Consider the following 288,358-nt stretch of genomic DNA (forward strand, 5'->3'; position numbering starts at 1 on the left):
CAGAGGGTGGAACAGTGAGAGGGAAGGGAACGCTGGAGGCGAGCTGATGTCAGGATGTTACCAACGGAAGGGAAGCCAGCCAGAAAACGATGAGGTACAAAGGGAGAGAGAATCGCGGCACATCGAGGGGAGGGCAGGGCAGAGCAGAATCGATGGACATGGATGGGATGGGAGGAGAGGATAGGAAAGAAGAGAATCGCGGGACACGGATGAGAGGGCAGGGAAGAGGAGAATCGTTGGACATGGAGCTGAGGGGATGGGATGGGAGGGGGAGAGACAAAAAAAATCGCTTACAAGAGATCCCTTCTAGGGCCTGTTTCATTGTTGAGGAAACAGGCTGGGTTCCACTAGTATGTAATAAGACAAACTGCAAAAAAGGTGAACAGCACAACCATGTTTGCTTATTGGCATTTTAATTTTTCAAAGTTTTAATACATCAAAAGAACAAAATGCTTTTTTTAAATCTATTTAATATAAATACAGAGTAAATGCACATAATTTACAGCCACCTATATGAATGCAAGGACAGTCAACCTCACAGATGTGAAGAACTTCTGCAATTATTTACTTGTATACAACTATAATAGCTATGGCATAGTTAGCTATGTTTCACATATGCAGGGCAGGCAGACCTAAAATAGAACTAAACCCCCCCACACATTTTAAGATTGTAGGGAGATGAAATAAAAATAATAATACATTTATTTACCTAGGCACAGTTCAGTATTTAGCTTGTTTTCATTATTACAAATTCAGGGCACACACAAAATTGTGGGGGGTGGGGGGGGGGGGGGGGGGAACTCAACCAAAGAACTCCAGATCATTAGAATATTGTCACGCTGCCTTTGGCAGGGATTGGATGGTCTTTTTGATAAAACACCATTTACTTAGGAATACTAGAAAATGTTCAAGTTTACTATAATAGCTTTCAGGTATATTTTGGAGGTTCTCATCTGTATGCATCATTTTTTTTTTTTACAACCAAAGGAAATATGTAACATGAATCATAAAAACATATAGACAGGGGCAGACATTCACAATAAAAGGCTTAGTTATATGCAGACCAGGTTTATCCAAATTTGCAGATTTCAGAAGTTTACAGAAAGATATCTAGATTTTTCATCATCCACATTCTGCTTAGCCCCTCCAAGCACTTCATGTCATAGTAAGGATAATATACAATAGGAGTTTATATGCTCCACAGTGCTATCCAACTTGCAAGATAAAGGGCTTTGGGGAGTCTTTTGCTGAAGATTAGCTTGAGTTATCTGCAGCAGGGCTCATAGGAATAAAATGAGTCCTGCTGCAGATAACTAGAGCTAATCTTTAGTAAAAGACCCTCTCTGTTTACTAAGCCGGGCTGTAGGCACGCACACTTTCTAGAGCTAACAATAGAGACACCTATAGGAATATAATGGGTGTCTCGTTAGCGTGTACTAATTTTTAGTGCACTTTAAAACTTTAGTGCGCCTACAGCAGGGCTTAGTAAACAGAGCCCAAAATGTACTAGATCTCTTTCTTCCCTAAAATAGGATAATTAATGCAACTACTGAAATTTTATAATATGAGAATACTGAATTCCTTCATTGATTGCATGCCTTGCTTTTTAAAAAGCAGAGATCAGACTGGGTGGTACTAGGGCTTTCAGAAGCAAGATAGCTACAAAAAAGAAACATCAATTTCTTAGATACTCCTCTGCATCATCAGGTTTTACAAAAGTACTCTGGCACCATCTCCTGGCTTATCAAGACAATGAAATGGTCAGCGTCTGATCTGCTTCTGGAAAGCTGGAGGTTTTTTTTTTAGTAAAGCTTAGCTCGAGTTATCTGCAGCAGGGCCCATAGGAATAAAATGGGCTCTGCTGCAGATAACTCGAGCTAAACTTTACTAAAAGACCCCCTGAGTCAGGAAGATCTGCACTTTTCCAGTAAATAGTCACTGGTCATACTTAATTATTCCTTCTAATAGTCACTGGTCATTCTTAATTATTCCTTCTAACCTGTTGCATGGAACTGTGAAGTGTTAAATCCCAGTGAACTACACCATTGATTATCTTGAAAATCTAAATATTTTAAAAAATATGAAAGTCTCATCAAATAAATTCTAAAAATGTTAAGATTTCTCAGAGGATTAAAACACGTACTTTAATATATGGCGTGCAAATTAGTGCTATATACATTCTGCTACATATTTCTGCCAAAACCGTATCAACCACTGTGACTATACCAGCTACTTCCACCTCTTGAACAAACCAGCCATCATGTAGGTGCAGCTGTGGTATAAGGATAGGAATACAAAGTAGAGATTATCAATCTCAGTCCATTTTATAACAAAGAGAGGAACCTGAAATTAAAGTCTGCACTTAACTTTGAAGAAATGACTATAGACAGCCATACTGTTTTTGAGGAATAAAGATTATTTCACAGAGTTAAACATTAATAACGACAATATGCCTGCAGTTTGATGAACTCGCCCAAAACAGCCTTAAAAATAATCCCAAATCTTTTCTAATGAATATGGCATCAGTATCCTTCTGCATAGGTCACTTGATGTCAATAAATACCGTGTCTGGGATAAGGACCAACTCCCCCAGAAAAGATGACATTAACTGGCAATACCAGTCCTATCCACTAAAGGTTACTGCTTAACTATTGAAAAAAAAAAGCAAAAAACAAAGGCGACTTAGAATATAGAGGAGTAATTTTATAACCTGATTATCTAAGGTAAGCCCCTCTCTCAAATACTGTGGTTTACATTATACGTTTTGGATACTACACAACATAACTGAGTTTGCATAATGAATTTATGGGCTATAAAATTTTATAAAACACATCAACATTACTGTTGATTTGATGGCAATGCATAATATTTCTTTCCTTTTTTTTTTTTTTAAACTAGTTGCAGACGACGTCAGAATTGATAGGCAATGCAGACGGTGATACTGAAACCCAGATGCAGAGAGGCAAAAAGAAAAACATTTACAAAATGTCCAGTTTGAAGTTTGTGCCAGAGAACTGTCTGTAAAACTTTGTCATAAGTAATAAGTACAAAAAGCCAAGTTGGCACTGAAAACACTGATAACAGCCCCTTTTTGTCAAGGCATGAAACCCCATTCCAGGCTGAAATAAATTCACTTAAAAAGTGAAGACAAGATGAAATACACCACTATCTTGAACATTTAAACCCCTCAGGAGTGCTTAAAATTGGTGCTGAAAGGGCACTTGTACAGACCACCGCCATCATCATCCAGAGACAGAAGTGATCATTTTTATGGAATACTTTTAAAAATCAAGAATTCAAGTATATCTTACATTCTTTTTGGGGGGGAGGGAGGGGTAGTTATCAATATGGGTTACCACTGACTGGTCATTTTACCACAAATTGTGCTATTTTAACACAGGATCTCATTGTATAAAACGGGACCCTATGCTAAAATAGTACGACTGGTGGTAAAATAACTTGCCATAATAGTAGCCCACATTGATAACACCACCTCCCCCCCTCTCTTAGGGGCCCTTTCACTTAGGCTCGCTGGCATTTTTAGCGCATGTTAAAAATAGGCATGCGCTAAATGCTAAAGAAACCCACTGGAATACATTGATGTCTTTAGCGTGCATTTATTTTTAGCACGCGCTAAAAACGCCAGCGTGCCTTAATAAAAGGGACCCTTAGTGCCTTAACAGCAACCCCTACCTTTCTCTTAGAGAAATGCTATGGAGATGCCAAAAGCATACATCAATGGTAATTTTCAGTACACTTTCAGATTTCTAGAGAAATAATTCCAAACCACAGAGATCCACCTGATCTTTACGCCTACCTTTCCCTGAAGTGATTTGCAAACTGAGCTTAAGCAAAAGAATACTATACAAATAATAATGGTGTTAACTGAATGACTCTCTCTCCCTACACATGGTGATTATCTAAAAAACAAAAAAAACAAAAACAAAACTAAGGGGGAAGTCTAAAAAAAGAAAGCTGCTAGCCATAATTGGCTACAAAGTGCATAAGGAGACATTAAGGTAAAGCCATTGCACACAATGCACAATCTAATATTATACTCAAGAATCATATGGGGAAATTGCAATTAAATGCAGTTGCATCCCAGTATGAATCAGCATTTGCAGGTGGAAATAAAATGCCACAAATAATTAATCTTTTATATGAGCCAGTAATGCAAATATTCCAGAAAAATAAACATTACAGGTAGGATGTTTCCAAGAGAATTTATGGTAGATCTAGCATTAATATGAGAGAAAACAACAGGTTCTCTCACTGCACTGAAGGCATAACTTGGTACATAGATTCCAGTGAAGCAAACTTTACTGAGATCGCTGCTACTAAGCATATTAATACATATTCTCACAGTTAAAAACTAACAAAATCAGGTGGCTGTTTTTTTTTTATGTGGGGAGGGGACAACCAGGTTAGTAAGAATGGCTCATTTCTCAATGTGTGGCTATAGTTTTGATGTTCTTCTGTCATTTTGTGCATGGTTTGTTATTCATTTGAAAAATGATACAGCAAATGGGTAAAAGGAATGCTTCAAAAACACACTTCTAAATTACCATTTTCTCTGCTATTTCAATTATCTCAGTTTTCAGACGCATGTTGATTTCAAAATTTATTGCACAGCAACACCATTTCCACAGGCCTGATTCAAGGCAAAAAGAAGCACAGGAGTACCTAGTCTTCTGTTAAAATCAAGGTGCGACCTATTTCTAAGAACCTCTGTACTCATTTTATAGTCTAAAAAGTAAGGAGAAAACCAATATGCCAACATAACAGTGCAAGTAAACCTCAGGATTGGAAAGGATAAAGCACCAAGATGAAGCAAAGTGGTGAAAAACAATTTCTTTATTGATAGCTGCATATTCAGTCTTGATCAAAATTGAGTATGAAGCCACAGTCCCAGACACACTCACAGGCCATATTTCAGTTTTTCAGCCATCAGAAGTTGACTTACAAACACATAAATAAAAACATAAAAATCACTGTAATAAAGAAAAAATTTTGAAGGTGAGTGTGGATAAACGTGAATGTACGTGAAAAAAAAAAAAGAGACAATTGGAAAATCTCTAAAAGGTGAAATGTGATTGTGTCATGGTTGAGCCACGTTTATCCACACTCACCTTCAAAGTTTTTTCATTATTACTATGATTGTTATTATATGTTTTTGTTTGTTTATAAGTCAACTCCTGATGAAGGCTGAAGTGCTGAAACACGGCCTGTGTTGAGTGAGTGTGTCTGGGACTGTGGCTATGAACTTAATTTTGATCAAGACTGAATATACAACTATCAATAAAATTATTTTTTCACCACTTCGGATCATCTCGGTGCTTTCTCTCTTCCACTCCTGAGGTTTGCTTTCTCATTGTATAGTCAACAGGTTAATCTGCATGTACATAAGTTCTCAGAATTGGCCATGCTGTGCTAGTAATCATTTATGAAAACTTGGCCAAGCTTTTCCCCTTTCCACATTCACTTCAAAATGAACCACTGCAGAAAGGCAGGTAGACTTATCTACCAGTCCCTAAACATACATAGTATATATATTTTTGTTTCCCCTTTCACTTGTGTTTTTCTTTCTGTACATTATAAGCACCTCCACAAAAATTATAGATAATATTCCACTGTATAGTACAGAAGGCAACTGCAACCCATCTAGCCAAAAGACTAATGAGTTATATTTCATCTGAAATGTTCACAAGGGGAAAACAATTTAACTAAGCAGTTATTTTTTTATATATTAAAATATTAAGCTGCACATATCAAAAGGATACATGTAGAGAGTCTTTCAAGTTTCAAAACTAGCTTCTAGTGTTACAGGTCACATGTTCATCAGCAGCATCAACAAGTCTGTGGTAGATTTTTACATGGCAACTATTTGCATCAGTGTAAACAAATCTGTCAGCAGAGACAGTAGTCTACTGTTTGCTGCAAGCAAAAGCACAGTTTCTATAATTTTGAAATAGCCTTAATATTTTATTGCCTCTCAAAATCATACTCACAACTCCACACTGAAGGAGATCTGTTCACCTCAAGTTTCTTTTGTGGAGATATTATAGGCACTTTTATATACTTGAGGTCAAAAATACTATGAAGCCTCAGATGGCAACTAGTAGGAGACACCACATATACCCAGATTTCTACTCAATAAACCAAAAAATTGCAGGGGAGAAAATCTTACAGTTCTGATAGAAATGCAATATACTTAGCAATGAGGGTTTATAACTGTGTTTCCTCAAACAAGACATTTTATTTTAAAGTACTGCATCATTTAAGAGAAAATAGTAATTCTGAAGTAAAAAGATATTTGAAAGCATTCCTCCTGAGGCATCTCTTCTGTTATCTCTCACTTGAGGCCAAAGAGACCAGAGTTTATGACAGAACAATGTCTCATGTTTCTTTTAGGTCTAATTCATCTTAGGCTACAGATTTTCAGTACTCTTTTGCTTCTCCCATCTTAGCATCTTTAACCACCACAATGTGTTTGTTGGTGTTGCTTGGTCCATTGCAGTCTTTTGGTCTTCCATTTTCTTGGGGTGTAGTAATAAGTTGTTATCCATTGAGTAAGTAGACCACCAGTTCATAGGTGGACATCATTATAGCTGTGTTTGGAATCTGTCTGACTAGATGTGTTGTTAGACCACGGTACAAGGACAAAGACCCTTCTTCCTTGACAACCAATGACAGAGTCTGGAAGAATGACCTGTATTTTGTTCCTTCTTCTCGTAGTCTAGTTCGTACAACCTCTAGATAAAAGAAATAAGACCACAGTAATTATTTGATTTTCACTTTATAAAAATATTACATCCAAATTGTACAATCTGAAATAAAAATATTGATTTACTAACTAAAATACTATATCCCATACTATCTGATGGGGTCATAGATTTCATATACTGCCTTTCTGTGGTTCAACCAAAGCAGTTTACATATATGCAGGTACTTTCTCTGTCCCTAGTGGGCTCACAATCTATGCACAAGAAATCAAGATTCTGCTTCAGTCTAGCTCAATGTGAAGTCCAAACACACACAAAAAAAGATAATGGGCACACTGTTCTTGCATTCCTCAAGTATATATTATTTACAAAAGTATAACTGTATTTATTACTAGGCTTACTTGTATTCTCAAACTGTTATTTTAATGGACTCACACTGGTGTGCTGCATCACCCAAGAAATGGTGTAGGAAAGCATGTTTCAACCATACAAAATTTAGAGAACTGCAGTGTAAAAAAGCCATAACAGAATTGCTTAAATGGTGAGGGCTTTCTTTTTTTGCACTAGAAGAGAACAGGTTTGAAAACAGCCCAAGTGTGCAAGTGGATTTGGTGGAATCCAAGAAAATATACCTCTGGAGGACAATTATAGATTAAATGTATTTTTTCTCCAGAGTAAATAACTTTCTTTTCAATCATATAGAGAGGGATTAACAAGGTGAATTAATGCCTATAGGAGACTGAAGGCTTCCAAAAAGGCACCCAGATATTAACAGCCCCTCAGAGTATAGGATGTTAAATGTCTATTCAGTAAAACTGAATGTGTGCACCATGAAATAACTATTCTTGAGAACCAGTGGTCAAGTCAAAAACACCTCCAAAAACTGAAGGTAGTGTGAATCATGGTTTCATGGGTAGATGAAAATAAGAAAACTCACTCAAATATTTAAACTCCCAGCAAGTTCTTTAACTGCTCTGTCCTCCATCTTCATTCCATTATAATAGCATAAATTAGTTTATATAGAATTTCTTACAGTGATGGCACATTAGAGATCTTCTATACAAATTTGGTACCATAAGAAGTACTGAAGTAGGAAGATTGGCTCTAAAGACAAATTCTGAAAGATTGACTCAGAAGACAAATTAATTTGATTGTAAGCAGAGACTATTGGGCTCATTTTCGAAAGAGAAGGACATCCATCTTTCGACATAAATAAGAAGATGGACGTCCTCCCGGGGTTGTCCAAATCGGTATAATCGAAACCTGATTTAGGACGTCTCCAACTGCACTCCTTCGCAAGGACGGCCAAAGTTCAAGGGGGCGTGTCGGAGGCGTAGCAAAGGTGGGACTTGGGCATGCCCAACACTTTGACGTCCTTGACCCATAATCGAAAAAAACCCCAAGGACGTCCCTGACGAACACTTGGACGTTTTCACCCGGACCTGTTTTTTCTTACGACTAAGGCACAAAAAGGTGCCTGAAATGACCAGATGACCACCGGAGAGAATCGGGGATGACCTCCTGTTACTCCCCAGTGGTCACTAACCCCCTCCTACCCTCAAAAAACATCTTTCAAAATACGTTGTGCCAGCCTCAGATATCATACTCGGGTCCATGACAGCGCATGAAGATCCCTGGAGCAGTTTTAGTGGGTACTGCAGTGTACTTCAGACAGGCGGACCCAGGCCCATACCCCCCCCCCCCCCCGTTACATTTGTGGAGAGAACAGTGAGCTCTCCAAAACCCACCACAAACCCACTGTACCCATATATAGGTGTCCCCCTTCACCCATAAGGGCTATGGTAGTGGTGTACAGTCGTGGGTAGTGGGTTTTGGGGGGCTCAGCACATAAGGTAAGGGAGCTATGTTCCTGGGAGCAATTTATGAAGTCCACTGCAGTGCCCCCTAGGGTGCTCGGTTGGTGTCCTGGCATGTCAGGGGGACCAGTGCACTACAAATGCTGGCTCCTTCCACCACCAAATGGCTTGCATTTGGCCGTTTTTGACATGGACGTCTTTGGTTTCGAAAATCACCAAAAGTCAGAAGCGTCCATGTCTAGGGACGACCAAATCTAGGAATGTCCAAATTTAAGGATTTGGATGCCTCTGACGGCATTTTCGAAATGAAAGATGGGCGTCCATCTTGTTTCGAAAATACGGGTTTCCCCGCCCCTGGATTTCGCTGTTTTGCAAGGACATCCAAACTGCAACTTGGACGTCCCTTTCGAAAATGCCCCTCCACGTATGCTAACCTGGCACTCCAGTTGCATATATTGTTCAGCAGTGTGATTTGAAGATGTTTGAATTGCATTGTTGAAAAGGAGCAAAACAAAAAAAAAAAAGATCTAAGCAGACGTATGGGATGTAGTACTTGCTAAGGCAATAGAAACCAGGACACCTCTGTGGCGTTATTGCACAAAATCTAAACGGAGGGACCCCTGGTACCATTAGGGCCTAGACCTCCCAAAACTACAAAAGAAAAGGAAGACAATTGAGAATTTAAGGATAGGATTTGTCTATCAATCCTGGTTATCCTTTCCAAACATCACTAAGCAAAATATCTGCTTGGGGGGGGGGGGGGGGGGGCATCATCAACATCAGAAAAACTATGAGCAGCACTGGTACTGTGGGTTTCTGGCACATACTAGAATATCTATCAATCCTTAAAGAAGGTATTCCCTGTGGACTAGACAAACCTTGTGGAGAAAGCCCATTCACAATGATAGGAAATTTATGTGGGGTTGGTATGGAATGTTCCTCTGAACTCAGAGAAGCATCTGAGACAGACTAGTCACCTTCAGAATGCTGGATGCACCTATCTTAATTTTCTCCTTTTTAACATATTAACACATCAAAAAGAATAAAAACTTTCAGGAAGTCACTCAGGCATAATCTCCAGCTCCTCTGGTGCTCTGAAGAAGCCTGGTATGCCCCTTTGGGCATACACCTGTGGATGCGTGCCACAACACTGACTTGCTTGCTGTGCTCTTCCTGACCAGATGTCCCAGCTCATTATGTTCATTAAAAAAAGTCCATCTTTGAACAGGAATGTCTGGATTTCCCTTTCAAAAATGGCTTTCAGATGGACATATTTGCATAGAAAACATCTATAAAGAACAGCCATATTCTAAAGTGACACGTCCAACTTTTAAACACCAAAAAAACAGGTACTAGAACATCTCACTGGCATCATTTTGAGAGATATGGCCACACAGATGTCCCTGCAGATTAGAGGGGCAGCCTAGTGGTCAATACAATGGATTTTAAACAACGCCACCCAGGTACAATTCCCACCATAGCTCCTTTATTTTGTACTGTGAGCCCTCCAGGAAATATTTATATCCTGCCGTTGTCCAAAGCGGGTAACAACAGTTACATACAAGGTCTTAGACATGTAACAATCGCCAAGCAATACAATAACCTTCCACCCTGCAAGTGTCTCGTATATTTATGTACAGTAGGTAAGTTAGTGGGTTTTGGAGGCTCACAATTTCCATTACAAATGTACTATGTGGAATGGGATTTGGATCTGGTTCCCCTTGTTCACAGTCCATATGCTGACCACTAGGTTACTCCTGGGAGTTGCTTGTTGCTCTGTATGCCCTTAATACCTAATGCTGTCATAGCGCTGGTATCTCCTTTCAGTTTCAGTTCTTAGAGGAGTGGGAGGGGGGACAACATTCACTGGGAGATTAAGGAGGGGTTAAGCCTTAATCCATCCAGGGGTTAAAGTCAGCTGGTCATTCAAAGCATTTAAAAAAAAAAAAAAACTTGGATGTGAATGAAACAAGTCTAGATAAAAACGTACTTCTTTTTATGTCTTCCTGTTCCATTATTGCTGAAAGACGTCCTAATTTTGGGTCTGCATTAGTCCCACCCAAAACATACCCCCTTGTTATTTGAACGAACTCAGCTGAAAATGTTCAAATTCTGCCTTTACGAAAACCATGATTTAGACGTTTTTGGCAGATGTAGTATTTTTGCGCCATTTTGTGACATCTATCTGCTTCGAAAATGAGCACCACAGTGCCCCAGCGGTCCAAGCAGGTATCCTGATATTCTGTTTCTCCCGACCCATGCACTACTTCTGTCATGACTATTTGACATCAGCCTTTGTGATAAGGTACTTTACCAGTTTGCATCTTACCTTAACACATGAATTTTCTATGTATCATTAGGTCCAATGCAATTCTCTATTTACACAAGCTGTTGTGCCTTAGGGCTCAGTTTTGACACCAGCCTCACTCGAACTTTATATATGTCTGCTTGCAATTTTGATACAGACCCTCAGTATAAACAGTTACTTTTATACTGATAAGGGAAAGGGAAATGGGACTTGATATACCGCCTTTCTGAGGTTTTTGCAACTAAATTCAAAGCGGTTTGCATACTTAAGTATATAAGTAATGCCACACTGGGAAAAGACCAAGGGTCCATCGAGCCCAGCATCCTGTCCACGACAGCGGCCAATCCAGGCCAAGGGCACCTGGCAAGCTTCCCAAACGTACAAACATTCTATATATGTTATTCCTGGAATTGTGGATTTTTCCCAAGTCCATTTAGTAGCGGTTTATGGACTTGTCCTTTAGGAAACCGTTTAACCCCTTTTTAAACACTGCCAAGCTAACCGCCTTCACCACATTCTCCGGTAACAAATTCCAGAGTTTAATTACGCATTGGGTGAAGAAAAAGTTTCTCCGATATGTTTTAAATTTACTACACTGTAGTTTCATCGCATGCCCCCTAGTCCTAGTATTTTTGGAAAGCGTGAACAGACGCTTCACATCCACCTGTTCCACTCCACTCATTATTTTATATACCTCTATCATGTCTCCCCCTCAGCTGTCTCTTCTCCAAGCCGAAAAGCCCTAGCCTCCTTAGTCTTTCTTCATAGGGAAGTCGTCCCATCCCCGCTATCATTTTAGTCGCCCTTCGCTGCACCTTTTCCAATTCCACTATATCTTTCTTGAGATGCGGCGACCAGAATTGAACAGAATACTCAAGGTGCGGTAGCACCATGGAGCGATATAACGGCATTATAACATCTTCACACCTGTTTTCCACACCTTTCCTAATAATACCCAACATTCTATTTGCTTTCCGAGCTGCAACAGCACACTGAGTAGAAGGTTTCAGCGTATTACCGACGATGACACCCAGATCCCTTTCTTGGTCCGTAACTCCTAACGTGGAACCTTGCATGACGTAGCTATAATTTGGGTTCTTTTTTCCCACATGCATCACCTTGCACTTGCTCACATTAAACGTTTAATCATCTGCCATTTAGCCGCCCAGTCTCCCAGTCTCGTAAGGTCCTTCTGTAATTTTTCACAATCCTGTCGCGAGTTAACGACTTTGAATAACTTTGTGTCATCAGCAAATTTAATTACCTTGCTAGTTACTCCCATCTCTAAATCATTTATAAATATATTAAAAAGCAGCGGTCCTAGCACAGACCCCTGAGGAACCCCACTAACTACCCTTCTCCATTATGAATACTGCCCATTTAACCCCACTCTCTGTTTCCTATCCTTCAACCAGTTCTTAATCCACAATAGGGCTTTTCCTCCTATCCCATGACTCTCCAATTTCCTCTGTAGCCTTTCATGAGGTACCTTGTTAAACGCCTTTTGAAAATCCAGATACACAATATCAATTGGCTCCCCTTTGTCCACATGCTTGTTTACTCCTTCAAAGAATTGAAGTAAATTGGTCAGGCAAGATTTCCCCACACTAAAGCCATGCTGACTTGGTCTCAGTAATCCATGTCCTCGGATGTGCTCTGTAATTTTGTTTTTAATAATAGCCTCTACCATTTTCCCCGGCACCAATGTCAGACTCACCGGTCTATAATTTCCCGGATCTCCCCTGGAACCTTTTTTAAAAATGGGCGTTACATTGGCCACCCTCCAATCTTCCGGTACCACGCTCGATTTTAAGGATAAATTGCATATCAGTAGCTCCGCAAGCTCATTTTTCAGTTCTATCAGTACTCTAGGATGAATACCATCCGGTCCAGGAAATTTGCTACTCTTCAGTTTGCTGAACTGCCCCATTACGTCCTCCAGGTTTACCGTGAAGTCAGTAAGTTTCTCCGACTCATCCGCTTGAAATACCATTTCCGACACCGGTATCCCACCCAAATCTTCCTCGGTGAAGACCGAAGCAAAGAATTCATTCAATTTCTCTGTTATGTCTTTGTGTTCCTTGATCGCCCCTTTTACCCCTCGGTCATCCAGCGGCCCAAATGATTCTTTTGCCAGCTTCCTGCTTTTAATACACCGAAAAAAAATGTACTATTTTTTTTGCCTCTAATGCTATCTTTTTTCGTAATCCCTCTTGGCCTTCTTTATCTGCGCCTTGCATTTGCTCTGACACTCCTTATGCTGCTTCTTGTTATTTTCAGACGGTTCCTTCTTCCATTTTCTGAAGGCATTTCTTTTAGCCCTAATAGCTTCTTTCACCTCACTTTTCAACCAGGCCGGCTGTCTTTTGGAGTTCCGTCTTTCTTTTCTAATTAGTGGAATATGTTTGGCCTGGGCCTCCAGGATGGTATTTTTGAACAGCATCCATGCCTGTTGTACAGTTTTTACCCTCTCAGTTGTCCCCCTAAGTTTTTTTTTCCACCGTTCTTCTCATTTTACATATATTCAGGTAACTTAAAGCTGCTGTATTATACTAGCTACTCAAGCCCAGACCTTATCCACCCAATATTTATTTGGATGTGATTCTTCTCCGGAGAGAAACCAACAAGCTTAGGCTTATTTCATTGACGTCTCTGACATTGTGGATTACAGGCTGCCAATGTAAACCAGACATTTCCCCAATTTTTAAGGGGTCATCAATCTTCTTGGTCAACTCATTGAAGAATTTAATGTGCCACTCAGCCCCACTTACTTAAAAAAAAACAAAAAAAAACCCTATGCCTCTCCTGTGGTACAATTGTGTTTCTTTGCCTTCAGCAACTCTGGACTATCTGCTCCCTACTAGACAAGGACCTTATCTCACTCCTTTATCCTTTGTCACTTGGATTTCTGTGCTACAGAGCTAAATTGTGCATATTGAAACAACTAGAGAACATAAAAATAACGTGGCAGTAAAGGAGCCAAAAAATATGACCACAGCACACCTCTACCATTATCTGAACACTGGCTCCCAGAGACCTATCAGAACCACTATAAAATTATGTTCCTTGCCTAAAAAGCTTTCTATCTCAACCTTCTCCCATACTTAGCTAATCATCTAGTGCCAGTTCCCTCTATTCACCCAATCCACAATACGAAAACCAAATGTTACCTCTCTTCCTGTATTACAAGCTTGACTTTCATCAATCCAATTTGCATTCTTTTTTGTAGCTCCTACTCTGTCAAACTCACTGCCTGTTTGCTTACGGAAAGGAAATTCCTACCTCAAGTTCCAAAAAAGGTTTCAAAAACTTTTAACTTTACTAGAGCATATGTGGGAATATAAACATGGAAGATTCATAGTAAAACCCTACTCTAAATGTTCTCTTACCTCTCTCTGCTAAGATATTGTCCAACTGACCAACTCTCTTGGCTCTAATCCTCGACTTTTCTTCACCACATTGAACTCTCTCCTCAAGGTGCCCCCTCCCCCAACTCCCCCTTCATTATCTCCTCAGACCCTTGCTGAATTCTTTCACAACAAGGTTCAAAAGATAAACCTTGCTTTCTCTACCTCACCACCTCTCCCTCCACTCGTCCGTTCCCCTCTCTCTCCTTCCCCTCATTCCCTTTCCTCCTTTCCTGAAGTTACTATTGAGGAAACTACCATTCTCCTTTCTTCCTCAAAATGTACCACCTGTTCCTCTGATCCCATTCCCACCCACCTTCTTAATGCCATCTCTCCTGCTCTTATTCCTTTTATCTGTCACATTCTCAACCTCTCACTTTCCACTGCGACTGTCCCTGCTGCCTTTAAACATGCTGTGGTCACACCTCTCCTTAAGAAGCCTTCACTCGACCCTACTTGTCCCTCTAATTACCGACCCATCTCCCTCCTTCCTTTTCTCTCCAAATTACTTGAGCGTGCTGTTCACCACCGCTGCCTTGATTTTCTCTCCTCACATGCTATTCTTGACCCACTACAATCTGGTTTCCACTCAACCGAAACTGCGCTTACTAAAGTCTCCAATGACCTATTACTGGCTAAATCCAGAGGTCAATATTCCATCCTCATTCTTCTTGATCTTTCCACTGCTTTTGACACTGTCGATCACAGCATACTTCTCGATACCCTGTCCTCACTTGGATTCCAGGGCTCTGTCCTTTCCTGGTTCTCTTCCTACCTCTCCCTCCGCACCTTTAGTGTTCACTCTGGTGGATCCTCTTCTACTTCTATCCCTCTGCCTGTCGGCGTACCTCAGGGTTCTGTTCTTGGTCCCCTCCTCTTTTCCATCTACACTTCTTCCCTTGGTTCATTAATCTCACCCCATGGCTTTTCCTACCATCTCTATGCTGATGACTCCCAAATCTACCTTTCTACCCCTGATATCTCACCTTGCATCCAAACCAAAGTTTCAGCGTGCTTGTCTGACATTGCTGTCTGGATGTCTCAACGCCACCTGAAATTAAATATGACCAAAACCGAGCTTCTCATTTCCCCCCCCAAAACCCACCTCCCCGCTCCCCCCCCCCCCTCTTTTTCTATTTCTGTTGATGGCTCTCTCATTCTCCCTGTCTCCTCAGCTCGAAACCTTGGGGTCATCTTTGACTCTTCTCTCTCCTTCTCTGCTCATATCCAGCAGATTGCCAAGACCTGTCGTTTCTTTCTTTACAACATCCGTAAAATCCGCCCCTTTCTTTCCGAGCACTCTACCAAAACCCTCATCCACACCCTTGTCACCTCTCGTTTAGACTACTGCAACCTGCTTCTTGCTGGTCTCCCACTTAGTCACCTCTCCCCTCTCCAGTCGGTTCAAAACTCTGCTGCCCGTCTCGTCTTCCGCGAGGGTCGCTCTACTCATACTACCCCTCTCCTCAAGACCCTTCACTGGCTCCCTATCCGTTTTCGCATCCTGTTCAAACTTCTTCTACTAACCTATAAATGTACTCACTCTGCTGCTCCCCAGTATCTCTCCACACTCGTCCTTCCTTACACCCCTTCCCGTGCACTCCGCTCCATGGATAAATTCTTCTTATCTGTTCCCTTCTCCACTACTGCCAACTCCAGACTTCGCGCCTTCCGTCTCGCTACACCCTACGCCTGGAATAAACTTCCTGAGCCCCTACGTCTTGCCCCATCCTTGGCCACCTTTAAATCTAGACTGAAAGCCCACCTCTTTAACATTGCTTTTGACTCGTAACCACTCGCCTCCACCTACCCTCCTCTCTTCCTTCCCGTTCACATTAATTGATTTGATTACTTTATTTCTTTTTTGTCTATTAGATTGTAAGCTCTTTGAGCAGGGACTGTCTTTCTTCTATGTTTGTGCAGCGCTGCGTACGCCTTGTAGCGCTATAGAAATGCTAAATAGTAGTAGTAGTAGTAGTACTGTCTGATTTTATAAAAATGTTCCCTCTCTGAATGAAGATAACCTGTCCAAATATGGACATCTACTCATCCTTTCACACTACATATTGTGTGGTTCGCTACCATAAACCTGTATTGTAACAGTGTATTTTCTTGACTTTTTAAACTACTTTGTTGCATATGCTTGCGAAAGGTGGTATAATAAATCTAAACTATATAACCACTCTTTTCTGCAAATTTCAAAATGTAAAATATATATAAAAAGGCCCTAGCCACATTACTTATATATGTACTTTCATCAATTAAATACTAGTTTTAGCAATAAAGAAAAGGAGGGAAATAAAACTAACCATGCGGATATGCTATGCAGGTAGCACAGGTTTTAGAGGTGGCAGCAGCCAACATCATTCCAACAAAATCCGATGCCTCTTTCACAGACTCCTCTTCCTCATCCATGTTAGCAGAAGTCTTATATTCCAGTAGTTTTCGTTTAATAGTTTCGTAAATAACAAAATGGATAACAGTCTCTGAGATGCCAGCATATGATGCAGACATGCCCCTGTAAAATCCTTTAACTCCATCTGCCTGATACACTTTACGGATACATTCAAGTGCACTCATTCGCTTTTCTCCACGATTTCTGAGAAAGAAATAAAAGGGAAGGGGGGAGAATTTGTTTCATAGCTACTAAATTTAAATGCCCTAAAATAACTGCATTCCTTGGAAATCACTGACAAATCCATACTGAAACAAGAACACAAATTTCCAAGGGGTTAGGACCTCTGCCAAGTAATCATGGCCTCTCTACACTGTTCAAAGTCAGCCTTGACAAAACAATCTAAGCAAATGCATGACAGACATTCCTGATACAAAAATAGAAAAGAATTGAGAGCTGAAGTCATCATATAACAATGTTCCACATAAAAGAACATAATACAACTGCTGTAAAGATGAAAGACTGGAAGCTATGTCAAATGGAGGCCATTATTAGTATATGCATTGGGGGATAATTTTATAGCAAGTCATCTAGGTTGAGAGAGCAAAAAGGTGACTGTCTTTATAAAACTGTGGCTTCATTTTAGTTGCAATTTCTGTAATTTTTCTGGGGCAGACATTGGGGCCAGTGTAAATGTACATGTATAAATCACAACTGCCCAAACTACACCTCAGCTACGCCCCTAAACACACCTACACTCATATTGTATAACAGTATACAGTCATTACACATACTTTTATGGATATTTTTACTAGAGGTATTTTTAAGCACAGATACAGTCATACATGCAAAAAAATGACTTTATAAAATTAACCTCAGGGTGTCTGCTGTCTATGTTATTGCCTGCAGCAATCTGCAAATGCACATTCTTTCAAAGTCAACTCTCTCATTTCAATTGGAAATTTATGGCAAAATATCAAGTAATGTATTAATTACAGGTTAAAATAAAATGGTATTACATGGAAAAATTAATTCTTACCTGATAATTTTCTTTCCATTAGTCCCAAACAGATCAATCCAGAGACTTGTGGGTTGTGTCCCTCTACCGGCAGGTGGAGATAGAGAGAACCTCCGAGGTTTGCCATATGTGGACCTGTGCAGCCAACTGAATCTCAGTTTGAACGATACCAAAGCACTGGAATGGAAACAAAAAAAAAAACTCTCCTGACATTGTCAGACCAATTGCCCGACATACTTCCACCACTTCTATATTTATTTATTTTAATCAAACGAAGGAACATTCAGAACGGAACCCGAAAAAAAACCTAACCAACCGCAACAAACCGCAGACAGTAAACCCAGGGGGGCCTCTGGATTGATCTGTTGGGACTAATGGAAAGAAAATTATCAGGTAAGAATTAATTTTTCCTTCCATGGCATCCCACAGATCAATCCAGAGACTTGTGGGATGTACCCAAGCAGTCCTCAAGTAGGACGGGACACCCCCAACCCGGCAGAAATCACCAACGAGCCAAACACCGCATCTTGACGAGCTGCTACATCCACACGATAATGATGAGTGAATGTATGGACCGAAGCCCATGTAGCTGCCCTACAGATATCTTCCAGAGAAACCAAACAGGACTCTGCATAGGAAGAAGCTTGAACTTGCATAGAATGAGCACAAACTTGCAAAGGGGCTTGCTTGTCCAATGCATAGGAAGAAGCTTGATCTCGCATAGAATGAGCACAAACTTGCAAAGGGGCTTGCTTGTCCAATGCCACGTTGAATGGAATTTCAATTACTTAGACCTCGTACATCCCCAGACTGTTCTACACAGTCTGAGTACTGATGGACTCATCAATCAGAAGGACACTGGGATCAAGTGAATATAAGAAAGTAATTCAAAGTTTATTAGTCTCTTACCAAAAGTAGGATTAACACAAGATCATCACAGTGCATATCCCTGGTATTCATATCTCATCCTCGAAGAGCAGTGCTCCATGACACACAACCGGTTTACTGCATTCTCTTCTGCTCGTCTCCTCTTCTTTCTTCTCTCTCTCTAATGCCCTGTCAGCCTTTATATACAATTCTTCTATCATTGATCTCTATTAACATTTCATTCTCCCACCGGCAATCTTTGCGTCTTATGTTTAGTACCTTCTAGATATCAACATCTTTGATAACAATGATTTCACATGTTTCCAAGTTTCCCTTCAACCCCCCCTGGATATTCTTATTTACTTTCGTTTGACCCACTGTTATCTGCCTTTACCAAAATATCTTTGCTCACAACTTCTTGTTATTGTCTGTCCACCTGTTGTTTTGAGAACAGATTCCGTTGCTTACTTCAGCTTCTGCTGCAGTGACATTATCTGTGTCAGAGATGGTCTTTGATTTTTAGAGGCCTAGTTCTCAGCCCTAAGCCTGCCTTGACCTGTATTTCACTGAAGGCAACCGATAGCATTTTTCTACAACGTATGTTGAAGAGAAGGCCTCCCGCAACCAACGGGCTATGTTGTCCTTGGACGCCATATGACCCTTCTTACTGCCTCCAAAAAGGACGAAGAGATGGTCAGAAAGACGAAATTCATTCGTCACCTCCAAATACCTGAAGAGCCTGTCTCACGTCGAGGCAGTGAAGAGTCCGGAATTGCTCAGGGTAATCTTCCCGGTGGAAGGCTGACAAATGCAGGGACTACCCCAAGTGGAAACGAGAAACCACCTTGGGCAAAAACGAAGTAAGTGTCCTAATCCATACCTCCGCCTCTGTAAAACGCAGGAAGGGGTATCTGCAAGAAAGGGCCTGCAACTCTGAAATTCTCCGAGTGGAAGTAATGGCTACTAGGAAAACTGTCTTCAAGGTGAGATCCTTAATTGTAATCCACGATAAGGGTTTGAAAGGAGGACGGTGAAGCGCTTTGAGAACTAGATTAAGGTTCCAGGATGGCAGAACTAGCACGTGAGGAGGGCGCAAACGATTTACGCCCCTCAGGAAACGAACCACATGTGGGTGGGAGGCGATGGACGCACCCTGACGCCAGCCTCTAAAACATGCCAGAGCTGCCACCTGCATCTTAAGAGAACTCAACGAGAGTGATTTTTGTACAGCCTCCTGAAGAAACGTGAGGATAACTGATACTGAAGCCGAAGCCGCTAAGAATCCCGAACTCGTACACCACGAATCAAAGGTACGCCACAACCTAGCATAAGCTATCGAGGTGGATCTTTTCCGAGCCTACGGCATCGTAACGATAACCGCGTCTGGATAATCTTTTCTTCTTAACTTCGCCCTTTCAAGGGCCAGGCCGTAAGACCAAAGGGGGAGGGATCCTCCATCATGACTGACCCCTGCAGCAGGAGACCGTCCTGTGCCGGTAGCAGAAAAGGACGATCGAACAGAAGCCTGATCACATCTGTGTACCAGGGTAGTCTGGTCCAATCAGGTGCCACTAGGATCATTCGACCTGGATGACTGACAAAGCGAGTCAGTAACCTGCCCACCATTGGCCATGGGGGAAAGGCATAGAGCAGGCCCCTGGGCCAAGGTTAAAGAAGGGCATCGATGCCTTCTGAGTCCAGCTCTGCTCCCCTGCTGAAGAAACGGGGAACCTTCGCATTGAGTGCGGTGGCCATTAAGTCCACCTCTGGCATCCCCCAACGGGCAGTTATCTGATCGAAGGCCAGAGGGGAGAGCATCTACTCCCCCGGCTCCAATTGGTGGCAACTGAGAAAGTCCGCATGCACATTCTGTGACCCTGCTATATAAGCCACTGTCAAGAACGAGAGATGAGTCTGTGACCAACGGCAGATCAAAGCCGCCTCGCACGCTAGGGGTGCACTTCTGGTGCCCCCTGACGGTTTACGTAGGTGATCGCTGTCGCATTGTCCGAAAGAACTTGAACTGGGCAACCGCGGAGAAGAGACAAAGACTTCCAAAGGGCCAGGCGAATCGCCCGTAACTCCAAGCGGTTGATGGACCATGACGCCTCCGTCAAAGTCCAAACCCCTTGGGCCGTCTGTTGCAGAGAATGAGCCCCCCAGCCAGAGAGTGACAAATCCATGGTACTATCTTCCAGTCTAGGGTCGCCAGAGGAATGCCCGACACCAGATTCTTTTGTGTGAAGACGGGCAGAACATGGCACCCGAACCTCGTAATCCTCCGAGAGCGGAGACCAACGGCTCAGAAGGTGCCACTGGGGGGGGGGGGGGGGGGGGCACATGTGAGCTCTGGCCCACTTTACCATGTCCAAGGTGGAGGTCATGGAACCTAGAACTTGTACACAGTCCCAAACCCGAAGGTTCGGAGTTTGAAACAGAGCTCGTAACTGAGCCTGTAACCCCTGTGCTCAAGATGAAGGAAGAGAAACTATCCCTGTTCGGGTATCAAAGCACACCCTCAAGTATTCCATTGTTTGGGAAGGCGTTAGGCTACACTTTGGGAAGTTGATCACCCAACCAAGCGACTGAAGCAACCCGACCACTTTGTCGGTTGCCCGCCGACTCTCCTTGAAAGAAGACGCCCGCACAAGCCAGTTGTCTAGATAGGGATGGACCTGAATCCCTTCCTTCCTGAGATAGGCCGCCACTACTACCAGGACCTTGGAAAAGGTCCGAGGCGCTGTGGCTAGGCTGAAGGGCATAGCTTTGAACTGAAAATGACGACCTATCACTGCAAAGCGAAGAAAGCGCCTGTGGGGAAGCCAGATTGGAATGTATAAATAGGCCTCTGAGATCGAGAGAGATCAAAAACTCCTGTTGATACACTTGAGATCTAAGACGGGTCGCCAAGAACCGCCCTTTTTTGGCACCACAAAATAAATGGCGTATCGACCCCACCCTCTTTCTGCCGGGGGTACAGGCTGGACGGTACCCAGCCATTGTAAGTTGAGGAGAGTGTCGAACGGCCCGCACCTTGGCGGGACATTTGCAAAGAGATTCCAGAAAAGAGTCTACTATCGGACGAGCCAATTCTAACTTGTAACAGTCTCTGATAACCTCCAAGACCCATTCATCGGATGTTACCCTGGTCCACTCCACCAGGAATAGGCACAGTCTGCCCCCAATAACCGGCTGGGCCCCATCATCGGGCGGACCTGGCTGTGGGCTGGTTTCTGTTACCGGAAAGGAAGGCCTGCCTGTTACCTCGAAAGGGCTGAGGCCTCTGAGAAGACCTTGCTCTCTGAAAAGAGGCCCCGCGATCTGAACGGTAATGCCGTGTATCCTTAAATTTAGGTCTAGGTCCCGCCGGTCATACAAACTTGGACCTGTCCTCCGGGAGGCGCTGGCCCTTAGTCACCGAGGTCCTTCACAATCTGTTCTAAGTCTGTCCCAAACAAAAGCATTCGCCTAAAAGGAAGACTTGCTAAACGTGACTTAGAGGCCACGTCAACCGCAACCATAGCCAGCGACGAGTGGTGACCGCTAGGGAAACCTCCTTCGCCAAAGCCCTCAAAACATCATAAAGAAGATCCGCAAGGAAGGCTAAACATGACTCCAAGGCCGGCAAAACAGCCACAAGATCTTCCGGAGAGGAGGCTTTCTGTACCCACGATAAGCCATAGGAGCCACAAACTGAGGCCTGCAGGGAAATGGCCGCTACTTCAAACGACAGTTTCAAGCAAGTCTCCAACTTATGATCCTGAGGGTCCTTGAGCGCCGTGCCCCCCTCCACAGGGAGAGTGGTTTTCTTAGTGACCGCTGTGATTAAGGAATCCACCATAGGGACCTTTAGCAAGTCTAAGTCAGGAGCAGGTAGCGCGTAAAGACGCAACATAGCTCTAAGCAACCTTAAGCCCACTGTCCGGCGTAACCCACTGCACCGAAATAAGGATATTCATGGCCTCATGCACATGGACCTGTTCCTCCTGACGATTCAGGGGGGAAATGGCCAAAACCTCAAAAGCCCTTACAATCAGGGAGGGCAGCTCTTCCCTGCGAAAAAAGGCAGGCAGCCATCGGATCATCCCCCCTCCTCAGAGGGCAGGGTGACCTCATCTGCCAAATCCAAAGATTCTGAGGGAGAGCCCAGAGACAAAACCGGGCCAACTGTGTCATCCGGGGATGTTTTGGCAGGAAAGACTGAAAGGCTGCAGCAACTGAAGTTTGCTGAGGAAGAGATGGGGCTGCCTGAAGAAAAGATCCTGACTTCTTCAAAAGAAAGGCATTGTGCATTAATAAAACAAAATCTGGGGAAAAAGGAACTGCAAGGGACTCCCCTGCTCCCTGTACACTGCTTCCCTCCATCGGAGCCTGTGCCACAGAAGCGAGTTGCACCTCTTGTCTATCAACTGCCACGTGCGGAGCGGGTCACGCCCGCCAACGTGCGCTGCACTAACTGTCCCGAGGAAACCGCCAAAACTATCCCCTGCGCTTCCGACTCACCGGACGCCTGAGGGGAACCCCTGTCGCGCTGAACAGCCGCTGCGGGCTGAGGTGGCAGGACTCTCACTCCCCCGATGCTGCTCTCTGGCCCCCACACCGGGAACAGCGCTTAGCCGCCTCAGAAGGCACTGACATGCTCCACAAACGCCTGCCCCAAAACTGACTCAGCAGAACGTCTAGTTCCTCCATATGATTAAACAAAAACAAAGTCTTTTAGCTTTTTTTTTTTTTTTTGTTAATCAGGAGAGGAAGGAAACACCCGATCAGGCCAACAGCCCCGGGCGACAGAGGAAAGGTAGGGGGAGACCGGGAGGGACCTGGCACCACCAGGTGTACACCACAAGCTGCAAACAGCCACTCAACCACTGTCTGTGCTAAACTAGGCCCAAAGGACACCAGTAGCCAGATCAAACCAGAGCTGCATAGAGATGTCCCTCCACCTGCTAGATAGAGAGAATACCGAGGTTCACATATAGGAAACCTCGGAGGTTCTCTCTATCTCCACCTGCTGGTAGAGGGACACAACCCACAAGTCTCTGGATTGATCTGTGGAACGCCATGGAATGCTATTTTGTAACATTACAGAAAAAGATATAAAGCTAGCATATGATTTTGCACCACAAAATAATACAATTCCAGCCCTCCCACTCCAGTATTGCACACTGATGAAGTAAATGTTAACCATACTGTTACTGTTCAAACAAAGAGCAATTTAACTGGGCACTGCCATGCATGCTTTTCTTCAAGGAAACTAGCCCAACAATTTAGCATCAAACACAGCACACCAACTTCTACAAGGAATGCGTATTACTATGTATTGGACATAATGACGTCATGATGTCATCTTGAACAAACTTTAAACAATGTTAACTCGGCAAGCAATCATGCACTTAGGTCTATATTACATCCTGAGCAAATGAAGTCTATAGGTATACATCTCTAACAGATCGTCACCAGTCAAGTTATTTTTTTTTTTGTTACATTTGTACCCCGCGTTTTTCCCCACTCATGGCAGGCTCAATGCGGCTTACATGGGACAATGGAGGGTTAAGTGACTTGCCCAGAGTCACAAGGAGCTGCCTGTGCCTGAAGTGGGAATCGAACTCAGTTCCCCAGGACCAAAGTCCACCACCCTAACCACTAGGCCACTCCTTTATTTTACCCATGAGGGTAAAGGAATCCCATTTATAAATCCAGCATTTTTCTCTTTAGGGTAGTGCTGTATTTTAATCGCCCCTTAACAAAAGCATGCACAGTGATACCCAGTTTAAATTGCTTTCAGTTTGGACATCAATGGTATATTTGACACTTACTTCATCAATGATATGGTTTATTACAATGGAAATCTATTCTGATGGTGTGATCTTTTTCAAGAAGAGCGGCGAGAGTTACTGGGGGGTGTTTAAGTTTTCAACATTACCTTGCACAGATAATTTTATTGTAGTTAATCTGATGCTGGCATCAGGCATGGTAGGAATGCATAGCACAGAGCACTGTTGCGATTAATCCCCTGTTTACAAAGACGTTGGTATCCAGCATGGTAGGAATCCATAGCACAGAGAACTGAGAACTTTTGCAGATTAATCCCCTGTTTACAAAGCCATGCTGGCATCAGGATGGTAGGAATCCATAGAACTGAGCACTGTTGCAGATTAATCCCCCTTTTACTAAGCCATGTTGGCATCAGGCATGGCAGGAATCCATAGCACTGAGCACCGTTAAAGATTAACCCTCTGTTTACTAAGCTGCGCACTAATGCAGACACAGCCCATTCACTTCAGCAACTGCTTTCTGGGAAATCTTTTAAGGCAGGGCTTGACAAATCCCAGGCGCCAGGTCACCATGACAACTAGAAATTTGTCCCTGGCGCCTGGGATTTGTTTTTGACAGTGCCGACATGGGAACTCTCATGCTGGTCTCTGCTCCCACCTCTTTTGTGGCTGCCTCCATCCTGTGCGTCTTCAGAGGTTTGCCACTGCTCACAAAAAGACAAACCAGTAAGCGCGGGGCCTTTCAGTTTCCGGCGTGCTTCCACTACACTGTTGATCCTTCTCTCTCTGAAAGCATATGTCAGAGACCTGTCAGAGAGGGTAAGACCGAAAGGGTCTTGGAAGTGTGCCGCAGTCTGAATGTCACAGTGCTTATCGTTTCATTTTTCTAGGTAGTAGCAGACTTGGGGAGATGCGAAGGAAGGAATGGAGGAAGCCCCAGAAGCGGTGAGGGGTGGCAGCAGATGCTAGACATGGGCTGGGTCTGGGGAGAGGAGAGTTGATATGGGAAAAGATGTGGATAGTGTGCAGCTGCTGGATATGGGAAAAGATGTGGAGAGTGTGCAGCTACTGGATATGAGAAAAGATATGGGGAGTGGGTGCAGATCTAGGACATGGAGATGAGATGAGGAGAGGGTGCAGATGCTCAATATGGGGAGAGAGTAAAAATGCTGGATATAAAGAGTGATCAAGAGAATGCAGACAGTACACCCGTAGGAGGTGTGAACTGGAAGATAGAGAGGAGATTCTGGACATGGGGAGACAGAGGGAAGAAAATGGACATGAGGGGGGGGGGGGTGAAATGAAGAAGGGGGATATAGGGAGATGTTGAAAACAGGGCAAAGGAGACAGGGATACACAGGGAAATATAATGAAGATGTTGGACACTAGAGAGAATATGGAGGACAGGGGGAAATAGGAAGACAGAGAAGAGATGCTGGACATGGAGGGGAAACGGACAGGAGATGCTAGATAGAGGGGAGAAATAGGGAAAAAGAATGCAGACATCGGACAAGGGACGTGGGAATTGAGAGACAGCTGAGATGCTGGACAGGGAGGCATGGAAGATTAAAAACAGTGGTACCCTAGATGGGGCAGAGGACTGCACCGAAGCAAAAGTTGTATCAGGGAGCTACAGTCCCTTGAACTGGAATTGGTTGAAGAGAACAAACTGAACTGGGTGATGAGCAGGTCACGAGGGCCGTTCCAGTGACATTCAGGAATACATTAAGGGCCTGATTTACTAAGCTTACTTTTTCCCCTTAGACAAGGAAGATAAAAAGCACTAAGGGGCCCTTTTACTAAGCTGCGGTAAAAGGTGGCCTGTGCTATTACTAACATATGGGTTTCCCACGTGCTGAGGCCAACTTCTAATGTGGCAGTAAAATGGCCAGTTTTTGTAAATTGGCAATAATTGCTGCACACTAATTTTTCCATTAGTGAGTGGCCATTAGCGCGTGAGCCCTTAACTACACCTATTTTCTAGGTGCTAAGGGCTAACACACTAATCACATGCTAACCCATTAGCATTGAACACACCCACTCTCCGCCCTCCAAAAATGTCCCCAGCACTACAAAATAAGTGTATCTATGAAAAATAATGGTTCCCCCCCCCCCCACCATTCAGAAGGGAATATTAGAAATCAAATGTTAGTACGTAAAATAAGATGGAAATGGATAAATGCTTGTCTGCCCTATCTGTTGAAATGCTGAACTGACCACTTAAGGCCTCATTAGTAAGTAATATTCTTACCAGATGCTGGAAATTATCACTAGACATGGACATGTCTGAAAGAGAACAGGGAACTGAAAGCAATGTATGCCTTTAGCTTGCATGTCTGAGCACACAGGTGCAGTATGAAATAATGTATGTTAGTTGCAAAAGACGACTTCTTTTTTATTATAGCCAGATTCTTTCTACTGGAATGGTTCACGGTTGTTGAACATTGTCCCCCTCTAACTTGTAGATTTAAGAAGAATGTAATATAATGTAAGCAGAATATAACTTAGCCAATGATTTTTCATAGTTTGTGTCCTGTGATTTATGATGTAAACCTATTGACCTGTAACTTATGACTTAATACTTTTCACCAATAAAACAGAGCAGAGGACCGGAAGGATATGAGACAGGCTTGGGTGAGCTCACTGCAATTAAATATGGCCTGAGACTTTCAGAAGCTTCTGTATATCCTGACTACAACCTCTAGTCTCCTGTGACTTTTTCCCTTGGCTTCTCTCAGGAAGGAAGAAAGGATTGGGGGTTGTTGCTTGATCAGGAGAGTTCCACAAGCAATCAGGAAGCGTGCATATATGCCAAAACTACCACGGAATGCCTCAACACGCCCCGTGATAGGCTTTTTTAACCTGCGGTAGGCACACATTGAGTGCTTACCATAAATTAGTAAAAAGGCCCTTAAACGGATTATTGCATCTTAGATCAGATTTGCACCTTCAGCAAGGGTTATCTCAATCTAAAACCTGAAGATAAACAAAAGCACATATGTATTTAGCTGAATAAATCTTTGTGGGCATGTTCAAAGGAATCAGAGAGAATAAACTGTTTATAGTGGTCCCTCCTCCTAAGCTCGAAATATAATTTTCAATGCCTTGACAATTTTTTTTCTACCTTGAAACATCTCTTTCTACAACACTTACTGCTTAGGTCTTTGCCCCTATAATCCCTCCAAAGCCAAAAAGATATGGTGAAGCGAGCCCTCAGACTGGACACCTACGTCATAATGAAACCAAAGACCTTAATGAACATTACTTGACTCTTCCTCCCCTCTCCCTCTCTAAGACCCCCCCAAATCCAACCTACCATACATGTACTTCATCCCACCACAATATCACTTTGTATTATTCACACCATGTATTTGTTCATACCAGAATCGGCTATCGCCGTTAACAGTAATATGTAAGCCACATTGAGCCTGCAAATAGGTGGGAAAATGTGGGATACAAATGTAACAAATAATAATAATAATAAACATATATTAATATGTACACAAAGACCGACACTGCTGACCTGATCCAGGAATAGTATGTTCAGTGACAGCCATTATCCAACTAGGATGATTCAAGAAAATATTGACGAAGGGTTACTGCATCCTATTTCGGGATATCCGAGACGGACGTGGAAGTCTCTCAAATGATTGGCTGCCACTGTCAACAACTGCTCTTAGCAAATCTTCATCTGCCATGCTATCATGCCTTGAAGAACATGACTGATAGACATTATATAGTGCAGGGGTGACCAACATAAGCCCTTGTCCAGTTGGGTTTTCAGGATTTCCCTAATGAATTCACATGAGATCTGCACACAATGGAGGCAGCACATGCAAATAGATATCATGCATATTCGTTGGGGAAATCCTGAAAACCCAACTGGGTTGCGGTCTTCAAGGACCAAGGTTAAACACCCCTAGTGTACAGCATCAAGCACAAGCCCAGCCAGTCAACACCCATCTCCTGCAACCAGGCCCATTGTTCCTGTCACCAAATCTCAACCCATCACCACAGAAAGAGAAGACAGGACTATCACGTACAAGTTCTGTGATTACATTTACATCTAGGTTTAGTCAGTTGATGATTATGTGACAGTGAAGTATGTGCTAAACTAAAAGCATGGTGCTTGCTTCCATTAGTCTTAAGGATTAGTGTTAGGAATTATAAAAAATTATAGGAACCTTTAATGTTGCTTGCTATTTATTTGTATTGATCAGCTAAATAAGTCATTATATTTTATAGACTCCTGATTGTCAGTATTTATCAGTAAATAAGTAGATAAAAGGGGATTGTTGAGCCTTGGGCCATATCTATGGTGTGACTCTAGAAATGTAATTATCTATACACCGATCTGTTACCACCCCTACAGGTTCCTTCCTGGTTACAAGATCTGTGACAAATAAAACAGAATTACAAATTCTTCTATACTTTAATTTACACTGAGTACTATCAAAATGGAAGTCTCACTTTATAAGTTTTGAGTTATTAGGACTATACAGCTCTTTAGGGAAGTAGCTGCTCGCTTCAGATACTGTATATGCAGGGTTTCCTCTGTTGACAGCCTATGCACAAAGCCATTAAATAACAGCTATTCTTGGTGAACTATAACTGCTAATCACTTATAATAGAGATATTTGATACATTACCTTGCATCAAGTTGTAATCTGGTCTTTATTAGCCAAATGGGATTGGTGGCTGTTATTGCAGTAAAACCTAAATAAATATCTCAAAATTAGTTTTAACATAAGAGAGAGAGAAAAAAAAGTATAAGCACACAAAAAAAAGTCTAATATGCAATACTGGGATAATAGTAAAGGAGAGGAAGATTTTGATTAAACTGTTTAGAAATACAGAAAGGGTAGTAGCTATGCAGGCTTCAATAGACATTTTATGACTTTTACAAGTCCACAGAGCCAATGAACTCTCTTCTAGTTTATCATTTCGCAAGTATCTTAAAGAAGAAAATAGAATTAAATCCAAACTCCGTTGGAACTTCTTCCCTTTATCCCCTTAATCTACTTACAAGTAGCCCAATTTTAACTCATTTCACAATAGGTTTCTAGGGTGTAATAAGACTAATTAAAATCAAGCACATTTAAATACAACAGGAACAATCTTAAAAAGCAATGAAGTTCTGTACAGGGTTTTATTATCCAAGATAACATCTAAGTATATAAATATCTGCTGCCAAGGTGTGGCAGAGAGACATTAATATCCAAAACCCCTCTTAAAATGGTTAACTTATTAACATGAATTCTGGATATCAATAAAAAAAGATTTAGAGAATAAAGATTGTTGCTTGGCCCCATGAATACTTGTACAAGCATACAAACATTTCTAATGTTAGACTATGATACCACATTACAAGACAGTATCTGTTTCAGTTGAGGCTAAATGCTTTTTGGTCTTCCTGAAAACAAAAGAGCACCTCATACCTGCACAACCATCTGAGACAGAAGGGCAAGGTAAAGGGTACCCTGAAGTACCACAAAGGGGACTGATGTAATATACAAAACATTCCCACTTCACAGGTGGTAAAACCTGAAAAACAGGGCTAGGAGGTAGCTGTACTGGAAATTTGCTTCTAAAATGCAAATATCCAGAATGTTTGCACTTGCATACCTCCCAAGACAATGTATATGAAACATCTGTACTACTGTACAGTCGTGACAGTTTACTTAGGCGTCAGAGTCCTCAATATTCACAAAGTGCAGCAAACCAGGTGTCAGCATGCATATTCATGAAATACATTCAGGTATACAACAATAAAATCATTACAGCACAGCTTGCATACTAGTTACTTTGTTCAATGTGTGCTGAAGTTTAAAATGTTGAGAACAAAATAGAAATGGCAAGGGATCTTAACTGTTTTAACGTTCACCTAATGTTTAAGAATAGTGATTGAACTGATTAAATCCTTAATATTTCTCTGCCATATTGTATAATTAATCAAATTAAAGTGAACTGTGTCCTGAAGTTCTAATCAACACATACATCTGGTACTTGAAAAAAGTTTGAGTGAAAGTGATAAAATTTTGAACCCTAACAAACATGACAGATTCAAAACCTAGTTAAAGCGAGTCTGCATACATCTATAAGTCTGGAGTTTCATGAGTGACAATTAAGACTTCCTTCTGAATAAAGCCAACTCCCCAAAGTAGAATATATTCTCTATATACCAATATTTTTGTGGTAATAAACATCTGACTGGCACATCAAGCTCAATATGCCATTAATCCTTAAGTCATTACTGATAAATCACATTTAGGTCTGCCATAGATTAATTTATGAATGGTAACAGATTTGATCAATCTTTAATCAGACAAAGTGATACATAGCCTGTGGGAATCAAGAAAAATGGGCCATTTTAAGCTATCAATTTTGGAAAATAATTTAAGTAAATTTAATTTGTGTATTTACATAAGGGAGTAGTTTGTGCCTTGTGAATAGCAACTCCCCTCCTAAGAAATCAAATCAAGCCCTGTGCATGAGAGGTTTGTCATTTCTAGCATCTCATCATTTTGATGCAATTCATCTTTCATCAGCAATTACCCAACATATAGGCAATTATAATTATGTGGCCTCTCTATGCCACTTAATGAACAAGAGCTTAAAAGCTTTTTCATTTTCACCATATGTCTAGTTTCCAACCCTTACAATATTTTATTATCTTATTTTGTATTTAAAAATATTCTAAATTTGATATGTGATATATCTTGCTTCAAGTATTTTACATACAGCAGCAAGTTTTTGGCTATTAAACTAATAATTTGGTGTACACATTAAAAATACAAGAAAACTTTTTTCTTTTTTGCAGAGTTTGTTCACTCACCACCATTAATACAAATTACAAAATTTAAAGTGCTAAATCTCTCATGAGATGTTCAAGCTGGGTAAAAAAACAAGAGGTAAAGGGACTTTTAGACATGATTCCCATTTTCTGTACGGGAAATAGGCACTTCAGTTTCTGTTGCCAAAAACAAGCAAGCTATTTTGATACAATCAAAATTATATTTGAAATTTGGCCAATGCCCTCTCATCGTGGGCTCAACTACTTATGGGGCAAGTTTCCTGTAGGAAGCTATATGGAACTTGTTTCAGAATACCTGTATCAAATATCAAGAAGGATTAGGGGAATACACAGGGTAAGGAGGAGTTGGGAGGCATCTTGAAGCATTATTGGAGAGCACTCTTAAGTAGGCAGATGCTTTAAAATGCTGCTTCGGCAGTACCTATGTCATTTATTAATGGCATTACAGAAGGATATACTGCACAGCATTTGTAATCAGACAAAACACTTTTAAAATGTTGGTCCAAAACACAAAATGTATTATTTGTACTTAAAAATCAGAGTTAAAGTTGCATTTAAGGAATATTTTTTTTTTTTTTTTTACAAAGGAAAGCATTTAGAGGGCAACCCATACTTCTGCCATACTCTTACAATCATAGTAGATGACAGAAAAAGAACACTAACCTATCCAATCTGCCTAGTTATTCCTACCCACACTGCTAAGGATATAAGTGTGAATGCTTATAGGATATTGCGCTTCATCCAAATTAATTCCTGTCTTCTTCCTCTTTAGTTTTTTTTTTTTTGTTACATTTCTACCCCGCGCTTTCCCACTCATGGCAGGCTCAATGTGGCTTACATGGGGCAATGGAGGGTTAAGTGACTTGCCCAGAGTCACAAGGAGCAGCCTGTGCTTGAAGTGGGAATTAAACTCAGTTCCCCAGGACCAAAGTCCACCACCCTAACCACTAAGCCACTCCATTCATCCTGGTCAAATAAGCATGCAAATCACCATAATCCACCACAGACCCCCTCTACCCCCCCCACCCCCCCCCCCCCCCCCCCCCAATGTCTTACCATCAAGCATGGTAATAAATATGACAGCTATCAAACCCGGTGGAGCTGTTGCCCTAACCTTTGATCTCCCAGGCTCCAAAAGACCTTGCTTGACAGTAGTTGATTAATATCTTGGTTTTATTAGTTTTTATCATGATGCTGTCCCTTACTTTACAATATTTCCATCTATTTGATTAAAACAAATCTGCTTGCAAACCCAAAATTTAAACCCCTGTATCAATACTCTATTGTAGGAAAGCAACTTCTTACTGCAAATATCTGTATTGAAAGAAATTACCTATGCAATTTGAGTAATTGGTAATTGTTGCTCCTATGCATTTCATATTGAAATAAATTTTTTAAAAAACAGCTAAGATCCCAAGTATTCCTATTCTGGATTGGCCAAAACATGTGTATCAGATGGCTTGCTTATGCTTAAAATGACAACACAGAAGACAATTTTAATAAAGAACAAATATATGCAATACAAGCTGTAGCATCTTAAAGATGCAGCTCTACATTTTGTTGGACAAAAAAATATCTAGCTGCTAATTAAAGGGCTCTTCTATTAGTCAATGGTGTTTAATCCTAACAGCCACCAGTGAAAGGTATTCTCTACCTTTCCCTGAGCTGCATTAAAATACACAATGAATTAAAAATTGATACCTATTTCAAGACACTTTTATATTGCATTAAATATAGAAGAGGAATCGCTTTACTTGATTTACAAGATATTATTTCTTTTTATTTTATTGCTATTTTTATTTTTTTTACAAACCCGAAGTGCAGTTCTTACACTAGAGGCTGCAAAGAGATGCTCAGTTCAGTACTCACGAGGTTTAAGTTAGTCCATATTTCTGCAGGAAGTGACCTGCGGATGGGGAGCATGAGATGATACGATCTCACTCTTTTCACGGGAGAAATGTACAGTAAATGCCTAAAATAGACACAGGCTTTTCTGTATCATAACAACAAGCAGTGACCTCAGACAGATGAGTACAAACAAATCCAAGAAGGAGGATTTTCTGAATTTGTTACTGCAGTCTAACTTTTCCAGGTTAAGAATTGTCTGTTCTTATTTTTAAAAAATATTTACGTAGAAAACAAAAATGTTAACAGGTCACAGAATAAAGTAATTGCAAATTTTGAGTACTGAATTTTCTGCTATTTGCAGCAATGAAAAAGCTGTAAAGCTAAAATACTTACCTAAATTAAAAAAAAAAATTAAACACACTCGTAACCTCCCTCAAAGGCTAACCTTGTCAACCAGAAATAAATAAGCAACTCATCTTATAACCTAAGAATCATTTCCCAACTTTCATTCAAGATGTTATGACAGAACAAAGAATCTCAGGGGCAAGTGTACAATGTATGGGGGATGGTACAATTAGAGATTGTTATTAAAATATATACTTTCTACTACGAAACAACATTCCTGGCTAAAATTTCTACAATTTAACAGAACAGAAATAAAAGGTTGAGTCAGACTCTGCACCCCACTTCCCTACAAGACTGGGTCAACTTTCTATCATCTTAGAATTGTATTTACAACATACAGTATGTACTGAATGAATCTAGTTCCAGTTTTGTCAAAATTAAGGAACACAATATTTTGACAATTTAATATACCAAGCTATGTTCACAAATTGCAAATTCTGAAAGAACAGGAAATATATTGAGTGGTTTACACATACTAAAGTTCACAAAACTGCAAACTTTGTTGAGTACAGATTATTTTATATATTATGGGGGTCTTTTACTAAGGTGCGCTGGCATTTTTAGCTGGCAATAAATGAGCCACCCATAGGAATACAACGGGAATCTCGGAATTTAGCGACAGCTGATTTTTAGTGCAAGGTAAAAACGCTAGTGAACCTTAGTGAAGGCTCCCTTATGTGTATTCACACAACACTCTGTAAAAACCTCATAGCCCTTTAGAAATTATAATTAACATTAGTAGTAGTAATACTGCCTGCTAAAACGTCATAAAACCCAACATGGCCATGTTTCACCCATATGATGTGCCAATGTTCAAAGTACACTATAACCACAGTAACATAGCAGATGCCAGCAGACATGTACGGTCCCATCCAGTCTGCCCAAACAAAGACATAAAACAAACAAAAAACATGAATACAAGATGTAAATTTGCAAACTATTAAAGTATAAAATAATGTAGAGATGATAAATAACAATGACTGAACTGCTTAACTGTTGTCAATTTTCATTGATACTTTCCTACATCCAATAATCCCGACCATTCCTTCATATATTAGACATTTGCACACGATTCAGATTTTGGAAAATACTCATTTTACCCACCATGTGATTTTACCTGTCACCCTGGATATCAATTTATTCTATACTAACAGCCCCCCAAGATGCGGTAATTGATTGATACAAGAAGTCTTCAATAATAGGGCTCCACCAGTTTGAGTTCTAACTGAATTTACTGTAGCTAAAACTGCAATGATTAACAATTTCTTTAAGTTTATGGTACCCTTTTTCCAACAATAAAAGGAACCAACAAGGGTGCCAATGTGGCACCTGATCTGGCCAACTTTTGGGTTGCTGATTTTGAAAAGAAATGTCTCATAATCATCTATTTATAGCTCATGTCCTGCTGTGGAAATAAAAATATTGTTGACATATCATCCGAATGAAGAAAATAAGAAGCAACATAAGCACTGGCAAGTTAGATGCAAAATACTGATACTACTACTACTACTTAGCATTTCTATAGCGCTGCCAGGGTTACGCAGCGCTGTACAAGTTTAAACATGGGGAAGGACAGTTCCTGCTCAAGAGAGCTTACAATCTAAAGGTAGCAAACTATGTAGTCAGTGTAGGTATCATGAATGGGGAAGGTGGTTAGGTACCAAAAGCAAGGGAGAAGAGATGGGCTTTGAGTAAGGACTTGAAAATGGGCAGGGAGGGCGCATGGGGTATGGGCTCGGGAAGTCTGTTCCAGGCATAAGGTGATGCGAGGCAGAAGGGGCGGAGTCTGGAGTTAGCAGTGGTGGAGAAGGGCACAGATAGGAGTGATTTGTCCTGAGAGTGGAGGTTACGGGTGGGAACATACGGGGAGAGGAGGGTAGAGAGGTAATGGGGGCTGCAGATTGAGTGCACTTGAAGGTCAATAGGAGAAGCTTGAACTGTATACGGTAGCGGATCGGGAGCCAGTGAAGCGACTTGAGGAGAGAGGTGATATGAGAGTAAAAATACTGATAAAGAAGGCTATAAGAAAATATGAAGAAAAACTTGCCACATAGTAACAACTTTTTCAGGTTCATCAGAGGCAGAAAGCCTGTGAGGGACTCTATGGGACCATTAGATCATGAAGGAGCAAAAGAGGCACTCAGGGAGGACAAGGCCATAGCGGAGAGATTGAATGAATTCTTTGCTTCGGTCTTTCTATTACACTTTTGAGCTACTGGCCTTAGGTTCCATCTATACAGCCATTTGGTTTTCAACTTTTTTGCATTGTCAAAGGAGACATTTTTTTTTTTGCTAGGTCCTTAGAGAACATACACTGATTAGCTCTTAAGGAGTTTTGCCCTCCATCAGAGCTGAGAGAGTCTGTTTTTTGTGGATAACAGCAAATATCTCCATTTAATTGTCTGGATACCCCAATAGATTTTTTTTTTTAAACTTTAACTTATTTCAAATATAACTTACAAGCATGAAACTTAAAAAAAGAAAGGAAAAGATGAGATATAATATTTATCAAAGAAAAAGGATACAACTAAGTACAATTAACTACCACATTTATTCCAGAAGCCCACAATAAGAGAGGGGCACAGAGTTAACACAAACCATAAGAAATATTAATAATAACAAACACTCTTATCCAGTGAAATATCACTATACTATGCTCAAAAAAAAGACCGCTTCAAAATATGAGATGGGCTCAAATCCTTGGGCTAACTATGAACAGCGGATATTCTATTAGTAACAAACATTGTCAATTGCTGGGGGTCAAAGAATATACAATTCTGATCTCCAATTTTAATCAGATATTTACAGGGAAAGCAAAGGAAAAAACACCACCTAACTTTTGAACTTTAGGATGAAACAAAAACTGTTGCCACCTCTTCTGTGTTAATTTGGAAACATCAGGAAAAATACATATACAGGAATTCATATACACACAGTCCTTAACTTTGAAAAACATTCACATCAGCCAGTCTCTATCCGATTCCACTGCTAACATTACTAGCAGTGTTGCAGTTGTATGAGAACCAGCAGAATCAGATCTTTCCAAAAACTAAGTCCAAACTACCCATAGTTAGGAGATTGCAAATGCTCCTCATCAACTTTTTCCTTTGCTGTGGGAAGATAAAACGCTCTAGCAATAGGTGGAATATTCTCTGCTGGAATATTTTAAGACATAATCAGAAAGTTCTTAAAATAGATCTTGTGGGGAGAAATTAGGTATTCTTGGAAAGTTCAATACTCTGACATTTTTCTTACATATAACATTCTCAAGGTGCTCCAATTTCCTATGCATGTCCATAAAGTCGGTCACAAAAAGATCCCCACATTGCTGCACTACTTTCAAAGAGTCCTCAACAATGCACACTCGTTTCAAGAAGCTTAATTCCTGAGCCTGCCCAGCTGTATTTTGTAATGTTTCTACTAGATTATCATTTATAGTCTACTGTGTGGAGAGAGACTGCTCCAACAAAGAGCGGTCTCCTTCCCATAAGGACTCAAAATTGAATGTAGTAGGTTTTTTTTTGTTGTTGTTACATTTGTACCCCACACTTTCCCACTCATGGCAGGCTCAATGCGGTGGGCAATGGAGGGTTAAGTGACTTGCCCAGAGTCACAAGGAGCTGCCTGTGCCGGGAATCGAACTCAGTTCCTCAGTTCCCCAGGACCAAAGTCCACCACCCTAACCACTAGGCCACTCCTCCAAAGCAGTCTTCAATTCACTCAGGCTAGGAGAAACAGCCAGACTTCTTCAAAGAAACTTCAACTCCATCTTGTTCCTTAACCAGGGATTCCACCCCGATTGGGGGGCATGGCCGAGTTCCTCCATTCTCTTCCTTAAATGCCGAGAAGACTGAAGACTACACTGCTTCTTGCCTTGATAGAGATGACCCAGCGGCTATCATACTTGGCAGCGGCGGTGGTATTCGGGCATCTGGGCTCAGAGAAAATTCCGGCTCAGACTGGATCAGCGAGCCTCCTTCCGTCCACGAAACCAGTAGCAAGCTGCTTGGAGTAATTGGCGTTCCCGGGCACATAAAGGTATCCATCTGGCCCCCATACTGGTGTCGAAGACTGCGCAGGAATCTGCTTAACCTTACAATTACGCTCCATATACCCCCAAAAAACCCCAGTTCTCAAGGAAACTGGAAGGTAAGTAGGAGGTCAACACCAGCGTGTCTGGTCACAGCACCATCTTCACTCCGCCCCCAAAACTTCCCTGCTGATACCCTGATAGTTTTGAACTTTTCTAATGTTATTTACCCCTGAAGCAGCTCAGTGTGGCAAAATGTGGTCCACATCGGGTTATTTGATCAATAAAGAGATTGTAACCTATACCATTCCATAACCCACGGTTTGTGCCATCTACCATTGAAACAGGATATTTAGGGAATACAAATAAAGAGGTTTCAGCTAAAGTTAAAGCCAGGAGTATTTAAGGTGAGAGCAAATAATGAAAACCATCCCCGACAACTTCAAAGCAGCTTGTAGATGCAAGGAAAAAACACAATTTGAAGTGTCTATATACAAATGCTAAAAGCCTAAAAAATAAGATGGGAGAGTTAGAGTATATAAAACTAAATTGAAAGGTAGATATAATAGGCATCTCACAGAAGGAGGACAATCAATGAGACACTGTGTTTACAGGGTACAAATTGTATCGCAATGATAGAGTGGATCAAATTGGAGGGGGAGTTGCACTATATATATACTAGGACTAGGGGGCATGTGATGGAACTACAGTGTAGTAAATTTAAAACAAATCGGAGAAAATGTTTCTTCACCCAACGCATAATTAAACTCTGGAACTCGTTGCTGGAGAACGTGGTGAAGGCGGTTAGCTTAGCAGAGTTTAAAAAGGGGTTAGACAGTTTCCTAAAGGACAAGTCCATAAACCACTACTAAATGGACTTGGGAAAAATCCACAATTCCAGGAATTTCATGTATAGAATATTTGTACATTTGGGAAGCTTGCCAGGTGCCCTTGGCCTGGATTGGCCACTTTCGTGGACAGGATGCTGGGCTCGATGGACCCTTGGTCTTTTCCCAGTGTGGCATTACTTATGTACTTATATATATATGTTAAAGAGGGAATTGAATCAAACAAAACAACATTCTACATGAAACAGCAGAGGGAATCCTTGTGGACAGAAATTCCACATGGAGTATACTGATAGGTCTGTACGACCATCAGCCAGAACAGAATAGACAGATGAAGAAATGTTTACAGAAAATAGGAAGGCTGGCAAACAGTAAAATAATGGGTGATTTCAATTACCCCAATACTGACTGGATAAATGTTATATCAGGGAGCATTAGGGAGATAAATTCCTAGAGGTAATAAATGACTGCTTCTTGGAGCAAATGGTCCAGGAACCAACAAGGGGGTGGGGTGGGGACTATTTTACATCTAGTCCTTAGCGGAATGCATGGCATAGTACGAGAGATAACGGTGTTGGGTCCACTGGGAAATAGAGCTCATAACATGATCACATTTGAGCTAATATCTGCAGTGAAGTTGCAAAGGAAATTTACTGTAGCAGCATTTAATTTTCAAAAGGGAGACTATGATAAAACGAGAAAACTGGCTAAAAGAAGCTAAAAGGAGTGGCTGCAAAAGATTAGGACTTTAAATCAAGCACGGGTGTTGTTTAAAAACACCTTTTTGGAAGCTCAAACCAGATGTGTTCCATGTATTAACACAGGAGAAAAGAGGAGCAAACACCAGTCAGCATGGTTAAAAGGTGATGTGAAAAAGGCAATTAGAGCCAAAAGAGTATCCTTCAAAGAATGGAAAAAGGATCCAAATGAAGAAAATAAGAACTAGCATAAGCACTGGCAAGTTAGATGCAAATCACTGATAAAGAAGGCTAAAAGAGAATACAAAGAGAAACTTGCTACAGAGGAAATAACTGACAGGAACAACATTTTCAGGTACAGCAGAAGCAGAAAGCTTGTGAAGAAATCCATGGGAACCTTAGATCATAAAGGAGCAAAAGGGGTACTCAGTGAGGACAAGGCCACAGCAGACAGACTTAATGAATTCTTTGCTTCGGTCTTTACGGAGGAAGATGTAAGAGATCTATTTATACCAGAAATAGTTTTCAAGAGTGACGATGTGGAGGAAATAGAAGAAATCTTGGTGAACCTGGAAGAACAAAATTACAAACCACAGACAAACATGGCTTAATGGGACAGAGTCGACATGGATTTAGCCAAGGGAACTCCTGCCTCCCCAACTGCTTCATTCTTTTGAAGGTGTGAATAAACATGTGGATAAAGGTAAGCTGCTTGATGTAGTGTATCTAGATTTTCAGAAAGCTTCTCCATGAGAGACTCCTGAGAAAATTAGAGTCATAGCATATGAGGGAATTTTCTGTTGTAGATTAGGAATTGGTTATTGGACAGAAAACAGAGGGTAAGATTAAATGGACATTTTTCTCAGTGGAGGAAGGTAAATAATGGAGTGCCACAGGAATCTGTATTGGAACTGGTGCTATATAACATATTTATAAATGATCTGGAAATCAAAACAAGTGAGGTAATTAAATTTGGCCCTGCAGTAAGTGAACCACTAGCCATGCAGTCATTTCCTGAGGAAGCCCTTACTGCAGTTGATTTATGAGGCGGTGAGGGCTCCCGCTCTCACCCAGCAGTAAATGGGCAGCACATGGGGCTGATCGATTATCGCCAGGTAATTTTTATTTTCTAGCACCAGTGTTGGCATGCAGCAGAGGCTGGGACTACCGCTGAGCTCCTGCGGTAGCCCGGTGATAAGCCTGATTTGTCATGTGCCAAGGACCCTTACGGGATGTCACCCCCATATGAATAGAATATTGCAGGGTCTGTACTTTGGAACAGCTTGCCTGGCTATTTGAGAGTATGTGGGATTGTGGAGCAGTTTAGAAAAAAAATTGAAAACATTTTTTTTTTTTTTTTGTTAAGATGTGGAGTTGAGTTGCCTGTTAGATTTTTGTCCTGAAGATGAATAGTCTATTTTGTTGCCTGTTTTTATGTATGTATGTTCTTAATTATTCTCCACTTGTTGTAAGGGGATTATAAATTCTTAAATAAATATCACATTCAATTTTGATAAAGCTTTTCCCAAAGTACTCATCAAAATGTTAAAACATATTGGTGATAATGGGGAGCCTTATGGTATTCCACAGCTTAAAGACCAGGATTCATAATATTTTATTAAAATAAATTCCTCCAATATAGCAGACATATTTTAATTTCATTTAATATTTGTTACACATTGATTTGTATACATTCTTCAGTTCAACCACTGTTATTATCTGTACATTAATATTTTGTAATTTTACCTAGTAATGTATTTGTTTCTGGTTTTATGTCTTGGTTTGTAGTGTACTTTGACAACTTACACATTCTACAGGTCAAACAAACATGGCCAGGCTGCATATTATGATGAAGTTTTAGCAGGCATTGAATAAACTAAATGTATTTCTTCCAATAGATTTCCTTCTTTGGCACTGTTCTTTTTCATCCTGTCTGCCACAACACCTGCTTCACATCTTTTTAGTAGTACAGTGCCTCAGAAAAAGCTGTACAGTTGTACGTTTTCCACATAATGCTGTCTAAAAATGCCATTCAAAATACAGTGAAGTAGTTCCCCCCCATCTATACAACATACTCTACACTTTCATTATTTAAAAAAAATATATACAAAACTGTTCAAAATGTAATTAAGAGTAAGAAACCATACATAAAGCCTTGATTGCATAAGTCTATATACCCTGTCTTATGGCCAGGGCTCAATTTCTGGGGGAATGGCCTGGAATACAGCTCCAACACTTCTTTTCAGACTCCACAGCCACAGTAGTAGTGACGTTCTGCTCCAGTCATTCCTTTCCAGGCAGCCTGCAGGAAAGCTCAGAGGAGGTGGTGTGGAACAGACAAGGCAGAGAGGTTCTACTCCTTAATTCAAACCCTCTGCCAATTGGTGCGAGTGTGTTTATGCATATTTTGTGTTTGAAGGGGTACAGTTCATATCAGCATCTAAGACAGTCTCTTAAATAGTTCACACCCAGTCATGGCCTGTCTCCTCCTTCCTCCAGTGTTCCACTTTTTTTTTATTTTTATTATTATCTACAATTAAGCACCGCTTACGATCCATGATTGGTTAGGGCCTATTTGTGCCCAATCATAGTCATTAAACTTGTTCAACTATTCCTGGATGAAGGATCAAGCTGTTTCCATTGTCTGAAGTGAATCTGAAGCAAAAGTATAAAGATGCCAAACAAAGAACTGTTGAAAGCATTCTGGGATTCAAAGAAAAAAGATTGAGGGAAGGCTATAAGAAAATTTCAATGTGTTTGAATATCTCTTGGGCACTGTCAAGTCCACCACTGTAAAGTGCAAACAGTGTGGTACCACCAAGACACTGTCTTGAATAGCTCATCAAAATCAGTAGCTGAGTGTTAAAGAAACTACAGAGGAAGGCCAATGTGAAACATGACATTAAAGATCTGCTCAGGTCTCTGGCTGAGAGTAGGGGAAAATATAACAATATCATGATTATTCCACAAACATGGACTGTATGGGAGGGTAGCACGAAAGAAATCACTGCTGCAGAAAAAGCCATACGATATGCCACATAGTGTATACAAGAAAGAAACATTTAGGGGTCATTGATCTCAGACTACAAATCCTTCTCCTGCACATGTTTATAAAGGCAGTTAATAAAGCCCCCAAAATAAATGAATATGTTCAATGCAAAACTTTTTCAATGCTAAGTGATACTGAGGGTGCAAACACAGTATATCACCTAATCTACATTATGTTGCAGAGATGATTTGCAACAGTTGTGACAAGGAAGCTTATGAAGGTCAAGAAAAAGATGGATGGTAAATACAGACAGATCCTGGAGGAAATCCTGTTGCAATGTGCTGTAGATCTGGGGTTGGGGAGCACAAAGCAAAAAACTATAATGGACTAACTCAGCAAGATAAAGCGAACATCCTTATGTGGCCCAAAGTCCAAATTCTAAATCAAATATAAAATCCACCACAAGACTTAAAGACTGCAATACACAAATTAGCTAACCTAATAGAGCTTGTGCTATTCTGCCAAGAATGGGCAGAAACTGCATCATCCTGATATGCAAAGTTGAAGACACAACCCTTAAATGACTCATGGCTGTTACTGCTGCAAAAGACATTGCCACATTACTGAGTCACGAGGTGTGAAGATTTATACAATCAAGACTTTCTGGTTTCATATTAACTACCTTTTGAATTTTTCTATAATTGTTCATTCACATTGAAAGTATAAATTATGAGTGCAGATTGGTGAACACTAACTTCAATGCATTTTGAACTGCATTTTTTTTTAGATAGAAGAATGTAAAATGCACAAAGATGTAAAGACGTGGTACTACAATTTGAATTATTTCAGGTTCTAAGGGTGTGAAGCATTATGCACTTCTCAATTTAACTGTCAAGCCTCAAGAAACTACATTCCTACATTGAACAGAGCCTTGATGTTTGCCATAGCATTACTTGTTATTTTTTTATAAATGTAAAATTTAAATATTCCAAACAGTAAACCAGCATGAATTTTAAACCTGTAGTTTTACAAAGAGTTCCTTCATGAACTTGAATGGAATTTTGAAGTGAAACTCATACGTTTTAGAAGTTGTTTTCTATTGCGTTTTAGTCAAGACCAGTGGTTTTCTACCCTGCCATGAAGGCACACCTAACTAGTGTGCATTTATGGATATTCATAGTGAAAATGCATGAGGTATTTTTATACACTGTCTTCAAGGTAATCAAATATTTTTCATATTCACATTAAAGATATCCTAAAAAAAATATCCTGGCTGGATGAGTCTCCAAGAGAGATGACCACCGGTCTAAAGGTTTTTTTTTTTTAATGTTCTCTATTTTTCCAAGTCATTTATAACAAAACAAAAAAAAAAGCCTGCTTAAATCATTCTATGCACCCATCTGTATCTGTAACTTTATTCTGAAATTCTTATCCTATAATGTTAATGTGTACATGTTGCTATAACATTTTGTAAGCCACATTGCACCTGCAAATAGGTGGGAAAATGTGGGATACAAGGGCAGCAAATAAATAAATAAATAAATAAATTAATTACACATTTCAGTTTCTTCAACAGAAAATGCACTCAAACAAAAACAACATCCTTGAAGCTAGTTGCCTAATGGGGCAGGATTCACTCAATCTTGACTTTTTTGTCTCTGGACCTTGAAAACGTATCCAGCCAAACACAAAGACTGGCATATATCAAGAATTTTAAGAGCTACAAAGCTTTTGGATGTCATGGAAAATATGAATTTTTAACAAAGAGGAAGTTAAAACAGACCATTCTTTCAGAATAAAATCAAAGCTTTACACCCGGTAAAATTTAAAATTAGCATAATGTGCATCTTGAAAAATGATCCATTTTACACTGCTTTTTTTTTTTTAATTTCTAATAGGTACGTTTTTTGTTTTGTATACATAAATTTTAGAAATAATCAAGATTTAAAAAACAAAACAAAAAACGTAAAAAGGAGAGAGACCCCCCCCCACACACATGACCAAAAGATAGGTGTTTAGAAACCCCATTGGCGATGAGCTATGTTGTAAGATTATGACTGTGAACTAAATATAAAAAGCACAGAAACCAAACAGCAGCTATGAAGTTAAAAGTAAAATTCATAGGTCTTGCACATGTAGTGATTCATCAATAACGGACACATTAAACCAGTAGTACTAGCTAGCAACCTCAAAGTATCAGCTTGCCTCAATTTTTTTCTTTATCTTTTTTCACTATAATGTTAAAAACACACATTTAGAACACAAGGTTTTCCCTCTAAGTACCATTACTGTCCTTCAAAATATTATGGTGGTCACTCTAAAAATATCTTTCACAAATATCACTGCATGAATAAGACTGATAAAATCAGTGCCCACAATGTACCAAATTCTAAACAGTAGTAGCTAATAGTAGGAGTTTTGAAATGAGGAGCTTCAAAAATAAAATGACATTGGATTTGCTCTGAACTTCAACTACAACTACAACTAGTTGGTCACAAGGAGAAGTGGGCAAACCCTCAATTTTGCTGATTTGAGTTTTTTTACATCTAGTGCAGTGGATTTCAACCCAATCCTCAGGGACCATTTGGCTAGTCCGGTTTTCAGGATATCTACAATGAATATGCATGAGATTTTTGCATGTAATAGAGGAAGTACATGATAATTAGGGTTGGTCATGTAATGCGATTAATTGCATCAATATATATATATATATATATATATATATATATTGAACTTATACTAATAATTTTAACTCAATTAACTGTATCATGCTGCTCTCTCCTATAAAAAGGAAGAAAAATGGCAGAAAGCTGAATGTGAAAGATGTTCTAGGGAAAGAAGTGAAGAAGGGAGAAAGAGAGAAAAAAGAAATAGTGAAGAGAGAGGAGGCCCTGAAAATAGAGTTCAGAGCACTGACAGAGGAACAGAACCAGCGAAAGGGAATAAGATGATTAGAAAAATAAAATTACTGGAAAATAAAGGTAAGCAAAATGATTTTATTTTCAGTTTGGTAACTGAAGTACAATATGTCAATTTTGAGAGTTGACATCTGCAGTCTATATTTTGCACTATACATGTGAAAATGTGAGGGGGGGGACACTTTATGCGATAAACTGCGCAATTAAATGGGGTTTTTAATTGCAATTAATTATGCAATTAAAACCTTTAAGCGATGAACAGCCTTAATGATAAAGCGAATGCTACATACCTGTAGAAGGTATTCTCCGAGGACAGCAGGCTGATTGTTCTCACTGATGGGTGACGTCCACGGCAGCCCCTCCAATCGGAATCTTCACTAGCAAAGTCCTTTGCTAGCCCTCGCGCGCACCGCGCATGCGCGGCCGTCTTCCCGCCCGAAACCGGCTCGAGCCGGCCAGTCCAGTATGTAGCAAGACAATACTCTTAAGGGAAGACACAACTCCAAAGGGGAGGCGGGCGGGTTTGTGAGAACAATCAGCCTGCTGTCCTCGGAGAATACCTTCTACAGGTATGTAGCATTCGCTTTCTCCGAGGACAAGCAGGCTGCTTGTTCTCACTGATGGGGTATCCCTAGCCCCCAGGCTCACTCAAAACAACAACCATGGTCAATTGGGCCTCGCAACGGCGAGGACATAACAGAGATTGACCTAAAAAAATTTTACCAACTAACTGAGAGTGTAGCCTGGAACAGAACAAACAGGGCCCTCGGGGGGTGGAGTTGGATCCTAAAGCCCAAACAGGTTCTGAAGAACTGACTGCCCGAACCGACTGTCGCGTCGGGTATCCTGCTGCAGGCAGTAATGGGATGTGAATGTGTGGACAGAAGCCCACGTCGCAGCTTTGCAAATTTCTTCAATGGAGGCTGACTTCAAGTGGGCTACCGACGCAGCCATGGCTCTAACATTATGAGCCGTGACATGACCCTCAAGAGCCAGCCCCGCCTGGGCGTAAGTGAAGGAAATGCAATCTGCTAGCCAATTGGATATGGTGCGTTTCCCTACAGCCACTCCCCTCCTATTGGGATCAAAAGAAACAAACAATTGGGCGGACTGTCTGTGGGGCTGTGTCCGCTCCAAGTAGAAGGCCAATGCTCTCTTGCAGTCCAATGTGTGCAGCTGACGTTCAGCAGGGCAGGAATGAGGACGGGGAAAGAATGTTGGCAAGACAATTGACTGGTTCAGATGGAACTCCGACACGACCTTTGGCAAGAACTTAGGGTGAGTGCGGAGGACTACTCTGTTATGATGAAATTTGGTGTAAGGGGCCTGGGCTACCAGGGCCTGAAGCTCACTGACTCTACGAGCTGAAGTAACTGCCACCAAGAAAATGACCTTCCAGGTCAAGTACTTCGGATGGCAGGAATTCAGTGGCTCAAACGGAGGTTTCATCAGCTGGGTGAGAACGACATTGAGATCCCATGACACTGTAGGAGGCTTGACAGGGGGCTTTGACAAAAGCAAACCTCTCATGAAGCGAACAACTAAAGGCTGTCCTGAGATCGGCTTACCTTCCACATGGTAATGGTATGCACTGATTGCACTAAGATGAACCCTTACAGAGTTGGTCTTGAGACCAGACTCAGACAAGTGCAGAAGGTATTCAAGCAGGGTCTGTGTAGGACAAGAGCGAGGATCTAGGGCCTTGCTGTCACACCAGACGGCAAACCTCCGCCAATGAAAGAAGTAACTTCTCTTAGTGGAGTCTTTCCTGGAAGCAAGCAAGATGCGGGAGACACCCTCTGGCAGACCCAAAGAGGCAAAATCTACGCCCTCAACATCCAGGCCGTGAGAGCCAGAGACTGGAGGTTGGGATGCAGAAGAGCCCCTTCGTCCTGCGTGATGAGGGTCGGAAAACACTCCAATCTCCACGGTTCGTCGGAGGATAACTCCAGAAGAAGAGGGAACCAGATCTGACGCGGCCAAAAAGGAGCAATCAGGATCATGGTGCCTCGGTCTTGCTTGAGTTTCAACAAAGTCTTCCCAACCAGAGGAATGGGAGGATAAGCATACAGCAGACCCTCCCCCCAGTCCAGGAGGAAGGCATCCGATGCCAGTCTGCCGTGGGCCTGAAGCCTGGAACAGAACTGAGGGACTTTGTGGTTCACCTCGAGATGCGAAGAGATCCACCAAGGGGGTGCCCCACGCTTGGAAGATCTGGCGCACCACTTTGGAATTGAGCGACCACTCGTGAGGTTGCATAATCCTGCTCAGTCTGTCGGCCAGACTGTTGTTTACGCCTGCCAGATATGTGGCTTGGAGCACCATGCCGTTCCGGCGAGCCCAGGTCCACATGCTGACGGCTTCCTGACACAGGGGGCGAGATCCGGTGCCCCCCTGCTTGTTTACATAATACATGGCAACCTGGTTGTCTGTCTGAATTTGGATAATTTGGTGGGACAGCCGATCTCTGAAAGCCTTCAGAGCGTTCCAGATCGCTCGTAACTCCAGAAGATTGATCTGTAGATCGCGTTCTTGGAGGGACCAGCTTCCTTGGGTGTGAAGCCCATCGACATGAGCTCCCCATCCCAGGAGAGACGCATCCGTGGTCAGCACTTTTTGTGGCTGAGGAATTTGGAAGGGACGTCCCAGAGTCAAATTGGTCCAAATCGTCCACCAAAACAGGGATTCTAGAAAACTCGTGGACAGGTGGATCACGTCCTCTAGTCCCCCAGCGGCCTGATACCACTGGGAGGCTAGGGTCCATTGAGCAGATCTCATGTGAAGGCGGGCCATGGGAGTCACATGAACTGTGGAGGCCATGTGGCCCAGCAATCTCAACATCTGCCGAGCTGTGATCTGCTGGGACGCCCGCACCCGGGAGACGAGGGACAACAAGTTGTTGGCTCTCGTCTCTGGGAGATAGGCGCGAGCCGTCCGAGAATCCAGCAGGGCTCCTATGAATTCGAGGTTCTGCACTGGAAGAAGATGGGACTTTGGGTAATTTATCACAAACCCCAGTAGCTCCAGAAGGCGAATAGTCATCTGCATGGACTGCAGGGCTCCTGCCTCGGATGTGTTCTTCACCAGCCAATCGTCGAGATATGGGAACACGTGCACTCCCAGCCTGCGAAGTGCCGCTGCTACCACAGCTAGGCACTTTGTGAACACCCTGGGCGCAGAGGCGAGCCCAAAGGGTAGCACACAGTACTGGAAGTGGCGGGTGCCCAACTGAAATCGCAGATACTGTCTGTGAGCTGGCAGTATCGGGATGTGTGTATAGGCATCCTTCAAGTCCAGAGAGCATAGCCAATCGTTTTGCTGAATCATGGGGAGAAGGGTGCCCAGGGAAAGCATCCTGAACTTTTCTTTTACGAGATATTTGTTCAGGGCCCTTAGGTCTAGGATGGGACGCATCCCCCCTGTTTTCTTTTCCACAAGGAAGTACCTGGAATAGAATCCCAGCCCTTCTTGCCCGGATGGCACGGGCTCGACCGCATTGGCGCTGAGAAGGGCGGAGAGTTCCTCTGCAAGTACCCTCTTGTGCTGGAAGCTGTAAGACTGAGCTCCCGGTGGACAATTTGGAGGGTTTGATGCCAAATTGAGGGTGTATCCTTGCCGGACTATTTGCAGAACCCACTGATCGGAGGTTATGAGAGGCCACCTTTGGTGAAAAGCTTTCAACCTCCCTCCGACTGGCAGGTCGCCCGGCATGGACACTTGGATGTCGGCTATGCTCTGCTGGAGCCAGTCAAAAGCTCGCCCCTTGCTTTTGCTGGGGAGCCGCGGGGCCTTGCTGAGTCGCACGCTGCTGACGAGAGCGAGCGCGCTGGGGCTTAGCCTGGGCCGCAGGCTGTCGGGAAGGAGGATTGTACCTACGCCTGCCAGAAGAGTAGGGAACAGTCTTCCTTCCCCCGAAAAAATCGTCTACCTGTAGAGGTAGAAGCTGAAGGCTGCCGGCGGGCGAATTTGTCGAATGCGGTGTCCCGCTGGTGGAGAGACTCTACCACCTGTTCGACTTTTTCGCCAAAAATGTTGTCCGCACGGCAAGGCGAGTCCGCAATCCGCTGCTGGATTCTATTCTCCAGGTCGGCGGCGCGCAGCCATGAGAGCCTGCGCATCACCACACCTTGAGCAGCGGCCCTGGACGCAACATCAAAAGTGTCATAAACTCCTCTGGCCAGGAATTTTCTGCACGCCTTCAGCTGCCTGACCACCTCCTGAAAAGGCTTGGCTTGCTCAGGGGGAAGAGCATCAACCAAGCCCGCCAACTGCCGCACATTGTTCCGCATGTGCATGCTCGTGTAGAGCTGGTAAGACTGGATCTTGGACACGAGCATAGAGGAATGGTAGGCCTTCCTCCCAAAGGAGTCTAAGGTTCTAGCGTCCTTGCCCGGGGGCGCCGAAGCATGTTCCCTAGAACTCTTAGCCTTCTTTAGGGCCAAATCCACAACTCCAGAGTCGTGAGGCAACTGAGTGCGCATCAGCTCTGGGTCCCCATGGATCCGGTACTGGGACTCGATCTTCTTGGGAATGTGGGGATTACTTAATGGCTTGGTCCAGTTCGCAAGCAATGTCTTTTTCAGGACATGGTGCAAGGGAACAGTGGACGCTTCCTTAGGTGGAGAAGGATAGTCCAGGAGCTCAAACATTTCAGCCCTGGGCTCGTCCTCCACAACCACCGGGAAGGGGATGGCCGTAGACATCTCCCGGACAAAGGAAGCAAAAGACAGACTCTCGGGAGGAGAAAGCTGTCTTTCAGGAGAGGGAGTGGGATCAGAAGGAAGACCCTCAGACTCCTCGTCAGAGAAATATCGAGGATCTTCCTCTTCCTCCCACGAGGCCTCACCCTCGGTGTCAGATACAAGTTCACGAACCTGTGTCTGCAACCTCGCCCTGCTCGACTCAGTGGAGCCACGTCCACGATGGGGGCGTCGAGAGGTAGACTCCCTCGCCCGCATCGGCGAAGCTCCCTCCGCCGACGTAGTCGGGGAGCCTTCCTGGGAGGTGGCCGCGGTCGGTACCGCACGCGGTACCGACGTCGGGGACCTCAACCTGGGCGATGGGCCAGCCGGCGCCACGCTCGACGGTACCGGAGGCGCAAGCACCGCCGGTACCGGAGGGGTAGGGCGCAACAGCTCTCCCAGAATCTCTGGGAGAACGGCCCGGAGGCTCTCGTTTAGAGCGGCTGTAGAGAAAGGCTGTGAGGTCGATGCAGGCGTCGACGTCAGTACCTGTTCCGGGCGTGGAGGCTGTACCGGGCTGTCCAGAGCGGAGCGCATCGACACCTCCTGAACAGAGGGTGAGCGGTCCTCTCGGTGCCGATGCCTGCTGGGTGCCGAATCCCTCGGCGACCCAGAGCTCTCGGTGCCGACATGGGGAGGAGACCGGTGTCGATACTTCTTCGATTTCTTCCGAAGCATGTCACCGGAGCTCCCCGGCACCGACGAGGAGGACGTCGAATCCATCCGTCGCTTCCTCGGGGCCGAGACTGAAGAAGGTCGATCTCGGGGGGGCTGTACCGCAGGAGCCCTCAGGGTAGGAGGAGACCCACCCGAGGGCTCACCGCCACCAGCAGGGGAATGGACAGCCCTCACCTGCACTCCACCCGATGCACCACCGTCCGACGACATCAGCAGACGAGGTCCTGGTACCACCGACGTCGATGCAGCTATCCGATGTCTCGGCGCCGATGCAGAGGCCCGATGCCTCGATGCACTCGATGCAGGGGCGGCCGAGGAAGATGGTCTGGACGCTGACGACGTCGATGCACTCGAAGATCCCGGTGCCGATGCCGACGAAGAGCCCGAGAACAACACGTTCCACTGGGCTAGTCTCGCTACCTGAGTCCGCCTTTGAAGAAGGGAACACAGACTACAGTTCTGAGGGCGGTGCTCGGCCCCCAGACACTGAAGACACGACGAGTGTCGATCAGTGAGCGAGATAACCCGGGCGCACTGGGTGCACTTCTTGAAGCCGCTGGAAGGCTTCGATGTCATGGGCGGAAAAATCACGCCGGCGAAATCAAAAGCCGAAATGGCGAAATGGAAGCACCAAAAATTTAGAGGGAGAAAAAATCTCGACCGAGGCCGAAAAGAGGCCTACCCCGACGACGAAAGAAAACTTACCGGGGCAAAAAGCTGGAAGTACGGGGAGGATTGACACGAAACCCGGTCGAAGGGTTTCCGGAGCACTTCCCGACTAACAAAGCTTTCCCGAAGGAAAAAAAACACGCTCAAACAGAATTTGGACGCGCGAGGTCGACTTTCCGGGGCTCGACACGGCGAAAACACGACCGTACCGAGTGCGGACAAAAGAAGACTGGCCGGCTCGAGCCGGTTTCGGGCGGGAAGACGGCCGCGCATGCGCGGTGCGCGCGGGCGCGCGAGGGCTAGCAAAGGACTTTGCTAGTGAAGATTCCGATTGGAGGGGCTGCCGTGGACGTCACCCATCAGTGAGAACAAGCAGCCTGCTTGTCCTCGGAGAAACACATTATGCAAATTCATTGTGGGTATACTGAAAACCCAACTGGCCAGGTAATCCCCGAGGAGCTGGGATGAAAACCACTGATTGTGTGCATCAAGACATCAATATTTACCTTTGTACTAAGCTAAAAAAAAAACTAATGAATTTCACATATTTTTGATGTAATTGAATGGGCTCTCTCTATTGGTCACAAGGATAACTAGGCCTAACACCTCAGGTGTGAAAAATGGGTTAGCCCACTTGTCTGTAGACCATTCAACTGAAACATCTTCCACTGCTAACAATGATGTACAGCAGCAATACTTACCTGTAACAATGCTCTAAATTTGATTTTATAATGGCAAATCTTCATTGCATTAAGGAGCTGAGCAACCTATTGTGGTTGCTGTGTTGATCACTTGCATATGTAGAAAAAGTGTCAAAAAAGTTTCAAGTGATGATAGCAAAAGCAAGTACCGTATTTTTCGGACTATAAGACGCACTTTTTTCCCCAAAAATTTGGGAGGAAAATGGGGGGTGCGCCTTATAGTCCGAAGGTAGAGATTTCCCTCCCTCCCTCCCTCTGAGTTCGGGATCGCCCGCCCTCCCTCCGAGTTCGGAATCGCCCTCCCCCCGGCACTGTCACCACTTCTCCCTACTCACGTCACACGATCTTCCCTGGTGGTCTAGTGACGTCGGGGCAGGAAAGAGCCCCCTCTTTCCTGCCCAGCGCGCTGCTCTCCGTCCTCCTGTATGCAGCCTGACGGTCTCGGCGAGATTCAAAATGGCCGCCGAGACTTCAATTCTCGGCGGCCATTTTGAATCTCGCCAAGACCGTCAGGCAGCATACAGGAGGACAGAGAGCAGCATGCTGGGCAGGAAAGAGGGGGCTCTTTCCTGCCCCGACGTCACTAGACCACCAGGGAAGATCGCGTGACGTGAGTAGGGAGAAGTGGTGACAGGGCCGGGGGGAGGGCGATCCCGAACTCGGAGGGAGGGATGCGGAGAAGACGCACCAGAGCACCTAGGTTTTAGAGGAGGGAAAAAGGAAAAAAAAATTTTCCCTATTTCCCTCCTCTAAAACCTAGGTGCGTCTTATGGTCCGGTGCGTCTTATAGTCCGAAAAATACGGTATCATCTACAACATTTGACCCTTATTTGTACATATATTAAAAGAATAAAAAAATTGTATTATATTTTTTTTCAAATGAAATCAATTTCCAACTAATGGTTTGGAAGAATGTGGCCAAAACAGGAGACTGAAAGCCCAACTATGAACCAAAGTTACTAAAGTAAACTACAATTAATGCACATTAGTAAATAGGTCCCATGAAATAGAATGACCTGCAGTAAAATAACTAGCCATGTTGAAAATATATGTTAACAGTAGCATACCTTAGTAACTCTAGCCCTATTGTTATGTGCTAAATCAGTGCTGTGGATCATGAGACAGAGGAGATAACAAGATAGCAATCCGCTCAGTCATTTATTTTCATTACTTCTCAGTCTTTGGGGAGGCTCAAATATGGGGAAATCAGATTTCCTCCTTGGCCAACTGCATGTCCTCACAGGAATTAATGTCTTGCCAAAACGATCCCTTTGTGGACATGAAACCATCTAAACTATGGCTAAAATAAAGAGTTTAAATCCACTGCTATAGACAGCAGGATAATCATTTACATGTAGGTGATGACATCAGATGGCACTGAGAATGTAGGATTTTACTAGCAAGACCTAGAAAACCTTTTTGCACATGTGTGGTTAATACCTGTAGTCTCAATACCCCTTTCAATAATATCAGAACTTAAAAGAAAGAAATCAAGGGATTTTCAAGTGAAGGACTGTCTTAAGTTCCAGATCCATTCTCTCCTTAATTAACTGATGCAACTAGGCTCTTGGCAGAAGAAGTTGAGAAATATTTTGGTTTATTGAGATTCCTTACACTGAGCCACCAAATTTATTACTGTACTTCTAGGTCTCCAACGAACTTCAATTGGAATCAGACTAAGTCTGGAGTGGGTTATGACAGCCCCCAAGTCCTAAATTTAAACCTTTGTACTGTTGAATGCAAAATGTTCTTAGACAATCATCTGGATATAAAAATAAGCAATGCCACACATTTATAAAATATGCTGCAGCTACTGTTACTCATTTGGAAAGACCAAAGTGGCTGAAGAACTATCTAATGACAGTGCTCGACACATCTTAGTAATCACCTGACCCAGGTATATTCGTATATGTGGATTTCCAGTCTAGACAAAGGTAGTAACATAGTAACATAGTAAATGACGGCAGAAAAAGACCTGCATGGTCCATCCAGTCTGCCCTACAAGATAAACTCATATGTGCTACTTTTTGTGTATACCTTACCTTGATTTGTACCTGTCCTTTTCAGGGCACAGACCGTGTAAGTCTGCCCAGCACTATCCCCGCCTCCCAACCACCAGCCCCGCCTCCCACCACAGGCTCTGGCACAGACCGTATAAGTCTGCCCAGCACTATCCCCGCCTCCGGCTCTGCCACCCAATCTCGGCTAAGCGCCTAAGGATCCATTCCTTCTGAACAGGATTCCTTTATCCTCTTTTGTCTAACCATGGCAAGATTATGGCTAATGTAAAAATGTGTTCACAGCTCTCATTTTTTAGATGCAATGAACACATTCCTCCCCCTTCCCTCCCATTTTGCTTGAGCATTAGAAAATATTTGGAATAAAAAAAATTTAGGAAAGCTAAGAACTGCAGAGTGAGTTCCTGTGCCTGGCAGAAAAAGCTGTGCACAAGAATCTTTAGGGACCCAGTAGCCTGATGCTGATGCCATCTAAGTGACAAGGGCTTCTGATATAAGCACATTAGAGTTGTGGTATGTGGCCATAGGCAGGTGCCCTAAGGGGCATATCTGGAAACACTGCATGGGTAAAAGGAAGAATAAGGGGGAGTCAGTATCAACACCTTCTGCTTTGGTGTGGCCCCTTGGAAATCATTTTTCCCATTTTGAAGAGCTCTGCAGGGTGCATGTCTGACTCTTCCTGCACCTCAGATGCATCATTCAGATCTACAGGCAAACCCATGCCACCTCCTCCTAGTAGCATTCCTTGTGAATGGGGAGTAGTTCCCCTTCCACTGGATTTGCAGAAAGGGGTAGGGCACCCACTAACTGTTTTTTTCCCCCTTCATCAACTTGTGCCTCCATAGTTCTTTCCAGTATATCCTTAATGCCAGTGGCTCAGGGGAAGGCATTTCTCAATGACATATGGCTGATAATTTCTGTTCTAGAAACAATGTTTAGGTCTTCAGTTTCTTAATTTGTGAACATTTTAAAAAGGCTGCCGAGAAAACTGGAGAACTTAATGGGAGGTGTCAGGATTTCTTGAAACAGATTACGACTCTGGACTCCTAATTAACTGCTATTCATTGTGCCTCTATTTTTGGGAAAAGGATAGTTTGACTGTCCACTTTAAACTAGAAACGTTGGTGAATCAACTTTTCGCTAATAATCTTTGTTTCCTCAATATTCCACAAATTCATCTCACCATCAGAAATATTGCTCAGAAAATATTTGAGAAGTGCTAGGTATTTTCAAAGCAGCTAGTATTTCCTTAGGGGCCTTTTTACTAAAGTTTAGTGCATGCTAACGAATATTAGCACATGTTAAATGCTACGTGTCCTATTTTATAACTGTGGGCCACGTGGCACTTTGTGCATACTTTCCATTAGCACATGCAAAGTTTTAGTAAAAGGACCCCTCAGTGGGGACTATTTAAAAAAAATAGAGGCGTTTAATCAGTCATTGAGCGAAATAACAAATCTGCCAAGAAAAAAGTGAATCTGAAGGGTTAAAAAGAGGGTCCTTATGATTCTCATTAAGGAGGCTGAGATTTTTTTTTTTCGGGGGTGGGGGGGGGTGGGGGGGGAACTAAGCCAAAGTAAGGGGAGGCTTGAAATCTGTCATTAGGAAAAGTCTGCTACTGTGGTAAACATGTCAGTCTGAATTCGAAAGGGGGAAAAAAGACTGACTGAAGGGGTCTTGTGGCATGAGACTGTGTGGTACCAACCAAGCATAACAGAAAGGTCTTCTAGCCTTTTGACTGATTCAACTTGTTTGTCCATGAAAAAACATTGGATTTCCAAATTTTATTTGAGAAGGGTTATTTCTACAATATAGATGTAAAAATTGATTCTCACCTTTACTAAAGTAAACATAGTTTTCCTACAGATCTGAACTAAGTCCTGAATGGAAGGCACTGCTGCAAAAAACATGTGTTAATGAAATGCACTTAACATTTATGATTACAAACTCTTACTTGTACCACATTGTTGAAAGCAGACACAATTGAAAAAAAAAAACACTTTGGATTTCTTTACCAGTGAGTTCTTAATGACTGTTTATCATAAGATATATTGCTATGCAAGGCCTGTAATGTTTTTTACCTGGGAAACACTACAAGTACCTACAATGAAACTGTTTCAGCGACTATCTGCTAGGACTTGGCTATCTCATTAAAACTGACCACTCCAAGGTGAAAGTTATTCAAACCTTTACACAGTGCAAACAAAAACGAAATAATTGGGTTAGAAGCCATTATCAAATACATTTAAATCTGAGTTCCAATTTGATTCATTTCAACCAATTTAAGCAAAAACAAAAACATTAGTACAGAGCACTATTCATATAGACATATTTCAATTAATTTTTAGGCTTTTTAAATCAATTCATAAATTTAAAACAATAAAGAATTTTAAAAATCACTAAACATTCTAGATATGCAGATTTTGAATACTGAATTGTTAAAAGATTAGTGCATACAAAAAAGTCAATTGGAATTAATATACATTGGCATGGTTAGCATTTTTCATTATCTATATTAATTCTTTAAAAAACCTTCATTAGTTATTGGACTATATGTGCAAACCTAGAGATAGCAGATCTATTAGTAATGAGAAGCTGGTTTAAGTAGTTTCTAAAATAAATAAAAAAAAAGTCTCTACAACCTACTAGTTATTTGGATAAGGAAACTGATATCTACCTGCAGTGTGAAGCTGTGTGATGTATTCAATTTCATCAACCTTGTGATTTGACGCTATAACTGCAAAGCTAAATGTTAATGCTCATCAGTACTGCAAACTGTCCTCTTCTATCAAACAAAAAAATATATATATACCCAAGGAAATAGGGACATATTGCTAACACATTGCATCCAATGAAAATAATGCAAAGTTACTTATCTGTAACAAGTGTTCTCCATAGACAGCATGATTAAGATCAAGCAGACATTCAACAGCAAAAGGGTGGGAGAAACTCTTCCACAGCTCAAAACCAGTGTAAAATACTGAGCATGCGCAGCCTTTCGCTTAGTATCCTTAGTTTAAAGCTCAAAATCAGCGTTAGGGGTGGCAGGTGGATGATATGTCTGATTTACCCTTCTGTCTATAGAGAACATCTGTTATAGGTAAGCAACTTTGCTTTCTTTTTCAACAAGCAGGATTCAATCAGGCAGAAAAGTGGATGATTCCCAAGCTCAGGAGGGCTCCAGTTTCTTAGGTACATATCTCAGTGATTAAGGGAAACCTGTTCACAAGAACCTTAGAGTTGAATAGAAAGATTGATTGTTAAGTGCTGCTTGACTGAATATACCATCTGTGAATGAAGACTGGTCTGGGTAGTAGTGTGAAGTGAAGGTATCCAGCACAGATCAAAGAGATGGACTGTGGGTGCTCTTGTGAATTAGATTTCAAGAGATCTTCAGAGGCAGGAGTGGTTCCCATTTAATAAGGTACGACTGATAAGAGAACTGAAGACAGGATACTAGTGGAGGAGTGACCTAGTGGTTAGAGCACCCTGATAAGAGAACTGAAGACAGGATACTAGTGGAGGAATGGCTTAGTGGTTAAAACACTGGTCTTGCAATCCAGAGGTGGCCGGTTCAACTCCCGCTGCTCCTCCTTGTGATCTTGGGCAAGTCACTTAACCCTCCATTGCCTCAGGTACAAACTTAGATTGTGAGCCCTCCTGGGACACAGAAATATCCAGTGTACCTGAATGTAACTCACCTTGAGCTACAACTGAAAAAGGTGTGAGCAAAATCTAAATAAATAAATAAATTAGCTAGTTCATGCGTTGTCACTGGAATACCAAGTCTGTTGCAGATCACGGATATAGAAAGCTGCAAAGATTTTCTAACAGTTTCTGTCCTTTTAAGATACTCATTTAAAGTCCAAAGAATATACTGGGTCTTCTTGGGCTTCAGCTTATGAGGCCTGGAATGGAAGATAGGTACTATTATTTCCTCATTAATACAAAAAGGTAACAATATCTTTGGCAGGAACTTTGGCTGAGTTTGTAGGACTATCTTATGATGAAATTGTGAATAAGGCACACAATTTAAGAGTTCAACGGTAATAAGTGAGGCTGCCCAAAAGGTTTTCTCTAAAAACCTGACAGAAATCGAAGGCCATATCCAGCCCGATAATGCTGAGCACCCAGATATCCAAAGCTATTTCCTTGTAGAAAGAATTGTAGCCAATTCCTAAGGTAAGGCAGGATGTGGATTGAATAGAGAACTGACAGTGTCTGGATAGTTGTCAAAATGATGCTTGGGCTGAACAGGGCCATCCTGTTTAGTTCACTAAGAAAAAAATACTTTCCATGTTTGGAATCCTCATCACTGAAGAGCTATCAGATCAAATGACTGTTCCCTGAGAGAAGCAAGCATGACATTCAAGTCTCTCATAAAATTTGGTTATAATAGGACACTGGGAAACCAGAGCTCAATCTGTCAAGACATGGCAAGCTGAGAAAACACTGATATGCACTATAATAAAGGATGTCTGAAATCCTGCTGGTAGAGATGGTTTGAGTAACGGAGTGTAGTATTTGATAGACATTAAAAGGTGTGGAGGATGTTAGTAGAGCACCAGATGGAAAACCTGTTCCATCTGAAAGCATATGAAATCCCATGGAAGGTTTCTTCTTACTGCCAGTCTTGAAGGAGACAACTAGGCACCAAAGGAAACTAGTTCTATTGAGGTCAGTATGTACTGGGCCTCCTTCTGAATTTGAGCCAAGGTTTGGCTATCACAAGGGGCTTAATCCAGCCTATGACTAGAGCATTCTGTGCAAGACAAGTTGAGACTGGCATCGAAAACAGTAATGGTTATCTCTGCATTCTTACTGCTGGCTAACAAAATTATTTGTTACCGTATTCAGGAAAAGGTGACTAAAAGTAGCCGATCTAAAATGTTGAGAATGGCCAGTTTTTCATGTCATATGTCCATAAGCAGTCTACAAAAGTTACAAGTTTGAATTTCTGTAATTCTTTTATTTTTTAACATAAAAGGATGGGATTTGTACTGTTGTATTACAAATTGTTTGCAATAACAGAATTCATTAAAGCCTCATTTTTTGTTTCTGGTGACTTTAGTCACCTTTGCCCAGAGATGGTTATGTTTCAGGACTGCCTCAGCTGCAAAATATGCATTATAGAGTTTGGGGATCTAGCAGCAACTTATGAAATTGAAGTACTTTGCTAAGTCTATCTACAAGATGGTTTTGGTATCCTGGGATGCAAACGGCTTGGTTGCCTCTTGACATAATCAAAATATCTCTGCACCTCCTTGTTTGTTGTCAAAAATAGTGCACTTAGATTTTTTGTTTGGGTCAATATTAAATCAAGCACTGGGATAGAGAAGGGAACACTTGAAGAGAAGAAAATACTGATATTAATGCTAGATGATTGCTGTGGAGATATCTTTTGGCTTTTGACCAGTTGCCCTTCATGAGGCTAAGACAAGCTCACCAGCCTATGATGGAAAAATTTGTTTCAAGTATACAATGATTCTGCTCCAGTGTAAAAAGGGAATCGCCTTGAGCAGACTGGCTTCTACAACACACCACTGCAACATAACCAAGTGTGGTAGACAGGTATAACTTGGAACATAAAGGCTGGGTCTTCATTCCACCAGAACTTTAGGGTCCACTGAGGCATTCACATTTTGAGCTGTACAAGATGACTGTACGTACTGTAGAGGTCAAATGACCCAGCATTTTTAAGTAGATTCTGAAACACTGAATCATTTGAACAGCTCAGGCAAACCTTTGGTGCCTGTCCTGTAGAAAAAGACTTTGATCAATGTCCAGAAGTGCTCCTATAAAGGAAAACATCTTGTAAGTACAAGGGTTGAATCTTTTAAGATGGAACTCCGACACCACCTTTGGCAGGAACTTAGGATGCGTGCAGAGGACTACTCTGTTGTGATGAAATTTGATATAAGGTGCATGCACTACCAAGGCCTGAAGCACACTGACCCTACGAGCTGAAGTAACAGCCACCAAGAAAATGACCTTCCAGGTCAAGTACTTCAGATGGCAGGAATTCAGTGGCTGAAAAGGAGCTTTCATCAGCTGGGAGAGAACGACGTTGAGGTCCCATGACACTGGTGGAGATTTGACAGGGGGCATCAACAAAAGCAAACCTCTCATGAAGCAAATAACTAAAGGCTGTCCAGAGATAGACTTACCCTCTACATGGCGATGATAAGCACTAATCGCACTAAGCAGGGTCTGTGTAGGACAAGAAAGAGGATCTAGGGCCTTGCTGTCACACCAGACGGCAAACCTCCTCCATTTGAAAAAGTAACACTTCTTTATGGAATCTTTTCTGGAAGCAAGCAAGACTCGGGAGACACCCTCTGAAAGACCCAAGGAGGCAAATTTTAAGCTCTCAACATCCAGGCTGTGAGAGCCAGAGACTGGAGGTTGGGATGTAGAAGCAACCCTCGTTGATGAGGGCTGGAAAACAGTCCAATCTCTATGGTTCTTCAGAGGACAACTACAGAAAAAGAGGGAACCAGATCTGACGTGGCCAGAAGGGTGCAATCAGGATCATGGTCCCGCAGTCTTGCTTGAGTTTCAGCAAAGTCTTCTCTACTAGAGGTATGGGAGGATACGCATACAGAAGGCCTGACCCCCAATGTCGTGGGCCTGAAGCCTGGAACAGAACTGAGGGACCTTGTGATTGATCTGAGTGGCAAAAAGATCCACTGAGGGGGTGCCCCACGCTCTGAAGATGTTGCGGACTACGCCCATATTCAGAGACCACTCGTGAGGTTGCATAATCCTGCTCAACCTGTCAAAACTGAGCCTGCCTCAACGCTGAGGAATGACGTCCTCGATAGCGGTGCCAAGAAGTCGACACCCGCCTGGACTCCAGTGATGCTTCCTCCACCGACGTCAAAGGAGAGTTGACCTGAGTGGCAGGCAGCACCGAGGTCGGGGACCTGACCACAGGCGAAGGGCCAGATGCCGCTGCAGCAGACGATACGGAAGGCACAATAACCCCGACACCGAAGCAGACTGGCACAGCAATCCTTCCAGAAGCTCTGGAAGTAAGGCCCTGATGCGCTTGTCAAGAGCCGCCAGACAAGGCTGCGGGGTTGATACAGGAGCTGGTGGCAGAATCTGTTGAAGCTCAGGAATAGGTACCGGGCTGCCAGAAGACCGATGCATCGGCACCTCCTGAATAGAGGGGGAGCGATCCTCTCGGCGCCGATGCTTCTCGGGTGCCGATTCCCTCGATGACCCGGAGCTCCCGGCACCATGTGTCGAAGAAGAATGATGACAGTGCTTCTTCGCCTTCGCTCAACCCCTGTCATTGAGACTCCTCGGTACCGATGAAGAAGAGGTGGAATCCTCACGTCTCCTCGGGGCCGGGTCCGACGAAGGTCGGTCCCGGGGGGCCTGCATAACAGGAGGCCTCGAGACAGGTGCAGACCCACTCAACGCCTCACTGCTCCCAGCACGAGTTGGTCGTTCTGCAGCCATTACCTTCGCTCCCGATGTCGATGCGCCCCTCGATGTTGATGCCACCGACCTCGGTACCGATGTTGACGTCGAAGGACCAGACTGAGCCCCAAAAAGCTTCTCTCGTTGGGCTTCTCGAGACACTTGGGCCCGTTTCTTCATGCAAAGACACAGACTGCAAGCGGCTGGGCTATGGTCAGGTCCAAGGCACTGGATACATACACCAAGCGTGGGTATCGATACCTGAGATGGGCCGGTTGCACCGAGTACAACGTTTGAAGCAGCTGGGTGTCTTCGATGACAGGGAAGGAAAAACGGCTTCGGCGAAATTAAACAACACGATTGTGCCAAAAAAAGGGCACAAAAGGGGAAAACCCCAGCCGCGTCGAAAAGAAAGAAAACTTAGAAAGTGCCAAAAACTAAGAAAAAATACCGGGGTTTTTTATTTTTTTTTAAAGAAGAACGAATAATGATAGAAATAAAACAAGAAATATAAAAAGAATTGTCAAGACTCTCTTTCCTGGGCCAGCGAAGCAAACAGGAACAACCTCTTCACCTCACCGCGGACAAGAAAATACTGAGCGGGAACACTCACTCGATGGGCGTGAAGTCGTCCACGCATGCGCGGTGCGTGCGATTCGCGCGCCAGAAGGCTCTGGCAAAACTTTTAAAATTTTGCTGTAGAAAAATTTGCAGTTTCCTGGGCCGCCGTCCCACAAGTGAGAACAAGCAGCCTGCTTATCCTCGGAGAATACGGAGTAGACTGCTGCATGTGGGAATGGGCATATGTGCTCAGAATTTTACATTCGTTCTGAGCTCTGGAACAAGCTGTTCCACCCTGGCACTGTCGTCACCTACACTTAAGAACCTAATTCAATCCTGCTTGTTGACGTAGAATGTATACATGTTTAATACATCTATTCCAACATCTTCATTAGCTTTAAGGGGAGCAAAACATCTAGACGACATTATGTTAACCTGTAGTTGCTGGCAAACAAATTAAAGTTACAATGTTTGTAAATAATCCAAAGTTCATTGAAGAAGAAAACAGACATGGTTTGAAACACAAGAGAAAAAAAAACATTTTTCTTTGAAATATGCCTGTATCATTGCCAGTAAGTGAAGTCACTCACACAATTCTGTTGAGACAACCATGCAAAATCCAGCAGGTCACAAAGGCACAAGACCTAATTGACATCCAATTTACACCCAATAATTATGAATGGAAACCAGTTAATTAACATTAAAAGACAAATGAAGAAATGTGTAGATACAGAACTCACTGTCAAACCAGGAGTCAGCATTTGCACTCAGTATTGTGGTGGAAAAGTTGACTAGTATAAATAACTTATCAAAACGTTGCCCATATGAAAGTAAGGGCTTCTTTTACAAAGCTGTGCTAGTGATTCCTGCGCAGCAAATGAGAGGAAGACCATTCAATTCCTATGGGCCTCCTCTCATTTCCCGCACAGGAATTGCTAGCGCAACTTTGTAAAAGAAGTCCTAAGTGAAGCAAGAAGGGCTCCTACCATAAAAGGATGAAAAGACAGAGGGCACCATATTAACCCTGCTAACGTCAAGTATAGAAAAATAAAAATAAAGCTGGATTTGTAGACGGAACTACTATTTTCATTTTTGTCTCCAATTCAATGATACAACTCACCAGAGAAAAAAAAAGAGGGTTCTTCATAACAAAGAAAAAAAACGAACAGGTAAACAAAAGAACTTTCAACAGTCCAATCCTTGAAACAGCTGACTGAATGACATGGATAACTGAAATTTACTCTGATCCAGCATTCTGCTCTTGAAAATAATATGTTTATTTGGGATGGTGAGTCTTAAGTCATAACTTTACCATCTCATACATTGATACAGAATACACCTCTCACCTCTGTGGCAGTTCATTAGGTACTCAGTTTTCTAATGGAATTTCATTATTACCCAATTATTTGTTTTTGCTTCAGGATACAAGTGTACTAGAAAATTTACACTAAAAGACTTGAAATTAACCATTCTGGGAAGGTATTATTTGCAATGTACTGTATATAGACCCAAAATTCCAACAACTGACAGTAATAACCCAGCTTCTTCATAACGCATAGATTGATAAGTCTATTTGTATAGCTGACCATTTAATTATATAGTCTATAAAGAAAAATGGATCAACAATTTGATCTTGTTTAATACGTGCCTAAGATTTTTGCACCCATGTCATTTTCTGGTAGTATCAAATAATTTAGATCAATATATTTGCATGAGAATTTTTCTTCGTCTTTGCAAATCCTTTAAGCACAACTCAAACAAGTGCAAATCATTCAACATACTAAAAAATAATGCATAAACTAAAAAGCGTTGACAATTACTATTAAGATCAATTTTAAGATAATGCTGGTCATAATCTTAAAAGGAGCTCAGTAGATAGAAACATAGTATGCACATTTTTAAGGGTATAATTTTACATAAAATTAACACTGTTGTGGAACAAGTTACAGTAGGAGTTAGAAGCAATATCTATATGGACTCTTCTCTTTATGAAAATGAGACTAAAAAAAAAAAATCAAACCTCTATGGATTACAGTAAAGTATTCCATAACTTCACTGTGATAATGGCTAATGGAAGCAGTTGCAAACAGCAATACTATCAGAAGATTCCAAGAGGAGTTTATTGTCTCAAGACACTGGGATAATGGTAGGGATACTTTTCCATGATGCAAAATGTTTAAAGTGTTACTTTTCAGACTGAAATATACTTAGGACGGGTGTTTAGTAAGATGGCTATTTGTCTTGGGGAGATACATACACAGAGACCTCATGCATTCACTGGCTCATTCATCCACAGCTGAACAAATATCCAAGTTTTAGGATGTTGTGGATATCTAAGGAAAGACTGTAATCCAGTGGTCAAGTGCCTACAGCTTAAATACATGCAGGTCAAAGTTCTCTCCTGACCAGATACAAAGTTTCAGGCCACAAATTTATATTGCTTGATAATTTACACTTTAATTAAGTGGTTCTTTTATGGCCCATTCTCAACTAGAATGCTACTTAATCGAAAAATTTCATACATATATTTCTACATTCCATGCATTATTATTTTTGTGTTTGCTCAGTAGTACTGAAATTTAAAATTAGTAGCAATACAAAAATTACACACCATAAATCAATAAATGCACTAAAGTCACAGCAACCAGAAACAAGCACACACTCGCTTATTTTGTTTACACTTTTACAGTCATACCACACTTAAAATTCTGAAAGTACAAGGATATCAACCCTTACCTGCCACACCAGCAGACACCATGTGTACTGGAGTAGAATCTGCTGTCAACACGTGGTTTAACCGTTCTTTGCAACCTGAGTAAGCAGCAAAGTATATCGCTCTGAAAGAATGACATAAGCTCTTTACTGTGGATTTAGCTTTACACAAGAGAATATTATGAATAAAGTTATCTTCCATTATAAAGGGATAAAAAATTGCTGCACTTCACAGTTTTAATTAATACAGAACAAGGTATCTTAAGAATACTACAGGGAAACGTATCATTAAAGTGCGAGTGTGAGGCAGAGGCAGAAAACATAAGGCTTGCACCATACATGTTATGAGAATGACAAATTACTTACAAAATATTTGAGCAATTCTCAAAATGGCACTGAACACCTAACTCAGGGGTCCTTTTACTAAACTGCAGCAAAAAGGAAAAATATAGGTCTTACCTGATATTTTTCTTTCCTTTAGTCCACTACACTGCTCTGCACAACAAGGTGTTATCCCTTCCCACCAGCAGATGGAGGTAGAGAAAAAAACTGAGCACCTCACTAGTATTAGCTAGTGGTGCTACCTGGAATGATCCAGTATGCATCTACCAAAGTAGCAGAAGGTGCCTTTTTGTAATACACCCATGCCCCATCAACCACTGCAGCTGCAACAAACAGCAGCCGAGTAACGATCATAACATCACACACACAGTGGCACTCAAAATCCTGCATACTCCAGGATATAGCAATATCACGGTAAGCCCGTATTGCTGTTGCTGTATATTGTGGTGTGTGATGTCATTCTTTTTTTTTTTTTACACATACTGTAAGGGAAAGTGCAGAACATACCCAGAGCCCAGACGTAAAGGGCACATTGAAGTAGATGACTAAAGGAAAGAAAATTATCAGATGAGACAATTTTTCCTTTCTTAGCGTCCAGCTATACTGTCCTGCACATGTACTGAAGCAGGTCAACTAGACAGGGGAAAGCAAGCCCCCCCCCCTCCCAAAATGACAGTTCTGCCAAAGTCTGAATGGACCTGGCCAACACTTCCATTCTATAGTGTTTGACAAATGAATGGCACAATGCCCACGTGGCTGCTCTACAAATTTCTTTAGGAACCACTACCCAGACCTCAGTCTAGGACAGTGATGGGCAACCTTTTGAACTTGGTGTGTCAAAATTCGCCAAAAAACCGAGCATAACTCGGGTGGTGTGTCACTTCGAGAAAAAAAAACATAATTTCGCGATATTTATAGTTTAAATAACAAAAATGTATAATTGTAATATATAACTGTATTTAATAAACCAAAAACTAATTATTTAACTTACCTGCTTAGTGACTTCTTTGTTCATCTGTCAGTCGGTTTCTTTTGTTGGTCTTGATATTATTTAACTTGTGTGGGGTACCGTGAACTAAAATAAGTGAGGGGGAGGGGGAATTCTTTAACTAATCTGCCTATTAGTGACTTTTTTGTTGCTGAATTTCATTGGCTAAATCTTCAATTGATATTTCTACTGAGTGGTAACTCAGATATTCTCTTAATAATTGCATCTTTATTCTGCATATCGTGAAATAGAACTGGTGCACATCTTAGGAGAGTTTCTTTAATAAATCCTCCCTCACTGAGTGCTTTTCCATGCTGAGCTATGGAGTGAGCAATGCTCAAACTTGCAGATGTTAAATTTGTAGAACCTTTTACAAATGTAAGGATGGAATTAGATTGGCTCTTATAAAAGTGTAGCTGCCTGGAAATGTATTCCTTCCTTTCATCCTCACTTTTTTCAAGAGCTGGGAATGATTAGTTTCAAAATGTCTATTTATATTCCACGTTCTGCTTACTACCGTTTCAGTACATAGAACGCAAATGATCTGCCATTTTTTTCTATAATGCCATACATCTCGGTCCATGTCTCTTGAAAGGGTCGGCTACTGCTACTACCACTTCCTTTACTTAACCTTGGTTTTTTATTTTTTGGGTTCTCCATCAGGGGGGCAGTGACAGAAGATAGAATTATAGATGGCCTGTTAGCCCTGCAGGCAATTAGGGGTTAACTAGCCTAACTGACCACCTTATGTAAATTAAGATGGCTGCCGCTATTTCTAATGGCGGGAAACGGCACCCATAGCACATGCCCTCGCCTCTCCCAGCCTCCCCCTCACCTATCTCAGTAATGATGGTCAATTAAAAATCCACGACACCCCAGAACAGTAGATTGGATGATGGTTGCTGTGGTTATGTGGTTGCTGGTAATGGCGATCACAGAGATGCGTCCCCCACGGCATTCTGCTGCTCTCTGCTCCGCCAGCCGGAAGTGAGGTCAAAGATCCCCTAACGGCCGTGCAGGAGGCGGGGCAGAGGGAGCAGCAGGGAGGGAACGAGCGGAGGACTCGGAGGGAGCCAATAGAAGCGCACATGGCACCCCCCCCCCCCCCCCAGCGGGTAAACATGCACCCGGGGGGGGGGGGGGTGATTTCACCGGGGGGGGGGGGGGTGGGGGGGGGTGGGGGGGGGGGGGGGAAGGTCGCGCGATCCACCGCGGGTGTCAGCAAGGAACGCCGCTGCTTCTCTGTATGAGGCCACATGCGGCTGCGTGTCACCGAAAATGGGTACGCGTGTCAGTACTGACACGCGTGTCATAGGTTCGCCATCAGGGGCCTAGGATATGGCCTGAGCCCATGTAGAGTGGAACCTCAGGCCTTGAGGCACCAGATGATTCTTACAAATGTAGGCGATCTCGATAGCTGACTTGATCTACTTTGCAACGGAGGCCTTAGAGGTTGCGTTGGCCCCTCCTAGGTCCATGAAAAAGAACAAAGAGTTTATCAGAGAGATAAAAACCTTTCATCTTTCAGGTACCAGAGCAGCACCCGCTGGACACCCAGCTCATGGAGACTCCTGTCCACAGGACCATGCCTTCCACCACAAAAGAAGGCAAACAAACTTCTGGATTCACATGGAACAAAGACACCACCTTAGGAAGAAAGGAAGGGACTATGCAAAGGGAAAAGAGTGCTCTGAAAGTGAGAAATACGGGTCCTAACATGACAGAGCCTGCAGCCCGGAGACTCTTTGAGCCAAGGTAATGACTCAAGAGTGAGGTTTTTGAAGAAGGTCAAGTGAGGAGGCTCAAACAGAGTCTCAGCAAGCACTCAGAGAACCAGACTGAGGTCCCATGAGGGAAAAGAGGGACATATTGAAGGGGGGGAGGCACAAATGAGCCACCCCTTCCAGGAAACGTCCACCTCCCCATGGAAGACCGGGGTGGTACCCTTCACATTACCCAAAAACTGAAAAGAGCAGCTACCTGGACCCTCAGGGGGTCTAACTTTAGTCCAGGCCTAGCTATAAGAATTTCAGAATATTGGAGACCTGAGCTCTCCAAGAGGACACACACAAGGTCTCAAACACTTTCCAAACCTCTACATAGGCCAGGGACGTGAAAGACTTCCGAGAGTGCAGCAGTGTAGAAACCTTTGCGGAATAAAAACCACACTTCTCTAAGTGCTTTCCCTCAAGGGCCAGACTATAAGCCCAAAGGGATCCAGATCTTCCATCTCTACCGGACCTTGCTGGAGAAGATCCCAACCTCTGGGCAGTGGGAGGTGGTTGGCCTTCTACAGAGGGAAGAGGTCTGCATACCACGGTGTGTGAGGGCAACCCAAAGCAACTTACAAGACCAGATGAGGATGACACGCAATCCTGCTCAAAAGATAGCCCACCAGCAGCCACGGAGGAAGACATACAGAGGTATCTCTAGCGGCCATGTCTGATTTGTTGCCCCCAACTTCCATTCTCCCAAATCCAGAACAGAGTGACTGAAAAAGTCTGCTTGACGTCATCCGTGGACTGCTAAGAGGTCCTGCAGGCATCTCTCTGTCCACTGACAGAGGCACACTGCTTCCAAGGCTCCCGCTTGACTCCTAGGGCATCCCTGTTTGTTGATATAAGAACATAATAGCCATACAGGGTTAGACTAATGGTCTATCTAGCCCCGTATCCTGCTTCCAACAGTGGCCAATCCAGGTCACAAGTACCTGGCAGAAACCCAATTAGTAGCAACAATCCATGCTGCCAATCCCAGGACAAGCACTGGATTCCCCCATGTCCATTTCAATAAGACTATGGACTTTCCCTCCAGAAACTTGTCCAAACCTTTTTTAAACCCAGCTACATTAATTGCTCTTACCACATCCTCCGGAAGTGAGTTCCAGAGCCACCACAGTGGCATCATCGGGCATCACACTGACCATCTTTCCTCGAAGGAGAGGCAGGAATTCTAGCAGCCCGGGTCTCCAGGTGATCAATGAACCAGGTCACCACCTGCTGGGTCCAGGTGCCCTGCACCACACAACACAGGCAACAAACTCCCCAGCTGAGGAGATTAACATCTGTACTGCCAGGCAACCCCCCCCCCCCCCCACACACACACCTGAGGAGATGAACCAGGATGTCCCACCAGACTAGACTGATTCTCGCCTCAAGCAAAAGAGGGCAAGGCAAGAGAGCCCACTGCAAGTGCCGCATGTGAGCTCTAGCTCAAGGCATCATCTCCAATGTTGAAGCCATGGAACCCAGGAGCTGTAAGAGGTTTCATACCGTGGGAACTGGGAGATTGCACAATCTATGCTGCTGCACCTGAAGCTTTTCTGCCTGGTTTTCTGTGATGAACAACATCCCCAGGGTAATGTAGAAGCAAGTTTCCAGGTATTCCAAGACCTGGACGAGGACCAGGTTACTTCAATAAATTCACAACCTAGCAAAGGGTCTCCAAAGGCTGGTTTAGGCAGCTGAATCCATCTAATTCAGCCAGTCGTCCAGGTAAGGATGTAACCTGATCCCCTGGTGATGCAGACAAGCCGCAACCACCCCACAACCTTGGAAAAGGTGGGGAAGGGCCACAGCCTTGCCAAAGGGCAAGTTCCAAAACTGGAAGGTGGCCAAGAACACAGGAGCAAAGATTATACTCGAGATGGGCTGTGCTGGCAAAATGAAGATAGGCCTCCGTGAGGTCAAGGGACATCAGCAGACAGGCATTTACCCCCTTCGAGGCCAGGATGGGGTGGAAGGAGCTGCCCTTCCTCTGTACCAAAAGAGAAATGGAATATATCCCAGGCTGTGCTCTTCACAAGGCACCGGCTCCCAAGCCCTGCCACAGTGCTGAGCCACATGGGAAACCATGAACACGCTGGGTGTGGAACGGGTGAGCTCCAAAGAGTATCTCTTCTGGACTACTTCCAGGACTCATTGGTCCAATGTGATGTGGGTTCACTCGTAGCTTTTTTCCCCCAATGCCTGGGAGCAGCAGAGTAGTCGGGGGGGGGGGGGGGGGGGGATACACCCACACAATGTGACTGGACACAGAGGGGTGGGGAAGAACGGGGACCCGCACCCCTCAGGAAGGAACATGCAGGACTGAGTCACAAGCCTTGCCTCACCCAGTGGACGCTATGAAGTGCGACTGGGGACAGTGGAGCCAAGCTCAGTGCTCGACTGAGTCCACTCCAGAGACTGGAAAACTGGCCAGCAGAGTAGAGAGCTAAGCAATCGACAACACCAAACAGCATGTCCTACCATCTACTGAGGTAGAGAAAATACTGGATCTTTCTAGGGAGCACCACCAGCTAATACCGGTGAGATCACAGGTAAAATGAGTATTTTTTCTCCACCTGCTGGTGGGAGGAACAACCACTTGGGCAGAACAGTGTAGCTAGAGGTTAAGGAAGAGGCCTTAGCACATCCTTACACAGGTGTTTCCTGTGTGCTAAGGCCATTTTTATAGCAGCCATAAAGTGGGCATTTTTTTTTTTTTTTTATCATTGGCTTTCTCCTATGTTGCCATTAGCACATGGCCATTTAAAAAACAAACAAAAAAAATAATCATATGAACACTTACCGCCACCCATTCTGTAGGTGGTAAAGGCTCATGCGGTATTCCTGCACTAGCCAGTTAGTGTGCAGTAATATAGAAGTACTAACTGGTTAGTCTGGAATGCTGAATCTATGGTCCATGACACTCCCTCAAAAACACACACAAAAAACAGAAAAGGCCAGGCAGAAAGGGTGAGAGACAGGGGGACATCCTTGCTACCATCAAGAATCCGTCTAATATATGTAGTGAAACCAAACAAAAGTAAGTTTGGTAGAATGACAAGAATGGAACCCAGTTTAATGGGGATGCAGCGGGTTAATCTTCTTAAGGAAATCAGATAAATTGTGAAGCTATATATTTCTCAACTATTTTTGATCAGAATGGAAGGTTAGAAATGGGGCAGTAATTACCCGAGGATGAAAGATCAGCCTTAGGATCTTTAATGTGGTGATGAATCACCAACAGCTTCCAGATATCAGGAAAATTCCCGGTGCTTAAATAACTACTACCATGGAGTAGATGAATGGTAGGAGATGGTCAATGAAACGTTGTAGAAGAGAAGGAGAGGGTCGAAATGAGGAGGATTTCAAAGCAATAATAATCTTAGACCCATGATACGAAGAAAGAAGGAAATCTCTTAGCCTTTCCTTTGTTTGCTTCTGTCTTTTCTTCCTCATGTACCGTGACACCTTTTGTCTCTGCTTTCTCCTATCCCTCCCAACCCTTGTAGTATAACCCCCTCTAGTATAACTTCCTATGCATACCTCTGCTCAACATGAACCCTTTCAGCAGGGAAAAAAAAAGAGGAGCTAAATCTTAAAGCTGGGTGGGGGAGGGGAAGAGTGCCAATCAGGAAAAGGGGGGATGAAAAAAACTGAAGCACCAGCATCGCTGCACATCACAGGAAGGCAGTTTCCTATCATGTCATAGCAAAAATTTTATAAAAAGCTTGTGACATTGTGGGAAACCAAGGTTTGTGATATTAATCTACTACATAGAAACATTCAACAGAAATTCTGGTTTTACCTGGAAGGGGCCACACCAACCAAATTAGGCCCTAACCCTCTGAATAAAGAACGGGGACCTTCCTTCTGCAAGATCATCCTATAAGAAAAAATAAATTAAGAGTCAGGTATAACATGACAAAAGTGTTTTGAGATAAGTACTGCAAACAAATGAGTATCGACTTTATAAACGTCATTTATTTATTTGGATTTTACTCATACCTTTTTCAGTAGTAGCTCAAGGTGAGTTACATTCAGGTACACTGGATATTTCTCTGTCCCAGGAGGGCTCACAATCTAAATTTGTACCTGAGGCAATGGAGGGTTAAGTGACTTGTCCAAGACCACAAGGAGCAGCAGTAGGACTTGAACAGGTCACCACTGGATTTCAAGACCGGTACTCTAGCCACTAAACCACTCCTCCACATTGCTAGTTAATTCCAGGGAAATAACAATAAGGCATTTCTTTAACTGTGTGCCTCCAGTTAGGCATGCTGATGCCAAGCGCTGAGTGCAATTCTATAAACAGCATCTGTGAACCAAGATGCCATTATCGATTTGTAAGTTGGCATCCACATGCTTACATTTAGGTACACCCACTCATGCCAGATCTATGGCTGACATAAATTTGCAAGCCTAAACGCAGAATGTCAAGATGTAACATAGTTACACTAGAAGTCCTGCCAATGCCCCCTTGCATTTACATGCTAAGGCATTTGTGCGTGGCACTTTATATGATCTACACAATTGCACCAAAATGTTTTAATTAGAAGAAGTCAATCAGCATCCACAATAGCTATACTTTCTCCACACTCTTATGCAACAAACATTAATGAAGATAAATATTGTTGGATCCTTAAAGCAATGGGCCAACTCAGCATCTTCATTGATCCATTTAAACAATTTAACATTATAGTACAAAACGGTACTTATCTTTATTTTCTTCTTATTTTTTTCCTTTATATATAATTCAAAACAGACCTTAGCACCGACATGAATCCATGTTTCACCATGTGGCTGTCTCAAAGTCAGTCTCTGACCAGAGAGAACCTACTGGGTCAGAGACTGACCATGAGACAGCCACATGGCAAAATACAGATTCATATTGGTGGTAATCCTCATTAATGTTTGTCTATTGAATAACAATAGTGTGGAGAAACTATAGCTATTATGTACTTTATATGGTACCATTGAGTACTCTACTAGCACTTATGTGCGTAAGTGCACATTCGTGAGCCTAAATGCTCATCTATATATATAAAAGGCAAGACCAACGTTCTATGAAGCCTCCAGCCGGAAGTGTGAAGCACCAGAGATATCCGGTTTCCCCATGAGTGAAGGAAAACAGCACAGCACGAAATCTCACACAGTGAAGGACTCAGAGGGGGGAGGGGAGAGAGATGCCCTCACTCTCTCTGTAACAAAAACACAGAACAGCAGGAAACTTAACACTGAAAGACTGGACTGGGAGGGGGGAGGGGGAGGGAGAGAGGGCAGGGACACACACTCCCACATGCACACTCTGAAGAAAACCTTGCTAGCCCCCCCCCCGTTTCATTTGCATCAGAAACGGGGCTTTTTTACTAGTATTCTATAAATGTAAGAGCTCACATACCCCTAGATTCTACATATTGTGCCTACAGATCTGTGCCAAAATCCAGGTGGATTCTATAACAACGCACATAAAATATTGGCTTAAGCCAATCAATGTTAACAGCACTTAACAAGCAATAATGAGCACTAATTGGCATATCTAGAATTTACATGCACAACTCACTAAGAATAATCTGTAACACACTGCGCCTAACTTCTAACAAGCTCAGACAGAAAGGGGCTTGATTATGGACGGGAAAATGGGCATTGTTAGATTTACATGTGTAGTTATAGAATATGACTCTGTCTAAATCTACATGCTAGGATTTATGCCATGTTTTCGTTGGTGTAAATGGAGGCGCATAGTTTTAGGCGCTGAGATAGCAATTAAGCATATTCTACATATCACGCCTAAATCTAAGCACTGCTTACAGAATATGCATAGGCAGAAATGTTTTTTCTGCGTGGATTTTAGAGATCTGCGCCAAACTCCAGGTGGATTCTATAACGACGCACGTAAAATATTGGCTTAACAAGCCAGTGTTGTTAACAGCACTTAACAAGCAATAATTTATTTATTTATGACTAGTATAAAAGGCCCGTTTCGGTAGGCAATGAAATGGGCTCTAGCAAGGTAATCCCCCCCCCCCCCGCAGCGTCCTTTCTGTCTCCTCTGCCCCTCCCTGCAGCCACCCATCTGGTCTCAGGACCCCCTCCCCACCAACCCTCCTCTGCCCCTACAGCCACGCATGTGCAGCGGTCCTCCTCTCTCCCCTGCAGCCATCCATATCCAGCGACTCTCCTCTCCCCCTGCCCCCCCTGCAGCCACCCATGTCCTATGACCCTCCTCTCCTTTCCCCTTGCCCCCCCTGTAGCCACCCATGTCCAGCGACCCACCTCTCTCCCCTGCCCCCCCTGCAGCCACCCATGTCCAGCGACCCTCCTCCCCCCTGCAGCGTCCCTTCTGTCTCCCCTGCAGCCACCCATCTGGTCTCAGGACCCCCTCCCCACCTCCTCTTCCCTGCCCCCAATGCAACCATCCATGTCCAGCGACCCTCCTCTCCCCCTGCAGCCACCCATGTCCAGCGACCCAGCCCTCCCCCTCTCCAGCCACCCATGTCCAGTGACCCTCCCCTCCCCCCTCGGCTCATCACCCAAACCCCTACCCCCCCAGCGCATCACCCAAGCCTCTACCCCGCCCTCGGGCACATCAACCCCTCGCCACCCGCAGCCGCCAATACTAACGCTGTCCGGCCGCTGCTGCATCTCCTGTTGAGCAGCAGCGGCCGGTACAAAAAGAAAAAAGCCAAAAAAATATTTTAAACCTGAAACATGGCTTCGTAGACAGCCATTTGGCATTGGCTGTCATCTCTGCAGCCGCTCCTCCTCTCCCCTCTGATGTCGCTGCGCTCCTCCGGGGTCTTCCTGCAGGGGCAGTGATGTGGAGGGGAGAGGAGGAGCGGCTGCAGTGACGACAGCCAATGCCAGATGGCTGTCTATGGAGCCGCGTTTCAGGTTAAAAATCTTTTTTTGGCTTTTTTCTTTTTGTACCAGCCTCTGCTGCTCCACAGGAGAAGCAGCAGCGGCTGGACAGCGTTAGTATTGGCAGCTGCGGGTGGCGAGGGAGTGTTTCCCTACTCCTCCCCCTGCCTGGCTCGCAGTTTTGCAGGGCAGGGGCTTGGGTGTTGCGCCGAGGGGGGGGGCACTGACAGCTGTTTCCCAGGCAGGGGGAGGAGTAGGGAAACATGCTCCGCGTGTTTCCCTACTCCTCCCCTTGCCTTGGAATCAGCTGTCAGTGACATCACTGACATCAGTGCATTCTAAACTGCCTAGCAGACCACCTCAGAGGGAGCCACGGTACCAGGCACATTAGAACGTTGGAGGTGAGAATTATTATATAGGATATTTATATCCCATAGTATTCCCACCCAAGGGCAGGCTCAATGTGGCGTACAATAGTTAATAAGCAAACAATAGTACAAAATACAGGTCACAAGAGGGAGAAATAACTGAGGAGGAAAGGGAGAGAGGGGAGGTGATAAATTATCACAGAGAGCCGTGGGTTAAAAGGGCGGGGCACCAGAAGGGCTAACAGCATATGCTCTGCCAAAAAGGAAGGTCTTGAGTTGCTTCTTAAAGGTCGGGTGATCAGGAATGAATTTGACCTCTCGAGGCAGCCCGTTCCACATTTGAGTGCCGAGATAAGGGAAAGAGGAACCATAGACGGTCTTATATTTGAGGCCAAAAGGAACAGAGTAGTGGAGATTGAGGTACGAGCAGGCCGACCGTCGGGAATTCCTGGGCGGCAGGTTGATGAGAGAGTCCATATAGGAAGGGGCTTCTCCATAGATGATTTTGTGCACCAATGTGCAGATCTTGAACGCGATGCGGTCCTTCACAGGAAGCCAATGCAGCCGCTCACGTAGTGGTCTCGAACTTTCAAATCTCGATATATTTTTATATTTTATTTTTTTTGTTACATTTGTACCCCACGCTTTCCCACTCATGGCAGGCTCTATGCGGCAGGCAATGGAGGGTTAAGTGACTTGCCCAGAGTCACAAGGAGCTGCCTGTGCTGGGAATTGAACTCAGTTCCTCAGGACCAAAGTCCACCACCCTAACCACTAGGCCACTCCTCCACTATATGCCGAAGTTGAGTCGAGCTGCTGTATTCTGAGCAGTTTGCAATTTTTTTAGGAGCAGGTTTGTACATCCCCCGTAGATACTGTTGCAGTAATCAAGACGGCTAATTACCAGGGACTGGACTAGATTGCGGAATACGTCTCGAGGGAAGTAAGGCTTGATACGCTTAAGCCTCCAAAGAGAGTAGAACATTTGCTTGACTGTAGAGTTCACATGCTGCTCCAATGTCAGAGATCTGTCAACCAGAACTCCCAAGATTTTTAGGGATGCCGAGATAGGCAGGACTAGCTCAGGAGTAATTGGCATATTTAGAATTTACGTGCACAACTCACTAAACATATTCTGTAATGAACTGCGCCTAACTAACATGTGCAGACAGAAAGGGGTGTGGTTATGGTCAGGCATTGTGAGATTTACATGCGCAGTTATAGAATATGGCCCACTGCGTCTAAATCTACGCGATAGGATTTACTCCATGTTTTTGCTGGTGTAAATAGAGGCACACAGTTTTAGGAGCGCAGATGTCAACTAAGCGTATTCTATATACCGCACCTAAATCTAGGCACTGCTTACAGAATATGATTAGGCAGAATTTTTTTTTTGTTACATTTGTACCCCACGCTTTCCCACTCATGGCAGGCTCAATGCGGCTTACAAGGGGCAATGGAGGGTTAAGTGACTTGCCCAGAGTCACAAGGAGCAGCCTGTGTGGATTTTTTATGTGCCATATATAGAATCCCCCCATGGCATTTAAATGTAGCCCCTTGTTACAGGATGGGGGGGGGGGGGGGGAGGGTTAGTGTATCTGAATGTAACTCACCTTGAGCTACTACTAAAAAGGCAAGAACTAAATCCAATTACTACACACATCAAAAAACTGTGCTGATTATTCTAGAGTCTCCTATTTAATGTACAGCCACTATTTACAGAAAAATAAAATATCACTACAAATAGTACAAAATAAGATCACAGTAGAAGTCTCAATTTACATTGCATTTTATGCTCTGTATGTCACATAGCTGGTTTCTAATGTACTCTGTAACCTACTCAGAATTGCTATGAATGAGCAGGCTACAAAGCATTTTAAATAAATAAAACATTTGTTTTTGATCAGTATTCAGCACGAGGAGAGCTAAAAGACTTTCTGGTGCATATCCTCCAGCATTTACATACAAAAAAGCAGCTACATGGTAGACACAATACAGATACTCATTTCCCATCTTGGGCAACTACTCTGTTAGCCTACAAATGGAACAGACCACAATATATAACTATGATATAACTATGGTGTGCACTTTTGGGAGGCGGTACATAGTGGTTGCATTGTGAGTGTGTATGACTTACAGCCCACCAAAGAAATGCCTCAGGGTGTGGCTGTCATGACTTCAAAAAGCCCAAGACACAAGTTAATTGTTTTGTATATTTCTAACCCTAGTGGTTTGTAATTGCAAATACATTTAAATTTGAAAAACATCAGATATTTCTAGATTAGAATAAATATCTCTCATGGGCTTAAGGGCTTCCTTTATAGGCAAGAATATAACATCTTGGATTAATTGATTAAACCCTCTTGGAATAAAATATTAGAAGCTGCAGCAAAGTTGGCTTCCTTTCCCTTCTCTGTCTCAAGGAAGGCCCAATTCTATTCATTGCCCTGAGAAGCCACTTAAAAAGTTTCCTCACTCAATCATATACTTTGTAGCAATTTATTGCAGACAGTGGTTTCCAAAGCTGGGCCTGGAGGCAACCCAGCCAGTTTCTGTAGTGATGCAGCTAACTTTGAAAATCCTGATTTGTACCAAGACTCCATATTTTCTTTGTATCTGTACATATTATGAAAATGAGTTACTTATATATATATATATATATATATATATATATATATATATATATATATATATATATATATATATACACACACACACACACACACATACATAGTGGTTAGAGTCACTTCACCCTCCATTGCCTCAGGTACAAACTTAGATTGTGAGCCCTCCTGGGACAAAGAAACATCCAGGGGGGGGGGGGGGGGGGGTCTTTTACTAAACCTTAGCTCCAGTTATCTGCAGCAGAGCCTATTTTATTCCTATGGGCCGTGCTGCACATAACTCGAGCTAAGCTTTAGTAAAGACCCGCTAAAGCATTTAACAGCAGAAAACTAGTATTTCATAAATCATGAATAGCCTTTTTTCAGGCTTACTTTGCTAACAGATTATCAACTGCTAGATTTAGACATTGGATTAGTACTACGGTTCATGTCTATAAGTTTAAATATATCGATCCTAACAAGCCAGTATCCAGTGGGGGTCATTCTTGTTGAGAAGGTACACAGGTTTATGTCAACAGTGCAGATAAAGAACACTAGCCAACTCTATTATCCTTATCATCATCATGTAAACTAATCCAAAGGCACAACTGTTGTAAGCTTTGTTTGAATTACAATTTTGTATTGGTTGGAAATGTCAACTGGCACGCTACAAACTCAGAGATGCTAGAAAACTGCTATTAATCCTGAAGTGCTTCCACAGTAATTTTTATTACACTGAATAGAACAAAAGACTTCAAAGCAGATGAAAGCGTACAGTGCGGTGGAGCATTTCTTCTTATACAAATGTTTGGTAGAACCTAAAATGGGTATTTGCCTACCGTTTCATGCCTTTAGCTGCGTTTCGATTGCCTCTCAAAATAACTAGCTTCCTGGTAAGAAATTTATTTGCAGGCCCCTTTTACTAAACCACACTAGTGATTCCCGGTGCAGCAATAACAACAAAGCCCATTCACTTTGAATGGGCTTCATCGGCACTGCCGCCCAACAATGGCTAGCATGGATTGCTAAAAGAGGCCCTAAATTTCCTATTTTTCAGCTTTCACAACTTCATTCACTCAGGTTACTCATGAACTTTGTACAGAATGAGCAATATCATAAGAGCCAACTTCTCAAAATGACTGGGGGTGCTCTACTCACACATTACCGAGGCCAAAAACCCAAAACACCAAAACTTGATGGATCGTGGACACAACTGGCCAGGCCATATTTAAAATGCAGAGCATAGCAAGTGATGCACACATGGGAAGAAATTACATCCAAAGAAGAGTTTGGAAATTAAGTAATTTCTCTACTCTCCCCAGCCCCAGTTCATTCTCGCCAGTCTACCCCAAGCTAACTTAACCAAGCAAGCTGATATACTTAGCATAAATGTTGTTGAAATTAGCCTCATTTTATTGTATTGTTTATATATATATATATATATATATATATATATATATATATATATATATATTAGCCGTTAAGCCCATAAAAACAGACGAATATTGCAGCCCTCCTCTCTCCCTTGGCCTCACCCCGTCCACCGATCCTCCCCCCCCCCATATCCAGCGACCCTCCCCTTTCCCTTGGCCCCCCCCCCCCCCAGCAACCCTCCTCTGTGCCCTGCTCTCACCCCAAGTCCAGCAACCATGGCCTCTCCTTCCTGCCCTCCCCCCATGTCCAGCTACCCTCATCGCCGCCGCTCCTTCCCCCCTCCGTGCCGGGCCCCCTGCACTGACCTGTCAGCGTCTCTCACCTCCGTGTGAAAGCGCTACAGGCAGCAGCAGATCGCTCTGCTGCTGCCTGCAGCGCTTCCATACGGAGGTGAGAGGCGCTGTCAGGTCAGTGCAGGGGGCCCGATACGGAGGAGGGGCGGTAGCAGCGGCGGGGATGGGGGGAGGGTGGAGGTTGTTTCGCGCGATGTTCCTTTCCAAGTGGCGTCGTCCGACAATTCGACTCCGTTTCCCTCTCTGTTCCGCCCTCTGACGTCATGACGTCTTGACGTGAGTGCGGGACAGAGAGGGAAGGCTGTACTGCGCATTTGCAAGTGAGTACGGTCACTTGCCGTTTATGTTTGATATATACTCCACTTAGAACTGAGAATTAAAAATGTTAAAATACAAAAATATCTCAATCCACTTCCCCTCACAGCTCATCTATATCATACTCTCACTTTCCTTCCAGTCCAGCCTGCCCCATCTATCCCACCTATGTTCTTCCCACTTCCAGACAGTTCTCTCTTTCCATCATTACTGAGCCTATCTATACCACATGCATTCCTCTCCCAGACCACCCCCATTTCTTTCTCAATCCCTTTTCTCCTATCTACTTCTTACCCTATGTGACAAACAGTGGGTTTTTAAGCCTGTAAAACCGTATTATTTCTTGAAGTCTATTTCTCTAGTTTAGCCAACAAGTTGTGCATGTTTATGTTTAAAGCTATTACAGAGAACTGACTGTTCCTTCTTTAGTTAACTCGGATAAGAAGTAACCTCTAGTGATATCACCAGCTATTTTTACAACTTGTTGTTCTGGGCTCCAAGTGGCCCAGGAGTTCAAAATTAAACTAGGATTCAGCTAGGATGTACTAGCTTTTTCTCCAGTCTAAGCTTGAAAGCAGCGAGAGAAAGACCTCTTTACCGTGAGCAACTACGTTTTCTGTACTTCCCAAGTACTATTTACATAGTAAACAAATGTTTAGATAGTTTCATAATTGATCCATATTCAGTTGCCTGTTATACACTGTTTTTATGATTCACTTTTCAATATTTTTTCATGACAATAAACAATTTTAGTTTATTGCCTCTGCTTGTCTGGACTGACTAAGAATTCGGGTGGGTTTGTGTGCTGGGTCTGCGAGTGCTTTCTGGGAACTGTGGGACCACTGGGAGTGTGGCCCCCAGTAACCTAAAAATTACTGGAGTAATTTGAGAGTGAGAGACTTGCCCAGAGGCAGTTGGGACCCAGTTGGTGAGAGGAGGGTGCTAGTGTAGAGCACAAGTAGCAGGTGCAATCAGACCTGAACTGTGCTAGGCATAAACTCTCTAAACAGCCACTAGGTAGCCCCAAGCGAGTGGCAATGTGTTTCGTGACACCCTATTTCCCACTTGCTTTTTCCTCTTTATGCATGGTTTGATTTACGTGTTTGGAAGTATGAAGTTTAATACCTCCTTGTTCTGCCCCCCCCCCCCCCCCCACCCATCCTAAACTCTGCTCTCTACTTTCCCATGGCCTGACCTGCTATGCTTTAACCCTTCTCTTCTTCCAGTTGCGCTCCCACCTCTCCATGGCCATGGGTCACCTATCCCTCACATTTTTAGTTTCCCTTCCCCACAGGCATGGATCACAATCCTGTTTCTCTTTCTCAGAGCCTCAAAAAACATGTTCCCTGGGAATATTCTTATCTCCTGCAGCATTTTTACCAGAATTCAGTTTTCAGGAGAATGGCAGTCCTATGCCCAAAGAGTCCATGCGAGCCACTCCACCCCCTGCATGCCTAAGCTTTGGAGGCTCAACAGGTAGCACAGTCCCAGAGCCACAACTGTACACAGTGCTTCCTGACCTCAGCCTGAAAACCTCAGGGGTCACATTCTGTGCATGAGAGCTAGATACGAGTTTATGACATAATGTACAGAGCTTCTGGATGATATCACTCACCTGATAGTTCTAATGGCAACAGAGCGAGTAAGTAGCCTGAGAAGCTGTGTTAGGGCTAGCTCTAGGCTAACTAGCATGTTGTGCACAAAAGTGGTCAAAACTGCCACCACAAAAGGGGGTACCAAACTGCCCCTCCTTTTGTGGCGGTTGTGATGATGGTTCTAGTACAACATCCATCATTCTTTCTCCCTCCATCCGCATTCTGTCCAACACCTATGTCCCTAACCATTTCTTTCTCCATGTGTACATGATGGGGAAGGACATCAGAGTGGGGGGGGGGGGGGGGGGAACAGACCAACATGGCAGCATCCTGCCATGTATGGCACCCCATTTAGCTGCATAGGTCACACTCTAAACTGAGACAGGAGTTAAGCAGGGCTGCTTCAGAAGTGAGAAGCAAAGACTTGGCAGCTAAATCAGGTGACAAATCAAACTAATAAATGCATATAATTTGACAGTGTACCACTTGTCCCTTCCAAACTTCACCATCTCTTGTCACCTGCTGTGATATTTAAGCTGAAGATGCATAACAATGCGCACAACTTATTTGGCTTAACAAGCTATTCAGCGCTGATAACAGCTCTTAACAAGCACTAATTGGCAATAAAGCGAATGCTACATACCTGTAGAAGGTATTCTCCGAGGACAGCAGGCTGATTGTTCTCACTGATGGGTGACGTCCACGGCAGCCCCTCCAATCGGAAACTTCTCTAGCAAAGTCCTTTGCTAGTCCTCGCGCGCATGCGCGGCCGTCTTCCCGCCCGAAACCGGCTCGAGCCGGCCAGTCCAGTATGTAGCAAGACAATACACTTCAAGGGAAGACACAACTCCAACGGGGAGGCGGGCGGGTTTGTGAGAACAATCAGCCTGCTGTCCTCGGAGAATACCTTCTACAGGTATGTAGCATTCGCTTTCTCCGAGGACAAGCAGGCTGCTTGTTCTCACTGATGGGGTATCCCTAGCCCCCAGGCTCACTCAAAACAACAACCATGGTCAATTGGGCCTCGCAACGGCGAGGACATAACTGAGATTGACCTAAAAAATTTACCAACTAACTGAGAGTGCAGGCCTGGAACAGAACAAACAGGGCCCTCGGGGGGTGGAGTTGGATCCTAAAGCCCAAACAGGTTCTGAAGAACTGACTGCCCGAACCGACTGTCGCGTCGGGTATCCTGCTGCAGGCAGTAATGAGATGTGAATGTGTGGACAGATGACCACGTCGCAGCTTTGCAAATTTCTTCAATGGAGGCTGACTTCAAGTGGGCTACCGACGCAGCCATGGCTCTAACATTATGAGCCGTGACATGACCCTCAAGAGCCAGCCCCGCCTGGGAGTAAGTGAAGGAAATGCAATCTGCTAGCCAATTGGATATGGTGCGTTTCCCTACAGCCACTCCCCTCCTATTGGGATCAAAAGAAACAAACAATTGGGCGGACTGTCTGTGGGGCTGTGTCCGCTCCAGGTAGAAGGCCAATGCTCTCTTGCAGTCCAATGTGTGCAGCTGACGTTCAGCAGGGCAGGAATGAGGACGGGGAAAGAATGTTGGCAAGACAATTGACTGGTTCAGATGGAACTCCGACACGACCTTTGGAAAGAACTTAGGGTGAGTGCGGAGGACTACTCTGTTATGATGAAATTTGGTGTAAGGGGCCTGGGCTACCAGGGCCTGAAGCTCACTGACTCTACGAGCTGAAGTAACTGCCACCAAGAAAATGACCTTCCAGGTCAAGTACTTCAGATGGCAGGAATTCAGTGGCTCAAAAGGAGGTTTCATCAACTGGGTGAGAACGACATTGAGATCCCATGACACTGTAGGAGGCTTGACAGGGGGCTTTGACAAAAGCAAACCTCTCATGAAGCGAACAACTAAAGGCTGTCCCGAGATCGGCTTACCTTCCACATGGTAATGGTATGCACTGATTGCGCTAAGGTGAACTCTTACAGAGTTGGTCTTGAGACCAGACTCAGACAAGTGCAGAAGGTATTCAAGCAGGGTCTGTGTAGGACAAGAGCGAGGATCTAGGGCCTTGCTGTCACACCAGACGGCAAACCTCCGCCAATGAAAGAAGTAACTTCTCTTAGTGGAGTCTTTCCTGGAAGCAAGCAAGATGCGGGAGACACCCTCTGGCAGACCCAAAGAGGCAAAATCTACGCCCTCAACATCCAGGCCGTGAGAGCCAGAGACTGGAGGTTGGGATGCAGAAGAGCCCCTTCGTCCTGCGTGATGAGGGTCGGAAAACACTCCAATCTCCACGGTTCGTCGGAGGATAACTCCAGAAGAAGAGGGAACCAGATCTGACGCGGCCAAAAAGGAGCAATCAGAATCATGGTGCCTCGGTCTTGTTTGAGTTTCAACAAAGTCTTCCCCACCAGAGGAATGGGAGGATAAGCATACAGCAGGCCCTCCCCCCAATCCAGGAGGAAGGCATCCGATGCCAGTCTGCCGGGGGCCTGAAGCCTGGAACAGAACTGAGGGACTTTGTGGTTCACTCGAGATGCGAAGAGATCCACCAAGGGGGTGCCCCACGCTTGGAAGATCTGGCGCACCACTCTGGAGTTGAGCGACCACTCGTGAGGTTGCATAATCCGGCTCAGTCTGTCGGCCAGACTGTTGTTTACGCCTGCCAGATATGTGGCTTGGAGCACCATGCCGAGACGGCGAGCCCAGAGCCACATGCTGACGGCTTCCTGACACAGGGGGCGAGATCCGGTGCCCCCCTGCTTGTTGACATAGTACACGGCAACCTGGTTGTCTGTCTGAATTTGGATAATTTGATGGGACAGCCGATCTCTGAAAGCCTTCAGAGCGTTCCAGATCGCTCGCAACTCCAGGAGATTGATCTGTAGACCGCGTTCCTGGAGGGACCAGCTTCCTTGGGTGTGAAGCCCATCGACATGAGCTCCCCATCCCAGGAGAGACGCATCCGTTGTCAGCACTTTTTGTGGCTGAGGAATTTGGAAAGGACGTCCCAGAGTCAAATTGGACCAGATTGTCCACCAATACAGAGATTCGAGAAAACTCGTGGACAGGTGGATCACGTCTTCTAGACCCCCAGCAGCCTGATACCACTGGGAGGCTAGGGTCTATTGAGCAGATCTCATGTGAAGACGGGCCATGGGAGTCACATGAACTGTGGAGGCCATGTGGCCCAGCAATCTCAACATCTGCCGAGCTGTGATCTGCTGGGACGCTCGTACCCGCGAGACGAGGGACAACAAGTTGTTGGCCCTCGTCTCTGGGAGATAGGCGCGAGCCGTCCGAGAATCCAGCAGAGCTCCTATGAATTCGAGTTTCTGCACTGGGAGAAGATGGGACTTTGGATAATTTATCACAAACCCCAGTAGCTCCAGGAGGCGAATAGTCATCTGCATGGACTGCAGGGCTCCTGCCTCGGATGTGTTCTTCACCAGCCAATCGTCGAGATATGGGAACACGTGCACCCCCAGCCTGCGAAGTGCCGCTGCTACCACAGCTAGGCACTTTGTGAACACCCTGGGCGCAGAGGCGAGCCCAAAGGGTAGCACACAGTACTGGAAGTGGCGTGTGCCCAACTGAAATCGCAGATACTGTCTGTGAGCTGGCAGTATCGGGATGTGAGTGTAGGCATCCTTCAAGTCCAGAGAGCATAGCCAATCGTTTTGCTGAATCATGGGGAGAAGGGTGCCCAGGGAAAGCATCCTGAACTTTTCTTTTACGAGATATTTGTTCAGGGCCCTTAGGTCTAGGATGGGACGCATCCCCCCTGTTTTCTTTTCCACAAGGAAGTACCTGGAATAGAATCCCAGCCCTTCTTGCCCGGATGGCACGGGCTCGACCGCATTGGCGCTGAGAAGGGCGGAGAGTTCCTCTGCAAGTACCTGCCTGTGCTGGAAGCTGTAAGACTGAGCTCCCGGTGGACAATTTGGAGGTTTTGAGGCCAAATTGAGGGTGTATCCTTGCCGGACTATTTGAAAAACCCACTGGTCGGAGGTTATGAGAGGCCACCTTTGGTGAAAAGCTTTCAACCTCCCCCCGACTGGCAGGTCGCCCGGCACTGACACTTGGATGTCGGCTATGCTCTGCTGGAGCCAGTCAAAAGCTCGCCCCTTGCTTTTGCTGGGGAGCCGCGGGGCCTTGCTGAGGCGCACGCTGCTGACGAGAGCGAGCGCGCTGGGGCTTAGCCTGGGCCGCAGGCTGTCGAGAAGGAGGATTGTACCTACGCTTACCAGAAGCATAGGGAACAGTCTTCCTTCCCCAAAAAAATCTTCTACCTGTAGAGGTAGATGCTGAAGGCTGCCGGCGGGAGAACTTGTCGAATGCGGTGTCCCGCTGGTGGAGATGCTCTACCACCTGTTCGACTTTCTCTCCAAAAATATTATCCGCACGGCAAGGCGAGTCCGCAATCCGCTGCTGGAGTCTATTCTCCAGGTCGGCGGCACGCAGCCATGAGAGCCTGCGCATCACCACACCTTGAGCAGCGGCCCTGGACGCAACATCAAAGGTGTCATACACCCCTCTGGCCAGGAATTTTCTGCACGCCTTCAGCTGCCTGACCACCTCCTGAAAAGGCTTGGCCTGCTCAGGGGGAAGAGCATCAACCAAGCCCGCCAACTGCCGCACATTGTTCCGCATATGTATGCTCGTGTAGAGCTGGTACGACTGAATTTTGGCCACGAGCATAGAAGAATGGTAGGCCTTCCTCCCAAAGGAGTCTAAGGTTCTAGGGTCTTTGCCCGGGGGCGCCGAAGCATGCTCCCTAGAACTCTTAGCCTTCTTTAGGGCCAAATCCACAACTCCAGAGTCATGAGGCAACTGGGTGCGCATCAGCTCTGGGTCCCCATGGATCCGGTACTGGGACTCGATCTTCTTGGGAATGTGGGGATTACTTAGTGGCTTGGTCCAGTTCGCAAGCAATGTCTTTTTTAGGACATGGTGCAAGGGAACAGTGGACGCTTCCTTAGGTGGAGAAGGATAGTCCAGGAGCTCAAACATTTCAGCCCTGGGCTCGTCCTCCACAACCACCGGGAAGGGGATGGCCGTAGACATCTCCCGGACAAAGGAAGCGAAAGACAGACTCTCAGGAGGAGAAAGCTGCCTTTCAGGAGAGGGAGTAGGATCAGAAGGAAGACCCTCAGACTCCTCGTCCGAGAAATATCTGGGGTCTTCCTCTTCCTCCCACGAGGCCTCACCCTCGGTGTCAGACACAAGTTCACGAACCTGTGTCTGCAACCTCGCCCGGCTCGACTCCGTGGAGCCATGTTCACGATGGGGGCGTCGAGAGGTAGACTCCCTCGCCCGCATCGGCGAAGCTCCCTCCGCCGACGTAGTCGGGGAGCCCTCCTGGGAAGTGGCCGCAGTCGGCACCGCACGCGGTACCGACGTCGGGGACCTCACCCCGGGCGATGGGCCAGCCGGCGCCACGCTCGACGGTACCGGAGGCGCAAGCACCGCCGGTATCGGAGGGGAAGGGCGCAACAGCTCTCCCAGAATCTCTGGGAGAACGGCCCGGAGGCTCTCGTTCAGAGCGGCTGCAGAGAAAGGCAAAGAGGTCGATGCAGGCGTCGACATCAGAACCTGTTCCGGGCGAGGAGGCTGTTCCGGGCTGTCCAGAGTGGAGCGCATCGACACCTCCTGAACAGAGGGTGAGCGGTCCTCTCGGTGCCGATGCCTGCTGGGTGCCGACTCCCTCGGCGACCCAGAGCTCTCGGTGCCGACGCGGGGAAGCGACCGGTGTCGATGCTTCTTTGACTTCTTCCGAAGCATGTCACCGGAGCTCCCCGGCACCGACGAGGAGGACGTAGAATCCAGCCGTCTCTTCCTCGGGGCCGAGGCCGAAGGAGGTCGGTCTCGGGGGGGCAGTACCGCAGGAGCCCTCAGGGTAGGAGGAGACCCACCCGAAGGCTCACCGCCACCAGCAGGGGAATGGACAGCCCTCACCTGCACTCCTGACGATGCACCACCGTCCGACAACATCAGCAGACGAGGTCCCGGTACCACCGACGTCGATGCAGTCGCCCGATACCTTGGCGCCGATGCAGAGGCCCGATGCCTTGATGCACTCGATATAGTGGCGGCCGAGGAAGATGGTCTGGACGCTGACGACGTCGATGCACTCGAAGATCCCGGTGCCGATGCCGACGAAGAGCCCGAGAACAACACGTTCCACTGGGCTAATCTCGCTACCTGAGTCCGCCTTTGAAGCAGGGAACACAGACTACAGTTCTGAGGGCGGTGCTCGGCCCCCAGACACTGAAGACACGAGTGTCTATCAGTGAGCGAGATTACCCGGGCGCACTGGGTGCACTTCTTGAAGCCGCTGGAAGGCTTCGATGTCATGGGTGGAAAAATCACGCCGGCGAAATCAAAATCCGAAATGACGGAAAAAGAGCACCAAAAAATTTAGAAGGGAGAAAATCTCGACCGAGGCCGAAAAGAGGCCTACCCCGACGACGAAAGAAAACTTATCGGGGGCAAAAAGCTGGAAGTACGGGAAGGGGTGGTCTGAAACCCCGGGGGGGGGGGTTTCCGAAGCACTTCCCGACACTGTAAAGACTTTTTCCGAAGAAAAAAACACGTCAAAAATAAATTTGGACGCGCGAGGTCGACTTTCCGGGGCTCGACACGGCGAAACAAGACCGTACCGAGTGCGGACAAAAGAAGACTGGACTGGCCGGCTCGAGCCGGTTTCGGGCGGGAAGACGGCCGCGCATGCGCGGTGCGCGCGGGCGCGCGAGGACTAGCAAAGGACTTTGCTAGAGAAGTTTCCGATTGGAGGGGCTGCCGTGGACGTCACCCATCAGTGAGAACAAGCAGCCTGCTTGTCCTCGGAGAATTAGAATTTACATGCACAACTCACTAAGCGCATTCTGTAATGTCATGCACCTAACTTCTAACTTGTGGAGGCAAAAAGAGGCATGGTTATGTGCATTTCACGGGCGTTCTGAAATTTACACACATAGTTATAGAATACAGCCCAGTGCACCTAAAAATCTACATCCTGGGATTTAAGTCATGTTTTCATTGGTGTAAATGGAGGCGCTGAGATATCAACTAAGCATATTCTATATACCGCACCTAAATCTAGGCACCGCTTATAGAATATACTTAGTCGGCAACGATTTCTGCGCTGAAGTTTAGGCGCCATATATAGAATCTCCCCCATATACATTCTAGGGAATTATGTATCAAAAAAAAAATCAAAATAACGCAAGGCAAAATATTACAACATATAAAACAGTATTTGCAGTACTCTGGAAATATATGCAGGTACTTTAGCACTTGGCTCCCAGTCAGCCCTGGCTCCGAAGTCCAGGATCTTTCTGTTGGCCATGATGCTCAGCAGCACAGAAATCCTGAAGTTACTGGCAACCGTAAAATAACTTACCTATCAATGTAGCTAATAAATGGCCACCAGGCCTCAGCTCTGCTAGTCTTTAGTTTACAGTTGAGTTTCCAAGTATTAGTTACAGCAAATACAGATAATATGCAAATGATGATTAGAGGAGCAGGCTGAGAAACAGGGAGGCCAGAATTCAAATCCCACTGTTGTTCCTTGAGATCTTGGGCAAGCCACTTAAACCCTCCACTGCCTAAGGGGCCATTTTACTAAGCCGCATGTCTACGCGTGCCCAACGCGCACCAAAATGGAGTTACCACGTGGCTCTTGTGGTAATTTCATTTTTGGCGCGCGGCCGAAAAATAATTTTTATTTTCTGCTGCGTGTATCGGATGTTTGCCAAGTGGCATTTGGTGTGCATAGATCATTACTGCCCAGTTACCGCGTGAGACTTTACTGCTAGGTCCCTCCAACTACCGACCCATTTCCCTCCTACCCTTCCTCTCCAAGATACTTGAACGCGCCGTTCACAGCCGTTGCCTTGATTTTCTCTCCTCTCACGCCATCCTCGATCCACTTCAATCTGGCTTTCGCCCCCTACACTCGACGGAAACGACCTGTTCCTTGCCAAATCCAAAGGTCACTACTCCATCCTTATCCTCCTCGACCGATCCACCGCTTTTGACACTATCAATCATAACTTACTTCTTGCCACTCTGTCCTCACTTGAGTTCCAGGGCTCTGTCCTCTCCTGGTTCTCCTCTTATATCTCCCACTGTACCTTCAGAGTACATTCTCAGGGTTCTTCCTCCACCCCCATTCCGCTCTCTGTGGGAATTCCCCAGGGATCTGTCCTTGGACCCCTTCTTTTCTCAATCTACACCTCCTCCCTGGGTTTCCTAATCTCCTCCCATGGGTTCCAATATCATCTTTATGCTGATGACACCTAGCTCTATCTCTCCACACCAGACATCACCGCAGAAACCCAGGCTAAAGTATCGGCCTGCTTAGCCGACATTGCGACCTGGATGTCCAACCACCACTTGAAACTGAACATGGCCAAGACCGAGCTTATTGTCTTCCCTCCCAAACCCACTTCTCCTCTCCCTCCACTCTCTATCTCTGTTGATAACACCCCCATTGTCCCCGTCTCATCTGCCCGCAACCTCGGGGTCATCTTCAACTCCTCCCTCTCCTTCTCCGCGCATAACCAGCAGATAGCCAAGACCTGTTGCTTCTTCCTCTACATCATCAGCAAAATTCGCCCCTTATTTGAGCACACCACCCAAACTCTCATCCATTCTCTCATTACCTCTCGCCTTGACTATTGCAACCTACACCTCACTGGCCTCCCACTTTGCCATCTATCCCCCCTTCAGTCCGTTCAAAACTCTGCTGCACCCCTGTCCTCAAGTCACTTCACTGGCTTCCGATCAGCTACCGCATACAGTTTAAGCTTCTCCTTTTAACCTACAAATGTACTTGATCTATAGCCCCTCCCTACCTCTCTACCCTCATCTCTCCTTATATTCCTACCCGTAACCTCCGTTCTCAAGACAAATCCCTCCTGTCGGTACCCTTCTCCACCACGGTTGCCAGATGGGCGGTTTTCCGCAACCCGCAGCGGGAAACTTTTGCCCACGGCGGGTTGCAGTTTTTTGGGCTCGTTTTGTGTTTTTTGTGCGGATTTTGGGGCGGTTTTTCGGTCGGCGGGGGTGGGGGCTAATGGCGACAGAGGCGGGGTTTGTGACGTTTTGGGCGGGATGATGACGGTGGAGGCGGGGGTGATGACGGAAGGGGCGGGGTTGATGACGGCAGGGGTGGGGTGTGTGCGGGAATTTTTTTTTTTATTTGGCAACCCTGTTCTCCACCACCGCCAACTCCAGGCTCCGCCCTTTCTGCCTCGCCTCACCCCATGCCTGGAATAAACTCCCTGAGCCAGGCCACCTCCCTGTCCATCTTCAAAGCCTTCGGCACCTAACCATCATACCTCTATTCAGGAAATCTGGACTGCCCCTACTTGACATTTTGCCCATTAGAGTGTAAGCTCCTTGGAGCAGGGACTGTCCTTTTTTGTTAATCTGTACAGTGCTGCGTAACCCCAGTAGTGCTCTAGAAATGTTAAGTAGTAGTAGTAGTAGTAGGTCAATGGCTGGCGGTAAGGTCTCAGACCCAAAATAGGTGCACGGCAATTTTGATTTTGCCGCACATCCATTTTCAGCAAAAATGTTTTTAAAAAGGCCTTTTTTACAGGTGCACTGAAAAATGATTCTGCACACACCCAAAGCCCGTGCCTACACTACTGCAGGCCATTTTTCAGCGCACCTTAGTAAAAGGACCCCTCAGGTACAAAACAAACTGTAAGCCCTCCAGGGACAGGAAAATACTTGCTGTTGCTGAATGTTAACTTACCTTGAGCTACCACTGAGAAAGTATGATCTAAACCCAAATCTAAATCCAAAATTCAGTACCAGGCATGTTACTCAAGACCTACAGAGCAAATTCAACCATACCATAATAGCAGTAACTTCCACAAGGGCCTGCCTAGAAAAAGGAAGCATCCTAAGCACTACAGTGTGCACTAGAACATCAGTACACCTATTGGAAAACTAAACAAGCCAGGTTAGTACATATAAAAAATATTCTATAAAAGGTAAAGGTCTAAGTAACCACAAAACTAAAAATAGAAATATGTAAATAAAAAATTAAACTGAACACCCAAGAAGCCAGTCTCTGCAAATAGTGTGACACCAGAGAAAGAGAAACAGTGATGCATGTCCCCCTGTATTGTGCAAAATAAAAACGTAGATGTAAATTCAAAAACTGACATATTTCAATCACTATTAAAAATCAAATACAAATAAAAAAAGAAAATTGAAAAAGGAACACCATTTTATTGGACTAAATACATTTTCCATTAGCTTTCAGAGACCTAAACCTCCTTCCTCAGGTCAGGACAGTATACTGCTGTTATGTATCCTGTCCTGACATGAGGAATGAGGTTTCAGTCTTCAAAGGTTAGTCAAAAATGAATTAAAATTAGTCCAATAAAAAGAAATCATCTCCTTTCCAATTTATATTTAACAATATTTATTAATACAGCTACCACACTACTTTATCCTAAACTAAAAATAAAATTATTTTTCTACCTTTGTTGTCTGACCATTTACTTTTTCTAATTGTGTTGGTCCCAGTCTCTGGTTTCTGCTTTCATCCATCTTCTCTTAACTCTTGCCAGGGTTTCCAGTCCATCTGCCTTTTTTTCAATTCTCCTTTTCCTTTCAGCTTTCTTCAATTTATTTTTCTGCCTGTTTGTTCATATTTAATTCTTTCTTATTATCCAGTCTTCAGTTTACCTTTTATTTTTTTTACTGACTACCTATAGCTTTCCAAATCTTTCCCTCACCCCAGCTCCCCTATTTAACTTCTTATTTCCTAGTCTCTATCTTTCTTTCTTCTTCCCTTCCATTCATCTATCCCATCCAATGTGTACCCTCAAAATTTGTCAACTAAACCACAAGAAAAATAGCAACCCACAGAATTAATATAAAATTAAATATTCTACCACATTATCATCTGTGAGACTTTTTAAGAATATCTACTAGTGATAAATGAATAGCTGTGAAGAAGCCTTTGATGAAAGAAATGTGGACTGCAGCAAATTCCTACTGGACAAATAGCCATGCCACAAAAAAAAAAAATTCCCTCACAAACTGGTTTTCATTCACATGCAACAGACTGAATGGACATAGAAAATGAAAAGCAATTATAGGGATCGGACGGATATGGCCCTGTTGCACCAGGTGCACTTTTCAAAGTCGCTGGGGGCTTTCTTCTGAGGTGTTGTGGTTGCTAGTTCTATTTTGCAGAGAATTAGCCACCACAAAACCAAATAAATCAATTTTTAATACAATTACCATGACTGGGAGCCCAAAGTACTCACTTAGGCATACACTGAGCTAAAAATAAAGGAAACTTGAAAACAACCCAAAAGCCTAAGTAAGATGCTGTTCTGTGGTACTTCTACCCAATGAGGAACACGACATGGGAAAACTTACAAGTCACAACTTTGATCAACAAAAAGCAATGTTGAGGTGAGCTCTAGTGATATACATCTGACCACCTCTGTGGAGAGAGAGAGAAGACAGGTGATTCTGACTGACAGCAGAAGGCAGGAAATGGCACAGTGAAAAGGGACTCAAAAGCTTCTACTACAAACTAAACTGAAGAAACTTTCTCTTAGGGTTACTTGATGTTAGTCATGCTGTGGGAACCTGCTACCCTGCTTGGCCTCAGAGAAACTAAATAATCCATCCTACCCCTGCTCCTCTAATGTCTTTTAATCCATTATTCACATATGCTGTAGTTTCATGCTTACCTATATTTGAAATGATTTAATTAATTCAACATCAATTCATCCATTTCTGAAATGAACCATTTGGCCATAGTCTGTCTTTCTAAATAATTGTCAAGGTGGCTTACAACATATTGCCATGGAGGCTCTCTCTTCTCCCACACTCCCCGCCCAGTTGGCTGCGGTGGAGGCGTCGGGCTACTACTTTCACCCTCCTGTAGTTTCCAACCCCTCCTCCTACCGCAGTCTCACTGCTTCTCATCCTTTGAAGCACACTCCATCCGGCTATTCTACCCATTGCCACTCAGAGTGGCAGTCATTTACCGCCCCCCTAATAAATCCCTCTCTTCCTTCCTCACCGACTTTGATGCCTGGCTTTCCGTTTTTCTTGAACCCTCATCTCCGTCACTCATTCTCAGAGACTTTAACATACACGTTGATGACCAATCCGACCCTCACGCGTCTCAGTTCCTCACTCTAACATCCTCCTTCAACCTCCAGCTATGCTCCACCGCCTCGACTCACCGAGACGGCCATTGTCTTGACCTCGTCCTCTCCTCCTCCGGCTCCCCCTCCAATTTCCACACTTCAGCTCTTCCTATCTCGGATCATCACCTGATCACCTTCACACTTCTTCACCCCCCACCTCAGCCCCGTCCAACTCTAACCACTACCTCCAGGAATCTCCAGGCTATTGACCCTCCCACCCTATCCTCTTGTATCTCCAATCTGCTCCCCTCCATCTTGTCCTCAGAGTCTGTCGACAAAGCTGTCTCCGCATACAATGCCACTCTCTCCTCTGCTCTGGACACCCTCGCTCCATCCACCTCCCGTCCCACAAAGCGTACTAATCCCCAGCCTTGGCTGACCCCTTGCATCCGCTACCTTCGTTCCTGCACCCGATCTGCCGAACGCCTTGGGAGGAAATCTCGCACCCATTCAGATTTCCTTCACTACAAATTCATGCTATCCTCCCTCCACTCCTCCCTATTCCTTGCCAAACAGGACTATTACACCCAACTGACCAATTCTCTCAGCTCCAACCCCCGTCGTCTCTTCGCCACCCTTAACTCCCTCCTCAAAGTGCCCTCCGCTCCTACCCCCCCCCCCCCTCACTCTCCCCTCAATCACTGGCCGATTACTTCCGCGACAAGGTGCAAAAGATCAACCTTGAGTTCACTACCAAACCATCTCCTCCTTTTCACCCTTCAACCCTCGACCAACCAACCCAGGCCTCTTTCTCCTCCTTTCCGGACATCACCGAGGAGGAAACCGCTCGCCTTCTTTGCTGCTTGAAAAGTACCACCTGTTCCTCTGATCCCATCCCCACCAACTTACTTAACACCATCTCTCATACTGTCACCCCCTCCATCTGTCATATCCTCAACCTCTCTCTCTCCACTGCAACTGTCCCTGACACCTTCAAGCACGCCGTAGTCACACCTCTCCTCAAAAAACCATCACTTGACCCTACCTGTCCCTCCAACTACCGCCCCATTTCCCTCCTACCCTTCCTCTCCAAAATACTTGAGTGTGCTGTTCACAGCCGCTGCCTTGATTTTCTCTCCTCTCATGCCATCCTCGATCCACTTCAATCCGGTTTTCGCCCTCTACACTCGACAGAAACAGCACTCTCTAAAGTCTGTAATGACCTGTTCCTTGCCAAATCCAGAGGCCACTACTCCATCCTCATCGATCTATCCGCCGCTTTTGACACTGTCAATCATGATCTACTCCTTGCCACACTGTCCTCATTCAGGTTCCAGGGCTCTGTCCTCTCCTGGTTCTCCTCCTATCTCTCCCACCGCACCTTCAGAGTTAACTCCCATGGACCTTCCTCCACCCCCATCCCGCTATCTGTTGGTGTTCCCCAGGGATCTGTCCTTGAACCCCTTCTCTTCTCAATCTACACCTCTTCCCTGGGCTCCCTCATCTCATCTCATGGCTTCCAGTATCATCTCTATGCGGACGACACCCAGCTGTATCTCTCCACACCAGACATCACCGCGGAGACCCAGGCAAAGGTATCGGCCTGCTTAACCGACATTGCTACATGGATGCCCAACCGCCACCTGAAACTGAACATGTCCAAGACTGAGCTCATCGTTTTTCCACCAAAACCCACTTCTCCTCTTCCTCCACTTTCCATCTCAGTGGATAACACCCTCATCCTCCCCGTCTCATCTGCCCGCAACCTCGGAGTCATCTTCGACTCCTCCCTTTCCTTCTCGGCACACATCCAGCAGATAGCCAAGACCTGTCGCTTCTTCCTCTTCAACATCAGCAAAATTCGCCCTTTCCTCTCCGAACACACCACCCGAACTCTCGTCCACGCTCTCATTACCTCCCGACTTGACTACTGCAACTTACTCCTCACCGGACTCCCACTTAGCCATCTATCCCTCCTTCAATCTGTTCAGAACTCTGCTGCACGTCTTAGATATAATAGGCATCTCTGAGACCTGGTGGAAGGAGGATAACCAGTGGGACACTGTCATACCGGGGTACAAATTATATCGTAGTGATAGGGTGAATCGGATTGGTGGAGGGGTAGCATTGTATATTAACGAGAGCCTTGAATCAAATAGATTGAAAATTCTGCAGGAAACAAAACACTCCTTGGAATCACTGTGGATTGAAATTCCATGTGCAAAGGGGAAAAGGATAGTGATAGGAGTGTACTACCGTCCGCCTGGCCAGGACGAACAGACGGATGCGGAAATGTTAAAGGAAATCAGGGACGCAAACAAACTAGGCAACACAATAATAATGGGGGATTTCAATTACCCGCATATAGACTGGGTTAATGTAACATCTGTACACGCAAGGGACATAAGATTTCTTGATGAAATCAAGGACAGCTTCATGGAACAGCTAGTTCAGGAGCCGACAAGAGAAGGAAAAATACTAGACTTAGTCCTTAGTGGTGCTCATGATCTAGTGCAGGGGGTAACGATACGAGGGCCGCTTGATAACAGTGATCATAATATGATCGGTTTTGATATTGACATTGAAGGAAGTGAAACTAGGAAATCAAGTACGCTAGCGTTTAACTATAGAAAAGGTGATTACGACAAAATGAGAAAAATGGTGAAAAAAAGACTGAAAGGAGCAGCTCGCAGAGTAAAAAACTTGCATCAGGCGTGGATGCTGTTTAAAAACACCATCCTGGAGGTTCAGGACAAATATATTCCACGTATTAGAAAAAAGGGAAAAAAGACTAAACGTCAGCCGGCGTGGCTAAACAGTAGGATAAAGGAAATCATTAGAGCCAAAAAACAATCCTTCAGAAAGTGGAGAAGAGAACCAACTGAAAGTAACAGGATAGATCATAAGGAATGCCAAGCGGAGATAAGGAGGGCAAAAAAGGACTTTGAGAAGAAATTAGCGTTGGAAGCAAAAATACATAGTAAAAATTTTTTTAGATACATTAAAAGCAGGAAACCGGCCAAAGAGTCGGTTGGGCCGCTGGACGAAAATGGTGTTAAAGGGGCGATCAAGGAGGACAAAGCCGTAGCAGAGAAATTAAATGAATTCTTTGCTTCGGTCTTCACCGAGGAGGATTTGGGGGGGACACCGGTGCCGGAAAGAATATTTGAAGCGGGGGAGTCGGAGAAACTAAACAAATTCTCTGTAACCTTGGAGGATGTAATGGGTCAGTTCAGCAAGCTGAAGAGTAGTAAATCACCGGGACCTGATGGTATTCATCCCAGAGTATTAATAGAACTAAAAAATGAACTTGCGGAGCTACTGTTAGAAATATGCAATCTGTCCCTAAAATCGAGTGTAGTACCGGAAGACTGGAGGGTAGCCAATGTTACTCCGATTTTTAAGAAGGGTTCCAGAGGAGATCCGGGAAATTATAGACCGGTGAGTCTGACGTCGGTGCCGGGCAAGATGGTGGAGGCTATTATTAAGAATAAAATTGCAGAGCATATACAAAAACATGGACTGATGAGACAAAGTCAGCACGGATTTAGTGAAGGGAAGTCTTGCCTCACCAATCTAATGCATTTTTTTGAGGGGGTAAGCAAACATGTGGACAATGGGGAGCCGGTTGATATTGTATATCTGGATTTTCAGAAGGCGTTTGACAAAGTGCCGCACGAGAGACTCCTGAAGAAATTGCAGAGTCATGGAATCGGAGGTAGGGTATTATTATGGATTAAGAACTGGTTGAAAGATAGGAAGCAGAGAGTAGGATTGCGTGGCCAGTATTCTCAGTGGAGGAGGGTAGTTAGTGGGGTCCCGCAGGGGTCTGTGCTGGGTCCGTTGCTTTTTAATGTATTTATAAATGACCTAGAGATGGGAATAACTAGTGAGGTAATTAAATTCGCCGATGACACAAAATTATTCAGGGTCGTCAAGTCGCAGGAGGAATGTGAACAATTACAGGAGGACCTTGCGAGACTGGGAGAATGGGCGTGCAAGTGGCAGATGAAGTTCAATGTTGACAAGTGCAAAGTGATGCATGTGGGTAAGAGGAACCCGAATTATAGCTACGTCTTGCAAGGTTCCGCGTTAGGAGTTACGGATCAAGAAAGGGATCTGGGTGTCGTCATCGATGATATGCTGAAACCTTCTGCTCAGTGTGCTGCTGCGGCTAGGAAAGCGAATAGAATGTTGGGTGTTATTAGGAAGGGTATGGAGTCCAGGTGTGCGGATGTTATAATGCCGTTGTATCGCTCCATGGTGCGACCGCACCTGGAGTATTGTGTTCAGTACTGGTCTCCGTATCTCAAAAAAGATATAGTAGAATTGGAAAAGGTACAGCGAAGGGCGACGAAAATGATAGTGGGGATGGGACGACTGTCCTATGAAGAGAGGCTGAGAAGGCTAGGGCTTTTCAGCTTGGAGAAGAGACGGCTGAGGGGAGATATGATAGAAGTGTATAAAATAATGAGTGGAATGGATCGGGTGGATGTGAAGCGACTGTTCACGCTATCCAAAAATACTAGGACTAGAGGGCATGAGTTGAAGCTACAGTGTGGTAAATTTAAAACGAATCGGAGAAAATTTTTCTTCACCCAACGTGTAATTAGACTCTGGAATTCGTTGCCGGAGAACGTGGTACGGGCGGTTAGCTTGACGGAGTTTAAAAAGGGGTTAGATAGATTCCTAAAGGACAAGTCCATAGACCGCTATTAAATGGACTTGGAAAAATTCCGCATTTTTAGGTATAACTTGTCTGGAATGTTTTTACGTTTGGGGAGCGTGCCAGGTGCCCTTGACCTGGATTGGCCACTGTCGGTGACAGGATGCTGGGCTAGATGGACCTTTGGTCTTTCCCAGTATGGCACTACTTATGTACTTATGTACCCCTCTTCTCAGGTCACTTCACCTTCTTCCAATCCGATACCGCATTCAGTTCAAGCTCCTCCTTCTTACCTACAAATGTACTCAATCTGCTGCCCCTCACTACCTCTCTACCCTCATCTCCCCTTATGTTCCCACCCGTAACCTCCGTTCACAGGACAAATCCCTCCTCTCAGTACCCTTCTCCACCACTGCCAACTCCAGGCTCCGCCCATTCTGCCTCGCCTCACCCTATGCCTGGAACAACCTTCCTGAGCCCCTATGTCAAGCCCCCTCCCTGCCCATCTTCAAGTCTCTGCTTAAAGCCCACCTCTTCAATGCTGCCTTCGGCACCTAACTCTTACCTTCAGGATATCCGGACTGCCCCAAATTGACTGCCCCCATCGTATCGTTTACTCACTTGTCCTTTAGATTGTAAGCTCTTTGAGCAGGGCCTGTCCTTTTATGTTAAAATTGTACAGCGCTGCGTAACCCTAGTAGCGCTTTAGAAATGTTAAGTAGTAGTAGTAGTAGAAACAGTAATTCCCTTCTTCAAAGAATTACAACATAAGCACGGATGTTTATTTTTTATTTTTATTTCTTTTAAGGGAAAGGGGATGGAATTGGATTTGATATACTGCCTTTCTGTGCTTACAATCAAAGCGGTTTACATATTATATACAGCTTTGAGAGATAAAACTACCTTAAGCACACAAGGTGAATCGGAGAGGAAAATGGGATGTAAATCCTAATATATACGGTTCTCAATCCACTGCTCTAACTGGGCAATTTATCCTTGAGAAAAGTAGAAAAGCTTGAGTCCTGCACCAACTATTAATTCTTTGTGTTGCACAATATCTTTTCTGGGTTTGCCATTTACAAAACATGACCTCTATTTATGACAATACAAACCTTAAGTCAAGGGTGTGGACCTAATATTCCTAGGTTAAAAAAGATACACTAGTCTGACTATTCCCTTTGATGTTACCAAATCTCAGGCTATATTGTCACATCTATACAACATTGTGAATGACAAAGGAAAAGAGAAAACAGCCATCACAAAAACTGATCCATCCAACAACATTTCTAAATTGCAGAAACTTGATAGTGTCTTAGTGTGTGAGTTAGAGAATGACACGGCGAGAAGGACCCGCAGTAACCACGGGGATTGGGACGGGGACAGAGCAGGAACAGAGACCGCAAGGACAGGGACAAACTTTGTCCCCCATGTCATTTTCTACTTCGAAGCCTGTTAATGAACTCGACTGTTATTTCTGTTTGTTTGATGCAGACGACAATATTTTTATTTTTGGGAAAAACAAGCAAACATGCTGGCCACAGCTAGCAAAATTTGCATGGGGGATCCTGTACATCCTGCTACCAGAACATCTTTTAAGAAGACATCTTCTATTGCAGGAGGGACTGTGGAAAACAGGAGAGCTAGACTGAATCCTGACTGTTGATGACTTCTTATTCATCCACAGATTAAAAAATCATAACAGTGATTCATAGGGCGTACTTTTCCCCTCTAGGGCATACAGAATGGGTTGCATATTGTATCCCAGGACATTTTTAACAGCGTGGATTAGGATTCTTTGGGGTAGTAGAAGACAGCTAGTTGGAAGGGTAGAGGATGGTGGTGGTGGGAGGGTTTATTATAGCTGCTCGTTGTTATTATTGTTTTCTATTTGTAATTTATACACTACAGTTGCACAGCATATGTTCCTTTTTAAACTTTAATAAAAAGATTTAAATATAAAATCATAAGTGTTCAAGGCTTCTGCAGATGAGAACACAGCCCATGGGGATGGGACGGGGACAGACCTCACAGAGATGGGGCAGGGACGGGGACAAACCGAAGGAAACGTTGGTGTGCCGGTCGAGTAGGGATATGCAAGTAGATTTCTGTGAAGTCGAGCGACGTCATAAACTCCCCGGTCTGCACTGCCACAATGACAAACCGCAAAGTCTCCATATGAAACGAGGGCACCCTGAGGGCTCAATTGACCGCCTGGAGATCTAAAATCGGCCTGAAGGAACCCTCTTGCTTGGGAACCAGAAAGTTTATGGAGTAACTTCCTAGATGCTGCTCTGACAAAGGAACTGGACAAATAGCCTGAAGGTCGAAAAGTCTGTGTAGAATGTCCGACAGCCCTGGTTTTGAGCAGAGAACGGCAGGGAGACTCCAAGAAAGCGTCTGACAAAGGGCGAGCAAACTCCAAGGCAAAACCCATCGCAAATAACCTCTAGAACCCACTGGTCTGAAGTAATTTTGGCCCATAAAACTGCGCCAACCAAGCTCCTAACTGAACCAGAGGCTGGGCCCGCAAACCTTCATTGCTGAGGACGGGAGGAAGATGAGAAAGAATTTCCTTTTTCCCGACCGCTTCTACAACCACCCAAAAGGAGAGAGTCCTCTGAAAACAACTTGGATCGTTGAAACGGAACTACTCTGCCTGGTCTACACCGAAAAGCACGGCTCCTACCACAGCTGGAAAAAAAACACCACGTCCAGGCCCCCTGGGAAGATCCTAAGGAAGCCTCTGAACTTTAGCCTCACCTAGGCTACGCAGCAGCTTATCCAACTCATCGCCAAAGAGAAAAGAACCCTTAAAAGGAAATTTACTAAGCTTGGACTTAAGAGCCCACATCCGCAGACCAGCCACGAAGCCAAAGAGAGCGATGGGCCACCACACAAAGAGCCAAAGACTTAAAAGAGGCCCGAAGCAAGTCGTAAAGAGCATCTGCCAAAAAGGCCAAACCCATTTCCAACTTCACCACTTCTGCATCTATCGCTGAATAAAATCATCAGAAGAACAGTCCAAGACCTTTTCTGACCAACGAAAACAGGCTCTCGCTACTAAAGAACCACAGATAGCAGCCTGCACTGCCAGAGCAGAAACATCAAAACTATTCTTTAACAAGGATTCTATACGGCGATCCTGGACATACCTCAAAGCCGTTCCGCCATCCACGGGAACCGTATTTCGTTTAGTGACTGCAGACACTATAGCATCCACCACTGGAGGGCATAAAAGATCCTTGTCTAAAACCAGAACAGGCTAAAGCTTGAGCATGGATCTGGCAAGATGAACGGCTGAATCCAGCACCTCCTACTGTGCCTGAATGATGTCCCTAATATCCTGATGCATTGGAAAAGTCTTACCAGGCCTACGAATACCTTTCTGGACTCCGCCACTGGAGTCTCCTGCTCCTCAAATTGCAAGGTTGTGGAAACCTGAGAAATAAGCTCCTGCAGGTCATCTTTATGAAAACTTCTCACCACTGAGGGATCCTCCCCCGCAGGGAGAGGCTCCGCACCATCTTCCAGCTGACTGAGGTCCTCAGGAAAATGACCTTCTGGAAACACCTATGTCTCCTCCAAGGATAGCATTTCCTGGTCCAAATCAGAAGAAAAATCCTCTTCTAAATCCCAAAACTGCCTGGGCCGCTTAGCAGCCGCTGCTTGGCCCTCCTGAGACCTCTTCACTGAAGCCTCTCCTGGAGCAGCTTTGTGCAATAAAAAAGCTTTGTACATTTGTACCACAAAGTCAGGCGGGAAGTCACCTTCACCTGCTGAAGAAACAGGAGGCAGAGCCGGTAGAAAGGCCGGTAAAGCAGGCCAGGATGCAGCATTTAGAGGGGAAAATAAAATGGCGGTGTTTCCCGCCGAAATTGGCGCTGCCAGCGAGGCTGACCCGACCGCACTTAAAACTGCAAGAGTTTTTTAAAGGATTAAAAGAAGTGGAAAAGTTTGACAGCTCATCAAAACTGACTATAGAAGAAGCCATCATTGTTTATCCAGAGATTGTCAGTGATGCAGCTAGAACCGTAATAGCAATGCCACCCACCCAAGTCAGGAAAGACTGTTTTCAGCACTGAATCAAATCAGATTTAAGGGCTTTTATGAAGGAGGATCTGGAAGAAGCAATTCTGTTTCTAAGAACAATATATTAGTTAATTTTGGATTATGTTTAACAGCTATTCTACAGCTATATATGCCAACTTTAAATAATATATAAGTTGTTTTAGGTTTTCCAAATGTTTTTGGTTTATGTAGGTTAACTTTGATTTTGTTCTAATTTCCAAAGGATGTTGTTCTAGAATTTCCAAAGGATGTGGTTGTTCCAGATTTTTATACTTGCTAATGCTATGATGACTTTATACTTAATAAAAAAACAAATAAACATAACCTTGTTTTTTTATGTCTGTTTTTTTGTTTAAACTTTAGGATTAATGAATATTTATAGTTTCTTTAATAAATAAAAAAAAAAAGTCACAATGACATAGATTTTAAACCCAAACATTAACATGCAGCCTTGCATGATGTACTCTTTCAGTCAAAATGCAAAAAAAATACATATTAAAAACTGAGGAGTCGGAGGTACCATAAACTGAGGAGTCGGAGTCAGAGTCGGAGTCGAAGGATTTTTGTACCGACTCCACAGCCCTGGTTTAAAGAGAAAGTAAAGGACAGAGAACCAAAATCAAAGCTTGTCTTTTTGGGGGGTTTTTTTTTTCCGTGGCTGCCTCTCCCTGCCTCAAAAGCTCTTCCCCTGAAGAGCTTGAGGAAACTGCCTTTTTGTGCTGAGATTTCCTCTTACTTTTTATTACATACCAGGGAGGACATGGGGGGAGGGACCCAGCCACCCAAGTTTGACACTCCCGAGGCACTAAGAGACCCCCATGTGCCTCTAAATAACAGGCATATATATATATATATATATATATATATATATATATATATATATATATATATATCCCCGGATGCACAGAAGAAATAAATTAAAACCAACAAAGAATTACAAGAATAGACCATAAATATAATATAAAGAATGAGACTGAAGGGCTCACCACCTTCCACCTGCTGGAGACTGAGATTACTGGATCTTTCTCTTGTTGCCAAGGGCTCTTATTGGCTCTCTCTAGAGTCACAGTTTTTTTTCTCAGTCTCCACCTGCTGGAAGGTGTGCACAACCCAGTAGTCACATTCTGGACCGGTCCGGAGGGACGCTCTAAGTAAATAACATGTTCATAATAACTTGCTTATCCATATAAAAATTCAGTAATCATCAGTTCCTTCAACGGTCGAGTGATGAACTTATATCCATTGCTGTCTGACGCCAGATTTGAGAAATAGACTCAAAACGGAAGCCGAAAAGAGCATAATTACGTATCACAACAGCAATGGATATAAGTTTAAGTTCATCACTTGACCACTGAAGGAACTGATGACTACTGGTTTATATGGACAAGCAAGTTATCATCAACAAGTTATTTGGACAAGTACGTTACTATTGACATTCATTTAGTTTGCTGTTATATCTAGCAACCTATGCTAATGTCAGTCGAGGATAGTTTATAAATGGTTATTAATATATTAAAAAGTAGAAGATAAGGAGTAAGGCTGTAGAAGAAAAACATTTATTGGTATATTGAGAGTAGCCTGCATTTATTTAAACATCATTGCTTTCTGAGAACCAGTGAGAAATGTTTAATGTATGATGTGCGAGTGGTCAGGGAGTATTTAAATTAGCAAGGGGAAGTATAGTTGGATCTATCACTCAGAAGATTTTTTTTTACGTATTGTGTAAACAAATAAAGTTGTATAAGAAAAAAGTATGTAGTTATTTCTTTTGGAGGGGGGGAGTTAATATATGTAACTAGATTGAAATTAATTTACTCATTAAGAAGGAATAATGAATATGCATAAGACAGATTTGCATGCCTGTCACCTCCATTATATATGTGAATCACTCTCATGAACATTCATTAAGAAAATCCTGAAAACCTGACTGGCTAGTGGTCCCCCAGGACAGGTTTGAGAGCCACTGATGAGTAAACCTTTCCAATCTTGAAACAGAATAGGCTGCTTGTCTAATACAATATCAATATTTTCTAATGTGAAAATCTTATATATGAGGGGAAATGTTTTAGTAAGAAATAATAAATTTGTGAGACCTTTGCTTTATATCTCAGAATCAATTAATTAGCTTACATATTTTCTACCAACTTTTGTAAAAACATGTGACATATTCCATTTTGCAATGTTTTCTGTTCTTTAGTAACTACTTAGACAATGCAGATCAGGTAGCAAACAAATGCTTCATTAAGTTATACAAACAGCAGCTACATTTCATTATCCAAGGTGCAAAGGTGACTTCATGGTAACCAGCAAGGCTATCTGAATCAAAATTTTCCAGTACTTGACTTAATAGATAACTTAGCAGCACCAATTACATTACATACTATGTCTTTCAGTGCACATCCAGCAAAGCTTACTAAATAGCACAATGGAAAATTAAGCAAACACAGAAAGGACACTTTAAGCCATTTACTGAGGAAATGTCATTAAAAAATTCTCGCCGATTGTAAACTGTCCCCTTTTTAACTCTGACAGAAGGGGTGAGTGTGATAGCCAAATAAATAGTAGTTGTATGAGCTGATCCCATTATTGCCAGTGGGGGCATTCTACTGACTTTGACTACAATGTGGGAGTCCCAGCGATATTGAGGTTAATTTACCATATAATTCACTTGAAAGAACACAAACAAAATGCTTAGCCTTGTGACTGCCCACTCACTGAAGCACAATATGTATAAGTTTGCATCATAGACTGTATTTTTCTTACAGCTGAAGATACCCGACAGGTTGTTCTCGGGCAGTTAATGGACCAGTCTCAAGATCAAGAGGTTAAACCCATCTAAAAGTTTTTAATTTATCATTCCATGGTCTTAATGCAATTATACTATACCACATCCAAACATTTTTTTAAAAATGGCAAAAACCCCAAAATGGAAATTAACTACAAAATATTTGAGTACAAATTATGAACACATACTAGAAAAACATTTGCTTATTTCTGATCTGAAGAAGGGTTACCTTTGAAAGTTAATCAAAAAAATGTATTAAGTTAGTCCAATAAAAAAAAGTTATTTTCTTTTCTCTGTTTTGTTTTATTTCTATTTATTACCTAGGAAAACTGTAAAATCAAACTGCCTGGTCAGCTTAAATTTCATAACAGGAAAAGTATAGCCATTTTCTTTCAAAGCTGACATTTCGAGACGTATATAGAACTGCATCAGATAATAAAAAAAAATAAAATAAAAAAAAAGAGTTCATTTTAGATGCTAAACTTTCTATATAAATCCAATCAACAAAACAACACTAATTAAAACAATGTTGATTTTCTAAAATTGGGTTAACCGTTCTTAAGATGATATTAAATCAATTCTATACTCCAATATACAAAATACAGCAAAGAAATCTGTTCCTTACATTTGATGATGTGCTTCCTTTAAAAAGGTGGGGTGGGGGGGGGGGGGGGTTGGGGGGGCGGGGGGAAGTGCTAGCGAGCGGATCTCTCAAATGGCAGCATAGACGAGGAGCTCTGCATTCCCACCACCTAACATCAAATTTCAGCCTTCTTTTACTTTTTCTTCAAGAATTGAGCCCTTTTACCCCAATGTATGGCAAACAGCAAACAGTCAAAAATTGACGCAGTTTTACAATGAGCTCCAGCTCACTCCATACTGGAACCTTCTACCCCTGATAAAACCGTGAAGGAGAAACCAGACAGTAACAACTCTCACAGCAATTACTGAACAACTAAAAACTATTACCAACTTTCTCACGCAAACCAGTGCAGATATTAAACCTATAAAAGCTAACCTTGCACAAATGAATAATCATTTTACCATCTTCGAAAACAAGAGTGGAACAACTGAAACACCGTGCTGGCTTGGCTGAAGATCAGGCTTTGCCTTTTCACAAAAACAACAAAAGATAGTGCAGGACTTACAAAATGCTTTTGAAGTTGCCGGAAACAGGTATAGAAGTAATAACATTAGGATTTTGGGATTGCCTAAGAATACTGAAGGAATAGATTCTGTCTTGTTTCTAGAAGAGTTTATTCCTAAACTTTTAAAGCTGAAGTTTTGAGATAGAGAGAGCTCTCAGAGTCCCCATGTTTTCAAGTGGTCCTCTGAAGTCCCCGTGACCTTTATTCATGTAAAATGGGTTATTTTATAATGTAGTAAACACAATTATATTTAGCAACTGTTGGACTGTGCAAAGTTTTCACAGTATTTAAATTATTGCTTGAGACTGCAGTATTTTTAAAAGGGGTATTCTTATTTATTTCTCAACTCTACCACTGTTATCTCAGCAGTAGTAGAAAAAAAAGTTAACAGGTGACATTTATAAACTTGTCCTTCCAAACTTCTTTTTAAAAGAGACCATACAATCCTTTAAAGAAACTATTTCATAAAATATAATGAACAGATCTTAGCAGCTGTTTCAATGTAAGGCATTTCAGATGTCTGGGTAACTAAACATCGATTCTCAAGTCAACATCACTGCATATTGAGTTTACTTGTTTAAAATAATATGAATCACATTAAAGTTACGTACATCATCTAGGGGCCCTTTTACTAAGCTGCGTAGGCACCTACACGCACGCAACATGCATCAATTTTGAGTTACTGCCCAGCTACCACATGGCCCTTGCAGTAATTCCATTTTTGACACGTGTCCGCTACGCACACCGGAAAATAATTTTTATTTTCTGGCACAAGGCAAAAAAAAAAAACAGGCGGTAATCGTCATTCTATGCACATAGACTATTACCGCACGGTTACCGCGTGAGACCTTACTGCTAAGTCAATGGCTGGTGGTAAGGTCTCAGACCCAAAATAGACGTGTGCCAATTTTTATTTTGACGCACGTCCATTTTCAGCAAAAATTTTAAAAATGGATCTGTGCGCACCCAAAACATGTGCCTACACTAAGGAAGCCCATTTTTCAGTGCACCTTAGTAAAAGGGCCCCTTTACCATCTCTTCTTTCATGCTTCCAAAAATGGTTAACAAGGATCCAGGAAGCATTTTGCTCCAGTGCTTCCTATTGCTGAAAGATACATTTAGGTCTGGATCAATAAAGTGAATGATTTTTTGTAGGGCCTATGCTTGTTGAGATTCTTTAGGGGGGGGGGGGGGGATCACTCATCAATGCACCAGGAACCCAAATATTCAAATGCAGCCAAGGGAAGCTACTAACTTTTAGTTCAAAAAGCAATGACAGACTATGCACTACCACGTGGAAATCCTATGTTTGATTCTCAGCCAGGACCCTGTTTTCCTAGGCTGAGGATGCTAGCATTCACAGACCCTGAAAAAACAAGAGAGGAAAGAGCCCCAGCCAGTCAGACTGGACTCAAAAGACCATGTTATCACATCACAAGGGAAATCACAGTTTATGGCCCCTTGCCCAAGGGCTGCACTAAACAAAACCAAGTAAAAAGGGTATGTAACAGGTCAAAAAGTGAATGCTCTAAGCAGTGCATAAAAGCGCATTTCCCCAACTAAGTAGGTACTTGGATGGGATGTGTGTGTCATTACATTTGTGGTGAATAATAGTTTGGTTTGTCTGTGAGTGGCAGTGGGAAGGAGGGGGTAGAATAGCAAGAGGTATGATCACTGTTTCCACTGAAGGCTGGATGGGCTCAGATCAAGGCTGCTCCTTCTCTCTCTGGCCTTGCATCATCTCCTACCAGCTGGTCAGGGACCCTCAAAATTGGAGATTAGGTCTTTTCTGCAGCATGGAGTGTAGGTGAATCAGCACTGAAAGCAGCCAGGACTGAAGCATATAATGTCCAGGGTGTGATGTGCTACTGTACAGGGAAACAGCAGCAGCAGCTGAAAACTGGGCTATACACCCAGCACCTGCCTTCTCCAGGAAGCCAGGAGCAGTGCATCTCTCTCACTGTCAAGGTCAAAGTCAAGTGTGCAAGAAAGGGGTAGGCTGGGCTGCTCTTTGAGCTGAAATGTGAAGAAGTATGATGAAATCATGCAGGGGATAAGGGTCATTCCGTGTGTGCCTGGCCTCAGGTCCAAGTTTCTTTTGCTGGCAAGAGTTGCAGACCTATCAACACTTTATTCTCTGTGCAGCAGCATGGGCCTTCTTCTCTCCTTCAGGAGCTGAATTTTTAGTTTCAGAAACATACGCAAAACTAAAGTTTATGTGCATGAAAGGAAAGACAAATGGAACCTCTCTATAACAAGTGCTACTAAGGAGCAAAACAGTTAAAAAAAAAAAAAAAAAAAAAAAAAAAAAGGGAAATAAACCATGAGAAAAGCTAGTAACGTGCACAGGGAAAAACATTTGGCTCATTGCCACTTTTTCTCTGATTCTTGGACAATTTTAATGGTTTATTTTACACGTGTGTTAACAAAAAAACGCAATGCATATTAGAACTTTTTAATGCGTGCAAATCAACCTATAAATTAAATGTGCATAAGTCAATGCACATTAGGGTGCTCATTTTCAAAGCACACAGACATACAAAGTTAGATAGGTTACTAATTTGTGTGTAGTAAATTTAAGCAGCTAACAAACCGAATGCATGTTAATGACATCCTACTAGTTGCAAAGGCTGACTTACAGTGTTGTAACCGTGGAAGCTGGCTCTCACAAAATTCAATGGGAAAAAAAAACCCAATAAAAGAAGGTCTCCCTAGAGCAGAAAAAAGCAACTAAAAAAAAAAAAAAACAAGTGATACTACAATGTATTCAAATTCTTTTAAGAGGAATTAGGGGACACACTGAGATCTTGTAACAGACATCTTTCTTCATAGAAAGGAAGGTAGATGCACGGAATAGTCTCACAGATGAAGATGTAGAAGTCCCAGCAACAGAGTTTAGAAACAACAAGGGATAAATAAATGGATTCTGTTGTTGACAGGACATGAATGTAAAGTCAGACACTGTAACAGGAAGGAACTGTCCAGAGATGTGCCCCATGGTCTGTCTACCACATTTTGTTTTTCTAATGCTAAAAGGATGCTCAGAAAAGTTATTAGAAAACTAAAACTATTATACTTACCTCAAACAGTGAAGAGGTCCAGGAGAAACTCTAGTTACCCGATTGACACTAGCACCATTCAAAGTAGTGAGTTGAACTTCAGAAATGTAGAGTGTAACAGAAGAGGACTGTAATCGTGTTTTCACAACTTCTAGTGGGCATGTCAGAATTGCACCAACAGTACCTCCACACCTAGGGGGAGAAAAAAAAACAAAAAAAATTAAAGGATTCTCTTTTCAAACATGTGCAATGCTCTTTATAGCACTAGGTCAGTGTTCTTCAATGCAAGGCGCAGGGACCAATGGTGGCCCCCCACTGACTTCTGGGTTGGCTCCCATTGTCTTTCTGATTTTTTTCTATTACTCTGCCTCTCTACACAGGCTCAGGACAGAACGGGGAAAGTGGATCAGGGAAAGAACCCCATGCTTGAAGGACAAGGCATAGGCATTTCTCAGTAGACAAAAGAACATATTTGGAAATGCTCACATCCTTGAGAATACCTCTCAATAAACTTTGATGGTGGGCTAGTGGGGATGGATGTCACTGGTCGACATGGGAAGATATTTTGGCAGCTCTCCTTCAGCTCATTAGAATCCAAAGCTTAAAAATGAATGAAAAATCGCTACACTAGGATGTGGGAATGGTTCACAGGTCAGAACCTCTTAGTGCTCCTGCAAGACTAAACAGAAAATTTGTCCATATTGATGTAAGGCACATATGTTAAACCTATTTTATAAACTGTAACATACGCCATCTATGTACCTTTATAAAAAGGTCTCCTCCCCCACAGATGATCATAGAAAATTATATGTGTACCAAAGCAGGAGTAACTGTGCATGCATGTGCTGCTACAACTTATCACATATACACGTATTTTAGACATTAAGCATAAGTCTGCCTTTGCTTCACCAATTCTCTGCAATATATGTAGAGGCATTCCAGAAAGCAAAGAAATAGATGCTATGTGTTCTGAACACCAACTTTTAGGCATTTGTATTTCCAGGCAATTTTTAAATACCTACTTGAAGATATAAAATACAGCTCTGTATTCTCTAGTCCATTATTAAAAAAAAAAAAAAAGTTACCCTTTTTCAGTAGAACGTACTGTGTTAGTTTTATAATTAATACTATAATAAACTATTTTGACTAGCAAATGGGGCAGACAATATACAATTTTATAACAGCCAAACCTTAAGGTCATTATCTATAAACAAATGCTAGCTCTAACAGGGTGCTATGAGATGTTGTTTGAAACTACACAACACATTGTAACTTATGTTACTCAAATAGTTAACACACCAGTGGGTGTATTTCTATAAGGAGGGCACCAGCATTTAGGCACCAAAAATACATGTAAATGACCAGAATAAAACACATACACAGGTCTGTACACATACACAAATAAATGCCAATATTCCAGCTATGAATTGTTAAAGAGGAAAACGAAAAAAAACAAGCAACCAGAACAGCAAGCCAACAATATCCAGAAAGGCAGGAAATCTAGACTGGTCTGGTAGGACTTTAGATTGTAAGCTCGCTTGAGCAGGGACTGTCCTCGTAACCCTGGCAGCGCTATAGAAATGCTAAGTAGTAGTAGTAGTAGACTCAATGAAAGAAAATTAGAAGGTAAGAATTTCTTCCTTATTACATTTACCAGACCGTGAGATGTAGCAAAGCATTTCTTAGATGAGAGGAAATCTGCAACCCCCACCCCTAATATTTCTACTCCAAACGAAGCTTTCTGTATCACCAATATGGCCAGTCGGTAATGTTTTACAAAGATATGAGGCAAACACCAAGTTACTGCCCTACAAAATAACTGGATTTACTGTGTGAACCTCTGCCCACAAAGCTGCTAATCCTCTAGTAGAATGAGCTTTAAAACCAACTGGAGACTGTTTAACCTGAAAGAATATAGGCTGAAAATATATCTTTTAACCAACAGGAAATAGTGGCTTTAGAAAACAGGCAACCCCTTTTATTGTCTCCAAAAAGGACCAATAATCTATCTGATTTGCAACAGTCATTAGGCCTTAAATTTTCTACAGCCCTCCATTCTAAATGAAGGAAGAACTACTTGCTGATTTATATGAAACAAGAAGACTACATTTGGAAGAAAGGAATAACTCTTTAATAGAAACTCTGGCTTCAGTAAAACAAAGGAAAGGATCTTTACATGAGAGTGCTTGCAACATCAATACTCTCTGTAAGCCAAAGTTACCACTAGAAGAAACATTGTTTTGAATGTAAGATCTGAGTACTTTCTTAAAGAGGTTCAAAAGGGAGGCTGACCCAAAACACCAAATTTAAATTCCAATCTTGTCGTGTAGACTGTAGAGCAGGTCTTAAGTTGATTTGCACCTTTTAGGAAATGAAAATATCAGGATAAGCTGCTAAAGGAGATTTTTGAAACATCCTTGAAAACAAGCAAGAGTCAATACCAGTACCTGTAAAGAACCCAATAGGACCCCCATTTACATACAGACAAAGCAAGAACACTGAAAAGAACCACAGCGACCTGGTCTGTACCATTTAGAAACACAAAACCTAGGCCTAGTAGAAGAAAATCTAGACTGAAGTTTTTTATCATCAGGTAATCTTTGAGATTTTGATGCACTCAAAAGTTCTGGGGTTTTTTTTTACCAATTCCTTCAGGATGTCAATGAATAAAATCTTTCTCCTGAAGGGGAGCCTGCTGAATTTAGTTTTTGATGTGGAGTCAGCAGATCAATTCCTCAATGTTCTCCCTAGAAAGTTTTGCTAGCCAGGTAGCATGAAGGACTAGTTGGGTGGGGGCAGGGTAGTAATGAGCAGTATCATAAAAGTTTCTGTTAAGTAAGCCAGGTTGCACATCCATTGAAAGGTCCTGAGGACACTGCCTCAGCCAAAGAAGATGCCTGGCAGGAACAGAAAGAAACATGCTTCTTGCAGAAGTGCAAAATAGATCATAGAGGGTGTCACAAGCTAAGCTTGCTTCCAGCACCTGTTCCTCCAGAGGTATACCTTGACTTGACTGCACCCATCAAAGACATACCTACATACACAGGCACTGCAAATGACAGTTTGGAGCCCTAAATCCAAAATGTCAAAGATTTGTTTAAGAATAGATTCCAAATACCTATCCTGCATAACAAATACTTTAAGGATGAACCCCTTCCAAAGGAATAGTGGTTTTCTTAGTAACCACTATCACTAAGGCATCTACCTTAGGCAATTTAAATTTCTTATCATCCAGCAAGGAGAAATTAGGCCTTACCTGCTGATTTGCTTTCCTTTAGTCCCTCCGGACCGGCCCAGGATTGGACTGATGGATTGTGTACTCCTTCCAGCAGGTGGAGACTAAAGTTCTGACTCTAGGAGCCAATAGAAGCCCTGGCCATGTGACCCTAGACTTAGTAATTTCAGTCTCCAGCAGGTGGAAGGAGGTGAGCCCTTAGTCTCCTCTCTTCGTTTTTTCTTTCTTTCTCTTGACTATTTAGGAAAAAGGATTTTCTTGTGATTAGGGTGTATACTCGGGGGTACCGGGTCCCTCACCCTCTTTTCCTCCTACCTTTTGCTCCCGCTGTTCTGGACTGTTTTCTGTCAGCAGTGAAGAGCTTTACCCCTTCGGAGGAAGGGTGTTTCAGCTCAGGGAGAGGCAGCCACTGTGTATTTAAAAAAAAAAAAAGCAGCCCTTACACCGCAATGCGAACAAGCAGAACAGCTTAGTTGTTTTTCCTCAGGTCAGCTGTTTCGGCGGGAGTGCTTGGCTGTCGGCGCTGCGCTTAAAAAAAAAAAGTAAACTAAGCCGCGGGACAAGAATGGCAGAGAAGCTGCGTTGGGGGGTGGGCTCCTCCAGTGCTTGTAAGTACCTTCGGTCCCAGCGGTCGCAGCTCAAGCGGGGCTGGCAGTCCCTGTGTCAGAGCCCGCCAGCGCATCGTTCACGGTGGGAAAGACGGCCATTTTGACGGGTTCTTCTTCCCCTTCAGAGAGGGACAGCGCTGCTCGGTCTTTGCTGCTGAAGTATTCCGCGGTGGCGGTGCCTCAAAATTTGTCCTCTCAGGAGGAGGGTTTCCCTCCTGAGTTTGTTTTACAAATGTACCAGGCTTTTTTATTGAAAAAAATCAGGCGCTGACTTTTCTTTTCCTGGTCCCTCTGGAGGTAGTCTGGCAGGTCATTATCCTCCTCCTAAGAGGGCTCGGGGGCCTTGGGATCTCCGTGAGGAGCAATCATCTGATGCAGGTTTGGATTTACCTGCTTTGGAGGAGGAGGATTTGGACTCTCAGCAGGTAGAGGATCATCTCTCTCATGAGTCAGGGGCAGACTCCCTTCCTGTGTGGGAGGACCCCTCGATAGTGCGGATTTTCCATAAAGAGAATCTTCAGGAGTTAATTTGCTGGTGATTTCTACCCTTCATTTTGAGAAGGATCAGACTGCAGTTCATGAGGTACGTAAGGTGGATCTTTTGGTAAAGGGCATTAAGTGCTCGGGGAGGACGTTCCCTATGCACCAGGATATAAGGGATGTCATCCAGGCGCAGTGGGATGCTCCGGATTCTCATTTTCTTTTGGCCAGATCCATGGTGCGTTTTTATCCTGTTCCGGAGAAGGACAAGTCCCTTCTTAAGATTCCTGTGGTGGATGCTGTGGTCTCAGCAGTCACTAAACGGAACACGGTTCCTATCGATGGTGGTAGAGCTCTTAGGGATGTGCAGGATTGTCGGGTAGATTCTCTTTTGAGGAATAGCTTTGATGTCTCTTCCTTGGCAGTTCAAGCAGCTCTTTGCAGGTCTCTGGTGGCTAGAGCCTTTTTCCGCTGGGCTGAGTGGGTTCTAGACAGGGACTCAGACGACTTAGCCTCCGTAGATGCAGTTGTATCCAAGGGACAATTCAAAAACCAAGGATGCGGCCAGCTGCGTTGGTCAGGACACTAACTCCCGGATTCTATATAAGGTGTTGTGAGTTGCGCATGTTAAATATGCATGCCCAATTTACGTGCACACCTTGAGAAACAAGCCAATCTGTAATAATTGGACAATAAATGACCAATTATCAGCACTAAATGGCAACTGAAATTTATGTGCACATCTTTTTAGACGTATTCTAAAAGGAGGTGTATGTAAATTCTAACACATGTAACTGAAAGGGGGGGGGGGGGGGCAAGCCATGAAAAGAGTGTAGGCATGTCAGGGGCAGTCCTAAAATTTACGTGCATGATTAAAGAATTCAGGGGAATGCACTTACATTTAGGCACGGGTATTTACACCAGGTTTTCAGTGGCGTAAATGGCCGCACCTAAATGTAGGCATGTTCCCCAGCCCTATGTGCTATTCTATAAATTGAGTATAACTTTAGGCGCAAAATATAGAACAGCAATAAGCACTGTTATTGGACGCACCTCTTTTAGATGCCATTTACAGAATCTGGCCCTAAGAATCTGACAATAACTTTAAAACAGCATAGCTACAAGAAACCTGTAAATTCCGCCCCCGAGGAACTGGGCTAATCCTCAGGGTTTACAAAAGAGGTCTGCTGTTAATAATACATTGTTCCTGGTAACGAGAACTGTGGATCCATTTGGAGGAAATCCCAGTGTGAGAGCCCTCTGGTATTTGATCCGTTGTTAGTTAGCGTGTTTTGGTCTAATGCTTTGCTGAGCAACGTAAAGAGTGTGTTGTAAGACTCCCTTTAAAGTAGAGGTTAAAATGTATGCATTCTCTAAGCTAAATTAATTCTTGTTACTAACAAGGCCAGAAGTAGGGCAAAGAGACCAGGACTTCACTCATATTGGTACGGGGGGGGGGGGGGGGGGGGGAGAGTAATTCTGTTCCGTTTTCTCAAATGTTACACAACATGAGTCTCACTTCTTAGGGTTTCCGGAACATTTTTTAATGCATGATTCTATTTCTAATTTTGCTCCTGGGGGAATTCTGCACTACTGCGCAGTCCCCATTCCCACAAGATGCACAGAATTCTGCCCTTGCAATGCAGAATTCAGTACAGGCGAACAGCAGCTCTGCTCACTCTCTCTTCCCCTCCCCTGCTGAGCCCATGCAGGAGGAGGAGGAGGAGAAAGAAGTGAACTGGTATATATCGAATTTACTTCCTTCTCCAGTACTAGCTTAGACATGACTATTTATGTGAACCACAGGAGCTCCCACGGTTCACATAGATGGAATGGGGGTGGGGAGGGAGGGCAGAGCAAGGTGAGCATGCAGTAGGGATTGAGGGGTGGGCAGAGCAAGAGGAGTGTGCAATGGGGGATTGGGGGGGGCAGATAAAATTGGAGTGAGGGCAGAAGCTGAAAGTGTGTCCCTGGTATGTGTGAGGGATCAAGCTGTAGGGGATCAAGCTGGAAAGTGCCGGGGAGGGGGTTTTTATGCTTGAGGGACAAAGAATAAGACATGGGGTTGTGTGCTTAGGGGAGAAGACTTTGATGGCAGACAGGTTTAGAGGTCTTGTTGGGAGTGAGATGCAAAGGAACTGGGAAGGGTGCAGCCTGAGAAAGAAAAAGGCAGAAAAGGATTTCCAGTTTTATGATGGGGTAATTCTACACAAAAACACAACTATAAATAAATAAATGTAGAATTCTGCTGAAACTTTAAAATATTGTGTGCAGAATCCCCTCAGGAGTACAGAACAGTCTCGATTATCCAACGCCAATGGGATCAACCCGTTGTCAGATAAGTGGAAAGTTGGATAATATGGAAAGCACTGCAGAGACCTAGTGGTTAGTGCAATGATCCTGACATCCAGAGGTGGCCCGCTGCGCCTTGTGATCTTTGGCAAGTCACTTAACCCTCCATTGCTTCAGGTACAAAATTAGATTGTGATCCCTTCAAGGACAGGGAAATACACAGTGTACCTGAATGTAACTCACCTTGAGCTACTACTGAAAAAAGTGTGAGCAAAATCCAAATAAATCAATCAGTTCCTGATTTTCAAAAATTGTTCTAAAACATATAAGATGGCACTGGAAGAGGAGGGAGTGTACTACCTCCCTCCTCCAACAAATGTATTGAAGGAGGGAGAGAAGGCTGCTAGATCACCAGGTTGTGGGGGGCTTGATTTGCAGCCCACTGGGCCACCAGGGCTTTTTGGGGAGGATGCGAGGGGGGGGGGGGGTTGGAGATCCACCGGATCTCCAGCTCCCCCTCCAGCCCCCTGTGTCGCTGGCTTGGAGTGGGGTTTCGGACCTCCAGCCCGTGTTTGACATGTCTGGGCTTTTGACAGCCAGGACGTGTCAAACAAGTGCAGGAGGATTGTACCTGAGCAAATGCATGAATAAGATGAAGGGCAAGAAAGGATGAAAAACAATCAATTTGTGGTCTGAATATATTAGTTGGTGCTTGGTTGTACTGAAATTTGTAGAGAGACTGTACAAGGCTCTGTTGTAAATCTGCATGCGTTACGTTGTACTGGTTTGTTGATATATGTCTGTTATGTGTCTAAGTATGCATGTGCTTATGTATGCTCAGTATAACTGGCCTGGAACTATGGAACTATGGAAATATGGTAATCATAGATCATGTAAATAACATCACTCACCCTGCCAGATGTGCGAGGAATGAGCTCTGAACCTTGATCCATTTAATGTGACATTTATACGGGTCTGAACACTCCCCAGACTTCTCAGTGCAGTTTGGTGTGAACAATCTAGAATTGATGGGTCTACAAGAGTTCTTCTACACCAGCAGTAGGCAACAAGATGATGGCTAGCGCATTACTTGTAGTCTCAGTGATGTGGGAGCCATCAGAGTTGGTTCACTGGCCTCAAAGGAGAAAAGGCTGCTGCTAAAACTGGGGTGTTGGCCAAAGTAAGTGAGTTCTAGGAGAATGGATGATGCAGAGACGAGTTTGGAGGAGCAGTGTAAAGAACTGAAGGGAGTTCAAGCAGCAATGCAAAAACTATTAGCTGCAGAGCGTCAGATGGAAAACAGGCAGTGCAGAAACCATCTGCAGAGTTCCAAAGGTAGAGACTCTCATATTGCCTCCTTAGTGAAGCACTGTTTCTTTGTGTTACATCAGATTAGGTCTATTCACAGTTTCCTTGATAAACCAGCCTCTCTTACAGTTCTCAGTAAATTACTGGGTTGGATTACTGCAATACAATTCTAGCCAGTCTAGTGCAATAAAAAATCAGGCATCTGCAAACAGTCAAGAATACAAGATTACTGTGCCATGCTCACAAATCTGATCACAATATAATTTTCAGTTTAAGATTCTCACTCTTACCCATAAATCCTATCATCTAGGCATACTGCTTTATCTATCCTCTCTCCTTTGCCCATATAACCAATTTTTATTTATTTTTAGCACTTAATATACCGTAAGTGATCCCTAAGGCGACTATGTAGTTTACAATTTCTATTACAGGTACTTTACACTGTCCTTAAAGGGCTCAGAATCTAAGTTATATATTGTACCTGGGGTAATGAAGGGCTACGTGATTTGCCCAGGAGGAAATGGAGGGCTATGTGACTTGTGTTTCTCCAAGGAGCTACTTCTTTTGTTACCACCCTCATCTCATGCCCATTTAGAATCAACACGCCACACTGCATTTTTTTTTTTAGCCCCATACTAGTGGAATTATTTACCATGTGAACAGAGAGCAGAACCTTCATTAAAGACATTTTTGTTTGATCAAGCTTCTCCCAGTTAATTGGGCATTGTGTCGAAGAGTGTTGTGTCAATCTCTCCATAGTGCAGCTTTTTCCAATTCTTCCTCTGTCTAGTTCAGAAGGTTTCTATCTGTTCTCTGCTTTTCCTTGTGGTGAGTCTTCCTTTTCTATTATGAATTATAGAGTGCCTTTCTATTACTTGCTTTTATTTTCTACATTTCTTTGTTATATTTTGTACATTAGACACTAAGTACCTACTAAACCATAAAAAAAAGATAAAAATTAACTTCTAAATTTTACTTCCATTTTTTTCTTTTTTTTTTTGGGGGGGGGGGGGGAAGATATATCAACATAAGCTACTGTTAGCATGAGTTAAGGCAAAATAACCTGTTTTAGCACATGTTCTATTTTATGCAATGATACCTAGTTACTAATACAGTGCACTCCATTTAAGTGCACGTCGGATAAGTGAACGTCGGATAAGCGCATGCTCTGTTTAACTGCATGCCGTACTTCGGTCCCGTTTTCGGCATCATCAATTTCTATGGAGACAAACTTCGGTTTAGCACACCACTGATAAGTGCAAGATTCGCTTATATGCCTGGTTTAAGGCCGCTCCTCTGCAGGAAAGACTCCTCATAAGCATGCGCATGGAATATGGAAGCCGATTGGCGCCTGACAACCAATGAGATTTCAAATTTACCGACCTTTTAACTGCCACAGGCAGAATAAGCGAAAGAATGTTGTTACAGTGTACATTGGGGTCGTCATCGTTGCACAACTTTAGACTTTAATACTGGCTGAATAAATAGAAGTTCTTAAAAAATTAGAAAACAAACAAACAAAGTCAAGCACCTATTGCTAAAGGATATGATGTCAATCCCAGTCAAATTTCACATATCTTGAAGCAGAAAGACCAGCTTCTGGAAGATTGGCAAAACAATACAAATCCACAACGGAAACGAAAACAGGCGGGAAAAGCTGAGGAGGTAGAAGATGCTCTTCTTCGGTGGTTTTCTCAAGTCAGGAGCAGACAGTTTCCTGTCAGTGGTCCACTGCTTATGGAGAAAGCTAATCAGCTAGCTGAAAGTCTTGGACTAACTGAAATCAAAGCCACTATTGGATGGTTGGAAAGATGGAAGAGGAGGAACAACATAAAATTCAAGAAACAGCATAGTGAAAAACAAGACACTGATGACTTTGGTGCTGAAAATTGGGTTGTTTCAGTTCTTCCTACCATCTTGAACGAGTTTGCACCTCGTGACATTTTCAATGCTGACGAAAACGGTCTCTACTGGTGAGCGATTCCTGATGGAACATTTGCATTCAAACAAGCCGAAACTACTGGAGGTAAAACGTCGAAGGACTGACTGACGATCCTCCTTTACTGCAATATGGATGGGAGTGAGAAGTTGGAACCACTCGTCACTGGAAAGAGCAAACAGCCCCGTTGCTTCAAGAATGCTAAGAGACTTCCTGTGTCATACGAGGCTAAATTCATGGATGACTGGGGAAATTTGGAACTAGTGGCTAAAGAAGTTAGACTCAAGAATGCGGGCACAAAAGCGTCAGATTTTGTTGCTTTGTGATAATTGTGCTGCACACAGTGATGATGTAAGGCTGTCTAATGTCAAGGTGGTCTTCTGGTCACCAAACACTACCTCTCTGGTCCAACCTATGGATCAGGGCATAATAGCCAATTTCAAACAACATTATTGGGCTCTTGTGCTACATCGTCTGATGAGTATTATGGATGACCAGACTGGCAAGGATAAACGTGCTGTTGAACTGGCTCGTAATCTATCACTGTTGAATTCCCTACATATGCAGAAAGAAGCCTGGAATCATGTTACACAGGCAACCACTGTGAACTGCTACAAGCGGGCAAGCTTTGTTAAGGATGTGGAGAGGGACGAAACAGATGCAGCTGTTGCAAACGAGTCAGATGAACAGGCTATTGACATCCCAGCCGATATTACTGAAGAGGAGTTTCATCGCTATGTAGCTGTTGATTATGATCTACAAACAGCTGATGACAGCACGGATGTCCAGAAATGTGCCCACACGCAGGCAACGGCTGATGATGAAGCAGATGATGAAATGAGCAGGGAGGCACATGCTGACAAAATTCAACAACCTCCTGTCACTTTTGCAAGAGCGCTGGAGAGTCTCAACACCGTGCGGGCCTATCTGGAGTCCACTGGATGTCAGTGCTATGACAGTTTTTACCGCCTGGCAGACGTAGTCTATGGAACTCACAGACACAAGAGCGTACAGAGCACTATGACTGATTACCTCAAGTAAGCCTAACGTCAGTTAACGGCGACTGTATACTGTACGTATAATAATAAACAGTACTGTACACATGTTTCTAAGAAACAAGATGGCAAGCGATCTGCAAAATCCAACGTGGAGATTCGCCCGGCACAGACTGTGTATTTTTAAAAATGTCTGAACAGTCTGTGTCGGGCAAATCTCTGAAAATAAAGTTTTGAACCGTATCACTGATTGATCTGCTTTGTTTGTCTCCACTGTACACGTTTATCAGATGTCAAGCTTCTTTGGGTCACAATGGTTAAGTGCATGCTCCGGTTAACTGCATGTATTTCTTTGGTTCCAGACCCTTGCACTTAAGCGGACTGCACTGTAACCCACGCTAAAAGTAAAATAAAGACAGCAAGGGGAGGAGAAAAACCAAACCTCACAGATGTATGACACCACCACAAGAGTGGGACAAAAGAAGGAACAAAGATTCCAGAAAGTAATATAGGACCTTTAAGCTAGTCAGCAAATCCAACACATCAAGGACCCAACACAGCCATATTTTGGCATGTGTGCCTGCTTCAGGGGTCAAAACCTGGATCGTATGTTGTTGTAATGCAGGCATGTATATATGACTATGTTCTCGACTGTCACACTTGGTCATGAGCAATAGAAAAATGCTGAGCATGGTGCCTGCAGGAAAATCCAGCAGCATTCCACATTTCTCTATTACTTGTACAATCCAGGTTTTGACCCCTAAAGCAGGCACACACGCCATAACACAGCCATGTCGGGTCCTCATGCTTCTGCCTAACAATAAAATAAGCCATCTTAACAGTAGGTAGCTCACATTGATAAGGGGGGAGGGGGAAGGAGGTTAACATCATAGCTAAAACAGGAGTGAAATTTACTTATGGTTAAATTTGAAGTAATGTATAAAAACAAAAAGTAATATTTATTGCTATTCTTTCTTTTTGCTTTATTGTAAATGGGACAATCAATGGGACAATTAATAAGACCTCTATGTCCCTTGAAGCCCCCTCTGATACTAAACTACTGAGGGTGGTAGTAAAGGGTGGCTGTACAATTCTGTACTTACGCCAACATCTTTGAAACCAGAACAACCCCCCAGCAGCATTTGTGACTTGGGGGGAAGGGGTGGAGGCCACACTCTATCAAGGAAGTAACAAATCTGGAGATCTGGAAGATCGGAGGGGTCTAGCGTGAGCACGCCAGGGAATATTTAAATGAGCTCGGTGGTATTCCATCCAAATGATCAGGGCACTGTGCTCTGATCTTACGGGCAGAATAGCGATTTAACCTTACACTAGCTCAAAGATGGCGTTAGGGTTAAGGCTCACTTTCCTCCACCCACTTCCCCCTTATTCATGCCAGGCAGCCTGAATTGTCACTATCAGTTTGGGCTGCCACTGTCAGTCCTGGGGGTCCAGTGGACCCCCAGATCCCTCACCCCCAGCACGTAAACCCCCCCCCCCCCCCCCGCCGCCAAACACAAGGCCTGGAGGTCCGGTAGATCTCGAGGCCCCTCATCCCTGAACACAAAGCGCCCCTCCCCCCCAAAAAAAAACCTAAAATACCATGGGACCCTCGAAAGCCCCCATTAGCCCTGGTGGTCTAGGAGTGGGGTCCCCTCCTCACTGAACCCAACCCCCCCCCCTCATACCTCAGAATAGAGGAGAGAAGGACTAGGGCTTCCTCCCTCCTCTGGATGCCACCTCAAAATTTTGGCTCCCTGCCCGATGCATCCTGAGATGGACCGGGCGGGGCTTAACTTCCATATTTTGAGGTAGTGCCCAGAGTAGGGAGGGAGGGAGCCCTAGTCCTTCCCTCCTCTATTCTGAGGTATGAGGGGAGGGGGGTTGGGTTCAGTGAGAAAGGGGGACCCCACCGCTAGACCACTAGGGATAGCAGGGCGCTGTCGAAGGTCCCACTGGCCCACCAGAGTATTTTAGGTTTGTTTGTTTTTTTTTTTTTGGGGGGGGGGGGTGACAGGGCCTGGATGTCTACCAGACGTCCAGGCCTTATGTTTGGCAGGGTGGTTATATGGTGGGTGGGATGAGGAGTCTGGGGATCCACCAGACCTCCAGCCTCCCCCCCTGTGTTTGGGGGCTTGAGGTTTGACAAGTCCAAGCCTTTTTTTTTTTTTTTTTTTTTTTTTTTTTGACAGCCCAGACCTGTCAAATGCGGAAGGATTGTGTCTGAGCGCATGCCCAGGCACAATCCTCCCTCTCTTTACCAAGATGATTCACACTAATAACGTGCCTAAATTTGCATGTTATTAGAATTGATCAATGGGGAGTTAATTACCCGCACTGCTCCAGCGCTATTTTTATGGCACTGTTTCAGAACAGCGCTGGGAATTGATCATCATTTCCTAAGTGACAGATAACATCCCCCTAGTCAACCTTAATATCTTTACTGTAGCAAGAAGGTGGAAAATACTGTGGGGTCCTTTTACTAAAGCACAGTAAGTTTTGCACTTAACAGCAAACCTTTGCACGCTTTAAGTACAGTGCCTGTGCAATAAACACAAAGTGTGTACCTTGCATCTGCTCTATATTTGCCGCACAGGGCAGACTTCTTATCTGCCACCACAGGTAACATGGTGTCTGTGCAATGTCTGCAGTGGCAGCACAACTCTCATGCTAAACAACTGGAGCTCAGTTCAGAAAGAAAACACAGCCATACCACAGCTGCTCATCCTACCCTCCCCAAACACATTCCTGGAGCTCCCCCAGTACACCTCCCTCAATCCAAACCCCAAACCCGCAGGTCAGAACCCTGTAACCAATTCCCCCTACCCAGCACAAAAAAACATGCCTCCTCAGATCCTAAAGCAACAATTTCCCTTTGCTGCTGCCCAGAACTGCACCGGGATACAAAATGGCCATATGACCCATAGCGATAATACCGCAAGACTACCACTAGGGATCATGGTGGCCATTTTGGATCCCAGCACAGTTCTGGGTGACAGCAGAGGGGGGTTGCCACCTGAAACAACTGGATCACCAATGGCGTCTCCACATAGGTCCCAGGCTGGTAGTAGGATTCTGAAGGCAAAGTTCTCTCATCAGGGGATCTCACCTGTCGTGGGGAGGAGCGGGGGAAAGAATGAGGGGGGAAAAAATCAGACCTCAGGGGAGAAGTGCCACAGCACCTTAGAATGATAGCTGTTGTGCTAATAGACTATTAATAGCGCAGCTGCACTTACCACCACCTCAAGAGATGGTGGTATATACAACTGCACAAATCATGACTTGCAATAGCTAGCGTTTAGTACTGACTCATGTGCTAGCTGTTACTGCTGGCCACTCTTTCATGTGCGGTTGACACATCCAGCTCCTGCCCACTCCCACATTAGGCAGAAAATGCGAGATTTTTACCACAATAGTTACTTTTTTAGTGCAGTAAATATTAGAACGCAGCTTAAACAAAGGCTCCCTCTGTGTCAAATCTCAGGAACGTTTCCTAGCTGACCTCCAAATGTTTGTGTGAAAATCTAGGGGCATAAAGCAACACAAGTAAATATAACATGCTAGCTATTATTATTTCCAGATTAAACCAAACCATTCCATTTGATGCATAATAAAATGGGAATACTTTCTCCTAGCTGGCCCTTGCCCTTAAACAGCTGTCTTCCTTCTTTCTCCTGAAAACATAGTCAAACAGAGCTGCAGCTGCATTCTTTAGAAACATTAGACCAGGCCCTCGAGCTCTGTTCAGTTACCTTTGACCTACTTTAAGGCACTAAGGAAAAAAGAGACTATTTCACTGTCTACTCACTCATTTCTCATGACTATTCAAGCCTGCTCAGTCACAAATTGGTTCTATACTAGCATTTCTATTTTTCTACTTTAGGCTTATAGTATCAAATCTGCACAGAAAAAAAAGGGAAAGTATGTAGTATACTAGCCTTGGATTCTGTATTTGGATGGCTACCAAGTGTATTTCACAACTGTAAACTAATCTTTACTCTCTTCATAATAGATTTCTTCTCTACAATACACTGAAACTTGAACACACCCTGATCAACTGAATGCCAACTGTCTAAGCTGAAGAAAGCACTAATTTCATTTTAGTAAATTAAAGCAATTGTTAAAAAAATACTACAAAATGGGTTTTAAGCAAATACAAAGAATGATTTTGGGGCCCTTTTACTAAGGTTGTGCTAGTAAATGGGTTTAGCGTGTCTTAATGCAGGTCTTTCCTGCACACTAAGCCCATTTCTAGCGCAGCTGTAAAACAGGCATTTTTCTATTTGTTGAAGTTCTGGCCATGCATTGTTACCATTAGCATGAAGTTATTAAAAAAAAAAAAAAAAGTTCATGCATGAGCATTTACCACCTCCAATTCAGAAGGTGCTAAGGGCTCCCACGTTATGGATGCACTGATCGATTAGCGTGGTGGTAATATCAACATGCTAGCTGAATGTAAGCCGCATTGAGCGGGAAAGCGCGGGATACAAATGTAACAAAAATAAATAAATAATAAATATTGCTTCCACACCCATTCTGCAGCCCGACACGCACCCCTCCCCCCCCCAAATTTAAAAAATCATATATACCTCATGCAGATAGCAAAACTAACACTTTAGTGCATCCTGCATTAGGCCATTTTTCTTGTGGAAAAGCCCCTTTGTTATCTTCAGATTAGTAAACCAGGAAATTCAACTCATTTTAAACCAGTGGCTCTCAAAACAGTGTGTCAGGACACACAGATGTATCCCTAAGAGGTAAAAGGTGTCACAAAAGATTTGGTATAGACAACAAGCCTGCACTTTTCTTAATAACCATCTGCGTCTGCACGCTGGGGAGAGCACAGATCTTGAGAGTCAGGTTCTTGAATTCCTCCCAAATACTATATGGCACTTATCTCAAAGTTTTTCCAGTTTTCACCACCGAAATAAGTGCCATACAGTATTTATAGTGGATTTCGACACAAACACCAATGGACATGATGTATATTGAGGATTAGATTTTAAAGGAAGAAGAAACACACAAGAGGAATAAAACATAAAAATCGAATAAAAAATAAAAACTATTTATACAGTGGGAGTTATTTTGGACAGCTCTCTAATATTGTCATTGAGTACTCCAGGTTGCTCTAAGGTCTTTTCCTCCACATTATCATATATATTTTACAGTGTTGAGTCAAAAAAACTAATAGATTCCACAATATAGGGCTGGAACATCAGTTGTTTAAGAACAAAGTTGTGAACGATCGGTCTAATGAGTTAGAGGATGGTGAAGTGTACAACAGTGTGCCAGTGTTTTGGGAAAAGCCATATATTCCTTAAGATCATGCTTAATACTATTTGAATATTCTGATGAAATTTTGTGAAAAAAATTAAATATAAAACAGTCCTCCTATTGAAGATTACTGGATTCTTTGTAGCTTCTCATAGCTTGAACTAAAGAAACAGAATTACAAGGCTGTTAAAGTGCAGGAGCTTCCAAGATCACATAATCCCTTGAGTATGCCACTTTACCAGTGATACTGTTTCCAAATCTAGACATCAGTTTTGATTTTTAGGCATTACCAACATTCCAAATTCAGAAGCTAAATAACAAGGACTCCAAAGTGCCAACATTTGAAATTTACCAAATACATTACAATGTGTGTGTGTGTACGCTTTTGTAGTGTTCAAAAACAAGAACACTGTGTAAACTGTATATTTGCTGTTTGTTATCTGTCAATCACCACACTATCAGATATGCAGAAATATGATGTGCCTCTTTTTCCCCATTTCCAATACAGAGCAGCTCCTTTAGCCAACAAATACCACTCTAACTGGACCTAAGTTTCCTGAATTTTAGTAAATATGTTACCATGAAAAGAAGTTCTAGAGAGAACAAACTATCACTACATATTTTGTTACAATCAACGGGCACAATGTGTGTATCAGCAACAGAATAAAAACTTATAAGGTAATTTGAGGTCCAAATCCCAGCTCTTGAAAAACCTTTTGTTTTGAGTGCAACCAGGATGCTTGCACCTGAACAGACATCAGGATCAGGACTACCCTGTGGGCACCATAAAAGTTAGTGTAGCAACTGAATTAAAAAGTAGCTCTTTTACAGTCAAATTACGTTGCATATCTGATAGTGTGGTGACTTCAAACTCTTTTATAACATCCAATACAGGCTTACAAAAATGGCTATTAAATTACTATGGAACACGTGGAATCAGATTATATACTGCATGATTATTCTAAGAGCTTCCTGATAAATACTTTTACCGAGTCAATGGTCAAAGTCACCTGTAGTCCCAGAGAAAAGAAATCTATCGTATTGCATACCGACACTACAGAAGGGTAGCAATATAATGAAGAGCCGCACGCTGCTTCCTTTTGTATGCAGAGACTGAGGAGGCTATGCTATGCAAGTAGATAAGGAAAGAGGGATTGGGGGGGGGGGGGGAGGGGGGCAGTTACTAAAACATTTCTCGAGTGCATCACCACCAGTGTTCACAATCTGGTTCCGGGGGAGAAATCCCAGAACAAGCCACCACCACCCTACTGCTACCCACCTCCCCCGGACCGGCACCTCCTCCAACCCTCCATATCAGCAGAGTGCCTGAGGCATATTACAACCCTGATACTGTAATTTCGTTTTATCATTATTATTATATCATATTGTATGAAGTTACTATTTGTGGTATATCACTATAAATTAACTTTGGTGATAGAAAGCGATACTGGAATACAAATGGAGAAAGAATAAGCGAGGAGGCGGCAGGCCACGGGAAATGCACGTCAGGGGAGGTTACCACAAAAAGTGGTATCTAAAGCAAAGCAGACGCAGGCCAAACCGTCAGCGCTCCAGGAACCGGAGCCACCGCGGCCGAGCTCTGCCTCCCTCTTCTTCCCTCCCACATCCGCAACACTTTCCCCTTAAGGAACTCGAAACCATCAAACACCTCAAACCGCGCCCAGGCAGAAAGAAGCATGGGGCAAATAAGGGAGGGAGGGGGGGGGGGGAACTGCAACCTGGCCGCCACCGCTACGTACCCTCCAGCAAACAGATGCACCAGGGTATCTCTCTGGCTCATTCTCTCTCATTCTTGTTCTCCTGCTGCCAGGCTGAAGAAGAAGCGAAGCCGCCTCCCCCCCGCCGTCCTCGGGGGCCTTCGGATCTCCCGGGCAGGGGCGTCACCACCACCAGAGAAAGGAAAAGAGAAGAGGGGGGAGGAAACTAGTCAGTCACCATACACGTACCCCTTACAGATGGGCAGAACCCCTCCCCCACCCCGCGGAACAGCCGCTGCTATACCCGATACACAGGGGGAAAAAAACTCCAACCACTCTGTCACCGGCACTCTGTAAATAAATGTATTATTAATAGCAAAAACCCAATGCCGACATAAACAGACGCGCTGATTGGCCAGTACCTACTGACGGAAGTGACGTTCCGGCTTGTTCTCCCTTTCTCCGCTGTCGTGTGCGCAAGCTGGTCATGTTTCTTTCACGTGATAGGAGCAAAGCGCTCTATCAATGGAGGTGCTCCTACAAGTGTTAAGAGAGCTAGTTTTGTTTTCTTGTGTTATATTGTGAGAAGATGCTTTATTAAAATTGTACCTCTTTCATCATTATAATACTTTTAAAATTTGTGCATGGGTTGCCCCAGGTTATCTTTCAGAGCTGGCTTATTTAACAGATTTTTTGGATGCATTATGCAAAACTAATTCCGGTGAAAAGAATCAGGCTACAAACATCACACGCTGCTTTGAGACATAAGTTCAATGTCAAGACGAGCTAAAAAAAAAAATCAATCTGGGAACGGAATAAAGTGTGGTTCCTCTTTGTGACATTTGAAATCGGGCACCATCCGGTTTGCCCAGAAAGGTGCACATACATACCTGTGTGTGTTATGCTCCTTATTCACGCCTAGTGCAGTCTTCCCCATCTATGCCTTTTCCCCCCTTTAAAACGTGAAAATAATTTAAGTTTGACTGTGACTGGAAATGCTATATGCTATTATTACATCTCCATGCCATATAGTGAACCTCTGAGTTTATCCCACACCTTTCTGAATTTTGTCACTCTTTTGGATCCCACTATTTCCTGAAGAAGAGTATTCCATCTCTTGGTGAAAAAAAAAAAAAAAAGTATTTCCTGATGTTGCTTTTTTTCTGACCTTGCAACTTATTTTTATGTCCTCTAGTTCTATAACCTCTCAGCTTTTGGAAGAGGTTGTTTTGTTCTTTTAACATCTCGCAAGAATTTAAATGCCTGTTCCCTTAACACTCAGCTGCACCATCCTGTGTGATGGAATTGTGTTTCTTTCCTACCTACTGAGTCTATGCTACTGGGGGAGAAGGGCCCCATCCCTCCTCCTGCCCTCTCACACCCCTTCAGGGGTCCTCTCTCCTCCCCCCTCAAGGCGCAGCTCAAAAGAAACTTTTAATCTCTCTAGTGTAGCATTATTCCCCTCTTGTCTGCAGAATAAAGCTAGTAGAAAGAAACCAACACCTGTGAATCGGGCAAGAGGGCAGCAGAACCCCAGTGAGTCCTGGGCTGCAGTCGGCTTGAGGCGTGCAGCAAAGGCACACTGGGCACATGGCCATGCATGCCAACAGGCTGGTGCATTGCCTGTGGGAACTGGCAGCTGAGCATAGCTGCTGTCTCCTTCTGCTGACTTCGGAAATGGCCCCAGGAAGGTCAATGAGTTTTACACAATGTCAGCTGAGGGTGCACCTGAGGGTGCACCTGAGGGAGACCTGCTGTCCCAATGCCTTCCACTGAATGACAGCCATTTTAGATCCTGCTGCATTTTCTTGGCAGCAGGAGCAGTTTAAGCCCCCATCAGGGCTTGGGGGGATCAGTGTCCTTTTATCTGCACTGAGCCTTGGTGCCCTGTGGGTCCCAGTGAAGCCCTTGCGAGACCCCAAATTCTTATTGGCAGTAGCGAATGGTCCTGCTTGTTAAACAGGTTCTAGCAGCTAACATTAGTCCCATGCTGCTTGGGGGTGCCTTCCCTGGGCCCAGGCATGGAGGTGAACACATGTAGGCAGGAGGTTCTTTGACTTCTGTGGATGGCCGTGATAAGGCATAGATCCCCTCTGTGACTCTGGCTCTGAGGTAGTGCCTCACCTTTCAGAGGAGGAGGAGGAATGCTCCCCAGTGATATGACTTTCAGCAGGAAGAACTATCCCGCTTTATTGAGTTGATATCCATTGACAAACTGATGGAGACCTCATTCTGGAGGGCCTCTCTGGGCCCCACAAGCAGTTTTCCCTTTACAAGGCCCTGTCCACATGGTGTTGATAGACTGGGAGGCCCTGGATGGAGTCCTTTGGGGATCCAAGGTGCTAGACAGACTATATCCTCTCGTTCCTGAGAAGGTGGAGAAGTATAGGCAGTTTCCCAAAGTGGACCCTTTGGTTACACCTGGGTCACGCTTCACACGAAACACTGGATAGTGAGCCCTTGGGCTACTGCCGAGGGCGGCAGTGGCAGGAAGAACACCCACCAGAACAGAAGCCACAGCAGGGAGCAGGTAGATAGTCCACGAACCCAGTAGAACCAGGGCCAGGAAAACAAAGTCAAGGTCCAGCTCCAGGCACAGGTTCCAAGGCAGCCGGCAAGCAAGGTCAGAGTCCAGGTCCAGGCAAAGGTTTAAAGGCAGAAACTGAAAGTAGCAGGGAAAGCACAGCAACAAACAACCACAGAAGACACACCTCTGAGGACCTCTGTTGCAAGGCAAACTAGAAACACTTCCAGGTGGTTAATAAAGGCCAACAGCCAGGGAGTTCACCAGCTACGGAAACAGCTTAGTTCCAAAAAGCCTCGAGACCAACTGGCAGGCTAGAAAATCCGGACCGGACCGGACCGGCATGACTTCTGGAACCGGGAAAACCATCAACAGACAGTCCATTGCGACCACCAGGTCTGACCACCAGGGGGCGAGATGAATGAGAGCATGATACCGTGGCAGAGTCATAACAGTACCTCCCTCTAAAGGCCCCCCTGGACCTCTCGGGTGATCTAGGTCTCCATGGATATCTCTGATGGAATCTGTTGTTGAGTTTAAGCGAGTGATACATAATCCCTGTACTAGGCATGGGTCGTGAGACAGTCGATTGTAGACCGGACTGGAGCTTGTACATCGAGTTGGCCCAAGTGCCCAGCAAGGAAGCAGGGCCACCCACCATGATTCGCTGGGAACTCCTCTGTGAGCCTTGAGTCTTCCGAACATCATGGCGGTCCTGAGCCTTAAGACCTGAATCTTGTCCTCGAGGAAAAGTGTAGGATAACCCGCCCCGAGGGATCTTCTTAGCGCTCCTGATGGCGGAACTCTGGGGTTTGGACGCCTTGCTGGCTCCAGCTTGGAACTGTCTGATCAGGGGCGCCATGTAGACACAGTGCAGACCCATTCCAGCAACATCCGAGTTCTGGGACTGTGAGTCACTAATATCAGTCCAGGCATCTGATTCTTGGTCTTGCCGTTCGCTGTCCATCTCACCATGATCCGACACGAGGCAATCCTTCCTGGAGGACTCACTCCAGTCCAAGATTTCACCCTTTTCCCAGTCTAGGATCGGATTGTGGCTCTGTAACCACAGTAGACCCAACACAATGGGTTGCACGGCTGACTGGAGGACGTAAAAGGAAATGTCTTCTCTGTGATCCCCAATACATAAGCTCACCTGACCCGTCTGGGTGCTTACATAACCTTGAATGCGTCCATAAACTGAAAAAAGCGGCATGGTCTTAGGTAGTTCTTGTATAGGAATGTTCAGTTGATGAACCAGGGCCTCGGCTATAAAGTTTCCATGGGCCCCGGAGTCCAGGAAAACTTCAGTCGGTTCCCTCTTGTGACCCAGATCGAGCATAGCTGGCACCAAGAATTGAGTACAAAGAATGCCAGGAGATAGACTTACTATAGTGCCTGCTGTCAAACCCTGATCCAGGGGTGCCGGTTTAAGAGGGCACCTGGCCGCATAATGTCCAGTCTCACCACAATACAAAGATTGAGACTTTGACATCTCTGTTTCTCCTGCATGGTGAGGGAAGTGTGTCCTAATTGCATGGGTTCTGCGGGGGGTAGTGGAGAAGCCTCCTGGCCTCTAGACATCAGGGACACAGCCTGAAGACTAGGTGTTTTGGTTCCCATCTTTTCTGCGGAGCGCCGTTCTCGACTACGCTCCTGGAACCGAATATCAATTGTAGTGCAGAGTCTAATCAGGTCATCCAATCTTGTAGGAAGGTCACGTCCAGCTAGCTCATCCTTAATTTGGGGCGCCAAACCCTGCCAAAAGGTCACGACCAGGCTCTCATTATTCCAAGTTAGCTCAGAAGCCAGGGTGCGGAACTGAATGGCATAGTTGCCCAAAGTCCGCATTCCCTGCTTTAATCTCAAAAGTGCTGACGTTGCGGAGGTAACTTTCCTGGGCTCCTCAAACACTCGTCTAAATTGATCCAGAAAATTGCGGAGGTCATGTGTCACTGGGTCATTCTTCTCCCACAAAGGGGACGCCCAGGCTAGAGCTTGTCCAGACAATAGCAACATAATATAGGCTATCTGAGTTCTTTCAGTGGGAAAGTCCCAAGCTTGAAGCTCAAAAATTATAGCACACTGATTGAGAAAACCCCTACATTCTTTAGGATTCCCATCATATCTTGGAGGTGACTTCAGACGGATACCTGGCCTTACCAGAGCTGCCCCCGGTCCTGAGTCTGAATCTGGAGGAGCCACCCCGGAAGATGTCCTAGGTCCTGGGGGGTTAAGGTGCGTATATTGGTGTAACAACTGTACCTGTGCATTCACTTCGTTATAGAGTTTATAAAGGTATGCTATCGCACCGGCGGGTGATTCTTCCGAGCTCATGGCCTTGCAATCTGTCACGCTTCACACGAAACACTAGACAGTGAGCCCTTGGGCTACTGCCGAGGGCGGCAGCTGCAGGAAGAACACCCACCGGAACAGAAGCCACAGCAGGGAGCAGGAAGATAGTCCACGAACCCAGCAGAACCGGGGCCAGGAAAACAAAGTCAAGGTCCAGCTCCAGGCACAAGTTCCAAGGCAACCGGCAAACAAGGTCAGAGTCCAGGTCCAGGCAAAGGTTTAAAGGCAGGCGGCAAGCAAAGTCAAAGTCCAGGTCCAGGCAAAGGTTTAAAGGCAGGCGGCAAGGAAAGTCAAAGTCCAGGTCCAGGCAAAGGTTTAAAAGGCAGAAACTGAAAGTAGCAGGGAAAGCACAGCAACAAACAACCACAGAAGACACACCTCTGAGGACCTCTGTTGCAAGGCAAACTAGAAACACTTCCAGGTGGTTAATAAAGGCCAACAGCCAGGGAGTTCACCAGGTACGGAAACAGCTTAGTTCCAAAAAGCCTCGAGACCAACTGGCAGGCTAGAAAATACGGACCGGACCAGCATTACTTCTGGAATCGGGAAAACCATCAACAGACAGTCCATTGCGACCACCAGGTCTGACCACCAGAGGGCGAGATGAATGAGAGCATGATACCAGGGCAGAGTCATAACAACCTGTGACCAAGAGGACCACCATCCCCATGGAAGGGGGCTCAGCTCTCAAGAGATGCAGGAGAACAAGGTGGAACAGCAGTCAAGCTGGCCTTCTCCACTATAGTGGGCCCCTGTATGTGTGGAGTATTTGTCTAGAGCCATGTTTTGCTGGTTGCAACAGCTGCCGGAGTCTCCGGAGGTGACCTGGCTAGAATCAGTAATGGCAATCCTGGCAGATTTCCTCTACAGTTTGATGTGAATAACCTATTCGGTGGCCTCAGTTGTGGTGATCCGAAGGTGGCTTTGACTGCGCCATTGGGTGGTATACACAGCTTCCAAAAAGTGTCTGAGTCAACTTCCCTTCAGTGGCTATCTGCTTTTTGGGGAGGATTTGGAGAAGCTGGTCAAGAACCTGGGGGATGCTTACCCTCTCCATCTCACTGAATTGCTCCAGAAAAAGTCCCAGTGTGCCTCCTCAGTCAAGCCTTGTTCTAGGGGAGGAGGCTGGCTTTGGGCAGATAGGCTTCAGGCCAGTCTAAGCCCCAGTTGGCCCTTCAAGCCAGGGTGCTTTCATGGTCCTAAGAGATCAGGAGATTCTGGCTCTGCCAGAGGTGCACAGTGAGGGTGCGCCAGGCACCTTGCTGGCTTGGATAGGGGGTAAACTGGTACTCTTCAGACATGTGGGCCCATGTCACCTTGGACCAGTTTGTCCTTGAGGTGATTATTCGGGCTACACCCTGGAGTTTGCTTGTCCAGTCCATGACACCTTCATGGTCTAGACCTGTGACTGGACTATAAAGTGCAAGGCCGTCTCAGTCGTTCTCCAGCATCTACTAAATCAAGGTATAGTAGAACCAGTGCTACCTTCAGAGGGGGAGGGGGCAAGATTTCTACTTTCCTGCATCTAGATCCTGCACTTTTGGATTGAGACATTATGATCCCTCATCGCCTCCCTTCAGGCAAGTTTCTTTTTTTTTTTTTTTTAAAGAAATTTACAATTTTAATACAAGAACAAATCTTGATAGAGAAAAGATAATTATTACTATCCCAGAAATAACAGTTAAGAAAATATACATCTTTTATAAATCTTTAGTCCACAATAAGGGAGGGATCACAATATCTGTAGATATATAAAGAATAACTTTACCATAAATAAATATAAGGCTAGAAAGGAGATTCCAGGATTACTAAATTATTAGGTTAAGGAGTCGATGTAATTACTACTCTTGGTTGTGTTGAAGGAGTCACAGCTGACTTAGAATCCAAAAAAATCACGCAATTGCTTAGGAACAAAAAAAACATTTAACTGAGTTTAGTTTCAACACGCATTTACAGGGGAAATTCAACCAGAAAAGACCGCCCAATTGTATTACTCTTGGCCAAAATTTAAGAAACTCTTGACGCCTCTTTTGAGTTGTTTTAAAGACATTTGGAAATATTCTGACTTTACAATTCAAAAAAGACTGATCTCTATGAAGAAAAAATTGTTTCAAGATCCAATCTCTATCTGGTTGGAGTACGAATGTCACTATAAGTGTTGCTGGGGTTACACCCAGATTGCCATCTTCTAATATCTGTGTTAGGTTCAGGTTCAACGTCTCAAAGGGTACTTCAGTTCCTTCAGCTAATTGGTCAGTTTCCTTTTTTTTATATAAGATAACAAATAATAAATTTTTGATACTGGGGGGAAATGCTTGTTCTAGTATCTTCAGAATTTCCAACAAATATTTTTTAAAAGTTATAAGAGGGGCAATTAACACCTGTTTAGGAAAGTTTATTAGTCTTAATGTTTTAGACCTTTGTTGATTTTCCAAGATTTCAGTTTTGTTCTGAAGAACCATGTTCTCTTTTATCAAATTTAACTGAACTTGTTGAAGAGATTGTATATCTTTTGTGTTAGACCCCACCGTTTTGTCCATAATTGAAATTTTATTTTCTAATATTGGTAGTTCTAATGAAGTTTGTGATTCCTGAATTAAAGACAAAAGTTTTTGAGAAAAGGAAGTCTCTAGGCCTATAAGGGTCTCCTAAATAGCGTCTAAGGTAATGGTGTCTGATTGTTTTGGTAAGAAAGACTTACTTAAGCCAAAGTCAGTCGATGGTTCTTTTGAAGGCTGTATATCCATCCTCAAGTTCTTTCTCTCAAGAGTCTTCTCTTCCTGTTGAACCGCCGCTTTCTGTGCAGCGGTAGTCAGTGGTACACTCCCCGAGCTGGATCTCGCACCTGGAAGCTCCAGCACCACTTGGGGACTACTAGGGGTCTTTTGGCCCCTGCTTTGCACGTCTGCTGGCATAGGAGGAGCTACCCGCATCTCGGGACTCAACGATGTTTCTGCTTCTGGCTAGGAGCGCGGCAAACCTCTCCCCTTGCCCTCCAGCAACGAAGATACAGATCCCGACAAAGTGCCTGAAAAAAGAAGCAGTCCAAGGAACCCACCCTCGGTGTGACTGGCGCTGCGGGACTAGCATGCTGTCTGCCCCTCCTCTTCGGCATAAAGCTGAGGAAAGTTTGGTGTTTCAAAGAAGTTAAGGTAGGAAGGTTTAGGAGCAACTTCTCACTGCTCCCTTCAAGCCGCCATCTTGCCTCCCTCAACAGGCAAGTTTCTGACCAGGGTATTTGAGTCCATCCCTTCCTGCATGATTGGCTTATCCAGGCCAACTCTGAGGTAGACTCCAGAACTATCACATCTCAAGTCGTCCAGCTCCTAGAGCACATGCTCTGGGTGGTGATACAAGCAAAGCTCCACGTGTTTCCCTCTTAGAGTTTGGAATATCTGAGGGTCCAACACAGCCTAGGAGACAGTGTTTCTCATGGAAGAGCATATGGGCAAGCTGCAAGCCCAGAAGAGCAACCTGTGCAGGGTGAAAGCCTCATGGTTCTGGGACTATTTCCAGCTTCTGGGATTCTTTGCACTTTTGTCACAATGGGCACCCATATCACAGGACTTTGACTGTCATTTGCCTTTCACCCTCAGGGCTTGGTGCAGCCTAGCCTGGTGGAACTGCTTCAGTCACCTGCGGGGGAGTCCACTGGACCCTCCTGACTGGGTAGTGGTAACCTCAATGAGAGTCTATTTGGTTGGGCAGGGTGGTGCAGTTAATGTTAGTTCCCTCTACAAAGGAGGAGTAGCCTAATGGTTAGTGCATGGCCTGAGAACCAGGGGGACTGGGTTCAATTCCCACTGTAGCTCCTTGCTCCAGGTGCAAAATCATTACTTGTATATAATATGTAAACTACTTTAATTGTAACCACAGAAAGGCAGTATATTAAATCCCCATTAAAATGTATTACTTTACTATCGATTCATGCTGTTTTAGCACCAGGCCCATTTTATGCAAAGGGACCTAGTTACTAATAACTGGGTTTACAGTAAAATAACATGTCTTAACAGTAACCCAAGTTGATAACTCCCCTCCCCCTGCCCCCAAGTCAAATCAGTTTAGTGCAGTATTTCTCAAACCATGTATCTTTATACCGGAGTAGGTGTACCAAAAGTCTGATGCACACATCCAGACCAACAACCAGACTGAGGTCTTAGCACCTTCTAGCAACAAGAGACACCAGTAGCAGTTGCTAAACATGCATGAACTCATTTCTGAAAACATGTATTCATATTTGCTTTTACCTCCTAGCATCAGTACGAGCCCCAGAGTGTGGAAATTAATGAACATCATTCAGAGTAGAAAGCTGGGCAATGCTTTGTGCAGCACATGCATTGCACATAACACTGTCACTGTCTCATCCCCATCCTGAGTGTCTTATTTTGAGTCCTTCCAGCACTTTATCATCCCCAGGCTGGAAGAGATGGGGGAAAGTATGCACTAAATCTCAGATGTGTCTCAGTCTGTGTTGGGAGCAGTATCTGACAGCCACATGTCGCAGCAAGGTAACCAACTGAGCCAACTATGGGCATTGCACAAATTTCTGCTTTCTCTTGCAAGCTGAGAGAGCTAGAAACTGAGGGGAGTTGCCTATGCACCATAAGGAGCTGAATGTAAGAAAGGACCCTCGATCTAATAGAGCAGTTTAAAAAAGTAGTAGCATTGTCTGCAGGCATTGAAGAATATGAAGAGCAGGAACATCTGCAAGATGAAAAACTGCACTAGTAGGTGCACAATGTGTCTATGTTAAAAGATAGCAAAGTGCAAGGAGAATGAGTTAGAGAGCAACAGGAGAGAGGAGTTAAGACTCCTTTCTGCATAACAGGACCAACAAGTAGCTTAAAGCTCAAAATGTGTTTTGGCAAAACATGCTGAAGCTGTGAGAAACCCACAGAAGCAACTTGCACTTCATTCTCCAGTGCCTGAGGAGGTGTGGATATGACTATGGAAATTAATACATAATAACTAGCAGAATGAAACCATCAGCAGTATCTACACACTATGGGGTTATCTTGTAAAGGATTTTTAATTTTGTAAAAGGGCTTTTATAAATTACCCCAGGGATTATGTGCATAAAAGTAAATACAGTTCCAAGACAGCATGTACTTTTACATGATCTGTGTGTAAGCATGTTGTTGGGTGCAGCATGGATGGAGTAGCAGGTTACATGCATTCTTTGTAAAATATGCTTGTATTTTTTCTGCTGACATGTATTCCTGTTTCTGAATAGACAACCTTTGGCAAGGCTAGGCAGTTGCCTAACGCATCAGCTTCTAGAGCAGAAGCAAAACACAGGTGCAGTCAGTGCAAAACAGTAAGTCCTGACAGCCACACAAACTCAAATAATTATCTGCGCCTACTTTTGCCTACCAAAATTTAATATTTAACAGCATGTTGCCCAATTATGCATTTTTTATTGTACTATTGTAGGGTGATCATGACTGTAAAGTTTAATTATCAAAATCTTGAAAGGGGGAGCAGATGGGCAGGAACTTGAAAATTAAGTTAGGAGATGGAGACTGGACCCTGCATGACTCCAGTCTAGCTGCAATTTCTGCATGTTTACCCCTTGTATTTAAGATACACAGGCGCATGTGTGACTTCATGACATAGCCTCAAAACAGGCACCTACCTGGCCTTCAGGTATAAACAACATATTATAAAATTACCCTCCATGTGTAATGTTTTTCTTTATGTGTATTGGAGCCCTTCCTCCACCACACCATTCCCATGGGATAACCCATGCTCATCCACCTCAAGGTCACCTCTGCACCTTTCTCACTACGGACTTTCACCACAGGCCTCAGCCAATCAGCCACTGCATCACACAGTTCCTTTTGGCCCTTCTCACACACTGCTGTCCTCATTGCAATTCCCCAGATCCAGCAATAGAGACGGCATACTATGACCCAATTCTATGAGATTGTCCACTTCCCCCCTGTCTTTGGTGTCATTGACTGCATCCACCTGGCCCTCAGGTCTTCCAAAAGGAAAGAACCCACCTACCACAACAGAAAGGCCATATCCTTATCACAGGATATATAAGCTCAGGACACAGTTCCTTTACCTCACTGAAGAGTAGTGTATAGGGCACTATGCACATTCTGAGACCACCACAACCCCAAAGGTCCTTGAGCCAGAGCCCAGATCCCAATACCAACATGCTTGCATCTGGAGCTGTACTACACAGTTCTCCTATTTGCCCCATGTCCATTCTTTCATTCTCTGTATCTCATACAGATGATCGGGGCTACACACAGAGGAAGTGGCTGATGACCCCCATTGTCAAATCCAGCAATGAGGCCGAGGATCACTACAGCAGGGAAACCAAGAGACCAGGGGGTCATCATCAATTGCACCTTTGGACTTCTGAAGACACTGTTTAGGTACCTAGATATATCAGGAGGGGAGCTGCACTATAAACCAGAAAAGGTCTGCAAGAACTGAAAGAGGCTATTAGAGCCAAATGTATGTCCTTCAAAGAATGGAAAAAGGACCCAAATGAAGAAAATAAGAAGCAACATAAGCACTGTCAAGCAAGATGCAAAGCATTGAAAAAGAAGGCTAAAAGAGAATATGAAGAGAAACTTGCCGCAGAGGCAAAAACTCACAGTAATTTTTTTAGGTACATCAGAAGCAGAAAGTCTGCGAGGGAATCCATGGGACCATTAGATCATGAAGGAGCAAAAGGGGTACTCAGGGAGAACAAGGCCATAGTGGAGAGACTGAATGAATTCTTTACTTTGGTCTTTAAGGAAGAAGATATAAGAGATCTACCTATACCAGAAACGGTTTTCAAGGGTGATGATGAAGAGGAACTGAAAGAAATCTCAGTGAACCTGGAAGATATACTGAGCCAAATTGACAAATTAAAGAGTAGTAAATCACCTGGACTGGATGGCATGCATCCAAGGGTACTGAAAGAACTCAAGAATGAAATTGCTGATCTGCTGTTAGTAATCTGTAACCTGTCATTAGAGTACCTGAAGATTGGAGGGTGGCCAATGTGACACCGATTTTTTAAAATGGTTCCAGGGGTCATCCAGTAAATTACAGACTGGTAAGCCTGATTTCAGTGCCGGGCAAAAGAGTGGAAACTATTATAAAGAATAAAATTATGAAACACATAAATAAACATGGTTTTATGGGACACAGTCAGCATGGTTTCAGCCAAGGAAAATCTTGTCTCACCAATTTGCTTCATTTCTTTGAAGAGGTGAATAAACATGTGGATAAAGGTGAACCGGTTGATGTAGTATATCTAGATTTTCAGAAAGCTTTTGACAAAGTTCCTCATGTGAGCCTCCTGAGAAAATTAAAGAGCCATGGGATAGGAAGCAATGTTCTGTTGTGCATTAGGAATTGGTTATTAGACAGAAATCAGAGGATAGGGTTAAATGGCCAGCTCTCTCAGTGGAGGAGGGTGGAGTTCTGCAGGGATCTGTACTAGGACCGGTGCTATTCAACATATTTATAAATGATCTGGAAATCAGAACAATGAATGAGATGATTACATTTTCAGATGACACAAAACTATTCAAGTTTGTTAAAATACATGTAGACTGTGAAAATGGGAAGACTGGGCATTCAAATGGCAGATGAAATTTAATGTGGACAAATGCAAAGTGATGCACATTCCGAATCATAGTTACCTGATGCTAGGGTTCACCTTGGGGGTCAGCACCCAAGAAAAAGATCTAGGTATTATTGTAGATAATATGCTGAAATTTTATGTCCAGTGTGCAGCGGCAGCCAAATAGCAAACAGGATGCTAGGAATTATTAGAAAAGGAATGGTAAAGAAGACTGAGTATTCTATAATGCCTTACCTTGAATACTGCATTCAGTTCTGGTCGCTATAGCTCAAAAAAGACATGGCGGAATTAGAAAAGGTTCAAAGAAGTACGAATGATAAAAGGGATGGCACTCCTCTCATATGAGAAAAGGCTAAAGAAGTTAGGGCTGTTCAGCTTGGAAAAGAGATGACTGAAGGGATATATTATTGAAGTCTACAAAATCCTGAGTGGTTTAGAATGAGTAGAAGTGAATCAATTTTTTTACTCTTTCAAAAAGTACAAAGACTAGTAGATACTTAATGAAGTTACATGGAAACACTTTTAAAACAAATAGGAGGAAATATTTTTTCACTCAATGAATAGTTAAGCTCTGGAACTCTTTGCCGAAGGATGTAGTAAGAGTGGTTAGCGTACCTGGATTTAAAAAAGATTTGGACAAGTTCCTGGAGGAAAAGTCCTCCTTATGCTCATTCCTCAATCTCTTCTTCTCCATCCTTCCTACTCCTTACCCCTCCCAATCTCTTCTCCTTTTGCTCATCCTATCTTTGTTTACCTCTCCATGCTCAATTTACATATCCTCAAAACCCCACTACTACTATGTTTACTACAAATTGTAACATTCTCCTTCAAGACTTTGTAATTCTATTTACTCTGTTAGCCGCATTGAACCTGCTATGTGTGGGAAAGCGCGGGGTACAAATGTAATTAATAATAATAATAATAATCTGCTATTGAGACAGACATTGGGAAGCCACTGCTTTCCTGAGACTGGTAGCATGGAATGTTGCTACTATTTGGGTTTCTGACAGGTACTTGTGACCTGGAATGGCCACTGTTACAAACAGGATACTGGGCTAGATGGACCATTGGTCTGACCCATTATGGCTATTCTTATGTTCTCTTCATGGCCTGCGTCATCCATAAAGCATAGAATACTTCTTCCTGAAGGACTGCAGCCATAGGGTGGGGACACAAAGGAGGAGTAATACGCAGCACCAGCACAAGGACGTGCACATCTTCTCACCTGCTTCAGTACTTCTCTGCCATCTAGCACTGCTTCGGCCCCTTTCTCTAGCCTGTCTTACATGGCTGAAGAAGACAGAGGATGAGTGGTGCTGGGTTTTCCGTAGGGCTATTTCCTAATGTCACTTTCCCCAAGGCTCCCTCTTGACCCTTAGCTGTGTTTTAACCAGGTAGGCATGATAGACACCTTATTCTTAGGGGCTTGGCTGCCTGCTCCAATCTACTTAAGCTCACATCACTCTCTCGTTGGATGAGCCTGTCTGTCTCTGCATCTCCTCCCCTACAACTCCAAGGATTTTGCCTATGGACATCCTTCTGTGACCTGATCCTGGGCCGACTTCATGTAGATTCTAGGGACTTCTAGGGCCATTATCCCCCTGTTCCAATCCCTCCAGTTTCATGTGACACCTCTCAAGTGTCACAGTATCTTCAGTGCAGAGGTTGGTGGACTCAGTCCTCAGCATTGTCTCAATTCCCTCATACAGTTTCTTCAAAAGTCTCATCATGAAAAGGCAGCACCAGACTTGATTGCGACTTATCAACACTAAGTTCAGAGGCCTTCTGCACTTTTGCATAGGTATGAGTAGGAGGACAATACTAACTAGTTTGATTCAAAAGTGGTCTTAAAGCACTATCCCAGAGAACATGCAATTATGAAATATTTCAGTGCCTTCACCTGCTGTGCCTCACAATTCTGGCACAGAAAGAAGAAACTGTGGTGCCTTCTGGCACAGGCCCTTGCCAACTCATAATGGCACATATATAAGTACATACAGTAAGTAATGCCATACTGGGAAAAGACCAAAGGCCCATCAAGCCCAGCATCTTGTCCCCGACAGCGGCCAATCCAGGTCAAGGGCACCTGGCAGCTTCCCAAACTTACAAACATTATATACATGTTATTCCCAAAATTGTGGATTTTTCCAAGTCCATTTAGTAGTGGTCTGGTTAGAGCCATTCTGGTTAGAGATTCTTACGGTGCAGAACTTCCACAGACATCCTCTTCATCCCTATACTTGCATGACTGTGCTTTTACCTTCATTCAGCACAAACAGTGATTTTACAAACTGGAACATCCAAATTATGAACAGGGGTAAAACAAGAGACATGGGTGTCTTGATGGCAGCATTCTTAGAAAATGACTACAAAGACATCCATGCAGTGCAAAGGGGCAACCTAGTGGTTACTGCAGTGGACTGTAACCCACAAGACCCAAATTCAAATCCCACTTTATCTCTGTTTTTTTTTTTTATTGTAATTGTGAGTCCCCCAGGAACAGAATACCTACTATATGTCAATGTACACCAATTCAGTAGCCTTCTGGCTTGCAAATGTCTTATATATTTAGGTACAGTAGGTATTTTTCTGTTCCTGGAGAGCACACAGTTTAAAAAAAATAGTTAAAGTGGGATTTGAACCTCGGTTCCTTAGTTTTAGTCCACTGTACTAACCACTAGGCTACTCTTCAGATCTGTATGCTGCTCTGTTCAGAATGCTCATAATCAGAGCTGCTTTTACCAATGAGCAAAGGCAACAGCTGACCCATTGTACATTTGTAAATTTATCCTTGGGTTTCTCTCTCCCTTACTTAGTATATTGTGGTACTACCAAAGTAGTGCCAGAAAAGGAATGACAATACCAGATTAGTGCTGGAAAAGAGAATGCTGACTCCCACCTGTATAACCCCTGAGAGTATAGCCTTTCCAATCTGTATTTCTTTAGGGGCCTTTTTACAAAGTGGCGGTAAGCCCAATGCGAGCTTACCGCATGCTAAACTGGAACTACTGCTGGCTCAACGCGGCTGCCAGCGGTAGTTCCGGCTGGACCGTGCACCATTTCCAGCGCTCTGGAAACATTTTTTTCTCTAGTACGGCGCTAACCCAGCAGTAATTGGGCATCACCACGCAGTTCCCGGTTACCACTGGGTTACCTTGGGAGCCCTTACTGCCACCTCAATGGATGGCGGTAAGTGCTCCCCATTGCATGCCCACACAGTAAGGGTTATCTTATAGCATGGACATATTTTCTGTGGTGAGGGGGGGGGGGGGGGGCTTTTTACTCACTGTGGTATAAAAGGCTCTGTTCATGCGGGAAAAACAGCAGGGCCCTTTTTCCCACAGCTTAGTAGAAGGACCCCTTAACTTTGTGCTTTGCTTAACTTGTCCTTGGATTTATTCCAGCCTTTCTACAATACCTCTTTCTTTGCCCTCCTTTCCCCATTTGTTACCTGCTTTTCCGCTGACTTTGTACGGCTTTACTTTGCTGGCTTTTGTAATGTTATGTTGTGACTTTGCTGTTTGTGCAAGAGCAACATGTTGTGACTGCTTATTGTAGCTCTACCACAGACAATATATTCACTTTCAAAAGCACTCCAATGACTTGTTCACACCATAGGATATGCTTCAAATTTACAAAATTAATACATGCTTGATCTTTGTAGAGTTGTTTACAAGAGATGCTTTTGTACCTTATATGTACTGGTTCACCAAGACAGAAGCAGCTAATTGTCCATGAAAAATAAATATGTTGCCTGTGAGTATGAAAGGAGCTATCGAGAGGGTATATACTCAGATTCATTTTACGGAAACATGCTTCCTTTTCCACTTATGGCACAGCTTGCCAGGTGCCACAGATATGTATACATAACATTTCAAAGTTCAATGAACTGGTGTTAAAGTCAATGTTCCATCAATTAATGACTTATGTATTCTGTTTGCCTCACACTCTATTTACCTGCTGCATGGACCTATGTAGCACAGACTAGTTTTCCATGTCTGTGACTTTTTCAAGCTTTCATAGGTTTTATGTGTAAAGGTCCACCGTTGCTAAGCAAAAAGCTTTATCAGCTGAGCATCAACCGTCTTAGGTGTTGCATTATTTTGTGTGCAATCAGCTCCATCTGGCTAATATCTACTTTGCAAGTTATGATTATACAGAGATGGAGGTCTCTTTATAGTCAGGTTGACATACTTCTTTCATTTTAATAGCTGTGGGTGGGTGTCATACTATTTTGAGGGGTTTACTGGAGACCTAGATGATTGCCTTTTTTAAAATATTCATTTCCCAGTGAGAAGCTTACAATAACTAATAGTCAAGAAGAAAAATTAACATAAACATAATTGGCATTGCCCCTTACTCTTGAAGAAAAGGAAACAAAAGCACAGTGGAAAATGTCTTTATACCATTGAAATAATTCCTTTGACTTCTGTTTTGTATTGTGAGTAGAGAGGTGTGGTAGCCATGTTAGTCCACTTTTAAAGGTAATCAATAGAAATAAAACAAAATAAAACATGGAAAAGAAAATAAGATGATACCCTTTTTTTTGGACATAACTTAATACATTTCTTGATTAGCTTTCGAAGGTTGCCCTTCTTCGTCAGATCGGAAATAAGCAAATGTTGGTAGATGACAGTATATATAAGTGAAACATCAAAGCATTTCAGTGACAGTCTAATAGGAGGGGGGTGGATAGGTGAGAGACAGGAAGAGGGACAGGTGAGATATGTATGGAGACAGGAGGGTGACAAAGCAGTACGATTTTCAAAGCAGTACAATTTTATGGGTTATAATGGGCTAGAAAACCCAGATCTTTAAGTCCTGTCTGGTGGGTGTCAAAATATTTAATCATTCTGACTTCAAAGGTCTTACGTTCCTGTATTGTTTTAAAGTTCCTTTTTAAGATTCTTACCATGAAGTCACTGGTACAGTGTTCTGGTTTTGTAAAGTGCTGCCCCACAGGCGTGACATCTTTATTGGTACTGACATTTTTCATATGGTGTCTATGTAAATTAAATCTCTTCTTTAGCATCTGACTGGTTTCTCCAATGTAGCAGCCTTTGTTGCATTTTTTTACACTGAATGATATATACCACATTGGAAGATAAGCACGTGAAAGATTCCTTAATGCTAAAAATTTTTCCTTTGTGAATGACCATGGGGTCCTGTGAAATGTTTTGGCATAGTTTGCTGTTGGATATATTGCAAGGATGTGTGTCATTCTTTTATTTTTGAGTCTGTGTTGGGAGCTTACTTCTAGTTAGCTTGTGTTTTAAGCAGGGGCGTATCTGCGTGGGGCCACAGGGGCCTGGCCCCCGCAGATTTCGCCCTGGCCCCCCTCCCCGCCGTCAACCCTCCCCCGCTGCTTACATTTGCTGGTGGGGGGCCCCAACCCCCGCCAGCCGAGGTCCGACCCACAGTCTCCATATTTCGTCTTCCTCCGTGGCCATGCTGCAAGGAAGTAACGCTGCAGTGCTGATTCGTTGAATCCAGTTCGGAGTCTGACGTCGCAGCACATTGTACGCGCGTACAACGTGCTGCGACATCAGACTCCGAACTGGATTCAACGAATCAGCACTGCAGCGTTACTTCCTTGCAGCATGGCCACGGAGGAAGACGAAATATGGAGACTGTGGGTCGGACCTCGGCTGGCGGGGGTTGGGGCCCCCCACCAGCAAAAGTAAGCAGCGGGGGAGGGTTGACGGTGGGGAGGGGGTGGAGAGAGGCGGCGGCGTGGGGGGAGGCAAAAATGTGCCCCCCCCCCTCTCTGGCTCTGGCCCCCCCTACCGCCGGATTCCAGATATGCCCCTGGTTTTAAGTTGGGTGGCTGTCGGAAGGCCAGCACTGGTGGGGATGGGAATATCTCTATTTTTGTTTTATTTCGGAAACAGAAGTGTGACCTCTGTTAGCCCTAAACTCAAATTGATGCGCACTGCATATAAGGGAGTTTCTAAGGTCTCCCTTACTAAGGTGGTATGTGTTCTTGTAGACTTATCCATAAGATCAGAGACCAGGGGCCCTGTTTACTAAGCCATGCTAGAGGTGCACTGGCGTTTTAGCGCACACTAAGCATTATCGCATGCTAACCGTTTAGATGCCCATATGGGTATCTACACAGCACACACTAATTTTTTAGCATTCGCTAAAAACGCTAGCGCACCATAGTAAACAGGGCCCCAGGTGTACTATTTCAGACACTCCCTTAAGAGAGATGTTTTGGTCAGGAGGGTAGAGTCTATATAACTGGAAAACCCCAAGGTTTTTTTGGTTCCTCTATCTCCAAGGCTAAAAAGTAGCTAGGTTTTGAAGGTAGAGCTTCCAGGCCTAGGACTGGAGATTATCTTTGAGGTCCTAAAGGGTCCCAAGAAAATGAGAGAACCAGTTTGTAGCTGGTGAGAAGGGAGTTAGTTGTTACAGAATTACAGCTTGGAAGAAATGTCAGCAGGAGCTTGTCTGTAAATGTTCAGAAGTAGGGCTGTATTTGATTAAAATTTTAATGGGAAAGTCACTTAACTCTCCATTGCTCAGAGTCACAAGGAGTTGCAGTGGGAACAAAAATAAATAAACATACCTTTAATTGCACAATTATCACAATTACAAATTTGAATGGAATGAAGCCCTAAAAAATCGACCTCTTTTACAAAGCCAATTCAATTCCTATGGGCTTCCTCTCATTCGCCGCATGGGAATTGCTAGCGTGGCTTTGTAAAGAAGCCCTCAAAGAATAAAAAGTAATGAAAAGATAAGAAATACAGATTCAAAAATTACATATTAAAGAATCTAAAACAGCGTGCAGAATAGCTATAAACAGCCTTACAGCACAGCCTACCTCAAAACAGCAAGTCTATACAGAAGTATTCCATTTCATTTAGTAAAGAAGGAACTCTACACCTTATTGATCAGAAAGGACTGATCCCACCTCCATCCCACATACCTCACCTCCAAGGACACCATAAAGGCACCCCAGTAAAAAGAAAGTGATGAGGGAACTAAGGACAGGGGCCTTCCCACCACTAAAAGTTCAGTCCTTTGTTTATTTAGGACCAGATCATTCATAGCTAACCAGTGTTCAATGGCCTGTAAAATTAAATTCAGCTGCTCAGTAATCACTTCAGCTCCTCCTTCCGAGGGAAAAATAATTGAACATCATCTGCATAGATAAAGCCCACCAAACCCAATTGTTTAATCAGGAAGCCTGATGGGCGTAAAAAAGATATCAAATAACAGCAGTGACAGGCATGAGTTCTTGTATCCCCCGATGCTAGAGAGATGAAAGCACTACAGGAATCATTCACTACTACTTTCACTTGTCTATTAACTTTATTTCCCTACAATGCAACAACAAAGGGGATGGATCCACCAAGTCAAAAGCAGAAGCTAGTTCTAGTAAAATTATCACAACCCATCTCCCCTGATCCAGACAGTAGCAGACCATCCTGTAAGGCCACAAGTACTGTCTCTGTACTATATTTCCATCTGAAACCTGACTGTATATCCTTTAGGATACCTGTTTCATCTACAACATCCTGTAGTTCCAGAAACACCATCCTTTCCAGGACCTTGGTCAAAAATGGTAAATTTATCACTGGTCTATAATTTTTGCACTCTGTTACATGTAGACCCGTCTTCCTTAGTAGCAGAGGATGGCACATTTTAGCTGATCTAGAACTTTCCCTTTCTGAATTGATCTGCACACAATCTATGTTAAAAATCTAAGTGCCTTTTCTGGTATTGCCTTCCATAAACTGGATAGCTTGGGTCCAATAGGCAGTATGTAGGTCTATCCCTATCTAGCACTTGTTTTAATTGTGTCAAAGAGGGAGGAAGGAAAATTTAACAGAAGCTCCAGTAAAAGTACATTGTTTAAGTACATCAACTAGAGATTTCTCAGTTTGGGCCTTGACTGCCCAAGAGGCATATTTTCAAAGCACTTTGGGAGGCTAAGTTCCATAGGTTTCTATGGAACTTTGGGAGGCTAAGTGCTTTGAAAATGAGCCCGATAATGTCTTGAAAAGATATACTTGTTAGAGAGAGCGCAGGGCTAACATTTGACAACCAACCACTTTAGGCATGGTTCCAGCTAGTCTGCCAATTGTTACAGCAAAAAATATCCCTTCTCAATAGGGGTTGATTCACTTACCTCCACTAGAGAGTCCACTGCCAACTCACCCATACCTTCCATATGCACTCTCAAACTGTTGTGTCTTTCTCAGTTTTGAACGTCATAGACACTTAGCAAAACAGTGACAGTCCTTGGTGCTTTTATTTCACTCAGCTGGTTGACATATGATGTCAACTTCCAGTGTACCAAAAGAAATGGAGCAATTTCTGGACTCTACACCAGCTATGATTGAGGTAGAGGGGGTGGGAAACAGCCACCTTAGCTCAAGTAAGCCTCAAGGGGAACTCCCCAGATAAAACACTGTTCCCCACAGGACCAAAATATATATTGGACTGGCCAGCTGCTGCAGATTGAGTAGGTTTGATCTTGATCTTACGCTTTTTCATTCCTTCTATGCCATTGTTGCACCAGGCTCATACTGAGCTCCAGGAGCTAGCATGTTGCTCTGCATATATGATAGTTGTATTTTATATTAATGTAGCTTATTTTGGTTATAAAAAGAATGAATACTACTGACCCTGAGTTCCATTTCCTGGATTTTTTTTTTGTAAGCCCAGTCTCTGTGTTTGACATCCAACTTGGATGGGAATGTGCTTGCCTAGTAATAGACCAGTATAATTAGTGGTGTGCTGAAGCTGGCTCGCACTGGCTCATAAGAGCCGGTTGTTAAATTTTCTAAGGTCTTGCGAGCCAGTTCTTTACGGCGAGCCAGCTCAGGTAAACAAGGTAAGCATGGCAGAAGGGCGCCACAAGCCGTGCTTACCCCGCTTACCTCACCTCCCACAGTCCTCGTTTGCCTGCCCCACACCGCCCTGGGGGGGGGGGGGTTAAATCTTTTATTTACCTCCGTCGCATTTCCTCTTTCCGCGAGGGTGGGACTCTGAGGGAACGAACTCACGAAGGGAAGGCTAGAGATGGGCAGAGCTTTCAGTGACATGGCCGCTGTGATGGAGGTAATAAAAAAGATTTAAACCACACAGGGTGGCACTGTAGCAGGAAGAAAAAGGGAGATGTTGAAGGGAGAAGAGGGTGGGCAGGTGGACATGAATGGAAGGGGAAGATGGTGGTGAAGGAGAATCGCTGGACTTAGATGGGAATGAGAGGGGAGGGCAGGGTAGAGAGAGGAGAATCACTGGGTATGGATGGATGGAGGGGGCTGGGGGGAGAAAAGAATTGCTGGGTATAGATGGATGGAGGGAGGCAGGGGAGAAGAGAATTGCTAGGTATGGATGGATAGAGGGGGGCAGGGGAGAAGAGAATTGCTAGGTATGGATGGATAGAGGGGGGCAGGGGAGAGAAAAGAATTACTGGATATGGATGGAGGGCAGGAGAGAGGAGAGTTGCTGGATACGGGTGGATGGAGGGGATGGGAGGGCAGGGGAGAGGAGAGTTGCTGGGCATAGGTGGATGGAGGGGAGGGGATAAGAGAGTTGCTGGACATGGGTGGATGGAGAGGAGAGGAGAGTTGCTGGACATGGGTGGATGGAGGGGAGAGAGGAGGGTTGCTGGACATGGATGGATGGAGGGGAGGGCAGGGGAGAGGAGAGGAGAGTTTCTGGACATAGGTGGATGGAGGGAAGAGGAGAGGTGCTGGACATGGATGTATGGAGGGGAGGGCAGGGAGAGAGGAGTATTGTTGGACATGGATGGAGGGGAGGGAAGGGAAGACAGGAAGGAGATGCACATGGATGGAGGGGAGAGAGAAGAAATTCTGGACATGGATGGAGGGGAGGGAAGACAGAGAAAGGAGATGCACATGGATGGAGGGGAAGGGAGAGAGAAGAAATGCTGGATATGGATGGAGGGAAGGGAAGTGAGATGAACATGGATGGAGGGGGGGAGAGGGAAATGCTGGACCTGGATGGAGGAGAGGGAAGGGAGAGAGAAGAAATGCTGGACATGGATGGAGGGGAGGGAAGAGAGAGGAAGGAGATGAGATGAGGGAAAAGGAAGAGAGGAGGAAAACTGCACATGGATGGAGAAAATAGACAGAAGCTGGATCCACTGGACAGTCAAGTCTGTGGAGGTCCCAGCTTTTACTTATGGATGTAGGGCAAGAAATGAAGAAGAAGAAAGGAGGAAAGTAAAGAAATAAATGGAAAGGAAGCCCTGAAAACGGAGTTAAGAGGACAGATAGGAGCAGAATCAGATACTGGGCTAGCATGATCAGAAAAACAAAATCACCAGACAACAAAGGTAGAAAAAAATCATTTATTTTCATTATAGTGTTTGGAATATGTCCACTTTGAGAATCAGGTGTTAAAGTTAAAAGTTTATATTTATTTACTTATTTATGGCATTTTATCCTACATTAAACATGAATTAGATTGGAACCTGAGAGCATTAAAAAAAATTTTTCCTGGAGAGAGTAATGCATTGCCCCCCCTCCCAAGGCTCTCTCCCCGGCTATAGCCAGCTCTGCAATTTTGGGGGGAGGGGTGCGCAGAGGTGGACAGGGGGGCACAGAGGTGGACCGGGGGGAGAGCCTGTTGTTAAACACTTACCAGCACACCACTGAGTATAATCTGTCATATATGTCTGCTTTAGGGTGTGGCTCATAGTGATCAAGTCACTCCCCAAGTCATAAGGAACTGATAGGTCACTCTTCTTTTTCTATATACCCACTGTCAAGAGTTTAACATTAAGAAACCCCCACAGAATTTTCAAATAGTAATTGAAAAATGCACTTAGCCTGTTTCTATCTCATGACCCAGAGCGGGGAAATTCAAACCACTCAGCCAGTCAGGTTTTTAGGATATTCACAATGAATATGTATGAGATAGATTTGCAGTGTGCATACTGATTTATCTCATGCATATTCCTGCTGGATATCCTAAAAACATGACTGGCTGGCTATGTCCTGAGGACTGGGTTGAAAAATACTGACCTAGAGCCATTTGAATACCTTAAGTATACTTGGTCAAGTCTATTTACATATCTCTCCATCTGTTAAGGCTTCTTAAAGTGTAACATCCTTAAAGCTTTAATATCCAAGAAGTATAACCTCCACACACCAGCACACACCTGAAGTCTCTTTCTTTTCTGAAATTTACCTTATTGAATAAATGCAGCTGATTTATTCACAATTCATAGATTTTCAGAAGTTACTGCCCCAAGGCAAAAAGACTTCATAGTTCTGAAAGCTGAATCGGTGGCAGAGGTAGGAGAGTTGTCAGACAGATGAAAGCAGTTCAGAGATGGGGTGCTGATTTGTACAATATTGTGAGAGAGTGAGCGAACCAAGGTAAAAAGACAAGTTCACTGCAGGGGAACAGGAACATGGGTATCTGAGACAAGATAGAACCTGTCTGAGCTTGTGGGGACAGAGAGATCAAGAAGAATGCCCACAATCCCAGGATGGGTGAGATAGAAGGACCAATAGAGACAGAACTTGAGATCAGATAGCAGAGGTGGTCAGTCCTTGATTGGAGAGACAGTGCATACCCTTGCTGACCCATCAGGACAAAGGTAGAAGAAGTAATCAGGAAATGACAGCTGGTAGACTAAGGAATCAAGCACGACTGAGAAAGGGAGGAGGCCTTTACAGGAGAATAAACCACTTGAGGTTTAATAGACAGGAAATGAAGTGACATCAAAATGCTGAAACCAATTAGGTCAGTCTGAGTTTTCCCTTCCCCATGTAGCCATCATCCCCTTATACTCAAAACAAAGCAAACAAACCTATGAGCTGCTGCATCTACGTTGTCGTTCTTTATTGTTGGTAGCATTTTTATTTAATCTCACATATTTTCAAACATGCCAGCTTGTGCAGCATGCAGATGTACACAGAGGAAGCATAAAAACGGGACAACTTTTCATAGGTAGTAATTTGTTATAAATCTTAATCAGTGGTTAGTTGGAGGAGTGTAATAAAAAGGATTTTAGAGATTACTTTTCAACTCTACCTGCCTTGACTAACAAGTGCACTCGGGGTCTATATTTGTGATTAGAAGTAATTCTGTTTAAAAATGATTGTTTAACTTTGATTGTGTGAAAACAAGTTGGAATGTAGAAGATAAGACACAGCTCTAATTAATTTGGTATGTGAAGAGGGGGATGGCACTTGATTTTGAGTTCAGACTGGCCACCTGGACTTGGAAACATGTATTTATTTTATTTTTGTTACATTTGTACCCCGCGCTTTCCCACTCATGGCAGGCTCAATGCAGTAGGCAATGGAGGGTTAAGTGACTTGCCCAGAGTCACAAGGAGCTGCCTGTGCTGAGAATTGAACTCAGTTCCTTAGTTCCCCAGGATCAAAGTCCATCACCCTAACCACTAGGCCACTCCTCCACCACATTCCCACAGTATGGCTTGTTTACCTATTCTCAAGCATTCTGTAAATTTCCTTGGCTCTGAAAATAAGCTTTAGCTTAATAAAAAGGGGGGGCTTGTTGCAGCAGAATTCTAAGGCTCATCTTTGGGTGGACGCTTCGCACAGAAAAGCCTGTTCCTGGTCATAAAGAGACTTTGGGCTTTCGCTGCAACGGGCCTCCCGGCTGATGAGATAAGGGCCTGAAATTCCTGACCAGTGATGTTGTATGTATAATATGTATATATCTGTCTTATAGCTTAGTTAGATGATTTAATCATTGTATATATCATAATCATTGTAGATTTTAGAACCTCTAATAAAGGTCACATTTACCTAATACAAATCCACAGTAATTATTGAGTAGTCTGTGTTAGTGAAGCAGGCTGTAAATCCATAGCAGTATAAGTGGCTGGTTAAAGGGACACCCTAGCATGTGTTATATTCGTGCAGAGATTTTTTTCTCCTGGTAATGGGCTACTAAAACAGACTTCATGTTATGAGAATTAGGTGCTTAACATTCAGAGTTTCTATCTATGTATTTATTGTCCGCCATGTTTACTCAAGTCCTCAAAACCGGATTCAAAATGTTACACTATGGCATTTTAAGTTAACAAAGAAAATTAATTAAAGAAAATGGCAATACTGACTTCATCTGCCCGATTCTTATTTTAAATTATCAAGAGTCAGATTTATAGGCCTCCAATTTACTTGTTCTTTGTAGTTAAGAAAGTTGTCAGCTGGACAGGTTCAAAGAATATATACTTTATTGATTGGTATTTAACTACACATTTGCAAGGAAACCTTAGAAAAAAGGTGGCCCCTAATTGAAGAACACCTGGCTTAATTAAAAGAAATTGTTGCCGTCTTCTTTGGGTGGAGCAGTAGCCTAGTGCAGGGTCGTGCCTAGGGTCTCTGGTGCCCCCCTGCAGACTATCAGTTGGTGCCCCAACCCCCCTCCGTCTAGCAGAGCAGGAACAGAAGGGAGCAGGCAAGTAAGCCAGATCTCAGGAAAAAATAGCACTGTATGTATCCCTCATTGATAAGTCTCTGACTCTAAAGTTTAGCAATTTCATTAAAGCAAAATGTATTTTCATAACACTTCAAAGATTTCCAACTCAAAATAGGAATGCTAATTCAAAATGTGAGCAAAGTCCTCTTAGTTTCCAAAGATTCTTTTTCTAATCTCCTTTGCACCAAAGGATATAATTCAGATCAAACATTTATCTCTGATCAACTATCTCAGATCAAATATTTATTTCAGATCAAATATTAAGGTTTCCTTGCTTACAGTCACTTAAATCTACCTAGCCTTTATATAGCTTATAGGATTTAAACACTCTTAAACTGAAATTCACCCTTTTCTATTCTTCATAAACTTCAAGTAATCCTGAAATATTCAGATCCTTTTCTCACTAGAGAAACCTCAAATTTCAATCTCCACCAACCTCTTTTCACTCATATTTTTTCATTTACCACATAATCAGGCACTCTTTTATAATTTCAGTCAACACACACAGGAACTCACAGCTGCCTGTCTCTCTTGGCCAACCGACGGTCAGTTGCTGTCTCACTCTGTTCCCTTCCCAGCAGATTTCTAACAGAAGCTGATCATCCAATCAGAGAGCTCTATTTGAATGCAGATTAACATACAGACACTCATGGGAATTTTTAGTGAAAAACAGTAGATAAACCCTTCGTTTTTGGATCAAACTTCACACTTTTGATCAGAGCCATGACCTAACATTAAGACTGTAAACATTTCCATCATTTTTTATCCATAAATATGCAAATGAGAACCTCCCAAAAACGGACTAATTTGCATATGATTTAAACAAATCTGAGCATATGACAACCAAGTACAGACTCCCAGCACCTGAATTCTGCAATTAGATTTAATGCAAATACTTTTAAAACTTATTTTTAGCACTTTTAAAATTTCAGGTTCTCTTTAATTTGAATGCTGTTCAAGCTCTGAAGCTCACCCTGAGTGAGGAGTTATCCCCAAACCAAAGACATATATAGCAATCTGGTTGCATTCTCAAATAACTTGAACAGCCTGCCTGCCTCAATGAATACTGATGCGTTGCTTTTCGGTTTGCCATGAAAAGGAGGGCAGGGGAGATAGGAGAATCACAACTTCAGGTAAAAGATTTTGCAAGTGAGCGGAAGGCAGGGACGGCAGGGCAGCGGCGCCCCCTGCCTTGCTTACCCCGTTTACCGCATTGGCACGGCTCTGACCGTTCAAGAGAGCCAGAGAGAGAGAAAACAAAGAGAGCAGCTAAGTGACTGAAACTATTTTAAAAAGTGCACATAAGAGAAAATAGTAAAGGAAACCTGAACAATAAGTGAGAGATAGCTAAAAGTAGAAAAAAAGAGTAGAGGAAAACTTACATGTTGAGATCCTTGAAGGTCTCTGGAAATCTGAAAGACAGGAGAAAAGAAACTTTAAAGAATCTAGTGTTTTGTAGAATTGAATGTACTTAAATGATCTATGTAACTAATATTTATACTTATCTGAAAATGCTCTCAATGTTTCAAGAGACTAAACTGATTTGTGTTGCAAACCTGTAATTGAAATACATATGTTAAATTTGCAAGTTGGTAAAATTTCATTAGCATTTAAATATAATTCAAATAATAAAAAAATATTTTCTTTTTATTGTTAAACTCCCTGGTTGATGTTGAGTCATTTTGGGAAACACTGTGACATATTTGGTACCATCATTGTAATACCTTGCTCTGCCACCAGGGGGTGTACAATAAGATAGATTTGAATACAATGGAAGTAATTAACCTGACTGGCTAGATGTTTCCTGAGGACTGAGCTGAGAATCACTGCATTAAGGGTACCCTGAAAACATGACTGGTGTTTGGCCCTTGAGGATGTCTTCCTCCCCCCCTCCCCACCCAGCTGATTACTCTGTCTGCCACAATGCAAAACTTGCATTTTCCCCCTTCATTATATTTCATCACTTGAGGTTTTTTTGTGACAAGTCCAAACGGAATGCTTAGTAAATAATACGACAGATGACCAGTTTACTGCCAAACACTGTCTGTCACAGCATAACTATTTAACCTAAGGACAACTTTCTGATGAGACAGGGTAACAATGGGTTCTTGGAGGAATTATGATGAAGTACAGAAAGGAGGAAGGATGGAAAAAGGGCAACAGTGGAATCTACAGGAGGGCATTTTTACTGCCCTCTGTTGCTTGCTATCCAAAGAGGCCACTTGCATTTCCTAGTACGTAATACTTTCCTGGACACTACATTGTCTCTTTTCATTCTGCTTCCAGCCATCACTTTTAAATCATGAAGATTTGATTCAGCATCAACAAATATTTAGAAATTTGTTTAAATAAAATGCTTGCTATCCTGAGGAGTGGCCTAGTGGTTAGGGTGGTGGACTTTGGTCCTGAGGAACTGAGGTTGATTCCCACTTCAGGCACAGGCAGCTCCTTGTGATTCTGGGCAAGTCACTTAACCCTCCATTGCCCCATGTAAGCCACATTGAGCCTGCCATGAGTGGGAAAGCGCAGGGTACAAATGTAATAAAATATGGTACAATACAATACAAAAGGCTGTTTGCAGAACTGTGCAACAGCTGCTAGTAACTGAACTATGTGTCTATTAAATACATTTAAAAAATGATTTTGTTTTTCTCCTGCAAAGGGTTCAAATTGAGATTTAGCTTTGGAGATAATAATTAATGTCTCTTAAATTTATTTTCCCAAAATGGAAGTGAATAAGGCAGTACTTCCTGGTGATGTGCTGCCTGCTGTGGATGATTAAGTACCACATTATGTAATGGAGCTAATTATATCTCAGTACATCAAAGGCATACAGTTGAGTCTCAAATGTTTGCATGGAAAAATGGCAAAACCGAGCACAGAAACTAGGCTGTGCTTCCTAGATGGTCAAGTTTCTATTGATAACTGATTCACATTAGAATACAGTGTAAATTCATTTTCTCTGTAAGCCACACAGCACTGTGAATCCATATGAATAGCTGTAGAAATCTATAAGGATATAGTATTTTTGTTGGAGTTGAAGGGAGCTTGCTTCAGCAAAGAAAACCATTGTCCCCTGCCAGAAATGTTTCCTTCTCTTGGATCAGGTTCATTAGTCACTGAGAGAGCTCACACACCAGGAAAAATATCTATGGGTACTAGAAGTCTGAGTAGTGCCTTGAATCTGCTTCAGTAAATCACTAGGCTAATCAGGCTTCATGGCAGCAAAGGCAAACATGAAGCATACGCTTTCTAAACTGAATAAAATATCTGAATATGTAAATTACTCAATGTTTGGTATGCGCAGATGTCAGGAAAAAATCCCTTCTGAACTGAACAGGGTAATATAGTACTATATACAACAATCTCACTAGGAACAGGAATTTTCTAAGGCATTCTGATGGGTAAAAATAATGTTTATGGACATGAGCATTTGGAAAACTGCTCTCCCTCTGTGCATGTAAACATATAATATTGTCAGGAGTGTCATTTTTGTCGCGTGTCTGCTATGCCCGCTGAAAACTAATTTTTATTTTTTGGTACACGGCAGAAACCGGGCGGTAATCGTCATTCTATATGCGTAGATGATTACCACACAGTTAATGTGTGAGGCCTTACTGCTAGGTCAGAGCTAGGACCGCTGCTCTTTAATATATTTATAAATGATTTAGAGATGGGAGTAACTAGCGAGGTAATTAATTTGCTGATGACACAAAGTTATTCAAAGTCGTTAATTCACGAGAGGATTGTGAAAAATTACAGAAGGACCTTGGGAGACTGGGCGGCTAAATGGCAGGTGACGTTTAATGTGAGCAAGTGTAAGGTGATGCATGTGGGAAAAAAGAACCTGAATTATAGCTACGTCATGCAAGGTTCCACGTTAGGAGTTACGGACCAAGAAAGGGATCTGGGTGTCGTCGTTGATAATACACTGAAACCTTCTGCTCAGTGTGCTGCTGCGGCTAGGAAAGTGAATAGAATGTTGGTTATTATTAGGAAAGGTATAGAAAACAGGTGTGAGGATGTTATAATGCCATTGTATCATTCCATGGTGCGACCGCACCTTGAGTATTGTGTCCAATTCTGGTCGCCACATCTCAAGAAAGATATAGTGGAATTGGAAAAGGTGCAGCGAAGGGCGACGAAAATGATAGCGGGGATGGGGCGACTTCCCTATGAAGAAAGACTAAGGAGGCTAGGGCTTTTCAGCTTGGAGAAGAGACAGCTGAGGGGAGACAAGATAGAGGTATATAAAATAATGAGTGGAGTGGAACAGGTGGATGTGAAGCGTCTGTTCACGCTTTCCAAAAATACTAGGACTAGGGGGCATGTGATGAAACTACAGTGTAGTACATTTAAAACAAATAGGAGAAAATGTTTCTTCACCCAACGCGTAATTAAACTCTGGAATTCGTTGCCGGAGAACGTGGTGAAGGCGGTTAGCTTGGCAGAGTTTAAAAAGGGTTTGGACGGTTTCCTAAAGGACAAGTCCATAGACCGCTACTAAATGGACTTGGAAAAATCCACAATTTTGGGAATAACATGTATAGAATGTTTGTACGTTTGGGAAGCTGCCAAGTGCCCTTGACCTGGATTGGCCGCTGTCGGGGACAGGCTACTAGGCTTGATGGGCCTTTGGTCTTTTCCTAGTATGGCATTACTTATGTACTTATGTACTTATATATACTTATGCTAAGTCAATGGCTGGCGGTAAGGTCTCAGACCCAAAATGGATACGCGCCAATTTTAATTTTGCCGCACATCCATTTTCAGCAAAAATTTAAAAAAGGCATTTTTTTGCAGGTGCGCTGAAAAATGGATCTGCGCGCACCCAAAACCATCACCTACACTACCGCAGGCCATTTTCAGCGCACCTTAGAAAAAGGACCCCTGAATTATTTGATACTTAAGGATCTTCTTTTTCTCTCTCTACATAATTCATAGAGTAATCAGTTGGCACTGCCACTTTTATGATCAGTGCTGCTCATGTGTTTGATAATGGAGATGGATTCTGGCAATGCATTTTCACACCACCAAGAGCCTACCTAGATCAGGCTGTCCTTCCAGACTAGATAACCAAATCAGATGGATCATGGAGGTGACTAAGAGGTCAATGGCAACTGTGAAGTATACTTTTCTTTTTATAGGATGTATGTCAATTTTGTATTTATTATTTCACATTTTCTTTTCTAATCAATCATTTTGTATTTATAATTTCATTGTTATTTTTAATTATTGTCCTTTTTATCCTTTAGGTATGAGAGGCTAAGGTTTGTGAATACCTTAGAGGCCCTTTTAATAAAGGGTAGCTGCGTGGCGACCTGAAACTACTGCTGGCCCAACATTTTGTGCTGGCAGTAGTTCCACCCCCAGCACATACCATTTCTGGTGCTAGCGGAAATATTAAAAAAATATTTCCAGAGGAGGTTACCCGGCAGTAATCAAGCTGCGTCGCATGTTGCTCGGTTACCACCAGGTTATCATGGATGGCAGTAAGTGCTGTCCCTCAAAATAGTTGTGCTGCAAGTGTGAACTTACCGCATGGCCATTTCACTTTTGGCTATTTTCAACCGCTTCAGTAAAAGGAGCCTTGGCACGGCAAAAATGGCTTCTGCCGCTAGCACAGGGCCCCTTTTACCACAGCTTATTAAAAAGGCCCTTTAGTGTTTACTGCGGGATAAAATGCACTACCACGGTGTGCGCAGGGGCGTCCCACAGTAGTTTTGGGTTTGGTGCATGCTTCTCACATGTTAAAAAGTAGAATTTCTTTTTTAGCATTGAGTGTGTCTGGGGGAATGGAGAGTATGTACGTACTATGCTAATCGGTTAGTGCAGCTACATTGCACCACGTTAACCGATTAGCACGTGACCTCTTATCACCTAGAAAATAGGTGTCAGTAAGTGCTCACATGCTAATGGCCATGAGTTAAGGGAGAAGTTAGCACATGGCCATTAATAGGGAAAATGGAAAACGGGGCTAATTTACCAATGTGTTAAAAGTGGCCTCAGTGCACGAGAAAGCCTCACGCTGGGGATAGAGCTACTTAGCAGCTTAGTAAAAGGGCCCCTTTGTGTTTACTCACATTGAAAAACAAGGAGGGGCACAATCGAAATGGACGTCCTCATTTCGATTTGGATGTCCAACCAGAACGTCCTGATCCAGGGGCAGGGAAACCCGTATTTTTGAAACAAGATGGATGTTCATCTTTTGTTTAGATAATACGGTCAGGAACGTCCAAATCCTTAAATTTGGTCGTCCCTAGGCTTGGTCGTTTCTGATTTTCGGTGATAATTGAAACCAAGGACATCCATCTTAGAAACGACCAAATGCAAGCCATTTGGTCATGGGAGGAGCCAGCATTTCTAGTGCACTGGTCCCCCTGACTTGCCAGGACACCAACCGGGTACCCTAGGGGGCACTACAGTGGACTTCATAAATTGCTCCCAGGTACATAGCTCCCTTACCGTGTATGCTGAACCCCCCCAACCCCCACCCAAAACCCACTACCCACAACTATACACCACTACCATAGCCCTTATGGGTGAAGTGGGTACAGTGGGTTTTGGAGGGCTCGCTGTTTCCTCCACAAACGTAACAGGTAGGGGGATGGGCCTGGGTCCACCTGTCTGAAGTGCACTGCACCCACTAAAACTGCTCCACGGACCTGCATACTGCTGTGATGGACCCAAGTATGACATCTGAGGCAGGCATAGAGGCTGGCAATCAATATTGTTAAAGATGATTTTTGAGGGTGGGAGGGGGTTAGTTACCACGAGGGGAGTAAGGGGAGGTCACCCCCGATTCTGTTCAGTGGTCATCTGGCCAGTTCAGGCACCTTTTTGTGCCTTGGTTATAAGAAAAACACGACCAGGTAAAGTCGTCCAAGTGTTTGTCAGGGATGTCCTTGTTTCGATTATGGGTCGAGAACATTCTAGTGTTAGGCACGCCCAAGTCCCGCCTTCGCTATGCCTCCAACAAGCCCCCTTCAACTTTGGCCGTCCCTGCGATGGACAGCAGTTAAGGAAGTCCAAAATCGGCTTTCGATTATACCGATTTGGACAACCCTGTGAGAAGGACGTCTACATTCCGATTTATGTCGAAAGATGGGCATCCTTCTCTTTTGAAAATGAGCCCAAAGGTCACATAATATTGATTTTTCTCTACGTAATTAGTAGAATAATAAGAAACCTTTATAAATGTATCATACTTGTTTTAGAACTTATTTCTTAATGAGACATTTATTCAGTATACCTTTTTATATGAAGTATGATTTTCTTTTTTATTCTTTTTAAAGTATTTCTTAAATTTGAATTATAATGTTTTTATGTGTATTTTTATGTTTAAATGTATGAAGTTCTTTACAACAATTGATTTACATAATGTTATTTTAATGCTAGGACCCCTGAAGCAGGCACTTGCCAAAACATGTCTGTGTCAGGTCAACAATAAAATTTATAACCAGAGTGGCTCCAATGATATCATTATACCCCTAGCCATCTCTGCTTTCTGCTGTAACTGTGAAAGAGCTACAGGCACCCATGGTCAAAGTGTGCATGTAGCCACAATATTCCAAGAACTCCACAAAGCTGACCTGCATGGAAGGGTAGAAAGAAGGAAACCATTACTCAAGAAAGCCCACCTTGAATCCTGTTTGAAGTATGCAAATGAATGCTCGGGAGATACTGTAATTAAGTAGTACAATGTGTTATGCTTTGAAGAAATGGAGAAGAACATTTTGACCTGAATGCAAAACATTACATTTGGCACAAACTCAACATAGTTTGTGATCTAGTGAACACCCTTCAGAAGAGCAGTTTTACAAGCGGCTATTTCCATGCTTCAACCTACTTTTCAGACAGAAATGCCTTTTAGAATTGCCCTCAAAGAAGATAATTTTTTAATAATCCATGTATCTTGGGTAGCCAATATGCATAAAAGTTGCACCAACTTTCAAAGTGACAGTATATTACCTTGAAAATTACCCTAATTAAACTGCATACACATATTTATACTTACAGCATAGTAAGCATAGAATGTTTTCAAACATTTACACATTTTTGAAAATTGAAAAATTTCAATGCAAGTCTAAATCCTGTCCCATTCCTACCCCTGAGAATGCCTCAGAAGTATGAGTGAAATGGCATTATGGGGGCAATTCTATAACTGGATGCCTATAAATAGGCACCTAGAGACATCTAGTAGGAGCCTGTTTATAAAGGAAAGTAGCCACCTACTTTTCTTTATAGAAAACTAGTGCACAGTGAAAATATGTACCTATCATTTAGGCATGACCACTTATACCAGCCAAAGAACAGTCATAAGTGTATATGCCTAAGAACCAGAGATATTTTATAGTATGTGCCCTGCTCATATTTTGCCCAGACTCTGCCTATATATATGCCTACCTGTAAAAATACTCACTATGTAATATGCATGCATATTTACAGGACAGCAACTGGGTGGAATTTTGCCACATACACATTCATATGCCATTCCTAGAATAACTTATGTATGTAATCATTGCATAATCATATGATACCTGCCAGTGAACCTTCTCAGAAGTAGCCCCCACACTCCCAGTGCGGCTACGTCTAATTCAAGGCTACCTCTACTTCAGGAGGCAGGTGAAAGCCTGGCTCTTTTCCCAAGCCTTTAATACATAGGGTGACTGAGTATATACACATTCTGCACCTGGACTAGCTTGCTACACACACTGTAACTTAGATCAATTCCTTATATCTTGTTTAACTGTACAAAGAACTTGCCTTGAGTTTAGCCACCCATCTATTTATCCCAATGGACTTTGTACCACCCATCTTGTCCCCATCTAAATATCTAGACTTGGCCCTTCAGCTACATGGTAAGCTGTATAGTAGAAAATCATTAGCATCATATCTATGTTATCTGAATGTTCTAATGTGTGCTTATTAGATTTATCATTAGTATTATGCTGACATTGTATTATATCTCTGCTATTTGAATTTCAGTGCTGTTAGATGTGTATATATTTTATACTATTTCATGGTAGTCCTAGTTCTCAAGTTTACCTCATTTACCCCCCTATTTACTAAGCCACGCTAGCAGCTACTGTGCGGCAATGCCGACACAGCCCATTCAAAATGAATGGGCTGTGTCAGCATTGGCGCAAGGCAGCCACTAGTGCAGCTTAGTAAACAGGGGGTTATTGTATTTATGTTTATATTTGGTCAATTTTACTATTGTTATACTATTAATAAAACTGTAAGTTTTATGTTAAACTGTACCTGCTGTACACTGCCTTGAGTGAATCTCTTCATAAAAGCGCTTAATAAATCTCAATAAATAAATAACTGTGAGCATTGTCCAACATGTGCGTGCTTTCACCCTCATATAGCCAGACAATTTCTAAATATGATATTTCTGTGCATGAACCACATTTGTATGTATTTAAATGGATTTTTAAATTACCTCCTCAACCTCTAGTGATATTTATATTTCTTAAAAAAATACTTCTTAGAAGTTTAAAGTCAGAATACTTAGATCTTTTGATCCAGACATGGAGTGGGAATGTGAGATGTTTTTCCACTTCAGAGATCTTTTGTGGGGTTAATTTCCAAAAACACTTATAGTGCTTGAACATTTTTCTTGTTTTGTTGTGTCAGTGTGTCATACTTGTATGCATTCCAGTGATGAATTTTTTTTCCCACTCAACATACCATACTACATACAATTCAGAGGGAAAATGTCTTGCTAGACAAAGTACATACCTAAAAGACAAAACTTAAATCCAACAAGTTAGAAAGTTTCCATCTCTCTCTCCCCCAAGTCAACCTCTGGTGGAAGTATGAGTCTGTTGGATTAGGTCTCCAACTTTGCACACCTAGATTTGTGAATATGAGACCCTGCTTCTTTACCAAAGTATTCATGTTCTGCTAAGTTCAATGCAGAGTACTGATGAACAGCAATCTTGAAGTCACGTTACATTTTTGACTGGATGGAAGTCAGGGCCGTGCCTGGGGAGTCTTTAGCAAAATTAGTCATTCCACTCACATCACTTTTCCATTGTCATCTGCTGAGAGAAGTAAAGAAGTTGGCAATGGTTCTTAGACCCTAAACATGTATATGAAAGATGTGCAAATGGACAAAAGCCAGGATTGGAGCACTAACAATTTCATATTTTGGACTAGATTCAGTAGATGGTGCTCAAAAGTTGGTACAAAAAAATCTTTATAGAATCACACTTAGCGCCCAATACCCAGGTCTAACTTTAGGTACCAGAACTTACACCTGCTGAAACCTAGTATAAATGCTTGTGCCCAAGAATTAGGCTCCATGCCTTATAGAATAGTGGACATCCAGATGTGCATGCAAATGTTAATGAGTGACAATTATAGGATAGTATAAGAGTCCTTTATTAGCCTGGAGAAGATGATGAAGGCAGTCCTCTGAATAACTCAAGACATTATCCTAATTCTTGAAAGCCATCCCTCACTTTGGCCTGGATGATCAAAAGCAGACATGGGTGCTAGAGGCCATTAGTGCCAGACTAGTGCTCGCGTTTGCCTGTGTGTATTGATTAGAGGAGTTTGGCAAGAGTGCGCCAGGGAATACTGTAGATCTCATTTAAATAATATTTAAATGAACTGTGAAGTATTCCACCCATATGATCAGAGCACTGCGCCCTGATCATATGGGCAGAATAGAGCCTTAACCCTACGACAGCTTGGAGCTGGCGTTAAGGTTAAAGCTCTCTTCCTCCACCCCTTCAGTCCATGCCAGGCAGCCCAGGCTGTCACTGTCAGTCCTGGACGTCCAGTGGACCCCTGTACCCCCAAATCCCCAATGGCAAAGACCTGATAGGCCCTCAATCACTGACACAGGAGCACAGGGGAGGTCCAGTGGACCTCTAGCACCCTACCCCCCCTGGTCTAGTGGCTCCCCCGGTGGTCTAGTGCCCTGAACCCCTCTGTGTCTTAAGATAATGGAGGAGGGAGTAGCAGTCTCTCCTCCTCCTTCCAGTACATCTTTGGTTGTGCTGGGAGGGGCTTCCATACCATATAAGGAGATACTTCCCAGGATGCACTGGGCAGGGCACCACCATTTTGGAGGTGGCGCTAGAAGGAAGAGGGACTGCTACTCCCTCCTCCATTATCTTCATACCTTAAGACCTAGTTGTCTAGCACCCCTCCCAAACCCCAACCTGACCCAACCCAACAGAAGGGAGGGCTGGAGATCCTGTAGACCTCCAGACCCCACCTGGTGGTCTAGTGGTCCCGAACACCTCTCTCCATACCTTGTGTTCGGGACTGCTAGACCACCAGGTGGGGTCTGGAGGTCTACAGGACCTCCAGCCCTCCCTTCTGTTGGGTTGGGTCAGGTTGGGGTTTGGGAGGGGTGCTAGACAACTAGGGCCTATATCTGGGGGGGGGGAGGGGGGACATTGGGTGATCTGGAGGTCTACTGCATCTCCAGCCCACATTGGTATATTTGACAGGTCCGGGCACTTTTTTGACAGCCTATACCTGCCTTCTGTGGGAGGATTGTGCCTTGGACCCATGCCCAGGCACAATCCTCTTGCAGAAGTAGCCCAATGATCAAAAGTAATAGAGTGCATAAATTTGCATGCTATTAGTTTTGATTATTGGGGCATTGTTTCAGCGCTGTTTGGAACAGTGCAGGGGAAGCTAATCATCGGGACCTTTCTGCTTCTTTATTTGTCTTGTTGCTGTGTACTTTGACCTTCTCTTCTGCCATTCAATGAGTGCCAATTGACATCAATAATTTGTTGTTAGCACCCAATTATTGATGGTTTGTTAATTTATGCATGCATCTTGGGCGTGAGCACAAATTTGGTCACACAATTCTGGGTGCTATATATAGAATTCAGAGGTATGTGTACAAATGTTTAGAATATTAGCCCTTACATGTGTATGTGTAGTCATACCTGTGTAAGTGCTAGCAGGGTGCATATAGAATCCGGGGGTTTGTGTCTATACCTTTGGACTCTTTTCTGGGATGTTTTTCTATCTAGTCAACTTGTGCTGTTAAGTCTTCCACTTCCTGCTACCCTTCAACCATAGCCCCACTGCTGATGATATCATCACTGAGACTATGAAAGTAAAAGTAACCTGACCCTTGCACACTGTACTTTAAGCTGCAGGAGGGGCTGGAGAGAGGATCAATTAATTAGGACAGTTTTCTGGGATGTATATCTACCTAGTTGACTTATGTAGTTAACTTCAGTTATTTCCTGTTATCCTTTGGCCACAGTCCCTCCCTCTGATGAGAATTACCAGGACTATGGAGGAGTGTAAAGTGGCTAATTGCAGGATAGTGATGATAAGGCATCCCTTGAAGGGATCTGACAATTAGAAGTCCATTTGCTCTGTATTGAGTTCTTGTCACTGTTAACATCAGTTTATTGCAATGACACAATTACCATTATTCAATGTAACAGAGAAATTTTTATTTTTTTATCAGCTAATTCCAATATTCAAGTGGCAATGAAACGGGAGAGATATTCACAGGAAAATGCTGGTTATATTTCTAAATGTTACCACACTTGTGGTATAGAATTTAATCTATGCACTAGCAGTAGGGGCGTGCTTGGAAAATATTTGTGGTTCATTATATGACTGTTCCCAATTTTCAGACATTTTCTGGCTCATTTCAAACTTTCTGTTAATAAATTTTTAGATGCATGTTGGAACTTTTCAACAAGTGGAAATTGACTTCACAAATGTTAACTCCTAGAGCAGGGTTCTCAACGCAGACCTCAGGACACACCCAGCAGCCAGGTTTTCAGGATACCTGCAATATGCGTGAGAAAGGTATGCATACAATGGAAGCAGTATATGCAAATTTCTATCATGCATATTCATTGTGGATATCTTGAAAATCAAAGTGGCTTTGTGTGTCCTGAGGACTGAGTTGAAAACCCTGACCTAGAGTAAAATGTATTAAATACATTTTTGCATGCATATTTTTTTAGGTTCATAAAACTGAATGCACATTAATAAATGTGCATCCATACCAGTAAAATACTGGAAGAGAAATACAGGTGTCCAGTTTTAGCTTATCGCATAAATATGGGCATGGTGAAAGTTGCTCACTTAGAAATACGCTGAAGATAGTTCATGATGTGATTGTGGAATGGGGCAATTTGCAAAGAGATTTCTGTGGGTAAATGAATGGTCAACCATGGAAAAAGCCCCTTTATATATTGCCTTGAAGGGCAGTGGTGGGATGGGGACCAGATAAGTTTGTAAAAGTATATTGGGGGGGGGGGGGGAGGATTCGTGTGGACACTGCACATTCATCCAGCTAAGTCCAGCTAGTGAAACTAAGCATTAATGTTGGGTTTGCTTTATGTCCTTGACATACATAGAGTGGGTAGACTTATTCACACTGTCAGTGCTACTCAAATTCTAAAGGGGGAAGTTACTAAGCTACAGTAAAACATAGTATTTTACCACAGCTTAGTTTACCACACGAGACACTAACCTGCAGTAACTCAGTACCACAAGTTAGAGACTGTAAGCTGCATTATTCCTTTACTGCAAAAATCAACCTCATAAGCTGCATTTTTCTGCTCCCCAGGAGTATCAGACCACAAACACATGCCCAGTGCTCCTGGGGAGACTTTCTTAAAAGACGCTGGCATAGTAGAAAAAGATGCCTAATCTGGGGGGGGGGGGGGGGGGGGGGGTCATATCTCTCCTCTTTTCCCTCCAGAAAAGACCACCCTGAAGATATCTCCTCCCAAGACATGTTATAGCATCATTCCTCAGCTATGTTTCTGTCCTAACTTATCTGAATAGGTATCTTGAAACAAGTGCCAAATGTTGGCAGTAGAGCAGGAGAAAGCATAATGGGCCTCAAGAATTGATATGAAAGAATTCAATTTATTAAAGACTCAACACAAGCTGTGTTTTGGCAATGTGCCTGCATCAGGGATCTACAATATAATACAATTTAAAAACAATATTGGCAGTACCCAGATGATTTCCATCTCTGCCTCTGGACTACCCCAACAGTATCAAGATTATGGCGGGGCAATCAATAAAGATTTTTAGTTGCATTATTCAGATAATATATCCAAACAGAAAAATAAACTATGAGAAAGCAAACTACATAGAATAAAAACATTTTAAAAAATTTGTTTCAAACATTGGGAGGAGATGTGAAACACAAACACTTAATATTATCAACCAAAAGCCTCAAAGCTCCAAACAATGCTCAAATATTTCACAGGCGTTGCCCTTTAAATGGAGACTTCAGAAACTATGATCAGTTTCAAAATCATGGGGGGCAAAACAGTCAAAAAACTCCAAAACATGGAGAAAAATACCTGTTTCCAAAAATCACCCCGTGACTATTTAATAAATATATTGTGATCACAAACCACTCCAATGTAAAACAGTGTTCCAAAAAGATTGTGCACAATTGCAAAAAATGGAGCAGCTAGGCTGATATTGAGAACAGGGACAGTGCTTGATCATTATTAGAGAAACTGCACTAGCTTCCCATAAAAGGAAAATGTTCAAATTGTTGGCAAATAACATAAGGTATAAAGAAATGTAAACTCGAGGTATTTGAGGGATCAGATAAAGAGATGTGTGCCTAGAAGAAACCTATGTTCAACAGATGATTATTACTTAGAAATTCCAGCAATGGAAATAATGTGAAAATCATGATGAAGAACTATGGGGTCCTTTTAAAAGGGGGAGGGGGGGTCTGCACTAGAATCAGTGCATGTTTTTGAAACACGCTGAGGCCCCCTATTACAGAAGTGAGTAAAAGACTTCTCTTTTCCTCATAATGGCTATGCACTATGTGAACCACTTGCCGTGTGTCCATTGGGGGGAGGGGCACTTAACACCACCTGTTGAGGTGGCAGTAAGAGTTTCCACACTAACCCAGCGGTAACTAGGCAGCGCATGGTGCTGCCCGATTACTGATGAGTAAGCACCAGCACTAGAAATGGCACATGCTGGAGGTGGGAACTACCGCCGGGCTTCTGCAGTAGCCAGATGGTAGTTCTGGATTGGCGTGCAGCAAGCCTGTTGCAGTGCACCAACCCTTTAGTAAAAGGACCCCTAAATCATTTGTGTTACAAGATCAGATAACGGGGTTACCTATGGAATTGAGGGTGTTAATTTAAATTGTTGGCCTTTAAGAAAAAAGTAAAAAACATTCCTGTTTCCTAAATTATAGGAGAAAGTATAATATGATAATGGTTGTAGTTGGGATTGACAATAATGTCTATGGAAGTTGTCGGTTGTGCACTTTCTGTAAATTGTGTTCTATTTTTTTTAATTCTGTCTTTTAAATTGTGTTTTATGCAGAAGAGTTAATTATTAGCCATTGTGAATGACAATTTCAGACAAATAATATACAAAACTTGTATAAATTAATAAATAAATAGATTTTAATTCACAAGGCCAGAGAATGAGAATTAATGGGGTCTTTTACTAAAGATTAACTCGAGTTATCTGCAGCAGGGCCCATAGGAATAAAATGGGCCCTACTGCAGATAACTCAAGCTAATCTTTAGTAAAAGACCCACTAAGTCTTAGTGCTCCTTTTACAAATCAGCACTACTGATTAAAGTGCCTTAATGCAAAGAAGCCCATGAGAACAGAATGGGCTTCTTCGCATTCAGCACACGCTAATCAGTAGCGCCACATTATAAAAGGAGCCCTTAGTAAATTAAGTTCTAAGAATATATTATGGTTTTCCTGTAGTAACACAATATATAGATACAGAAAATGTTTTATATAAATTCAGAATGTTAGCTAAAGTTATAATTAATGTAGGCAAAGAAATGAAGTCCTGAAAGATTTATGATACACATCATCCTGTGATTCAACTGTTGACCTAACTTGGCAACTAGCATGGAAAAAGTTGAACATGTTTGGGATTCTTATGCCCAGCTTAATTTTGCAGTATGATACATTTGTGGCTCTGAAATATGCTGGACCGAGGAATACACTTAGCTCTCAAAATTAGTTCCAGCAAATTTTTATTAGCATTTTCAGTTGCATCCACTTGGTATGAAGGAAGATCATAATATTCTGTTATTCAGCATCTACATGTGCTCGAAACATGTTAAGGAATTAAGAGGTCCTTTTACTAAACTGCATTAAGCATTAACATGTGCTTAACACGGGAGAAAAAGCTTACTGCAGAATGCACTAAAGCATTTTGGGCTAGATTCTATATATGCAGCCTGAAAATTCCACACGGAATAAAAATACTCTTAAGCGTATTCTCTACAGAACACCTGTATTTTATTGAATAGGCTTAGATTTCCACACGGTATATAGAATACACCAAATGCCTCTCTATGTGACCAAATTTACTCACAGCCATTTACGCTATGTTTTACTTGGCATAAATCCTGGCACCTAAATTAGGTGCAGAGATGGTGTATTCTATAACAAAGTGCATAGATTTTAGAAATACCCACCCCACCCATGACCTCACCCCCTTTTCAACTACATGACTTAAAAATTTAAGCGCACCATGTTACAGAATACACTTACCCCCCCCCCCCCCTGTTTACTAAGCCACGCTAGCGGCTGCCGCACAGCAATGCCGACACAGCCAATTCAACATGAATGGGCTATGTCGACATTATTTATTATTTATTAAAAATGTATATTCCACACTATCGGCAAGGTTCTAGGTAGATTACAATCTTACATATACAACAAATCACTTCATTTTTACATTACAAACTCCAGACACACGAGGAGGGGCATGTTCAATATGACATCTAAATCCAATTTTGGAAGTTTTGCACAAAACATCCAAAATCTGAATAGGAAAGACAGTCATTTTCAAAAAAAAGAAAAAAAGTCTATCTTTTTTTTTTTTAAATAACTGCTTTGAACAAGTTTTTGTGATTTGGACGTTTTGTTTTTTGGTCCATTTGTGGAAAAAAAAAGAATAGGTGCAAAACATAGAGATTTGTGCCATTGAGATGTAGGAGGAGCCAGCATTTCTAGTAGACTGGTCCCCCAGACATCCCAGGAGAGCAATGGGCCACCCTAGTGGGTGGGCATGAAAACTCTGCCTGCAGCCCGGCATCTCTCCCTCCCCTCCCCTGGCAATTGGCAGGGTCTCTTAACTGCATTCCCTCAAGTCCCCGGTACCTTTTAAATCCTTCTCTTCTATGCTGGCAGTGAGCAGCGACTTGTACCTGCTGCTCACACTGGCCCTGAGCATTCCCTCTGACCCAACATCCCAAACAGGAAGTTGCGTTACAGGGAAGGCTCAATGCAGTGTCAGCGTGAGCAGTATAAGTCTCTACTTATACTGCAGTATAAGTCTCTACTTGCTGCCAGTGAAGAAGAGAAGGATTTAAAGGTACCAAGGGCTTGAGGGAATGCAGTTAAGAGGCCCCTGATCACTGGGGGGGGGGGGGGGGGGGGGGGAGAGGGAAGGGAGAGATGTAGAGAGTCTTCAGCTGGCGGGCTTGGAGATCCTTGCAGCCACATTGCTCCTGGGTGGGCCTGAATTCAAAGTGGTTGAGCCTTTTCATTTTGTTGCACGTCTATTTTCGGCAAAAATTTTAAAACGACATTTTTTTGTAGGTGCGCTGAAAAATAATTCTGCACGCGTGCTCAAAACATGCGTTTACACTAAAAAATCTTTAATCACTTTTTGCACATGCTATTGCATGCAAATAGATCTCATACATATTCATTGTGGAAATCCTGAAAAGCAGGCTAGGTTGTGGCCCTCGAGGACTGGATTTGAGGACTCCTGCCCTACGTGCTGCCTATTAATTTCTATACTCCAGGACTCATGCTGTATCTGCAGTAGGAAGGTGAGAGACACGTGTGACTACATGTACTCAGAAAGGAGGTCCTTTAAAAGTGTCTATTGGTGTGGCGTATTGCAAGAAAGGTGCTTAGAGCCTGTGTGCTGATCTGGACCTGAGCATCAGGCAGTGGCGACCTTTTCCATTGACACAACTGAGGAGGTCTGAAGGCACTCTGTTGAGAAACACAGACATAGAGGAGTTGATCATTTTATTCCACAGTTCATCTGAACTCTTATCAATGGTTGTAGGTTTGTAAAAGGCAATTTTCTGTATTTTTTTTCCTATTAAAAAGGTGCAGGTACTCACATACAGAGCCATCCTTTAGGACAGAGGTTCTAGACTCAGTCCTTGGGAAGCACCTAGGGGCCTGCTGCAAAAGGGGGCCTGCACTGGCATTGGCGCATGTTTTTGATGCACGCCAAGGCCCCCTTTTACCGCAGTGGGTAAAAGGCAGGTCTTTGTTTTTTTCAGGAAATGGCCACGCGACAAGTGAAACACTTGTCGCGTGGCCATTTTGGGGGGAGGGCACTTACTGCCACCCATCGAGGTGGTGGTAAGGGTTCCTGTGCTATCCTGGCAGTAACTGGGCAGCACATGGCACTGCCCAATTACCAAACACAGTTCTGGGTAACCTACAAGGATCGGTTTCAGATGTCAAAATTGATAAACTGTAACAGAAACCCTAATTGAAAATCTTAAAATATCAGTATAGAAAAATTGTGCTTACTGGTGATATGTGAAAAATAAAAAATAAAGTTATATAAATATTTGTTTGTTGTGCTCAGTTTTTTTTGGTGTATCGCAGTGAACTGGCAGTTCAAATTGTGCATGAACACCACATTTTACATCATAGCACATCCTACCTCCATCCTATCACAGTACTAATTGATGAACAATATCAAGAAAACTGATGTTATGAGTGTAAAGAATATTATATATCAGCTACTTAGCTTAGGTAGAGTTTGTGCAAGTACAAAGATCTTCTTCCTGCAAAGTTCTTAGTCACTGCAATACTTTTTTGAATATCAACCCGTGCAAAACATTGGATCAAAGATCACTGTTCAAAGTTTCTAGTTCCCTACATGAGCCATGTTTCGCTAGACTAGTGGCTTCTTCAGGGGAACTGATCTGTAGACACAATACATACAGTGTGTAAAAACCAGCACTTCACAACGTGTGAAAGAATAAAGCAAAAATGCAAAATTTAAAATGTAACAATGTTCTCAAATGCAGCATAAGTAAATTCATTACTCACTCTTCAGCAAAACCAGGGAGGAACATCACCCTGTCCGGTTCAAAAACCTACCTAAAGAATGCCCACACATGCGCAGATTATATATCAGTCATCAGCTGTTTTTCAACTGCGGGAAAAGATGAGATTAGATGAGTGCTTGCCATTCAATTTCTCTATTCAGGCCACTAGGGGCCCAATTACCGCCAGGTGCACACTGGCACTACAAAAAGAAAAAATGTTTGTGGCGCCTGATATGACGCGTGCTAGATGTGGGAACTACCACCGGGCTGCTGCAGTAACCCGGCAGTACTTCCCTTTAAGCAAGTGGTAAGCCCGCTTTGGGCTTACCGCAACTTTGTAAAAGGACCCCCTAGCCAGCCAGGTTTTCAAGATACCCACAATGAGTATGTTTGAGATAAATTTGCATACACTACCTCCACTGTGTTCAAATCTATCTCATACATATTCATTGTTGATATTTTAAAAACCAGATTGGGTTGTGTGACCTGAGGATTAGGTTAAGAACCCCTATTTTAGGAACTTAGTAACTACTGAGGGACTCATTCCCACTGTAGTCACCCCCTGTAACCATTCACAGAGTCCATGAAAAGGCAGCACTGCAAATATTACTGCAGTCCTTAGAACACACCATTTTTTAAGAAAAGAGAACAAGCCAGACTGCTACAAATCCATACACAGAAACTGCATGCACACAAATACAAGTATTTAGCTTTGGTCACATACAGAGAACATAGAAAGAGCCCTCATCAATGCAAATAAATGACCAATATTAGAAACTAGTGGAACCAAGCCGTTTCTGTCAACAATGAAACAGGCCCTAGGAAGGCTCTCGTGTAGTGTTTTTTTTTCTCTCTTCTCCCCCTGCCCTCCTCTCCATGTCCAGCGATTCTTCCTTTCCATCCCATCCCATGCCCTCCATGTCCAGCAATTCTCCTCTTCCCTGCCCTCCCAATCCGTATCCTGCGATTCTCTCCTCTCCTCCCATTCCATCCATGTCTATCGATTCTCCTCTGACCTGACCTCCCCTCCCCGCGATGTCCCGGATTCTCTCCTCCCCTCCATGTCCACGATTTGTACCTGAACATTCTCTGGCTGGCTTCCGTTCCGTTCGTAACATCCTGACGTCAGCTCGCCTCCAGCGTTCCCTTCCCTCTCACTGTTCCCGCCCTCCTCCTGACGTCATTACATATTTACCTCGAGGCCGGGACAGTGAGAGGGAAGGGAAACACTGGAGACTTGCTGACGTCAGGAGATGTTACAAACTCAGCAGCAGCCAGCCAGAAAACGTTGGAGGTACAAATTATTAGATAGGATAGAATTGTGCAGACAAAACTGAACTGAAACCCCAAAAAGTTGAGCTTTGCCTGCAGTACAACACTAGATAACAATAGAAACAGAAATGTATTCCCTTCTGTACTGTGCAAAATACAAGGATATCTGAGATGCTGAACATTCAGATCCCCAACACATGCTGGCATAATGAAAACCACTAAACCAACACTAAACTTTTTTTCCGCCTTTATTACCTGGCCTGCTCAGCCTCTATAGCCCATGTCTCCAACATTTTGCAGGTGTTGAACTATTGCAAGGGTTTGCAACCCAGTCCTTGGGACACACCTAGCCAGTCAGGTTTTCAGGATACCCACAATGACTGGCTAGGTGTGCCCAGGACTGGATTGAGAATCCCTGAGTTTGTATGCTAACTGTAGCATGAACATCTGTATTCTCCTGTTGGACTTGTGGAATTGACAAAGCTTCTTGGGGTGACTTCTAAGCATGTGTTTTGAGCTGTGCAGAATCTGGGATTGTTTATTAATACTTGGGGACCATGGAGATCCGGGAAATCTAGACCGGTGAGTCTGACGTCGGTGCCGGGCAAGAGGTGGCGGCTTATTCACTCTAAGAATAAATGGCAGAGCATATACAAAACAGGACTGATGAGACAAAGTCAGCACGGATTTAGTGAGGGAAGTCTTGCCTCACCAATCTAATGCATTTTTTTGAGGGTGGTAAGCAAACATGTGGACAAATGGGGAGCCGGTTGATATTGTATATCTGGATTTTCAGAAGGCGTTTGACAAAGTGCCGGCACGAAGACTCCTGAAGAAATTGCAGAGTCATGGAATCGGAGGTAGGGTATTATTATGGATTAAGAACTGGTGACAAGATAGGAAGCAGAGAGTAGGATTGCGTGGCCAGTTATTCTCAGTGGAGGAGGGTAGTTAGTGGGGTCCGCAGGGGTCTGTGCTGGGTCCGTTGCTTTTTATGTATTTATAATGACCTAGAGATGGGAATAACTAGTGAGGTAATAAATTCGCCGATGACACAAAATTATTCAGGGTCGTCAAGTCGCAGGAGGAATGTGAACGATTACAGGAGGACCTTGCGAGACTGGGAGAATGGGCGTGCAAGTGGCAGATGAAGTTCAATGTTGACAAGTGCAAAGTGATGCATGTGGGTAAGAGGAACCCGAATTATAGCTACGTCTTGCAAGGTTCCACGTTGGAGTTACGGATCAAGAAAGGGATCTGGGTGTCGTCGTCGATGATACGCTGAAACCTTCTGCTCAGTGTGCTGCTGCGGCTAGGAAAGCGAATAGAATGTTGGGTGTTATTAGGAAGGGTATGGAGTCCAGGTGTGCGGATGTTATAATGCCGTTGTATCGCTCCATGGTGCGACCGACCTGGAGTATTGTGTTCAGTACTGGTCTCCGTATCTCAAAAAGATATAGTAGAATGGAAAGGTACAGCGAAGGGCGACGAAAATGATAGTGGGGATGGGACGACTTTCCTATGAAGAGAGGCTGAGAAGGCTAGGGCTTTTTCAGCTTGGAGAAGAACGGCTGAGGGGAGATATGATAGAAGTGTATAAAATAATGAGTGGAATGGATCGGGTGGATGTGAAGCGACTGTTCACGCTATCCAAAATACTAGGACTAGAGGGCATGAGTTGAAGCTACAGTGTGGTAAATTTAAAACGAATCAGAGAAAATTTTTCTTCACCCAACGTGTAATTAGACTCTGGAATTCGTTGCCGGAGAACGTGGTACGGGCGGTTAGCTTGACGGAGTTTAAAAGGGGTTAGATAGATTCCTAAAGGACAAGTCCATAGACCGCTATTAAATGGACTTGGAAAAATTCCGCATTTTTAGGTATAACTTGTCTGGAATGTTTTTACGTTTGGGGAGCGTGCCAGGTGCCCTTGACCTGGATTGGCCACTGTCGGTGACAGGATGCTGGGCTAGATGGACCTTTGGTCTTTCCCAGTATGGCACTACTTATGTACTTATGATGAATTTTAGCAGGCAATACTGCTAAAGTTTCGAGCTTGCGCAGCTACTGCTAGTGATATGCAACTTATCCTTAAAATCGAGCGTGGTACCGGAAGATTGGAGGGTGGCCAATGTAACGCCCATTTTTAAAAAAGGCTCCAGGGGAGATCCGGGAAATTATAGACCAGTGAGTCTGACGTCGGTGCCTGGAAAACTGGTAGAGGCTATTATTAAAAACAAAATTACAGAGCACATCCGAGGACATGGATTACTGAGACCAAGTCAGCATGGCTTTTGTGTGGGGAAATCTTGCCTGACCAATTTACTTCAATTCTTTGAAGGAGTGAACAAACATGTGGACAAAGGGGAGTCAGTTGATATTGTGTATCTGGATTTCAAAAGGCGTTTGACAAGGTACCTCATGAAAGGCTACAGAGGAAATTGGAGGGTCATGGGATAGAGAGGAAATGTCCTATTGTGGATTAAAAACTGGTTGAAGGATAGGAAACAGAGAGTGGGGTTAAATGGGCAGTATTACCCAATGGAGAAGGTAGTTAGTGGGGTTCCTCAGGGGGTCAGTGCTAGGACCGCTGCTTTTTAATATATTTATTGTAACGGGGGGTAGGAATAAAAAGGGAAAAAAATATTTACCTGGGGGCTGTTGGGGGTTGCAGAGGGCAGCACAAACGTTTTTCTGTCTCCTGGGGGTGTTTGCGCTTGCCCCGGGAGTGAAGAGATGTTCGGGCCAGGAAGGGGCGGGAAGAGTGAGGGGAGCGCTTGCCGGAGGCTCCGATGGAGTTCGGCCTCGTTTTTGGGCCGGCGGCAGTGGCAGAAGCCAGCGTGCTTGGGGCCAGGAAGCCACCATGATTTTTGGCTTCCAGGACGAGTGAGTTCCCGGGGCCGAAGAGGGGGAGTGGCGCCGTCGTTCCGGGGCGCTGGTTGGTTGGGGCCGTTTTGTGGGGCCGTCGCGGAGGCTGGGGGCGTCGAGGGAGCGTCCGGGCGGTTCGAGGCTTCGGGGTGTGTTTGGGGAGTCAGGAAGATGGCCAGCGATTTGCACGACATCGGCGCGAGAGTGCATGAGGCGGCACGCACCTCCTGCACACATTCACGAACGCGACGTTTTTTTTTCCGTTTAGGCCGACCAGCCGGGGCCTAAATTTTGGGCCCGGCTTCGGAGCTTTTTTATTTTGCATCGGTTTGCGAGGAAGACAGCGAGGACCGGAACTGAAGGCAGGGGTCGTCTGAGGGGAAAATCCGGTCAAGGTGAGGGGTCTTTTGACCCGAAATTTTAATGTATTATTTTTAAAATGTGTAAATTTGGTTTTTATTTTTAAAAATCAGGGTTTTGTTTAATTTAAATCTGTTTTGGTTTTGGGGTTAGGGAATTTTTAGGATTTTTGTAGTACTATTTAGTTTTTTAATTTTTGTTTTTAATAGGAGTTTTAGACAGGAGTGGGTTTTATAGGGTTAGGAAAGGGTTAATTTTTTTAATTCGACAGGGTATGTCCGGGAGGGGAGTTGGAAATTTTTGGGATAGTTTTTAATGGGATTTGGATTTTAGAGGGGTCTGGGATAGTTTGTTTGAAGGCGGACGTCAGAATTGGGATTTTTAAAATTGGGAAAACAGGGATGGATAGGGAATGTGGAGTTTAATTTTTGGGTGAAGTTGGAGTGATTTGAGGAAAATTTTAAGGTGATTTTAGTAATTAGTATGATTTCCATTAAAGTCTATGGGTTATATTTTTTAAAATGGAGCTGTAGCAGCGCTGGCCAACATTCCGCACGGTCAGCTCAGCCAGCTTGGAATGTTTAAAAGGGATAGTGATTGGCTGAGCTGGTCTCGGAATGGCAAGCCAGCACTGGTCTCCCTGGAAACGGTGGTTGAGGCAGTTGGTCAGAAGGTGTTGGTCAGTCAAGGAGAGAGGTGTGTGGTGTGTGAGGGGAGAGAGTGGAAGGTGTTTGAAGGGTAAAATTGGAGGAATTTGAGAAATTTGGAAGAAAAAAAATAATTAGAGAATAGTGTATTATTGAGGGGGTTATAGTGTTTTAGTGGGGACGTTTGGTTAAAATTTATTAAGTTTAGGAAATAGGATTAATAGTAACTGGGTTTGTTAGGGGTGCAGGTTGTGAGTTATATAAAGGGGTGTTTGGGAATATAGTAGGGGTGTAATAGTTAAGGAATTTTTGGAATTTAAAATAGTTTTTTTTAGGAGTTAAGTGTTAAATTACTGAAGTGGGTAGAGAACAATATAGAAGTATGAATGAAATGTAAAGTGATATAAAGTATTGTGAAAGAGTAGTGAAAGTGCCTAAGACCGGCCAACACTATTACATTAGTGTTAGTTAGGGAAAGAAAAAATAGTTAGAAAAGGAGAAGACTTGAGAAAAAGGGACAAACTATACTTATTTTAATTTTAATAATCAGATAAACCACAGTGTAAAACCTTCCTAGCAGGCAGAATTTCTGCCGTTACCCAGAGCAGACAGGGTTTTCTCTCCATTTATTTTGGTTTTAAGGGGAGGTTTAGGAGGAAGACCAGCTGTGCATTTAAGAAAATCTACAAGGGCCCCGGCGCAAGAAAGATTTCACCGGCACGCTTGGAACCAAAGGAATTGAGACTCGACAGCTAAGTGACTTAGATACTGGGACTGAGTATCAAGGGGAAAGTGGGTGCTACTTACTTTCAAGGGGAAAAAGGGGAAAAGAGAGAAGAGAAAAAAATCCAAATCAAATACTTACCTGTTCCTGAAGGGGGGTGGAAAGAAAAGGAGACATTTCCTGCAAAACATAAAGGGGAACACAAAGTATCAAATTCCGGAGAAACATCTTTTGGGAGAGTAACAAAGGATGTTAACAAGGGAAGATTTAGTGAAAACAAAAACATTATACTTATCTGATGTCTGTTCTGGTTCTGCTGTAATAATACCTGGAAAGAGAAAAGAAGCGAGTTTATATTTCTTTTTAAAAGAAAAGGGTTATTTATGTACATAAATTGTGGGACATTGTATAATTGTGTAAGTTGTCTTTAATTTACTTGGAAGTTGAATTTAAAATAAATACCTAGTTATTGCATTGAAAAGAACTCTGTGGCTGATTGAGTTGTGTGGGACCAAAAGGGAGAATCCTAAATTTAGTTTCATTTTCCTCTTCCATTCTTAGAGAGTGGAAGACGAGGATAGTGATTCTAACACATTTCCGGTAACTTATAGTGTGCTTGCATCCAGGCCCGATTACAAACACCTGATTTTGGGGTGAGCACACAGTTATAGCTGAGGTGCCGGAAGTGCCGGTTAGATTATAAATGATTTAGAGATGGGAGTAACTAGCGAGGTAATTAAATTTGCTGATGACACAAAGTTATTCAAAGTCGTTAAATCACGACAGGATTGTGAAAAATTACAAGAGGACCTTACGAGACTGGGAGACTGGGCGACTAAATGGCAGATGATGTTTAATGTGAGCAAGTGCAAGGTGATGCATGTGGGAAAAAAGAACCCGAATTATAGCTACGTCATGCAAGGTTCCACGTTAGGAGTTACGGACCAAGAAAGGGATCTGGGTGTCGTCGTTGATAACACACTGAAACCTTCTGCTCAGTGTGCTGCTGCAGCTAAGAAAGCGAATAGAATGTTGGGTATTATTAGGAAAGGTATGGAAAACAGGTGTGAGGATGTTATAATGCCGTTGTATCGCTCCATGGTGCGACCACACCTTGAGTATTGTGTTCAATTCTGGTCGCCACATCTCAAGAAAGATATAGTAGAATTGGTGCAGCGAAGGGCGACTAAAATGATAGCGGGGATGGGACGACTTGCCTATGAAGAAAGACTAAGGAGGCTAGGGCTATTCAGCTTGGAGAAGAGACGGCTGAGGGGAGACATGATAGAGGTATATAAAATAATGAGTGGAGTGGAACAGGTGGATGTGAAGCTTCTGTTCACGCTTTTCAAAAATACTAGGACTAGGGGGCATGCGATGAAACTACAGTGTAGTAAATTTAAAACAAATCGGAGAAAATTTTTCTTCATCCAACGTGTAATTAAACTCTGGAATTTGTTGCCGGAGAAAGTGGTGAAGGCGGTTAGCTTAGCAGAGTTTAAAAAGGGGTTGGACGGTTTCCTAAAGGACAAGTCCATAAACCGCTACTAAACGGACTTGGAAAAATCCAAAATTCCAGGAATAACATGTATAGAATGTTTGTACGTTTGGGAAGCTTGCCAGGTGCCCTTGGCCTGGATTGGCCGCTGTCGTGGACAGGATGCTGGGCTCGATGGACCCTTGGTCTTTTCCCAGTATGGCATTACTTATGTACTTATGTATTTTCAAAACTATGCAAGTAGCTGTGAAGTCCATGGGCACTTTTGCTTGTGGATTTTTCATCAGTTCTCAAAAACAAAGTATGATCATACTGTCTTTTTAAAAGTGATGTAAAGGTAAAATATCCACAGAAGCTTTTACTTGCTTTTCCTGCCAATACTTTCCTAACAAAAATATCATATGTAATTTAAAAACTATACCTTCCCTGACTTAACGTCTCCTTGGGAATGTCCCCACAAAGTTGTAATGGAACAGCACATGCACTTTTGCCTGCATACATGGTGGGGCCATTTTCAAACAACTCTTTTAATCCAGGCAAATAGCCATCTCCATAGATACATTTCTTTTGAAAATTGCTTTCCTCAAATCATGCACAAATGCTTTCTTGCAACAAACAGCAGATCAGGAAATCAGAAAAAATTCAAATATGAATATCTTTATTAAAAATATCACCCTGCGTGTGTTGCCTCAAGGGTACAATGCAACCAAACGGGGTGGTAAAAGTTACTCATTCTGAAAATAAAACTGCAACAAATTTCTGCAGTACAGCTCTTACTACAGCATGTCACAACTTCTTTCTTGGCAAACAGCATTTTACCCCTGAGGCAGTCCATGAGTGGGCGAAACATGAACCACATTGGGTGATATTATTAATAAAGATATTTATATTTGAATTTCTCCTGATTTTCTGATCTGCTATTTGTTGCATCCATTTTGGTGTGGATCTGAAGAGCATCTCTGTTTGTTGCAAATGCTTTTTTGGCCAGCATGTGAAAATATTGCAATATAAAATTTTATGTAGAATTGATTTAACCATCTCAAAAGGGTTTTTTTTTTATTTTTAATGTATGGAATTGACTCTCCAAATACTGGAGATTTATTTATTTATGGGCCCTTTTACTACAGCTTAGCACACAGTAATGGACATTAATGTTCACTACATGCGGCATGTCGTATTTTATACCTATAGGCCACGTGACACCCAGCGCACACTAATATATGTTGGCACAGGCTAAGTTTTGGTAAAAGAGTCCATTAGAATTTAGCTCACACATTTTCAATGTACTTCAAGGTGAATATTTCCCTGTCCCCAGAGGGCTTGCACTAGTTTTGTACCTGAGGCTATGGAAGGATACGGAGCCCTTTTACTAAAGGGCATTAAGCCCTAACACACTGTTCGGGTGCAAAAAAAATGCTTACCATGAAACACAATAAAGCATTTTGTGGTAATTTCCCTGTTTTCGCATGCTAAGTGCATGTTAATTATTTTTTTAAAATATTTTTTGAGGGGCTGTGTCATAGGCAGAGGGTGGGTGTTCCTATGTAATTCAGTTAGTTAGGATTACCACGCGCTAACTGTATAGTGTTGAGTTAACACGGGAGCACTTACCTATTTAGGAGGCGGTAAGTGCTCCTGTGTAATTTGTTTTTACAGGTGCCACGTACTAATGGGAACATTAACTCAACCTGAAAAAATTTAAAAAAGAAAATGCCCAACTTTAATGCTGCTGTAAATCTGGGGCTAAAACCAGATTTCACCACACCTTAGTAAAAGGGTCCCTAAATGACTTGCCTAGGATCACAAGACCTGGCAGTGGGATTTGAACACCAGCTTCCCTAGTTGATAGCCCATTGATCTTACCAACAGGCTACTCCTCCAGTTAGAAGTACTTTTCTTCCCTATGTGGTAGGACTGTTCAAATGTTAAGGAATTTTGGCTAATTGTTTAGGTCTGGTTTAGATAAAAATTAAATGTGAGTGTACAACTGTGACAGAACAGTGTGTTTTAAACCTGTAAAATAGCCTTTATTAATTCTTGAAGTTCATTTCTCTAGTTTGGCCAGCATGTTTTATGTTAAAGCTGTTTTAGAAAAGCTTAGGGGGTCTTTTACTAAGGCACACTCATGTTTTTGGTGTGCGCTAAACGTTAGAGACGCCAATGCATTCCTATGGGCGTCTCTAATGTTTATTGCGCCCACAATTTTAGCTCGTGCTAAAAACATGAGCGCACCTTAGTAAAAGATGCCCTTAGTGAAGAGGTGAATCTACAGTACTGTGAGCAGTATATTTTTAAAACTTGTTGACTGGGCTCTGATTGACCTGGAGTTTGAAATTACCCAGCAGTTGTTTCTGGTTGTTGCTTCAGTCTTAGCCCTGGAGAAAAGAGAGACGTGTCTCTTTGCTGAGGCTCGGTGAATTATATGTCCTGATCTTCCCAGGTACAGTTTAGACAGTATGCAAATGTTTAGTTCGTGTTATAATTGATCCATATTTCAGTTACCTGTTATTGTTTGCTAATTGCACTTTGTTCCACTGTTCAATTTTTAAGATTATAAACAATATTTAGCTTATTGCCTCTCTGTCTGGACTAATAAAGAATCCTGGTGGTTTGTGTGTTGGGTCTGTGAGTGCTTTCTGGGAACTGTGGGACTGCTAGGAATGTGGCCCCAGTAACCTAGAAATCACTGGGGATAATTTTAGAGCAGGAGATTCGCCCAGAGGTGGTTGTGACCCAGTTGGTGGGAGGAGGGTGCTAGCATAGAGCACAAGTGGCAGGTGCAGGCTGACCAGAGCTGTGCTGGGGATAGACCCTCTAAGTGGCCGTGGGGTAACCCCAGGCGGGAGGCTAGGTGTTTCATGACAACTGAGTCCATTATTATTATTATTATTTTTTGCTGGTTTAGGGGGATTTTGACAGGTAACTAACTACAGCATAGTCTTAAAAATGTTATTGACAGTGAGAAATACTATTCTCAGAGAATCTTGATTGGCTGGATAAAGTTTGAATTATTGCTACATGTTTTCTAAAAAAAAATGTTAAAGATAAAGTGGAAAAAAGTAAAGCTCACCCACATAGTATTTCTTTTAAGCTGAATGGCTGGAGAGCAGTTATGCTAACTAGGTTACTGCTACAAGTACAGACTTCTGCAAACCATCTAGTGGAAGCCTAAAAGCAGAGAGGGATAGAGAGAAATGTGCTGCATAGTGGCAGGGGATAAGCCCTGACATAAAGACAAAGGTTGAACATTGCAAGATTTGTTATATCACTAAAGTAGCTCAAAAGAAAGAATTGCTAATGAGAATAGCATGCTGACAGAACATAGCAATGCTTTCAATAAGTACATAAGTATTGCCATACTGGGAAAGACCAAAGGTCCATCAAGCCCAGCATCCTGTTTCCAACAGTGGCCAATCCAGGTCACAAATACCTGGCAAGATCCCAAAAAAGTACAAAACATTTTATACTGCTTACCCCAGAAATAGTGGATTTCCCCCAAGTCCATTTAATAATGGTTTATGAACAAAATGGTCACATATACCTTGCCTTTATGGATTATTTTTTGAGGTTCGTTGAGACCCTTTACATAACTGATACCACAAGTCAGCCAGCAGTGATGAAACTAAAAGATATTTGGGTTGTTTTGACATTCCTGGAGTTTTTATGACTGATAATATGATTTAATGCATTAGCAAGATATTCCAGTACTTTACATCAGAATATATCAAAAATGTCATGAATAAGTCTTTATTTTTTCACAGGCCAATGGCCAAATGCATCTTATTACAGATGGAGCAACAACCAGACCAAATAAACTGTAGTGCAGCTCTGATTCTGTCATTAGACTGAGTCCAGCACAGCTCTGAAGGGTTGATAATTTATTATGGCTGTACCCGTGTTGGCAGAGAACCTCCTCCCAAACTGGCAATTCTATAAAGTGGTGCCTAGATGTAAGCTCCACTTAAGAGCATCAAAGGTACCATTAAATTGAGAGTTAGGCACCTATGTGCACTAGGCACTGTTCTATAAGGTATCACCTATATTCTATAGCACCTAATTGCAAGAGAAGTGTACATGTAGGTGGAACATGGCCAGGTCATGGGCATGTCTCCCATATACATACAAACCCCCAGATTCTATATATAACATTAATTCCAAATGTGTGCCCAACTAAATTGGCTGAGTCACTTAGTACCAATAATTGATGCTAATTGGCACTAATTAGCACCAATTTGAATTTGTGTGCACATCTTGCTACATTTTATATTTATATCAATGTGTACCCAAATCTCATAGCATGCAACCCAAAAGGGGTGTGACCATGTTAGCTACATGGGTGGTTCAGGGGCTCTCCTAAAATTTGCATACAGTGTTATAGAATCCCGGGGATATATGTCCAAATTGGGTGCCGGGAATTACACCTAGTTTCAGCAGGCATAAGTCCTGGTGCCTAAATTTGGGTGCTGAAATTGGCATTCAATGCTATTCTATAATGGACGCTAATCTTTGAGTGCCCATTATGGAATAGCATTGAGTGCCGATTTTTGAGCACCATTTGCTGAATCTAGCCCATAGCCTAAAACGTATTGTAAACTACACACGTCACATGGTGCACCGAGGTATGCCAACGCAGGCCTGCCATTGACACAGCATAAGAGGGTTCACCTATAGATGGGTGCACTAAGGCTGACCATAAACTGGTATTCTGTAATGGGATCTTGGTACAAAGATGCTATTATAAAATTTGCACTTGAGGCGCCAATTTATAGAATTGCCCTCTATGGGCTAGGTTCTATATATGGTGCCTGTAAATTCTGTGTGGAATAAAAATACACATAAGTGTATTCTGTAAAGTATGCCTAAATTTTATCGAATAGGCGTAAATTTCCATGTGGTATATAGAATAACAGTAAGTGTCTCTCCATGTGACCAAATATAGCCAAGGCCATTTATGCCATGCTTTACTTGGCATAAATCTTGAAACCTAAATTAGACAACAACAACTCACATAGATTTTAGAAATACCCATGCCCCACCCATGCCTACATTCCCATTTTCAACTATGTGACTTAGAATTTAGGCACACCACATTATAGAATATGCTTAGTGAGTTGTGCATGTAAATCTTAATGTCAATTAGTGCTGATAATTGCTTGTTAACATCCTTAAACGCGCCTATTAGCCAGTTAACCAATTAAGTTGCATGCATTGTTATAAAACATGCTTTGATTTCCATGTGGAAATTAAGGAGCCATACCCAGGGTATATGTGAACAACAGAGCTATACAATCTTATGCCTACGTTTTTAGTAAGTGCCACAGTGCTTATCCTTTTTGATGTCATGCTCTTGTTCTCAATCTAACCAGGGCCAGCGCTGAAGACAGCTGCTTCCAGCTGCCCTGGCTCATCTCGCTGCTTCGTCCCACTCACAGGAAGTGAGTGGGATAAAGCAGCTGGGGTAAAGCTTATCCTTTACCCCAACTGAAAGCTGGAGACAACATTTGAGTGGAACGTACTCCGGCTGATAATCAGCCCACGGGAGGCAGGCCGGCTAAGTACTGCGATTGGCGCCGACCTTGGATTTTTCAATGCCAGGCCATTTCCAGTGATCAGCATTGAATAACTGAGGTTTCTTGGCTGGTTTAAAGTTAACCAGCCAAGTTAATATACAACGCTGGTCGGTTAAGTTTATAGCGACGAAAGATAGGACTGCTATTTTGGTGGTTCTATTTGGCTGCTTAACTTAACCAAGGCTAGCCGGTTATATCACACAATATAGCCAGTTAGCTGCTATGTACTCAGCAATAATATTCAGTGGAGGCAATCGGCTATCTTGCGCTAAATATTAGTGCTTGGCTGGCTAAGTGCTATTTAACAGGCCAGGAGCTGTTCCTGGCCAGTTAAATAGCACTGAATATCGTTTGGACTGTGATTAAAGAAACTTTGACACTAACTCATTACTTACCCCTTCATTCTATAACAGGTCACGTAAATTTAAGCGTCTTTTATGCACAAATGTATAGAATTCTACCATCCACGTAAGAACATAAGTTTTGCCACACTGAGACAAACCAAAGGTCCATCAAGCCCAGTATCCTGTTTCCAACAGTGGCTGTTCCAGGTCACAAGAACCTGGCAAAATCCCAAAACAGTCAAATAGATTTCATGCTGTTTATCCTAGAAATAAGCAGTGGATTTTCCCCAAGTCCATCTTAACAATAGCTTATGGTGACTAAATTTGCATGCACAAATCAACGTGAATTGCCAATTTGCATGAGCAAATTAATTGATTATTGAGCCAACCAGCACCAAAAATTGGCTGCTAACAATTATTGGCATTAATTGTTCTCAATGGGGATTTACGCATGCATCGTATTCTATAATGATGCACATGGAAATCCTATAGCATATAAATGTAAAGGGGCAAGGCTGGGGGTTGTTTCAGGGGCATTCCCAAAATTTACATGCATTGTTACAGAATAGATCCGATCAGCGAATAACTTAGGTGCCGGCATTTTCACCTGCTTTCAGAAGGCATAATTGCTGGCACTTTAAGTTAGGTACCGTTCATGTGCTTAGCTGCTATTCTATAAAGGGTGCAGAATTCAGTGGCGTAGCCCAGGCCCCCCTATTTCTATCTCAGCCCCCCCCCAACAATATCGCCCAGCATGGTGGTTTTTTGCTTCCTCAGTCTCCCTTCTCCCTGTCCCCAAGGTCAGGCAGCTGAGCTCTCCCTCCCTTCCTTCGGGTCCGACCAGCTGCATCTCTCCTCCCTGTTTCCAGCAGTGAGCTGCAGTGCGGGGCAGCGCTGAAGGCAGTTGCTTCCAGCTGCCCCGGTCTGTTTACTGTTTCATCCCACCTTTTCAACTTCCTGTGAGTGGGATGAAGCAGCAAGATGGACCAGTGCAGCAGGAAGCAGCTGTCTTCAGCATTGGCCACGCAGCTCACTGGCTGCCCCAAGGAGGTTAGACTGAAAACAGGAGCATGATCGGTGGTGTGCTGGAGCCGGCTCTGTCCGGCTCGCAAGAGCCGCTTGTTAAATTTTGACAGCTCTTGCGAGCCGGTTGTTGTTGGGGGCGAGCCGGCTCCATTAGGGGAGGTAAGCATGGCAGGAGGGCGCCATCACAGACCATGCTTACCTCCCCTGCCGCTCCGAAGCATGTCCAACAATGTCCTTCGCCCCCCTCCCTCCCGCTCCCATCTGACTTTTTAAATTACCTCCGTCGAAACTGCTATTTAAAGCCCTGCTACGTGCAGGCCGTCTCTCCAGGCTTCCCCTGCTTGCTTCGGTGACATTTGCGCTCTTAGTCCCGCCTTCTGATGTCATTCTGACATCATTTCCTTTTTCCACGAAGGCGGGACTAAGGACACAAACATCACCGAAGCAAGCAGGGGAAGCCTGGAGAGACGGCCTGCACGCAGCAGGGCTTTAAATAGCGCGGGCTTCCACGGAGGTAATTAAAAAAGACAGATGGAAGCGGGAGGGGAGGGTGGGGGCAAAGGACATGTTCGCTGGACATGTTTGGGAGCGGGAGGGAAGGGCAGGGGAGGGAGGAGAATCACTGGGTATGGATGGGGAGAGGGGGGGCAGGGGAGAGACTTGCTGGGCATGGATGGGGAGAGGGGGCAGGGGAGAGATTTGCTGGGCATGGATGGGGAGAGGGGGGCAGGGTAGAGATTTGCTGGGCATGGATGGGGAGAGGGGGGCAGGGGAGAGACTTGCTGGGCATGGATGGGGAGAGGGGGGCAGGGGAGAGATTTGCTGGGCATGGATGGGGAGATACACTCATATCACCCCCTCTCCTCAAGTCACTTCATTGGCTTCCAATCAGGTACCGCATTCAATTCAAGCTTCTGCTACTAACCTACAAATGTACTCGATCTGCTGCCCCTCCTTACCTCTCAACCCTCATCTCCTCTTACGTTCCTACCCGTAACCTCCACTCTCAAGACAAATCCCTCCTTTCAGTACCCTTCTCCACCACCACCAACTCCAGGCTCCGCCCTTTCTGCCTCGCCTCACCCCACGCATGGAACAAACTCCCCGAGCCCATACGTCAGGCCCCCTCCCTCCCCATCTTCAAATCTCTGCTTAAAGCCCACCTCTTCAATGTCGCCTTCGGCACCTAACCTCTACTCCTCTACCCAGGAAATCTAGACTGCCCAACTTGACATTTCGTTCTTCAGATTGTAAGCTCATTTGAGCAGGGACCGTCCTTTTTATTTTGTACAGCGCTGCGTAACCCTAGTAGCGCTCTAGAAATGTTAAGTAGTAGTAGTAGTAGTAGGGGGCAGGGGAGAGACTTGCTGGGCATGGATGGGGAGAGAGAGGCAGGGGAGAGAGGAGAGTTTCAGGACATGGATGGAGGGGAGAGCAAGAGAAATTCTGGACATAGATGGAGGGGAGGGAAGGGAGAGAGAAGAAATGCTGGACATGGAGGGAAGATAGAGGAAGGAGATTAGATGAGGGAAAAGGAATTGAGGAGAGAAACTGCACATGGATGGAGAAAATAGGAAGAAGCTAGATCCACTGGACAGTCAAGTCTGCGGAGAATCAGAAATGAAGAAAGGAGGAAAGAAAAGAAATAAATGGAAAGGAAGTCCTGGAAACGGAGTCAAGGGAAAAGATAGAGAGCAGCAGAATCAGATACTGGACCAGCATGATCAGAGAAACAAAGTCACCAGACAACAAAGGTAGAAAAAAATAATTTTATTTTCATTATAGTGTTTGAAATATGTCCACTTTGAGAATCAGGTGCTGAACGTTAAAAGTTTATTTTTATTTACTTATTTATGACATTTTATCCCATATTAAACATGAATTAGATTGGAACCTGGGATCATTTAATTTTTTTTGCTGGAGAGAGTAATGCATTGCCCCCTCCCCCCCCCCCCCAGCTATGGCCAGCTCTGCAATTTGGGGGGTGCGCAGAGGTGGGTGGGTGGGCGCAGCGGTGGATGGGGGGGTGCCGAGGTGGACCGGGGAGAGAGCCTGTTAAAAATTTACCAGCACACCACTGAGCATGATGTCAAAAAGCTGAAGTCATGGAGGTTAATCTCTCATTCCACTCTCCCGTGCAGCTGTCACATCGATTCACTGTACCTTCAAAACAAAGCAAACAAGTCTATGAGCTGCTTCGTCCACGTTCTCATTCTTTATTGTTGGTACCATTTTATTGATTCCACATATTTTCAAGCATGCCGGCTTCTGCAGCATACGGATGTACACACAGAGGAAGTATAATAATGGAATAACTTTTCATAGGTAGAGTAGGAATTTGCTATACATTGTAATCAAGTGTGTCATTTGGAGGGGCTGCTTATAGGGATGCTGGTATCCTACAACATATTGCATTCGTATAGAGATTTTTTTTTTCTCAAAGTAAAAGGCCACTAAAACACACATCATGTTATGAGAATCAGGTGCTCAACATTCAGAGTTTCTATTTATCTATTTTACTTATTTATACCATTTATATACCACATTAAATATGAATCAGGTTGAAACCTGGGAGCATTTAAAATCGTTTATTCCTGTGCCTAGATCAAAAGAGAAATAAGGTTTGTTGGAACTTGCTCCTTTTGTTTTAAGGAATGCAGTGGTATATTATAAAAATACACTTAATATTGTTTATTACTACTATTTATAAGAGAGGTATTGAATGAGGGCAGAGCTACTTTCATGCAGAAGTCCAAAGTCAGTCTAAATGCCAACATTTTCTAGTTCTGTGATATACATTTATTTCTTCTTCAAGTCTGTTTGGTTGTAAAAAGCATATTTTTATTTGGAGGGGGGGAGGGAATCTTTTTCTCCAGGCTGTGTGTTTGTATATAGGTGAGTCCTCAAAAAAATGATAGCAGCAGTAGAACAGTTGGAGATGAATGACATTTATGTTCATACAGAGTTAATTATTTTCAGTGGAAATTAAATCTGTTGGTTGCCTGCTATGTGAATATTCCATCACTGTTTTATTATTGCTACCAAGTATTACATATTTTGGGCATATGCCTTCAACATAAATTATTTAAATTCATTTATATAGATCTTACATGCATCTGTTATTGCTTGTTAAACCCAAAGGCAAAACCTAAGGATGGTTAAACAATTTTGTATAAACTGTGTTATTTATGACTTTACCTGTTTTGCACTGGATGTTCAATGCCAGTCACCGGAAACAGCCTGGCACTGAATATCCAGGGTCAGTGCCAATTGTGGCACTTATGCAGGCTGCCTCCTGCAGTCTGAATATTGGGCCCACTGTGCACCACAACATTTCATGGGTATCCAGATAATTTATTTGTGGGTTTTATTTTGGGATAGAAAGTGATCTTACATTTTGCTTCCTATAGTAAATCATGCATTTTTATTTTTATTTTTCCTGTGGTATAGAGAATGTGATTTCTTAGTGTTTCCTTTTCTAATTTTTGGTCCTTTTGTAATTGGTGAGGATTGGTCTGTGTTCTGTGAGTAACTGATGTACGAGATTTAAAAATGTCATTGTTTCTAAAGTTTCCATAAGTGTGAATGTGGTTAATGTTGACACAGAACAGACTGTTTAGTTAGAAATCCATCATAAAGTTCACTCTAAGGCATTATTTGGTATATTCCTAAACACTAGTCACACTTATATACCTAGTACTTCCCCATGTTAACTCTGGGCTCCCTCAAAATGTCAAGTCTGGCTATGCCCCTGGCATAGATTCTTTATAGAATAGAACTCAGCACTTAAATTTTTTGGCACCATTTATAGAATCTAGGCTTCCAGGAGGATTTAAGATGAATTATTCTTCTATCTTGTTTATTTGAATCCTCTTGGTAAAACATCTTAACTTGTAAACTTTCCCTGAGGAAGCATCACTGGAATGAAACGGTGACCCCGTTGGGCTCATAAGATAAGTGATTTAATATGGTGTTTTAATCACCAGTTTTTAATTTTAAATATAAATTATTGCATTTGCACAAATAAAATAAGGGCATTTTTGGACTGATGAAAGAAAAAGTGCCAGTACTGAAAGTGTAGTCATGACCTTTTGAAGGGTCTCTGAGGTCCTTTCTCCCTAAAAAAGAAAAAAAAAATACATTCAAGACGTATTCAAAGCTTGTAAATTTTTTTTTACTAAGTCATTCCCCCCCCCCCCACCTTTTACAAAGCCTCATGGTAATGCCGACACAGCCCATTCACTTTCAGTGGGCTATGTCGGCATTACCGCACCGGCAGCTGCTAGCATGGCTTTGTAAACGGGGAGGTTTATTAAGTAAAAATAGTTTAGCAGCACATGCACATTTTTATGACTTTTTTTTTCTGACCCTAGTGGGCTCACAATATTTTTTTTTTGTATCTGGGGCAATGGACTGTTAAATGACTTGCCTAGGCTTACAAGGAGCTGAATCTAAGTACTGCACTAACCTTTAGACTCCTCCTCCTCTCCACTCTACTGTTTTTAGAGTTTAGTTAAATAACTAGTTGGCATAGTAGCATTGTGTGAGATCTGTAGAAGTCTCTTAGGCAAATAGCTTGTAATAGGACATGGACATTTGCACCACAGAGAAGTACTTAGTTCTCAGTTTGAACATTGCATTCTAAAAGTAAGAAGGAATGATTATAAAGATGGATTGGTTCAAAGCCTGTAGTTTTACATGAGTTAATAAAAACTAATCTCTTTTGTCTGATTGGTAGAACCTGACTTTAAAATAGAATATTGTGGATTATAGCCACAGCTGGAGACATGGTCTTTGAAAAAGGGCTGCTGGTGTGAGTACACGTTGAAAGGGATTGGGGGGGGGGGGGGGGACATTTAGACAATGAATGAAGTAGTGGTTAAAGGGATTAGCAAAGAGGATATAGACGGTATCGTATAAGAAGCCTTTCTGTTACAATAGCATTCTTTGGGAGTACAGTAGTTAGAATGAGAACATAGAGGCTTCAGACACTGAGGTAAACAAAAACCAAGGATGTCTCTCTGAATGACTTGTTTTCTTTAGTGATTAGTGACTATCAGTAGCCATGGACTTTATTCCAATATCATTATATGTATTTTTGAAGGTCAGTTTGTTCTTTATGAATTTAGATACTGTTCAGATAAATGCAACTAAATGTGGCAGGGAATATCCTTTTGTCCAGTAGATGATTATGGGCTACTGTTTCACCCCAAAATCCAGCCTTCTCTGAGATAGAGGCTACATACTGAGACACACTCATGTATCTCTCTCTCTCTTTTTCTCTACGAAAAGCACATAGCACAGTCTCTAAAAGAAATATGCACACATAATCTTTGCCCCTCTCTCTGATAAACACTCAAGTCTCTCTCTCTGAAATTACACTGGGGTCACTATGCAAAAGAACTTATACAGATAACAGCACCTGTTATCTGCATAAGTGCTGCTGATCTGGATGTTCAGAGGTAATCTCCAGACCCTGCTTCTAAATATAGTTACAGAACGCTTCAGCACCTCAGGTTTCAGACTTGTGTAAGTCTGGGTTTTTTGTTCTTCGTCAATTACGGACAGTGCAGAATTTATTTGATCATAATTCCTTTCATTCTCTTCTCCTTGCCCTGTTTATGTCGAGATTGGATTATTGCAACATTGTGTACTCTAGTATTCCCCATTCTCTGCTCAAGAAACTGCAAACTCTTCAAAACTGTGCTACAAGACTCCTCTGTGTATGTTTCTATATTTTATCTGCGCTTCCAAAATGGTCTTTTAAAATAATGCTTACTCCTCATGCGAAGTGTTGTCCTTGGCTACTACTCCTTCTAGTGGTTTTCTAATTTCCGTGTCTTATCATCTCCATTTTTAAAATGAAGTGCTACAGCAATAGTATTTTTTAGCATCTTTCTAATAATGATGGGCAGACTGGATAAGCCATGTGGCTTTTATCTGTCATCACTGTCTTTGTTTCTGTGTAGCTAGTAACGTAGTAAATGACAGCAGATAAAGACCTAATGTTCCATCCAGTCTGCCCAGCAGTCACACTCATTATCAATTCATGATTGAACCAACAAATGAATGTATTATAATATCATTGTCTATGGATGGGCAGACTGGATAAGCCATATGGCCTTTATCTGCTGCTATTTTCTATGTTTCTATGTTTAAATTTGATCACATTATTCTATATCTAAACCAACCACCTACTAATCCCTCTAAACTGATTATATTAGTCATATTATCATATTTCTTTTCTTTTTCATTATGTGTTATGTAAATCATTCCACAGACATATCCTCCTTAATTCTTACATAGTAATATGTTAATTTAGAACAAACCTCTTACTCTGTTCATAACTATATCTTTTGCAATATAATGTAAGCCACATTGAGCCTGCAAATAGGTGGGAAAATGTGGGGTACAAATTTAGCAAATAAATAAATAAATGTGATCACATTGTGATCATTATCATCTAGCAGCTTTACCACCATTACCTCTTGCATCAGGTCCTGTGCTCCAGTAAGAGCTAGATTACTTCACTTTTTTTTTTTTTTACTTGAAACCTTTTGATAAACTGCCAGTTGAAAACAATAGTCAGCAAAGCAGTTTAAAACAGGCCATTGAGAACAAGGTAAAATGGTAATGGACACAACATAACAAAACACAATTAAAGGGTTACAATCCAGTGTGAGCACAGGTATTCAAAAAACATATGTCTCTTTATAGAAGGCAGGTTCCCACTGTCTCAGGGACTTTCCTGGGCCTTCAGAAACAATGAATTAATCATGATGCCAGGTAATAGGGCCAGGTGGAAAACAGTAGAGAACCAGAAAAGAAAACCTCTCACAGATGGTGTTCAAAAAAATAATTTATTTCAGTAAATTTCAAGATCAATAAAGGAGACCCAGACAACAGAGAACATGTGTCAACAAACAGCAAAAAGACAAGGTGAGAATTTTAAATTTAACCCTCCATGAAATAGGGGACCAATGCTGCTCTTTCATTATTTATCTATAACTTGATTTATTTAAAAAGGTGTGACCAGGATCAGCTGTTCCCCTTTACCCCCCCCCCCCCCCCCCCCCCCGAGTTGCCCAGTTTCTCACTTTAAGTTAGCTGGCCATGAATGACGGTGTCAGCATTGTGAGGGAGACAGCCTATTTTGTTGAAACACGAGTCTTGTCCAATGATTCACCCCTCAGCTGATTGAAATGAAGCCTTTGCAGCCAGTGCAATTAGAGATGAATATTGGTTGAAATGCTGTGAGTTATAAAATTCTGAAATTAAGATAGTATGCTATTAAATTATACTTTGAAGTGGAGGAGTAGCCTAGTGGTCAGTGCAGTGGACTCTGATCCTGGGGAACTGGGTTCGATTCCCACTGCAGCTCCTTGTGACTCTGGGCAAGTCACTTAACCCTCCATTGCCCCAGGTACAAATAAGTACCTGCATATACTATGTAAACCGCTTTGAATGTAGTTACAAAAAACACAGAAAGGCGGTATATCAAGCCCCATTCCCTTTCCCCTTTATAAGAAATTCTTAAATTGGACCAGTGACGAGGTGGGTATGGAAATCTCATTGGTGATAAAGTTTAAATGCCTTTGAGTGGCACCGCTGAGGTCTGTGTTATGACCATTGTGATACATAGGAATGTGAAGAGGTTGCTTCTACAAATCTACTACATGTTGGAGTGCATTCCAAAGTTTTTATTAATAGAATAACCAGAGCTGCTAAGTTACCTAGTTCCAGCAGAGAGATTTTAGGCCAGTCTTGGATTTCTGATAATCCCATCCTGTTGTATTATGGAATCTGCTGCATTGATTTTAATTGGCAAAATCAAGGACAACAAATACCACACTGCTTTGAGACAGAGGAATAGCCAGACCTTGATTTTGTGTGTGTGTGTGTGTGTGTGGGGGGGGGGGGGGGGGGGCTGAGCCCAAAGGTCAGGCACATTTTCCCCACCTCTCCGCCATTCTCCTCTTTTGCCACAACCTCACATATCTGGGCTGGCAGGGGTCCCCAAGCTCCACCAGCAGAAGTCTTCCTGTGGTGATACTTGGCACTGCGCTGCCTGCTCTGCTTTTCTGTCCCAGTGTGCATGCTTGTGAATGCTCAATTTCATTAAAACTGAGCATGCATGCAAGGGAGGGGGAAGCAGGGCAGGCAGCGTGGATGAATATCACATTAGGAAAGCTTCTGATAGCAGGGTTTGGGGGCCTCTGCCAGCCAAACCAGCAGACTTTGGGGGTCTGAACCCAAATTGGGATGCCCAGGTCCCCAAAGCTCCCCCCCTCTCCGTGGCTATGCCACTTCTTTGAGATGTAAGTTCAAAAGCAGGATTGGCCAAAACGTCTCCCTCCTAGAACTGTGACAGCTCTGTATAGCTAGTGATTGCATGGCTTTATTTCATTCAAAGTGAGGCTAATTAACTTATTGTTAGTAGAAATGTGTTGTTTTCCCAGTTATCCATCTTAGCAAGATAAGCAACTGTAAGATCAGCAAGATGAAATCAAGGCAAAGTAGTACATTTATAACATTTGTTATAAATAATCTAAGGAAATTTACTTAAAAATTTTGTGTGTCATTTCAAAGCATATTTAAAGTAGATAACTACTGTACCTGAATGTATACTGACTTGAACGCTACTGGAAAAGGTATAAGCTAATCCTGCCCCAAATGGTTTAAACAGCTGTAAAACTTGGAATCCAGAAAGTCTGTCAGAAAGAGCTTCACATTGAGGATTTCTGGAATATGTGGTCTCTGCTGTCCCCTAGTGGACTGTTAGATCAATGGCAATTTAGAGGAGTACTCCATTGCAAGGGAGTTTTGTTACATCCCAATTATTTGTCAGCTGAATGATGTAAAGAAAATAAAAACTGAATAGTTTTCATTCTAGTATTTACTAATAAGGTCTGCTTAGCTGCATCTAATTATTTAAAAGGAGTTCCTGATGTACTAGGTGAAAACGATGTGCAGTCAGAGAAAGAGAGAGGGATTTAAAGGGTTGTTGATCATGTGGAGGGTAATTCTATAAAGTACACACTAAAATTTATGCACCAATTACGCACTAATCTGTAAATATGCACATATATAACATGGAGGGACATTTTCAAAAGGACATCCAAGTCAGAATAGAAATGTCCAGCTCATAATATACAAAACAGATGTCTGTCACACATGTATTTCCCAACAGGAAATATATCAGCCATTTTACACATTGGAATATTCAACATAAGAAGAGCAAAAAAGCAGGGACAAGGAGGCCTGTCTGGCAGCATTCTTAGAAGAATGGTCACAAAGACATTCCTACAGAGCAGAGGGGCAGCCTTGTGGCTAGTGCAGTGGATTGTGAACTAAGGGACTCAGGTTCAAATCCCACTTTAACTCTTTTATTTTGTAATTTTGAGCCCTCCAGGAACAGAACACTTCACACACAAAACACAGACACACTTTCACCAAATACAGAACAAGGGATTAGAAATATGAATACGAAAATTAAACTAGGAACCTCAAGAATTTAAACTTTGCAAGTTCTGCAACACTGAAGAAATAAAAATAGAAATGCACTTCTTTTTGTAGTGAACACAATCTGTGGCATAGCCACGGAGAACCACCAAACCCAAAATTAACCATCACCCTATCTGTAGCTTGAAGGGATCCCCAAGCTGTGCCAGCTGAATACCACCCCCTATAGTCCAGCAGCAAGAGCTCTCCAAGCTCTGCAGCTCACATCATTCTTGCTAATCTCTGTTTCACCAATGAGGCAAGAAACTTGCCCGTTCTATTGCTCCATTGATTCAAATGGTATTTATATAATTTGACACTATATAAGGCATGGACATCCAGCAGGATCTACATCTGTTTGTTTTATTTACCTCAAAGTGGTCCGTATGTATTTGCACTGAGGGGTGAAGAATAAACAACCTCCTTGACTCTCACAACTTGGCCACCAAGTCAAGAAGTTCTTTGTCTCTACATTTATTTAAAGACTGTATAAGCAATAATCTTACCCCAGATAACAGCCTTGGCCACTTCCCAGTAAATCAGAGGCTCCACGGTGTGCACATCATTATCAGCCTCGTAGTCCGGCCAAGCCGACTATATCCTCAAGCTGCTGATGCCACTGCTGCCGTTCCCCCCCCCCCCCCCATGCATGCATAAAAACCAAGGATTCACATGATTGGGTCAGCAGTAGTGACAGCAGCTTGGAGACACTGTCGTTGTCTGCAGAGTTTGGAAAGTTCTGGCTGTCGGAATGGCAAAGGAAGAGGAAGTCTTCATGTGCAGGGGCCTGGAGATCCCTGCCAGCCCAGGTATTTATATTTTGCCTTCAGGCGGGAGGCATGGGGCAGGGCAGGGAGAAAATTGGTGCCCACCCACTTTTGAGTTCTGCCCTGCCCCCCTCCCCCCATCAACTGTCCGGCTATGCCACTGAACATAATACAAAGACATCTGTGATAACAATATGCTAAGGTTAACATATTCCAGTTAATAAATTCAAAATAAAACACTTTTTTCTACCTTTGTTGTCTGGACATTTTATTTTTCCATCATGTTGGTCCCAGTTTCTCTGATTGTCTTCTGATAAGTCTTTCTAGTGGCTTTTGTCCAATTGTCTTTTTTTCTCTCTCCAGTCTTGTTCTATTCCTTCACTACACCTGTCTCTGACATATTGATCCTTCCTTTCTAGGTTTTTTTCTTTACTGCCTCTCTATCTACTCAAATTTCATCTTCTTTCTCACCCTTCTCCTTCTTTTGACTTTTCAGCTACTTATTAACTTTCCATATTCTTCTCTCATTCCCTAGCTGTCCCATTTCCCATCTCACTCCTTGCCCAGCCTGCTATTCCCTTGCATCTTTCATCTACCCTCCATTAATAAATTTTTACCTCTGTATTTACTAATTTTCCTCTCACTGATTATCTTGCCACTCTTTCTTGGCCTCTCCCACATGGTTCCTGCCATTTCCACTATTTCCCTTCCCTCTCCTTCCCTCCACTTTTGTAATTCTGTATCTCCTCTCCCTGTCCCTTTTCCTCCACACCCTCAACATCTTCCTGTCCCATCTCTCTTCCCATCTGCTGCCTCCCCCTCTCTCTGTTTCCTGCTGTTGTTCCCTCCTCCACCCCACGTGAGCCAGTATCTCTTCCTCCCACCCTCCCTTTGTTCAGCACCTGCCTCACCCTCCCTTGTTTATCTGGGTCCAATATTTTTCTCCTTCCCAACTACCCTCCCATCTAGCATTTCTCCCTCCCTCCCAACCACTCCTGGGTCCAACATCTATCCCTCTCTCTTCTTTCCTCCACTCCATTGTCTGCCATCTCTCTCTTCCCTCCCCCTCTGCTCCTGGGCCCTTCATTTCTTCTTCCATATCCTCCCCCCACTCCCAGTATGGCATGCCCCCTATCTCTAAAACCTCTGCCCCAGTCTACTTTAAAAACAGCTCCAGGGGCCCCCGTGGCCTGCCACCTCCTCAGGTTCTTGCTAACCCAATCCAAGGTCTCCCTCCCTTTCTTACATTGCATTTTGTTGAGGGGGGTGGGTGGGGTCAGCCTAGGAGGAACACAACAGCGAAACAGTGTCGGGGCAGACACAGGCAATGTATAAGAATCACTGCTGCACTGCCTACCCCCCCCCCCCCCCCTTCAACAAAAACGCGATGTAAGGAATACAGGGAAGGGAGGGAGACCTCGGATGAGGGTGGAAAGAATGGGAAGAGGTGGCAGACTCCAATGTTGCCAAGAGATTGGAATGTATGTTGTGGCCCTGCAGGAGCAGGCCACCCAAGGACATGGTCACATTCAAGGATTTTGCTTTGAGTTTGCCTTCTATAAATTTAACAGGACCCCTTGCCCAACACCTTCAATAAATATTATTTGACTTTACCTGCAACTGCTATGTGGTCTGTCTTACCTGGGCTCGGGGCACACCCTCACTTTCGGTAACACATACCAGTGGCGTTCCTAGCCTCGACGACACCTGGGGCGGATCGCCGATGCACCCCCCCCCCCGGCGAAATGACACCCCCCCTGGGTGCACGCTGCTAGGGGGGTGCCACGGCACGTGCCTGTCGGCTGCAAGTTCGAATCGCTACGCTAAATTCTCTCGTTCGCTGCAGCTCCCTCCCTCTGCCCCGGAACAGGAAGTAACCTGTTCCGGGGCAGAGGGAGGGAGCTGCAGCGAACGAGAGAATTTAGCGTAGCGATTCGAACTCGCAGCCGACAGGCGCACGCCGCGGCACCCGGGGCGGACCGCCCCCACCGCCCCCCCCCCCCCCTTGGTACGCCACTACCACATACTTTTTATAAAATCGGCCCCATATTGTCTAACAATTGGTTGGCTTCACAGTTTTTGCTTTCTGCAGAAACTTCCATTATCTTTCATATGGTATAGGAAAAATATTCAACATAAAGGGGATTCTATTCATGCTCTTTCTCCAATATTGTATGTATTATTCAACACAGGAAAAGCAAAAAAGAGTACTAAAGATAAGAATCAACTCAGACAGGAACCATATCAGATATCACAAAGCAAACCAAGGTGACACATCTGTGGGTGAGCCACAGAGTACTGGTTAGAATATTAAGAGGAAATTTAAAACAAACCTGGAACATAAGAGCTTTGAAGTTAAAATGATAAAATATTTTGACATCAAGAAGAAAGGGCTAAAAGAATTGGGATTCCAAACACATTTTAAGTCATAAAATTATATCCATCCATATTTTCCTATTTCATAACACACCTCACCATTACATTTCCCCTTGAGTCTGCCATTGGAATGCTTTTATAGTTCACTTACACATTCTGATATTGTCATCTTTTGCAAATATGGGACCTCTGAAAGAAAGTTCTGGTCTTCAAACAGTAGTCAAAAAAATGTATGAAGTTAGTCCAATGTTGAAGATATCATCTTAGTTTTCTTTTTTATGTTGTTGTTTTATTTCTATTTATTAACACTATAACACATACAATATCAAACATATAAATGGCAAGTGACCGACTCACCCGCAAATCACAGTAGAGACTTCCCTCTCTGTCCCGCTCTCGCGTCAAGACATGATGACATCAGAGGGCGGAACAAAGAGGGAAACGGAGTCGGATGCTGCCTGCCGCTGCCGCTGGAGCCTGGAAAGTTGAAATGAACCAACATCGCCGGCGCAGCAACCTCCACGCCCATCCCCGATGTCGTCATCATCGTCGCCGCCGCTCCTGCCCCCCTCCATATCGGGCCCCCTGCACTGACATGACAGCGCCTCTCACCTCCGTGTGGAAGCGCTGCAGACAGCAGCAGAGCAATCTGCTGCTGCCTATAGCGCTTTCACACAGACGTGAGAATCACTCTTATGTCAGTGCAGGGGGCCCGGCACGAAAGGGGGGAGGGAGTGGCAGCAAGGAGGGTAGCTGGACATGGGGGGAGGGCAGGGGGGAGAAAGGAGGGTTGCTGGACATGGGGAGAGAGCAGGGCAGAGAGGAGGGTTGCTGGACATGGGGGGAGGGCAGGGGAGAGAGCAGGGTTGGTGGATGGGGGGGTGGAGGCCAAGGGAGAGAGGAGGGTTGCTGGGTGTGGGGGGAGGGCAGGGGAGAGAGGAGGGTTGCTGGACATGGGGAGAGGGCAAGGGAGAGAGGAGGGTTGCTGGACATTGGGGGGAGGACAGGGGAGAGAGCAGGGTTGGTGGACGGGGGGAGGCCAGGGGATACAGGAGGGCTGCTGGACTTGGGGGTGGCAGGGGAGAGAGGAGGTTTGCTGGACATGGATGGATGGAGGTGAGAATTATTACATTTTGCAAAACACAAATCTCGCCCGTTTTAACGGACTTAATGTCTAGTCAGCACATAAATCACAAAAAACATACAAAAATATTGCAAAACAATAAAATCAGATCAACAACCAAAACAAACAAACAAACGCTCATGCTGATAGCTCCAAATACTACATATTCATACCTCAACAACATAAGCTAATAACCAAAACTTCCACTTCTCATCCCTGTACAAATTAACATATATATCTTTTATTATACTGGTCACACAAGATCTTACGGTACACATAAGAAATATAAACCATGATTTATTTAGCATAGTTGCTTACCAGTGTTTGACTGGGCCCCTTCTATTCTTCACATCACTACTGTTGCTCCTTGAATAATACATCTTTAATAGGCTGCAAAAGAAGAGAAACCAATTATAAGGACTGGGCGGGGGGGGGGGGGGGGGGGAGGAGTTATCAATTAAGACCAATTATTTTTCTACAAGTTGTGCTATTTTAACAGAGTCCCATTTTCTGCAATGAGATGCTATGCTAAAATAGCACAACTATTATAAAGAATAAAATTACATAACACTTAGACAAACATGATTTAATGGGACAGAGTCAGCATGGATTCAGCTGTGGGAGGTCTTGCCTTACCAATTTGCTTCATTTCTTTGAAGGTGTGAATAAACATGTGGATAAAGGTGAGCCACTTGATGTAGTGTATCTTGATTTTCAGAAAGCTTTTGACAAAGTTCCTCAGAGTCATGGGATAGGAGGCAATGTTCTGTTATGGATTAGGAATTGGTTACTGGACAGAAAACAGAGGGTAGGTATAAATGGCCATTTTTCTCAATGGAGGAGGGTGAATAGTGGAGTACCACAGGGATCTGTACTGGGACTGGTGCTATTTAACATATTTATAAATGATCTGAAAATCAGAATGATGAGTGAGGTGATTAAATTTGCGTATGACACAAAAATACTCAAAATTGTCAAAAACACAAGCGGATTGCGAAGAATTGCAGGAAGACCTTGGGAAACTGGAAGACTGAGCATCCAAATGGCAGATGAAATTTAATGTAGACAAATGCAAAGTGATGCACGTTTGGAAGAATAATCCGAATCATAGTTAACTAATGTTAGGGTCCACTTTAGGAGTCAGCACTCAAGAAAAAGACTTATATGCTGAAATCTTCTGCCCAGTGTGCGGTGGTGGCCAAAAAAGCAAACAGGATGTTAGGAATTATTAGGAAAGGGATGCAAAATAAGATAAAAAATATTATAATGCCTCTGTATCCCTCCATGGTGTGACCTCACCTTGAGTATTGTATTCAGTTCTGGTCACCGTATATGAAAAAACATATAGCGGAATTAGAAAAGGTTCAGTGACCAAAATAATAGAGGGAATGGAACTGTTCCCGTATGAAAAGGGCTAAAGAGGTTAGGGCTCTTCAGCTTAGAAAAGAGATAGCTGAGGGGGGATATGATTGAGGTCTACAAAATCATGAGTAGAGTGGAACGGGTGGAGGTGAATCTGTTTTTCTCTCATTCAAAAAGTGTAAAGACCAGGGGACACTCAATGAAATTGTATGGGAATACTTTTAAAACAAATAGGAGGAAATATTTTTTCACTCAACAAATAGTTAAGCTCTGGAACTCTTTGCAGGAGGATGTGGTAACAGCAGATAGCATATCTGGCTTTTAAAACGTTTTGGACAAGTTCTTGCTATTGAGACTGGCATGGGGAAGCTACTGATTGCCCTGGGATTGGTAGCATGGAATGTTGGCACTATTTGGGTTTGTGCCAGGTACTTGTGACCTGGCTTGGCCACTGTTGGAAACAGGATACTGGGCTAGATGGACTATTGATCTGATCCAGTATGGCTATTCTTATGTTCTTATGGTTCTAAAAGAGGGGCAGAGAGCACTAATAGTGGCATCAAGACTCCAAGCCAATGTCGGTTAGTATATCTCATTTTAAAAAAGGTTTGGGCAAGTTCCTGGAGGGAAAGTTCATAGCCTGTTATTGAGATGGGCATGGGGGAAGTCACTGCTTGCCCTGGGATTGGTAGCTTGGAATGGTGCTACTAATTGTGTTTCTGCCAGGTACTTGTGACATTGATTAGCCACTGCTGGAAGCAGGATACTGGGCTGGATGGACCATTGGTTTGACCCAGTAGGGCTGTTCTTATAACTTGTCATAAAATAACCCTACTTAACAGTAATGGTAACTTGAATCCTTGACTACATAGTAAGCTGCACTGCAGATAAAGCATCAGCATCATGTGTGTATTTGAATGTTCTAATGTGTGCTTATTAACCCCCCCTTTCCCGTTTACTAAGCAGCGCTAGCAGCTGCCACACAGCAATGCCAACAGAGCCCATTCAAAGTGCATGGGCTGTGTTGACATTAGTGCGTGGCTTAGTAAACAAGGGGGTAAGAGTTTCATTGGTATTATGATGGCATTGTATTATATCTGTTATTCAATGTTCTTCCATGCTGTCTATTATGGCATTGTTTGTATTGTACTAACATTTATCATATTTCTGTTATATGAGTTTTCTGCAGTGCAGTTAAATCTATATTTTTGATACTGTTTCATGTTAGTCCAATTATTTTGTTTAAATTTGCTATTTCCAAGTTCACCTCATTTAGGGCTCCTTTTACAAGCCTGGGCTAGTGATTCCAGTGTGGCAAATATGACGAAGCCATTAGGAATTGAATGGGCTTTGTCGCATTTGCCACACCAGAATATCTAGTGCTGCTTTGTAAAAGGAGCCCCTATAGTATTTATGTTTATAATTGGTCATTTTACTATTGTTATGCTGTTAACAAAATTGTACATTTTATTTAAACTGTACCTGTTGTACACCGCCTTGGGTGAATCTCTTCATAAAGGTGGTTAATAAGTTCCAATAATAATAAATGGATAATTAAATACAGAACCCACGTTGACAACTTCCCCTTACATTTACTAATATGTGCTAATGCTGTTAAAGCATGGTATTAGTAAATATGTCCCTACAATTAGATGTTAGGGTGGAATAGGGTAGGTAAGATTCAGGCACATTAAGGGTTGAAGATAGGAAGGGTTAGATAATGTCAAATACGATCTTTGGTATAGATGTGTTGCAGAGTTGAGGCATTTATGTTGGGTCAGTAGGGTATGCCTTACCAAACAGGTAGGTCTTTAGTGATTTTCTGAATTTTAGATGGTCATAGATTGTTTTCACAGCTTTTGGCAGTGTGTTCCATAGTCGTGTGCTTATGTAGGAGAAGTTGGACGCATAGGTTGTTTTGTATTTGAGTCCTTTGCAATTTGGGTAGTGGAGATTCAGGTAAGTCTGTGATGAACTGGTTCTATTTCTGGTTGGGAGATAATCAAGTCAATCATGTAACCTGGTACTTCACCATAGATGATCTTGTGGAGCAGGGTGCAGGTTTTGAAGGTGATACGTTCTTTGATCGGAAGCCAGTGCAGTTTTTCACGGAGGGGTATGGCACTTTGGAATCATGTTTTACCAAATATCAACCTGGCTGCTGTATTTTGGGCTGTCTGGAGTTTCTTTGTGAGTTGTTCTTTACATCCCGCATAGATTCCATTGCAGTAGTCAACGTGGCTTAGTACCATCGATTGAATTAGGTTACGGAATTTATCCCTTGGGAAAAAAGGTTTTACACGTTTAAGTTTCCACATTGAATGAAACATTTTCTTTACAGTGGAGTTTACTTGGGTCTCAAGTGTAAGACTGCGGTCAATTGTAACGCCTAGTGTTTTGAGACTATCTGAAATGTATTAAAATAAATGTCTGAAATAAACTGTTCAAAATGTTTAAACATCCAAAAATGAACTGAAATGATTTTGATAGACATCCCTAAAAATGATGCATGATGTGAAAGCATGCACATACTCTTTTCTTTCCTTCCCCATGATTACAATATAGAACTATATTCAGTCAGCACAGATAGCACACAGAAGGAAAATTGGTTAAATTACACACCATATGCAGCTGATACAAATGAAGAACAAGTGAAAGCATACTTAACAGTGTAGCCAAAAAGGATGTTCTACAATTGTTTTCCATCTGAATCTCATGCATGATCACAAGGGTGGAGGAGTTAAAAGGCCTTTATCCATTTCACTCAAATTAGCAGAACTAACATAGATAAAAGCATCATGGAACTGTAAGAATGGCAGCCAATTTAAGAAAGGCAGGAGGTGGGAGATCACTTCCTTTTTAGTTAGCTGAAATAGCATGGGTTTGCCTTTGTTATACATATCTGAGACTCCAGATGTGACCCTTCTTTTTTATGAAAGTTATAGCAGACACAGTAGACTAACAGGCTCATTTTCGAAAGAAAAAGGCGTCCAAAAAGCGACACAAAAGGTACATGGGCATCCATGTGAAAGAAGGTTGCCCAAATCCAATAATTGAAACAGGGCCGTAAGGGCGTCCTCAGCGTGAGGACGCCCATCTATGGTTGTCCCCACAGAGGGTGTGTTTTGGGCGGTGTTATAAGATGGGCGCCCCTAGCATATAACGGCTAGCAGAATTGTTTCGCATGGGTCGGAACATGGGTGTCCTTAGTTAGACCTGAAATAAAAGCGACCAGGGTAAAAGGGAAGTCATCTTTAGACCCATTAGTGATTTTGTGCAGTTGGAGAGTGGCGAGAGCATTGTTGGGAGAGAAAGCTGAGAGTTTGTTGAGTACCTGTTACCTTTGTCTGTGTGCCGTAGTCGGAACATTTTCACCCTCACCTGCCTCATTTGTGTTTTACCTTTTTAGCTTTCCCTACCCCTTCTAGCCCCCAAACCCAGACTCCACTACTCCTTCCTCTATCTCCCCCATCCCCTCTCCCTATCCCTCTCCATTCACTGTCCCCAAGTTCATAATTCATTCCCTTACCTGTTTGTAGTCTCTGTCTCTTTGTCCTGTGTACTGCTGCAGCATGTTTGTGAAGACTGTTGTTTGCTGCTTGGAGCATGGCTAGAGGGTGTGGCAGGAGAGTTTGTAGTGGATCAGAGAGTGATTGCAGTGTGGCTCTGCTTTGTGTGACCGCATTGTTTGTCGGTGGTGGGAGAGTGAATATCAGCTTCTGTTTGTTGCTGCTGTGTTTCACCAAGTTGGTAGGGAGAGGTGAGCACTGGTGGCACTGCATTGCACCTGTAGTGTGGGGAAATGGAGGCAATAAATGCACAGGTGGCTTACATGTTGGAGGAAGAGGGGCGGCACCGCAGCAGATACTCATGTCCCAGAGTTTTCAGGCACCGTAGCAGTTTCCTAGACCTCACTGAACTACAGTGTCTCACTAGGTACCGCTTTGATAGGGCTGCCATTCAGCACCTTTGTGACCAGCTCAAACTCCTCCTGCAGCCAAGGACCCATAGGAACAACCTCATCCCTGTGCACCTAGAGATCACTGCTTCTCTATCTTTTCTGGCCACTGGGAGTTTCCAGTCTATCCTATCTGTGAACACCCAGACTTCCATTTCTAACTCCCTCAACCAGTTCCTTAATGCCTTCCTTACCCACACCTCTGAGTACATCACTTCCCCCCCCCCCCCCCAGGCCCTGCAGAGCAACATGGGGTAAGAGCCCATGAATGATGCGCTTGATGGGGGTCAAGTTAGCGGTGTCATCTGCTGTGGGGTTGGCACCAGCCTTCCTCCTGACATCACGCCTCAGCCGGCGCCACTTCCGTTTGCAGTCTTCTACATCCCTGCCACAGTGGAAGACCGCATTGAGCCTGTCCCTTACTGCCTCCCATTCTCTCTGCTTCATTGTAGCAGCCAGCCTCTGGCCTGTGGGAGCAAAGAGATGCATGTGCCTCCTCTGGATTTCCTGAACCAGCAGCTCAATTTCAGGGTTGCTGAAATTACCCTTGCGGGTAGGTGATTCCATCCTTCTTTATGTGGTGAACCCCAGTCCCCTTTTATGAAGTGCTCACTCATTCTCAAGTTTGCTGGGGGTGGGGGGGAAGCATATATGCACTGAATGTCTTTTCCACATTATTCAACACAGTCCTACAATCCTCCATAGTTATGGAACAACAGCATTTCTAAATTAAATCCTGCAAACTATTTTCAAGGTGGCCACAAGTGTGTGCCTACCACGGCCTTGATCCCTTAAGTCATGGTGAGGGAGAGGGGTTCTGGTTATAGTTCCTATTCTAAGTTACCTGCAGGTGGCTACAGCCTGGTGCCTATATAATTCCCCTAGCCTGTGCCCTTCTGTACCTGATGTATTATATTGCAATTGTGATGAAGTAAACATCCATCTAATGCTTTTACCATTGTTTTTCCTTTTCTCCTCAGCACTATATACCATTGTTGATACATTGAATGTGAAAAGATGACCCAGTTGTTTGTAGCTCCTTCCTGGCCCTCACCAATGTGGTTTGGTTGTGGGTCAGGGTGTCTAGTGATCAGAGAGCAAACATCGTCTATGTGCTAGATCACTAGTGCTAGACAACATACCTATTATTTACACAACTCTGTGCTGTGGGGCTCTCTGGTAAGGGGGGGAGAGGCTGGATGGGCATTTCTGTTCCTCAACAGAAATGTCCACCCAGCATCCCCCCCCTTACCATACAGCCATGCAGTTTGGAAGGAACAGGTACAGGTGATGTCATTGAGGTAGACATGAGGACAGAGAGTACCGTTTGTGTGCAATATTGTAGGGATGTGGGAATGGTTTTCCTTTGTAGTACATAGATTCTAATAATGAATGTGCATGTGCACATATCACTGATTACCCTTGAATGCAGACTACAGTTAGTGCTTATGTTGCTGAGGGAACTCTTATATGTGTAGCTACAGGAGGGGGCCCTGATAGCCCAGAAGGGGCGGTGGGAATGCAAACATTTACCTTTCCAATTTGTCTCTTATTTGACACCAGGCTTGAATCGAGACAGTCCTGGGGGGCAGGTGGTGGTGGTGCCTAAAAAGAATGCACCTGTGCTTCATGCAAAGGTGCACTAGGCACAAATTTTCAGCATCGCTGAAATTTGGCTCGCACCTCAGAGCCATGTTTCTCAGTGAATAACCGTTGGAAAACGTGCATCGCCTTATATGGACGCCCATGTGTGATGGACGTCCTTACATGCACAGCTCCATATATGGACGACCATCCCATATATGGATGGGCCAGCACGTGGATGACCATGACGCATTGGTGTCGTGCGGGGCCTTATTTGTATGAGTATGTGTTCAAACGTGCGGAGCCTTTCTTATCTGAATCATTATCAAGTGTGCAAACCTCTTCATATATACACAATAAAATATGTATGTTCCTTATATTTCCCATAGCTGCATGTTCCGCAAGTACAGTGCATGTAATTGCGGACATCCAGGTACGGGAAATATAAAGAATATTAATGTACAAAATACAGTAACAAAGACATGTTTCTTGCAGCACTGCCGAAGGACATCCCTCTTACAGGCCCGCCGTCTTTCTCGTAAAACTGCCGAAGGACCATATGACAAATGGTGAATGTTGGGGGTGTCCTTTGGCGGTTCTGGAAGATGGGCGTCCTTTTTTACTATACTTTGGGCGTCCTTTATTTGGGCATTTCGCACTGCAATAATGGAATGTCTAAGGACGTCCATACTATTTTTCGATTATACCTACCTGATTTTGGCCGACTTCACGAAGGCGTCCTTATATCATACTTGGACGACCTTTCGAAAATGCCCCTCCACGTCAACCCAGATTGAAAATGGAAAGAGCTGACAGTGTCCAGCTAGGTTCCGCTTGGTCAGAGCTGTCCTCCCCCAGCTGTATAAGCAATTGTATAGATGCAATTGTATAGATCTGGTCCATTGTAGATCACCCTCATAGTTTATCTGTGGAGCTAGAACTGCAGACAGCTCTTGGGTTCTTTGTTTCTTGTTCTTTTCAATGAATGGAAAAGAAAAAAAAAACCCAGTGAAGCAGTCATAAATTATTAGGAATATATGTGTCAAAACAACTTGAAATCAGTGATCAAGTATGACATTGTGAAAAACATTAAAAAAACATACATATAATTAAAGCTTCCTTGGTTTTCTGTGGCAACTCTGTGATGATTCTGAGCTGGTGTTTCATGAACGTGTTTGTATATTATGTAATAAACACAGAAGCCAATTTCCATGAAAATCTTTCACATTTTATATAGTTCCTTTAAAGATGGTTTTATAGTCTTTGTGTTCTTCTGAATCATTTCTTTTCTTTCCTGAGTTCATTCTTCTCCCTTTGTTTTGTTTGTATTTTTTAAAATTCCTTGTTAGGTGTTCTTTCGTCAAAGAAACAAAATGAATGCCTATTGTTCTGGTGCTGTCCATCCATTCATCTATTTATCTGTGATAATTTTTCTGCACTGCTCTAAGGTCTGCTGTGTGGGAACACTACCAGGAAATGTGAAAAGACAAAGATCTTGGGAGATGATGCTAATAGCAAAATAGATGTGGGCATACAACCCAGGGGAGGGTCCTCATAGGGATGCTGAAATGGAAGATGAAAGACAGCATTAGCTAGAAGTGAATCACCAATCAGAAATTTCCCTGCAGCTCAGAAGCGGCATCACGTGGGAGCACTGTAGCCTCAGTACCTGAAACCTGAGTTGAACATTTATTTATTTGGATTTATTAACTGCTTTATGAAGAGATTCTCCCATGGCAGTGTACAACAGATATAGCTTGACTTAGACCTTAAAAGTTTTTTAACAGCATAACAATAGTAAAATGACCAAATATAAGCATAAATACAATCAATGAGGTAAACTTGGCGATGGCAAACTGGAATTCTAATAACAGGACTAATATGACACAGTATCAGAAATATACACATTAAAACAGCACAGTAGAAAAATCATATATTTAATAGGATTTATCACCTTTTTGAAGGAATTCACTCAAAGTAGTATACAGTAAGAATAAATCAAACATAACTATTAGACAATTACAACAGTAAAAACATAACAGAAGTATGATGTGTGAGCAGGGTACAAATGATATATCATAACAGGCAGCATGGAGGAACATTTATATAACATAATTGATATGATGTCAACACAATATAAATGTAACAGTCCAGAGAGGGTTCAAAGTACAGAACAAAATCCAAAGCACAGCAAAAAGCACCAAGAGCCTTCAGAGATGGGACACAGTTCTTTTATTGATGAAAGTCAATATTCAAATGGGGACCCGACACTGGTCATGTTTCGACGAACGGCACCTGCGTCAGGAGTAGACTCTGTTCAATTATCAGTCTTCTTCCCTGTAGAGTAGGGAAATAATCCATCTGGTTAGTGAGTTACTTGATGCGTAGAGATCATAAGGTCCCTTCGTTCCTTGGTTGGCTCCTTCTCCAAGGAATGAAAGGACCTTATGATCTTGATGCATCAAGTAACTCACTAACCAGATGAATTATTTCCCTACTCTACAGTGAAGAAGACTGATAATTGAACAGAGTCAACCTATGACGCAGGCGCTGTACGCCGAAACACGGCCCAAGTCGGGTCCCCATTTGAATATTGATTTTCATCAATAAAAGAACTGTCCCAACTCTGAAGGCTCTTGGTGCTTTTTGCTGTGCTTAGCACAATATAAATGAAACCCTTTAATAAGCAACGTATTAGAACATTCATATAATATAGATATAATAGACATAATGGCGGCACAATACAAAAGACATCTTAATAGGCATGCATTAGAACATTTAAACAGCATAGATATGATAGTCACAATGTCAGTACAATACCATAAAACTTCTTAATAGGCTGCCAAGAAGGCAAGTACAGTTGATGTGTGCAGTGAACAAACCAGGATTAAGATGGCCAGGTCGCCCCTCCAAAGGGACACCACCTTGTAAGTGGTGAAGGGGCTTCCGTGTTTCAATGACTCAGAGGGCTATGCTGAAGGGTTACCCATATCAGACAGGCCTCTGAGGAGAAACCAGACAAAGAGTGTCCCAAACTAGGGAGAGTGGAAAGATGGTGACCTGAAGCTCGTACGCTCAACGGCCCAGCTGTCCTCTGAAGTTTAATCCTTGTTCATTTGAAATTTCCTCTCTGCATTTGCAGTTACTTTAACTGAGAGGAAGGGGACAATGGGGGGGTCAGCCGCCAATGACCAGCGTTTTGTCCCCTGTGCAGCAAGTGTGGGACCACTGCGCGACGAGCTGCCCACAGATGACTGGGTTGATGAGTCCTTTGTTTAGCGCCGGCAAAGGAGCGTCAACGCTCTTGGACCTGGAAACAACTTCATCACTCCCAAATCATTTAACCACCATGTCCAAAGGAGTGAAGGAGTGAGTTAGGAGTGTATGCTGAAACGGAAGTCGTTTACAGCTGAACCCCTGTCGGCGGTGCCACTCCTAAACTCGGAACAGCTATCAGCTTGGAGTTTTCGGCTCTCTTGGAGGTTACATTGAATATCATCTGGAAGGCGTTCCAGGATCTAATGCTGGTAGTAAATAATTTTGCTTCAGATATGATCTTATTAGTGAGCCACATGGATGGTCTGATCGAATCCTTTGAGAGTGAAAAGTTGATACAGCAAATGAAGTTCTACTGAAGTAGGAAATGGTTGGGATTTTGAGGATGATAATAGACCAGAAAAATTTGGACAGAATGAATATTTTTACAGATGATTAATATCGAGATTGTTGTTTTCCCAGAGTTCCGGGTATGACTCCTAATGTTTTTTCCTCTGAAATGATTCCTCTTAGTATATTAATTCAAAAGGAGTGAAGCCTGTGAAAACTGGGATTAACTTTAATTAGTAGGAATTGGATTGGAGATTCAAATGTTTGTATTGTTGAATAATTTCTGGTTTTAAAAGGAAAAAAAAATGAAATCAGGTGTATTACTTCCACAAATATTGGACGACGAGTATGTTTCCAATGAGGTTGATGGACTATACGCCGTTTTGGGTTTGGGGAGGCCAACCAGACGATCAATGTAGAATAATGATTCAGATGGGTGATGGCTGGGGATGATCAGGTTAATACCACGTTTTCTTTGTTTATGTTGTTTGGTTGATCTCCTTGTCTTGTTTCACTCTCCCTATTTATTTTGTGGTCTGGGAAGGAGAAGGATTGTGTATGGTTCATTTATTTAGTTGGGATTGTTTTCTTCTAATATTGTGTTGATGTGCTGTCATCTCTCTATTGCTGTTTGCAAGTGACCCTTGTAAAATGAAAGATTATAAATAAATGATTAAAAATAAAAAAAGATGGCCAGGTCGGGACTTCTACAAGTTTGCATGTATTTTAGAAAAGGTTCTGTTAATGTGAATCCTTTTCTAAGATACGTGCTGGACTAAACATTTCTGTGGTGGCTATGACTGATGGGAGATCTCATTTTAACAATACATACATCTATAACATTGATAGCAACCACACTACCACACAGACATTTCAGGTTAATCGCTTCAGTATAAGTAAGGGAGTTTCAGACCATATACATTGAAGTACTGAAAAACACATTTGCAGCAGTGCTACCTAATCCCCTACCCTGATAAGATTCCCTGATCTCCCATCCCCAAGTCCTTCCCCCCCCCGATGCAAACCTAAACCTAACCTTCCGCTCAATCCTCCAGACCTCCAGCCACCTTCAGGACTTACCCAGAGGTCATCTCTAGTGATGCAGTACAACAGGGCAGGAGGCGTTACCTTCTACTCTTGTCCTTTCTGGCTCCAAGTGTCAATTTTGACACTTAGAGCCAGAGAGGCTCAGGGAGGGGGGCTATGAGAGGGTGGCAGCTTGTTTGTTGAATGAGGACCTTTAAGGTGGAGGAGGCCTGTAACTGGGATGGGCTTCTAGGCAAGGGGGCCTGTAACTGGATGGGATTTCAAGCTATGGGGGTCTTTGGGAGGGGAGAGCAGATATGGGGTGTTTGTGTGTGTGATGAAACACCTAGCCACCCGCCTGGGGTTACCCCCGGACACTCAGAGGGTCTATCCCCAGTATAGCTCAGGTCCGCCTGCACCTGCCACTTGTGCTCTACACTAGCACTTTCCTCCCATTGACTGGATCACAACCGCCTCTACCAGATCTACTTATCTATTTTGATATTTAGCTTAGGTGGTATTCACTAATGACATCATGAATCAAAATAAAAATTTTATTGGCTGACCTGACATTCACAAGGACATATTTGCATGGTTCAGGAAAAGAGAGATGCTTTTGTGATGACAAGACCAGATTGGACTACATATGATACCTGGATGCTATACACAGACTGCTATGGCTCCAGCACAGGATGTCATACTCCACCATGCAAGTAATGATAGAAAGGTAGTTGCGTTTAGAAAGCAACAGATGCCTAGTGGGAAAGAACTCTGGATCCTCCCATCCAGAGTTTGTGGAGGTGTGGAATCTTCCCAACTTGTTTTTCTCTAAGGGGGTCTTTGATTAAAGATTAACTCGAGTTATCTGCAGCAGAGCCCGTTTTACTTCTATGGGCCCTGGTGCAGATAACTTGAGCTAATCTTTAGTAAAAGGGCCCCTAATTCTTTCTGTTCTTTCCCATGATCTCCTTTTACAGCACACAGAGGTGCCTCTGACCTGCCATCACTTCCCCAGTATCTCCCTTCTCATTCTTTCTTTTCATTCCATTTCATGTCACTGAGGGATTGCTTATGTTGATGGTGGCTCTTCCATGCCATGTCTTTATTTGTACTAACAGTAGTCAAAATGCAGAAACTGTATTGATAGTGCCACTATCTTTCACATAGCAAAGGGATTTCTGATTTCACTGTTGCACTGCTATTAATTAAAAATGCATGCATCCAGTGACAGTAAGTTTACCTATAATCCTCTTGGGTCTAGAGCTTGTTTTCTCTCATAAGAAGTAGGTGCTTTCACTTCACTGGATAATCATAAACCACCATGAATCCTGCATGCACAGTTTCCTTTTACTTAATTATTTTGTCCGCTTGTCCATGAAAGATGAAGCATTTTTCTCCTTCCCTACAGAGCAGGTAGCCCTTGTTTCACTGCTCCCTTTTACTATTCTTTAAGTTGAATTCTTCACTCACGTTATGTTTGGTATCACATTCCCTATCTTGAACTATCCAAGGACTTCTTTATCTCTATGTCAATAAAAATGGCTGGGTCAATATTCAAAAGCCATATTCAGGTTTGTTTGCTTTTTAAACATCAGTTTCAGTACTTACATATTTTGGGGGGTTGCCCATGCCTTAAAAAGCCCAAAGTTGGCTATTAAATTGTTCAAGTTTAATGATTGTTGTGCAGTCCCTGGGGCGTGGTTACTGTGTTACCTGGACTCGATGTAAGGAACCCTACTACGTCTGGCATAGGATGTTTTATTTTGGATAACCATGGAGGATGGGGTTGGGTGGGTTGGAAGGGATAGCAGGGTATTATTCCTGTATAAAACAAAAATGTTATTATGTTGTTTACCGCTACTTGGAACTGTTTTGATATTTTGTTAATAAAAATAATTATTCAAAAAAATTTGGAGGGGGGGGGGGGGGGAACTCAGCTCATGGCAGTCAAAATGGTTTTTAAGCTGCTGACTGCTGTAGACAGAACTGAGTTTGGATATAATTCCAGGCCATGTTCAAGCTCTGGCATTAAATATCCCGGTAGGTGCAATCACCTGGAAGTTAACTAGGCATTGGCTGACATTCAGACTGTGCCTGGTTAGCTTGGTGGATAAAGTTAGGACAGTTTCCCCCCATGTCTATAGCAGATTATGGACTTTTCCTCCAGGAACTTGTCCAACCTTTTTAAAACCCAGATACGCTAACCGCCCTTACCCCATCCTCTGGCAATGAGTTCCAGAGCTTAACTATTCTTTGACTGAAAAAATATTTCCTCCAATTTGTTTTAAAAGTACTTTCATATAATTTCATTGAGTGTCCCCTGATCTTTGTACTTTTTGAAAAATCAATTCACTTTTACCTGTTCTATACCACTCAGAATTTTGTAGACCTCAGTCATATCCCTCCTCAGCTGTCTCTATTCTAAGCTGAAGAGCCCTAAGCTTTTTAGCCTTTCCTAATAAGGGAGGAGTTCCATCCCCTTTATCTTGGTCACTCTTCTTTGAACCTTTTCTAATTTTGCTATATATTATATTATATTATATTATATTATATTATATTATATTATATTATATTATATATTTAGTGCATTTGTATCCCACATTTTCCCACCTATTTGCGGGTTCAGTGTGGCTTACAATACATTGTAATGATGGAAATACAATTTGTTACAACTCGATTATGGGTTACATTGTGAGGAGTTGAGTTAAGACAAAGTCGGAGTATCGTTAAGGGGAATAGAAGAATGGAAAAAGAACGTTGGAACAGTGAAAGAACAACGGATACTAATAGGGCAACAAGACAATAGCAAGAGAGCATTCGGGTATAACGTTTTTATCTGTAGATTAGGTTTAAATGTGATAAAATTACGGGGGATGAGAGTAAAGAAAAGAATGTATTGATGCATTGCTAACAGTGTGTGTGGACTTCATGTGTTTTGATCCTTTCGATAGATTTTTTCAAAAAGATGAGTCTTTAATAGTTTGCGGAAGTCGGTTAGTTCATAGATCGCTTTCAGGTTGCGTGGTAGTTTATTCCAGAATTGCGTGCTCATATAAGAAAAGGTTGATGCGTGCAACACTTTGTATTTTATGCCTTTGCAATTAGGGAAGTGGAGGTTGAGGAAAGTTTGGGATGATCTTTTAGCGTTCCTGGGTGGTAGGTCTATTAAGTCAGACATGTAGGCTGGGGCTTCACCATGAATGATTTTGTGGACTAGTGTGCATACTTTAAAAGTGATGCGTTCCTTGAGTGAGAGCCAGTGTAGCTTCTCTCTTAAGGGTTTCGCACTTTCGTATTTTGGTTTCCCGAAGATGAGTCTGGCTGCTGTGTTTTGGGCTGTTTGAAGTTTTCTCAGTGTTTGCTCTTTACAACCTGCGTATAGTGAGTTGCAGTAATCCAGATGGCTGAGTACGAGTGATTGCACTAGGGTGCGAAAGACGGATCTTGGGAAGAATGGTCTTATTCTTTTCAGTTTCCACATGCAGTAGAACACCTTTTTGGTTGTGTTGTTTGCGTGAGTTTCAAGTGTAAGGTGGCGGTCAATAGTGACTCCAAGGATTTTTAAAGTTTCTGAAATTGGGAGATTTAGTTTTGGTGTGTTTATAGCGGTGAATTTATTCGTGTTGTATTGGGAGGTAAGTATCAGGCATTGAGTTTTTTCTGCGTTCAGTTTCAATCGAAATGCATCTGCCCAGGTGTTCATGATGTGTATATTTTGGTTGATTTCATTGAAGATTTCTTTAATGTCTTGTTTGAAAGGGATATATATTGTCACATCGTCGGTGTATATATATGGGTTAAGGTTATGGTTTGATAGAAGTTTTGCCAATGGTGTCATAATTAGGTTGAAGATAGTTGGTGAGAGGGGTGATCCTTGCGGTACTCCACATTCTGGTGTCCATGCCACAGACGTAGTTGAATTTGATGTGACCTGGTATGATCGCAAGGTTAGGAACCCCTTGAACCAGTTTAGGACATTGCCTCCTATGCCAAAATATTCAAGTACAGTGGGGGAAATAAGTATTTGATCCCTTGCTGATTTTGTAAGTTTGCCCACTGACAAAGACATGAGCAGCCCATAATTGAAGGGTAGGTTATTGGTAACAGTGAGAGATAGCACATCACAAATTAAATCCGGAAAATCACATTGTGGAAAGTATATGAATTTATTTGCATTCTGCAGAGGGAAATAAGTATTTGATCCCCCACCAACCAGTAAGAGATCTGGCCCCTACAGACCAGGTAGATGCTCCAAATCAACTCGTTACCTGCATGACAGACAGCTGTCGGCAATGGTCACCTGTATGAAAGACACCTGTCCACAGACTCAGTGAATCAGTCAGACTCTAACCTCTACAAAATGGCCAAGAGCAAGGAGCTGTCTAAGGATGTCAGGGACAAGATCATACACCTGCACAAGGCTGGAATGGGCTACAAAACCATCAGTAAGACGCTGGGCGAGAAGGAGACAACTGTTGGTGCCATAGTAAGAAAATGGAAGAAGTACAAAATGACTGTCAATCGACAAAGATCTGGGCTCCACGCAAAATCTCACCTCGTGGGGTATCCTTGATCATGAGGAAGGTTAGAAATCAGCCTACAACTACAAGGGGGGAACTTGTCAATGATCTCAAGGCAGCTGGGACCACTGTCACCACGAAAACCATTGGTAACACATTACGACATAACGGATTGCAATCCTGCAGTGCCCGCAAGGTCCCCCTGCTCCGGAAGGCACATGTGACGGCCCGTCTGAAGTTTGCCAGTGAACACCTGGATGATGCCGAGAGATTGGGAGAAGGTGCTGTGGTCAGATGAGACAAAAATTGAGCTCTTTGGCATGAACTCAACTCGCCGTGTTTGGAGGAAGAGAAATGCTGCCTATGACCCAAAGAACACCGTCCCCACTGTCAAGCATGGAGGTGGAAATGTTATGTTTTGGGGGTGTTTCTCTGCTAAGGGCACAGGACTACTTCACCGCATCAATGGGAGAATGGATGGGGCCATGTACCGTACAATTCTGAGTGACAACCTCCTTCCCTCCACCAGGGCCTTAAAAATGGGTCGTGGCTGGGTCTTCCAGCACGACAATGACCCAAAACATACAGCCAAGGCAACAAAGGAGTGGCTCAGGAAGAAGCACATTAGGGTCATGGAGTGGCCTAGCCAGTCACCAGACCTTAATCCCATTGAAAACTTATGGAGGGAGCTGAAGCTGCGAGTTGCCAAGCGACAGCCCAGAACTCTTAATGATTTAGAGATGATCTGCAAAGAGGAGTGGACCAAAATTCCTCCTGACATGTGTGCAAACCTCATCATCAACTACAGAAGACGTCTGACCGCTGTGCTTGCCAACAAGGGTTTTGCCACCAAGTATTAGGTCTTGTTTGCCAGATGGATTAAATACTTATTTCCCTCTGCAGAATGCAAATAAATTCATATACTTTCCACAATGTGATTTTCCGGATTTAATTTGTGATGTGCTATCTCTCACTGTTACCAATAACCTACCCTTCAATTATGGGCTGCTCATGTCTTTGTCAGTGGGCAAACTTACAAAATCAGCAAGGGATCAAATACTTATTTCCACCACTGTATGTGTAGTAGGATTCTGTGGTCAACCATATCAAAGGCACTTGACATGTCAAATTGTAGGAGGAGTATATTGTTGCCAGTTGCAATCATTTGTTTGAATTTAGTCATTAGGATAATTAATACTGTTTCTGTGCTGTGATTCGATCGGAATCCTGATTGGGCATCATGCAGTATTGAGAACTTGTTTAGATAGTTTGTGAGTTGTTTTGTTACCATCCCTTCGGTTATTTTGGTAATTAGTGGTATAGATGCTATTGGTCTGTAATTAGTTATTTCGCTTGCGCTTTTCTTTGTGTCTTTGGGTATTGGGGTAAGTAAATTTTTTTCCTTTTTCCTTTGGGAAAAGTCCGTTTTGTAGCATGTAGTTTACATGATTCATTAGGTCTATTATGAATTGTTGAGGAGCTGATTTCATGAGGTTGTTTGGGCATATATCTAGTTTGCAGTAGGATTTGGCGAATCTTTTGAGTGTTTCAGAGATGAGGTCTTCAGATAGTAATTCGAATTCGGTCTAGGTTCTGTCTGCTGGGTATATTCCGTCTTCTGGGTCTAGACAGTCTAGGAGTGTGGTGTATTGAATAGGGCTGGCGGGTATTTTAAGTTGTAGTTGTGTGATTTTCTCTTTGAAGTATTTCGCAAGGTTGTCAACACTTGGTATGTCTGTGTTGTTGTTTGTAACTGGTGTGGTGTCCAGCAATTTATTCACAAGGTAGAAGAGTTTGTGTGTGTCTTTATAGTTTGGTCCAATCATTGTTTTGTAATGTAGTCTTTTAGTCTGTTTTATGGTGTATTTGTATTTCCTTCGAAGTAGTTTCCAGGCATTTAGTGTTTGCTCATCTTTCTTTTTATTCCATGCACGTTCTAGTTTCCTGACTTGTGTTTTGAGGTTTTTCAGCTCTTCGGTGAATCATGGATTATACCAGAATTGAATGCAATACTCAAGGTGAGGTCACACCATGGAGCAATACAGAAGAATTATAATATTCTTGATCTTATTTTGCATCCCTTTCCTATTCTGGTAACCTGTTTGCTTTCTTGGCTACCGCCTCACACTTGGCAGAAGATTTCAGCGTATTGTCTACAATGACACCTAGATCTTTTTCTTGAGTGCTGACTCCTAAGGTGGACCCTAGCATAAGGTAACAATGATTTGGATTATTCTTCCCAATGTGCATCACTTTGCATTTGTCCAATAAGGTCTTCCTGCAATTTTTCACAATCCGCATATGTTTTGACAACCTTGAATAGTTTTTTGTCATCTGCAAATTTAATCACCTCACTCATCGTTCCAATTTCCAGATCATTTATAAATATGTTAAATAGCACCATTCCTAGTACAGATCCATGCGGCACTCCACTGTTTACCCTCCTCCACCCAAGCTCCACCCATTGACATGCCCTATACTAACTGGACAATGCAGGGTCGGTTAGTGCTGATATTCAGTTGCACTGTCTGGTTACGTAATGCTGAACAACAGCAGATAGACAGCAACTTAACCAGGCAGGAAGTTCTCTTTCCCAAATAAATCACTTTGAATATCAACTCCTTTATGTATAGTCAGTGCCACTATCCATAGAAACAGAGCCCTGCATATACGAATAGAGTAATGAACACTACCACTGTCCACATAGCTATACGGATAAATTTATTATCCTTTTTCTGTAACAAATTTATCTGTATAGCTATATGGATAATGTTAGAATACACTGGCTTTCCATAGTCTTAGGCAGATCACCCATGCTCCATCCCCACTCAGTCTGGTGTTGTCCACATAGTGTAAGGCAGTCTGTAACAAATTTTAAGGGCAATTCTACAAGAGGTGCTAAAAATTAGGTGCCTAAAATCTGTGCACTTCCCCTTTAGGATACTCCATCACAATATCAGAGCCACCTTAAAACCCATATCCAGCCTAAGGGGGAAGTGACACGGGAGGGGTGGAGCCAGGAGGGCATAGTCCAGGAAGTATAAAAGCACAGGTAAAAGCTTGGTTAAGGAGGTCTAGAGGGAAGAAGTGAAACCCAACTGCGTTTGTTTTCACTACCTAAGTGTGAACTGCAACTGGTACAGTCAGGTAGGCCAAGTTCAACTTTGAACATTGCAACTTTGGATTTTGACCTAAATAGCTGCTAGAGACTATATTGAGAACTCTGGGGAACCAGGCCAGAGATAAATAAACTGTACTACCGTGATAAGTAACAGTAAAGAATGCAATGGCCCTGCAGGAGCAGGCCACTGGAGATTCTTGTTACCTTTAAAGAAACTTTTTGTGTTTATTTTCTTTTCCCCACTTGTAAATGGAATAGGACTCCTACCTGATACTTATAGTAACAGTATTTTATTTTTTTGTTATTACATTTGTACCCCACACTTTCCCACTCATGGCAGGCTCAATGCGACTTACATGGGGCAATGGAGGGTTAAGTGACTTGCCCAGAGTCACAGGGAGCTGCCTGTGCCTGAAGTGGGAATTGAACTCAGTTCCTCAGGACCAAAGTCCACCACCCTAACCACTAGGCTACTCCTTCACGCACCCACTGTGTGGCTCTATCGTACCTGGACTCTGGGCCCACCCTTGTTCACATTACCACAGGGCCAAATATTCAGCCAGCAGCAATCAGCATTTTGCTGACCACTGCTGACGTTATGCCTGGAAATTCAATGCCGGCATGTCTGGATTCTGGCATTGAATTTCTGCGCATACAGAGCCGGCAAAATCATAGCTAGGTAAGTGCGATATTCAGCACAACTTTCATGGTGAACTGCAAAAAGATAGGACTGACTTTTATGCAGTTACCTTGGCTGGTTAAGTGCTAATATTGGCACTTAACCAGCTAATGCTGACTCTGCCTCTAGAACACCCCAAAATAGTCAGTTTTGTGTTATGTGCTAACCAGTCATATTCAGAGGCACTTAACCACATAGTGCCTAAAGAAGCAATTTTAACTGGCCAGGAACTGTTTCTGCCCAATTAAGTCACTTTGAATATTAACTCCTAAACATTTCACACCTGAGTGTGAGACCCACCCATCACTGTTCCCTCTAAGCTAATTAGGAGTCCTCCACCTACAGTCCTGCCAGTGTGTGTGTGTGTGTGTGTGTGTGTGTGTGTGGGGGGGGGGGGGGTACTTTTCAATAATGAGGACAGGCAAGCTCTGCAGGACTCCAGGAAACCTCTTTATCCCTAAAATTGCATTACTCACTTTTCTTTGAACTGCCTAATTATCTTTCTTGCTTAACTATTTCCTATTGCTCTATTAGGACCCTTCGGTCAATAAATGACCATTGGTTTGTCTAAGATTAGCGTACCTAGAATCTACGTGATACAGAGCATTTTTCTTTCTCTCCCTACACACTTGGAACAACTTACCCCTCACCTTATGCAGTAATAGCTCTTTTAAGAGTTTTAAAACAGACCAAACCCTGGTTCTTTCAACAGGCATTTGGTGAGATTGTCTAACTGATAAGCACCTACTACACTATCCTCTTTTCCCTACCCTTGTTTGATCTTTCTTGCTCATCTCTACCTTTCCCTCCTAGTTAGTTTTTTTTTCTTTTGTGTGATTGTGTTGCTTTCCTATTTTTTTTAATGAAGTTCATTTTCTTTATTTATTTTAGATGGTGCTCTGCTCTGCTAGTCAATTAGGGGGGTCTTTTACACAGATATGGTAGCATTTTTATTGCGATAAAAAAGTGCATGCTAAACGCTAGAGATTCTCATAGGAATGCCCACTTAGGGGTCCTTTTACAAAGTCACGCTAGCGTTTTTAGCATGCACTAAATGCTAGAGACACCCATATATTCTTATGGGCATCTCTAATGTTTAGTGCATGCTAATCATTAGTGTGTGCTACAAACACTAGCGTGCTTTTGTAAAAGGACCCCTTAGAGCTGTACAGAAAGTTCTGGAAATAAATAAATAAGTAGTGATTGAAAACAAAATATTGAAGTACCAGGGGCATAGCCAAGGGTAGGCCCAGGTGGGCTGGCCTACCCAGTTTTGGCTCAGGCCTACCAAACATTTTTGACACCCTTATGGCTGGCAGGGATCCTCAAGCCCCGCCAACTGAAGATGTCCTTTAGCAGCCAGAACAAGTGTTTTTCCTACCTGCTACGGCTGGCGGCGCTTTCCTCCCATTATCTCAGCACTAAACCCCACTTCCTCCCCACATCATGTGCATGCTTGGTTTTTGCGTATTCCTGAAAACCAAGCATGTGCAGGAGGGGAGAGTCCAGCATGGCAGCAACGGGTGGAAAGAGCCACCAGCTGTAGCATGTAGGAAAATCACTTGTTTTGGCTGCCGAAGGACATCTTCAGCTGGCGGGGCTTGGAGATCCCCCACCAGCTCAGGTATTTATTTTATTCTTTGGTATCGGTGGTGCAGAGCAGGGGCAGTAAGTGAGTGTCTGTGTGTGTGTGTGTGTGTGTGTGTGTGTGTATGGGGGGGGGGGGGATTATTTAGATTTAGAAAGTATTTATTTAGATTTTGCTTACACCTTTTTCAGTAGGTGAGCTACATTCAGGTATACTGGGTATTTCCCTGTCCCTAGAGGGCTCATGATGAAAGGATAAATGACTTGCCCAGATCACAAGGAGCAGCAGTGGGATTTGAACTGGGCACCTCTGGATGTCAAGACTGGTGCTCTAACCACTAGGCCACTCCTCCATTAGGAGTAGGCTAATGGTTAGTGCAGCAGGCTTTGATCCTTGCAACCTGGGTTTAATTCCCACTGCAGTGCTTTGTAACTTTGGGTAAGTCACTTAACCCTACGTTGCCCCAGTCAGGGCCGCGAAATGGGGGCAGGGGGGGCAAAATTCCCCGGGCCCAGGCCTCCAAGGGGGGCCCGGCGCTGGGTTCAGGTCGCCAGCGCTACAGTCACCGGTCTCACTTGCCTGCCTCCACGGCTCCAAGCCCCCTTCATTCAAAGTGGCAGTCGCAGATCGCCTCTCTTCTGGCCTTCCCTCCCTGTGTCCCACCCTTGTGGAAACCAGAAGTTACATCAGATGAGGGTGGGACACAGGGAGGGAAGGCCTGAAGAGACGCGATCTGCGACTGCTGCTTTGAATGAAGGGGGCCTGGAGCCGTGGAGGCAGGCAGGTGAGACGGGGGGCGGCAGTGGCAGGGCGGCCTAGTCTCTTGGCGGCCCTGGCCCCAGATACAAAAATAAAACAAAAAAAATAAAACACACAAAACAAAACTTAGATTGTGAGCCCTCTAGGGACAAAGTACCTGCATATAATATGTACAGCGCTGCGTACATCTAGTAGTACTATAGAAATGATTAGTAGTAGTAGTATATGCCAGGTAGGGGCAGAAAGCGCACATAGAGGCTCACGCCCATCCAGAATACTATATTTGGCTATGCTACTGTGAAGTACCACCCCCACTGGCAGCAATGCAGTTGAAGGACTCCTGCTCAGCTTAGAGGGAACAGTGCCGCACATACCCCACCCATATGCATATCCTCTTTGCGGTCAGGCACTAAAGCACGTAGGCTTTCACTTATAGAATAACGCCTAAGTGCAGTTCGACACCTAACTTCTGTTTGAGCGCCTAAAGTTAGGCTCCTAATTGGGGCATAACTTGTGCTGCACTATATAGAATTAGGTGGATGGTACCACTGAAAATTCAAGGATAGATAGTTTATATGTTTAACAGCCATTGGTAAATATATAAACTCTTTATTTTATTCAAATTATACACACTAACACATTTGTATGTTCCAATGGGAACAGGCAGATACGTATTTTTACCAAAACTATTTTACCATTTTAAAATTTTGGACCAGCTGAAAATAAGGGCAGTCCTTAAAGCTCCCTGCCTTTCAGGAGGCTATTTCCAAGAAAAGGGCATTACTATTTTAGGTCACTTGGCATGACAAAATCTGGATCGGCACTGTTTTGGAGGCTTTCCTTTCCTTTCTATCCCAGCCAAAACAAAATGAAAGAGTTACAGAGATCCACACTAAAGCTACTGTTGAAGTTCACAGATAGAAATGTAATTTGCAGCAAAAGATGAGCAGAGGCACCACTGCAACATAGACTAATAGATTGTAATTTTAGAAGGGACTTTGTTTAACTTGATAATGCACACATATGCTGTATAAGGTTCTAGGACAATTCCCACCACAGCAGGGAGGACAATCCCACCCATAACCCCAAAAATACAAAACATACAAGGCAAGTAATCTCCTTCCCTTCCCTTCCCTTTTCTCTTCCAGATCATTTTTTTTTGGGGGGGTGGGGCAGTACCTCCTCACCCCTCCCCACAACATTATCTTTTACACATCCCTTTCCCCTTCCAGACATGCAGTTCATGTGTGTGTGTGGGGGGGGGGGGATGCCCCCCCTCAAACTAGGTTTGAATCTAATTCATATTTAATTTGGGATCTAAATGTCATAAATAAGTAAATACATAAATAGATATATAAAAATGCAGTTCACGTGTGTATGTTAGGGGGGAGGAGGGGGGTACAAACCTTAGACTGTGAGCTCCAGGGACCGGTAAATACCCAGTGTACCTAAATGTAGCTCGCCATGAGTTACTATTTGAAAAAGGTGTGAGCAAAATCTAAATGGCATAAGTCATGACGGAAAATTGTAAGCCACATTGAGCCTGCAAATAGGTGAGAAAATGTGGGATACAAATGCAACAAATAAATAAATAAAGGAAAGGAAAGCAAAGCTATCTGCGTTCAGAGGTGTGCACAGCAAATAATGCTACTGCTCTATTTAAAAATATATTGCTCAATCACTATTTCTGAAATTATTCAAGCTACTTCTCTAATTACTGTGAACCCCTGAGAGCAGTTATGTGTGGAACAGTGTCACAAATTGTATCCTGTGGAATGAGTTCTAATTGGCTCATAAGGTATGTGTGATTTTTGTATGGTGCCTTGCTGTGATTATTTTACGATAGGTGGTCTATACTACTACTACTACTACTAATAATAATAATCAGTATTATTATTAGAGGGCATTATGGTTCCCTTTCTAGCAGAGCTTCAGAAACTTGATGGACACTGTTAGCAGTGGTTGGCAGTGAGAGGAGCATATTCTGATGATGGCCTCAAAAAGAGGTAACTAAGAATGTGCATACAAAACCCTTATAAAGAAAAGGATTGGGTCCCTCTTTTCTCCTCTTCATTAGAACTGTCAGGGCTACAGGGGAGTATCTGGGCTTCAGAAAGTGAACAATGCCCATTTTGTTGTTGCTGGAGTAGGGTTAGTCTTTTAGCAGATCCCTGAGGAAGGCTTATTGAGCTGCAGGTTGAATAAGTATGCTGAGAAAGAAGAGGCTGGTAGTCAGAAACTGGCCAGTACCCAGGAGAGAAACCACAGGAACTTAAAAGTAAGAGGTCTTTCTATCCTGATGTGTTGTAGATTCCAGTCTACAACAGGGAGAGCACAGGACCTCAGAAGAATAGGATCAGATTTTTCTTCCTCTCTGTGTGCTTATTTGTACAGGGGATCTTGTTATATAGTTATTTTCGGCATGATCTGTTATCTTCTAACTCTGCTTTGAAAGATTCAATGACTTAGCGGTCAGTTTTGTAGTTAAGTAACTCCTCTTCAACATCTGATATTCTATTCTCAAAACCTGTTGTACGATCTGCACATGATTTAAGCTTGCAATTAATTTCAGTGATTTCCAGTTTGAGTGCCACAAGGCTGGAAGCATTGACATGAATCATATTTTTTATTGCATTAAGCTCTGCCATAATCGGTTAAAGGAGCTCATGGTGTTCCTGTGCCAGCGCCATCTTGAGAGGAGTCGAGAAGTCTTGCTTCAGTCTCTTATTACTTGATCCAGATATGTAAGAAGCTTCTGATTTGCCACTTCTGTTATTGGGCATGACTAAAGTCAGAATAGGCATGTATGGCCCTGAGTATCTCTCCACTCTTGTCTCTCCCTACACTCCTCCCTGGAAGCTCCCTTCACTGGGTAAATCTCTTATCTGCACCCTTCTCCTCCACTGATAACTCCAGACTTCATTCTTTTTATCATGCTGCACCATATGCCTGGAATAGTCTTCCTAAGCCGGTATGTCAAGCTCCATCTCTGGCTGTCTTCAATTCTAGGATAAAAGCCCAGCATTACTCACTTGTTCAGTACCCATGTTTTATCATTCCCACCTTAGTATTTCCCTTATCCCTTATTTGTCCTGTTTGTCTGTCCTAATTAGATTGTAAGCTCTGTCGAGCAGGTACTGTCTATTCATGTTCAAGTGTACAACACTGCATACGTCTAGTAGCGCTATAGAAATTATTAGCAATACTTGATTAGCAATTTTGTAGCGAGACTTAACGTTGATATTAGTGTTCAAAGATAGCGGTGTGGAGGAGCTTCAATCCTAAGCAGCCATTTTCCATTGAGCCTGGCTCCACCCCCTACAGTTATTTTATCTTCACCTGAGCTACAGGAATTTATCAGTAAATCTCCTTTGAGTTTGAAGTAGTCATTCAGACTGGAAAACTGCTTTAGTGGGAGTGACTGTGCTCACTGGTGAGAAAAACCAGAGGTAGGGCCTTGAGAAAGAGTCTTTCCTCCACCCATGGCCTAAGAGGTACTAGTGTGAAGTGTTTGCCTCTACTTAAATATAGGTAAAATTACTAAAAAAGTACCAAAATTGCATTTTGACATAGAGATGTTGTGTGTGATTTCATCAATTAATGTGTTAGTTGACAGACAAGGGAATGCATTTGCAACAAAATAATAAAGCTACTAGCATTGTTTTAAAACGAAGCGACCTATGTTTCAACTGCCTACTGTATTTTGTGCTAAAATAAGACACATTTTCTTATTTAATGCATGCTGTCAGCATTTTCTGTGCTTCCCTCCTGCCAGCCGATATAAGCCAGTCAAGTGTATCATTAGTCACTACGATGTATTTCTGTTCACCGCTTAGACTGCTAAGATAAAGCAGTATATAAATTTTATAAATAAATAAATAAGTAATTGCAGGTGCTGTACTCAGGCATAGAACATTGTGAAGTGAAAAGAGAGTAGCTGTTTGTTCTATTGGTGTATCTTGTTCACCGTGTGATCCTGTTGTTTCCCATTTTTCCTTGTCTTTTGTTCCTTTTTATGTATAAGAAAGGTGTCAGTTTTCTTCCTGTAGCAACTGTTTGTCTGGTTTAGAGGCAGAATATGGGAAGTGAATGAATGGAGGTAGAAGCAGCCTTTTAGGCTGTGGTACATGGGTGAAAAGGGTGAATGATGGTGGTAAAGAGGGACAGGAATGAAGGGAAGGTGATTAGAGCAAGGGCAGGAACAGGGGGTCTAACATGAGCTTTTAGTTCCCAACCCAGAGAGCCATATTTCAAGACTCATAGAACATTAAGGCAGAGACGTCTGTGCTGCTCAGTTGGCCGTGCAATGCAGATTAACCCTTTGGTGGGCCCTAGGCAAACAATTATGTTGGATCCACCACGGTAATATAAATACATTCTTAATGGTTAGTGCAATGGGCTGCAAACATGGGGACCTGGATTTGATTCTCACTACGGCTCCTTGTGATACTGGGCAAATCACTTAAACCTTCATTGCCCCAGATACAAAAACTTAGATTGTGAGCCCACTAGGGACATATACAATACCTGCTTATAATACTGTGAAACCACTGGTTGTACCACAGAAAGGTGTATATCCAAATCCATACATGTAATAACACCTGTTTTTTAGCTGCTACCTCATCCCTTATCATACCTCATTGCCTCTCTGGTATAGCCACCTTCATTATACCACCCCTCCTCTAGAAGGTAGAAGTTAGTGAGTGGTGCTTCTTACAAGCAGCTGCCTCTTTTTTCTACTGGCTTTCCTGTGCAGATGGGGTTGTTGGATCTTGTGAGAATCTATGCTCCTGCATAGTTCCAACTGCAGAGGAAAACTGACAGAGGAGGTGACAGCAGATAAGAAGCACTGCTTGCCTGTTCCCATTTTTCTTTCAACTAATAACTAAGTTACTAGGCCAAAAATAAGCACATCTCACAGGGCTTCCCAAAACATTTGGTCACTTGGCATGTGCCTTCTTTGGCTAAACCTTAACCCTGCCCAGAGGACTTCAAACATGGCTGGTAGCTTTAGGGCATTGTGCTGCAAGGTAAATCCATGCAGTTTGAAGGGTTGTAGGTTTGCCAGCTTCCTGCTTGAAGGACCTCATACCTTAGGGAGACCATGAATGTGATAGGCATAGGACCATAAGTCAAGGACGAATCAAGAATCACCCCCAGCACTCTGGACGGTCTCTATTGGTATAGATTGATCAACTGATAAAAAGATGATGGAACAATAACCCCAGAATTCTTAAACCAGAGTATTTCTGTTTTGTTAGGATTGAATTCCAACTTGTTGATCAAAGCACAATCCTGAATTCTGCTGATACCTGACAAGACACAGTTAGCAAGATCAGAAATATCAGCAGGAATAGGTGGTAATAATAAGATGTCATCATTATAAGATGGCTCAGTATTGAATATCAGGGCTTAATTTAGCAAGCAGTGGTCAGCATTTTTGGCTGAATGTTGACCACACCATCCCCAGAAAATTCATACGAAACATAGAAACATGATGGCAGATAAGGGCTAAAAGGCCCATCCAGTCTGGCCATCCTCAGTAGCCACTAACTCTTTCTTTCCTAAGGGATCCCACATGCCTTTCCCACACTTTCTTAAACTCTGACACAGTCTCTGTCTCCACGACCTCCGCCGGGAAGCCATTCCATGCACCTACCAACTTTTCCATGAAAGAGTATTTTCATAGATTCCTCCTAAGCCTATTTCCTCTTAACTTCATTATATGCCCCCTCATTCTAGAGTTTTCCTTCATTTTAAGAAGGCTTACCTCCTGTACATTAATGCCACTGAGGTATTTAAATGTCTTTGTAAGTACATAAGTATTGCCATACTGGAAAAGACCAAAGGTCCATCGAGCCCAGCATCCTGTTTCCAACAGTGGCCAATCCCAGTCACAAATACCCGGCAAGATCCCAAAAATGTACAAAACATTTTATACTGCTTATCCCAGAAATAGTGGATTTTCCCCAAGTCCATTTAATAATGGTCTATGGACTTTTCCTTTAGGAAGCCATCCAAACCTTTTTTAAACTCCGGTAAGATGTAGTAGAATTGGAAAAGGTGCAGCGAAGGGCGACTAAAATGATAGCGGGGATGGGATGACTTCCCTATGAAGAAAGACTAAGGAGGCTAGGGCTTTTCAGCTTGGAGAAGAGACGGCCGAGGGGAGACATGATAGAGGTATATAAAATAATGAGTGGAGTGGAACAGGTGGATGTGAAGCGTCTGTTCACACTTTCCAAAAATACTAGGACTAGGGTGCATGCGATGAAACTACAGTGTAATAAATTTAAAACAAATCGGAGAAAATTTTTCTTCACCCAACGCATAATTAAACTCTGTAATTCGTTGCCGGAGAACGTGGTGAAGGCGGTTAGCTTGGCAGAGTTTAAAAAGGGGTTAGATGGTTTCATAAAGAACAAGTCCATAAACCACTACTAAATGGACTTGGGAAAAATCCACAATTCCAGGAATAACATGTATAGAATGTTTGTACGTTTGGGAAGCTCGCCAGGTGCCCTTGGCCTGGATTGGCCGCTGTCGTGGTCAGGATGCTGGGCTTGATGGACCCTTGGTCTTTTTCCAGTGTGGCATTACTTATGCACTTATGTAAGCTAACTGCCTTTACCACATTCTGTGGCAACGAATTCCAGAGTTTAATTACACATTGAGCGAAGAAACATTTTCTCAGATTCGTTTTAAATTTACTACACTGTAACTTCATCGCATGCCCCCTAGTCATAGTATTTTTGGAAAGCATGAACAGACGCTTCACATCTACCCGTTATTTTATTTTATTTTATTTTATAGACTTCTAGCATATCTCCCCTCAGCCGCCTTTTCTCCAAGCTGAAGAGCCCTAGCCGCTTTAGCCTTTCCTCATAGGGAAGTCGTCCCATCCCCTTTATCATTTTCATCGCCCTTCTCTGCACCTTTTCTAATTCTACTATATCTTTTTTGAGATGCGGCAACCAGAATTGAACACAATATTCGAGGTGTGGTCGAACCATGGAGTGATACAAAGGCATTATAACATCCTCATTTTTGTTTTCCATTCCTTTCCTAATAATACCTAACATTCTATTTGCTTTCATAGCCGCAGCAGCACACTGAGCAGAAGGTTTCATCGTATCACCAACGACACCTAGATCCCTTTCTTGGTCCGTGACTCCTAACGTGGAACCTTACATGACATAGCTTTAATTCGGGTTTCTCTTTCACACATGCATCACTTTGCACTTGCTCACATTAAACGTCATCTGCCATTTAGATGCCCAGTCTCGTAAGGTCCTCTTGTAATTTTTCACAATCCTCCCACGATTTAACGACTTTGAATAACTTTGTGTCATCAGCAAATGTAATTACCTCACTAGTTACTCCCATCTCTAGGTCATTTATAAATATGTTAAAAAGCAGTGGTCCCAGCACAGAGCCCTGGGGAACCCCACTAACTACCCTTCTCCATTGAGAATACTGACCATTTAACCCTACTCTCTGTTTTCTATCTTTTAACCAGTTTTTAATCACTCTCTCCCATCATATACATGTTGAGGTTCCTACGCCTGTCCCTATATGTTTATGAACAAGACCGCTTACCAGTTTTGTAGCCACCCTCTGGACTGACTCCATCCTGTTTATATCTTTCTGTAGGTGCTGTCTCCATAACTGCACGCAGTACTCTTAAATGGGGCCTCACCAGAGACTTGTACAAGTGCACCATCACCTGTTTTTTTTTTCCTGCTGGTTATTCCTTTCCTTATATACCCAAGCATCCTTCTGGCTTTGACTGTTGCTTTTTCTACCTGTTAGGGGTGATTGTGTCTGATGACTTTAAGGTCTCCAAAGTCCCGCTCTTCTTTTGTACACAGAAGCACTTCTAAAATCTCTGCACTATATATTGTTTTTTATAGCAGAGTACCTGAATGTGTAGGAACATGTAATTGTTAACCAGTAACTTGAGCTGACAGGAACTGTAAGTCATAGAACACCCCCACATATCCAACATAAAGATGTAATTTGTACAAAAATGTCGTTTCTCTGTGGAAGTCCACTTTAAACTGCTTCTCTGTAATTACCTGACCCCTGGAGGCCACAGAGTTAGCTAGAGGGTCACAAATTACCTCACGCTGAGTGGTTTTGTTTTAGAAAACTGCAAGGGAAATGCTTGAATTAAAACAAAAATACCAGCAACATGTATGGGTGAGAGGGTGGATATTATTTCTTCATCTGCGTACTTCTGAAATATTCAGTGGTCAATTAAAATGTTCTATTACATATTGTGTTGACAGTGTAAGTAGTATACCATGCCATACTTTGTATTGTTGTTTGAATATTTTTACTGCTTTAATTGCCTATTGCTCATGTTTGATCTATTCTTACTGTACACCGTCTTGAGCGAATTTCTTCAAAAAGGCGGTAAATAAATCCAAATAAATAAATAAAAATATCCAGTAGTGTACATATGGCTTTCTTTTCAATAACAGGAACACCCCTTCCCCCCAATAATAAAAGACCAGAACTTTTACTGATAATCAGTTTAATATCTCCATATTGGATTCCAATCATTATAAAAGCAATGTTCAAAACCATTTATGCATGTAAATAAACATTTATTCCAGGCAGAATGACTGTCTGAAAATTGCCTTCCGTCAATCCCGCTACGGTTTGCATGATCATCCACCATATTTGTCATTTTTCCTGTGCAGTTACTGCTACCAAATCCTGGGCAGCATTACACAATCAAGAAGATAACTGCCATTGTTTGTTGATATAGATATGGCATGGTAGAATAGTAGCATTCATGAAACCTATATGGATATAATTTGTAATGTGAAATGGGTATAATGACACAATGTTTTTTTTATTATTTTGGACAAAAGCAAAAATTACCACAAAAAGTGGAAAGAACACAAGTCCCATGGAATGAAACAAAGTATAAAAAAATCAAGGAGTGGAAACTGGATTAGGCTATTCAAAAACACTCAGGACTCCTGATGTAAAATTAAAAGCTGTTTATTTAAGGTTTATTAAAAATGACTCGACATGGTACCATGTTTCGGCACATACGTGCCTGCCTCAAGAGTCTGATGTGTATATTTAACAATCACATCTACCCATGGCAATACGTATTGTAAAATAAAAATGAGCTGCTCTTATACTAGGGGAATGACTGATGATGTTGATATGAGCCAACGGATTGGTCATTAAGGTTGATATTTTCAATATAACACAGGCTCAAACGAGGGGTTAATAAGTTTATGGTCCCTGAATACAGTTGGTCTTCCCCATATTTAAAAACTAGGTGGGAATGTTTTGAAGCTAACACACCTATTTCATCCATATTATATAGTGCAGAGTGAGTTTTTGCATTTGTTGTTGTGAACTTATTACTCTTCTTACAAGGGTTTTTACATTTTGGACTGTCACAGCTTCCAACATACTGATACCTTTGAGCATCTAAACATTTCAGTTATGTGGGTAGCTAGTTCCTTTTGATTTTCGTCTAATTTGTGCTTAGATTTCAGAGTGCAACTCCATTCATGGGCATGCTCTGTGTATCATAATGTAGACCTGGATTAAAGAATCCTGTCACATACAGTATGCTACCCCTGTTGGGAGCAGCAAGAAATTTTGTGGAACATGCCAGGTGCTTCCAAGTGACCTAGACTGATCAGCATCAGAGACAGAATGCTGAGCTTGATGGACCTTTGGTCTGACCTAGCATGGCATATTTTATGGTTCTTAAATAAAGATGTGTGTTAAGCGGATAAAAGTGTACATTCTCCATAGACTGCAACCTTACAGTCAGTTTGCAGAGAACACAGGATTCTATCTCCAGTTTTGGAACTGGCCAGAGTGCTCCAACAGTAGATAAGATGCAGCAGACAACAAATTAAAGGTTGGGGGAGGGGGGCTTGTGTGACAGGCAGCGAGTGAAGAGACTTTTGTTCATTTTAGGTCTAAAAGACTAAACGTTACCCAGTGTTAGACAAGAAAAAGTTATTTTATTTGTAGAAAGTGTTCTGACAAAGCTTGGATTCTGAGTTTATGTTGCAGACGTTTCAGGAGGAAATAACTACAGGGATGTTGCAGACCTTACTTTCGAGACTGCAGCCCAGGTGAACACACACATTCCTGGATTTTATATATCGTGCCCAAATTTCCATGCCCAACTTTGTGCACATAAATAAATTGACTAATGAGCTCGGAAACATCAATCAGGTGCTAACAACCAATTAGATGTTAATTGGCAGTCTTTACGATTTACATGTGCATGTTGCTGTGCACTATCCTATAAAGCATGCGGATTTACAGAATTGACCCGGAGACCTCTTGATTCTATGTAGTGTGTCTAGAAATCCGCGCCAAAATCCAGGCATATTCTATAACAATGTGACTAACTTAATTGGCTTAACAAGCTAATTATCGTTGATAAGAGCACTTAAGCAATAATTAGCACTAATTGACAATAATTCAAATTTATGCACATAACTAGCTAAACATATTCTATAACGCAGTGCACCTAACTTCTAATGTGCACAGAGAAAAAGGGGCGTGGTTATGGACAGGGACATGGGCATTTTGTGGGCGTTCTGACATTTACGTGTGTAGTTATAGAATATGGCTCAGTATGTGTAAATCTACGTGCTGGGATTTTAGGCGCTGGGATATCAACTAAACATATTCTATATACTGCACCTAAATCTAGGCACTGCTTGTAGAATAAGCATGTTTTCCATGCTGATTTTGTAGGTGCCATATATAGAATCTCCCCAAGTGTGCCTAAGTTGGGCACTGGCATTTACACCTGCTTTTAGAAGGTGTAAATAGGGCACCCAAAAGTTAGGTGTCAGACTTGTGAGTTCTCGTACCAAGTAGAGTGCTGCTGAGCCAGGTACTCAGACCAGGTTCTGCTTGGCGGCTGGACAACCCCGGAATTCACCTGCGCTGACCGCTGTTCCCCAGAGGTTGAGCCCCTAGGTGTGGGCAGCCTGCAGGGCTTACAAGACGGAGCAGGAAGCGGGGTGGTGAATGTGACGGCCAGACAGGCAGCAGGCAAGAGAACAATCCAGGTACAGGCAATGTTAGCAGGCAGGCAGCAGGCAGGGGAGTAATCCAGGTACGGGCAATGTCAATAGGCAAACAGGCAAGAGTGATCCAGGCACAGGTAAAGTCAATTGGCAGGCAGCAGGTCGAGAGTAATCCAGGTATGGGCAAAGTCAGTAGGCAGGCAGCAGGTCAAGAAAGCAATCCAGGTACAGGCAAAGTCAGTAGGCAGGCAGCAGGTCAAGAGAGTAATCCACTACTAAGCAAGTAACACCTACCAAAGTAGAAGCCGAAGCATGGAGTCCAGGAAGAGCTCAGCTGATAAAGTGCTGGCGTCTAACATCAGCAGGGACCAGCAGGGAGAAGGCGCATAGCCATAGGACAAGAGCAGGGGAAGGAGGAACCAGAAGACCAATACGAGAGAAGCAAGGGAAGCCAGGCAGAGAGAGAGAGCAGACACAGGTGGGTGGAAGCAAAGCAATCAAGGAGCCAGACCCAGGTGCATGGAAGCAAAGCAATCAAGGAGCCTGCAGCCAGAGAAGAACTGCACACACATGGCTCAGGGCTGTGCCAGTCAAGTGTGTGTGTCAACGGGACCTCACGCAGCCCGAGGATGCCGCCTGCATTGAGGTAGGGGACATGACATTAGGCGCCGGATCCGCACCAAACACTATTGTATAAAGGGCATGTCACTCTATAAAATAGCACTTGGCACTCAAATTCTGGTTTCTGTCTTACTTTTGCTCTCTTTTATTGTGATACTTTTCAGAAGGTTAGTTATCTTATGATTACTATCATTTATCACCACATGTTCGTCCTCATATTAACTATTTGTTGCCATTTTAAGTTATTGGTCATCACTTTCATAATCAGTGGTTATTTTTGGAAACATTATTACTATTTTCTATGACTATTATTATTATTACGCTTATCAAACGTTATATCTATGTTTTTGTTTTTAACATTATTTTATGTATTTATTTTGTATGTAGTAATTTGACCACTGAGAGCAGACGGTATAACCATCAAAACATGGTCCCATGTCTGGTAACACACGTAGTTGGTGCAAATAAAGTTACTTCAATCAACCCTTGGCTGGAGAGACTTCTTGGTCCACCCCTACTTCTTTGTTTTTACTAAATTTTCAGCACCATTTATTGAATTCCCTCCATAATGGCTTTGCCAGATCAGCATGCCATCCTCTGGTGTTCAACCTGACTTTACATTTCTGCCATTAAATTGGTAGAGTTCATCTTGCTTCTAAAGATTGGCTAAAACCATAATCTTCAAAATCCATTAAACAGCATCACAATAGGGAGAGCTAGTCAACCTTTATCAGCTGAAAGCTTGCAATAGCAGATTGCTGAACCAGTGACACAAATACAAAATTTACAGGTGTTATTCTAGAAAGTAGAGGGAGCAAATGATACCTTAGAGCTATCATGGGAAGTATCTACTACTGGAGAGGAGCAGGAGGAAAAAAAATCAGTGTGAATTGACAGTGTCACCATGTAGTGGTGTAGTGTGCTGCTTGTCAGCTGCAGTGTTGTGTTAAGGCACCACATCTTGTTGTTCAGGTGCAATCTGCTGGCCATAACTTTTCCACAGTGATCAGCAAATGGCAGATTATTTCCCTGACACAGCCAGTTAGATGAAACTGAGAATATGTGATTATTAATTATTTGAAAAGTGCAGAGACCATAGCAGTGTGAAGTGTTTACTCGTTTCTGAGGATTTCTGAAGGTTTTTGGGATGCTGTGAAGCTAAGTATTTTTCTTCATATAACTCTAAGTGCTTTGAAAATACGTCTCTATGTAAATTTGTAAATCTATGTGTTTTGAAAATGAGCACCATAGTTATTTGTATTATTTGATAGACTGGGTTTTGTGGACTAAGAATCTACTGTACTCATTCTCTACTACCCCCAGAACACTTTGGTGATTACATAGGGTGCAGTTAGGGATTTATCAATCAATGTGCCCTTCATTTCTTGATGCCTACTGAGTCCTTCAGTGAAGTCCAAGTAAAAGTAGGTTGGGTTATAAACCTCCTTACTATCTGCATGTTATCATCCAGCTTTACATACCCAACTGAGGTCTGTCAAAATTACCCTGTCATTTTTCTGACAAACTGGGTAATTTTGGCAGACCTCAGTTGGGTACATAAAACTGTGAGCTAGGCAGCTGCTGAGACAACAGAGTGTCTCAATAAGAACTTATGTAGTCCATAATTGGCATGTGGAACAAACTGGCCAATTGTACCAATTTTATGTAAAGAAGAGGGATGGTATTAAAGAGTAGAATGGTCTGAGGATGTGAAAGGCCTCATGTAACTGTGCATCCATAAACATTTACAGCTGGGGGAGCACCATGGGGAAAGGAGGGCTTTGGCCTGTGACATACCACAACTAGGAATTCTTTATAAAGATCTCTGACAATATTACTCTGGTCTCCATACAGAAGAACTCCAAGATATTGGGGTGTTTCTTTTTTATATTAATGGACTGGGTCCTTCAAGAGAAAATGCTGGAGAATGCTGATAGAAATGAGCTGAGGAACATTAAGGCACCCAGAAGGCATAGGGGTGAGGAATGACTTAAGGGCAAAATGGGTTGGGATAGACCTTGAACCTGTGGTCTGGGGGCTGGTGTCTTCTCCCACAAGTCACAGATCAGCACTATAGAGAATAGCAGACATAAGAGTTTCTATGTGGAGCCTATTGACAAGGGCAGGGACACCCTGAGGAACTGGGCTGATGCTCAGGACTAATAAAAGGGATCCCAAGAACCAGGAAGTTTATCTCAACCTATTGAATATTGGGAGTTGAGAATAAGGACCTTGACCAAGAGACCTATATGCCTTGGGGGGTGGGGGTAAGTGATTTATAGCTGTACTAAAGATAGCGAATGATTGTACAGTGGAGGAGTTGCCTAGTGGTTAGGGTGGTGGGCTTTGGTCCTGAGAAACTGAGTTCAATTCCCACTTCAGGCACAGGCAGCTCCTTGTAACTCTGGGCAAGTCACTTAACCCTCCATTGCCCCAGGTACAAATAAGTACCTGTATACAATATGTAAGCCGCATTGAGCCTGCCATGAGTGGGAAAGCACAGGGTACAAATGTAACAAAAAATAAAATAAACAACATTTTTGTTTTGTTCCATTATGGCTATAAAACATCCAAGTGTTAGGAATGCCCTAAGCCCGCCCTAGTCCTGCCCCTGAAATGCACCTGACACTCCCCTTGTGATTTGGATGCACTGCAGATGAATTGCATAGATAAATGTTTGCAAAAAGAGGTTTCGAAAATACCGATTTGGACATTTTGAGAAGAAATGCATCCAAATGCTGCTTTATCACACTTTTTGGACATTTTTCTCTTTTGAAAATGAGGCCCACAGAGTACCACATCAGCTTTTAATGAAGAAATCTGCTTCTTCTTAGCAAAATATAAAACACATTGGGCCTGATATTCACTCCAGAGTGGTCAGTGGTTTTTAAGCTACTGATAGCCATGGGCTAAATTAAGCCTGGATATTTTAATGCAGGCTATGTCTGGGGACAGGCATTTAATATCTGGATCAGTGCAGTCACCTGGAACTTACTACTACTACTACTTATCACTTAACCGGGCACTGGCCAATATTCAGACTGGTGCTTATATTTAGGTGCTAAGATTATAGAATTTGTCGACAAGTGAGTATAATCTTCCACACATTCCCATGCAGCCTCATGACCAGCAGATTGACCTTTAAACTGCTGAAGAAAAACAATGGTGAAACTTAAACATATGAAACCATCTAGTGCTATAATGACATTCAATGTAAAAATAACCTTGGTGATCTCCATTAACTTAGACCTAGACGCAAGCACACCTAAACTCTGATACTTGTAAAATCAACCATGTCTCAGTTCTGAAGCACTCACTGTGGGAAAAGTTTCAACATCATTTCAATGAGTAAAACTAACTTGAAGGCATGCACATACAATAATGTGGGCCTTTTAACCCCTGGGGACCACTTTATAGATTGCCCTGGTAATGATTTGTTTAGTCATTCCTATTACACATTTCCAGCATAAAGCTTCTAAATCCAGCTTTTCTGAACACTTAAATTATAGATTGTCATTTGTCCAATGTCATAGTCTAGCTGGAATCTAGCAACCTGTGATCAAGCTTTTTAGGTAGCTCCATTTTCAGTTAAATATATAGCACACACTGCTTTCTTTTCATTCTGGGACTTTTCTCTGAAGAAATTAGTTTCTTTAATAACAGACTCAAGTACTAAACTTGATGTCTTGGTCCTCAAAGGTCTTTTCAACCCTTTTATGCTAAGCTTATCACTATTACAGCTACCAGAAATGCTGAATAGGAGAGTAACAATGCTGCTGATCTGCCATGGTAGTGTCTGGTTTTCAGGAAAGTCCCTTTTCTGCAGGACTCATGGGCCAATGATCAGAAGCAAACGCAGGCACTAGAGGCTGTTAGCACCATACTAGCACCTGCGTTTGCTACCACCCCATGATCAGAGCCCCCGAGCGTGTGAAACTCCCTTATATGGTGTGAAGCCCCACCCAGTGCATCCCAGGATGCACTGGGCAGGGCTGGGTGCCACCATTTTCCAGGCGGCACCGATGGAAGAGGAAGGAGGCCACCTCCCTCCTTCAACTGAAGGTAGGGGGGTGGGGAAGGGCCACTAGATCACCAGGTTGGGGGGATTGACCTGTAGCCCATTGGGCCACCAGAGACATTGGAGGGATGCTGGAGGGTGGCTGTAGACTCACTGGATCTCCAGCCCCTCCCCCCTGAACCTGTGTCAGGGTGGTCGGGGAGACCGGAGGTTTACCGGACCTCAGCCCCCGTTTCGCTTGGCTCGGGGCAGGGGTAGTTGGGGTCTGGTGGTCCCACGGACCTCCAGCCCCTGTGTTTGACAGGTCTGGGCTTTTGACAGCCCAGACCTGTCAAACAAGTGTGGGAAGATGCGCTTAGGTACAATCCTCTTGCACTTCTACCCCATGATCAGAGAGAATTGCATGCTTAAATTTGCACGTAATTATCTCTGATCATAGGTGCAGTAAAGCCCGGTGCTGTTCCAGCGCTATTTTTAGAGCGCTGTTTGGAGCAGCGTGGGGCTTTTGATCATCTGCCCATCGTGGTACACCAGTATGATGATTTCATACTACCAGTTGCCTGTGGATTTCTCGGCTGCAAATGGCCAGTAATGAGGCTGAGTTGCTAACTGATAATGTTTGGATTATTTCAAGATAATGAATATTTTCAATAAAAGGTGCTCTACTCTGGATTCAAATATATCTATTTCTAAGCTCTGCAGCTATTTGTGGCTCAGTGTTCAATGCTCAGTCGCTAAAGCCCATAATGCAAACCCCATAGTGCAACAACAGCGCAGAAAACTACCTAACCAATGCTCAAATCAAATGACATTCAAATTTGAAGCTCAGATAATTTGTGCTATTAAGCCAAAATCAAGGGAAGGAATGGGCCTGGCAAATGCACACAAGTTTTGCTTTAAGTGTAACCTTTTATTTACTTCTTCCAAGTGAAACGGGAAGTTGGGTCAGACTTTAAAATTAACCCAGCATCAGCAGTGAATTCACACAAGTCACTTGTATGAATTACCATATATGTTTATTGAAAGAAAACAGCTCAGTTATCTGTTTGTAATAATACTCAGCAGTTCTAAATGTAAAGAGCTGATAGCATGTGGTTTAACAGATCAATCCAGGCTGAGAAAAACATTTAGCTATAAGAGTTATGAGCCCTTGCACAGCAGCTGATAAGATGCTGTTCATGCTTCTATTGTTTGCTGATTTGAACTTCCTGGATGAGAGGAGGGGGAAGCTCATGGTGTGGCGGCTATCCAGGTGGGGTGTGTGGTCCTGCCCCAAGCCCGGCTGTGTCTCTGCCCCAAGCCCGGCTGTGTCTCTCAGCGGCCTTGAAGGGCTCTGCACAGCTATCCAAGGCTGGATTCTTCCTCGAGAGACAGGGCCCCTCTGAAATCTGCAATGTATTAGCTTGACTTCCTTCCACAGCACAAATCCTTGTTTATAAAACAGAAAGGTAAAACCTCTCTGTGACTAACAGAGTTCTTCTTTCTCACAGCCTGCATGAAATCTGTCTCCCATATAGCACTGTGAGCCCACCAGGGGTGTAACCAGACAACAAATTTTGGGTGGGCCTAGACAAGAAGTGGGTGGGCACCAAGTGTTCTCCCCCCTTCCAACCACCACCAAAAAAAATATTTCAGCTGACAGGAAAATGCTTCTTTCCACCTTGGCAGTATGCAGCAGGCATGCGCTGAAAACTGAGTGTGTGCAGGTGCCAGTATCGTGGAGAGTAGCGTTTTTGTTACCATCAGGGGGCAGTCTTCAGCTGGCCGAACTTGAGATCCCCATCACCTACCGCTAAATGTGTGCTACTGTTGGGTGGGCCTGAGCACTAAATGGGTGGGCCTCGGCCCAACCAGGCCCACCTGTGGCTATGCCACTGAAGCCCACAATTCTCAGCAGCCCTTAAAAAGACAGTATCCAAATTTGCAGTTGCACAGCATTGTCTGTAACAGTGGGTTACATAAGCATGGCTCTTGTGTGCACTTACATTTTTTTAAAAGGCTCATACTTAAGTGCAGAAAAGCAGGCACCAATGTGTGCTTTCACTTTTGCTTGGACTTGCACACCAGAGGTGTAGCCAGACCTGACATTTGTGTGTGTGGGGGGGGGGGGGGGGGGGCACTAGGCATATAGGCGTGAATAGTTCATGGTCTACTCCTAAATAATGCCTTAGAATGCACTTGATAACGTCTGTCCTGCATCAACACAAACAACATTATTAAAAACAAAAATTACAGAGCACATCCAAGGACATGGATTACTGAGAACGAGTCAGCACGGCTTTTGTGTGGGGAAATCTTGCCTGACCAATTTACTTCAATTCTTTGAAGGAGTAAACAAACATGTGGACAAAGGGGAGCCGGTTGATATTGTGTATCTGGATTTTCAAAAGGCGTTTCACAAGGTACCTCATGAAAGACTACAGAGGAAATTGGAGGGTCATGGGATGGGAGGAAATGTCCTATTGTGGATTAAAAACTGGTTGAAGGATAGGAAACAGAGAGTGGGGTTAAATGGACAGTATTCACAATGGAGAAGGGTAGTTATTGAGGTTCCTCAGGGGTCTGTGCTAGGACCGCTGCTTTTTAATATATTTATAAATAATTTAGAGATGGGAGTAACAAGCGAGGTAATTAAATTTGCTGATGACACAAAGTTATTCAAAGTCGTTAACTCGCGACAGGATTGTGAAAAATTACAGAAGGACCTTACGAGACTGGGAGACTGGGCAGCTAAATGGCAGATGACGTTTAATGTGAGCAAGTGCAAGGTGATGCATGTGGGAAAAAAGAACCCGAATTATAGCTACGTCATGCAAGGTTCCACGTTAGGAGTTACGGACCAAGAAAGGGATCTGGGTGTCGTCGTCGATAATACACTGAAATCTTCTGCTCAGTGTGCTGCTGCGGCTTGGAAAGCGAATAGAATGTTGGGTATTATTAGGAAAGGTATGGAAAACAGGTGTGAGGATGTCGTAATGCCGTTATATCGCTCCATGGTGTGACTGCACCTTGAGTATTGTGTTCAATTCTGGTCGCCACATCTCAAGAAAGATATAATGGAATTGGAAAAGGTGCAGCGAAGGGCGACTAAAATGATAGCGGGGATGGGATGACTTCCCTATGAAGAAAGACTAAGGAGACTAGGGCTTTTCAGCTTGGAGAAGAGACGGCTGAGGGGAGACATGATAGAGGTATATAAAATAATGAGTGGAGTGGAACAGGTGGATGTGAAGCGTCTGTTCACGCTTTCCAAAAATACTAGGACTAGGGGGCATGCGATTAAACTACAGTGTAGTAAATTTAAAACAAATCAGAGAAAATATTTTTTCACCCAACGCGTAATTAAACTCTGGAATTCGTTGCCGGAGAACGTGGTGAAGGCGGTTAGCTTGGCAGAGTTTAAAAAGGGGTTAGACAGTTTCCTAAAAGGACAAGTCCATAAACCGCTACTAAATGGACTTGGGAAAAATCCACAATTCCGGGAATAACATGTATAGAATGTTTGTACGTTTGGGAAGCTTGCCAGGTGCCCTTGGCCTGGATTGGCCGCTGTTGTGGACAGGATGCTGGGCTCGATGGACCCTTGGTCTTTTCCCAGTGTGGCATTACTTATGTACTTATAACATGCACACTTATGGAAACATTGGAAGCACTGAGGTTTTTAAATGAAGTTGCATTATCCCATAACAGACTTTACCATTATAGTAGACTTGAGTCTGGTCAACCTCTCAACACACATCACAGTATCCTGGAAATGACTGCAGTGGCACATATCCCTCAACTTAAGAAATATAAAATACTTTATTAAGCTTCTTGTCCCTTTCTCTGGTTCTACTGCTTTCTCTCCTTTCTGAAGCTGACATGAGCCAGTTCAAGTCCCTGGAGTTCCTGACAATGTTCCTCCCACCCCCTTCTTCTTACGAAGGAGTAGACAAATAAAGGATTGTCTGCCAAATTACTTTGTGAATTAACACTAAATCCTGCAAAGAAGCTCCTCAGAGCCTATATAGCAAGCTTAACAGCAACAATTCTGAACACACAAATATCAGTAACTGCACCTTTTAAAAAGGCAGCAGTGAATACACAGAACTGCAATATGCTTCCTATTGGAAAAGCCAGACATAATCAGACTCCTATGGATCCAGAATCTCTCATCTAGGTCACTCACAGAACACAGACCAATCCTCACCAATTACAGAATAAAGGACCAAAATTAGAAAAGGAAACACTAGAAATCACATTCTCTGTAAGCAGTACAGCACAGGAGAAATAAAAATAAAAAGGGATTATCTACTGTAGGGAGCAAAATACAAGATCACTTTCTACCCCAAAATAAAACCACAAATAAATTATCTGGATACACAAGAAAAGTTAAAAACTTGTGGGACAACAGTGAACTGTATTTTCAAAGCACTTAGACTCAGGGCCACCGAGAGGGGGGCAGGGGGGCCAAAAATTCCCCGGGCCTGGGCCTCCAAGGGGGGCCCAGTGCCGCAGTCCCCAATTTTACCCACCCTTGGCTCCGTCGACTGTCCACCACCGGGCTGGGCCACCCGCACTGAAATCATCACAGCGCCTCACCTGTCACCTCCGTGACTGAAAGCACAGCAGCGGCAGATCAATTCACCTCCCTGTTTCCTGCCCTCGTCTGATGTAACTTCTGCGAGGGCGGAACACAGGGAGGGAAGGCCCAAAGGGAGGCGAATCCGATCTGCCACTGCTGCGCTTTCAGTCACGGAGCGAGGTGACAGGTGAGGTTCTGTGATTTCAATGCAGGGGGCCCGGCCCGGTGGCGGACGGAGGGGGGCGGGTGGGGACTGCAGCACGGCGGCGGCGACGACCTCGGGGGGGGGGAGCGGGGGCGGCCTTGCCCTGGGCCCAGCTAAGTCTCTTGGCGGCCCTGCTTAGACTAACAAAGTTACATATTTTCAAAGCTCTTAGACTTATAAAGTTACATAGCAACCTATGGAACTTTGTAAGTCTAAGTGCTTTGGAAATGAGCCTCTATAACCTATGAAATTTTAAGTGCTTTGAAAATGAGCCCCAGTGACTCCAGCCAACATATTAGTGGAACATATCCACAGAGGTATGGTATGGTCATATTTTCAATATGGTAATACTAGAGCCTAGCTAAGGAACAGGTTATTTTGAGTTAGTCTTCACTGGACCAAACTTGCTTTCCTTGTGCCATCATCACCATCCAGCTGGATTGGCAGTGTCTTAAAAGTTGGAGGATAAAGAATTTTTTTTTTTTTTTACATTTATATCCCACATTATCCTAAGCAAACTCACGTTCAATGTGGCTTACATTTGAAAATACAGTGAGACAGAATAATAGAATTCAGTTATATCATGGGAGCAAATAGATGGATATGTCTGAAACATTTAACAAAGCTGAGATTTGCATATATACCCAACTGGGTACTTAAAAATCTGTCCTTTAATGATCCCACATGTTCAGAATCATAGCCATATGTACAAATATGCACATACCAGAAGAGGCATCTATAAACGCATATCAAAAGTAAACAACAACTTCTACAGAGCACATCCAAAGCTTAATTTTTATTTTCTCATTTCAATCTTCCAAAATTATAGGCAGCAAATGTACAGTTCAGCAGCACCCAAAGTAGTCCAAAACAACACAGTTTATGTCTAATTGGTCAACTACCCTTAGGATTCACCTTTGGATTTAAAAAGCAAAACCACATGTATGTAAGGACTGGATAAACAAATTAAAACAAAGTTTAAAGCAAATGCCCTTAATATGTAATATTTGGTAGCAATAATGAAACAGTAATGGCATATTCACATATCAAGCAGCATGAGCCAACAGATTTATTTTCCACTGAACATAATTAAATTTCTATAAATTTGGTGGCTAAGAGTGTGCTGAACTGGACAATGTTGCCACATTCAGACTGACTCTGGACAGAGCTTCTGCATGAAGGAAGCCCTTCCCTCATTGTTACTACTATTTCCCTCTGTGATACAGTAGTAATAAAAAACACAAGTGTATTTTATAATATACCACTGCAATCCACAAAACAAAAGGAGCAAATTCCCACATGCCTTCTTTTTTCTTTTGATGTAGACACAGGAAAAAAAAAGATGTTAAATGCTCCCACGTCTCAACCTAATTAATGTTTTTCTTTTTTACATTGTACTTATAAATAGCAAGTCTGATTGTTAAGCACCTGTTTCTCACAACATGATGTCTGTTTTGGTGGCCCTTTACTAGGTGAAAACAAGAATACAAGTGGTTCCTATAACCAGCCCTTCCAAATGACACAAGGATTTACAATTTCGAATTAATTACTCAATTCTTCCCCTGTGTACATCTGTATGCTGCAAAGCTGGCACATTTGAAAACATAAGCGATCAAATAAAAATGTCACTAACAATAAAGGACGACAACATAGATAGAGCAGCTCATAGGTTTGTTTGCTTTGTTTTGTGTGAACAGGAATGGTCAACTGCTGCATGGAGGAGAGGAAAAAGGAGACCAACCAAATTGGCTTCAGCTTTTTGATGTCTCCTGTTCGGACTCCCTTAACAGCTGTCCTTCACCGCTCCCTGCACCACTGCCTTTCTTCAATTTTCTGGGCTGCTGGCAGCATTAGTAAGGTAAACTCACTGTCTTCAGCAGCCTTTGAAGCTCTCCCTCTGTTGCAGAGTCCTGCAGAGGGAAAGCTTCCAGGCTGCAGAAGGCAGTGTGTTTACCTCACTGAGGCTGCTGGAGGCCCAGAAAATTGAAGGACAGTGGTGCAGGGAGCGGGATAGCGGTGCAAGGAGTAGTGAAGGACAGCAGGGCAGGGATCAGGAGGGCAGCCAGTAGTGCCTAAAACATACTGACTGGTCATCAGGGTTGGGGGGAGCCTGGGCCCCCTAGGCCCTCTGTAGTTATGCCACTGTTGCACACATGTTCGTTTCTCACTATCCACACTTAGAAGCTGCACAGGCTTCACTCCTCTTCCAAAAGAAGACAAAAAAGGCAGTTTAATTGACAAGAAATCCTCTCCCCAATGCTGCCCCTGAGCTGGCATTGTGAAGGACTACTAACTGACCTAATTGGCATCCATTCAAATACATTTCAATACAATTGTAGCAATGTTTAGCGCACAAATTAACACCCACACTCCAACCCTTTCAGAATCCTGTGAAAAATAATGTACGTGCAAATTAAGTGCTAACTGCTTCTTAGCGCTGGCGTTAGTTTTGAACATCAGCCCCTTGGGACTTCTGTAAGAGCGTGGTGCACTGAATTATCACCTACATAAGAACATAAGCATTGCTATACTGAGACAGACCGAAGGTCCATCAAGTCCAGCACCCTGTTTCCAACGGTGCCTAATCCAGTTTACAAGTACCTGGCAAGATCTCAAAACAGTACATAACATTTTATGCTACCTATCTTAGAAATAAGCAGTGGATTTTCCCCAAGTCCATCTTAATAATAGCTCTTGATCTGAGTTCCAACAGCACTACCTTTATTAGCAACTAATAAAAAAGGCCCGTTTCTGTAAGAAATGAAATGGGTGCTAGCAAGGTTTTCCTCGAAGTGTGTATATTTGAGACAGTGTGTGTGAGAGTGACTGTGTGAATGTGACGTGAATGTGAATGTGCGAGTGTGTGTGACAGAGAGAGAGTGAGACTGGGTGCGAGTGTGACTGTGAGAGAGAGAGAGTGTGTGTGTGTGAGATTGAGAGTGTCTGCCAGGGGGGCCCCCTCCCTCCCTCCTCCCCCTTCCCCCTCCCTCCCAGTTCCAGGGTCAGCCCCTCCCCTTTGAGTTCCAGGACCCCCTCCCTCCCCTTTGAGCTCTAGGACCCCCTCCCTTCCCTCCCCTTCGAGTTCCAGGATCCCCGAACAGAAAGGAAACGGGCGCTAGCAAGGGTTCAGGGCCCCCTCCCTCCATCCTACCCCTGTCCAGGCGGCGTCATTGGGGAACACGGAGCCTGGGCTGTCGTAGCCACACGGCGCGCACCTCCGGCACATGCAGGCTGGCCTGTTTTGCTATTTTCTTTGGCGCTTCTCGTCACAGCTGGCCTCATATTGGCTCGGCCCCAACTCATCTGGATTCGCCGCTCCTGTCATCGCGGCTCCTCCCCTCTTCCCTCTGCTAGCCAGTTTGGTGTCTCCTTTCCCTCCGGCCCTGATGCATCTGAATTCACCACTCCTGTCTTCGCAGCTCCTCCCCTCTTCCCTCTGCTAGCCAATCTGGTGTCTCCTTTCCGGTGACATCAGCCTGTGTTACAGAGCCTAGCCGACCAACTCTGAAGAAGTCATGAACACAGGCAGCCAGATCAATAGAACGTTGGAGGTGAGAATTATTATATAAGGATTTGCTTCAGTACTTCCTAGTATCTCCTAGATGAAAATTGCATACTTCTCAGTACTGTTCTCCTTCTGTTAAGAACCATGCATTTATTTTTATAGTTCATGTAGTGCAGAACATACTCCCATATATAAACCCTATGCTATCATGTTTTTAAGCCTTCTCTTCATGGTCAGCAGCAAAGCTCAATGAGTCACAGCTGAAGTCAAGAGATGTGATGACTAATATTTCCCTGAGACATATTTGCTGCATTTTTAAAATTAAATCTCTGGAAGTGGTGGAGATGAGGACTGCATATGAATTAAAAAAAAGCATGGGCAAGCACAAAGGATCTTTACAGGAGAGGAAAGGATAGTAGAGTTTAGTAGATGGTATGGCTTGGCAGTCTGTGTAGGCCATATGGTCTCTGCACACAAATGTTTTGCATGCTAGAAACCTGTCAGCTTAGGGCATCCAGACTTGCACAGAAGGGGAGAAGATGCCGCTCCATAAAGAGTGTCACCTGAGGCTCCCCACTGAGTCCAGAGGTGGTGGCGAGCCAGGAGGTGGGATGGGGTTCCATTGACACATATGGGCAAGGCTTCAGTTCAAGGGAGGGGTTTATCCACTGATGGGATCCATGTGGTTTAGGGGTTCATATTCGGGTGCTGGAGAGGTTGTTAGCAGATACAGAGAGTGTTAAGGAGTTGGTGGATGTGATTAGGAGGTGTTGGAAAGTTGGGCATTGATGGATGTGATCAGGGGTATTGGGGATTTCTGAATATGTCTGAGGGATGTCAAGGGGTTGACAAGGGGTGGGGGTGGATCTATAACAGTGCATCTGTGGCCATGCTACCAGACTGCCAGTAGCATAGCTCACTTAGAGGGGAATAATCGAACGGCGCCGGCAAACTAGATTGCCGGCAATCTATTTTGGCAGTGCCGCAAACAGCTGGCCAAACCGTATTATCAAAAAAGATGGCCGGCCATCTTTTTTTTCGATAATACGGTTTGGCCCGGCCAAATGCCAGAGTTCGCCGGGTTTGAGATGGCCGGTTTTGTTTTTCAGCGATAATGGAAACAAAAAGCGGCCATCTCAACCCTGGCTAAATCCAAGGCATTTTCTCGTGGGAGGAGCCAGCATTTGTAGTGCACTGGTCCCCCTGACATACCAGGACACCAACCAGGCACCCTAGGGGGCACTTCTAAAAAAAAAATATATATATATATATACAAATACCTCCCAGGTGCATAGCTCCCTTACCTTGGGTGCTGAGCCCCCCAACCCCCCCTAAAACCCACTCCCCACAACTCTACACCATTACCATAGCCCTTATGGGTGAAGGGGGGCACCTACATGTGGGTAGAGTGGGTTTTGGGGGTGTTTGGAGGGCTCAACACTTACCACTACAAGTGTAACAGGTAGGGGGGAATGGGCCTGGGTCCGCCTGCCTGAAGTCCACTGCAACCAACAACAGCTGCATACTGCTGTCAGGGAGCTGGGTATGACATTTGAGGCTGGCATACAGGCTGGCAAAAAGGTTTTTTTTTTTTTTTTAATTTAGTGTGGGAGGGGGTTGGTGACCACTGGGGGAGTACGGGGAGGTCATCCCCCATTCCCTCCGGTGGTCATCTGGTCAGTTGGGGCACCTTTTTGAGGCTTGGTCGTGAAAATAAAAGAACCAAGTAAAAGTGGCGAAACACTCATTAACGCCGCTTTTTTTTCCATTATCCGTGAAAGCCGGCCATCTGGTAGCCACGCCCATGCCCGCCCATGTCCCGCCTTTGCTATGCCGCCGACACGCCCCCTTGAACTTTCACTGGCTCGGCTACGGGAAAGCGACGAAGGTGTCAAAAAAAAACATCTTTCGATTATACTGATTTCACAGCTTTTGAGAGATCGCCGGCCATCTCCCGATATATGTCGGAAAATGGCCGGCGATCACTTTTGAAAATGAGCTGGTTAGTGTCTCCTGTTGAGGTGACAGTAAGTGCAGCATTGCTACTGGCAGTTGTGTCAGCCAGCATGTGGTACCCACCTGGGCATTAGCTGCACAGCTGGCTGCACCTGTAAACCAGCCATATCATGCCCAGCTTCTACTCCTATCCATGTTAGGCAGCTAGTGTGGGTTTTGTTACTGCATTGATGGTTTTAGCCCATGGTACATGTTAGTATCTGTCTGTGCTAACATTTACCATGCAGCAAAACCTGTGCTAACTGCTTAACACAGCTAGTCAAAGAGCCCCTGTGTTTGTAAATATGTGTCCAACCCACATCCACTCAAATTCCACCCATTTGAATACTCAGTTGCACAATACACACCATCAAATACTGGTGCATTCTTACAGGATAATGCATAGCTGGAAAATGGTCATTTATGCTCATATACTAGAATGCAAACATTTATACATTTATACTCATGCTTATTGCCTAAAACTTAGTGGCTCCTTACAGAATTACCCCCATAGAGCCATATTTACATGTGTAAACTCCCTAATTATTCATGCAAATGCCCTCCAAGCCTTCTAAAATCACCTCCAATATCTAGTCAAATGCACACTTACCATTTATCCAAATCAGCTGCAGAAACTTCCTTAAAAGACATTAAAAAACCCCACATTTGCTTAAGTATTTTATTCTAACAGACTAAACATCCAGTTTAATGTACTGTTGGTAAGGAAAGAAAAACTAAATCATTTCCGATTTACCCAGGAGTAAAGCACAGGCTTGTTTCCCTGGTTTAGGGATAGACATCAATTGTTATTCCCATCCTGGGATAACATTAAGATCAAGTCACACACTTCAAACTCCAACCACAGATAGAATGTTATACCCTATGTTCTCTTGAAATTGTTCTATCGCCTATCGTTTCCCCACTGTAACTTCACATGGTTTCCTAACCCTCACGATTTTTGACTTGACTTTGTCTTCCCATAACTCCTCACAATGTAACCCATAATCGTATTGTAACAATGTATTTCCATCCTTCACAAGGTATTGTAAGCCACACTGAGCCCGCAAATAGGTGGGAAAATGTGGGATACAAATGCAATAAATAAATAAAATAAATAAAGTCCATTTATTATGATAAACCACAAATCATGGAACAATGTCTAAGCAACTTACACAATCAATATAATTGGGAATAGCTCAAACAAAATGAACAAAGGTAGAACAAATCATCAAACAAAGAGAAAACAGAAAAAGGTATAAATAGTTACAATTTTTATAGCAGATAAAGGGGGACAAAACATAAGGTATCATGCTGTTGCCTACAAACAACCCCCCTAATTCTTTAAAAAGCGCTACAAAATGTGCATGCAATTTTGAGCATTTGCCCAATTTGCACACACATTTTAATTGAATAAACTATTTAGTGCCAATTGTCGTTTTAACAAGCAATTACTGGCACTAATTAGATTCAATTAATATATATGTGCATAAATTTAGGTGCGGGATCCACACACAAATTTTACGTGCGAGATGGAAAAGGGTGTGTGGAAATGAAAGGGCCATAGGTGGATCAGGATTGACTTTTAGTTACGTGCATAATTTTAGAATAAGGGGGCTCTGTGCTTATATATAGTCGTGGACATTTGCACCACAGTTTCATTGATGCAAATGGCCACACCTAAATGTAGGCACAATCCCTGGGTTTAACCTCTATTCTATAAACTAAGCCTAGATTTAGGCATGGTTTACAGAACACCACTGCGCTTTTTTCGATGGCAATTGTTTAGGTGCCATTTATAGAATCTCCTCAAAGTGCTGACTCAGCAGAAGACATTGGATCAGATATTAGAGAACTGTGAAGTATGCACAGAATATAAACATGGGAGGGAAAATGCCTTGATGGTGTCAGTAGATGGCAGCATCACCAGATTATAAAAGGTAAAAGTGGGCTTCTTTATTCTCTCCAAGAGGCAAAGGGAAGAGGCCCCAAGAGGCATATTCCTGTGCTCCTAGAAGGTGGTAGATGGGGCAGGACAAAGGTCTCAAAGTAAATTTTCATAGAAAGGGTTCCTAGATCTGAGACAAATGCTATGTGACCCGTCAGGTGAAGTAGTGGAGATCTCCTGTAGTGTGTCTTCACTATTCCCTGTCTTCTGATATGTTGGGCATTTGTCTTGTATACGGTATCTTGAATAAAATACTTTTTGATGTTATATTGATCTGCTGGCTCATTCTCCACTATCTTCTGATATGACATGATCAAGGAGTGGAAGAGGCCTATAGATTAGAACTTGAATGAGCTAGAGACGGAAATTTTAAGCTGCTTTCTGAGGTAGAGTAATCCTTGGGAGGATCAGGGGCCTCGTCATTTTCATGCTCGGCTGTATGCATCTCTCTTAAGAAAGAATGAAAACTGAGATGGGGAAGTGACTGTTTAAGACTGTAAATAGTTTACTATATGCTTGTATGAAAAACTGCAAGATATTGTGCAATACTAAGCTTCAAGATTTTCATTGAGAACCACATTACAGTTGTGTTACCTGATTTTTAGAAATCAGAATCAGTGAGTGGCCCATCAAAGATTTCTGTCTGTTGGTTATAGCAATGATCTATACGGAAAATGTTTACAGTTGTGCAAGTGAAGATTAAGTAGCATATCTGGTGTGATCAGGCGAGGCTCACCAAGCAGGGGAAGCGGGGAGGGGAAAGTCGCTTGGGTACCCTAGACCGTCACGGGAGGACAGAGCCGAAAGGGCCAGAATCAAGGGTTCAGGGCCAGTGTGGGAAAGCAGCCTGTCTCCTTCACCATAGAGGTCAATGAAGCTGAAAGACTACAAGTCCCAGCAGCCTTTTGAGAGGGAGGCCTGGTAGGATCAGGAAGTGTTACCCCCACTATGAGCCCCAGAATCCTAGGGGAAAGGAGGAGGATCTGGGAGGGCTGGATGAACAGAATAGGAAACAGCTGGGAGGGGGAGATAATGATGATGGGAAGCAGCTGGGGTGGAAGGCTGTAGAGAAGCCCATGGACTGGCAGTTGGGGGAAGCTGGAGGAGGATTGGAGAAAGAAGAGACTTCAGAAGGAGAGCCCATGGACATTTCAGCCTTAGCTCGAGCTAAAGGTGGGCAGGTAAAAGGGCTCATGGCCGCATGGTTCTGTGACTTAATGAAAGAAAGAAAGAAGTGGCTGCAGAAGCACTCCAACAGGGGGTGAGGGTTTTTCAACTGGGGTCAGGAGGGTGGCTGTCAGATGTTAGAGACTGACAGAGATTGGGTGGGACCCCTTTCATCTCCCAGGAAGTAATGAGAAGGGAGTGAAGGAAAAGTTGAAGCAAAACCCTGCTGATTGTGTGTATCAAGGACTGTGTTGGAGAAAATAACTAAAGGGGAAAAAAGAAAGACTGTTGGTCGGGAGTTTGTAAATCCTGGACAATGGAACCCCGGAGGAGAGACAGCCACGGGAGGGCTGTCTTTGTGTTTTTCTCCTGGCAAGAGGACTGCTCATCTGGGAGGTTCGAGGAATTACGGGGTCCTGTGGATTACAACCTGTGAAGGCCCTGTGGGGTCACACTGTTGATTTGTCTAAGGTCATTAAGCAATAGCATATGCAGCAGTGCATTGCATCATTTACAGTGGAGTGTGGTATACCAAGTTCTTCAATTTATTTGTTTCAAGAAAATAATGCAGTCTACTAGGTGGAGCACCTAAACTACAGCTTTTTTAAAAAATAGAAAAGTAATGAATGGTTACTTCATAAAACAAGCAAGGAAAATGTGACCTGGCTTAACTCTTCTATCTAGCTTCTTAGCTCATAAGAGCTAAACAGCCATGAAAGCATTGTTTAATGTTCGTACGGGCCCTTTTACTAAGCTGCAGTAAAAAGGGCCCTGCGCTAGCGGTGGGGGCAGATTTTGCCAAATGCTGAGGCCCTTTTACTGCAGTGGGTAAAAAGGCTAAAAAATGAAATGGCCATGCGGTAAAACTGAATTTACCGCATCGCCATGCACAGGGGAGTAGTTACTGCCACCCACTGAGGTGGTGGTAAGGGCTCTCACACTAACCCAGTGGTAACTGGGCAGCGCCCATCAGGTAACCTCTTATGGAAATATTTTTCAAATATTTCCGCTAGTGTTGGAAATGCCGCGCGCTGGGGGTGTAACTACCTCCAGCATCCACTTTGGGCCAACAGTAGTTCCAGCTTGCCGAGCAGTAAGCCTGCATTGGGCTTACCGCTGCTTAGTAAAAGGGCCCCTTAGAGATGAACAATACAGATTGAACCAGATTTCTTAGATTCAAAACTTAGATAAAGAAAGAGAGAAAGATTAGGATAATTTTCACTTCTTTTTGTCTCATCATTTTATTGCTTCATAACTTTCTTACCCTGCTTCAGTGGCGTAGCCAGACAGCCAATTTTGGGTGGGCCTGAGCACAAAGTGGGTGGGCACAAAATTTTCTCTCTTCCCCAGCACTTCCCGATTCAAAATATAAATACTTTAGCAGATGAGGATCCCTAATCTCTGTCAGCTGAAGGCCTCCAGTAAAGATGGCCAGAACTCCTCTCCACCAAGCCCAGTAGGCAGCAGCAACTCCTCGAGCCACTGATGCCAGCACCCCATACATTCTTAGTTGTCAGTGGCTCCAGGATGCTGCCCCCATCTGCCAAGCTCAGTAGAAGGCATCTCTGGCCAGCTTCATAAGAGGCCCCAGCTAGTAGGGCTTGGGAATCCCCACTAGCTACAGCAAGGGTCAGGGCTGCCGTTAGCCATGCTGGTGACCAGGGCAGAAAATAAAGCCCCTCCCCCAATTCCCTCTCCTTTCCAATCTCCTCATCTGCAGTTAAAGTCACACTGACAGACCCTCACAAATTAGAAATAAAAATATATAGACAAAATTGAACTGGGAAACTCAGCATATACTGCAACACTGGAGAAAAAAAACCCCAAAACAAAACAAAAGCACATTTTCTTTTCTACTTAACACAATAAAAAGACATCCGCTACGCACATTTCCCAAAGTTAACATATTCCATTTAAAATATTCAAAGTAAAATGATTTTCCTACCTTTATTGTCTGGACATTTTATTTTTCCATCATGTTGTTTCCAATTTCTCTTTCCTGCTTTCCTGTCTGTCTTCTGCTAATTCTTCAAGCGGTTGTCCATTTGTCATTTTTCTCCTGTCGTTTCATTTCCTCACTACACTTACCTCTGAAATTTTGATCCTTCCATTTTAGCTCTTTCCTTCCTTTTTTTCTTTTCTGCCTCTGTACACTCAAATTTCATCCTCTTCCTAAATCTTTTCCTTCTTTTTACTTTTCAGATATCTATCACATTTCCATCTCCTTTCACCCACTAGCTCTCCCATTCCCCATCTCTCTCCTTCTCAGCCTTCCATTCCCTTCTATCTTCGATCTATGCACCATTACCATATTTCTATCCCCTGTGATCACTGTTCTCTCATTTTTTCCTTGCCATCTCTCCACTCCCTGGGCCTCTCCCCCATGCTTTCCACCATTCCCAGTGTTTCCCTCCCTCCACCCTTCCAGCCCAGCATCTGTTCCCTCTTTCTACCCTCCTCACCCTCGTAGCCTGATATTTCCCTATCCCTTTTACCTCCCACCACCAGCATCTTCCTGTCCCATCTCTCTCCCCTCCCCCATTGTCCAGCATTTTTCCCTTTCTCTTCCCCTACCATCCATTGTCTATCTTCTCTCCCTGGATCCATCTTCCCTCTTTCTCCCCTCCCCCGCTTGTGCATCTCTCCTTTCCTCTCCTCTTCTCCACCTTCATGTCCAACTTTTCTCCCTCTCCCTGCCTTGAGCTCCTGGTTTGACATCTCTCTCTGCCCCCCCCCCCCCCCCCCACCACCATCATCATCATCTCTCTATCCTTCCTTTCCCTCACTGCCATGTTCAACATTTCCCCTCTCACCTCTCCCTTCCACTTCCATGTCCAAAATGTTTTTTTCTCTCATGCCCTTTCTCTCCCTCTACCCATCCCACCCATATCCAACAATTCTCCCTCTCTTTCCCCTTGCAGCATCTCTCCATCCCTCCCCAGCTCTACCCTATCTCACTCCCTCATCCCAACAGTGCTCCTGTCTCTCCCCGACCCCCCCCACCCACCACCACCACCACCACACACACATTTTTTCCCTCCCTTTCCCCAGCCTGGCATGCTGGCTGCAGGCCTTCTTTCCCCTCCCCTTCGGGCAGCGCCGCAGTCTAACGCTACAGCTGTGCAAAGCTGCACCACACCGGGTCCGTCTCTGTCCTGCCGCTACTTCTGCCCTCCGGCTCCGGGTGACCTTTGTTTGCTCTTCTGCTGCTTATCTGCAGCGGTTCCGGAACCGCACGCTCCCAGGCCTGTCTGTGTATGCTGCCTGCGACTGCTTCCTCGGCACTAGGCCCCGCCTCTTCAGAAGAGTAGGCGGGGCCAGCGCCGAGGAAGCAGTCGCAGGCAGCATACAGACAGGCCTTGGAGCGTGCGGTTTCGGAACCGCTGCAGATAAGCAGCAGAAGAGCAAACAAAGATCACCCGGAGCCAGAGGGCAGAAGTAGCGGCAGGACAGAGACGGACCCGGTGCGGTGCGGTACAACTTTGCTCAGCTGTAGCGTTAGACTGCGGCGCTGCCCGAAGGGGAGGGAGGGAGGGAGGGGAAAGAAGGCCTGCAGCTTGCCGGCGATGGATCAATTCTTTTGGCGTCTCTCATCGTCGCTGGGTGGGCCTGAGCCCAAAGTGGATGAGCCCAGGCCCACCCGTGGCTACGCCCCTGCCCTGCTTCTTGTTTATTCCTGTCAATCACCCTTCTTTGCTATTTCTTTGAACTTTCTTAATGTTCTTCTCTTTTCCTTTCTCCTTTAGTCTTCAGTGTTGCTTCCTTTCTCCTCTCCTCTCCTCTCCTCTTCTTTTCTATTCTTACAGTTTTCTAACCTGTTCCCATTCACCATCTATTTTATCTTCATAATACTCCCTCAGTGTTTCTGAGTTATGGTCCAGGGCTGAAGTTAAGATAGACCATACTGTCAGGGCCGGTCTTAGGCATGGGCGAGAGGAGTGGTCGCACAGGGCCCAGCGCCTCCAGGGGCCCCGTGGCGCTCCCTCCTGCTCCCCACCACTGCCACGATCTGACTCCTTGCCTCCCCTCCCCCGAGCCACAGGGTGACCTCCCAGCACATACCCGAGGCCGCCCTGGTGGTGTAGTGGAGTCTTCAGGGCAGGAAAGATCCCCCATCTTTCCTGCCCACTGCCGACGATAATGCCTTGTTGCTGCATCGCTCTTTAAAAATGGCTGCCGAGACTGTTGGCTCAGGCAGCCATGTGAATATTCAATTACTGTTTCATTATTGCTACCAATTATTACATATTAAGTGGATTTGTTTTAATTAATTTATCTAGTCCTTACATGCACATGCTTTTGCTTTTTAAACCCAAAGGTTTCCTATGATAGCATTGTGCATATTTGAATTAGTTTTTCTGTACAAGTTTTGCTTGATTTGTCTTTATTTGAAATAAAAAAAAGTTTAAAATGCATTTTGTCAACAAAGGGTGGGGCTAGGTGGGGCGGGCGGCCCCACCTAACTGGCCTGCACAGGGCCCCGCAATTGCTAAGACCGGCCCTGCATGCTGTCACCATCTGCGGAGCTTAAATTTTCCTTGGTTGACTTGGAGAAATAAAATAAAGTCCAACTAATTAAGCACACTGCTGAGACTGTGTGGGATTTTCACACTGACTGGTTTCTTTATTCTTCTTCACAATAAAACATGAGGTGTATTACTTTCCAAATAGCAAACAGTTTGATTCATCACACAAATAACTATTTATAACTTTCATATTCTTCAACTGAATTTTAATCTCTTTCTCATTAAAATAGCTTTTCTGCCTCTATATCATGTACAACCTTGGGACTGTTTTAAGCTACCTCTTTCCTCACAGAAATCCCTTTGAAAACTGCTCTCTATATGTACCCCCATGTGAGACCCCAGACAAGGGTTATGGGGTGGCCCTGGAATAACTCAGCCAGACAAGGTAGATATAGGGTTACCTTATTTGCCCTGACAAAAAAGAGGGCACCATCAGCCACCCCTCCCCATCCCGCCATGCCCCTTAATTACGCACCTCATTGCTGTGCCGAGCCTCCTCCCTACCACACACCCCATCCCCACCCCACGCCACAGTCAACTTGACTTGACCCCCTCCAAAAGAAAGCCATTCCTTTTATATATTTTCCTCCCCCCAAATCTTTTTCCAGCCTCCATCACCCCCATATCCCCTACCCACATTCCCTTTTCTATCTTACCTTATTGTCCCCTGGTGGTCTAGTGACCTCTTTGAGGAAGGAAAGGAGCCTACTCTTTTCTCCCGATGCCGCTGCCCACTCACTGCAGGTGCCACTTTAAAATGGCTGCCAACACTTCAAATGGTGACCTCACAAGGCTTCTGAGAGTCTCACGAGGCCACCACTTGAAGTCTTGGCAGACATTTTGAATCGGCACCAGTAGCAAGCCGCGGGACTGCAGGAGACTTACTTGTCCTCTCTTCTGAGGACACTGTGGAACGTCCAATTCCAGCCTGCCCATTTGTCCACAAACCTAGACAAATGGGCAGGCTGGAAAAACAGATGTCCTACTGTGTCCTCAAAAAGAGGACATGTCTGGGTAAAACCAGACATGTGGTAACCCTAGCCATATAATTATTCACCTGAGCCCTGGGACTTGTTGCCTCACAGGACAGGAACATCAGATACAATAGTTTCTTTTATTTAGTAACAGTCCTAAGTAGGCCTATGGCTAGTAGGCCAAGTAGTCTGTGGCTGGTGGGACTGCCCTGCCCCAAACCCAGCCTGTAAGTTCTCAGGTCTCCTGAAACTCCAGTCTAGCTCCCAGACTTAAGTAAAAGTACTGGCTTCAAAAGTAGTGAAGTAAAAGTAGAAAGTCTTATACATAGGAAATCAAATACGTTAGCGTTTAACTTTAAAAAAAGGAGACTATGATAAAATGAGAAGAACAGTGAAAAAAACCTTAGCGGAGCGGCTGCAAAGATCAAAAATTTACATCAGGCGTGGATGCTGTTCAAAAATACCATCCTGGAAACCCAGGCCAAATGTATTCTGTGTATTAAAGGAGGACAGAAGACCAAATGACAGCCGGCGTGGCTAAAATGTGAGGTGAAGGAAGAGATAAAAGAAAATTGTTCAGAAAATGGAAGAAGGAACAGACTGAAAATAATAAACAGCATAAGGAATGTCAAGTCAAATGCAAAGCGCTGATAAGGAAGGCTAAGAGGGACTTCGAAAAAAAGATAGCGTTGGAGGCAAAAACACATAGTAAAATTTTTTTTAGGTATATTAAAAAGCAGGAAGCTGGCAAAAGAATAAGTTGGACTGCTAGATGACCGAGGAGTAAAAGGGGCAATCAGGGAAGACAAAGCTGTAGCGGATAGATTAAATGAATTCTTTGCTTCGGTCTTCAACGAGGAAGATTTGGGTGGGATACCGGTACCAGAAATGGTATTTGAAGCTGACGAGTTGGAGAAACGTAATGAATTCTCTGTAAACCTGGAGGATGCAATGGGGCAGTTCTACAAACTGAAGAGTAGCAAATATCCTGGACCAGATGGTATTCATCCCAGAGTACTGATAGAACTGAAAAATGAGCTTGTGGAGCTATTGTTAGTAATATGTTATTTATCCTTAAAATCGAGCATGGTACCAGAAGACTGGAGGGTGGCCAATGTAACGCCGATTTTTAAAAAAGGTTCCAGAGGAGATCCGGGAAATTATAGACCGGTGAGTCTGGCGTTGGTGCCGGGCAAAATGGTAGAAACTATTATTAAGAACAAAATTACAGAACATATAATGTAGAGGAGTGTGGTAGCCGTGTTAGTCCACTCTTAAGGTTATCAATAGAAATCAAACAAAATAAAACATGGAAAAGAAAATAAGATGATACCTTTTTTATTGGACATAACTTAATACATTTCTTGATTAGCTTTCGAAGGTTGCCCTTCTTCGTCAGATCGGAAATAAGCAAATGTGCTGACAGTGTATATAAATGAAAACATTCAAGCATTACTATGACAGTCTGACAGGGTGGGAGGATGGGGGTGGGTAGGAGGTATGCATGGGGACATCAAAGCATATCATTGATATTCTAACAGGATGGGTGTGGATAGGTGAGGGGTGGGGTGATCAACAGAGAAATACAGCTTTATGGTTTATAATGGGCTAGGAACCCCAGATCCTTGTTAAGTCCTTTCTGTTGGGTGTTAAAATATTCAATCATTCTGACTTCAAAGGTCTTACGTTCTTGTATGGTTTTAAAGTTACCTTTCAGGATTCTCACTGTGAAGTCACTGGTACAGTGTCCTGGTCCTGTAAAATGCTGACCAACAGGGGTGGGAACCCTACTGGCACCAGTATTGTTCATGTGATGTCTATGTAAATTGAATCTTGTCTTAAGCATCTGGCCTGTTTCTCCAATATAGCATCCTTCGTTACATTTTTTACACTGAATGATATATACCACATTGGAAGATGAGCAAGTGAAAGATTCCTTTATGTTCAATATCTTTCTTTTGTGGATGATTGTGGGGTCCTGTGAAATATTTTGGCATAGTTTGCAGCTGGATAAATTGCAGGGAAGTGTGCCCTTCTGTTCCTTTTCAGTCTGTGATGGAAGTTTACTTCTGATTAGCTTGTGTTTTAAGTTTGGTGGCTGTCGGAAGGCCAGTACTGGTGGGGATGGGAATATCTCTTTCAGTAATTCATCCTCCTGGAATATAGGTTGTAGATCTCTTATGATTTTCCTCAGTTTTTCCAGCTCTGGATTGTATGTCGCTACAAGGGGGATTCTGTCTGTGAATTCTTTTTCCTTGTACTGTAGCAGATTCTCCCTGGGTGTTTTGAGGGAGGAGGCAATATTCTTGGAGATTATTTTGGGGTTGTAGCCTTTCTGTTTGAAGGATGCAGTCAGGCTTTTAAGGTGTCTGTCTCTGTCCCCTGGGTCAGAGCAGATACGGTGGTATCTTGTGGCTTGGCTGTAAATGATGGATCTTTTTGTATGTGAAGGATGGAAGCTGGAGTTGTGGAGGTAGCTGCATCTGTCTGTGGGTTTCTTGTATATAGATGTTTGTATACAGCCATCACTGATTGAGACCATGGTGTCCAAAAAATTGACTTTTTCTGGGGAGTAGTCAATTTTGAATCTGATTTGTAGGATGGTATGTATTGAAGGCAGAATAAAATTGATCCAGAGTTTCTTCACCCTCCGTCCAAATCATAAAAATCATAAAAATGTCATCAATGTACCGGTAGTATTTTAGAGGTTTGGTCTGGTGTGTATTCAGAAATGTCTCTTCCAGCTCAGCCATAAAAAGGTTGGCATATTGGGGTGCTGTCCTGGTGCCCATCGCAGTGCCCATTATTTGTAGATAGATATCATTGTTAAAGCGGAAGTAGTTGTGAGTTAAAATGAATTTGATTAATTTTGTAATAGCTACATCATGCAAGGTTCCACGTTAGAAGTCATGGACCAAGAAAGGGATCTAGGTGTCGTCGCTGATGATACGTTGAAACCTTCTGCTCAGTGTGCTGCTGCGGCTAAGAAAGCAAATAGAATGTTAGGTATTATTAGGAAAGGAATGGAAAACAAAAATGAGGATGTAATAATGCCTTTATATTGCTCCATGGTGCGATCGCACCTCAAATATTGTGTGCAATTCTGGTCGCTGCATCTCAAAAAAGATGTAGTGGAATTAGGAAAGGTGCAGAGAAGGGCGATGAAAATGATAAAGGGGATGGGACAACTTCCCTATGAGGAAAGCTAAAGTGGTTAGGGCTCTTCAGCTTGGAGAAAAGGCAGCTGAGGGGAGATATGATAGAGGTCTATAAAATAATGAGTGGAGTTCAACAGGTAGAGGTGAAGCGTCTGTTCACGCTTTTTAAAAATACTAGGACTAGGGGGCATGCAATGAAGCTACAATATAGTAAATTTAAAACGAATCAGAGAAAATGTTTCTTCACTCAACGTGTAATTAAACTCTGGAATTCGTTGCCAGAGAATGTGGTAAAGGCAGTTAGCTTAGCAGAGTTTAAAAAAAGGTTTGGACGACTTCCTAAAGGAAAATTCCATAGACCATTATTAAATGGACTTGGGGAAAATCCACTATTTCTGGTATAAGCAGTATAAAATGTTTTGTAATTTTTGGGGGATCTTGCCAGGTATTTGTGACCTGGATTGGCCACCGTTGGAAACAGGATGCTGCGCTTGATGAACCTTTGGTCTTTCCCGGTATGGCAATACTTATGTACTTATGTATCTCAAAAATACTTAAGTAAAAGTAATAAAGTACAGCACTTAAAACTACTTTTTTACTACAAAGTAAAAAGTATTCTTAACAAATCGGACCACAGAATCTAGTATGTATATTTACAAGCAGCAGTACTGTATAGTGAATACGTACATATCAACTTGTGATTTGTCTTGATTCCTGAGGGTACAATACAACAGAAACATAAGTGAGTATAAAAGAAAACAATACTGGAGAAAAATTAAGAGGAGACATTTAAACTATATAAACAAATTTATGATTAGTCCAAATAACAGAGATGCAATGATATACCAAATTTACATTGCAACTATCGTCACTGCAACTATAAGCAAAAATTCACAGCTGAACAAAGCATGTCTATGAATTAGCTTATCCCATATCAGATAGCAACACAACATCCCTCCACTGCCAGATATTCTGAAGCATCACAAAAAACTGCAAATCGGAATCTATGGATAGCAGACCTGCAACATTTTCTTCTGTTTGTGACTGAAATTGAAATGAAGTTGCACAATGGTGTCAAACACTTCAGCAACATGTGCCTAGCATTTCCCTCATCCCTTCTCCCCCTCCCAAGTTCTGGTATCACTTCCTTGTTTCCCTTGTCTCTCTTCCCACAAGTCTGAAATTGCACTCTTGCTTCCCTTGATGACCCCCCTTGTCATGAGTCAGACACTTTGCAAAATAGCACAAGACCCTGAAAAGATACTCAAAACCTATATAAGGAACATCGCACCATAAGAGTCCTAACACCTATGAAAAGACAGTGCTATAAAATAAATATTACACTGGGCTCTAGAGCAACAATATACTTACTACTGGACTTTTTATAGATTCCTACACAGTGAAGGAATAAATATCATAAAATAAAATTAAATATCACTAAAACAGCCTGTAAAAATTATTGTTGCTGCCAGCTGGTAGAAACAGCACTAATAAACTCTGTATTTTTTGTGCTCATTTTTCTACGCCGTTCTATAGAATGCAGTCATACATGGTCAAACTTCAGTGAGGATATCCTGTTTTCTGAGGGTTCATCTTAACTGTTGTAATTTGCCTTGTAGAAGTTTGCAGTTTATGTACACAAATGGATTATTCTGTTATGATCATGTTTCAGGGACAAGTGGTTTTATAAGTCAAAATAAATGTTACATAAATATTTTGTTTCATGCAGATATCTTATTTGTTTAAACATGATTAAATGGTCTATAAGTCCCTAATGCAGTCCACTGAAATCTGGAGAGGGAAAGGGAGACTAATCAAACTGGCTTCAGCTTTTTAATGCCATGCCATCTCCTGTTCTCAATCCAGCATCCTTGCATGGGCTACAGGCTGCGGGATCAGTCTTCTCTGTATAGGGTCTTGCTGTCTGTGATGTCAAGTCATTTCCTGTTTCTTCAGGTGCGGGGTCCCACAGAGAAGACTGAAGTGGGAGATGGAAATCTGCCAATGAGGCAAAAGGAAGGCAGATGGTGTTGGAGAGCTACCGGACCAGAAGGGGGCAAGCGAGAGTACGAACTAAAGAGACGCTGTGGTGAGGGAGTGTAGGAGAACCATCGTGGAGGGGGTGGGGTGGTCGTGGCAGGATTATGGCTGCAGGAGGAGGGGGATTTTACCATCGTGGGAGAATCATCACAGGGAGGGGTTGACAAAGGAGATCTGTTATGGGGGAGGGGGGACAGCGGCATCCTTATAAGATATTTACATCACAACAGGCAGCAAGAGAACAGTTGGCGCCGCAAACAGCTTTAAAAAGCAGGCAGCGGCAGCTCAAGGTAGAGGCAGGCAAGCAAGAGTGGAGCGCCATGGAGCAGCAACTGCATCTGGTTCCTCCTCTTCCTGGTTATAGTCTCTGCATGCGGCGCGTGGAATTTCTTTTTGTTTTGATTGGCTGATGTGCCTGTGATGATGATGCTGCTCCCTGAAACCTGCTGCCTCAGACGCTGGCTTGCATCTGATTGGGCCCGAACTTTTGGTCCCAGCTCAGCTGTTTTTGGGACTGGAAGTACAGGCCCAATCAGCTGCAAGCCCTGAGGGGGAGAAGCACAGGTAAGGAAAACTATTTAAAAAAACAAACAAACAAAACTTTCTTAACTTGTACTTTATTACTAAGTACAAAAGTATAGCTTATTTTTAATACATTACAAGTATTGGAAAAAAATGTAACTCGTTACAAGTAAAAAGTACTGACAATTGAACACAAGTACTTCACCAGATCTCAACAAGGCTTGCAAGTCTTATCAAGAAACAAAGTTGGTTTACCTCAGCCAGGATACCCTTTCTGGCTCACTTCATCCCAGGGCGGTATCACTTGTTTGCTATTTCCAAAAATACTAGGACTAGGGAGCACGCAAAGAAGCAAGTAGTAAATTTAAAATGAATTTGAGAAAATATTTCTTCACTCAACGAGTAATTAAACTCTGGAATTCATTGCCAGAGAATGTGGTATAAGCAGTTAGCTTAGCAGGGTTTAAATAAGGTTTGGATAATTACCTAAAAGAAAAGTCCATAAGCCATTATTCAGATGGACTTGGGAAAATCCACTGCATGTTCTAGGATAAGCAGCATAAATTCTGTTTTGCTGTTCTGGGATCTTGCCAGGTACTTGTGACATGGATTGGCCACTGTTGGAAACATGATATTGGGCTTGATGGACCTTTGGTCCAGTGGCGTAGCCAGACTGCCAATTCTGGATGGGCCTGAACCCAAAGTGGGTGGGCACAAAATTTTCTCTCTACCCCCCTCCCCCAGCAAAATTTAGTCACGCTAATCTGATGCATTTGTCACACAGGGTAAAGTGCTGCTTTTCAGTGCATCAGATTTCAGAAAATTTATTTAATAGCCTAACACCCTTTTCAGTGAGCTTTCAGAGGCCAAAACCTCCTGCCTCAGGTCAGTATAATGCTGTTACGGTATCCTCGCCTGACCTAAGGAAGGAAGTATTGGTCTCTGAAACTTCATTAACACAGGTACCATATTACTTTATCCTAAATTAAAAATAAAATTATTTTCTTTACCTTTTTCTCATTGTGTCGCTCCCAGTCTCTAGATTCTGCTTTCCTTCGTTTTCGCTTAACTCTTCTGCCACGGTTTCCTGGCCATTTCTCATTTTCTCTCCTTTTTCTTTGCTTTCTTCAATATTTTTCTGCCTCTCTCTCTCTCTCTGTCCTGATTTAATTCATTCTTACTATCCATTCTTTAATTTCCTTCATCTACTTATGGCTTTTCATCTTTTTCTCACCCTTGTTCTCCCCATGCCCCTTCCTCTTATTCTCCAGTCTTTCACTACTCTCCTTTTCCATCCAGCAGCTCTCTTCTTTCTCTCCCCATCCTTCCAGTCTCCCCTCTCTCTCCCCATCCTTCCAGTAGTCTCCCCTCTTTCTTTCTGCATCCTTCCATCCAGTGTCACCTCTTTCTCCCTACCCTTCCATCCAGCGTCTTCCCTCTTTCTGTCCCCATCCTTCCATCCATCTACCCTCTCTCCTGATGCTTCCATCTAATGTCTCTCTCTCTCCCTCTTTCTAACCAGTGTCTCTGTATCACTCTACCCTTTTCTGTTCAGTGTCCCTTCTCTCTGCACATCCTTCCAGTCTCTCCCCTTTCTCTCTGCATCCTTCCAGTCTCTCCCCTTTCTCTCCCCATCCTTCCATCCAGAGTCTCTCTCCCCATCCATCCGTTTTCCCTCTTTCTCTCCCCATCCTTCCATCTGTTTTCCCTCTTTCTCTGCCATCCTTCCATCTGTTTTCCCTCTTTCTCTGCCATCCTTCCATGTTTTCCCTCATTCTCTGCCATCCTTCCAGGGGCAGTGACGTAGGAGACGGGAGGAGCCTGTGAGCCAGCAGCCAAAGCCTCAAGGCTGCCTAGACAGTGCCTGCCGGTGCCGCACTTTTTTTTTTTTAAACATTTTTCGTCCTTAGCGCCGTTAGCGCTTCTTCTTTTTGTAGCGCCGGCCCTGCTGCTCAACAGGAAAAGCAGCAGTGGCCAGCAATGGGTGCTGGGGCTGGCGCTGGGTGGGCCTGGGCTGAAATTGGGTGGGCCTGGGCCCAGCCAGGCCCACCCGTAGCTACGCCCCTGCTTTGGTCTGTCCCAGTATGGAAGTGCTTATTTTCTTATGTTCAGTTAGGGAATGGCTAGTTAGCAGAGATATTCAGCAGCATTACCCAGTTAAGTGCTGCTGAATATTGATGGCTGGCCAGATTGGTGGGGTTTAACCAGGCAGGAGCTTCTCTTGCCTGGTTAAATCCTTTTGAATATTGATTTCATCAGTCACACCCTAGTGGTCATTTAGCATCATTACACCAATATGTGCATGACAGCAGTAACTGAAAACAACTCTTCTAACAATAAACTCTCCAATTACAGTTTGGAGCTGTACTTTCAATTTTATAACTATTTTCCATTTGTGTTTGCAAACATAGGATTAATTGTTTAAATAAATGTGTTGAATAATATATCAAGATACATATCACACCACAATAATATTAAAGCTCATAATAGACAGGACCCAAGAGGTCAGCCTAAAAAATGAAGAACAAAATATATCTCCTCCAGAAATGTGAGCACCCGCACAAAAACAATTTCCTCAAGTCATACATGAAATGTCATTAAACAAGAAGATGATAGTCAGATATTAATAACAAGAATGAAAAAAGGGGGTATAGAACTGTACTCTGGGGAATAATTACCAAATACTTTTGTGTCTTCCCTTCAAAAAGACAAGAAGTTGATTAAAATGAAAACAGGAAATACCTATCATACTTCATCACGCATTTACATGGATATTTTAAGATAAATTTTCCTCCCAAGTTTAATTGCTGCTTGGAGACTTTAATAAAGTTATTGCACCTCACTTGTTAAGCATAAATATTCCTTGACTAAAAACAAGAGGCCCAATATTCTGAAAATGCAGAGATCCTAATGTGGAGGGGCATAATCGAAGGGGACGCCCAAGTTTTGCTGAGGATGTCCTCGCAAAACGTCCTGGTGGAGGGGCGGGGAACCCTTATTATCGAAACAAGATGGACGTCCATCTTTCGTTTCGATAATATGGTCAGACGCGCAAATCTTGACATTTAGGTCGTCGTTAGAGATGGTCATCCCTAGACTTGGTCATTTCTGATTTTCGGCGATAATGGAAACTAAGGGCGCCCATCTCAGAAACGACCAAATGCAAGCCTTTTGGTCGTGGGAGGAGCCAGTATTCATAGTGTACTGGTACCCCTGACATGTCAGGACACCAACTGAGCACCCTAGGGGGCACTGCAGTGGACTTCATAAATTGCTCCCAGGAACATAGCTCCCTTACCTTGTGTGCTGAGCCCCCCCAACCCCCCCAAAACCCACTGTACACCACTACCATAGCCCTTATGAGTGAAGGGGGGCACGTAGATGTGGGTACAGTGGGTACACATTTACCACCACAAGTGTAACAGGTAGGGGGGATGGGCCTGGGTCCGCCTGCCTGAAGTGCACTGTACCCACTAAAACTGCTCCAGGGATCTGCATATTGCTGTCATGGACCTGAATATGACATCTGAGGCTGGCACAACAGATTTTTAAAGGTACAGCGAAGGGCGACGAAAATGATAGTGGGGATGGGACGACTTTCCTATGAAGAGAGGCTGAGAAGGCTAGGGCTTTTCAGCTTGGAGAAGAGACGGCTGAGGGGAGATATGATAGAAGTGTATAAAATAATGAGTGGAATGGATCGGGTGGATGTGAAGCGACTGTTCACGCTATCCAAAAATACTAGGACTAGAGGGCATGAGTTGAAGCTACAGTGTGGTAAATTTAAAACGAATCGGAGAAAATTTTTCTTCACCCAACGTGTAATTAGACTCTGGAATTCGTTGCCGGAGAACGTGGTACGGGCGGTTAGCTTGACGGAGTTTAAAAAGGGGTTAGATAGATTCCTAAAGGACAAGTCCATAGACCGCTATTAAATGGACTTGGAAAAATTCCGCATTTTTAGGTATAACTTGTCTGGAATGTTTTTACGTTTGGGGAGCGTGCCAGGTGCCCTTGACCTGGATTGGCCACTGTCGGTGACAGGATGCTGGGCTAGATAGACCTTTGGTCTTTCCCAGTATGGCACTACTTATGTACTTATGTACTTATGAGGGTGGGAGGGGTTAGTGAGCACTGGGGGAGTAAGGGGAGGTGATCCCTGATTCTCTCCGGTGGTCATCTGGTCCGTTCGGGCACCTTTTTGTGGCTTGGTTGTAAGAAAAACAGTGTAAGCAAGTGTATTGGGCATGTGCTGGGCCACTTTTTACCGCTGCTTAGTAAAAGGGCCCCAAAATCTATTTTTTAGTGCGTGAGAAGCGCACGCTAATCCCAAAACTACTGTGGGACGTTGGAGCTCGCCTAACGGTAGTGCTTACCATAACTTAATAAAAAGGTACCTTGATTGATTGATTGATTAATGGAATGTGAAAAATAAAACATTTACTTCTTTCCTCCCCCTATCTGTCAAGGTGACGGTTTTTTAAGTCATGATTTAAAAAAAAAAAAATCACCCACATTTTTCTAGTGCAAGGAAATCTGCAATGAAAAGAATCAGTTTGTGTAAGATCTCACAATATTTTTCCTACAAGTGGCAAAGTTTCAGTTCTTAAAAAATGACTATAACAGACTTGTACTGTACATCTTGTATGCCAAAGGTCATATATCAAACAAAGACAAGCATTCTGCTCTCTTCTCTTTCAAAGAACTCCTGAACTGCAGGAACAAAACTGTCTGTTTTATCTATTAATTGATCTTGAAGAGTTGCAATAAGGCGCACGCTCACAAAATGTCAAGTCAAAAATATATCATAGTAAGTAGAAAAATTTCTTGTGGAAATCAAGAGGCAGAGATTCCAGATATTAAAAAAAAAAAGAAGGAAAAATAACTTTCTTGCAAAAGCCAAGACAACAAACACAGGCATATATGTTACTGGTATTATTTTTAGGGACCTGTTTTTGCGTGCCTACACTTAGCGCACGCGCTAACCATGTAGGCACCTATAGGAATATTGTAGGCATGTACGTGGTTAACACGTGTTAAAAATATTAACGCGCCATAACTCTGCTTAGTAAACAAGCCTTCTTCAGTGGTACGCAGATACTTTCCCTCTGGATCTATGGTCAACCTAAAGAGCAAAAAGCAACCAACATTTTAATCATGGAGAGACAGATAAAATGAAAGATGATTTTCTAGGCATCATCGTAATACAGATTCACTGTGGAGGCTATACTGCTTGCACGAAGCTAAGTGCTTCTTCAAACTTGATAAGGTTGACATTTTTGAGGAAAAGCTTGACTTTTTATCAAGGTAGTTAGATTCCCCAGTGCACATACTGCTCCCTTCAAGCAGTGGCGTAGCCACAGGTGGGCCGGGGTGGGCCAGGGCCCACCCACTTAGGGCTCAGGCCCACCCAACAGTAGTGTTAGCAGTAGCTGGTGGAGATCCCAAGCTCTGCCAGCTGAAGACTTTCCCCTGATCGTAACAAAATTCTACTCTCCACAATAACGGCACCTGCGCATGCTCAGTTTTCAGTGCATGCCTGCTGCAGACTGCCAAGGTGGAAAGAAGCATTTTCCTGCCAGCGGAGATATTTTTTTAGTGGTGGTAGTGGGGGGAGAACATTTGGTGCCCACCCACTTCTTACCTAGGCCCACCCAAAATCTGTTGTCTGGCTACGCCCCTGCCTTCAAGTGTGCCATGTGTTCTTTGCTGTTTCGTTCACTTTCTATGGTGTGTCTTTAAGGCAATGTAAGCATTTATTTCTCTGAGACATTGTGCTGTCCTGACTATGAAAATGATGTGAAATCAGTACAAAAGAAAGGAATGAGGTCATGTTCAGGCATAAAGAAAACAGTGTATGAAAGAGAGATAATTCCAGAATACCCAGATATTTACAATAGTGGTGCTAGAGAATAAGTGAATCTAATCTGGTCCCTTTTGATACAAGGGTCTACAAGGAACGGCAATAAACACTTCCTTTTATTTCCTGGGTCACTTACTCTGAAATTCCCTCCCTATACACTTCAGTGTGAAGCCTTATATTTGAGGTTTAATTAGGGCCATCCTTAAGAAGTACCTTTTCACCAAGGCATTTAGCGGTGAAGCTTAGTAGCAGGCATGTTGCCTTGGCATCTGTGTTGTGGATCTCAGTTCTGTTGCCTTCCAGTTTATCTTCACTTTATCTCTCCATACCTCCTCTTTTTCCAATTTCCCTATACTCCACCACCCAAGCCTGTATGGTGTCTTTCCTATCAGATCTGGTGGGGGGGGGGGGGGGGGAATTTATCACATGACATTAGGGCTTTAAGTCATGCTAATTGGCCTTTAATGTGACTTAAACAGCCCTAATGCCGCTTTTCTAAAAATATTGTGGCACTATTTAAGTTGCCGTCGGTTATTAAGTAATGAGATGCATGTTTGATACACCACAAGTCGCGTTAGGGCCTCCAAAGCACGATAAGATAACCAGTTATTTTACCATCTGGATGCATCGGGCGAAGACTACCTTTTATGATGTCAAGAAGAAGGGCTTCCACCCATGACAAATGCTGCCAGGGTGCCCACTCCACTGCCATCAAGCAGCCAAATTCCAGCGGCATTTCCCAGCTGTTCCTCAGAGCAGCCGTGGTGAACACAACCTTTCATGATATCAAGAAGAAGGGCTTCTACCCATGAAACAAGCTGCCCAGGGTGCCAACTCCACTGCCAGCAAGCAGCCAAACTCCAGCGGCGTCTCCCAGCTGTTCCTCCTTGTCAGACAAATCTGATTAATTTCTTTGGGTGACCAGAGAGTTGGATTGAGGGAGAGCGCTAGATGTGGTGTACTTAGATTTTAGGAAAGCCTTTGACGTAGATCCATAAAGATGACTAATAAACTGAGTGCCCTTGGTATGGGCCCTATACTGACTGGCTGGGTTAGGAAAGTGGTGAGTGGAAGGCGACAGAGGCTAGTTGTAATTGGAGCTCACTCTGAGGAAAGGGATATTAACCTGTGGTGTGCCCAAGGTTGGTTCTTAGGCAGTTATTTTTAACATTTTTGTAATCAATATTGCTGAAGCGCTGTCTGGTAAGGTTTACCTCTTTGTGGATGATACCAAAATCTGCAATATGTTAGACACCCCTGATGGTGTTGAGAGCATGAAGAAGGACCTAGCAAAGCTTGAAGAATGGTCCAGAATTTGGCAGCTAAGATTCAATGCTACAAAATGCAGGGTCATGCATCTGGACTGCAAAATCCCAAGGGAATGGTACAGTTTAGGGAGCAAAGAACTTTTGTTTATGAAAGAGAAGTGGGTGTGCTCATATGTGATGATCTTAAGGTGGCCAAACAGGTAGAAAAGGCAACAGTGAAACTAGAAGGATGCTTGAGTGTATATGAAGAGGAATGTTCAGTAGGAAAAAGGAGGTAATGATGGCTCTCTATAAAACTCTGATAAGACTTCATTTAGAATACTGTGTACAGTTCTGGAGAGCACACCTTCAAAAAGGTATAAAAAGGATGGAGTCGGTCCAGAGGGCAACTACTAAAATGGTCAGTGGTCTTCATCATAAAGTACATGGGGACATATTTAAAGATTTCAATATGTATACTTTGGAAGAAAGGCAGGAGAGGGGAGATATGATAGGGATGTTTAAATACCTTTATGGCGTAAACGCCTTCATTTTTTTAATGTCTCAGTGTCTATATTACTAACTATAGCATCCTTTACTGCATCAGATCCTTGGTCTGCAAACTTATGCAATCCTTGGCTTCTGTATTCAAACTAGAAATAAGCTATGAACATTCAAAAGTATTTATATGGTCAGTGGTGGAGCTGACCACATAAGTGATTTAAAAAAGAAATCCTGGTGACTTGAACACAGTGGCATAGCCAGATATGCAATTTCAAGTGAGCCTGAGCCCAAAGTGGGTGGGCATAACATTTGTTTTCTCCACTCCTGCCCACATTCTCCGTCTCCCTCCCCCTGCTACCAAAACAAATTATAAATACATGCGTTGGCAGGGATCCCCAAGCCCTGCAGTTGAAGAGGTCCTCCTCTGGTGACCAGAACACTCTATGCTCTGCAGTTAGTGACACTGTCCCTGGGCCTCATCCAAGGCCAATCCTCCCCCCCCCCCCCCTCACATACTCAATTTTTGCACATGTGTGAAAACTGAATATTAGTGGGGTGCTGTGTGGCCCATGAACAATGCCATTGATTGCTGATCACTGGGGAGTATTCTGACCACCAGAGGGAGATCTCTTCAACTGTAGGGGCTTGAAGATCCCCGTCAACCATAACAAGGGTACCATAATTTTGCATTGGCCTAGGCCCTCCTTTGGCTATACCACTGCTTGAACAGATAACTTTGCATTTAACTTAACTGTATCACAATTTAAATGACCAAAGAAACTTGTTATAGAAAAAAGGTTGGAGTTCACCAAAATACAAGAAGAAATTATATCAAAGAAGTACAAACATATATTATCTCCAGACTACACTGGCCCACTATTGGAGAAGGATCCATTTCACAATACAAAGGAACAGGTTATAAAGAAAAATAAGCTAATTGCTAGAACAGTAGCGGCATATCTTCTAAATATGGTTCACTAACTTCCTAACTAAAAGGTGAGCTATTCCTACATTAGCAGTGCCCACTTGAGACTCAAGAAATTTAGAGGCCACAAAAGTAGATAGATGTTGAGGCTCATAAATACATAATGGACAACCTGACACTTAATTAAACAGTAAGAAGGGTAACACAGGCAAAACTAATGCACCCAGTTTTAATACTGCAGACTTCAATATCAAAAATTGACGTAATCTCTTTTCCATTTCCTTGGATACATCAGGAAATAACTGAACTTTGCAATTCAAGAAAAAAAGGATCTTTGACATGAAACAACATTTTAAGCAACCAGTCCCTGCAGGGACACAATCAGATCTTTGCAAGAAATCAGTTAAATCCAAACTATCCATTCTTAAAGAGGGGGCCTTAAATGCGCCCTCTTTTTTCTTCACCTGTGGCAGGTAATAGACTCTGGATACCAGAGGTGAGTATTCAGCAGGAACTTTCAAAACAGTTATAACAAGTTTTTTATACATATCAAGGGCTGATTTTGTTGGCATACGTGGAAAGTTAACAAACCTCAGAGTTCTTTGTCTGTAGCGTTATCCAAAGCTTCCAATTTCCTTTGCACTGCAGTTATATCCTTAACCACAGACATTTCTCTCTGGAACAAATCTTGCAATTTTTCATTTACTTCAGAGATTCACTTTTTCAACTCTCCTATGTCTGCCTGCAGAGAACCTTTCTGCTGCATTATTATCTCCTCTTTGTAGAAAAGTTTGTAAAAACTTCCCATTTGACCTGAGAGAGATTGTTCTAAATGTAATATACAATTCCACAAAGTTTCCAAAGAAAACACTTTGGGTCTCACCAATGCTAAAGTAAATGTTACTTGCCCATCAGATTTCAATTCTTGTAATGGGGTAAAAGAAAATCCTTCGGCTTCTTCAGCCCTCAAGGCTGCAGAGGACTGTATAACCCCAGCCATGGAGATCTTTACATGTTCAGCCAAACAAGTAGCTGAGAGGCTGATGCACAAAAGTCCCCAGAAACATCCGTCTTCGTTGAGATCCTCAGTAAAAATAGCTGAGTTGAAAACAGTGAGTGATTCCCAAAAGGAATCGTATGCAAATGAGTTGCTCGCAAAAACAGTGAGCAGTGGGGAAGCTAATTGGTAAGCCGTGCATGCGCTGAACAGCATGCACCACCCACGGTTTTCATACATGCATACAAGCTGCGTGTCTGAAAGCCATGGGTAGCTTTTTTTCAAACATTTTTGATGCAAAACCGCCACAGCTGGGAAAAGGGGTGATTTTTTTTTTTTTAATTTTTAAGTTGAAGGTGGCTGGGGAGTGCCCACACTGCACACAACCCCAAGCTGCTGCCTTTCACTATCGGGAGAACGTGGAAGCTTGGCCGGTCCTGCTCTGATGTATGAATAAGGTCCTTGCCCAGGACAGACAAGAGGATCCTGGCTCCCGAGACATGTTATCCCACCGTTACATGAAAAACTACCTGCTACAGCTGCACCAGACCTCCCATAAAATTTCCGCTGCTAAAAGCAGGCAGGCCTTTCTGTGCACTGCTCGTAAATTGCTGTGTATCACTCAGAATGCACATTTGAAGAGCTCATTAGCATTGCTTAGCATGTGATTTTTTATTGGCTGCCACCACGAATGGTAAAAAGCCCACAGAGCCCCTTTATGCATTGCTCGTTGAATACCAAGCTCACTGAACTGGCTGGAACCAGTGAAAAAAGCACGTTGCTGGCCGGTAAATTTTGTGCATCTCTCCTTGAGAGTCCATCAGGGGTCGCTTCCATGGAGCTATTAACTTCCTTCTCCGGGGGCTGACTGCCATTTGGCATCAGTGGGGCAGACCATTGATTGGGGAAAGAGCAACTTCCAGCTCCCAGGGGAATGCCAAACCTCCTCCCGCTGACGCCTCCCCATGCAAGCTGCCCGGATTTTGCAATGGCACCACTTTGGCTCGGTGAACAAAACTGTCCATCGTGCTGGTAATTGCCAGTGGTAAAGGCTTCTGGAACTCTGCTGTGCACCCTTACACTTTTTGCTCATTCAGGTAAGAAGTAACAAAGTATAAAGAAGAAATCATGAAGCAGTGCAGAGCCTGGCTCTAAGCTTCTGCCATCTTGGATCCATCCATTTAAAAAATAGGTTTCGCTAGGGGCATTCTGAGTCTGCCCAATGAGTTATACATCTAGGCAGTGATGTTCATCCGCTAGATAAGTGCATAAGTACATAAGTATTGCCATACTGGGAAGGACCGAAGGTCCATCAAGCCCAATATCCTGTTTCCAACAGTGACCAATCCAGGTTACAAGTACCTGACAAGATCCCAAAATAGTACAATACATTATATGCTGTTTATCCTAGAAATAAGCAGTGGATTTTCCCCAAGTCCATTTTAATAATGGCTTATGGACTTTTCTTTTAGGAAACCATCCAAACCTTTTTAAACCCCGCTAAGCTAACTGCTTTTACCACATTCTCTGGCAAAGAATTCCAGAGTTTAATTATATGTTGAATGAAGAAATATTTTCTCTGATTCATTTTAAATTTGCTACTTTTTAACTTCATTGCTTGCCCCCTAGTCCTAGTATTTTTGGAAACAGTAAACAAGTGATTCACTCCTACTATTTTTCTAAGTGGCACCACACAAACAGCAGACAACTTTATATGGATAAATTATTCATTTAGGGGTTTAACTGAGTAGGAGAGTCTTCTGCTTAGAAATCCCACTGAACAATCTGGCTACCAATATTCTGTAACAACCAGCTAGGTTAGTGGCTGGCTAGGGGCAGAGTTAAGGCAGAGCAACAACTTAGCTGGATAGCAGGTATATTCAGTATGCTAACCAACTAAGACCATTAAATTATGATCGCAAAACAGGGGTCTTAACTTTCGGTAGTGAGTTAACCGAGCACTGGTCTGAACATCTGCAGGAGCCTGGTCAATTTCCAGGTCAGCAAACACCCGTGAATGCCCTGGTGAATATCCGGGGTTAGGTCAGCCCACAGACTGAAGTGACTCACAAGCCACTTATTGCTGTGGGCTGCATATTCTCCTCTTAAAGTTAGACATACATTTTCAGCAGCACCACTTGGTTGCATAGCATGGCTGGAAATACATTAAACCTGGAGGCCTGATTTGACAACTAGACACCTATATGAGAAGTCCAAAATGATTCCTATTTTGCAAAGGCAACGTGAGGCACCTATGTGCCTTTATAAAATAGACACCCTTTGGGCCTATGTGTGCGATGATTGAGAAGATGGTCTCTACCTTACAGTATTGAGGCTTGATTATCACCTTTTCTGAGCACATGTTCATCTTTTCAAAAATATTGTTCTGTCTAGAGGCATGGCCAGACACCAAATTTTGGATGGGCCTGACTTCAGAGTGGGTGGGCACGAGAACCCTGCTCCTGCCCCCTTCCCTGCATCACTCCCTCCTCTCCTCTCCAGGTAATCGGGGGTCTCTTAACTCCACTCCCTCAACCCCTATACCTTTTAAGTCCTTTAGTTCTTTGCTGGCAGTGACTCATATCTGCTGCTCGTGTCAGCCTTGAGCCTTCCCTCTGATGGAAGTTCATGGTTCCATGAACAGGAAGCTGCATCAGAGGGAAGTATAGGGGTTGGTTTGAGCAGCAGGTGTGAGTCGCTGCTGGTGAAGAACTGAAGGATTTAAAAGTACCACGGGGTTGAAGGAGTGGAGTTCAGAGACCCCTGATTCCTTGGGGAACAGGAGAGAGAGGTGCTGGGAGTCTTCAGCTGGCAGAGGGCTCCCCGCCAGTCTCATCACAGCTGTGCCGCTGCTGTGGTCCTGAATTCAAATTGAGTGGGCCTGTGCCACTCAGGCCCACCTGTGGCTATGCCACTGGTTCTGTTGCTGTTTTATTTTGTGAAAAAGGATGGAATGATTATAAATAATAGTTACCTCTGAGATGTTTGAAATATAGTGCATAGATGGTGACACAAGCTTTTACACATTGTAAGGGGGCAGGGAAAAGTTGGACCAAAAGAATACGGGAACAGGGGCTCAAGCAGGTAGGAGGTTACAGAAGGAGAAAGTTTCAGTATCAAGTTCCCAGTACACCGAGGGTTCGACCCCTAGTGGCCGAGAGACCAGCCCGAGTATTGAAGAGGGGGAGGAACTACCAGTCCCAGGAACCCTCTCTTCCTAGGTAAGTCACACAGGAGCTGGGAGGTGGGGATTGGGAAATGATTTCTGATGAAAGTGATGAGGAACAGGTGGGAGAGCCAGGGGAGGAGAGGACTGGGGATTATGATAAAATGGAGGTATCTGAGAAGCTGGAGGAGGAAGGTATGGAGATTGCAGCTCTGGCTCAAATTAAGGAGAATGCAGTGAGAGGTTTCCTGGCGGCCACGCTGAGCCAGTTGTGGAAGACTGGAGAAAGAAGGTTGAGGCAATGGCGAAAAACCCTGTGGGAAAGATGTGCCAGGTAATTTGCCTCAGAGAATAGAAAGGGCTGTTGCAGAGATTAAGCACCGGAGTAGAAGAAATGAAAGAGATTTGTTTGTTTGTTTGAACTGTGACCATGTGAAGGAATACACTGATGTTGTAAAGGTGTAGAAGCACATTAACTGCTGAGAGTTTGAAAACAGTGTCTGAAAAGTAAAGGCACAGTAAAGCTTCCTCCAGCTATGTGCAGGACTGAGGTGAGAAAGAAGTTCCACTGTGAAGCTGTAAGCAGTTCTGCTATGGATTGCTCAAATAAACTTTCATTTATAAGAAGTCTTGCCGTTGGTGTGCATTTGTAGATAGAAAGAGCAGCAATACTGGCAGTAAGGACTGAAGCTGAATAAAGAGTTAAGTAAAGACCAGAGCGTGGTGGACCCGTCCAGTTGGCAGTGCATCTGAGGAAACTAAGCAGGGCCAATCTAGGTCAGACCTTGGATGAAGGACCAGCTGACAACATGCTCCAAAGTTGATGTAAATGTGTGAGTGTATTCTACATGTTTAGTCATATGTTTTATAAAATACTCATGTACTTGTCACGGCTAAGCTTGCAAGGATCAGTGAGCCCTTGTGCCAATCCTTCAGTTACTTGCGGCCACCTGTAGTGACGAGATATCAAGAATGCCTAGATATCCTGCTAGTCAGGAAGAATGTGCCCAACGGAGGAGAACTGCGCTTCTTTTCTGAAGAGGAATGAAGGTCCATCCGGGAGGGACAGTGATGTTGGTCATGGCTACAATCTTGGTTTGGTCTAGCACATATTGTGGGTCGTCAATTTGTTCTGGTGTCTTGAATGACCTGGATAGAGCATCAGCTTGGACATTTTTTTCCGAAGCATGAAAGGTCAAGCGGAAATTGAATCAAGCAAAAAAACAAGGACCATCAAGCTTGTCGGGGATTTAAATGTTTGACTTCTTGTAAAGATTTTTGTGATCTGTGATGACTGTAAACGAGTGGATTGCTCCTTCCAAGAGATGCCTCCATTTCTTCAAGGCCAATTTAAGGGCTAACAGTTCTTGGTCTACAATGGTATTTATTTATTTATTACATTTGTATCCCACATTTTCCCACCTCTTTGCAGGCTCAATGTGGCTTACAATACATCATGAATAGTAGAAACATGTAAGAAAATATACATTTAGCATTACAGAAGGATCTTGGGTAAATATGATAATGATAAAACATACAAGTAGTTTAACAAACATATATTGTAAGGCATTTCTGGATATTTGTATAGGAGTTCATATTTGTTGATCTTTGTGGTATGCCTTGTTAAAGAGATGGGTCTTCAGTAGTTTGCGGAAATCAGTTAATTCATAGAGTGTTTTTAAGTTGCGTGGCAGCGCATTCCAGAATTGTGTGCTCAGGTAGGAGAAGGTTGACACATATGTTAGTTTATATTTTAGACCTTTACAATTGGGGAAGTGAAGATTAAGGAACGTCTGGGATGATTTTTTAGGTATAGTTGCGTTCAGTGGTGCAAACCTTTTTTTTTTTAGAAAAGAAAAAACAGGAACGGAGCTTGCCAGTAGATGCACACAATTTTTGGCAGCTTTTACAGAATTAGAGAGTTTTTAAAAAGGCCTTTTTCATGTGTAGTACTACTACTACTACTATTTAACATTTCTAAAGTGCTACCAGGGTTACGCAGCGTTGTACAATTTAACATAGAAGGACAATCCCTGCTCAAAGAGCTTACAATCTAAAGGACAAATGTACAGTCAGTCAAGTAGGGCAGTCAAATTGGGGAGTTGAGATTTCCTGAAAGGTAAAAAGGTTAGGTGCTGAAAGCAACATTGAAGAGGTGGCCTTTGAGCAAGGCTTTGAAGATGGGTAGGGAGGGGGCTTGGCGTAGAACAGTCATGGCAGAAAAACCTTTATAAAATTATCTCCTTCCCCTCCTCCCCAACATGGATAACTTATTTTGATAAGGGAGGGGAAAGAGTAGGGGAATCAGTTATCAGAATACATAGGGGAAGGGGCACAGAAAATTATCAAATTCAAAGCCCTTTGTGTATATGAATGCAGTTAAGGGATGAGGGGAATGGTGCAGGTGGCATTGCTGGTAAGTATAATAGTCTGTTAAAGTGATGTTTGAGGATCAGGGGGATGGATATAATTGTTGTAATATAAAATGCTGAATTGTTTGTGGTTTTCTGTGTTAATGTGCAATTGCTTCAATAAAGAGATTTAAACCTAAAAGCTAAAGGAAAACAAAAACCACCCAGCTATTTCGCAGAGTACCAATTACTGTAAAATTGTGAAGGCATTTTTTTCTTTAATAATATGTATACTGTTCAATAGGCAGTATACTGAGGTCAATAACTCATCTCACATAGGCCTTTCACAAGCCCTTTGTAGATTTTAAATGTTTGTGGCTTTGTACACAGCCTGATATAAGTAAATAAACCATAAGCTTTTTGATAGTAAGAACTTGGATTTGGACTTTAGACATCATTACTTGCCTTGCTAAACCTGAGCTCAAGGTGAATTACAGTGGGTATTTCTCTGCCCCAGAGGGCTTACCAGAGTTATAACAATCCTATGGCTAATGTGGCCTTACTCATAAGTACCATGACTGATTAAGAGACTGCAACCCCAGCACCAATCCCCCCCCCCCCCCCTCCTTCTGCATCTCATCTCCGTCTATGACAGGAGGAAAGCTGCAGCAGCATTTCTTAGCTGCAACTGCCTGCTTCCTCTGTTGCTGGTCCATTATGATGTTTGACCCTATGCAAGTCCCATAGTCACACAGGTCCTGCTGGTCTTGTGCAGGATCAAACTTAGTGAATTGATGAAAGAGCAAGCAGGAAGTCTCATATAAGAAGTGTTGCTGTTGCTTTCCTCTTGCAGTTGATGGTGAATGAGTACGGGGGGGGGGAGGGGGAAAGAAAAGAATGAACAGAGGGAGCAAAGGGAAGATGAGAATAAGAATGATTAAAGAAAGAGAGTATGGCAGAAACAGCAAGAATGGATGGGAATGAGACTAAGTGGGGTTGGAGAATGAGAGAATGAATTAGGGGGATGAGGGTTAAGATAATGAGCAAGGGAGTCTAGGAGGTAAATTCAGCAAAAGAGGCCAGAGTGAGAATGAGCAAACAAGGGACAGAATGAGACAATGTGCACTTATTATAAATAAAAGGAAGGCGACATTGACAGAGGGGCATACAGTATTTCATCTTTTAATCCAGATTGGAAAATTTAGAACAGGTGATCCCACCCTTTACTAAAAATATGTGAAACAACAAACTTTTTTAACCATTAAAAAAAAATTCAATTTGTATCCCACCTTTCCAAATTATGCTCATCGACTTACATCTTTAAAAAATATATTCATGCACAATAAGAGAATAATTTTTTAAGGGGATGCTTAGTGGAAGCACATTTTCAGGAACCTGTTTTAACTCAATATTATAAAAACAAGTAGGTACCTTTCTAAAATACTAGCCTAAGCAGATTCAATAAATGTTGCCCAAATTTGGGCAGCGAAAAAATGCGCACTGAGAACTATTCTATAAATGGCGCTCTGAGTTGGGTACTGTTTATAGAATAGCACATAGTGCTGGGATTCATTCCCAACTTTGGGCGTGAGGATTTACACCAACTGAAACATGGTGTAAATCCTTGTGCATAAATTAGGCACAGATCTCCTCAATTCTATAATTCTGCATGCGCCTTTAGTGAATGCCCCGATCCACCCATGCCACTCTCATGGCCATGTCTCCTTTTCAGTTACATGCTAAACGTTTTGCATGCATGTCTTAGCAAGATGCGCATGCAAATCCAAATTGTTGCCAATTAATGCCAATAACTGATTGTTTGCACTAATTGATTTCTTGGCACTAATTTATTTGTTGGGATTTATTAACCACCTCTATGAAGAGATTCACCCAAGGCGGTGTACAGCAGGTAGTTTAACATAAAACTTACAATTCTGTTAACAGCATAACAATAGTAAAATAACCAAGAATAAACAAATACAATAAATGAGGTAAACTTGAAAACAGTAAATTGAAACCTAATAATAGAACTACTGAGAAATAGTATAAAAAATATACACATTTAACAGCACTGGAATTCAAATACCAGCTATAATACAATGTTAGCATAATAGTAATAATACACCAAATAAGCATGCATCAGAACATACAACTAACACAGATATGATGCTAAAGATTTTCTACAATATGGCTTACCATATAGCTGAGGGACCAAAAGCACATATATGATGGAACAAGATGCATGCATGCATGCATCTAGACTACCCCAACTTGACATTTTGTCCTTTAGATTGTAAGCTCCTTTGAGCAGGGACCGTCCTTCTTTGTTAATTTGTACAGCGCTGCGTAACCCTAGTAGCGCTCTAGAAATGTTAAGTAGTAGTAGTCAGTTGGGATAATTTGATGGTTAGCTAAAATCAAGGCAAGTTCTTTGTATAGTTAAGCAAGAAATAAGGAACTGATATAAGTTACAGAATGTGTAGCAAGCTAGTCCATGTGCAGAATGGGTGTATAGTCAGTCACCCTACGTATTATAGGCTTGGGAGAAGAGCCAGGCTTTCACTTCCTGAAGTAGAAGTAGTCTCAAGTTATATGTAGCCCCACTGAGAGTAAATTCCAGAGAGTGGGGGCTACTCCTGAGAAGGCTCGCTGGCAGGTATCACATTGTACAATTTCTTTTGATGAGGGTACAGATAATGATGATCCTTGAGGACCTTAAAGGCAGGGCTGCTGAGAGGGGGGGCAGGGGGGACAAAATTCTCCGGGCCCGGGCCTCCAAGGGGGGCCCGGCACCATAGTCCCCTCCACCTGCCCCCTCCACCACCGCCAGGCCCCCCTGAATTCAAATCATAGTGCCTCACCTTGACCTCGCTCCGTGTGAAAGAAGCGCAGCAGAGGCAGTCTGCAGATTGCCTCCCTTCGGGCCTTCCCTCCCTGTGTCCTGCCCTTGTCTGACGTAACTTGCATGAGGGCGGGACACAGGGAGAGAAGGCCCGAAGGGATGCGATCTGCAGACTGCTGCTGCTGCACTTCTTTCACACGGAGCAAGGTCGAGGTGAGGCACTATGATTTGAATTCAGGGGGGCCCAGCCCAGTGGTGGACGGAGGAGGGCGGGTGGAGGGGGGGCGGTGACAATGATGACCTCGGGATGGGCGGCGGGGGCGGGGCCACAGGTCCTGCCCATTCTCTCGGCGGCCCTGCTTAAAGGTGTGTAAAGGATTAACTTATTATTTAAGTACTCTGGCCCATTTTGTCTAAGGCCTTGAAAACCAAACATAGAGTTGTAAATTTAGCCCTGTAAGGTACTGGTAGCCAATGTAGTTTTTGCAGGAAGTGTGTGATGTGTTCACACCACTTGCAGCCTTGTATCAGTTGTGCTGCAGCATGCTGAGTTAGTTGGAGCTGATACAAACTCTTTTTGGTTTGGCCAGTGTCTAGGACATTGCAGTAGTGTAGTCATGATGTTATCATGGCATGGACCACTGTGGTCATACTTGTCTTTTCAATATATGGAGAGAGATTTCATAGTTGCCTTGTTACCCAATTAAATTGTGTACGCAAATTGGGCGTGCACACAAATTTGTGAGCACAATTTTGGGTGCCATATATAGAATCCGGGGAATAATGTTTAAGTATCAGTGTACAATAGCATATTATATAATCCACATATATGCGTGCTCTGCCCATTCTCAATCTAAACTCTGCCCCTATACATGTCTACTGGCAAAGAATGGGCCATCATGTCGAAGTATGTACTTTTACATTGGTCAGTATTTTATGAGGCCATTTATATGCATATGTGGTTATATGCACATGAAATGATTTTACAGAATTACCCCCTCAGTGCCTGGAAGAGTACTATGGTTCAGCCATGGGGAAGGAAGAGGGATAAAGATGAATATTACTGGAGTTTAGCCTAGGAGGGAAGGAACAAAGAGAATGTATTTGTTTAAAAATTCTTCTAGCCTGCAATATCTACAAATCTAGGCAGCTTGCAAAGAAAACACACTCATAACAAACCTAGCAAAGAAACAAATAAACAAAAAAATGCTATGCAGTTACTGCTCCCCAAATGCAAATGCTCCACCAATCCAATAAGCCTGCTGAAAAAGATGTACTTTAAGCTGTTTCCTAAAAATAAGAAATGTACTGAGTCTGGTAAAATGTTCTAAGGAATAGGTCCAGACACCATAGTGATCTTCAATAAAAGTCAAGCCTGATTTGTTTTAAAAAAGGCATGTCAAGCATTCCTTTATTTGCAGAATGTAACGAATATGTAGGTTGTAAAGTTTGAACACGGAAATGATACAGTTTGAGGACTCATCGTGCGCAATATGATCAAAATGAGACACATTACAAATTAAACGCAACGCGTAGTTGCATTTTGAACCACTTGAAGGGCACAAAGAGATTTTGGGATAGAGTAGAAGACTATTAAAGTAATCAAACAACAGAAAAACAAATGCCTAAGCAACAGATTGAAAGTTTACAGGGTTCAAAAAACCATGGAAACAACGCAATAACCTAAGCTTTAAAAATACTCTGGACAATACTGGTGAGATGTGGTTTCTAAGATAGAGAAATCCAATACAACTCCCAAGTAATGCATCTTCCGTAAAATAGGGATCAAAATCCCATGAAATAAAAAAGACTTAAAGTCTGACTCTGTAGAGCCCAATAGTATTATGGTCTCTCCAGTTGAGGGTGATTTGGACTTTAGATTTAAATTATTCTCATTTTCGAATCCAAGCTCTGTGACTTATATTCAGGGTTAAAGTGTTGGGTCCATCCAAGGTAGGAAGAAAATGGAAAAATGTTGGGGTCCTTCCAGGGGACGGTAAACTACTGGAGTCTGTCCTGGAGTGGGGGGTTTTCTCCCACTAATTGACAGAATTCTTTGGGAAACCAGAATTCAGAGGTTTTCTGGTATGTTTCTGGGAATTTCCACTTCAGTTTTTGTCTGCATGTTTCTGTTTCTAATTTGTGGTTCTTTATTCTGTATTTGGTAAGTATCTGTTCTGCTTATATGACAGAGGTGAAAGATTTTGCTTTAGTTTCTTTGTGGGGACTATGATGCACTTAATTATACAGTATTTATAATATATGTCATTCACACATCAGCCTCTCATAAGTTGCTAGGTTTCCTTATTGTTAGGATTTTATTTCATAAGAAGAAAGGAATTGGAACGCATATCTTACTGCCCTTTGTTGATAGACAAAGGAGATTTAGCTAGAACTGATTTCTTTTTGGACATCCTTAAGCTACCATACTCCAATGAATAACAACAAAAATCCAGAATTTTTAGTATTTTCTGTGTTTTGCCCTCTCAATATGGTATTATTTTCAATTAGAAAAAAAGGGAAGCGGTAAATGGACCATGGACCCCAGAGATGAAAAGGACAATCTGGATGCTTGAGAAGGTTTATTGATCAAAAACCCTGTGACATGCCTCGGGGGTCTTTTCTCAATAAATGAATATCAGTGTCTTCAATATAAAGTTTGTCCAGTCAATAATACAATGGAGTAGTCTTTAAAAATACAATAGGAAACAACCCTTCTTCAGGCATCTTACGAATCTCCCTCAGATATTTCCTCACCAAGTTCACCAGTCTAAGGGAGATTTTGGGAAATTAAGATATCTCAAATTATGTAGGGGCCCTTTTACAAAGTAGCTAAAAATATTTTTTGGCTGGGGAGGGGGTGTCTGGGGCCGGAGAATGGGCATTGCTGTGTGCAGGATTAGTGTGTGGGCCTTTACCACCTAGAAAATAGGTGGCTGTAAAAACTCATGTTCTAATTATTGTTAATGGCCACATGTTAATGGCAGCTTGAGCACATGGCCATTATTTCAGAAAATGGAAAATTGTTCATTTTCCGGCTGCATTAGAAATGTCTGCATGCAGGAGAGATGCGTGTAAGGGTGAGCTAAAGCCACGTTCTTTATTATTTATGCAATTTCAAACAATGACATATCAAGTATTTCAAAACCTTGAATAGCAAAAAGAAATCAACAACAGGAAAAAGGGAATTACACATTCTCTCAACATCAGGAAATTATACTCTATACTCAGGTCCACAATTATGAGAGGGGACAAGATATACAAAGAAAATAAAGGGAGACTTCAAAAAGTAAAAATATATAGGAAAAGAAAAGGGGGTTATTGCCTAATCTAAGCAAATAGAGGGTATACATATCAAGACCTTAATATGTCATAGAAAAGAGTGTAGTGCAGTGAATCAAAAATGATGTACTGCTTGTTTTGAAATCTAAGCATATTTTTTTTACAAGGAAACTGAAGCAAAGAGGTCCCAGGGCCAAAACCTCTGAGCACATAGCAATAATCCTCTTTCTACAAATCAATCTTGAAAGGTCTTATAAAGATCTGGAAAAATCCAGATTTTTTGACCAAGAAATAGAATATGTCTATGTAAAAAAAAAAAAAAAGGTCTCTTGACCTGATCCCTGTCATAAGAACACAAGTGTTGCCATACTGGGAAAGAACAAAGGTCCATGAATGCTAGTATCCTTTTTCCAACAGTGGCCAATCCAGGACACAAGTACCTGGCAGGACCCCAAAACAGTACAATACATTTTATGCTGCTTATCCTAGAAATAAGCAATGGATTTTCGTAAGTCCATCTTAATAATGGCTTATGGACTTCTTTTAGGAAGCCAAACCTTTTTTAAACCCTGCTAAGCTAACTGCTTTTACCACATTCTCTGGCAATGAATTCCAGAGTTTAATTACATGTTGAGTGAAGAAATATTTTCTCCAATTTGTTTTAAATTTACTACTTTGTAGCTTCATTGCATGCTCCCTAGTCCTAGTATTTTTGGAATGAGTAAACAAGCAATTCAAGTCTACCCATTCCACTTCACTCATTATTTTATATACCTCTATCATATCTCCCCTCAGCTGTCTTTTCTCCAATCTGAAGGGCCCTAGCTGATTCAGCCTTCCTCGTAGGGAAGTCATCCCAACCCCTTTATCATTTTTATCACCCTTCTCCGTACCTTTTTAAATTCCACTATATCTTTTTTGAGATGCAGTGACCAGAATTGCACACAGTATTCAAGACATTATAACATCCTCATTTTTGTTTTCCATTCCTTTCCTAATAATAGCTAACATTCTATTTGCTTTCATCGCTGCCGATGCTCACTGAGCAGAGGGTTTCAATGTATCATCATTGATAACATCTATATCTTTTTCCTGGTCGGTGACTCCTAATGTGGGACCTTGCATCACGTAACTATAGTTCGGGTTCCTCTTTCCCACATACATCACTTTGCACTTTCTCACATTAAACATCTGCCATTTAGACGCCCAGTCTCCCAATCTTGTAAGGTCCTCTTGTAATTTTTCACAATTCTCTTGCGATTTAACAACTTAATTTAATTGCCTCACCAGTTACTCCCATCTCTAGGTCATTTATAAATATGTTAAAACGCAGTGGTCCCAGCACAGACCCCTGTGGAACCCAACTATCAACCCTTCTCCATTGTGAATACTGACCATTTAATCATACTCTCTATTTTCTATCTTTTAACCAGTTTTTTAATCCACAGTAGAATGCTACCTCCTATCCCATGATTTTCCAATTTCCTCTGAAGTCTTTCTTGAGGTACTTTGTCAAATGCCTTTTGAAAATCCAGATACACAATATCGACCTGCTCACCTTTATCCACATGTTTGTTCACCCCTTCAAAGAAATGTAGTAGGTTGGTGAAGCAAGATTTCCCTTCACTAAATCCTTGTTGGCTTTGTCTCATTAATCCATGCTTATGTATATGCTCTGTAATTTTGTTCTTTATAATAGTCTCTACCATTTTGCTTGGCACCAATGTCAAGCTCACTGGTCTGTAATTTCACAAATCATCTCTGGAACTCTTTTTAAAAATCGGCGTTACATTGGCCATCCTCCAATCTTCCGGTACCATGCTTTATTTTAAAGACAAATTATATATTACTAATAGTTCAAGTTCATTTTTCAATTCTATTAATACTCTGGGATGTATACGATCTGGTCCAGGTGATTTGCTACACAAGGAGTGTTGCTCTTTTCAATGGCCATCAAATGAGAAGGGCGAACACGAACTGTTTAGCGTGTTAAGTCTCAGGTTCTTTTTCCTTACTTAGAATTTATATTTCTACTTTTACCATTCTGTAGTAGGGAGAGGTCTGTGCTTCTTGGTGAGGTCTCTACAGATAGTCTGGATGTTTCTGGACTTTTGGAAGATCTAAGGCCACTTTTTACCACAGCTTTGTAAAAGAACCCCTAAGGCACATAAGTTCTCCCACATTTTCTTCAAGGCTATTCACTCCAGTAGTTTGTTGCTCCAGTCCACAACCCTGACCCTCCAGGAAACCAATAACAGCAGAGAAGAATTCAAACCTTGAGTGCCTTCCCACAAAAGCAGCTTAACATCATTACCAAAACTTCACTACTGAAGTGCCCCCTTCCTCCATAGACTTCTTGTTCATCAACTGATCTATGATGATCCTGTCTCTATGAAAACATCATAGTAGGAGTTCCTCCAATGCTGGCACTCAACAAGACAAAAGTTTGCTCTTCCAAATCTGCCATCTGCACTAAAGGGGAGGGGGGAAGAAGGGGAATCTGGATCTCATCTGGGCTGCCCTAAAGATGGGTCTTATTGAAGACCCTTCAACACTTTGGTCTTTCACCTTTGCCCTAGGCCTAGCTGAAGCAGTATCTGTTTCCTCACTGACTTAAAGACCAAAAGCCTCAAATGCTTCACCTCCAAGGAGGTACTGGGTGCAGGAAGGCAAATCCAAGACTTTACCTTCCTGTTCTCTTATCGCTGAGGGCAGAATGGGCAAGTAGAGAAACTTGAAGAATGGAGCTCAAGTAACAGTGACCACTTCCAAAGTGATCTTTGGCTATTACCTTATGGGGGAAGGTTTTTTTGCAAAATGTCGGATATAAGTACCAATAAATAAATAGCGCTTAAAGCCAGTTCCCGTGCTGAAAGTTGAGCTGAAACCTGATGTAAATACAGGTGCCAAACTCATAGCATTTCGGCACATAAATGGCACTATTCTATATCACTGAATGCAACTTTTCAGCATGCCACGGCATGTCCTAGCCCCTCTCCTGGCCACGCCCCTTTTGAATTCTGCACTATGGGATTCAACCACCCAAAGCCAAATTAGTGCAAATTAACTTCAATAATTGATAATGTTATTTACTTGATAGTTAATGGCTTATGAACCAATTTGCTTGTGCAGCTGGGATCCATATTGCAATTTTGGTGTTATATGTAGAATCCATGGGTATGTGTGTATTTTTTAAATTACACACATGTGCCAATCTATACCCCAGGAATGCATACACATATACCATGTGAAAGCATGTCTTACAATTTCTGTGTCTACTTTTATGGATACCATGGGCAATTTTAAAAGCACCTACTTGAGTACGCAAAGAGATGGATTTAGTACATGGCACCTTGCTTCCGTTATAATGCTTTTCCACGTGAGTAGCAGATGTTATGCGTCATATATAGAATTCCCTAGAAAATGTAAAAATCAGGCAAAATGAAAAAAATAGGTAAAAATATGCACAGTATAAAAAATAGGCAAAATGAATTCAAGGTGAAAAATAATGCTGTTTCTTTAAATTCATTTTGCAGTCCTGGCACATGGCACTTTTAATTCAGTTTATAGCTGAAAATACTGGGGCAGGCCTAAGAAGGAATTAATGATTTTCCTGATGTTTTCTTATCTTTGATGATTGTGTTTCCGTTTTGCTTATTCAAGTGTGTAACTTGTATGTTAATTTCTAACATTTCAATAATAATGATAATAAAAAAGAAAATACCGTGGAAAGCATATATCTGATGGTGTTCTTCTGTTTGCTGAGGCTTGCAGCCAGGCAGAATACTGGCATTTTCTACTGTGGTTGTTTCAGTGGAAATGTTAAATCTCTTTCTTAAAAAAAAGTATTTGCGTAACAAAGCAAAGTTTGCACAGCTTGTGAGAATCACTTTGTGGAAAATTAAATGACGTGTATTTAATAGCTCTACGTGTCAAATCTCCCAACAGCTGTCTGCCTCCTCTTCCTTTCATTAACAGAGCTCCCACAGTCTAGAACTTTCCAATTGTGAGCTGAATCAAAAGAAAAAAACATTTAGAACATTTTATGTAATCGAGTTGACTGCTTATATTTAGGGCTTCTCAGGTGTTCATAAATTGCAAATATAGGTGCTTATTTTCCAGCTACTTAGGGGTTCTTTTGAGAGTACAAAAAATAAGTGTTTATCAATGTTTTCTCAGCACAAGAATTATTACTGGGTACCTTTTCTGATTAAATCAAATATGTACATTTCAGACACTTGGGAGTCATTAGCATAGGAAAGTCACAAAACCTGAATGATGGTGAGGGGGGGGGGGGCGGATACAGAACACTGGAGAATATAGAGGAGATTCTATAAATGGCACTCAAAGTTAGGCATCGGAAAGAATTGACACTAACTGCTTTTTGATAAACGTTGCTCTGGAATATGCACCTTTTATAGAATAGCAATTAGTGTCAATTCCCGCACCCACCTGTGGGTGTGAGGACTTATGCCTGCTGAAACCTGGTGTAAATCCTGGTGCCCAACTGATGGTAGTTGGGCGCGTAATCAACCTTCTTCTGTAACACTGTGCCTAAATTTTGGTAATGCCACTGATCACCCCACTAATGAACCTCCCCCTTTTGAGTGGGGCAGGTTCATTGGTGGGTTTCCAGAGGAGATCCGGGAAATTATAGACCGGTGAGTCTGATGTCGCTGCTGGGCAAAATGGTAGAGACTATTATTAAGAACAAAATTACAGAGCATATTCAAAAGCATGGATTAATGAGACAAAGTCAACATGGATTTAGTGAAGGGAAATCTTGCCTCACCAATCTACTACATTTCTTTGAAGGGGTGAACAAACATGTGGATAAAGGGGAGCCTGTTGATATTGTGTATCTGGACTTTCAGAAGGCGTTTGAGAAAGTACCTCATGAAAGACTCCAGAGGAAATTGGAGAGTCATGGGATAGGAGGTAGTGTTCTATTGTGGATTAAAATCTGGTTAAAAGATAGAAAAAACAGGGAGTAGGGTTAAATGGTCAGTATTC

At 43.2% G+C, this 288,358-nt stretch overlaps 1 protein-coding gene across 1 annotated transcript; it reads right to left on the reverse strand.

Moving 5' to 3' along the window:
* Window positions 1-2,877: 2,877 nt before the first annotated feature.
* SLC25A36 (solute carrier family 25 member 36) lies at window positions 2,878-126,987 on the reverse strand. Its single transcript, XM_030217258.1, has 7 exons — window positions 126,670-126,987; window positions 108,800-108,970; window positions 71,272-71,349; window positions 64,395-64,495; window positions 28,958-29,024; window positions 16,564-16,853; window positions 2,878-6,752 (listed from the first exon to the last, which is right to left on the reverse strand). Exons 1-7 carry the CDS (start codon window positions 126,708-126,710, stop codon window positions 6,559-6,561), a joined length of 942 nt encoding a protein of 313 aa, XP_030073118.1. The 5' UTR covers window positions 126,711-126,987; the 3' UTR covers window positions 2,878-6,558.
* Between the last annotated feature and the right edge of the window lie 161,371 nt (window positions 126,988-288,358).

The sequence above is a fragment of the Microcaecilia unicolor genome, chromosome 10 (assembly GCF_901765095.1).
Source record: "Microcaecilia unicolor chromosome 10, aMicUni1.1, whole genome shotgun sequence".
Classification (NCBI taxonomy): domain Eukaryota; kingdom Metazoa; phylum Chordata; class Amphibia; order Gymnophiona; family Siphonopidae; genus Microcaecilia; species Microcaecilia unicolor.

Coding starts and splice junctions, on each gene's coding strand:
- SLC25A36 (XM_030217258.1), bottom strand. CDS start 126,710: ATGAGCCAGAGAGATACCCTGGTGCATCTGTTTGCTGGAGG. Junction 64,496..71,271: donor GTTGGTGTGGCCCCTTCCAG/GTAAAACCAGAA, acceptor TCATTCTTTCAG/AGCGATATACTTTGCTGCTT. Junction 16,854..28,957: donor AGATTACAACTTGATGCAAG/GTAATGTATCAA, acceptor TTTCTTTCTCAG/AAATCGTGGAGAAAAGCGAA.